At 40.9% G+C, this 286560-nt stretch overlaps 6 protein-coding genes across 14 annotated transcripts; 1 reads left to right on the forward strand and 5 right to left on the reverse strand.

Moving 5' to 3' along the window:
• Positions 1-3850: 3850 nt before the first annotated feature.
• Positions 3851-41664, reverse strand: CUL4A (cullin 4A). Its single transcript, XM_065641828.1, has 20 exons — positions 41438-41664; positions 40613-40728; positions 35415-35519; positions 33194-33262; positions 31326-31399; positions 29660-29822; positions 27094-27183; positions 25652-25734; positions 22488-22555; positions 20026-20144; positions 17272-17464; positions 15810-15914; positions 13378-13488; positions 12971-13056; positions 11843-11950; positions 10266-10379; positions 8970-9075; positions 6737-6909; positions 5743-5895; positions 3851-5458 (listed from the first exon to the last, which is right to left on the reverse strand). Exons 1-20 carry the CDS (start codon positions 41604-41606, stop codon positions 5363-5365), a joined length of 2301 nt encoding a protein of 766 aa, XP_065497900.1. The 5' UTR covers positions 41607-41664; the 3' UTR covers positions 3851-5362.
• A 1127-nt stretch (positions 41665-42791) lies between these two features.
• On the forward strand, positions 42792-56121 carry PCID2 (PCI domain containing 2). 4 transcript variants are annotated; one of them, XM_065632805.1, is made up of 15 exons: positions 42792-42880; positions 43281-43365; positions 44868-44957; positions 45511-45584; positions 46329-46394; positions 46937-46978; positions 47447-47501; positions 49190-49293; positions 50041-50116; positions 50238-50379; positions 51455-51555; positions 53565-53638; positions 53809-53934; positions 54144-54267; positions 55276-56121. In XM_065632805.1, exons 2-15 carry the CDS (start codon positions 43330-43332, stop codon positions 55363-55365), a joined length of 1200 nt encoding a protein of 399 aa, XP_065488877.1. In that variant the 5' UTR covers positions 42792-42880; positions 43281-43329; the 3' UTR covers positions 55366-56121. The 4 variants fall into 4 exon arrangements, with proteins under 4 accessions (XP_065488877.1, XP_065488897.1, XP_065488868.1 ...); XM_065632825.1 differs by having other exon boundaries at positions 42793-42843; XM_065632796.1 differs by having other exon boundaries at positions 42856-42919.
• Positions 56122-56743: 622 nt separating this feature from the next.
• PROZ (protein Z, vitamin K dependent plasma glycoprotein) lies at positions 56744-86887 on the reverse strand. The gene is made up of 8 exons (XM_065649186.1): positions 86812-86887; positions 66166-66329; positions 65121-65145; positions 61864-61977; positions 59793-59924; positions 57994-58079; positions 57791-57914; positions 56744-57255 (listed from the first exon to the last, which is right to left on the reverse strand). The coding sequence occupies exons 1-8, from the start codon at positions 86885-86887 to the stop codon at positions 56744-56746; spliced, it is 1233 nt and encodes a 410-aa protein (XP_065505258.1).
• A 4730-nt stretch (positions 86888-91617) lies between these two features.
• Positions 91618-103210, reverse strand: F10 (coagulation factor X). Its single transcript, XM_065647304.1, has 8 exons — positions 103132-103210; positions 100606-100766; positions 99084-99108; positions 96302-96415; positions 95051-95191; positions 93963-94213; positions 93050-93167; positions 91618-92258 (listed from the first exon to the last, which is right to left on the reverse strand). The coding sequence occupies exons 1-8, from the start codon at positions 103199-103201 to the stop codon at positions 91711-91713; spliced, it is 1428 nt and encodes a 475-aa protein (XP_065503376.1). The 5' UTR covers positions 103202-103210; the 3' UTR covers positions 91618-91710.
• Positions 103211-105530: 2320 nt separating this feature from the next.
• Positions 105531-114761, reverse strand: F7 (coagulation factor VII). The gene is made up of 8 exons (XM_065653763.1): positions 114692-114761; positions 112108-112268; positions 111034-111058; positions 110827-110940; positions 109808-109948; positions 107031-107137; positions 106411-106531; positions 105531-106202 (listed from the first exon to the last, which is right to left on the reverse strand). The coding sequence occupies exons 1-8, from the start codon at positions 114759-114761 to the stop codon at positions 105664-105666; spliced, it is 1278 nt and encodes a 425-aa protein (XP_065509835.1). The 3' UTR covers positions 105531-105663.
• Positions 114762-122303: 7542 nt separating this feature from the next.
• MCF2L (MCF.2 cell line derived transforming sequence like) lies at positions 122304-223024 on the reverse strand. Of its 6 annotated transcripts, XM_065626816.1 has the most exons (32): positions 221870-223024; positions 189298-189381; positions 180073-180187; positions 161164-161254; positions 152541-152660; positions 151945-152061; positions 151280-151429; positions 150461-150585; positions 148626-148740; positions 147509-147628; positions 146459-146650; positions 146050-146241; positions 145195-145354; positions 144976-145046; positions 143848-143924; positions 142726-142792; positions 139030-139145; positions 138007-138076; positions 136676-136768; positions 136435-136527; positions 135061-135186; positions 134178-134399; positions 133465-133557; positions 132868-132946; positions 132651-132717; positions 131257-131372; positions 129630-129689; positions 129209-129283; positions 125678-125808; positions 124933-125045; positions 124705-124808; positions 122304-124594 (listed from the first exon to the last, which is right to left on the reverse strand). In XM_065626816.1, exons 1-32 carry the CDS (start codon positions 221988-221990, stop codon positions 124500-124502), a joined length of 3570 nt encoding a protein of 1189 aa, XP_065482888.1. In that variant the 5' UTR covers positions 221991-223024; the 3' UTR covers positions 122304-124499. The 6 variants fall into 6 exon arrangements, with proteins under 6 accessions (XP_065482888.1, XP_065482855.1, XP_065482864.1 ...); XM_065626783.1 differs by lacking the exons at positions 129209-129283; positions 129630-129689 and having other exon boundaries at positions 122304-124356; positions 124467-124594; positions 131257-131375; XM_065626792.1 differs by lacking the exons at positions 129209-129283; positions 129630-129689.
• Positions 223025-286560: the final 63536 nt, after the last annotated feature.

Here is a 286560-nt window from a genome sequence, read left to right on the forward strand (position 1 = left end):
GAACCACACCCACTGTGGTTTCCAGTGGGGAATGCAGCACGAGGTGATAGAGCAGTGTGAGAAATGGCTTTGGTGAGCAATTAACCCACCTAAATTCTGTATTGCCTCCAGAATATGTTCCTTGCCACTGACTTTAAAGGCAGACTAAGGTGAATGCAATTATCTGGCCCAGAATTAATCCAGTCCCAGCTGTATCAAAGCACTGGAAGTTAATAGTGTGTTAGCTCTGAAATGATACATCTTCGTATACTGATGTGTACATATAATCCATGTATCTGTTCCAAGCCAGCACAGGGACTGCTAATGACTTGTGGGTGCATGGGTAAAATTAATTGTGCTTTCACATAGTTTCTGATGTTGTTTGATGTTTCTATAAGCAAGAGTTTTAAGAAATCCTTTTTTTTTTTTGAGAAAACTGGTGAAAAGGTGAAGTTCATCTATTGACATTCTTAGATGTTAGCATAGTAACAGAGATAGGGCACCTAGGCCATTTGATCACTTTGTAATTCAATGTTCTTCTCTAAGCTGTTAAGGATACGCTTTCTTCATCTAAAACCTCAGAAGTACTTATTTTGCTACCAAAATCCTCTTTCTAGTACGACTGGAAAGTGTGCCAACAGCAGGGTGCTTCTGCTTTCTCAAAATGACTGCCATGTCATCCCTCTCCTCATTAGAGTGCTCCAGATTAATCAGTGCTGAGATGGAATCCTTTAGGCTACCAGGCTACCTTCAAACATTTTTACTTAGAACCAATTTGAAATGCAGTTTAGCTACTACCAGCTGCTAAAGTCAAGTCCGGCTACTCCAAAAGTTGATGACTGTTCCCTGATATTTGTCTCATTTCACTCACAATTCCTCTTTCCCCAAAACATCCTAGCAAAGTTCATTTGCTCTTCAGGTTGGCTTTCATAGTGCTATTACTATAAACAGACATTAATTTCTTAATACTGTGTTTCTATCTGTGCATTTTTAGAGACAGAAATGTTTTATTTTTGTTTGCTTTTCCCTGCAGCACTTCTAGCAATCTTCATTCTTGCCATGTGTTGCCAAAAGCAGAAGTTAGTCAGCTTGAAAAAGGACATAAGAAACAGCTCTGGTCAAGTGTTTGAATGAGTCATCTGCAGAGGAATTGGAGTTAATGGCGGCAGGACATCAGCTGTTCTCAGTTTTTGATCACTGTTTTCGGAACCTGCACTGGGAGGGGAGGAAGGTCTGCGAACTACTTGCAGTCTGACAGAAAATGAAGTAGAGAGAGAGGCCCAATGTCAGGTTTAAGCTTGCCTTGCAGTAGTCTGCCCCTCTTCTGGAAAATTCATGTCTGTAAGTTGAAAACTGACATATGCTTGGATAACTACCAATTAATATTGATACATAACTTGCATCAAGCAACAATATGGTGGCAAGAAAGTAAGTAAAGAACATAAGGCTATCAATCGAGAAGGATGTTGATCTTACATGCTGTGGATCATCACCTTCCTAAGCCTTTTATAGTGGTGTAGAGACTGCACAAACCCCAATCTGTATGTCATTGTCAGCAGAAATATTACCAGGTATGTGTGTGTTAGCCTGTTTTCCTAATGAAACAAATCTTACGCAACCATGTTGGCCATCAGCCTCACTGCTCAATAACTTCTTGGCCAACGTCAATCAAACTTGATAGCAGGTTAAGACATAAACAAAGTAAGTTACAGCTTCTGTAAAAGCTGATATATAGACAGCCCGGAGGCCCAAATTTGTGCAATCACTGAGGGAAATGTAGTCCATACCCAACCCCTACTCATTTTGTTTGACAGAGCTGCTGTCCAACCAACATGCACACGGTTCCAGATGAACCATGGGACACCTCCTGGCCCTGGAGAGCCATGGATGCAGAGTGGCTGCTTACGGGGAAGAACATGGGAAATACCCACAACATCTTGAAGCTGTTACTACAATACAAACTTCTGCAAAGTCGAGGCAGAGTACTACCATGGAAGACAGAGTACAGGCTGGGAATTTTTACCAGAAAAGACTTCCCATGAAACATGACTTCGTTTTTGCTCTAGACTTTTGCTGACTATTCCCTGACTTCGCTGGGTTATTTTCTTTCTGAAGAGACTTGCTAGAATTAGATAACCAAGGTTATAGTACAGAGTCCACTCTCCCTAACACACCTGCCAAAGATGCTAAACGTACAAACAGGTCTATCTGCATAACAAATCAATGCACTAAATCTGCCTGAAAGGTGTGTGACTTTTTTCGTTTGTTTTTTTTTTCCAATGATGTATAGCACAAAGAAAGGAAGAAAGAAGCTGCAGCAGAGCAAGGGAGTTAAATGATAAACCCACATTCAGATAAAGGAATAAAGGGGAAGCTGAAATACAGAACTGAGAAAACAGGACACAGGGAGCGGGCAGGAAGGAGGCTGTTGGTGGCTGGTAAGGGGAGCTGCTGGACTTGGGAAGCACCTGCAGGTCCGCCAGCAGCCTTTATTCTCACACTTGCTTGCCCTCAAAAAATGTTGGGCTAGATGACAGGGTCTCACATTTAGGCAAATTGCTTTATAAATACATATATGTCTGGATGAGGTATCTGAATGTTTTAAGTTAAACTGAATTGAATGGGAAGGTTTTGGTAAGATTGGAGGATCCCTACCTGTATCCCAGATTCCTGCTATTACTTCCGTCATTCCACAGAGCTGCTATACAATTTGTTCAAGGATGCTGAATTGCCAAAATCCAGGTGTTCAAGACACCTTCTGAACATGGATGCTCTACAGAGGAAATCTGTTCCTTTGCTACAGCCCAATGTCTTCAACACTGGGTGATCTTCCAGGAAGAGATGTTTAGCAACCTCTGCCCTGTGGGCAAAAATACACTCAGGAGGTGATGTGTACCAAACAGCTGGCATTAGACCAACGCCTGGCTGAGCCTGGATGCTCATCCAAATTCTGTCACCGGCTATCAAAAAAGCAATAAAATGCAGCTATTTTGCTATGAAGAAGCAATTACCATGCTAATAGACTAACTGCTTACCTCTTTGGTTCAGCACATACAAAAAATCTCAGGAACAGAAATTTGAGAAAATGAAATTAAAAATGAGGACCAGAGAAAAAGAGAGTCACTATCACCTGGCCTATCAATCTCTCCCATAGCTTTGGATCCTCCTGAAGCCACTTTCAGACCCATTTGGAAGAGTACAAATCTTCAGAGATGGATACATTCTCTGTAGGTTTGGGGGGTCAGGGGATGGGGAGATAGCAGCAGCTGGATAAAGGAGAACAAAACCAGTGCTCCCACAAGCAGAAAGGCAGAGCTAAGCAGAAAAAACCTCTGCAGTGCTGCTGCTTGAGGTTATTTGGGGGCACTGATAGAGTAGGGGACAAAGAGTATACATCACAGAAAGACAGGCTTCATTATTTCCACTGGTCGTGGAACAACTCATTTTTAATTGCCATACCAGAGTCATTTGGCCACAGAGTTCTAGTCTATGGCAATTAAGAAAAACTACACATCTCAGCACTTTCAATCAATTAACATTGCTTTGTAAGGCAGAACCATTTTGGTCATCTTCAGGATAACACCACTGCTTTTAATAGATTGTTTAAAACTGTTGAACCAGGCAGTCAGGGTTCAGAAAGGAGAGGCATCAATGTTCACTGCTTGACATCAATTACTGCGTACTGCTGCCAGCTTTCTGTGTGGATAAAGCCTCTGGCCATTACACTTCTGTGAGACACATACTTCTTTTTGTTTTAAAAGTCCAGTAAGATGGAGAGTTAATTACTCAGTGAATGGTATAATAAATGCTTAAGAACAAACTGCACAAATAAACGGAAGTGCCACATTCTCACAAAGGCTAAGAAATTAATATTTAATATGCATCAAAGATTTTATTTGCATTAACTGAAGATTCAAATATTAAAATAAGTCTACATTAAATTACAATATTAAATATATTTTAAATACAATAAACTAAATGTGTTTAGTTTGTAAACACAAAGGGAACAAAAATAATTCAGAAGAATGCAATACAATTAATGATACCAGATGACAGAACAAGGACTTTAATCTGTAAATCCACAAGATGTCAACTCTTAGCAATGTTTAAGAAGAGGTGGTGGCTTTTTAATCGATGCACAAACCCCATGTTACATAAACTTAGCTAGGTATCTCTCAAGAAAATATTGCTCAGTTAAATTCTCATTTATGCCATGATCAAAACTCCTTTGGTAGCTCTTTTTCAGAATGAATCACACTAGTATGCAGATCCAGAAAGTAAACAGAGTCTCGTAAGTATTAGAACAAAAGGTGCCTTCCTTATAGTCACAATTATCATCTAGCAGATCTACAGTGTCTTTCATTCTTTAATTCAAATCAACTTGCATATATACAATATGTAACAAAGTACTCACAAAATCCTCAATCTTTCAAGACAAAAAACTATGCTTTCACAATATCGAGACCATAAAAGTCATCTTTAAGAAAAGATTTTGTTTTTTAAAGTGGAGCACACTGTACAGTAGTTTCCCTGTATGTTATTTTCAAGGCAAAACTAAATGTTACGGCAATTACATGAACAGTGATAAACACCAGTTGCCCTAAAATGAGGTAGGGCCTCTTTGACTCAGATCTAATCTTTGCCACCCATACCAGCAGAAGTAGTAATAAAATAATAATCCATATCTTAGCTAAATAACCCAACAACTCACTACACACATGAACGCAGTTGTCCTCTTGGCACTTCAAGGGTCTCACTTCAAAACCTGATTTATCCAAACCAGAATGAAGCTTAAAATCATTTGAAAGAAAATTAATTGAACACAAGTTTAAGGGTTTTCATGGTGCATAATTTCAAAAATTCAGTGTATTTCAACAACACTGCTTGTAAATAAGTGTTCATCAATCAAGGGTTTTTTAAAAGTTACCCAAGTTGTCACTGTAGCTAAAGAATGCAGCATATAGGGTCTTTATGGATGCAGTTAGGAACACAGAAATGAAGAAACGAGACTTGCATCCAACACAGAAGTATTTCTCACACAGGTGATTTTACTTTTCCATCTGACTTCAATGACATTGTTAAACAAAACTGTAAAACTAAATTTTGAAGAACTTGAAAGAAAAAAAGAGTAAAAGAAATAAAAACATGACATTGAAAATTAGTAAGGAGTCTTGACAAGGATGATCAATTAACGTGTCATTTTGCTTCTCTTCCACAGCAGTGCATGCAGCTGGTTGAATAATATACTACATCAACCTGAAATCTGCGAACAGGAAAGTCTGGAACAGCATAGGTATTTGGTGTCCTGAAGATACATGTGAATGATTTTGGTTTTTATTTTTTGGGTTTTTTATTTGTTTTAAATAAAAGTATTTCTTCTCCATTATGCAACATAGTGGTACTGATTGGGGTTGTCTTTGTCTCTCTCCATATAGTCTCTGTCAATGAGAGATTCAATCCTCTTTTTCAAGTCTCCAGGCTACAAGAAAAGATGAGATTAGTATAACAGTAATATAAATGCAAATATATTTTATTTTTAAAGAATAGGAGTGCTAACAGCTACATAAGAAAATGTGCCATAATAAATATCTAAATATAATTTCCTACTGATACTCTAGCTTATTTCTCTTCACACACTCATTTTAATACCTTAATATTTGGATTTGATTCAGACATATTTCACATTTCTTACTTTTACGGGCAATCTCAATGGAAAAATATATTACATATTTTTAGGATGGTTGGAGAAACAAAATCAGTTACCTTTACGGGAAATTTCAGTTGATTATACAATTCAGAAACAAGGAGATTATGACCAAGAGTCTTTCTCATCTTCATTATTCGTACAATAGCAGCATCAATCTGATATTGCCTGTCTTGAAATACTCTTTCAGTTGTGCTGACCTGTTCCTCAACCTGAAGAACAATACAACACCACAAATCATATCACCCTTTATTGCTATCTTTCATCAATTACATTTCTATAGTTAACCTTTACAATGAAATGAAGCTTATGTATTCTTATTCATCTTCGAGACAGGCACATGCATTACCGCATGCTAAGAACTAAGTGGATAAAGCAAGCCAAAGATAAAATTAAGGATAATATAAAAAGAAAAAAAAAGTACATCTTATTTTAAATCTATTTGATAAATTTATCTTAAAAACTCACTTCAGATTTTTGGGAGAACACTTAATAGTTTGACAGCCCAAATACAGTAGTCTTTTGTAACAAACTGATCAACTCCAATTTGACTTCTAGGGATTTCAATATGCAAAGGCAAAAAAGAAACACCTCAGTGTTAATTAGAACAAGTCACCTTGTGTCAAGAATTGGGATTCAAGTACAATAAAGACATCCACTGCAAAAACAGAGACAAACTTGACTTTAATAAGTCTCTTAACCACTAAATAAAGAAGTGACGTGGTGACATTTGATTCATGAGTTCAGTACAGTACCCACACTTCAGCCATACTACCAAAACTAAGATGGACTGAAAAATCTACAAGGTCTTATCAATTTTAGGCATCTGAATTTGCAAGCATGGGAAGAAACCTAATTTGTGTCATTTTCAGTGAGTTTTAAAATCTTTAGTGCCTCTGCGAGTCATCCTGACTACTAAAACCATTAAATATCTGCTTCCTTTCTCCATATGCAAAAACTGTGAGAAGAAATGCAGAGATTCTGTCTCTCCATGTGAGAAATGTGGATAAATAGTTAACATAAAGAGAATGAATGCAAAAAATAAATACATACTGTTTCCTTCATTTGGATTTGGTTGATCTTTATTCTAAACAACTTGTGCTTGAAATCACCATTAAAGATGAATTTATCTCCATCTTCTACATCCTTGCCCTTTGGATTTTTAATCAATACTCGTGCTTTTCCACAAGCTAAAGACTGCAAAGTTCTTCTTAATTCACTGTCCTCTGTGAAGAAGTTCAAAGTACAGGAGAAAGCAGAACAAAACATCAGCATGAAGAGCGTTATGTGATTAATCTAGAAAGACAATTGGAAAGTTACTGGTTTTATGTTAATACCTTCTTCCAGCTAAGTTCCAATTAGGTAACAACTTACAGCCTTGGAGCTTGGTCTCACATCTTTCACAGGTAAGTGCTGAGAGCACGCAGAGAATTATACATGTCAGGAAGACAGACTCAGGCTCATCTCAGTGAGCTTTCTATCCATAAGTAGTTTCAGAAAAGATTTCACATTCATGTGAGCCTGGTTTTATTGCTTTAGTTTTGTTTGGTAGTAACAGGACTTTAGAAGAAAAAAAATCAGTTGATGGCAAGAAGCTCAAGCCACCCATTTTATGATTTCATCACTATTTTTAACACACAACAGATAATATATTATAAAATAAAAAACCAGAAGTCTAAATTGATAAGATGCTTTGTGACAAGGCAGAGCTGACAGCTATTATGGACACAAACTTCCCCCACAACAGGAAAGTAGTAGAAACAAGTGGGTGAGGAAAATTTTATCTAGTATGATTTAAAGCTAAAAGCATTTGGATGAGTAGATAAAATGAAGTCTAAAACATTCTAATAATGATATTGTGAAGTCTTGTATCAAGATTTTGCATTACAACAGCCTCTGCAGTCTGTGAAGGAAAGTATTCTACAATATAAAATTATCACCGAATGTGTTGGATCTCCTGAACAGAGTTTTAGTCTAAAAATTGAAAGAAAGGTTTTGTGATCTAGTGCTGAAGTACAGTGTAGCTAAGTAAAAGACTAACACTTACTATTTCTAAAATACTTTAACTTTCACACCGAGCGATCTCTTCCTTTTTTAAAACTTCCATCTGTTTTATGATGACAAAAAACCCCTTTAAACCACATTGACTAAACAGGCATTTATGATGTTGAGTTGTGGTTTTGCCCAAACAAAGAATGATGTTAAAAACTCTTGGTATACTTTGGAGCTTTGCTTCTGCCCTGCATGCTAAGCCACAGGTCACAGTATGCCAGAGGGAAGGAATCTGCAATTACCTATCAACCACTGAAATAAATGCAAAAACTACAGCTCCTAGAGGCTTTATTGATAATGAGTAAGGCAGGTAAAACCATGGAGTATATTTGGACAACACATCTCAAAGAAGCACAGTTACTAAAGAGAAGGCAACCATTCTTTCTCTGAGTGACAGTTTATGCATTTTCTAACTGTACCAGGGACAAGCTCATCTCTTTAAAGAAACTGTTGGTGATTTATTGTAACAGTGACTGGAAAACACAAGTTCCAAATATGGCCAGTTAATGCAGATGAAGACAGCAATATCCTAAAGGGGCAGAAATCCACGCGATGTTTTGTTTGATTTGTTGTTGGTTGTGGTGGTTTTTTTGTGTGTGGTTTTTTCTTTCTTTGTTTTGTGGTAGGTTTTTGGTGGTAGTTTTTTCAGCAATGTGGTTATCGCCCGTGCGGTACTGTTCTACTTGGCACAAAGAAAATTAATGAGTGTGACTTTTGACACCCTACAGGGCACTGCTCTTCTTAACAAACCAGTTCTAATGTAAATGGGGTACTCCTGCAGCAGTAATGGAAAAACAGCTGGGCAAGCTCTCTGTACAGCTCCATTGAAAATACTGCCTTGAATCACCCCCAAATGACAGCATTCTACAACACATAGTTTTCAAAATATAATATTTGAAACTGTAATAGAACAAAAATAATCTGTACGCACAGCCTTTAACGCTTCTTGAATTTTAATAACTGCAATGCTATGTTTTGTAAATCTAAAAGACTGTTAGTAGTACCATGTGCTACATAGCTCTTACTATTAATTTTGTGATGCATCTATTTTATCCACACTAGGAAGTACCTGCAGTGTCTTTTCCTCATGTCTTTTGGTGTCTATATACCATTGGCTCATAAAGTTTGTCCTAATAATCATGGCAAATTTCTTAAAGTTAGGCCTTAACATACCGAATCATAATTGGCAATCACTCAAGTAATAAATTTAAGAATCAAAAAGTATTCTTCCTACCTACACCAGTGGCCATTTTAATTTCTTCAAAACTGAATTCATCTCCTTCATTAAACATAAGCAACACTAATGTCTGAAAGAGCGATACTTGAAATTCTTTCTTTCCCTAAAAAAGAAATATCAAATAATTAGAAGTAATATTCAGAGCATTTACTGTTCTATCTCCCAAATCTGACAAGTTACAGAAGCTATACATTCTTTTTTTCTATATCTAGAAGATGTGCATTTGAGAATGCCTAGCACACAAAAGAATCTGCCTGAATGCAGTATTGAGGAAACAGGATATTTTTAAAAACCTCTTTTTTTGCTCCTCTAACAGTAGCAATACAGCACACAGTAGAAGCTCATTAGAATGGCCTTATATTTACTTCACATAATTTACTTAGTTTTAATCACAACATGTGAAATTCTGGCTTTGCCACCATCAACAGCGAATCTCTTCATATTTCACTCAAGTTTCATTTTATAGAGATGAGCAAATTAATGCAAAAGAAATCTTGGAGTTGGATCAAATATGAAAAAAACCAAAATATAATTTGGTTTACTATGATACAGAGTGACAGTATTATCAGTAGCACAATGTCTGTGCAAACAGGCAATGAAAAAGGACATAAATCAAACCCCTCAGACAGATGTAAATGCTTCTGTCAATCCACAACTACAAGCCTATCCAACTGTTACATAGTGTCTAAACCTCTAAGTTTCATTTTCACAATGAGTTAGTAAAGGAATTCAAGTTTTTTTTGTCTTTGCCCTGGCTCAATTAAGCTGCAGTATTAGCAAGGCAAGACATTCCATGAGATGAAACAAAACCACATTAAGAAACAATGTGGTTATTTAAGACTTAAATAATTCAACAAGCATTTAAATTTTAACCACAGTCATTACATCACTACATGCCCTTCAATCCCTTTTTGTATCAATGAAGCATCCTACAAGTGTCACCAGTATTTCTATGATCAAAACAATTCCATATTAAAATAAAAATATGCCGCTTTTTTTTAAAAATCAATTTCCTGCTTTATTATAACCTTCTTTATTTGAATGAGCAACAGCTCCTATCAAACAAACACAAATGTTAACAAGAAATATCACATCATTCTCTTCCATTAGCTAGGTAGTATTTCAGTTTAACTATAAAAAGCCTACGTTCTATACAAAATAACAGTATTGAATTGCAATTGTTCCTCCAGAAAAGTGTTACTACCTTTATAAAACATGCAATACATGACTGGACTCCAAACTATTGGCTTAAATTTTATCCCAACAGGCTAAGCATTAAACAAGCAAACTTACTTCCTTAAATTCTGCCTTCAGGACAGCATGCCCTAGAGTGGTCTGCCACTGAAGCTTTCGACCACTGTGTTTTCCCAGGTAAAAGGTTTTAAATACCTCTTGAAGCTTTATCATCTGTAAAGCAAAGAGACAGAAAAATTTGTTTATGTTAGACTAGTACAGTGATGCCAGACGATTTCACACATGTAATTCACAGAATCACAGAATGTTAGGGATTGGAAGGGACCTCGAAAGATCATCTAGTCCAAACCCCCTGCCGGAGCAGGAATATCTAGATGAGGCTACTAATTTCTTTAGTTCTCCTCAACAATGTTTCATAGTAGGTGTTTTCATGTGAAAAACTAAATACAAAGAGCAAACTTCTGCTCTCAAGTACTCGCATGCTATTATGCACAAATCAAAGTCTCAATTGTTGTTGGTTTTGTCTGTCTGTTTTAAATAAAAGTAACATAACCTCCCAGTAAAGGGTTTTAAACCTCAAAAATACATACCAGTTTTGTCCTGAACTTTTAATCTGACCAGGGAACCACAGGACAAAAAGCATACATCTTACATCTATACACTATTACCATCTACTCCCAAGCTCTTCCTTTAGTTTGTCCTATATAGAGTCAAGTATGATTCCAGTACTTTATATCCTCTTATATGCCAAGTAAGGGCTTTTTACCCCTCCATTTTCATGATGTTTTGCTTAGGTTGGATCCTTCCAAAGTAGCCTACTGAGGAAATGATGCCAGGGAAGCAAAAGCACAAAAGCTTTCACAGCTTCTGAACTGAATGGGAACGTTGGTACCACCTCTGGCCTCTGCAGTGCTTCCCACATTTCAGATGTAGCCAAGTATTGCAGGAAATAGGACTGCAAATACGTATTTCAACATCGATCACTAGGGTAGGAGCTTTGCAAAAATCTCTCAACTTTGAGGCAATCCTTTTTCAGGCAAATGCCATTTAAATGCAGGGGCTAGTTCTGTGAGACACAATGCAAGGAACGGAGGAAGGATCATAGAATCATAGAATAGTTTGGGTTGGAAGGGACCTTCCAAGGTCATCTAGTCCAACCCCCCTGCAGTGAGCAGGGACATCTGCAACTAGATCAGGTTGCTCAGAGCCCCGTCCAGCCTGGCCTGGAATGTCTCCAGGGATGGGGCATCCACCACGTCTCTGGGCAACCTGGGCCAGTGTTTCATCACTTACAGAAAAAAAAGAATGCGCAGTAACATAACTATTGGCTAGATCAAAATGCCTAACTGATGTAGTTAAATTAAATTAACTAAATTAAGGCGAACTGTCCAGTTTTAAGTGATTGACTGCAGTGTTAAGTAGGACACTGCTTTTATTTTAATACTAATTTGATATTATTGTTATTATTATTAAAAAGGTAAAGAACACACTAAGTGAAACAATCATCTAAAAAACATAAGTGGATTTTATCCACTACATTTTTTGCAATTTTGGAATATTTAAACCCTTTAAATATCTAGCAGAAAAACATTACATCAAGGGCATTAGTTCACCCTATATGATAGTGATTATGATTCCACTCCATAAAGTGCTTTTAGAAGAATTCAAACACTAACCTCTGAATTTAAGTGGACTTCCATAGGTGTATAAGTTGGCCAATATCCCATAGTTAATATATTTACTGTCAGGTCTATATTTCCTGGATCGCTTTGGTTCTGCATATACTAAAATACAAGAGACAAACATCATTTAGGTATACCGTCTGCATGCTAAATTAGAAAATACATATATTTAAGTTAAAAAATTTAAATTAGGATAATAAAGAAAAATTTCTACAGGCCACATCCTTGGTTAGACATGCTCTACTAGGATTTTGAATGACTATTTAATACCCCTCTCCCCAGTTTCAAATCACAGCAAGTGTTTGGAAGTAAAAAAAAAAAAGAACAACGTGCCTCCAAGTATCCTAGACCACTGCATTTACAGGATATTAAGGTCAAAGAACTTCAATCACACGCAAATAAAGCAAAAGAAAAGCTTTTGATCAGAAGCCAGGGTGAGAACCGTAAGACCAAAAGGATCCCCTGGGACTTCCAGATGTCTGCTAGAAAACACATTTTCATAAAACTTAAGCAGAGCATCAGTCAAGCCAGGGCTGCAAAGTCTGTGACAGAAAAGTCACTAGAGTACTTCATTACAGGAGCAAGTGTCCTGGATCAGATCTCTACCCCAGTATCCTGTCATAAATAATGCCCCAAAACAGGTACCCAGTGAGAAGTGCAACAACAGGGAGAGCATATACAGTATTTCCTCCAAGCGTTCCCTTCATCACTGGCAGTTTGGAAGCTTTGGGGCTGAGACATACATGGCTTCTGTGCACTTGGCAAGCTCCAGGGAGTGTCTCTGGTGTGGGTCACTCACAGAGAATTCAGAGCAGCAACAGTTTACAGAATGAAGGGATATGGACTTTGAAGTATGTTAGACAACTAAATCACTATGTGGTATTTAGACTCTAATTTACTTAAAAAGGAAAGAAATAAAACTGTAAAATAAGTCTATCTCTGAATAGATAAACAGTAAATAAATTACGTTCTGCAAATAGAACTATAAATAGACTCTTGTTACTATGACCAGGACCTGCTCAAAAGCTGTTTAATTTTATTTTAGCTTAATCCAAGGTATAACACCATTAAGTGCTTCCCCATCCCTACTGAAAGTTTAGCACAAACACAAGCTAGAAGTACCTGCTTAAACTGAACCATGACATCTTTTGACAGTTCCATGTCCTTGAACATGCCCTCCAGTTTGCTGGTAAAAGCAGCGCCACATTCTGTCACACAAATTAAAGCAAAGATCCCACAATTACAGAACAAGCAATAAAGGTTTAACCCGAGACAGCCGAGTCAGGTTTGCCGGGGTCCAGAGCACCTGCAACTAGGTACATGTTTTAAGGATTTTGCTCCTCTGTAGGTACATTAAAGAAACCAGTCATGTATCTCAGAGGTCAGCCCAATAGTTCTCACTGAGCACAATGAAAATTGTGATATGCTCAGCTGTTACTTAAAATCTGGCTTGTCACTTCTTAAAGCATAAGAAAATAAAGATTCCAAATCACAATAAATAAAAATTTAACACTTCTGAAGACGCCTACCATGTTTAAGCTTCGACAACATGGACTTCTCAGCATCTACTGATGCGCTTTTCCCAACCAAGAGTCTTTTGGCCAAGTCTTTCTTATAAAACGCCTCAAAAACATCTTTACCTGTATGGAAATTGAGACAAAAATAAAATACAACTGAAATCATACATTCTATTTTGCATAATTGCACTTCAGGTTTCTGAAAGAAGCCTTTCTTGAAAAAGATGTAGACAGCTTGTTCATTTAATATTTTACTAACATATTTTGAAAATTTTTAACTTTTTTTTTTTCTCCCTCCCCCAGAATCATGGGCTGCCTTGTATTTCCCATTGGAACAGCTGCAAATCACGTGAAATCATTCTGAGATCCAGAAGAACATTTTCCTTCTGGTGGTCTGAGTTATTAAAAAAAAAAAAAAAAAAGAAAGAGAAAAAAAGAAAAAAGAAAAAGGGTTCCTATGTATTAAAGAAATCATCTTCAAAAGCCCAAGGTGAAAAAAAAAGTCACAAGTCGTCTTGTTTTGCCAATAGCCTTTTGAAATAATTAAGTCATACAGGCACCCACAGAATTTCACACCTTAAACCACAACTTCCACAAATCTTTTCTACTGAGAGTGCAAAGATACCAGCAAGTTGTTTCACTTTTAAGAGGAAGAAATTCAGTGTAACTCAAGGCACTATTTGTGCTGCTACAGTAGCCCCTCTTAATTCCTTGCAAACACCTTCCAATGCAGCGATTCCTCTGAGACTCTTCCTTCTTGCTAGGGAACAGATTGCCTTAGCATATTGAATTACTGAGTATACTGCTTCTTACAGAACTTGGTTAGAAACTGCTTATATAGAATTCACCTAGCATAAGTTAAGTTTGCTTAGCATAACTTCTGCAAGCTGTATAAGTGAAAAAGGCCTCAGAGTCTTCGAGCTTGAAGATAAGGGGAGCTGTGTCCCTGGAGATAAGTAAAGGAACAGAACGGTGCCTAACAGAAGAATGTTTTGGCAGTTACCAAGAATTTATATTCTCCAGCTGCAGGTGCAAAATAGCAACTGAAGGTCAGAACTTTAACTGACAGCCTGTCTGATGAAAATGTAGAGATCCAATGAAGAAAGGGGAGATCCCAGACTCTCATTTTGCAATTGGCTTGGAATGACGTCCAGGGGATGGGGACTTGGACTGTGGGGGTATAATTGTCCAAGTGTTTTTCTGCTGAGGATCCCTCTTCAGGTGGCACCCAGCTTGATCTGCTCTGCATTGTACCTTGCAAATAAATTATTTTAGAAGAATTTCTGGAATCCACGTCTGTGTCTCTGCTATGGGAAAGCTATAGTAAATAAACTTCCTTCACACTTCTCCATCCTGCCCTCTGGTAAAGTGTTGTTTTATGAAACAGCATCAAGATGCTATCAAAAAGTCAAATGCCCAAAAACTAACCACTAATTACCATCTGCTCTTGAAAAGGACTTTTATGCACTCGATAGCTCAAAATAAATTTGAACTCTCAGCTCAGTACTACAAAAAAACTAAGAGAAAAGAAGTCGCTTGAAGTTTCAGATTTAACAGAGATTAATCTCTTAGGCTGACAAATTGCCAGTGACAATGTTTTCATTCACAATCTCCATCCACTAGCCTTTGCATTTGACAAAAATCATGATGCAAATGATACTGCCTTGTGACTGATTTCTTGTCTGCTTTCCCATTATATTGTACCTGGTTTGGATTTTATGAGAAAAGAATCCCACAGCTCTCAGGACAAACTAATACAGAATTGGGTAGTTTCTGCCTGTTCCACCCCAGCCCAGCACACATGCCCCACTTCCCTCAAAACATTGACTGTGCATCTCTATTGGACACAACCACATATTTTTTTCTAATATTCAACCTAGCAAAAAAAAAATTCTTCTAACACATTCAAAGTTTTTGCTCAGATAAGGACATACATTAGGGAAGTGCATTTCAAAAGCAGTAAAACACAGCAACAGCATTTTCTCCCATCATTCTGAGCCCTCCTCTGTGTTCATTCTCAGGCATGATGAGACAACTCATTAGTTGCTGGGTTTTCATGTACTTTGCACCTACGACCACCAGGTGGGCAAGGAAGACAAAATCTGTAGAAACCTTTCTGAAACATTAGAGGAGAGGTTTTGGTAACAGATATGGCTAATTTATGTGGAAAAACAAACAAACAACAAACTTCCCCCAACATTTCTAACTCTCAAGTTTCTTCTCACAGATTGTAAAAACTCTGGAACCTGCCAATTTCCATAGGACAAGTTTGTCCTCTGTGGTATATTCATTGTGCTCCTTTAGATGTAAGACAACCTGAACATAAGACCACGTTTAGCAGAAACTTAGCTAAAAAAAGATCTCTTACATTCAGAGGAATACAGTTCTGTGAGTAGCAAGGAAAACATTTTAAATTGCATCAACCATCAACAGATATTTCTTACCATGAATAAACCTAAATATGATCATGATTTTGTCAAGGATTCTTTCCAGCTCCTCATCTGTTGCTTCTTTATTACCAGCTCTTAACTTGGAATCCACATATTTTGCTACAAATAAATAAAACAGTTTAATAGCTTAAAAAAATTTCTAAAATCATCAACTTAAATGCCTCCCACTTGAAATATTACTACATATTAAAATATAGGATAAGTGCTAATATTTCTATTTTCTGTTTCCCATCCCTGTGTTCAGTGGAATGACAGAGCCCTATTGTACTACTGCCATAACGGAAAAATATCACAAGAAGGAACTATCCAAGAAAAAAAGAGAACACAGTAAAATCATTAAAATTAATGCATTCAAAGTTCCCATATTTTATATTATAGCCATAGCAAGCACATTACTTGTTGAAAGACAATGGTTTGGAGGCGTACAATGCACATGGATGTATTTTATGAGAAACAGAAACAAAACAACACAGAGGACTATATTTTGTAGACCTTTAACACATCTCTCAAGCTCTTTGGTAGGAACACACCGAAATTTAAACAGAAGCAAGTTAGCAGCTTCAGAATGCCAGAAATAAGGTTAAGCCATGAGTTTAGCTAAGTATTTATTAAGTCACATTAGTATCCTTATACAACCTTCTGCACAAGAAGGAAACCTTTGCAGAAGCTGAAACACCACAATCCAGAAATAACAGCAGCCCATATCATGGCTTCAACCTGTATCACTAGGTTGTGAAATTTCTCTCTACATACAGCTGGTTTTGGAGGGAAGCTACAAAATAAACAGAATAAAGGCAAAAGAACATACAGAGGAAAAACAAACCACCAAGGAGTGAGATCCTCTCCCAGTGTAAAATGCCACAGCTCCAGTTTTGCTGCAGGCAAAACAGTCAGAACAGGGATAAACCCCGTAGTAGTACTTTTAAGATGGTTTTATTATTCTTCTCCTTAATGAGCACTAGTTCCCCTTTCAAGGTAACAAGATTCTTTTTTTCTCTATTAAAACTCCTTATATCTGAAGGCTTTAAAATTGTTCTCCCAACTTCAGCCTTCAAGTCAGACAGATGGGCTGTATTTTGTCCTTTCTGACAATGAACTCCTCTACTACCACAATTAAAACCAATCCCCTTTCTTTTTGCCACAGCTACTCTCCCCCCCTAACCACTCGCCCCACTGGCGGCATCAGCACGACGCTGTGGGAGCAGCTGTTAGCGCCAGGCAGCGTGCAGGCAGCGGGGCAGGGACAGCAGAGGTTGGCATGCTCCGGCAGGACGCTGCGAACAGCACACCCCAAGCTTTTCGGACCCGACACGCTCCCAGGTTCTTTTTTGCCTCATATCCCAAAACCAAGTCTCCTACAGCGGAAAGCGTACTGCACTAGCACACTGAGCAGCGTTATCTTATCATGCTTTCTATAGATTTGTTTGAAATATTTTACAGAAAAATATTTGTGTACCTATCAATTCTGCAGGCTTATTTGGTCTCTTGTTGATAAATGTTTCAAAGGACTCCTTCATCAAGTTTATAAATTTTTCATTTTTCTGAAAGCACACTTCTATGATATGGTCCACTTTATCCTTAAAATCTAGTAGCTCTTGCACCATATCCTTGTCCTTTTCAGGATTAACCACTATTGTTGTCCCAAAGTTCTGTAAAACAAACACTTTTGATAATAAAATACTTTTGAGTGCTACCTATCTCCCCCAACAGACACATTCACCCTTATAAAATTTATCATTAGAAAGAATAATTGTTTTTACAGGACTACTTAGGTGAATTCAAATTTTCAAAAAATGAGATGCATTGAAATTTAAAATAAAAACCCAGACACACATTAATGGATTTCAAATAGTAGCGTTTGATTGAAAGATTATACACATTTAAGACAAAAGCTAAAAAAACAAAAAAACAACAAAAAAACCAAAAAACGAACTACAGTAGGCATGACTGTATGATGTGCAAGTTTACAGTTAGATGCAGAACTACATGATTCATGCGAAAGAAATTATATGGAAACTGCCTCAGAAATGTTAAGCATAATGCAAAACTTTGCACTGCTTTCTTTAAATCCACTAGAGAGCTCTATTGATAAAACAGGTGGCAAAAATTCAACAGCTGCTCATCACTGCACGATTTCTCTCTCAGCAAGGCCTTAAAAACAAAAAAACCCTAGCTGACTTGCAGTAAAACAAAACTTTTCCATTGACAAGAAGCAGCCACAGACCTGACTTTCTTTTCTTGTGCCTACATTTATTATCTTAAAGTCAAAAATACAATACCAGTTATCTAGTGAAGTAAAATATCCTGCAAGGGAGGATTTTAACTTATTGGACAATTTACAATGGCTTAGGAACACTGATCAGCACCCTAGACAGAATGACCAGTTTTCCAAGGTGAGAAAAAAGGGAACACGTGCACAGTAAAAGCAGAACAATATTCAACTGGTGTGTTTTCATCAACTAAAGTATGTTAGCCACAACAACAGTGAAAGACAGATGGGGAAATCCCTCCCAAACCTCAGAATTTCCACTTCAATATCTAATTATCCACTGTGATCCTTCATGAGATCTTTGCCAAGTAACATTTCAGAGTGAAGCAAAGACAAACTCAAGGCTGCCCAAGGTCCTTAGATTCAATATGTATATCACAGAATCAGAGAATGGTTTGGGTTGGAAGGGACCTCCAAATATCATCTGGTCTATCATATCTTACACTTAACACAATTTCCCCTTCATTAACACAGCATTTGGACATCTCACAGTCTCTATCGGTTACATTCATAAACTGCAGGCATTCCCCCATTCTACAAATGGCAAACGGAGATACAGAAAGCTAAGTGGCACCTCTGAAATCATAAAAAGGTGACTACAGTAGAGCAGAGACCTTCACCCCAGTAATTTGGCATGCTCGCTGTGCTTTTTCTTAGACTGGCTCACAAGATAAAAGTTTAGTTCTAGAAGCCTCACTTTAATGCATCCAGTCATACAAATGTTTGAAAGGAGATTTACCGACACTATAGAAAATGGATTCTCAGCTTTTTGAGTCTGTAATTTCTCAAAAACAAAGCCATAAGGTATGATAAGGCAACTTAAAAACTTGCTGCTATGAAAGGAGAGGTTTTGGTCTTCCCTCCCTAATTTTCCTGCCTGTCCCAAACTCCTGCTTCTTTCCTTGGGCCAGCACCAGGACTTTTCTCTGAGCCTCTTTAGCTCACTAAATTGGCATAAAACTGACCTTGCCCAGATACCGTGTTAAAACGGATCACAAAAGAATCTATGGAGTGGCAGGCAGCACAAGGGTTATGTCAGGAGCATGATCTGAGAGCAACAAAGAAGGAAGATATTCCTTCTCAGCTACAGCAAACTGTTCAATTGGCCCAGCTGCCTATGGATCCGCGGACTGCATTTGGGGACACTGGAGGACACAATGTCCCACATGTGTGGGCTGGGCGCTGGTGCACCATGCAGAACTCCAGACATGGATGTGTAGGAAAGGCACCTCTGAAATGAACTGATATTGTGCACTTAGTCCTGAAGGCTGATGAACGCAGGGGCAATTCACAACAGAATTACCACATTGGGAATTACCATCTCCAGAGAGAAATACCTTCTCTGAAGCTTTGCTGCTTTCATCTTGCAAGTGCAAGTTCTCTGGGGCAGTGTACTACATGCATATTGTGCCTAGCAAAACAAACCTGAAGCACCTAAATATGACTTTGATGATGGATTACTCTTAAGAGGAGTATTCTGTTCAAAATAGCTTAAACATCCATCAGCATGGCTGTAGGTTGGTTACATCTAGCACTGCTAGCCTGCAGTAGAATAGCTACATTCTGATGTTCCACTGATTTTGCAAATATGTAAACAATTGAGTATATTTGTGGCAAAACACAACACCTCATACAATCCAGCATATTCTAAACATATATGCACGTTGCTCTATTTAAAGGCAAAACAAATCAGGATAACTTCTTGTATAACATTCAAATCTATGAGGAAGGCAATTTCCAAGTAGAAATATAAAACCAAAACTTAGGTGTTGCTGTTTCTCAGCATGTGACTGTTATTGGAGGGAAAGCATTAACATCCTTCCTCGTATTTGCTTAAAACAGAATTTCGACGCATACATCTACATATTATTCTAGGTTTTAATAGAAGAAATCTATGATAACAGCATAATATTTGATATTAATAAGAGATCTTTGAAATACCTTGATGTATTCACTCCAATGTTGCAAAAGGATCTGCTGCCCACCTTTTACCCGGCTGAACAGTTGGTACGTCTGGGTCAAATCTGATATTCTATTTTCATCGAGCAGGTTATCAAGTCCTAAAAAAAAGAAATTAGAAGAAAGAGCAAATTTGAATACAGTTGCATAAATACAGTTAGAAATAGATTAGAAAAATCTCTATGAAATACACCAAAAGACAAGACCCTCCAGTGTGTTTAAAAAGCATGAACTTTTAAAGACTAAGCTTCTGAAAGCAAGTGGTATGTTCAGGCTTAACATGTCCCCTTGTTTAAACTGGCTGAAATGATTTATGGTATCATATTTTAAAACTACTTCAACTGAAGTACTTTGCCAACAAGTTGTTGACTGTAAGCCTTTTACAGAAAGTATATGAACAGTACTTGATTTGAAGAGTACAGTTTTATCAAGAGATCTCATAGAACTTCTAAAGAATGTCAGAAAGCAGTAAGCTAAGTAAAGATACTTTGGAAGATTTTTTTCTGTGGAGTGGGGTGAGCCATCTTTTTAGATTAGGAATGTACTATGAATTGTCTATGCTCATACTTATGGAATAACACAAGACTACAAATTCCTTCCAAGCAACTTCTGCCTTTATCGATTCATCCAACATGAAACTAGGCCTTGGGCTAATGAATGGAGAAGCAAAGCTCAAAGCAAAACATGAAACATAACAGCTACATACACATTTTTATATTTGAGAATATGATGAACATAGTCTGAGTGTAATCAGAGATACATTGTCTGGTGTTGGTGACAGGTGCTTTAGTAATATGGGAGAGTAGCATCAAAGATTTATGGCAGTTTTTAAAATCCAGAAAGCTTGACTCTACACAGATTGACAATTCACATCATCAGTATAGCTGACTTTGTACAACTGTCCTAATTCACAAAACATACTTCCTTAATTCCAATTTTTAAACGGTATTAGATTACAAAGAATGTTCAATCACTACTGAATTATCTCATTTTCTACTATATTCTTCATCTTAAAAATACTGTCGCTGTATATTACAACTACTTACACGTTCAGAAAGGCAACCAATGTTCAAGAATTATGTCAGGTAAACTTTTGGGTGATATTTTGAGACATGTCTAAACTTTTAAGATATCAGAGGAATGGACATTCCTTAAAAGTATGCAACACAACAGGTTACAAAGTCTTGAATACATGTGACTGGTGTTCTTTTGACATTGAGCAGGGAATTCAGAAATGCCCATTCCTTCACATCCGACCATCACTGCCTATTCGTTTAAAGACACAAATACACTAACTGCTTTATTATAACTTGAATTATAAAATTTAACCTTCCCTCTTCCTCTGAAAAATGAAAAAGATATATAGGACAGTCCTCTGAGACAAGGCTTCATACAACTTCCAGAAAGCACTGCCACAGCCCTGGAAAAATTTTTGTACTCACAATGAAAAAAACCCATCAATATCTAGTCAATGGCAGTTGTAATAATACAAGAAAAAAAGTTTGTTATACATACTCTGCATTTTTAAGCTTTTTTTACCCCCTGACTACATCACATGCCTTCTCCTAAGGAACAAAACCTACAAAAGGCAGTATCATCTTCTACTTGCATGGAATACTAGGATGTCATAAGCAAATAACAATGTGCCCCGATTAAATGAATGCAGAAAGTTACGCACATCAAGTGATGCTGTGAGTCCATCACTTTTTTTTTTTCCTTTTTCCATTGGTGTTGGTTTTAAGTGCAATCATAGAATGCAAAAGCTGATCCAACAATACTACAAGCCCTACAACGTAGCAACTAGAAAAATGTACAAATCTCTCCATATTTACATGGATTGTACATACACATTATAAACCAAGAAAAAGTTCAGATTGAAACAAGATCACAAACTTTCTGGTTAAGCCTACTGATAAACAAATGTGTCACTGGATAATTTACTTAAAAATAACACTTGAATGAAAGAGCAAGCAAAATTGACACATATCAACAAAAAATTAATTCTTACCTTCTGCTTATTCTAAGCTTAAGAAGAGCTAAGATGGAGTGATCAGGCTTATTTTTATAAATTATTAAAAACAGTGAAATAACCTGATTATCACATAAAAGAAGCTATGACAGTAACTGCAGCTCTCATTTAGAAGTTGATATAATTCTAGGAAATATGCAGTTCCAAAGCTATAATTCCTAAGCCCACTGTTGCAAGTCAAAGAAGATTTTGGGGGTTTAGCAACCTTTACAAATATGGAATTATATCTTAGATATTTGTTGCCACATACAAAATTCACTCGTCACTGTGTAATGGTCATTTGGTTGGCTTTCTGTGTCTGTGGAAGTTTTTCCAACGGCTAACATACCTCCCCAAATAAAAGCTGTGGAGTTCATGGCTATTGTAGAGTAGAAGAATCTGTTGCTTATCAGAGATTACATTAATTAAAAAATACCTTTTTGCAAAATAGCTGATAAGTGTTCTCCTAGTAGCTGCTTCTCCACACAAGCAATCAGTGGTTTCCTAAATAAAGGAAGAAAAGTATATTAGAAGTATTAGAGTATAAGGGGATTTTGCCTCCTGTCACAGTATATTTGTGAATAACGCTGTAATACAAAAAAAAAGTCAAAAATTTTCTACTTAAAACAGTGGCTACAAATTAGGACCAAAATGTTGCATGTGATATAAGAAAGCAAGCAATAAACCATGTATGTAACTAAAAATGAAATTCAAGTTTGAATACTAAAAAGCAAGTTCTTACACTGTAGAAGAGAGAAGCTTAGATACCAAAAATCAATACAAAAATGTTTCTGTAAAAAGTCAAATTGATGTTTTCTTGGAAACAAACAAGCAAACAAAACCACAAAGCAAAACAAAAACCTCCAAGAGTTTGAACTCCAAAACAATACAACACATGCTGGTTATGTTCAAAACTCTCAGCTGTGTTATGCACCTATATAGGCGTCAATTGAGCTAGACCCACAAGACTCAAATTTGCAAAACATTTTAAATTTGTGCTTGAATCTTCCCTGCTTTTTACTATTAATGAAAAAAAAAAATTTAATACATTCACTTTAGACAGGACTGAAAAATAATGGCAAGTTTTCCTTTCTATGCTTTATAGAAAGGAAAAATAAATGTCTGAAGTGCAAAGGGATAATTAGTTACGTTTAAAATTCTACTGCTGCTTACAATATGACAACAAAAGACCAACTATTTATTTATAAATTTTATAAAACTGGTTCTCAGACCCTTAATTTATATATTCTAGAGCAGAAGTGCTTGATTTCTATTGATGGAAGCCTTTTACATAGCAGCATCCACTTTACGTTCCTACCTTTGCTAAAACATGACCTCTCCTGAAACGCCATACCAAGGATTTGCCTTACCTTCCATACAATACACAATTTCAGTCCCTTAATCTCAAAAGGATTAAATTACAATTTGAAAAGGTTCAGAGAAGGGAACAGAGACGATATAAGTAAGCAGCAGCTAAAACAGAAACAACTGCACGAGTTAGGACTCTTCTTTGTGGGCAAGAGATGACTTAGCAGGGGTACAGCGCATTGGCAGGCAGGGAAAAGGTGGAAGGGAATTGACCACTTTCCCTTCCAATACAAGAATTGGGGTCATCATTGATGGTACTGGGAGCCAGACCGACAACAAAAGGAGGCAATTTATCTTGTGGCTAGTGCACCAGTGGAACGCTTTGCCAAAGGCTGGGACAGATGGAAAAACTGAAGTGAATCCCAGTGAGACAGTGCAAATATTTGAAAGAGATCCAAACAAACCAAACCACAACTGCATTGAGAAAATACCCTGAGCTGAAAACAGACAGATCCAAGGAGAGGAACGAGACACCACATATATTTTTTTCTATTTTTTCCCCTCAGTGGTCATAAGTGAACATGAAATACCAGTTAGACACACACTTGGTCATAACGCATACAACCATTTTTATGGTCACTTCCAAATTCCCTGACATTTCCAACTACTGCTATCTAGAGCTGCTGACTGTCTCCAACAGAAGGAGAAGTCAAGGTTGTATAAAATACCATCTTTTATCCCAGCAGACCTATTTTGCCTACAGGGGAAGTCAGGACAATTCGTCTGCTGGAGACAGAGGCAGAGCAGTATTTCCTAACAAGCGGACAGACAGAACGAGCGTTTATCTTGACTGCTAGCTGATGAATGAGCCTGAAGGTACCTTCTGTATGGCCTGAAAAGTCATTGACCTCGGTCATCTACTGACTGCCCAGGGGACACGCTTATTCTGGTCAGCTCTCCAGAAGGAAGCACATACTGATGGGCTGAATAAATCCCTTCAGGGGCTGCAACAACACACTCTCCAAGTGTTGCACAAATCTGGTTTGAAGTATTCTGAATGGTGCTTCCCATGAGGGTTTTCTCCTGGAAGTATCATTTCCACCTTAAGATCAAACCTGGTAACTAAAGTGAACGTCCTTTCTGCTCTTTTCATGCACACTTGGAGAGACAGTATGACCTGAGGACAACTCAACAGCACATATGTTAAGAACTGCTGTTTCTTAATGCAAAGAAAGAAAACTAGTGCAAAGCCTTCTGAAAGTAGGTTTCTAAGCCTTTAACTAAGGACAAGATTCAAAACAAGGACTTGATGTATATCTAGACCAAAAATATAATGATATGAACCTATTTTTTAACTTAAACAGTAAATAAATATATACATGCTTCAATTTTGTGCACAGAAATAGTTCCATATAATTTAACGTGACTGATTTTGCCAGAAAAAGCTAGTCACACTGCAATCAACATTTACAGAAAGAAGATTCAGGTTCAAATATGTACCATGACACACAATGCATGTGTGTGTGAGTATATATTATATATAAAACATGTTTGAAGAAAATAAGTGAAAAAAAAATGTATTCAGTTATCCTTTAAACATTCAATGAAATGCCAATACATCATACAGAAAACCAAACAATAAAATGTTATGTTCTTTATTTTAAAAGCAACAGCTTACTGCAGGACAAATTAGATATGGATTTATAGCATGTCAGTGACTCTGCAGTACTACTTGCATGCACATTCTTACCCCAGCAAAACACACACTATTACTCAACACCTGAGTGAAAAAAGGACAAGCTGCCTCGCACAATACATTGGCAGCAGCTGCACCAAAGCTGATCTACTCTAAGTTCACATCCTGGACTGCTCATGAGTGATGTTCATGTCCTCTATCCTATGACATAATTTAGTCTTTTTTTTTTGCCTAATGATTCTTTCTTTCTCTCAAGACATTTGTGGTTAATTTTATCAGTACATGAATAGCTAAAGTCAGCTGCTACTTTGATAATGTAAATTTGAGTTCTTATATAATATTTTGTTGACTTCAGTATACACTGATAAATCTTCCAGGGCAAACTTCTCCCCTGTTATTCAAGGTATATTTTGATTTTAGGGAAAACAGCTTTGATAAAGTCTTAAAAAAAGCAAGCTGTATCACAAGCACTGTCAACAAGATAATACCTGCAAGATAATGCAGAAATAATCTCCATCTTTCTCCAACCACAGATAATCACACTGTCTTATGATGGATGCTTGACTTACACTAAGAATGATAAAATTTGTACTCACTGTGTGCTGTGGTCTAAATATGTTATTACCCTGTCTCCTTCTTCTTCCAAACGTTTACTAACATGGTGAAGATATTCTGGGACCTAGCAAGATAAGACAATGTCAAGTTTAACTACGAAACTATGAAAGACAGATAATCTTGCTCCATAACAATTATTTTAAACTACAAATTTAAAGAGAATACAAATTGGAAACGACTGTTCCACCAGAATGTTGTTATGTACTACATAATTGCTATTTTTATTAATCAATGCTACTTTATATCAGAAATCTTGTAACTGCACTTGACTAAAAGACAAAGAAAAACAGAAATCCGAGAATTTTTCAGAGGAAGTTAATCTTTTTTCAAAACCCTTCTGAACTAAGCTAGACTGGAGCAGATTTTCAGTTGGCGTGAACCATATAGTTATTGCTTCAGTGGCAGTTTCTCCAGTGGAATATCTGTTCCTATGGAGCATTAACATGTTTAGCACATATTACAACACAGGCATGAAACTCAGGCTTCAAATGATCAAAACAGTTATGCATATGTCCACACATGTACATGTATGCACACACACACGTGCATGTACATATGCATGTAAATGCATATAGGTGGATGTACTGTGTACACAGGTATACATATGTACATGTATACACTGTATAAATTAGGGCATTACTACTTTTGTTTTCCCACAGTTTTCTACCAGGCATACAAAAGCAGTAAGACTCTTGGTCTCAAAATCTGTTTCAAAGTGCTTCACCTTAGGTCCCAGTGGAATGTGAGACAATGAGGTGAACTGAGCAGGATTAGACACAAGGATTCACCTCAGTGCAATGTAAACAGGCATTGTCAAAATGTCTGTAGTGTAGTGACTCAGTGTTAAAATAGAATTAATAAAGCTAGTCTTCTGTATTTTCAACCACCACAAAACTCAGCTTTTGATATACATTTTCAGAGATAACCACATGCTCTGCGGTGGGCAGCATGTGAATAATTTTATTTCAAGAGGACAGAAACCAAAAATGTCTTAAGTCTATTTAACTAATAAGGAAAACGAACAAAACAATGAAATAAATACAACAACAGAGTAAAAAATGTAAACAGTTTACTTAGGTATTAAGCACATAGCAGTATTACGCCAGTGGATATTTCACAGCTCTTGGGCAAAAATAATACTGGTAGCACACCTTTAAGCTTTATGAAGAAACGACTTTCTGGTAGTGTGACTTTAGCTACACAAAATGCCACTGGGTTTCCACCCTTAATTATGCATTTCAAACACCACGGCAATCTGGATACTTGACACAGTATTTTGGTCCTCATCAAAATCTGTGAAGGTGTGCTTGCGTACCTGGGCACCAGTGACTTTCGTTGATCATTAATACATCATGGCACTACCAGAAGTTCTCACTAGCAGATAAAACTAGCAGAAAAGCAGTCACCTTCAGCATGTACCTACCTCTCTTTCTTGCATTAATCTTTGGCCCTCTGCAGCATATAAACAATTTGTCTCTTCCAGAAACCTCTGTTCAAAGGATTCCTTGTAAACCTGCTCAAGAAATTAATTTAGTTACTCACATTAAGCTGCCAGTAAGGGTAGCACATTTTGGCTGTCAAGCATAGAGGACAAGTACAATCTCAAGAATACACACAGTTATGAGAAGCATCAGAGTAATGTTAACATCAACACAGAAGTTCTCTGCCCACTGTTTTTAGAAAGACTGAGACCAGAGCTGACTTCCCAGTGCAGCAATAGCGCGTTTCAGTCATCAGTACTCAAATTGTCTAAACTGACAGGCTTCTGTTTAAGGTACACAGACCAACCCCAGCATCCAACATAAGCACAGCAATGACATCCAGTCCACCCGAGCTCAAGATTCCCACTGATATTTCTGTGGAAAAAACCAATAAGATACTTCCAGCTAGTGAAACATTGGCACAAAACAGGTAATTGTCATCAGTAAAATAATAAAATGCTCAGTGGCGCTTCTTCGTATCTGCCAGGCTTATCTCAGTGCCCCAAAAGCAGGAAAAACAAGGTGAACACTCTTCCTCCAGGGAAGGAACAAGGTGATGTGTTAAAAAGGGCACCAAAACCAATCATAGGCATAAACAAATTTCTGAATAACAATTAGCAGTTTAATATAGAAAGGACAACTATATAAAATAGTTAAAACAATCTGGAGAAGGTACATAGAGAATAACATGTAAACAGCAAGACAGCTAGTGAAAAGAAAAAAGAAAGATACTTTGACTGTCATGGAAGAATAGAAGGAAATACTTCTTCCAAAAAAATATAGCAGCTCTGTAAAACTCATTATTGTATTCTGACCAGTTTTATTTTTTTCTTATGGACTTTTAAGAGTTTTCTTTTTTTCCAATGCAAACTTAAAATGTGAAACCTCTGGCTCAACAAGCATTCAGAGCATGATAATTCACTAATTCAGCATCACATGTAGAAATCAAGTCATTGCTCCAGCCTTCTTGTTACACTAGCTACGAGTTCAACAGGATCAAGTACTAGATTTCACTTCTTACCTTCCTTGCCTTCAGGATAACTGGAAAAACAACATAACAGTATATGGAACTATTTTCTGCACAAAACGTGTGTAAAGCTCTGCAATAAGAAAGGGCTATGGAATAGGATTTATGCAAGGAGGAATCAACTTTCAGCAGCTGGTTCTCATTTGCATAATTGCCTAAAAATCAGGAACAAGTAGGAGCTTAATTGTTTTCAAATTAAATATAAGATTTGCTTTATTAATTAATCTTTCTCCAGAAGCTAACTTCTGTTGAAAGAGGGAGAAGCAGAGATCCCGGAGTAAAATTACAGGATTGTAAGCACATCTCTATCTCAATGAAGTGACAGACACTGTAAAAAAACCAGATTAGATTAGTTTCCCTAGTGAAAAAAGAAAACTACACTTCTGAGCCGAATCAGAATGCACAACTAAATCCAGTTTTGTAAGAAGGATTCAATAAAGGGGAATGTTTCTCTTTAGCAGTGTACACTGCTAAAAAAACAATGTTAAAAGGTAAACACCTACAAGAATCTGATCCACTTAGAGAAGGCAAATAACAATGGGGGGGAAAAAAAAGTGGGAAAAAATGCACAAATCACATCCATACCTTCAGGTCATGTGATCTGAAAAATCACTGAGAGAAATTTGCCTTTTCTGTTGAACAGAGTAATTAATTTTTGCTGGTACACTAGAGACAGTTATGGATGAAAGTCAGGAGGGTTAACATTTAAGGCAAAAAAACAGGTAAGCTGCCTGACCAAAAAGGACTATTTAATAGTCTTCTATGCCGTCTTTCTCTTCGAACCCTTTTTAAAACCTTCAGCCAGTGTTGTAACACTGTACACCACCTGGGAACAAAGCAACCTCAACAGTTTGATAGAATGAGAGACAGCTCCTAAGTTTTACTGCACACCCCACAAAGCTGCAGTGTCGACCAGAGAACAACATATGCCGGATACATTTTATATTCTATTTGGTTACTTAGTATCTATGCTAATATAAAGTTCCAATAAGTTACAAATTAACCTTATCTATTTGAAAATGTTGTCAACTTTACATCTCCTTCTCTCCTTGGCACCTCTGCTAAGAAGTTCTCAATGCAATGATGTTTTTGTGATACAGACCTAGGATCTTGACACCAAAAGGCCTTTTTACAGTGACGGAGGTGGTCTTTTTTCATTGCTACATTTAACCAGCACTAGGATTAGAAAACCGGTGATTAAAACAGATGAAATATTACACATTCTAAAAGACTTGGAAACCTATTATTTAAGAGTCTGTAGGCCACTATGTCAGCTAAGAAAAACAGGCAAAGAGGTCTCTTTCACAAAGAATAAAAGACTGTGCATCAAGTAAAGAAAAGGCAACCTTATCAGTCTAATAGCTAGATTCTGAAGCACATTTACTAGAAGAATAAAATTATTTCAGTACAATACACAAATTAGAATAGTCCAAACTCTGTTTCTAAACGAAGGCATTATTCGTGAAGTTTGCTGTACTCACCTGCAGATCAGAGAGCATGCTCAACAAGCTCCGCAGCAAACTTCTGTCCACAGCTTCACCATTCCGTTCTCGTTCGATCAGCAGGAGGATTCCATCAATAGTCTTGTTTTGAACTTGCTTGTCACTAATGACGTGATTTCTAAACAACTCTAGCCCCATATCCCTGTGTGAATATTGAAAATTAATAAATCACACTGTTGATTCTTTCCAAAAATCTGTATGTCAGTTTGAGAAAAATAAATACATATAAAATATATATAGTGTATATATATTATACAGAAAGATACTGTATTAATGGCCTGTATATTCTTTTGGTGCTGTCCACTAAGAAAAGTATAACAAGAAATATAATACCAGGCCACATGCTACCAGATTCATCCACTTCAGCTAAGAACTGTGGCCAGCCTGACTGTATTTCACATAATAGACTATAACATTCTCTGTTTATTGAAAAAACTACTATTATAAAAATAATAAAAGAATCTGAACACAGACCTTAACATAAGGTTCCCTGGATCAGTCAATCGATGTGTAATATATAAGTTTTTTTTAAGCACGAATTCTCTGTATATTTAGGACCTTATGATCACCTGTATCATTTTCTTGTTTCATTCTAAGAGGATGAGGAATGGTGCCTGTATGCCATGAAGAAGCCAATTATTAAACATTGTCTTGGTCAAGGAAAACAGAGGAATCTTAGGTAAAACTTGTTTTCTCCAATGTCCTCACATGCATCAGCAATTCAATAAGGGAAATTTTCCCATCATGATGGAGAAAGACACAAAGTATGAACAGATCCCTTCAACGACACTCAGTAAAAGGAAGCCTAGCACAAGGAGGTGGAGGACAACTACTGCAGAGGTTGGGAAGAAAGACATCCTCAGGACAAACAAAGGGTGGGAGAAGGATGCCAGGTTTCTCAGTCTGCCTGAGGAACTCCTGAGAGCACAGAGGCCAGCCAGGCAGAGAAAAGGCACGCTCTCACTTCAGCACTTTATCTACATCTTTTCTTGCTTTAGATGGAAAACCGATACCAGAAATTCTTGGCAAAGCCTACATTTGTTTGCTCAGATGATATAAAATGCCCCTCAGGAGGGATGTTGAAAAACAGAACGCCAAAGATGTGACTGTGGTGTGCTGAAAGCACAGCAGCATCTGGGGGAACTGGCTTTCATCTCAATGCTCTGAGCCATGGGTCTCAGCTCTCAAGAGGCCAGTGCTGGAAAGGTGATCTGCACCTTGTCAGTATATCTCATTCAAAAAACAACCAGGCAAGAAGTTCAGCAGTGAATTTTGTCAAAACCGGGAGCACCTAAAGTAATACTTGGCTCAGGGTCAAGGTGCAGAGGCATCAGCTTCAAGGAGGTTTCCCATAGAGCCAGCCTCACCTGGCTGGGACAACTACAGCTATATAGATGCCTTGACTTTTAATCATATGTTCACAGACCTTTTTCTTCCTTTACCCTCACTTTAACATGAATATTCCTGGGAAAGGAGGAAATGACACATGCACACACTGACACATGTATTCCCATAAATTAACACAAAATTTCAGATATCTATTACACAGATCAAATATAAAGTGAAAAAATGATTTTCAACCTATAGAAATATAATAGCATGTTCAAACTCTAAAGATTTGAGGAATACTTACATGGATACCTACCATATAGAAGGAAGCATTGAATTCTGAAGTACGTATGTGCGATCCAAAAACAAGAAGATGCTTCTGATCATGATCTGAAAATATATAAAGAAAATGTTTCTCTTTGCCATCATGTGGCATTGAAAATTATAACGTAACTTCTGAAAAACCACATCACATAGACATGCACCTTAACTGCTGATGCATGTATTTTCAACTTTTGTGGTGACTTCTACAGCCAGTGGTATGTAATTTATTGATGTTAATACTATTACTAAGCGGTATTGCCAAGTACCTTCAAGACAGTTTTCAAATTTGTAACCATTAACTAAATAGTTTTATTAGTCTCTTATGAGTTTTAGTGCTACTGAGATACAAAAGCCATTCAAGCATTATGACCAAGACATTCAGCAAACAGCCTGAAATAGCATGCTGCCATGGTTTTTGCTTTTTAAAGAAAGAAGCTCTAAGCAGAGACAGTAATAAGCTGTGCAACAGATCTTTTTGTAATAAAAGCTATCTGCCAAAATTAATGAAAAAAATAGACATACATTAATTCTAACAGGGGAAAGAAGGTATAAATATATATAATTTTTATTTTAAAAGTGGGAGAAGGAGGTGGGTTTTTTAGCTTATTACTTTTTCACATTCAAAATCCATTTTTAACTTGACTCATAAAAGGCTGCCCAGCTTTTCAGTTTAGCATAATTCAGAATGTCAGTAACTAACTCATCCCCAGGCCAGCTACAGAGATTTCTATTCCCAGCTGTCTACCTACTCGTCCCCTAAAAGGTTTCATTGCTTCTGAAGCAATTCTCAAACTGACACTGTTTCTAGCCAAGCATATTCAAGTAAAATAGCAGCGAGGCTGATTCTTTCGTCTTAAATAACTGAAGTGCTAACTCAGCACATGGGTGAGAAAGCCACTTGGCTACACGTTGTTGCTTTGAGGAGAAAAAAAATAAAGAAATTATACTCTCAGAAGTAATTAAAGTGAACAGAGTTCATAGTAAAAGCCTTTTTATAAAAACAGAGGTCTAATTTAATTACATGTTTAAGGCAATAAACTTCAACTCTGCTTCATCAGACTGTTGAATTTGTTTTGAATAGTTTCCATAATGATTTTCATTTTTATTTCAGATAAACATCACATACCTCTGCCCATCCGCCATGGGGGAGGGGAGAGAGGTGCATTTGAGGAATAAAAATAGAAATTCAACCACTTTGCACATCTGTTGCCAAAACTAAGTGACAATGCAATGAAAAGTCATTGTAAAATGCTGGTTTAGAATTATAATGATGCATTCTTAAAAGGCACAATTCACACAGAGTGTCTTTGAGAGACGATTTTTTTCTGTAACATAGTTCATTGTGGAGGTAGAGGACAAGAAGAAGGGCAGAAAGAGAGAGAGTTTCAGTTATTTAATCTGCCTGTTTCTTAGCCCTATAGTCAGGATAATCATCTCTGCTTTGGGGGGAAAAAAATTTTAAAAAAAAAATTTAAAAAGGGAAAAAAATGTCAGAAATTAACCTAGTTCTTAGAACTATCTAAAAGCAAAGATTATGAATTCTCCAATTACTTAAAATTACAAACAGCAAACTATTTCAGCACAGCCTGGTTAGTTTTCCGTTCCACCCATAGAAACAACAATATATTTCTGAGTCATATTCCAACTTCATATGAAACCTATGGAAGTCAGAGTCAACACAGCAGAACATAAGTTTTCTACAACAAATCTGCCTCCAGCAAGCAAAGGGGAAAGTGAAAAGCAATGTCGAAACTTGGAGGAGGAGGTGCACCACAGTCCCAAGTTAAAACCATGACAAACTCCTTTTTGCCAGATTTCACACCTCAAGGATACGTATTCTGAAAAAAACATTCAACTTACCATTTGTCTGCAATGATCTTGCCAGCATTTATTTATCTTCTTTAAAAATAAAAGACTATCCAGAGAATCTGTACAGCGCTTATTAAGGAAAACTCATTTGCCGGTATCTTTTGAGACCAGATTCTGGAGATGATCTTTGCCAGCAAAGCTGCTCCATGGATATTCCGATGTGGCTGGGACTGCCCAGGCCTAAATGGTTAATCGCAGAGCTGCTGCCCAGCAGAGGGGGGCTGGCAGCTCTCCAAAAGGCCTCCCTGTTTTCAAGGAAAAACTCTCACTGCTCTTCAGTAATACCATCTAGCGGCTGTACTGTGTAATTTGATACAGATTTAAACAAGAAATCCCACCAGTGTCAAAAACAACCTTGTCACTAACTGAGGTGAGAGGGATAGAAGGTTTATTTGGTTTGTTTAATGAGTTCATGCTGTGCACAACAGGAGTGACCCTAATCTCCTAAAAGCAGTTACAGTTCTAAATAATCCTCAACAAATCCAAATACCGCTCTTTTAATATACATCTCCAGGTCTTCCTAAGTAAATTATATAGTTTTCCTCATTACCCAACAGATCCGACTGTTGTTTATGAATAACAGAATTCTAACGTATCATATGAGGAAATCCAGACATGGCTTTACCTTCCTTTCCTGCACAGTATCATCTCCAATTCCCTCTGTCCAAATCTGATTTATTTGATCTCATGCCCTTGGGATATAAAGTGGTATACTTGTAAAATATGAAATTCTCAACTCTCCACACCACTTGTTCTGTCAGAGGTGGGGAGAAAGCTGTTTTAAAACATCTCTTTAGAAAAATCATCTGAAGTCTGAAAAGACAGGGACGCAAACATTGGTTGACTATACTGATTTAAAGCAAACGATAAAATTTGGTTCTTAGAGATCAGTTATGTTTAAGAGATTACTGTACTGACTAATGTACTTTTTAGTTAGATGTGATTTTAAATATATCAAAGTAAATGTAATGAAAATTCAGCTGCGATATATAGAAAGTGAATTCACAACACTCATTTGTGTACCAGTGTTTCTTATATGCTATGTACAAGCCAGACTCCTTAGCTAGTACCCAAAACAACAAACCAAAACCATGTTGGGACTTAGCTAGATAATGGGGAAAAAGGATCTTTTTTAATGAGTGTAGGCACTTACCTGGGGAATGCAGCGAACTGAGAAACTGAGAGTCTAAATCCAAAGCACATTTAAGGCATTCACCTGGAAAGAGGGTTCTTTCTGGGTCCCACTCCCTTGCATCTTTATTTTAAGCTATCATTTGCTGCAAATGAAATACATAGAGACCTAGGAAACACTGCTAGCACCCAAAGTACTGTAGTATCTGTTCAGTATGGCACTCTGCAGCATCTGTTTGCAAAGGCACTCTCCAGGAACACGGGGAGAGCCAGGTGGGCATAGACTCTATTTATCCTACTGCCTGAGCAAGTGCTGCCCCACGGCTATTGCACAGAAGGCAATGATCACATAAAGATCGGTTTCAGCATGAAAAGCACAATGGGTTTCAGAAAACGGCTGGCTACACCCAAGTGTCCAGAGAAGATCTACAGGGGCTTCTGCAACCAGTTCAGCCAGAAGAAAACTCCAGCAATGTAACTTGAGAAAACTACGGGGAAATTTGCCATAAAACTTCAGGTTACTGTGCGCCCCAAGACAGCCAAGTGATGATCTGAACTTAAAGTTCCCAAGGCACACATGAGACACCTGAAGGGCTTGCTAAATGCCTCCGTGACATGTCGCGGCTGGCCAGTAGTTACTACTGGTCAAACAGGTGTACTTTATGTTTGAAAATTCTTTTAAAGACAACACTGTTGTTGAAAACTACTGTGGTGATTTTTTTTTTTTTCCCTTTTTTAAACCATTGCTCCAGTAAGCATCTCCACTAGTCCCTCACCATAACAATCCATACCTGGTATCAAATCTGGAAGTGCTACTGAAATTTTCAAGATCGGGTGTAAAATTTGCATTCCTATTAAAATGATAAATAAATTGTTATTAGCATGCTACTTATTTCCACACAAAAAATATTCACCCAGATGACTAAAGTTGTTTATGCCTGATTTGAAAATATGTAAGCGGTCAACAAAGAACATCTTTAACATATTGACAATTACTGGTGTAATTTTTACACAGTGTTGTTTTAAAAAATAACGACTTAAACTAACCATTCTAACCATTTCTGTGCATGGAAGAAGGATATTCTCTAAACTGAAGGATTTGTGCTTTTACATGATCTTCACAGACTTGTCGCAGCTGTTTGTACAGTGTAGCAGAGACTTTGTAAGAACAGAGATTTTCAACAGCCTAAAAAAAAAAAATTACAAATGATATTTAAAAAATTGAAGTTTTTGTGCCTGTGTAATCAAGGCCAACAACAAAGAGGGAAAAAAATTTAGCATTATCTGTCCAAGCTATGCACGAAACCAAAATATCAAAATGAAATTATCAAAATACACAGAAAACTTCAGACTTCTGATTCCTTTCTGATTTTGGTCCCTTCTTATACTGTCAAATTTCATGTACAAACAAGGTCCACCATCACCATCTGGGTCATATTTCATATGTGCTGTTAAACATTACAAGAATTTTCCCCCCATGAATACTGCTCAGCAGGAAAACTCTACTTATAAGTCCATTTTGTGTATCCTCCAGCACATGCACAGACACACCTTCTGGGGGGGGGAACACAATCATACCAAATATTTTCCTTTCTTAATAACTTTAAGGTAGACATTTCAACCACTCTCTCTAAATGGTAAATTAATACAGCTGTCTTGTGGTTTAACCTCAACCGGCAAATAGGACCACACAGCTGCTCATTCACTGCCCACCCCCACACTCCAAAGTGGGATGTGGGAAAGAATTGTAAAGGAAAAAAAAAATCACAGCTTGAGATAAGAACAGTTTAATAGGACAACAAAGCAAGAAAATATAAGAATAACAATAATAATAAATAATAGAATATATAAAACAAGTGATGCACAATGCAATTGCTTACCACCTGTGACCCAATAGCCCATTCATTCCCAAGCAGAGGTATCTGTCCCCCCAGCCAACTCCAATTTATATACTGAGTGTGATGTGATATGGTAAGGAACACCCCTTTGGCCAGCCTGGGTTGGCTGTCCTGGCTTTGCTCCTTCCCAGCTTCTTGTGCACCTGGCAGAGTGTTGGAAGCTGAAAAAGTCCTTGACTGCCCAGCAACAACCAAACCATCAGTGTATTTATTATCAACATTCTTCTCATATTAAATCCAAAACACAGCACTATACCAACTACTAGAAAGAAAACTAACCCTATCCCAGCCATAACCAGGACAAGCTGTTTTCCTGTCATTTTATTAACTTATTTATTTCTAAATATTTCCACTGATCCACCACACATTTGTGCTAAGGTACATAAACTGGGGGGGGGGGGGTGGAATAAGGAAAAACAAAAGAACCCACACTAAAAGTTACATAAAGACTTGACCTGATGTATTGGGACCTCATGGGTTGACTATTTATCCATAGCTGACTAAGAAGGAAAATAAATAAATATCAAAGAATGCACATTCTTCTGGTCACTACATTAATGTAAATTGAGTTGCTACACAGCTGACCCAGACTACACTGAGACAGCTCTGGACATCTCTAGCATACTGCTGTTCAGCTATTCAGTAATCACGTTGTCTTACAGTCACATTTTTTCCTCACAAGAAGCTCAATGAGAATGCCAAAGAGAAAACGTAGCCTTGCTTGATACCATTGCCTATATTTAGACTTTTTTCCAGGCACACTTTATTTTAACTTGCGTGCTGTATTTCAATAAATTATTTTATTAATAGACCATAGCATCTGAAATGAATCACAATGAAGACAGCCAAATGTTCTGTGAGAACTGTAAAGTTTACAGTAAGTATTTTTGGCAATTCAGTGCTTCATACAAAATTATCCAAAGAAGTTGGACACAATTTTCAGAACTAAAAATCCAGCTGTCTCTTCCTTTAACTTCACCTCAACTGCCTTTACACTGAGGTGATTACTGCAGAGAACACTGCCAAAGATTTAAAGCACTATTTCACCTGGGCAACTGAAACTGAACCAAGAACCTTTTCCTTTGCTCAGGGGGTTTGCAGTCTCACATTCTGTTGATGAATTTTCTGATAGTATCAATGAACTTGGACAAGGTTTCAGTACTTTCCCAGTTCTTGGCCTTTACTCAGTTTTTCCCAAACGTTAGCTTTTTTTGGTCTTATTTCTTTGTAATATGAAATGTTACAGTGCTTAATGCCAGCATGTAACTCTTTGTCAAAGCATTAGTAAATGTTCTTCACTCTGTTTCAGCTGAAGACCACCCAAACACATGGGCAAGTCCATGGACTGAGAGAGAGGCGAGGGGGAAAGCGGGGCTGCTTCCCCGGGCAACCATGCTGGCTTAAGGGGTATTTCAAACTGCAGTCCACATCACCTCAGTGCAGCTTCTATTACCTGTTTCTGCTTTTTTTTTTTTTTTTTTTTTTAATTGGGGGGATGGGGCATGAAATCCAGTCATTTCCTTCTTCACCTTTTTTTTTTTTTTCATTCAGAGTTTTTGCTGCCTCTCTGAAGAAACTTGATTTGACTTTTATTCATCTTACACACAATTAGTCTGGAAAAAAGCTACAGTACTTATCACATCTACAAGGATATGAGAAAGACAACACTTTTAGACTCTTCGCCTACACAAATCTAGTAAAAGTACTGTTTCAAATCAACCTTTTAATAGTTTGTTTTGACCAGAGCCTTCTGTTTTAACATTTAGCATGCAAATTATTGCTACTTCTTGTATTATTTCCTGTATAGGTTCTAACATCTTGAAGAGTTTGTCTTACAAAACATAAAGTGAATCTTGAATCTGCTTCCAGAGATCTCCCCATGGGGTAATTTGAACCTATCTGATGCCATTTTATTTAAATGCATATCAGCTATGGCTTCCTTAATTTTGATACAATATTGAAGAAAGAAAACAAACAAAACTATCACACAGTGCCTGTGTTGTGGTTTTCATCTGGTCTTAAAACAAGTAGGTAAAATGACATGTGCAAAAAATGGTATTCACGCATAATCATTTTGCAGGTAGTGTTATGTTTCCTAAGACATAGCCCTTCCTATCCATCCAAATAAAAGCCTGGTCAGGACTCCCATCATTCTTTTTTTCCCTTCACTACTACACCGTCCTACTCAATGTCCTCCAGAAGGGCAGTGCTGCCCCATTTCAGGTTATTTAGGACCTCGCTGCAAAGGGAATTTTCTTTTTCCATTATTTTTATCATTCACTCTTCACTTGGCAATTTTTTGCACTGCCCCACTTTCTCTATTCCATCAAGTATAAGCTACTTCTATCAAAAATCTATGCAATCTACCACCAATTCCAGCCATCATTTCTATTTTAGTCACAAAAAATTGGCTGCCACCCTCCCATTGCTCACTGACTACATCTCTGCCAAGCACCTTCATGCCTGATCCCACACTGCCTCTAATGCCTGGAAAGGAGTATCCTTTGGGCTTCCCACAAAGCCTTGTTGTTGTTCCTCAGTTTTTCCTCAGCCACCATGCCAAATAAAATAAATAAATCAGAAATCTCCAAGGCAGACTGGTACACCAGCCCACTCACCACACTGAACTCCAGTGGACCTCTCACTTCCTCCCACAATGTCACATATAGACGAAGAAAAAAAAGAAAAAAAAAGCCCTGATAAAAAGAACTGATGCACAGAGTGACATTTTCCCTTGTGGATGACTTGGTGCTCACCAACAGGCAGTTATAATGATCTGTAAGTACAGATCCGGTTTCCAATGGATGCTGAACTTCATCTTTTATTCCTTTGGCAGGAGAGTAGGTACCTATCCATGCATTGGCATTCTGACCGCCACCACCCACTGGGCAGAAATCTTGCTGATTTGCACCACTGCCTTACAGATTATTGGGCTGGCCTTGCAGTTTTTACAAATAAGCAGGCAAACAGAAAAAAACCCCAAGAACTATACAGTTCTCCCTTCAGAGTTTATCTGAACTCTCTCTCCTCTTCTGCCAAAACTCAAGTCTGTACCCTGGCAATTTCATACCCATATTACTATAATCTCATTTCTGAACCTCTGAAAACAAGTTCAGTAACGCTGAAAGCATCTGTGTTGGGTTTTGTTTTGTTTTTAGCCAGGCATGAAAAAGCATGATTTTTCAAATGCTGAGTTTAAAACCATAAAATGTATTACATAATTCAAACTCTGCAAACCTGCAAGTATTAATAAATGAACATATCACAGTCACTTTACCTATTTAAAAGGAATAAATTATATTAAGTCAATATGCATTTACATAATCAGCCATTTTAGACCCATACATTATATACCCTAACTAATTTTAGAGACAAGTATAGTCAGGTCTCAAGTTCATCCTGTTTTTCTTGAGCATGGACCCAATATGGACTGCTGGCTTTCTCCTCTCTCACAGTCTGCACTTCGCGGATGACATCAAACCCACCTCAACTAAACATTTAGAATAATTTAGGTGAACATAATAATGTCTTAAGTCCTGATCTAGCAATGAGATCCACATATGCAGATCAAACACCTGCACCCACAGAAAACTCAGAACTTAAGCTATGTAGCACAATTTAGTGCATCAGTAGTTTTTATAACATGATCACTGTAAAAAATTACTTCAGTTAAATATCTCAAAGCACACACATTTAAAATAACATAAAACTAAACCATATATAAATAGAGAAAGTAGAAAGTAAGAAACAGTTTATGAGTTATTTCTCTCTTTTACCCTCCCTAGCCCCTGCTCCAGTAGTCCAGATGTTCCAGAAATACTTTTTCACCATTTTAATAAAAAGGTAAGATCCTAATTGTTACGAAAATGCAACCACAGGTAAACTGAAAGTTTGTTGCCCGCTCAACCAAGATTCTTTTTTTAATTCCCCAAATGGTACTGATGCTGAAGTCTAATTGCTATTATCTAATAACAACAAATATTCCAACATAATTATTCACAAGAGACCAAAGCACGTACGAAAGATAAATCATCATAAAATATGTATCTGCATAACTCAGTGAGAGTAACATCCTCTCTTTGTCATCTTGGGTAGGCACCGTATTGAAGAGATTGAGACTTAAATCTCAACCCTGCTCAGGCACAGCTTTTCATGCCTCCCAACATGAACTGCTTTTTCCATGGGCCCTGATCCTGGTAACTCTCCAAGGAACTGCTATATAAAACTGCAAACTAACTAGAAACAAGGCATGGAGCAAACAGTTCAGAAAATATAACCAGCTTTTAATAAATCAAAATGCATTATGGTAAATATGTATATGTGGAAGTCCCAAAGTAATTAATTTTCCTCTGTTAAAATGAAAAAGTCCTACACGCCTTACCTGGTAGAGTTCTTCAAGGTTGTACTTAATAGAAATGCTACTCTGTATCGCTCCCACCGCTTCATGAAGTTTTTGCCAGGTGTCCTGAGTATAATTATCTGGTAATTTGGGTCTTTCTGTGAAGGAAGACACAGGTACTCGAAAACGGGAGTCCGTACCAACCCTTCTCACCCTGCTTCATTAAGTTCTGCCAAGCCATGTCGTGCTTCATCTTTAAGTTGTGCACAAGGAGGGGGTTACCGACCCCTCCCAAGGCGACGAAGCCTTTGCGCGGTGCGTCTGACCCCGCACACGCTGGGGCGCCCGGGGCCGGAGCGCGGACCCTGCCCGGCCCGGGCAGCGCCGGCCCCGCCGCCCCGCCGCCGGCCTCGGGGCCGCTCCAGCCGCCGGGCTGTGGCGGTTTTTTTACCGCCGTGTTACTTGTAGCAAGGCAGCCCTCGCCTTCCTTTAATTAGTTTTGACACCGAGGTGGCTTTCTGCCCGCTTCCTACGGAGCGCAAATCGTCGCTGCGCTGCTCCTCCCGCTGCTCCCCACGCACGGAGCCCCACGCGTGTCCCCGTAAGCCCTTAAAGCGGGATGGTGACGGCAGCGGGGAGGGTTATCAGCCCGGCGGCAGCCTCCCCTCGCCCAGATAAGGCGGCGGGGCGGGTGACGGCGGCGGGGCCCCCCTGCCGCCGGCCCGGCCCCGGCGCTGGCTGCCTACCGCGGGGAAGGGGCGGGGAGCGGCCGGGCCGGCGGTAAACAAAGGTCGGGAGAGGGCCGGGCGGCGGGGCAGGGCAGGGCGCACCTGCTGGGGCCGAGGGCCCGGCCCGCCCCGCACCCACCTCTGAAGTTCTTGATCACGAGTTTCTTGGAGGAGGCGGCCGCGCCTCCCCCTCCTCCACCTCCTCCTCCGGCGCGGGTGGCGGCGGCCAACGAGGCGGGCTTGGTGAGCCCGTTGGTGTGTCCCACCAAGGCCGACAAGTGCGGCTTCTTCTGGGGCTCGTCCGCCATCTCCGCCCCGGGCGCCGTGTCCGGCCGGGGCAAGGCGCTGGGCTGGGCTGGGGCCGGCTGGTCCCCGCCTCCGCTCCCCTCCTCCTCCTCCTCCGCCACCCAGCAGCCCTCCCCTACCGCGCCGGCTTCCCGGCCCTGCCAGCGGGCGGCTGCCAAGTGCCGCTGGGCCGGGAGTCACCGGCAGCCGCCCGCCTGCGCCCTCCCCGGGGCGCCCCGGCGGCCGGCTCGCCGTCCGCGCCGCCCAGCCCGGGTGCGGATCTGGGTCTGTGCCCGGCTCCAGGCCGCCCCCGGCGCTCGGGGCCCCGCTCACAAGATGGCTTCCCGCGGCCGGGGCAGACCCGGCGGGGCCGAGCTGGCGGCGACAGCGGCTCCCGCCATCGCCTCGCACCCCGCCGTTGCCCTGCTTCGCCCGGCTCTATTTGCTGGTAACCCGCGCCCGGAGGCGGCCGCGTCTCCCACCCTGAGCTGGGCTTCTCGCACGGGAGAAGCACCAGCGCCGAGCGGCCGTCCGCGTCCCGGCCACCGCAACCTCCAGCCCAGCCGGGGCAGGCCCGGGCCTGGCGCTTGCCAGCCTGCCGGGGCACCGAGCGAGCTCGTTTCACAGGCTCACGTTGGCGCTTTTAAGAACGACGGTTTCAAGAGTTAAACGCTCGGTTTAAACTTTATGCGCACAAGCCGACACAGACTCCGCCGCGCTCCCGGCGTGCGCCGCCGCAGCCGGCAAGGAGGGGAAGCGGGCGAGCAACCCGTGCGCTCCTCCAGGGAACAAGCACAAAGCTCCTGTTAACCGGGGCCCGGGAAGCGACACCGGGTTGCTATCAGCCGGCACACGGTATCGCAGGGCCTGGGGGTCCCGGAATCACCGCCCACCCCATGCCCGAAGTAAAGAAACAAGAAAAACAGAAGCGTAGCACACCGGCCCCGCTGCACCAGCAACAGCAGCTGCACCCACTGCCCGCAAAACGGAGAAGGCTGCCCCGCGCACGAGGTTTATCACTGACGCACGAGCTCGGGCCCCGCCCACTGCGCTTTTCCATTGGCTACCCGGGACAAAGCCACGCCTCCCGGGCGCCGCGGCGGGCGGGGAAGAGGCGCGGCAGCAGCTATTCCGGGCGGGGTAGGGTGGCGGGAGTCTGTCACGTGGCTCGCCGGGTCGCTCCCGCCGCCTCTCCGTTGTGGGGAGCCCACCTGTGCTTTGCCGGATACCGGAAGTGCGGCAGCCGTTGCCGGAAGCGCGGTACCGATTGCCGGAAGTGCCGCGCCGTGGCTTGAGGGTGGGCTTGCGGTGGGGGAGAGCACGGCCGAGGTCGAGGGTGAGGGGCCGCTGGGTGCATGGTGGGGGTGCCGGGGAAGCGGGGCCGTGTCTCGCCACCGCGCTTCTGCCTCTTCTGACGTCTGCCCTTCGCTTTCGGCACCCGCGGGCTTCCAGGGCCCTCTCCCTCTTCGGAGCCTTTGTGCCGGGGTTTCTCCTGCACACGCAGCTTCCCCTGGTAGGCAGCTTGCCTTCGTACCCTGCTATGCTTTCCCGGAGGCCCCGTTCCTGTGCCCGTTCCCAGGAGCTGCCCATCAGCGAGGGGTTTGTTAAAATCATCCCGTGTTTTCTCAGAGCCAGGCGGGGATCTGTGTGAGATGCTGCCGCTTTGCTCTTCTCTTAAACACCCGTTTATTTTGCAGAATGTGACACAACTGCCTTTTATTTGGGATTCCTGCCTCTTATATTTTAATGGCGCATATCACCATAAATCAGTATTTGCAGCAAGTAAGCAATTTTATTTTTTTTGTCAGCACTGTTATGTGTATGTATTTTTTCTTTGCTGTAAATACGTTACCTTGCTTAAGAAATCAACTAGAATGTGCAATATGGCAAAGAAGTATACTTCCTAACTCTGTGTTAAGTATACTGGCTATGTGCTAAGGACGTATATCTGGAATTTCTGAAAAGCGTGATGGTTGCTGATATAAGGGATAGTGAGGTAATTTATCCGTAAGAACTAATGTGGTGGGATTGTGTGTGTATGCAGTAACAAATGGAGCTCAGGGATTCAAGAGATACAGGAATTTAAGTACAGAAAGTCAGAGATACAGTGTGTATGTTATGGATGATGGAGAGACCGCAGCAAGGTCACAAGGATACCAGCTAGACTGAACTTCCAGTGTCAGGCTTTTAGTGCGACCACTCTTACTGCTTCTTTCTGAACCATCATATTTTCATCACCGTTACCATCTTATTTCAGTCAAGTCAATTGAGTGAAGGCCACAAAAAGAGAGTAATTGTTTGGTTTTTAGTCTCAAAAATGGAGTGGCTGAGATCTCCCAGGATAGTGATCTGCTCTGAAAAGTCATCATCTTCTCCAGCTGCCGGTCCGTTTAATGTTTAATAAGAAAATCTACTTCCAAACCACAAAATTAGCTCTCCTTTACTTGAAAAAAAACAGTAGTCTCTGAAAGAGTTTAAGCAGTTGATTTTTCCTCTTTTGCTGTTTCCTTTGCTATTTTAATCTATGATTTTTTCCATTTGGTGTGACCATTCCGTACAGCAAAACCTTTTTTTTTTTCCTTATCAGGACACAAAAATGTGACAAATAAAGCACAAACAGTGGGAAAGAAACTCTTTAGAAGGAATATCTAAAATTACTTCCACAACTGAAGAAATTTCCAGCTTGATGTCACAATAAGCTGCTCAAGCAGACTGGTTTTTACAAGGAGTTATCTTTAGAAGGAAGCAGAATTAAATGGTTCTTCCACAGAATATAACATTTATAGTCTTAACAGCTTTCAAAAGTATTCTGTACAGATGCTAGTGCAGTATCAGACACTGCATTTGGAATGATGGCTATGTGTTTAGTCTGTCTTCATTTTAAAGTGTTATTCAAAGATCGTGCCTTCACATATGTGTTTGATGCCCCTAAGTCCAACTGGAATTTTTAAAAGCTTAACCAAATCTAGTTCACAACTGCTGTTTTATGATGCTAACCGCATGTAAGTTGTTTGGGGATTCTCTGGTTTGCTCGTATCCTACAAATAAGGAAGAAAACACAATAGTGTTCACCCTACCTTCTTCCTGATGTCTTTTTGAAAAACAGGTGTATTGAAAGTAAAATATTGATTCATTCAGTTTTAAACCTTTAAAAACTCACCTTTGGGTTGGTATTGATGTGGGCGAACAGTGGTAACAAGAAGGTGTTTTTTGTTGTCGTGTGTAAATATGTTGTATGTCTGTGTCTGGATTTTGTTCTGTAATGTGTCTGGTTTTTTTGGTAGGTACAAGAAGCCATTGACAGCAGAGATGGACAATTTTGTGCAGAATTGGTATCATTTAAACATCCACATGTTGCAAACCCAAGGCTACAGGTTAGAATCTGGTTTTGACCTTTCTTTTGGTTTGCTCTCAGTTTTTTTTAGCTCTCCATATAGGTTCTTTTCCATTGGAGATAAGCCTCAGAAATCTGTTTCACAGCCCAGAGCAGGATCCCCTTGTAGGCTGGTTTCCCCTTTCTTTTCACAAGGATATTGTATGTTTCCATTTTTTTTTTCCTGGATGACTTTTTGTATTTCACTTTGAATTGTTTTCTGGATAGATACAGTTTTGAAGGTCCCTTCTGGCCAGGTCTACATTAATTGGTAGTGTGGCACAGTGGGAGTGAAAATAAAGAGCAAAACAGTGGGTAGCAAGGGTCCAGTGTTTGTGCTATATTCATTTTGGATTATTTTATTTAAGGTTATGGAGACATAATGCACACTAGCAATTCATTACAGTGGTTGTGATTATTAATATAACTTGAGGTTCTGATAGATAGCAAAGGCATGTATGCATAAAACTGCCATGACAAAATATCTTTGTGATGTTCTCTTTCTGGTGCCTTAGATGTTCCTTTAATGTTTCATTGATTTATTCTATCCTTAGCTTCCATCTCCAGAGGAGAAGTGCCAACAAGTTTTGGAACCACCATATGATGAAATGTTTGCAGCCCACTTAAGGTAAAGGTGGAACAGGAACATGAAGTCGGTTGTGAAGCATCTAGCAGGCGTGGGGAAGCCTATCCTTAAGTTTACTTTGTTACTTTTAAGGGCTTATATCTGAAAACTTGGTATTTATGACTCTTATAAATAATGCTAGAACTGCAGGAAATGAAGACCTTATCTTTCTTCTCCATGTAAAGTTTGCTTTATGTAGCTGGCAGTCATCTGCATAGAACCATTGACACAGCTTTTGTTTTGGTGCTTGCTGTTTCCTTTGCTTTGCAGTTACTAGCTACACAACAATTTAGACTGAAATAAATAAGGGAAATAAATATTTTTAACGGGAAATTTTATTCATAAAAGTATTCTTAAGAGCTTTAGGACCTGAGTAGTTCTGTAAGGCTTTTATTTAAAAAATTTTGCGTGAACACAGTCTTCAGTTCACTTTCATCAGTCTTGGAATTTTTTTTTTTATCTGTGCTAATCTTGGTGACAGTTTCAATAAGTGTTAGCGTATTATGGTTGATACTGTATAGATTATAGAAACAAATCCCCCTTCGGCTCTCGGATCAGTTTTCTACAATTATCAAGCTTAGTGCTGTGTTAAAATACTTGTGCCATTTTGTTAGCAACATTTCTAATCGTATTTCTGTGTCTCTCTTAAATATACTGTAAGGCTCTATGCCTGTTAAGATGCAAAAATAAGTATTTGTATTATGTCTGTGATATTTTCTGATGCACTAATGCACCTTTTTTTGACAGGTGTACTTACGCTGTTGGAAACCATGACTTTATAGAAGCATACAAATGCCAAACAGTTATTGTCCAATATCCTTTTCCATAAATCCTATATGTTGCTTTCAGGTTAACTATATGTCTTCTTGTACAATAAGTTATCTTTACCTCTTTTAAAATCTAATAGACTGTGCTCTGCTTCCAAATATGCCTCAGCTATTTAGGTTCTTAAGAAAGGAAATGCAGATACACTCTTCTTTCAGCTTTCTGTAGGACTAAGAAGGAATCTGTCACTTTGCTCTAAAATAGAAAATTAATTTCTCACAGAGTGCAGGAGACCATCAAATCATTAACATACATCCCAGTTTGTACTTTGCTGAAGGGCAAGGCACTGATAAAGAAAGCTGCTGTCTTAGATGTAAGCGACCAGTGTTTCTCACGGCTGCTGCTGCACCAAGGAGTGTGTGGCTGTGCCCATGTTCTTCCCTGCTGCCTCTTTGCGTTCCGACCCCTTGTCTACTTACTGCGTTGTTGATTTGTGCCCTTTCATGTAGTAGTACGTGGTACCATACAACTGCTGGTTTTTACGTCTGTGCTTCATTTCGTAGTATTTTAAATTCTCCTCAATACGATACATCTTTCCTGCGAGCATTTCAGGCACATAAAGAGGAAAACTGGTGAGTACATCATAGAGAGCTGCTAGAAACTAGGCTCTTATCTTTTACTAGCATAATACCATAGTAGTCAAACTAAAATTGTGCCTGTAGTTTTTATTTATCCCCAGCGATATTTAAATGCAGCCTGATTGGTTTTGCTGCATATTTGAGTTTTTTAGGTCCAAAAGTGTGAGCTTAATTATGTAGAATGGTCTATAAGTTAACTTGAAGAATTTGTTCAAGGCGAGATAGTATATTATTAAAGCCATTGTAAAAAATGTTTCTGAATTAATTCTTCCTCCAGTGTAGGATTTCTGAAATGCTGAGATCTTGAAGGCCTTTTTAAAAGTGCATCCTTCTTTATTTAAAGATTGATGTATGCTTTTCTGGCTTTATGACCAACTAGCCAAAAAAAAAAAGGCTTGTTTCTCATGTCTTACTTGTTGCATGATTTGCACGTACTAAGTATACTATGTTTTACTTTTCCAGGGCATTACCTATTATGTATGCTGTAGCCCTTGATCTTCGAATTTTTGCTAATAATGTAAGTAAATCTGATTAACAGCCTCATTACTTCTCTATGTTAGGATTTTCCATGACAGAAATATTTTAGATTTTATTGCATAGCCTAATTTTGTTCAGTACTATTTAACTCATTGTTTAGGATTTTGTTGCCACACTAAATCCATCCAATCCCATTGCAAAACTAGGTTGATCCATCTGCCCACCTCCCATTTGCATCGAACTAGAGGGGTTCTGAGGACCTGCATGCAACTCACAGCAGTTGCTCAGAGCATATAAAATGATTAAGTACTGTCTTTATTGAGGAGCATGGTGGGACAGCTCACTCTTTCTATGTGTTACCCTTGGGATTTGATGGAGGCTTTGTAAGGATGGAAACATGCCAGACAACTGAGCTAATCTAACCACTTGCCACATCTGAAGAGGGAAGTTTCTGCTTCCTTTCTCCTCTTCCAGTTGTGTGCACTGCTTGTGATGCTCATCAGAGCCTTTACTGAGCCCATACAACTGCTGACAAACAAAAAAAACCCACACAAATTTTCATTATTATTCTCAGGCTAGTGAATTGAAGTAGCTTGTGTAAGGATCTAATGAGAACTGCTAGGCCAGAGTAAGTGGCAGGATTGTGATCTTGCTCCTAGTCACTTTACCTGAAGAGGTGGAACTAGAGCTCAAGTTAGGTTAGAGTTTGACAATATCTAGTGTTTTCAGTGTTTGTCCCCTCAGCACTTTCTTGTGCCCACCCACCTACAAAACAACACATTTGGCATGCTTGCACGGAAAATATTTTTTGTGTGTGTGCCTACTCTGTAACAAGTCTTGATTCCCAGTCTGAATGAGGCAAATTTGTATCTTTGAGATTCATGAGAAAAGGGAAAGCGGGATCAGTCATATTGGAAGTGTTTGTCTCCTAACCTTAGTATATTCAAAGGGTCTGGATACAGAGAAGACTTCTGCAGTGAAGGATGCATTTCCATTTCTTTTCCTTATGTTTCAGCTAGTGAGAATGCAAGCATTATAATAAGTCTTATTAGAAAGCACATAGTAAATATCTACTCACTTGTTTTTTCCCCCACTCTTCTTAGTTGTTTTAAATTCTGTATTAGTCATTGCATGGATCTTCCCCACGTGGTGTTGTCAATTTGTTGTTTTCTCTTGCCACTGTAAGATATGTTTTCCATTTCTTTTGAAAATCCCAGGTCCTAGCAGTGTGTATTACTACTAGGAAATGTTGAATGTGGTTTAGAAATAAAATCTAGCCTTCATGACTGTGGAGAGAAGCTTAATTATAAATTCTAAAACTCAAACTCCATAACTGGAGAATGAATTTAGTTTTCTTTTGTTCAAAAGACTTATTTTTGCCAAACTCTTGGTCTTTGAAAACTTTAGTTGCATTGCTATTGCTTTGGTTCAGCTATCAGGTGATCCTGAATTTAGGTTTCTGAGAGCTGCATTAAGCTTAGTGGATCTAAAGATATGAGTGGTCAGTGCTATTTTCAAAGGACTGTTCTCCTGTGCGTTAGGTTTGGTACACGTTCAGGAGCCTCTCTGAGTGTTTTCTTCTGTGAACTTGATTACCTTCTGGGGGTTAGCAGGCAAGACAATCTATTGCTATAAGACTTTAAAATGCTGTATTAAGGAAGTGAATGGTTCACGACCCAGCAAACCAGGATGTGGAATTACACATTGTTTCTTGCTGTGTAATGATAGGCAGATCAACAGCTGGTGAAGAAAGGGAAAAGCAAAGTTGGTGACATGTTGGAAAAAGCAGCAGAACTGCTGATGAGCTGTTTTCGAGTCTGTGCCAGTGACACGTAAGTGGAAGATCCTCAACAGAACTTGCACTATTAAATTGTTAAGAATTTGATGAACTTTACAGAAGATTTTTTCCATTTACTAAGACCATGTCTGGTTAAGAACAAACAATTCTGAGGCTCGTTTCCTCTCGTTTGTAGTCTGTTCTCTCGTGACTATTAATGCAGCTGGAGAGGCCTCCCTTCAGGTTTAACATTCCTGGCAGATGTTGGGAGGGACTGATTATGTCCCTGTTTCTCAGGAAAGATCTTTAACATTTTAGTGCCCTGTGCAGTTTTGAAGTTTGCTTCATTATGATTAGATGGAAAAGAGGTGACTCTTTGCTTTCCAGTCTTAGTAATCTTAACACTTCTGAAGTGGAGAAAATGCTTTTTCCCCCCTATCTTTCTTTCACCTTGGATATTATAAGCAACTGCTATGCTAGTGTATGTGTTACCTGTAGACTGGAGTGAGGACCCTGATGCACGTGAATAATATTTTGCATGACATTGTTTCATTATGTTGAGGAGAAATGTAGCAGAGCTGTTTAAAATTTAGAGGTGGGAACATGTGTTCTGTTTTGACAGTGCTGGTATGGTTTAAGACAAGGACTTTGGCCTTTACTTTTATTTTCAGACACCTGTTTTTACCTTAAAAATCCATAAAATATCTATGGAGGCAATTTACCATGAAGACAAAATCATTGTTTTCTTACAATGTTCAGTACTAGTAGTTTTTTTTCCTTTTTTTTTTTTTCCTTATGACAGTCGAGCAGGCATTGAAGATTCCAAAAAGTGGGGCATGTTGTTTCTTGTGAATCAGCTGTTTAAAATTTACTTTAAGGTAGGGTTCAAGTCTGGTAAGCTGTGTTTTGTGTTTCATATTCTAAGTCAAACTCACCCTGTTTGTGTGATATATTATCTACACTCTCTGAGTAAAATGCCTTTTTTTTTTTTTTTAACAGATCAACAAACTCCATCTATGTAAGCCCTTAATTAGAGCAATTGACAGCTCAAATCTGAAGGATGAGTATAGTATGGCACAGCGAGTTACATACAGATATTATGTTGGACGTAAAGCCATGTTTGACAGTGACTTTAAGCAAGGTACTGTGTGCCAGTAAGACAGATCTGAAGTCTTGCTGTTTGCTGTCAAATCTGGCTGATGTTGTGTGTCTGTGACTCAAAACGTGTGTAGAAGGTACAGGTGTGTTTGCATTGATCAAAGGAAAAGTTATGCTGAAAGATCCGGGGCCCACAGGCTGTATTACATCAGAGATGAAATTACATGACACTTCTAATTGTAGTATATGCCCAGTTTAAAAATATTTGTGCCAGTGAAGTTCTCTGTAGTCTTATGCATTACGTGCATGCATAATAAAACGTATGATCATCCAAAAGAACAGGTTTGTAAAAGGTTTCACCAAGGAGGCCTTGCAACTCTCTTGTCCTCTTCAAGTTGCTGTATGCCATGAACAAAATCTTCAGAAACTGTTCTGTAGAATTAGCTTCTCAGTGCATTGATTTTTGGAAGATGTAGAAACCACATTTCTGAGATCTCTTAGTCACTAATAGAAATGCTTCTAGAACTGACCTAAGCCCCTGAGAAAAATCTGTTCTGGGGACAGTTTTGTTACTCTAAACAGTGCCTTCTACCTGTCAGGTTTGTCATTTTTCTCTCTCAACGAAAACTGATGAGAGATTTTCACATTGTCCTGCTGTGTGATCTCACTGGCACGTTTCTGCAGTTCAGCAGATGTGTGCATCGCATGCAGCTTTCATCCTCTGAAGAACCTAATCTGTGAATTTAGAAAATAGAATTCTGCTTCATCAGCACTTCTTGAGATTCTCCCCTCGTGTAGTAGTAACACAATCATTTTAGTGAAATGAGCTGAAAATTCCAATATTGATTGTAACTGTTACCTCTGACATTCAGGCCTTTACAAGTTGGGGTTTTTTTGTCTTTCTGAAGGACTGATTTTTCTGGTAATACTTTGTATTTTGTGTGAATCTCCAATAATTCTTACAGCATTATTCTTAATGTATTTTGATTGGTACGCTGCTTTTTATATAGAATTTCAAATATCACGTGTTCAAGCTAGAGAAGGTCATTGAGCACAGAATTTGGGTTACAGTTTTAATCTGTTTTTGTTGTTGACTAGCACTTTATTTGTGTCTGCAGCTGAAGAGTATCTGTCGTTTGCCTTTGAGCACTGCCACCGCTCAAGCCAGAAGAACAAAAGGATGATTTTGATATACCTGCTTCCAGTAAAAATGTTGTTGGTGAGTTGATGTTACTCTTCTAAATAATTTTTTTGGGGGCCAGATAACCCAACTGATGCTCATCATGGCTCTTCTTTTTCCTTTACTGGGATTCAGGGGCTATCTGTGCCAGACCCCCAGAAGAGCCAGCATATGCACACTTTTTTGTGAGAAGATAGAAAATGTTGAATTGTAATTCATAGGAAAGCAGAAAAGGAGAAGGAGAAAAAAACAACCAACCAAAAAACCCCAAACCAGAACAAACAAACAAAACCCCACAAACAAAAAAACCCAAACCAAACCAAACCCCACCATACACGCACCTCCTACTCCCCCTTCCCGCTTACTTTCCTCCCACCCCTGTAAAGGTGCAACCTGAGGTTACTCCTGTAATAAAGATAACTTTGAGCTCTTTGGAGAAGCACTTAACAATGTGACTTGGTCACGTAGCAGAGCACCTGCCTGGTGATGATAAACTCTGCACAGATGGGCCAGGCAATGTGTGGGTTCACTAGTACAAATCTGTCTGTGGCTTTCACCTGGTGAAGGGAAGGAGAATGTGCAGAAGATGGTTAAGGGGGGTTTGCCACAGGAGGGAAAGGATTCCTGTCTTTGGGTTTTCTATTTGCACCTTGTGCATTTGCCCATTCGAGGCATGTCAGAGGGGTCATGAAGTAAAGCATTTTGGTTTTGAGCAAATTAATGAAGACTAGTTATTATTTGATCATTTAATCTTTCTATTGAAAGAATTAAGCACATCTCTGCTTCCCATTCCTTTCATTTTCCATATGCTGTGCTGGCGTTTGTGTATCCCTGAGTTAGTGGGATTATTTAAACAATTAATGCAGTGTGACTGAGGGCACAAGAACTGGATGTTAGTGTTAGTGTTACTCAGTTACTTTGCAGCTGTATTTCCATAGCAGACATCTCTCATGGGCAAAGAGGAAGCATAGTATGACAAGTGGCTTCTCTTTTTCATTTTTTTGTTTATTGACTTTCTTACTGGTTGTTTTCAGATCAGTCAGTTGATAAAGGAAAACTCATAGTCTTCCTAAAAACTTCATCCCAGTCTTGACTGGGTGAGTGCCTTTAAATTGGTGGGTCCCTTAGTGCCTAGAATTACTGTGGCTTTTCCGGAGCAGTTCTAGTGTAAAAGAGGCACTAAAGAAACTAGATAAAGGTCATTGTTCTTACAGTTGCTTTTTTTAATCAGAGCCCAAACATTAACATGGACCTTAAACTGTACTAAAATAGCTTTGATAGGGGTTTTGTTATACTTAGCAGTTCTCAGTAAACATGCAGCTGAGTTCTGCTCTCAGCTAATCCTCCAACCAGGAAAGGAGTTACCAACAGCATAGCATGATGGTAACTAAATTTAAAGTCTGACCCAAGTCAATATGCAATCTGATCTCTGCTGTGCAGGGTGAAAAAAAACCTCAAAGTTTCTTTTTGATAGTGTAGATGGTTCAGTCTTGCCTGATCTAGCAATGAGAATTAATTTTGTTTCTTTAATTTAAAACTTTTTTTTTTTGTTGGTGTGTTTTGAGAGGACGTTTTTATTTCCATGCAGAAGCATGGTGAGGAAAAAATCTGGTACAGACCGAGCTAACACTGCACAGCGATGAAGCACTGCTCGTATTATTAGCAATGCTTGGGATTCTCACGGTTCTTCTGTTTGCAGATTAGATCATGCAGGCATGACATAAAGTTTGGATCTTCCTTGGCCTCGTGTCACAGGACCTTGATTTTACAAGTTTTATAAGGGTTCTCCAATATTAAGAAACATAGAAACATCAAGACTCCCTGAACAATGATAAATAGGTAGTTATCATGAGTTGAGCTACAAGGTATTTGGCAGGGCAAGGAGATTATTTTACAAGTACTTCCATTGACCTCTTGCTCTGTAGAAAAAAAAAAAAGCGGTTAAACATTTGTCTTTTTCTCTAACAAATGTGTTTATAGCTTACTAGATTACATTTAAAATGCATTTGACTTTATCCTGGAAAACCTGGAAACCATTTCTTTTTCAGGGCCATATGCCAACAATTCAGCTCTTAAAAAAGTATGACCTTATGCAGTTTGCTGAAGTAACAAAGGCTGTGAGGTATGATGATTATTTTATTGCGTTGTGTGTTAGTTCCAAGAGTAGTATGGAAAAGGTATTTATGTGGGATGAGTGAGGAAGGCAGGGGAGGGGTATTGCTACCAAGTCAGACAATTTCTTTTCTCATTTGGGTGAGACCTTCTCTTGTTTTCATTTCTTCACCCTCACAGTGAAGGCAATCTTCTCCTCCTGAATGACGCCCTAACAAAGCACGAGACCTTCTTTATTCGATGTGGAATCTTTCTTATCCTTGAGAAGCTGAAAATCATCACGTACAGAAATCTCTTTAAGAAAGTGTAAGTATAACAAAAACTACTTTTTTTGCAAAAGCAGGTTTAATATGGCTTCACCCAGTACTGAAATGGAAACATATCTGCTCCTTAGTTCTGAGAGCACTGAATTCCTGTTAAAGTGAATTTATTGTAGAAAGGCCATTTTTCTAAGAACCAGAATTTTTAAGTCATTGTTTCTTAATAACAGATTTTTTTCCTGTTGTTTCTTTCAGATATTTACTACTCAAAACCCATCAGCTATCTCTAGATGCCTTTCTGATTGCCCTGAAATTCATGCAAGTAGATGATGTTGATATTGATGAAGTCCAGTGCATTTTAGCTAACCTTATATATATGGTATGTGCTGACCACTTGTTGGGTCCTTCCAGACTTCAGACAGTAAAAAATATTAGGTAGAGAATAAAAGATTACAAAAAACATATTGGTAATCCAGATTTTCTTATGTGGAAAAAAAAATTTATTCACTTGTGTCCAAAGTGAAATGTTTTCATTTGCCCTGAGGGCTTCCTCTAGTTCTTGCTTCTTTTGCAGGAACTGGTTAAAACTGAAGTTGAATTTTACATTACAAATCCAGTATTGACATTTCTATATATGCATAGATACTGATTGAAAAATAGAAAAATTGTAACCGTTAGCAAAAGGGATTTGTTCCTCTGCATTTGAACTGAGAGACTTGACATTCTAACATTAGAAAAAAATAAAACCAGATTTCTTTGGTTTTGTTTCACATTTTGTCTTTTACTCTAAATTGATCTCAGCTACTCATGAACAGATAAAGGCTTGAAATCAAGAGATTTCTAATAAGTCGGAGGTTTTGGAGCAGCATTGTACTGTCAGCAAGAAAATGAACCACTTTGTGTCTGAAACAGATTCTTTGGCATGGTCTTGAAGTAACAGAGGGTGGGATTAGATGGCTGGAAGATTTATTTCAGTGTTACAACACCACATGTCTGAAAAGGAAGTACTATGTCATTTAGTTTATTAAGCTTGGAATGGCGATTAATTAAAATCCTAATGTTAAAGTGAGCAAGACTAAATTTAGAAGCACTTCTGTAGAGCTCTGTCTCTTCAAGGAAATACAAGCAGGCCCATAGGGGACCATGGCAAGAGGCTTTCAGTCTGACAGCACCATCAGTATGCAAACAAACATGGGTATGGTTCCAGCTTTCTGCTTACTCTGTGAGTTCACCCACTTACATAAATCAGATCCTTATAGATACTGAGTAGTGCAGTGACTGGGTATCGACACAGAGCTTTGCTTGATGTAGTCTGAAGACAGCTGAGATTGTAGGCGTTGTGTTACCAGCTTCCAGTACTAACACTGTCTTTTTCTCCTTCTGCCAGGGTCATATTAAAGGCTATATATCTCATCAGCATCAAAAGCTTGTGGTCAGTAAGCAGAACCCATTTCCTCCGCTGTCAACTGTGTGTTGAGTATTGTGTCTTAGCCAGGCAAGTACTTTTCAGATACTCTGCTTGCCCAGTGGAGCTGCTCCTCATCACCCCAAGAACATTGTAAATGACCTGGTTCATGTCCAGGACTGGAATACCAGGAGTTGTTTGTGGCTCCTTTCCCAGAACGACCAAGGCTGCCAGCGTTACAAAGCGCGTTGGAATGAAATGCTGACTTCTCAATGACGGCTTCCGCAGGCTTTCTAGATTGTTCAAGATATTTCATGAGGAAATAAAGCAAAGCATTCCAAGATTCCTTCTAAAGTACTTAAAAGCTTTTAAAAAGTACTTTTTGTTACTATTTCTGCATTTATCTTTCAGGCAGGAGAAGTATCACCCTTTGTGGAAATGATGTTTTCTTTCATGGTTTCCATCTTGTTGAGTCTCTTCAATAGTCTTGCAGATATTAAATACTCTTTTCAAGCTTTCTCTAAAAACTAGAGAAGTGCTTGACACCAAAAGCTTTACTGTGTCAGTAATACTTACGGGTTCAAGTAAATGTGGGATTTTTGTCTGTAGGTGCCTACAGATGGGTTTGTTTGTGGGTTTTTTTTTCATTCTTGTAATATTTTGTTTCATTTTTGTTATGATGAACAAAAGCTTATCTAAGTAACTTATCCATAATCTGTTTTATTCTGCTTCTGGGGAAAACACTGCCACTGGATCCATTATTTTGTTACTACCTTGAGGGTTTTGTCTTTTGTTTGGGGGTGGTACAACATAACTTTGTTCATAGTAATGGGGTGGTAGTTGGGGGGGTTGTTAATTATTTTTGAGGAAAATAAAACATGTTTTTCCCCTCTTTGAGAGCTGGGTTTTATTTTACCCACCAACTGGTTTGGACATAGTTCATAAGGGAAAACATAGGTACTGTGTACAAGGGGAAGCATTTTTCAGTGTGATGAGAGTGTCAAGTCCTATATCAACATAGGTATTTAAAGGCTTGGAGTTCCCCTGGTCGTCTTAAGTTTTGCTTGTGTGGATGCTGAAATAAGAATATGAATTTGCTTAATCAAACCTCAAGGTAACAAGAATTAAAAAGGCTAATTTCCTTCTAGCAACATTTGAAGTCTCAGAAAAACATCAACACTTTTTGAGTTTTAGGACAAACAGTTCTAGGAAACTTGAAGTCCAGTCAGTTTTTAGTAAAATAACTAGGTTTACCACATCATGACTTTCACAGTACTGCATGTCAACAGAAGGAAAGACAAAGAGGTTTTTCTGTGTAATATACATATCGTTGTTGTGACTTTCATTGCTGCAAATTGTGATAATCAAATGGATGTACTGGCTGCGTCCAACTGTTTCCTTGCGGTGACTGGCAGGGGTTTGGTGCTGGAGAGTTGGTTGTGTTTGTGTCTTATTTCATTTTTTGTTTAAACCATATCATATACCTTGCAGTGTTAGTGAATAGAAGCGTTTCCCAGTCAGTGTCTTCTAGTGGCCAAGATCCCAGAATACCCGTCAGAAACCAAGTACCCTTATACACGGTAGTTAAAAAGCTTCCTCCAGCCAGTCGTTTGTCTACAGCCTCCTGGAGGTGTCCACAAAACTGCCTGTTTGTGAGGCTTATGTTGAGTATTTGTTTGCAGTCCTCAGCAGGAAGGTATGAAACATGCAACTCATCACCTTGAAGTTCATCACCTTCCATTCTCCAGCCACTGACTGTACCAGCCAGTTTTGGAATTAAAATGTGTTCTGCAAAGTCTCTTTCGGGGATGCAGACAGGAAGCTGGTGGTTGTTGCACTCAACATGCTCTTGGAGTTGTAGTAAGGCAATGTTGTTCTCACCAGTGTCTTCATCGTAACGGATGTGTATGTGTTTCTCACTAACTTGCATTGTCTTCTCAATTCCACTTGTTCCATTAGGCCCTGTGAAGCGACCACATTTCACTGCTCTTAGGAATAATTTATGAGAGACCTGAACACTACATGTGAACTGTTGGCTGCCTAGTCATGCTGGGAAATACATGCAGCAGGGAAACTAAAGGTGCTCTTTCTTGAAACAGCTGCAGTAAAGGTAAACTGGGAATGATGCCTTGACAGCTCTTTAATGCTATGTAGAAGCATGCCTCATTTCTGAGGGAAGGACAAATACCCAACGAGAAGTGAATTTTGGCATGAAACAAAAGCCACCCTTAAATCCACCTGGTTTAGCTTGTCCTGAGGTGCTGAGCTCTGAATTGCATTCCAGAGGCAGTTGTCTCTCTGCTTGGCTTTTAGGGTGGCCTGGGGCAGCTGTAGTTCCAGCTCAAGATACTTAACTGAGATGCTTAAATGAGATGACAGCAGATTTGTTTCCCGTAACTATTTTTATGCCACAACATTTTTAGTAAGCTTTTGTTTTAAAGTTGGCTGACAATATTAAAATATGCTACAACAAGTGAAAATGTGTTTGATCACCTACCAGCACCAACCCTGATTTCAAAATGCCTGTGCAGAAGGGCACACTCTGCTGTAGTCAACACAAAGTTACTTTTTAGCAGTACTCCTCCACAGAAGCCCTTCCCTTCTGAGCTTAGCAGCAGGACCTAAAAAAATGCAAAAAGACCATAGATGGCACTGTCCATGTGAGGCTGAGTGATGGATTTCATGAATTGCTAGAAATACCTGCCAAGGAAATCGCTCATCATGTTTCTTCCTTGTTTCACGTATCAGATTATCACTTTCTTGCAGTCTGCCACATGCACATTGATCTAGCAAAAGAATTGAAAAAATAAAAACCTCATGCTGTGTCACTTCAAGACAACTGCTACCTGCAAATATCTTATTGCTTCCACCTTGACTTCGGGGTTTCATTTTTGCACCAATGAAAAGGAGAAGGACAATTTCTCAACTGGTGAGAACTGGAATGATTTGCTTGGCATGTATAGTCTAATAGCTTAGTGACAGCACTGAATATTTTGGGTCATTGCTTAGGCTTGTGGTGGTCAGATTTCACTGTGTCTGTAACTAAAGAAATGAGGCTGCCTTTCCAGCCAGCCATCAGCACAGCCTGGTTCCTTGTCTTTGTATCCTGTATCTGACTTGTGCCAAATACATGATAGCTGTGGCCCAATCTACACAAGGTTAATCCCGGGTTTTCCTTGTAAAAGCTGTCACTCTGGAGATGTGCATCTTTGTGTTCTGCTTTGGACCACAAGTGTGCTTTTCAGGTGGATCTCCCAGTAATCTGCATTGATCGCACTTTCTCTTCACCTTGTAGCATAATCTTGGATCACACACACTGTTCACGTGAAGCTAAACCAGAAGACAGCCTCCAGGAGCACACAAAACGTACTGTCATAGCTTAATGGGTGCTTAGGCCACAGGACCAAACTCAGACTAGTCTGAAATAAAGCTCACCTGAAATGTGCATTTGATGTGGACATCAAGCCTTCATCACCAAAAGTGTGCCTCTGTAGCTTCAACAACTGTTTGGCTGCCCTACTTGCTAGTATAGAATCACTTTGGTTGGAAGAGACCCTTAAGATCATCGAGTCCAACCATAACCTAACTCTGGCACTAAACTATGTCCCTAAGAGCCTCATCTACGCATCTTTCAAACACCTCTAGGGATGGTGATTCAACCACTTCCCTGGGTGGCCTGTTCCAATGCCTGACAACCCCTTCCATGAAGAAATTCTTCTAAACCTCCCCTGGTGCAACTAGAGGCCCTTTCATCCTATCACTTGCTACTTGGGAGAAGAGACCAACCCCCTCCATGCTACAGCCTCCTTTCAGGTGGTTGCAGAGAGCGATCAGGTCTCCCCTCAGCCTCCTTTTCTCCAGGCTGAACAGCCCCAGTTGCCTCAGCCGCTCCTATCAGACTTGTGCTCCAGACCCCTCATTGGCTTCATTGCCCTTCTCTGAACTCGCTCCAGCACCTCAATGTCTTTCTTGTAGTGAGGGGCCTAAAACTGAGCACAATATTGAAGGTGCAGCCTAAGCATACTACCATCTTTTTAGTAGACCTTGTTTCTAAGGGGATGAGATCGAATGAGAATGAAAAAATGAAGAGGGATACTGCTTTAAATTAATTCACATGGCAGCAAATGTTGCTTTTCATTTATCGGACCATCACGTGCCTGATTGGAGACAATTGAACCTCATTCCCAAACAGACAGGTTTTCAGTGGAGTTCTGCTGAGCGTAGGAGTGGAAAACCTGGCCCAGTGAGCGATGTGTAGGGTGATGCAAGTCCTCTCTGCAGAACCATGTTTAAATGTTCAGATCAAATATTGCTTTTTTACCACTGTTTTGGCATCTTAGATGTCCCTAGATTCCTGTGTTTTCTGCCTAGTTTGGAAGGTCAGTGATATTCTTAGCATTTGAGTCCCCAAGCAGGCTGATCTCATCTGGATATCAGATGGTGGCCTGCCCACCCCAGCACTGAGCACGTACCTCCTCTCCTTCCACACTCACACCTACCTAACGGGATGCACTGTTTTTTGTCCTTGCCAAGCTCGTAGCCATCGGCACAGGAACAACGGTAGGAGTTACTTCCCGGGTAGCAGAAGTGGTGACATCCTTCCTTTGCTTGGTGGCGACATTCATTTTTAGCTAAACAGAACAAGCAGACAAAAAGCATTGGCAATGGTTCAGCTGGAGTTTTCTTGCACAGCTGCCGTCCTCTTTACTAAGCATTTTATGTTTACTCACTTTATGTGGAGGTGGGCAGGGACTCTGGCTTGGTTGTATTTCCCACCACATTGGTTTTCCCCTTGTTAAGCAGAAATTGGAGACAGCTGAATCTCTGCATCTTCCACAGACTTGTTGCAAACTGTGCTCACTCAGCACCTCACTGCACCAGACTGTCTGCACCTCTGAGTTTTGGAGAGCATTGGTAGCCAAGGGTCAAACTAGGCCTTCCACGTGAACCTGTAAGGATGCCATGGGTTTCCTTTCTGCTCTTTTAGATGAAACACAAGTGTCTGCACTGGGGGAACTGTTGCACGTATTAAGAAGGCAGGTATTGCCTGAGGGAGAAAAAGGCTAACGCTTTCTGCTTTTCAGCAAAACCAAATGCATAGCTCTTATTTCTCATGCTTGTGCTAAGAGAATTAAAATTAACAGCTGCCAAAGATAAGAAAAAAAGAATGGGAGTATTAATCACCTTTGAAAAAATGCTCAGTCAACTGTCCATGGCAGAGCAACCCCTTAAGCTTCAGCACAATGCAACAGGAAGAACAGCGATTTGATGGTGGATCTAGCTCATAGATAGAGAAGTAGCAAAAAACCCACATAATGTGGCTCTCTAAGGCCCACGCTGAGCCGATACAGTTCCCAGTGCTGGACCAAGCTTTGTCACCTTCTGTGCTCCCCAAGAAGCTGGTCTGTCTCTGTCCAGTCACACCCCTTATACAGAAAATGACCCAGCATTGTGGCAACCAGGGCGTCTCCCAGCCCAAGGGACCTGATGTAAGGGCTGGAACGTAGAATGTGGCTTTTTATGTGCCAGAAAGTGTCTGTTTTGCTTTACATCTTTTACACTTCCACTGAAAATGGTTTGTTTTCTGGAGTCACTCTGTCCTGAGGGACTGTCTTGTGGGCGTGTGTGGCCTCAGGGGCACCGAAGTGGCTGAAAAGCCGCCGTGGCACCATAGCCCTGGTTCTTCGGGCCATGTGTTGCCTGGGACCATGACAGGACAAACAGCTGGTGAGCGCTGGTGGCAGTGGGCAGGGCTGCCTTTGGAGCCCACCCGTGAGGGGGACTTGCAGCCCTTTTGCTGTGTTGCCAGAGAAGGGAGGCTTAGAGAAAAGAGGCAGCCAGCATAACCTCAGGATGCCATAACGTTTCGGTAGACAGGCAGCACACATCACCCCTGCTCTGTCTGTTTTAACCTAAAAGATGATGACCTTCCCCTCTACTCTGCCCTGGTGAGACCTCATCTGGAATATTGTGTCCAGTTCTGGGCCCCTCAGTTCAAGAAGGACAGGGAACTGCTGGAGAGAGTCCAGCGCAGGGTAACAAAGATGGTGAAGGGAGTGGAGCATCTCCCTTATGAGGAAAGGCTGAGGGAGCTGGGTCTCTTTAGCTTGGAGAAGAGGAGACTGAGGGGTGACCTCATTAATGTTTATAGATATATAAAGGGTGGGTGTCACGAGGATGGAGCCAGGCTCTTCTCGGTGACAACCAACAGTAAGACAAGAGGTAATGGGTTCAAGCTGGAACACAAGAGGTTCCACTTAAATTTGAGAAGAAACTTCTTCTCAGTGAGGGTGACAGAACACTGGAACAGGCTTCCCAGGGGGGTTGTGGATTCTCCTTCTCTGGAGACATTCAAAACCTGCCTGGACGCCTTCCTGTGTAACCTCACCTAGGTGTTCCTGCCCTGGCAGGGGGATTGGACTAGATGATCTTTCGAGGTCCCTTCCAATCCCTAACATTCTGTGATTCTGTGATTCTGTGATTCTGTGACTGGCTGCAATGGGAGAGTTGCGTATGGTTTCCTGGAGATAGGAGGAGATAGGGTCTCTCAGAAAGGGGATGATGCCTTACCGAAAGCACAGTTCTCTCCCTCGTAGCCCTCGGCACAGGTGCAGGTGTAGCCACGAATGCTGTCCTCGCACACGCCGTTGTGCTGGCAGGGGCTCGATGAGCACCTTCTGCCACCTGCAGAGACGCCACAGGAGAGGGACTAGTCACCACCGCTGACCTGAATTACACAACCCCCTTCCTGGCACACGAGCCACTTGGAGAAGTGTTGCAAAAAGGTTTGGAAGGAGATGGGCTACGTGTCACCAAACTGCTCCTTGGGAGTAATTTTAGCCTGAGTTTCTGCTTCCAGAGGTGCTTCTGCAGCCCCTGGCAGGGATGCTGTGAGGTACCCAGAGGCAGAGGTCACTTCTGGAGGATGGATGTTCTGTTTCAGGGAAAAGCACTGACTTTCAGCTCATGCACTTATTACAAACATATTATGAGACTGGTGTTTTTGGTCTCCCGTGTTAGGTTGATATGCATACGGATTAAATAAAAAAAATATTATGTGCATATATAGATAAATAAACCTGGCATCAAAGTTATACAGCAAGCAGCATCAAACAAGGAGGAAATCTGGCTTTCACACACCTGTATAATTATTATACAGCAGCTCAGACACTAGCAGGCTTGGTCTTTCTGATGAACCAAATGTTGAAACCAGAGGATGCCTCACTACAGGTGGAACACCAGGCAGAGCTGCCAGTTTCCCTTTATGCTGCCCACTAGAAAGACTCCAAAACAGTTTGAAAATGTTTTCCAAACAACTGCTTATTGTAGACATGAGCGATCGGGGGCAAGCCAGAAAAGCGTAACCTGGGACACGCTCTCCAAACTTTTCAAAATTTAAAACTTTATCGGAGAGGTTACCTTCAGTCAGCGGGCTGCCACAACTGATACCGGGGACAGAAAGGTGAAAACTCTGCCTGATACACGGAAGAAAACCACAACCACCATCTGCTTAGGCTATGGGCATGTGTATCTTTGAGTGCTAGCTGTACTAAAATACTGTCTTAAAGCAGTTACCACTATCAGCCCACCTGCAGTCAGATCCCACCAGCATATCCCAGCACAATTTAGGTCTCCTGGGAGGGTGTTTGGATGGGTTAGAGGGGACTCATCAGCACAGCTGAGCAGGTAGAGCTGAAGAGTGAGGAAATCCAGCAGCAATGGTAGGTAGCTGAAGATAGGGAAAGGCTGCACCTACAGCCTTAAGCAAGTTAGGTGGTTTCAAGCCTCTGAAATGCGTGCTCAAATGTAGGTAAGGAAGTCTCAAAAATGTCTGGGATCAGGTGAGGTTCTGTAAGACTGGGAAAAAAAAGTAAACCTAGTGCCTAGCTTTATTAAAGGAGGAAACAGGAATTACAGAGAAATTAGCATGTGTTTTGTCACTGAAAAGCTACTGGAATTATTAAACTGTAAGCATGCAACAAGATAAGAAGGTGGTAAGTAACAGCAAAGCATGCGTTTTTCAAAATCAAATAATCCAAACCAGTTAGACCTGTAGGATAAGGGACTTGGTGGGGAATCAGTGAACATCGTAAAACAGAAATATCTCAGATGACGTCATTGATTGAGCTATGAAAACACAGACTACTATAAGGAATGCACAAAACTGTTTGGAAAATTATGTTTAAAGAGAGATTTAGTGTTGTGAAGCAGTGGAACAGGCTGCCCAGGGAAGTGGTGGAGTCACCATCTCTGGAGGTGTTCAAAAGGCATATAGATGAGGCTCTTAGGGACATGGTTTAGTGCTAGATTTAGGTTATGGTTGGACTTGATCTTAAGGGTCTCTTCCAACCAAAATGATTCTATGATTCTAATATTTAAGTTTATACTGCTAATAAAAAAAGTTAGGGACAAGTGTGACCTCAGGCCAAGTGCCCTGACTGCGTACATCCATGCTAGAGCAAGATGCTGCTCCATCAGCTTTGACTTGAAGAGACCAAGGTGGAACAGTACAAATCAGAGCCAAAGGGTGAGCCAGCATTAGGCTAAATGGGTGCTCGGCCTTTCTCCCCAGCCTTCTTTTATTCACCGTGCAGATTTATCCACTGTACCTTGGACTATGGAGGGAAAGCAAGATGCATACCAGAGATCTGAAAAATGAGACTTTGGAAGACAGGATGAAAAAATGGGTTTATCTAGTGAGAAGGAAAAAAGGCATGGAGATACATGGCAACACTCTTAAAAATGTTAGAAGAGGTATCACAAAGAAGGAAACGCACACTGCTCTTCTGTAGGAAGAAGACAGGACATGATGGCTTTGAATTACTGCAAGGAAGCCGCCACTGAGGCCAAAACCAGTAATGCTTCCCGATTGTGGCTAAGCTTGTTTGGATGGACCATTCTCAACTGGTTGCCCTTCTCTCTTCACAGACTATAGAGGAAGCCTGGATGACATGCTTGGTACAAACACCCAATGGATGAAATTAGGATAAACTAATCCCACCCTCACAGAAGTAAGGAAACACATAGGAAAGGCCAGATATTTTGTATCATTCTTCGTAACATTTATATAATCAATGGGACTATTCTATCTAACAGTTCCCTGAACTCAGTGTTTTACTGGATTCTGCAGAAAATTAATACTAATTGCTGGTACCACCTCCTTATCGACTGTCTAAAATTAAGATTAGAAATTAATACACGCTAAGTAAAAAAACCCAAGATGAAATCTTAGGACAAGGCATGCAGAAAAGGAAGGAATAAGGCATAGTAACCATAAGCTGATGCTCAGGCTCCTTGTTGATTGTTTGTCTAGTTACATCAGTCCTTCAGCTTTTACGAACTTGTTTCTTGCCTTGACAGCTGCCAAGGGATGATGCAGTGCCAGCCTCCAGAGTTTGCAGAGAGGCCAGCAGCTTGTAATGCCTATTTAACTCACTCAGGTTTAAGTGCTAGGTTTGTATTTGAGAGGTTTTGCTGGTAAAGCTGTGCTGCTCTATCATATCAGCAAAGCAGACTTTCTCAGGTTCTGGGTAGTTTCAGAATAACTTTAAGTTCAGGAAAAGAAATAGCCTATTTGTTATGATAACATCTACTCCCCTTCAACTTTTATTTTATTTGCCATCTTAATTGCTTTTCCCTATTTATTACTTTTTTAAAGCTTTCACATCAACACTTTTCCTCTTGCTGTACTAGAGACATGAGATAGTGACTGGGTGTTTCTTGTAGCATAAACTGCTAAAAACTCTCATAAAACCAGCATCAGACTGAATCATAATCTTCACAGTGTGACATTGCTATGAAGGAGAGAAATCAAGAGGCCAGCTTACCATAGTAGGCATCCCAAAACATTTTCTGGAAAAAAAAAGAGGGGAGGGAAATTAGATTTTAATTCTCAAATAAAATAATCTTTCATAAAAATTTGGTTAAAACAAAAACCTTGTAAGACAGAATATATACTACAGTTTAATTTTATGAAGTGCACAACTGCAAATCTTGCCCTGACAGCAAAATTTGAATGACGTGAGATGGGAAGGGTTTTGCTTATTTTGTTGTTTCTTAAGAAACTATAAAGGAAAAGAAACACTCTACAGGCAGGAGAGAAACATCTGAATCCTTTAGCAATATGGCTTCCTAGAAAAACTGTCTGGCCATTGTCTCTCTGGCGTGCAGTGGCCTGGGAATTGACCCCATCCCATCCCACTTGTCCCCCAGCAGGTGCTGCTGGAGGCAGAGGGGACAGCAGAGATTGGAGCTGCAGGTCACTAACACCTGTCACCACCTTTAGGAGCCCCACTTTTCCCTGGGTAGAGAGGACACCTCTCCCAACTGCCTGTACCGCCCCTCCATCAACTTTCCCCAAAGCACTGAGACCACCTGTGGGCAGCCCGATGGCTGTTCCCTCTGCTTTCCCTGCAAAAAAAATCTCCAGCCAGTAAGGAGCACAGCATCCAGCCGTACGTGTCAGACGGGCCTCTTGTGCAAAGGGACTAGCAGCTGCCCACCAAGTGAACCTTTTTCTATAGATGCCTCTACGTGTTGGTGCGTTACTTCCCTCCGTTCCAAAAGCCCCTTGCCTCTCCTGGTCCCCGAGGGGTACTGAAGCTGTATTTCCCTGTGTGTGGTATGGGTGGGACAACAGCCATCTATTTTTGCAACATGAGTCACAGGGCACACCATTTTCAGGAGGGGACTTTAAAAGTGTCAGAGCTGACCTCTGCATTTCCATTTTGACCACTGAAGATACCTGCTTTCTACCTGCTGAGATGCAAAGCACAAAGGCTTCTTATGGAGAGAAATTCAAAAAATTAAGCAGGCTGCGGGGCTCAATTTGATAGTAAAGGACCAAAGCACACAGGTAAACAAAATACTTACGAGCATTTCATCATTTTCAAATACTTCTCTTGCTTCTTCATGTGTACATCTCTCTTCAAGACATTCCCTTTCCAAGCTGCCTTGAAGAACCTCCTCAAAAAGCAGGGAACTGGCACGTCTCTGTCTCTTGATAACTTCGTTTGCATCATCAGCTGATATAAACACTGAAATGTTGCATGACAAAATGCTAATGTCAGTACTTAAGATTCATTTCCTTATATATTTTCAACATTTTAAAAAAGATCTTATTAAGCAGCCACTTTTAATCATGAAGAGAGACCTTTTAGCTGATTCAGGGTTTCAGCCACATTAAACTTAAGGGCTGAAAGAGCCCTCTTTCTTAGCCCAAATTCAGCTGTGGAGTCATGGGGAGTTTCGGGAGAGCCTGACTTGCCCCCAAGCAGAGGGAATTCAAAGCCCTTCCTGGCACATTTTTTTCCTGCACCAGACACACAGAGCAGTGTTGCTATGGCACGTCAAGGGAAAGGGGAAAATTATTATCATAAAGGCAGAGGCTATTTTGTAAGACTGCATGGGGCTTTCAGATTCATCAGTAGACATGCAAAATTACTTGTATTAATTTATGATGATGGATCCAAACTGATGCCCTTCGGTCCGACTTCACAGAGATGACATGTCTCAGTTCACATCATGACTCAGTTCCCCGTCAAGTTTCTCTTACGGAGGATAAATAAAAGCTACCCTTCAACAATACTCAAAGTTACGAGGGCTATATCATATACCAGCCTTTATGAGGAAGGCTCTTTACTCTTATTTGAGTAAAGAGGAGGAGAGATCAAAGAAATGAAAGTTATCAGATCTTAAAACTCCTCTTTGCAATGATGCTCATAACAAAAAGTGCTGCCAGCCGGATGGCTGGTACCATTGTGGAGCCTGTTGCCTTTGACATTAAGCAGTCAGTAGCTGCATGTGTCAGTGTGCATTTGTCAGTTCTCCTGTGCTTGCAAAGTAAACCCATTGGGGCAGAGACTGTTCTTTGTTTTTTGTTTTTTGTGGGGTTTTGTGGGTTTTTTTTGTTTTGTTTGTTTGGTTGGTTGGTTGTTGTTGTTGCTGTTATTGGTTTTTTGGGGTTTTTTTTGCATATTAGACAGTGTTCATGGGCCAAGCACTGCTGGGCACAAAGGTTGAAATAATCAATAATACTAGATTTGGAAAAAGTGGCAGCAATAACAAAATTCTTCTGAAACTGCATACAAATGCTTGGTCATGCTTTGGAAGGATATCCGATAAGCAACAGGCTTGTATGTGATATTAAAAAAAAAACCTTAATGATTGTATTTTGCATCTTGAAGTGTTATCTGAAACCCCAGTGCACATTTCTGCTGTGCAGTGGTTCTGATGCATCCAGCACACCTGACAGTGCACTTGGGCTGCTTCCAGGGGCGTTTTGATGTTCTTAAGCAGTGGCTATATTTTTTTCCTTGCCCAGCTCCTCCTTATTTTTGAGAAACCATGGAGGACTGATACAGAAACATAAATTTATTCAAGTTATAGCAAGCATGCATCTCAGCCTCTTTCATAAGACATTTTTATTTCAGCAGCAACTAGAAATATAAACTGAAATTCTCTTTAATATTTGGGGCACTCTTTAAAAATGATAAAAAAAGACAAGATACCACCCCAGTGTAAATAATGGTACTTCAAAATTACATTGCCTCAGTAACCTACTGCAGTTTTTACTTAGGTAGGAGAAATGTAAGGAAAATACAGAACAGACAGTTGTCGGTGGCATCATCCTGTGCTACAAGGTAAACATGACACAAGGTACAAAATTACTGGTGTGTTTAGAGGAGCAGTAGCACAAATCAGAATTAAAGCCGCAGCAAAACAAAGGCCATACCTGTCTGCTCTGTCTGAAGGAAAAGGTCAGAGAGAAGAAACAATATTGTCCAAAAGCACCTTGCCATCATCACCCTCTGAGCCCAATGGCTGCTGCCTGCATTCCTGCTGTTCTTGGGGGAAATGGCTACACGAGAAATGTTAGAGTTTAAAGTCCAGCTGCTCATGAGAAAACAAAACATCTAAGGGCAAAGCCTGGCCTCAATGTCAACACATGAAAAAACCTGAAAAAAACCACCCAACTGCTTGCTGGTGCAACAGTGTGCCTTCTCGTAGTGCTCCGGCTGAAGGTGGAGCAGGTTTGCCAGCTCCGCTTAGAACTGCCCCAACATTTGGGTGTTCCTCCCATCCCCCAGCCTTCACTTACTGTAACACAAAACGGGGAAAGATGAACAGTGTGAACATTTCTTTGTACCATATCAAAGCACAAGCTGGATGATGACTACAGGGATCAGTTTTACAGTGTGGGTCTTTCGTACACTGTCCCCACGAAACATTTGCCAAGGTTTAGCTGTGCTGGTCAAATCCCATGGGCTTTTGGAGCAACCAAGAGTAGAATTTCCCCGGTAGGAATATATCTGAATGGATATGGCTCTTTTCTTTTTGACTGTTAGGTTTGTACTGCCCAGCCATGAAGGAGAGCATGGGAAACTCCTCCTGGCTTCAGGATTCTGGACACAGACACACAGACACACAGATACACAGATACACAGTGTGTGTGAAAGGAAGTGTAAGTACAGAGTAGACAGGAGCACATCCCCAGGCTGCTGTCGTGCACTCAGCAGCTGGAGTGACCCTCCTGCCTGGATCAGGACAAGAGGCAGGATAAAGCCACTGGCATTCAATGGCAATGGTGCTACAGGGGAGGTTTTGGCACCCAGCACCGGAAGGCTCCTGAGAAGAGCAGGACACCATTTCTACAGTCAAAGCAATAACTGGCAAGAGGAAAAGTATTGGGTTTTGTTGGTCTTGTTTTGGTTTTTTTATCCGAGCTAGAAACACAGAGACCATTCTGTGTTTTCATGTCACAAACTCCCAGCTGTTACTTGAGTATGCGATTGTTTTAACAAAATATAATTGATCCAAACAATCATGAGTAAATCCCACTGTACATCAACTGCAGTTTTTAAAACCAGCTTCAGTGAGTACCGAGGTAGGTGAGCAGGGCTGAAGCAGAGGACATGCCTCACCAAGGCCAGTCTCTGCCAACCCAGGGCTGATGTCACGGCTCACATCACAGACCCTAATGCCTTCAGCAAATAATTAACCTCCACATGAAAACTGCGTTGTGGGAGGGTTTTTCAACACAATCTCTGCAGGGATGTTGTTCCAGAAGTTCACTCGGAATAAAAACCCTTCTAATATCAACCCTGATTTTATTACCAACCAGTTCATAGCCTCGCGTATTTATTTTTCCCTCCTTGATACTTCTGCAGAACTGATTAATTTACTCTCCTATCCATGCTGGTTAACTGTGTGTCGACCCTTCTTTAGTAAATGACCTCTCTGCGTTCTCCTCAGGCCCCGGAGGCCACGAGACCCCACTGTACCTGTCCCAGCCCGGGGTTTTTTGACCAGGGAGAGGGAGGATCTGTTGCCAGTGGTCCCATCTGGTGGATGCTGGGGGGCTCAGCCAGTACCTTTCATGCTGAGGAGCTGCTGTGGAGGCTCACCTCACCTTCCTTGCCTTGCACGGTGGCGACTGCGTTGCTTTTCCATAGTCCTCTGGCCCACCACCCCTACAGGAGCACCTGCCAGTGAGGCTGCTGCTGTGGCACCCCCTGGGGCCCCCCCGTCTACCTGCCTTTACCTTCCCATCATAATGAATATCACCTCATGCATTTGCAGTAGAGCAAATCTGCCTCCCTTTGGCATTAAAAATATGTCACCACTTGATGTCAGCACAGGACTTTGCAGAACCCAGAACAAAAATGCAAATCTGCAGGGTTTTGTTTTGTTTTGTTTTGTTTTAAACAAGCTATTTACATATTGCAGACCTATGCCAATTAAGGAACTCTTGTAGGTATAAGGTAATTATTCAAATTAGGTTAATAATAACAACACAGAGCTTCAGAAGCTGTATTCTCACCAGACCTTAATTTACACAGTCATTTTTTCTTCCTGTGTTTGTTTTAAACTAAATATTCCTTGACTGAGCAGCTGTGTCCTTGGGGATGGGCCACAGTGTACCCAGTACGTTATGGCACTGACTTGGCTTTTTCTGTATTGGTATTATTGCAACAGGATTTACATTTTAATTTTCATATTACTATGGAAAATTACGTAAGGAAAGGGTTTTTAAAGGGCAGTTCTTTCCTCACATCTTTCTTTATGAAGGGTTACTAGGCTTTCTTTTTCCATTCCTTTAATTAACACAGTGAACACATGGAGAAGTGTTTCATTAAGGACTCCCATGCCCCTATTTCCTGTAGCCCGAATTAGGGATTGCCTCCTGCTTGAAAGGTTACCCTGTCCAGGGTGAAACCTGCATGTGGTAACACATACGAAATCTGCAGTTCTGCAGGGAGGGGTAACTCTTTCCCATGGAAGCCCTCCCCCCAGCAGCGCAGTGAACCCTGCAAAGTGGGTTTTCAGACCAGCTGCCTGGGCGGTGATCAGGACATGCCAATGCCACTCTCCTTGTGCCCCTGGCTGGCCATCAGCCCTGCTGCGGCATGGGGCAGCTGGGGGAAGCTGTCCTGAGTAACTTTGTCACTGTCGCATGCTTTGGGAAATGCACACCTCAGCCAGTGAAAGGGGACAACAATTATTTCCCAGAAAACATCACCCCTGCACTAAGCAAATAATGAAAGCTGATGGCTGGGCTTGCAACCAGGCTCCTCCCTGGGGTTGTCCTCCCTCCCTCTGGGGCACAGCGGCTAGTTGTGCGTCCTGGACACTGAAGAAGGTTCAAGGTGAAGTGGACTGTGGTGTGCCTGGCCATGGCAGGAGGTACAGGCTCACAGGACCAGCTCCAGCCCCCCCTCTCCTCCACCTCACCTCTCTGCAGCCTCTTCTCTTGGCATCAGCCCTCAGCGGGGAGCTGGGGGGCCCCCGGGACAAGGGAAAGACAACAACTGCTTGCTGCCACGGGACAGGGAGGAGAAGAAGGGACGGTGGCTGGACCCATGAGGAGCAGACCCCTCCAGTGTCATCTTGTACCATCCCCCGCAGCCTGGTCCTGTGTGCCTGTTGCCAGACCACAGTTCTGGGAGCACAGGGGTGGAAGAAAATGGAAGGATGTGTTTTCTCTGATGTGCTTATAGATATGTAAGTCGGTGGTTAGTGATCTGACAAAGCTTACTGGAAGTGAGGCAATAGCAGGGGCCCCTCCAAACCCCTCTGCTCCGAGCCATCTGTGCTGCAGATGGACCTGATGAGCTTCTTGCTCTGTCAGCAAATTTACTGATGACATAAAACTGGGAGGAGTGGCTGACAGGCCAGAAGGCTGTGCTGCCATCCAGCGAGACCTGGACAGGCTGGAGAATTGGGCTGGGAAGAATTTAATGAAATATAATGAGGGCAAGTGTAGAGTCTTGCATCTGGGCAGGAACAACCCCAGGTTCCAGTATAGGTTGGGGAACGATCTATTAGAGAGAAGTGTAGGAGAAAGGGACCTGGGGGTCCTGGTGGACAGCAGGATGACCATGAGCCAGCACTGTGCCCTTGTGGCCAAGAAGGCCAATGGCATCCTGGGGTGTATTAGAAGGGGGGTGGTTAGCAGGTCGAGAGAGGTTCTCCTTCCCCTCTACTCTGCCCTGGTGAGACCTCATCTGGAATATTGTGTCCAGTTCTGGGCCCCTCAGTTCAAGAAGGACAGGGAACTGCTGGAGAGAGTCCCGCGCAGGGCCACAAAGATGATGAAGGGAGTGGAGCATCTCCCTCATGAGGAAAGGCTGAGGGAGCTGGGTCTCTTTAGCTTGGAGAAGAGGAGACTGAGGGGTGACCTCATTAATGTTTATAAATATGTAAAGGGGGAGTGTCACAAGGATGAAGCCAGGCTCTTCTTGGTGACAACCAATGGTAGGACAAGGGGCAATGGTTGCAAACTGGAACACAGGAGGCCCCACTTAAATATGAGAAGAAACTTCTTCATGGTGAGGGTGACAGAGCACTGGAACGGGCTGCCCAGGGAGGTTGTGGAGTCTCCTTTTCTGGAGACATTCAAAACCCGCCTGGACACCTTCCTGTGTAACCTCATCTAGGTGTTCCTGCTCCGGCAGGGGACTGGACTAGATGATCTTTCGAGGTCCCTTCCATTCCCTAATATTCTGTGATTCTGTGATTCCTCTTCTGCCCCATTTTTCCTCTGGAACAGTCCTCAAAATTCCACTGGCTTCTTCTGTGCTCCCTCCTTGCTCCAGGTGACCCAGAGCCCCGGCTGGTAGGATGAGGAGGTAGGAGCAGACATGAATGACAGATGTACCTGCAGCCCTGCTGCAGCCCACCCTGGGCAATGCCTGTCCACTCCCAGGTGACACAGGGCAGTAAAGAGCTGCTGAATGCTACAGCCCTGTCACTGCTTTTGCTAACTCCACATGGCTACAGTAAGCTATCTCCTTGTCCTTCATGTGGTCGTTTTCCATGCCAGTTGCTCATCTCCCACCTCTTGCCAACTAACTGCAGACAAAAAACTGCCCTGTGCCTTAAGTATCGGTGGCTCCCCAAAGCACCATCCCTTCTCCTGAGGCAGAGGAGAGGACCGTGACCAGCTGCCCCTGCCCAGTTGGTCTCTCCTTCCCCATAAGGAAGAGCCCTGGAGAAGCTGCAGTTAAATCACAGTCATCACTGCCAGCTCCAAAGAGGTGGCCAGGGCAGAGGCCAGGTTTTGCTGTGGCTTAGCTCAGTAGTTCCTCTGACAGAAGGCTGATATATCGTGGAGCTTTAGGCTATTCTTTGCATAGAGAATATGGAAATAGAAGCAGCAGACTCAGGAATAAGGGAGGGCTTTTTCAAATTAATGAAGAAATGCTCCCTTCCAGACAACTATTTAGGAATAACAAAATGAGAGTGTGTCCCTCAGCCCTGAGTAAACACCAGCTGGTCTACAACAGGTGACAGTGGTCATGTGTAGGCTTCGTCAAGAGCTAGCAATGAGTGACACAAGCTAATCCCATTTACATGCTGATGTACACCCTGCTCGTATGAAGCACCGTTATTGGCATCCATGCTTATAAGCAGCATAGGTCTTTCTGTGTACAGAAACTACAAAAATGTCAGCTGAACTTTGCCCAGCCAGCAGTGAGGAAGCACATACTCCACAAAGGGTTAATCCTCAGTGTGGCTGAAACGGGTTATAATTCAGTTGAACACTTAGACTGTCATCAGTCAGTTTTGTTCACCACCTGCAGGAAAAAAAAAAAAAAAAAAGCTTTTCTTGCCAAATCCAAAGTGCATCATCATTTCTAAAAGATGGAGGAACTTGCAGCCATTTCCGAGTGTCAGCAATGCCTTTCTGGTGTGGTTACAGATTGCAGGAAATCCTGGGGGAGCGGGCGGGAGGGGAATGTAACCCCAGGGAGCTCTGATTCTCTCTTGTGGATGCTGCACCCACAACAAGGACTTGGACCTAGTCACAAGGTTGCGCAAGTCTCCTGACAGCCCAGCAACAAAACCAAAAAACATCTTGGAACTACTCTTACATCTGCTCTATCCCTGGAAACATTCCAGGCCAGGCAGGACAGGACTCTGAGCAACCTGATCTAGTTGAAGATGTCCCTGCTCATTGCAGGGGGTTGGTCCTTCCAACCCAAACCCCTCCATGGTTCTGTGATCTCTGTGGACGCAAGCTCTGACCTTTTCTACTTCTGTGCACACATTGCTAAAAATAGCAATTGTTGTTAATATTTCAGTTATTAAAATACGTTCTTTCTTCCACTTCCATGCTTCTTTACCTTTTTTTCCCACTTTTATCTTAATATCTTTTTCCCTACCAAAATTGCAACCAATAAAAGTGGTTATAGAACAGCCAGAGGATAACAGAGTACATGCACATACAAAAACTTAGGAATTTATAAATATTTAGTCCTATAGATATTTAGAGCACCTCATGTTGTTCTTCATCACAAGAAACTATTCCAACCTGCTGGAACATGGGGTTTGCAGTCAAAAATGGCCTTTAGAGCTACAGATAGGTAGCAATAGTGGATGAAAATGGTTTGCAGGGAAACAGGTTGCTTTCAGGGAAACAATTCTTCATGAAAATGAGAGAAAACTCACTTAACTGCAGCCTTTTGCAATCAAATTAGGTATGCACGTGTCCTCATCGGGGGTGTCTCTGCTAGTTTTTTCAAGACGTGAACAAAAACTTTGCAAATGCAAAAGGACCAGAATGGTTGAAAAATAAAAATAATTTTCCAGTTCTATAACTTGCCCATTTTGAGCAAGTGGTTTCAGTATTTTCAAAGTTTTAAAAGTTAAACATCTTCTGTTACTGGCATCATTATTTTCGTGTACTTGCTGTTATTAAATCTTTTGTAATTGAGAAACAGAGCAAAGTGTTCTATGTTAAGAGTTATAAACTCATGATGAGAGTTCAGTATTATATACAACAAATATCATCAGACAGACAGAAAAACAGACTAAGTGTCAATATTCACTTTGAATGCAGGCAAAACTGATGGATTTAAATTCAATGTCAGTAGTTATTCATGTCTTTAGGTTACTATACGTTAACTGCAGAAAAACTGCTTTTAGAAGAAAATCGAAAGGCAGGTTGTATTCCTTTAAAATGGAACAGGTGATATTTAAGGAGAAACAAGTGAGATGCAACTGCAATCACATTATGTCATCACCACTGAAATTATGACCCCTTGTGAACTGTATATTTTAAAGGGAGACGTTTCTTGAGTTCTTACTCATTTGGAACTGTAGGTGTCCAGCACAAGTTGGAGGCCTTGAAAACAGACACCAGTTCTCACCAATGATAAATCTATTCCATTCCTTTCTAACAAAACCTCCTGAAGCATGAGAGACCTGCTTCAATCTGTGAGAGAAATCAGAGCCTCGTTGTAATCACCAGTTTCTCATACAACTTCGTACCTGCTGGGACATGGGTTTTGGGGTCCACTCTGAGAACATACCCATTTACACAGAACACTCCTGTGTGCTATTTTTGTCACTGCACATCACTCACAGTTGCACAATTTGATGTTACTTAAATTATGACCCTTAGCTAAGATCTTATTAACTTTGCTGGCAACAACTCAAGCAAGCCATGTGAAAGGTGTGAACACTTAGCATTATTCCTTACACTACAACAGCACTGCAACACACCAGCACTTCCCAAACATGGTGAAGATGTGATGTGTGTCGCATAGAATGAACTTTAAGTGTGGCTTCGTACCTACAGTAGAGCAGGTTTTGTTGTCATTGCCCAGGGTATGGCCAGCAGCACAGGAATATATGACTCCTTCATCTTCAGCTTTGCAGAGACACAGAATCATAGAATAAGTTTGGGATGGAAGGGACCTTCAAAGGCCATCTAGCCCACCCGCCCTGCAACGAGCAGGGACATCTGCAACTAGATCAGGTTGCTCAGAGCCCCGTCCAGCCTGAACTTCTCACAATTCCTGTTGTTGACCTTGCATGCTTTTGGTATGAATGCAAAGGAGACAAATGCATTGGCAGGTTACAAATTCATGGTGATTTTATAAAAGCACAAGAAGCTTGTAAAACCTCATTTGCAAACATTAGTCAAACACCCCACCATTTTGGGAAGTTCTGTGCAGTTCCTGCCAAAGGCCTTGGTAGTAACAACAGTCATGACAACTGTTGTTATTTAAAAAATGGTAGTCTGTCAACATTAGGTAGACTACTATTTTTTTTTACATCTTATGCTGTGTTTCTCAGCTATAACTGGCAGCTCTTTGAGAGCAAGGGAAGGGATAATCCATACTCACTGAAACAGTCATTTTACTGAGGCAAAGATGAGCATGGATGTGGATAAGAGGCTAAAATTAGCAACGGCTAACAAATCAGTAACAGATAAAGAATTGGACTCTTGGTCGACCCTTGCAGCATTCCTTTTTCATCTGTATATGGCTCATACTACTCACTTTAGCTCAGTCCCTGACATTGCAAGATCACAGGAAGAATGGGAGAGCTTCCCCTGGCACTAATAGTGTGAGAGCAAGGAGAGGTAAACCGGTCCTAGCAGATGTTGTCTAACCTGTTCCTACAGATTCACAGCGAGATTCCACAGCTCACCCCCACAGCCTAATCTGCTCCTTAACTAGCCTTATAACATCTAAAAAGTGTTTCCTAATATCTAACCTGAGTGTCCCTCAGTGTGGCGTGATCCCATTATTTCTCATCCTAGAGATGGTCATCCTAGTGAAAATGGAGACTTCATGCTTTCATTACATATTTTACAAATTTCCTTGGTTGCGTACTGTGGGATGAAGGGTGAAGTTTTGGTTTTGTGTTTACTGAATTGCCTCCTATTTACATTGGACCTCTGTTCCAGTTTCACAAGGTTGTCTTGAACTCTCATCTTGACTTATGGTAGTCCTTCCAGTCTGAAATGAGCCACAAATGCAGTGAGTAAAAGTTCACTTCCACTTCGCACATCACTGTGGAAAATACCAAGTATGAGATGTCCTCAGGCTCACCTGTGTGGAGCCCTGCACTCCATGTAAACTTTCAACTGACTAGCACAATTTCCCAAACAGGTGTGCACCCAATTTACAGTAGTTTCATACAAACCAGTGCTGCTCTTCGTGTTACAACACAAGCATTATATAAAATTATGTTAGAAGCCTCTCTTAATAGAGAGACCTGACACGTACTGCATCTTTTGCAGCCACCCAGCCTGTTATCTTGTCCTTGGAGAAGACTGATATGATTTGTTCCTGACTGGTGCAACTCAGCAGTTTCTTTCCTCCTTGTTGGACACAAGTAATCTGGTACCCTAAGGAATACAGATTTTCTTCTCTATTAGGAACATACTAACATTTTCCTTGGTCTCTCTTCCAATGCCTATATACTTAGATCAGCTCTTTATTGTCACATCATGTTTATCTTATTGTATTTGCTTCTCAGCTTCTCTGAGTTTATACCAGGATGTTTGCAATTCTTTTATACAGACCCACATTTTTCTATACTTCCTTCTGGAGGTCAGGTCATGGAGCTCATGGTTTTAGTTAATCCTCCTGTCCTTTCTTGACCTTGGGATAGTTTGGACATGTGCCTTAAACACTTTGGGGGTTTGCATTTTTTTAAGAAGTACCAAAATCTTTCTCTCATTTAAAAATACATTACTTTTATTCTCTTGTTCTTTTTCTTCCTTCATGAGCTCTGTCATTTTACAGTTACTTTTATTAATCTTCAGTCTTTGTACTGTCAGCCAGTTCTAGTCTCCTGCTGAAAATCAAATGTAGATTAGTGCACTCCAAATTGCTTTCTACATGTTTGTAAGAAAAATTTTCCTTGAAGCATCCTGAAGACTCTCAGGGCACCCCTTGTCCCACTGTGTACCTTTCTCGCCTCATCTCTGGTGTGCCAAAATCTCCTTCTTACTCCCAGCTCTTGTAATGAGGGTGACTCAGATGTTTGTTCAGTTGTGTCCAACCACTCCCCTGTAATCACTGACTGACTTTTACAGCAAAATTAAAAAACAAGGCATGCATCATGTCTGCAGTGTGATTCACACACTCTATGGAGAAGCATCTCAGGCTACAACCTCAAAGACTGTTGGGTGACCTCCTCAAGTAGAGGTGTGATGTTTGACCTTGATTGTTTCCAGAGATGGGGCATCTATCACCTCTCTGGGCAACCTGCTCCAGTGTTTTACCACTCTCATTGTAAAAAATATCTTCCTCATGTCTAGCCAGAATCTCCCCTGTTTTAGTTTAAAACCATTACCCCTTGTCCAACCACAACAGGCTCTGCTAAAAAGTCTGTCCCCATCTTCATTATAGGCCCCTTTGAGTACTGAAAGGCCACAATAATGTCTCCCCGAAGCCTTGTCTTTTTCAGGCTGAACAAACACCTGCCTCCCAGCTCTGGTACTGCCTTAGGAAGAAAGTAAAGCATAGAGTTAATCAGAAAAAAAAAAAAAAAAAAAAAAAAGACTTTTTATTTCTGGGTTAGTCCAATAAAGTATCGCACAAGGTTTTGGTCTCTTTTATGCCCAAATCACTGTCATTCGAACTGCTTTAGGTAGAGTGAACTGGTTGTCATGCTCGTAGGTGAATCCTCTGAACCCAGCGGAGCTGGTGAGCGGGTATCCTCTACAGATGCAGCAGGCTGGATGGGGCCGCTGGCATGCACAGAATCTATTCTCTGTCAGAAGCACCAGGCCAGACCATACTTCCACAAATTCATCAATTTCCACCAGATTCTGAATGTATTTTTAATTTTTTTTAGCTCACACTACTCCATGGAGACAGCTCCTGGTAGGACTTTGTGGTCTAAGGCCCTGCGTATAGAAGACAATCTTGTCAGGTGAGGCACCTGTGCAAGGGAGCAGTAAAGAGGAAGGAAATCCTTGCTTGTCATTTCTGTGCTAGTGCAGTCACAAATGCATGACTGTAACAGTCACCCTTTGCTTGTGTTGCAAGAAAACTGCGACTGGCCAGACCTCCAGGATCACACAACCCAGCTTATTGAGCACAAAAAGGATCAAGTTTACATCTCTTACTCTTGGCATATTGGCCATGGCTCCAGCGAAGGAGCCTTGTGGGAAACTTCTTACAGTTGGACACTACACCTGCAGAAGTGTGTTTCCCTGCCCTACTGTAGGATGCCATAAGGAAGGCCAACTTGTCCACCTTCCCTAGGGCAGCCCCCATCACGCTGCATGCCTGACAGCTGGTTACCTTTCGTGCTCTGAACGGCTGCCAACACAGGAGATTCCACTGCCCTCCAGACTAAATGTATAGGAGGGCTTTTCAAGTCAACAGTGTTAGAACGTTTTCCCTGGGATCTCCCTGAAACGTTCTTGCTGCAACTGAGATGTGCTATGTCTTCTTATCTTCACCATGGACACGAAGATCTCATTAGTCCCTACATCTCTGCAGCAGCCTTTTGCACACACAAAGCCGGTTGCTGCATTTCTCCTGAGGCTTCTCTATTTTAGTCTAAAGAACCCTCATTTTTTCAAAGCCCAGTGCCTCATGTACACGAGTCCCTTGCCCAGAGGTATCATCTTGGACTGGGCCTGGGCAATGTCCTGCCTTTTTATTCTTCATATTAGTCCTTTCCAAGGCCTCAAAGTGACTGCACTCTTCTCTTACCATCCTTCCTTTCTTCCCTTTCTTCTCAGGACTGGCTTTTCCTTGAAAGCTGAGGAAGCCTGAGCACTAGAGGGGAGTTTACAGCATCTCCTTCCACCATCCCTGGATTTTGGTCTACATAAAAAAGTGTACTTTATTTCTTTGTTTTCTTGCAGACATAGAGTTGGTTATGGGATTTGTATGAGGCCAAGATGCAGGCAGATCTTTCACTCATGTCCTCTCAGCATGGCTGAGAACAAGGAATGAATATTAAGCCCTTGTGCCTCGGGCACTATATGTACCAAAGCACAGGAACCAGTTTTGTTTGTAACAGATCAACAAACTCTAATTGTGAAGCCCAGGGACAGACTCTACCATATTCTGCAGAATAACGACACTTCTAAGCACAGTCATGTTGCACACACACAAACATGGTCTTTTGTCACTCTCCTGCCTGCCCATCTGTTAAACCAGCTCTGTGCCTGCTCTGAAGGTGCTACTTGGCTTGACAAGGACATACATACACGCCAGCTAGTAAAACCCAGCTACTGCCACCACGGCCCGAGGCAGGTCCTCAGCCACCTCAACACCTTGTGTAGTGCAGTCTGAACTCCACTTCAGTCCTCAAGCATTACTGAAGTAGAATGTCCTTAGCATGAGTACGTAAAGAGGATTTGGGTAGCACCTGGGCCTGAGGTTGTCCCTTTGAAGAGGGATGTCTCACCCTGATGGAGCACAGGGCAGGCCTCCAGGGAACATGGGACAAGAGGTTAGAAGGTACAAACAGGAATCCAGTGGACAGAAGTCAGGGAGCAAACATCACTGAACAAACACTGAAGAAAGCCTGCTGAGTGTTTATAGAGCTGGAGACCATCGAGCTGGGGTAACTGACCTGCAGTCCTTCCTGCCCATGTTTACTGCTGACTGCAGCAATGCCTTGCTGCTGTGCAGAATTATATTCCTGATTTTTCAACCTGGTTCGCTCACAGCACCTGCTACACAAAACTAGGCAGTACCAGCTCAAACGCTAGGAGAGAAGTGGCTGGTGGCTGGTGAAGTTGAGTGTATCTCAGACAACAGGGGACTGTAACAGATGGAAGCAGCCTTGGAAAGGCCGTAAGGACAGTTAGGGGCCTAGACAACACAGTGGAATAAAAAAACGCTGAGGGGTCTGGGTTTGTTCAGCCAGAGAGAGCTGAGGAATCTCACTGCAGCTTTCCTCTGCCTAAACGAAGACAGGGCCAACCATTTCCCAGAGGTGCACACAGGAAAAGATGAGGCAGCAGTCAGAGACTGCAACAAGGAAAATTCCAATCGGACATGAGAAATTTTAACCACGACCATGCTTAAAACACAGGAACAGGTTGCTCAGAGGGTAACCAAATCTCTGCCTGTGAAGTTTTTCAAAACTTGACTGGACCAGACCCTGCACAACCTGCTCTATGTTGTTAGACCTGCATTGTGCATGGGGTTGGACCAGATCACTTTCATCTGTCCCTTCCATTGTACGTTTTTCCATGATTTCTGTAACTAGAACTGAAACTGAAGTTTCAAGAATATATGGTGGAACACTACTCCAAATACAAAAAAAAAAATCAGAGTGCAGAGCTTCTGCCTTCAAACCTTACAGCGCTGATGAGATTGAAGTACCCGAATAGATGATGTATGGGAAATCATTGGTTGAGGTTGCCTCTTTCTAAGGAAATCAGTATCTTGGCATCTAACTTGCCATTTAAGAACCTCTAGTCCAGGGAAAGTCTTTTAATTAACCCCTCCATTCTCCACCTCCTCATCAGCCTTGACATAACACAGGTGAAATGTATCCCATACATTTGCTCAGGGTAATTCACTCCTTTTTCACTCTCAAATGAGATTTTGTCTCCATATATTTGTAAGCTTACTGGGGGGAATAAAAAAACATTAAAAAAGAGCAAAAAAGAAAGAATGTTTTATTTCAGTTGCCTGTGTACATCAATATTGCACCATACAGAAACACTCAGAACAACTCCACATGCAAGGAGCTTTAAGATCCTCAGCCATACACCATCCAGAACATGATACAGAAAACAGTGAACATGCATGTATTTTCCTTCTGATGAGCAGAAGTGTTCAAATTAAACTAAAGTGAAGTACAACCCATATAAAGCAAAACCCCATTTTAATTGGCTGCTGTGACCTAAGTAGGCAATTTTGTGGAATGTGTGATTATTTAGCGTCACATGTTGAATACTTACTTGTGTCTCAGCTTTTACCAAGTGAGCTTCCCTGTTCCCTCAATCTTCTAATACATCTGCAGGTAGAAGCTAAATAGCTCAAGTAATAAAAAACTCCCTCCTGAGACAGCTGCTTGCAATGTGAGGATTAACTGCAATCCTGTCCTTCCCACTTTTCATCATGATTAGTGAAGGCTCATATTATGTCCAGGAACCTCTGGTGGAAGTGTTTGGGGAAACAGACAGGAATCAAAATGGCAGAATAGAAATTACCAAACAAGCAAACAAAAGACCCCACTGAACATCAATTTTGTAAAAGCATCCTTCACTGTCCAAATTCAAAACACCACCAGCAGTCCACATATACATGCTTAATGCCAGGACTAAACCAAAAAGAAGCGGCACCATAACTTTAAGGAGTCAGCTCCCAAGACAAGTTTGGTAGATGTGGCCAAAAAAAGAATAAGGGTGCCATTCCAGAAACTGCATCTTGTAGCTAATTGAAGGATCAAAAGCCACACCACTACAAGCTCTGTCTCATGCCCATTCTTACCCAGCGTAAGAACCTGGACAGTTTGGTATAGACACCATATTTGCCTTTCTTTGCACATCCTTCTCCCCAGCTCACAATTCCAGTAACAAAATAAGTATCCTTATATCTGGTTACATGGGGACCTCCACCAAATCCTTGACAAGCATCTTTTTGCCCTGAGTCATAACCAGCACAGAACATGTTTTCTGTTACTGCAAACTTAGTGGATTGCTTGCAGGTGTTCCTATCAACATAGGGGATTTCAAGCACTTTCAGTTTTTTGGATATTTCTCCACCTTGAAATACACGCCTGAAGCCACTGACCATCCCAGATCTTTGGTTCATCAGAACTTCATTAGCAAAGTCTGCTTCAGGGAGGCACGCTGCGATAACGTACTCGGAAAATGTTATAGGTTCCTTCAGCTTTATTAAGGCTATGTCATTATCGTAGGTCTTGTCATCGTATCTAAAGTGAACAAGTATTTTATCCACAGTATGCATCGTTTCAGACTGTTCTTTCTTTTCTCTGTCCACTTCACCTGTGCAAGAGTAGTAAAATGGTCGTTAATATGGAAGGACCACAAGAAATTAAGAACAACCTTGAGAAAGGAGGAGAGTAGTATACCCATTCCTAACACTTTGCCTAAGCCTTTATACCGTACAAGTAAACTGTAAGAATGTATTGCAATACTTATCAGCAGCACCTGGAGCAGTTTCATTTCTGAGCTTTTGCCTTATGGAGATTTTTGTACCAGTTTACATAAAAGCATAAATCAATTCAGCTAAACTAATGCAGCTTTGGGTGTGGCTTATATCATGGAAGAGAAACTGGTCTGAGTCAAGACTAAAACAGTGCAAATAAAAAATTGTGTTGATCCAATGCCTCAGAAGTGAAGCAGCCATAATTTGAGTTTGTTTCTCCTTCCTCTTGTCCATGTGTGACAGCATTCCTGAATATTCTGCAGAAACAAATCTGCATGCTTCCGATGTGCCAGAAAGCAACACAGCATTATCACCTTCCACATCAGCTGTCCCTCTTATTACAAAGCACATTTTCTACAGTAACAGGAATTTACAAAAAGCAAAACAACAAAATCAGAACCATAACAAATAAAGTAATAGGAGTACATCTCACATGAGATTTAGAGCACAGAGGATTAATCTGCAACACACGCTCAGATATCACAGGAGTACAATAATCACTTACCAACAACCACTTTGATTTCTTTAGATTGGTTCATGCATTGAGCTGCAGTAAGTACAAAATATTCATCCAAAATAGTTCCACCACAAAACTCTTCACCTTCCGCATTTAACAGAACAGCCTACGAAAGAAAAAAGGTAACTGCAAAATTAAGAAGAGGAGTTTGATTTCCAAGAGCCATAAACTGATTTCTCTCCACACTACATACATGCTTATTACTTCAACATGTACTACTCTGCAGGTATCCCCAATATCACATACACACACACATATGCTACAGACTGGCATGTGCTGCTACAGAGTCTCAATTGTCTTTACATGGCGTAGATGTTTTGCTTCCATGTCACCTCACTCACAGTGCTTAGTGACATCTTTTAGGACCACCCCAAAGAATTTATGTCCATGTTCTGTTCCCGTTTGACCCCCTGCTTTAGTGCCCTGAATACAGGAACTCATTTTAGCTCGTCTGAACTCAAGAGGAAAACTTAGATATGAAAACGTATTTGTGAAGCAAATGCATGCTTTACTGACATGCTACCTAAATGGACTGCTAGCAGGCAGAACTGGAAGATGATGTGCAAAAACGGCACTGGTAGGCCAGCAGGACACAAAAGCCCTCTCTGGTGACAGGTTAAGCAGCACCATCTGAGATTGCACAAAGCCCTTAATTTCAAACTTTAAGGTTGCAGTTTGCAGAACAGCACATCTCAGTGCTCAGGTTCACACAATTCAGCTACCTCCTGCTACAAATGTCGTACTACATGGGTAACATTCAGAAGGCAACCAGGTAAAACGAACAATTGCACACTTTCCCTCAGAAACACGTTCCACTTACAGAGCACAAACACCAGATTTACCTGCCATGGACATTCGCCAAGAAGACACTCATCACCACCTACTATCCTGGTATCGACATAGGGAGTCTTGCCGCTCGCTTCATTGCCAGGACGGAGAGTTGGGCTTTCTGTGGTAGTCACAAAGTCCTCCTCCAGACTGGCTCCAGTTGTGGGATAGACGTCTTCATCACTGGTTACACTGCTATTATCAGTGGGCAAAATAATTGACCTTTCTTTCCTTTCCACAAAAACTTTTCCACAAGGATACTTGACTGTAAAGGGAAGAATGTTAAAATTAGAGAAAGACAGAAACACCAGCACAAGTGCAAAATCTTTGACAACACCATCTCACAATAAATCAGTTAATGCAGCTGTTCTCTTTTCAAAACACCAGCAGAACCTTGGCAGATGCATCAACAGAGGAAGACGAGATGGTTTGAAAAATGAAAGCCATTTCATAGTCCTAAAACTTGTCCATAGGTTCAGTCTCCAGACACTGTTTTCCAACTATTTAAAATTTAAAACATTATCTTCAATTGTTTACCATGCTATATTCACGTACCTGCTCTTACTAAAACCATCTTAATTAGGAAACAGAGTGCAGTGGTTTATTTTAGGAATAATATGGTTCATGATAGCAATTTATTATTATTTATAAAGGACGTAAAACCCAATATCATGAGTATATGGTTGACTCATTCCTCCCCCCCGTTTTGTTGAACTACAACAGAAATACATAAACATAGATAGCATTAATCGTAATTACTTAATGTCTTCAGTTACTATTTGATTAAGTAAACCAAAATCTGAAATAGAAAAGTTCTGGTGATCTGCTATTTTCTATGGAGTGTAAGTGCTCAACTAAATTAGATACAATTGCAATCGCTTTTCTCCTGCCAACAGCAGTCTACTCAGGTAATTCTGTGAGAGGCATCTTGCAAAGGCTTCAAAATCAGCCAGATTCAGATAGTCCATCACATGCCCTCACACATGGAAGGCTTTGGAAATCAAATCATTTGGTCTCAGTGTTAAATCTTCGTCATGTACAACACTGATGGTTGAAATACTTTTATTGTGAAACAATTCGCACCACCATTGCTATTTGTTTATTACGTGGCTCCATACCTGTTGAAACACAGCGTTTGCCATCCTCTGCTAGAACATACCCTTTTGCACAGGAACACAAAACATCCTTCTGTACACTTTTTTTGATACTGCAGAACTGCTCACAGTCACCATTGTTTATTTTGCAGTACTCTGGTATCACTATAAAAGAGGAAAGTTTGGAGAAAAACTCTAAATAAACACTGACTTCAGAGAAGATTTCAAAGTACACCAAATTAAACCTCACTCTTTAAACAAGACCTGTAAAACACCTGAAGCACATTGTAGTCACATCATGAGTGGCTAACATTAGCTTATGCCTTTACAGCGCAGTCACATTCAATGCATGAAACACACTTGCCAAGTCCATGTGGGCCCAGTGGCCATGTCATGGTGAGCTTAAAAAAGCAGAGACAAATGACAGTGGAAGAATGAATAAAACACTAACAGAGGAGTCCAGATATTCGTAAATTCTCACACAATTTCTCCCTCCTGGCTTAAAAAACCCAGCTCCTCATCACTCCCCTCAATCCTGTTAGTTGCCACATTCCAGATGGAACAAACACTATAAATGAAATCAGTCCAAACCAGCAATGATTCTTATACATATCATCAGTTTTGCAATCTGGTTTTAGTGGCTACTGTACGACAGCATGTACACAAGCCTTTTTTTGTAGGAAGATAAAGTAATACCTCATGGTCAGAGTACACATCATTTACAATGATGGCTATAAAAGTAGACAGGACATTTCTATGTTGCAACTACTGTCTAAAGGTGTTAACCTTTTGGCCTCTTGCATTTCTCTATAATTTCTGCATAATAATGGCAACTCAACTTTTATTTCTTTAAAGGTCTTCTCATATCTCGTGCATGTCTTTTGCCTGTGGTGCTGTTCACTTAAAGAAACAGACACCAGCATATGAGTTAGAAGATACACAAAACAAACAGAAAGACCTGCTAAATTCTTGTGTGCAAACCAAATTCCCGTTTTGCGTACTTACAGTATCCAAATTGTCCCATTCAATTATGAGCTTGAACTTCAAAAAATTAGCTCATACCTCACGTTCCCCACATCTGTGCTGCAGTCTCCCACCCACATTCAAAAAGTATTTCTGCAGCCTTTCTTCATTTCCGTGACCTGGACACAACTGGCTGACCTGACTCTGGGGCCCCAGCTGCACATACCTCACAAACTCAGTTACAGGACAGTGAGGCTCCAACCTCAAAGACAGGTGAGAAACTTCCTCAAGTGGAGGTGTGATGTTTGTGGTGAGATTTAGACAACCACAGTGAGTGACAGTGGGGTTCTGGTTCCCCTCTGCATTGTTAAACCTTGTGAGGTTCATTTTGTCACCCAATAGCTCATGAATGGACAATAAGGATTATTTAATTATCACATCTCTTGAGGACATGAAGAATACCACATCATTTGTGCTGTCAGTTTGAAAGCCCCCTGTGCTGACACATTAACCCCCCATTTTACACTGACACAATTCAGTTCAGGATGGCCCTGGATATTACTGCAATGCAGCAGACAAATGGGAGCAAGGCAGGTGAGAAAGCAAAGCTACTGAGTTTCCACTCATGTCAGCCTACTCCACAAGGCACAAATAAAGTCAAATAATTATCTGTGTGGTTTAGGCAAAGCAGCACAAAGCCAAGTTAAAGCGAAGGCTGTACCTGTCTGCACCATCTGGAGGAAAAGGAGGACAATGGGAAGAAGCCACATTGTCCTGTGATGACCTGCCATTGCCATCCTCCGAGCTCACTGTGCGTCTCCCACCAGTTTGTCTGCAGGGTTCTGGGGCAGCTGCTAAATGAGAAACACTACAGTGCAAGGGTCACTAACTCATGAGGAAACAAAACAGAGGTCTAAGAGCAAAGCCTGGGCTCAATGTCAGCACAGGACAATGTTAAAACAGAAAACCCGACCATGCAGAAGCAGTGCCATCCTGACAGTGCAGTCTGAACTCCACTTGCAGGTGCCTCACGTCAGCAAAACCCCTCTCTCCTGCACTGGCAGTGTGGAGCTGGGTTTGCAACTGAGGCTGTGACACCTGTGTATTTCAGACTGCTCAGGAAGAGGGAGTCCATAAGCCTAGGCAGGTTCTGCCTCAGCAGAATGATGTGTGGTTGCATGGTTGAACTTGTTTGTGCTACCAAAACTCCACATACCAGACTGTCACTTGCTGTTTTCCTCTGCAGGACCATGGTCTGCTACTGTCTTTTCCCTGTCCAAGTTGGAAAGGACCTTTAAATATCACCTAGTCCACCCCCCCTGCAATGAGCAGGGACATCTGCAATTAGATCAGGTTGCTCAGAGCCTCGTCCAGCCTGGTCTGAAATGTCCTCAGGGATATGGCATCTACCACCTCTCTGGGCGACGCGCTCCAGTGTTTTACCACTCTCATTGTAAAAAATATCTTCCTCATGTCTAGCCAGAATCTCCCCTCTTTTAGTTTAAAACCATTACACCTTGTCCAACCACAACAGGCCCTGCTAAAAAGTCTGTCCCCATCTTCATTATAGGCCCCTTTGAGTACTGAAAGGCCACAATAATGTCTCCCCGAAGCCTTGTCTTTTTCAGGCTGAACAAACACCTGCCTCCCAGCTCTGGTACTGCCTTAGGAAGAAAGTAAAGCATAGAGTTAATCAGAAAAAAAAAAAAAAGGGAAAATTAAGACTTTTTATTTCTGGGTTAGTCCAATAAAGTATCGCACAAGGTTTTGGCCTCTTTTATGCCCAAACCACTGTCATTCGAACTGCTTTAGGTAGAGTGAACTGGTTGTCATGCTCGTAGGTGAATCCTCTGAACCCAGCGGAGCTGGTGAGCGGGTATCCTCTACAGATGCAGCAGGCTGGACGGGGCCGCTGGGATGCACAGAATCCATGCTTTGTCACAAGCACCAGGCCAGACCACACTCCCACAAGTTCATTTATTTCCACTATATTCTGGATGTTTTGGGTTGGTTTTTTTTTTTTGTCTCACACTGCTCCATGGGAACACCACTTGGCAGGACCTTGTGGTTGTGAGGCCCTACCCATAGAAGACAATCTTGTCAGGTGAGGCACCTGTGCAAGGGAGCAGTAAAGAGGAAGAAAATCCTTGCTTGTCATTTCTGTGCTAGTGCAGTCACAAATGCATGACTGTAACAGTCACCCTTTGCTTGTGTTGCTGACCTCGAAGCACAGAAAACTGCGACTGGCCAGACCTCCAGGATCACACAACCCAGCTTATTGAGCACACAAAGGATCAAGTTTACATCTCTCACTCTTGGCATATTGGCCATCACTACAGCAAAGGAGCCTTGTGGGAAACTTCTTACAGTTGGACACTACACCTGCAGAAGTGTGTTTCCCTGCCCTACTGTAGGATGCCATAAGGAAGGCCAACTTGTCCACCTTCCCTAGGGCAGCCCCCATCACGCTGCATGCCTGACAGCTGGTTACCTTTCGTGCTCTGAACGGCTGCCAACACAGGAGGTTCCACTGCCCTCCAGACTAAATGTATAGGAGGGCTTTTCAAGTCAACAGTGTTAGAACGTTTTCCCTGGGATCTCCCTGAAACGTTCTTGCTGCAACTGAGATGTGCTATGTCTTCTTATCTTCACCATGGACACGAAGATCTCATTAGTCCCTACATCTCTGCAGTAGCCTTTTGCACACACGAAGCCGGTTGCTGCATTTCTCCTGAGGCTTCTCTATTTTAGTCTAAAGAACCCTCATTTTTTCAAAGCCCAGTGCCTCATGTACACGAGTCCCTTGCCCAGAGGTATCATCTTGGACTGGGCCTGGGCAATGTCCTGCCTTTTTATTCTTCATATCAGTCCTTTCCAAGGCCTCAAAGTGACTGCACTCTTCTCTTACCATCCTTCCTTTCTTCCCTTTCTTCTCAGGACTGGCTTTTCCTTGAAAGCTGAGGAAGCCTGAGCACTAGAGGCGAGTTTACAGCATCTCCTTCCACCATCCCTGGATTTTGGTCTACATAAAAAAGTGTACTTTATTTCTTTGTTTTCTTGCAGACGTAGAGTTGGTTATGGGATTTGTATGAGGCCAAGATGCAGGTAGATCTTTCACTCATGTCCTCTCAGCATGGCTGAGAACAAGGAATGAATATTAAGCCCTTGTGCCTCGGGCACTATATGTACCAAAGCACAGGAACCAGTTTTGTTTGTTAGAGATCAACAAACTCTGATTGTGAAGCCCAGGGACAGACTCTACCATATTCTGCAGAATAATGACACTTCTAAGCACAGTCATGTTGCACACACACAAACATGGTCTTTTGTCACTCTCCTGCCTGCCCATCTGTTAAACCAGCTCTGTGCCTGCTCTGAAGGTGCTACTTGGCTTGACAAGGACATACATACACGTCAGCTAGTAAAACCCAGCTACTGCCACCACGGCCCGAGGCAGGTCCTCAGCCACCTCAACACCTTGTGTAGTGCAGTCTGAACTCCACTTCAGTCCTCAAGCATTACTGAAGTAGAATGTCCTTAGCATGAGTACGTAAAGAGGATTTGGGTAGCACCTGGGCCTGAGGTTGTCCCTTTGAAGAGGGATGTCTCACCCTGATGGAGCACAGGGCAGGCCTCCAGGGAACATGGGACAAGAGGTTAGAAGGTACAAACAGGAATCCAGTGGACAGAAGTCAGGGAGCAAACATCACTGAACAAACACTGAAGAAAGCCTGCTGAGTGTTTATAGAGCTGGAGACCATCGAGCTGGGGTAACTGACCTGCAGTCCTTCCTGCCCATGTTTACTGCTGACTGCAGCAATGCCTTGCTGCTGTGCAGAATTATATTCCTGATTTTTCAACCTGGTTCGCTCACAGCACCTGCTACACAAAACTAGGCAGTACCAGCTCAAACGCTAGGAGAGAAGTGGCTGGTGTCTGGTGAAGTTGAGTGTATCTCAGACAACAGGGGACTGTAACAGATGGAAGCAGCCTTGGAAAGGCCGTAAGGACAGTTAGGGGCCTAGACAACACAGTGGAATAAAAAAACGCTGAGGGGTCTGGGTTTGTTCAGCCAGAGAGAGCTGAGGAATCTCACTGCAGCTTTCCTCTGCCTAAACGAAGACAGGGCCAACCATTTCCCAGAGGTGCACACAGGAAAAGATGAGGCAGCAGTCAGAGACTGCAACAAGGAAAATTCCAATCGGACATGAGAAATTTTAACCACGACCATGCTTAAAACACAGGAACAGGTTGCTCAGAGGGTAACCAAATCTCTGCCTGTGAAGTTTTTCAAAACTTGACTGGACCAGACCCTGCACAACCTGCTCTATGTTGTTAGACCTGCATTGTGCATGGGGTTGGACCAGATCACTTTCATCTGTCCCTTCCATTGTACGTTTTTCCATGATTTCTGTAACTAGAACTGAAACTGAAGTTTCAAGAATATATGGTGGAACACTACTCCAAATACAAAAAAAAATCAGAGTGCAGAGCTTCTGCCTTCAAACCTTACAGCGCTGATGAGATTGAAGTACCCGAATAGATGATGTGTGGGAAATCATTGGTTGAGGTTGCCTCTTTCTAAGGAAATCAGTATCTTGGCATCTAACTTGCCATTTAAGAACCTCTAGTCCAGGGAAAGTCTTTTAATTAACCCCTCCATTCTCCACCTCCTCATCAGCCTTGACATAACACAGGTGAAATGTGTCACATACATTTGCTCAGGGTAGTTCACTCCTTTTTCACTCTCAAATGAGATTTTGTCTCCATATATTTGTAAGCTTACTGGAGGGAATAAAAAAACATTAAAAATGAGCAAAAAAGAAAGACTGTTTTATTTCAGTTGCCTGTGTACATCAATATTGCACCATTCAGAAACACTCAGAACAACTCCACATGCAAGGAGCTTTAAGATCCTCAGCCATACACCATCCAGAACATGATACAGAAAACAGTGAACATGCATGTATTTTCCTTCTGATGAGCAGAAGTGTTCAAATTAAACTAAAGTGAAGTACAACCCATATAAAGCAAAACCCCATTTTAATTGGCTGCTGTGACCTAAGTAGGCAATTTTGTGGAATGTGTGATTATTTAGTGTCACATGTTGAATACTTACTTGTGTCTCAGCTTTTACCAAGTGAGCTTCCCTGTTCCCTCAATCTTCTAATACATCTGCAGGTAGAAGCTAAATAGCTCAAGTAATAAAAAACTCCCTCCTGAGACAGCTGCTTGCAATGTGAGGATTAACTGCAATCCTGTCCTTCCCACTTTTCATCATGATTAGTGAAGGTTCATATTATGTCCAGGAACCTCTGGTGGAAGTGTTTGGGGAAACAGACAGGAATCAAAATGGCAGAATAGAAATTACCAAACAAGCAAACAAAAGACCCCACTGAACATCAATTTTGTTTGGGGACAGTCCCTCATTGCCCAAATTCAAAACACCACCAGCAGTCCACGTATACATGCTTAATGCCAGGACTAAAACAAAAAGAAGCAGCACCATAACTTTAAGGAATCAGCTCTCAAAACAATTTTAGCAGATGTGGACCAAAAAAAAAATTGCCATTACAGAAACTGCATCTTGTAGCTAATCGAAGGATCAAAAGCCACACCACTACAAGCTTTGTCTCATGCCCATTCTTACCCAGCGTAAGAACCTGGACAGTTTGGTATAGACACCATATTTGCCTTTCTTTGCACATCCTTCTCCCCAGCTCACAATTCCAGTAACAAAATAAGTATCCTTATATCTGGTTACATGGGGACCTCCACTGTCTCCTTGACAAGCATCTTTTTGCTCTGTTTCATAACCAGCACAGAACATGTTTTCTGTTATTGCAAAGTTAGTGGATTGCTTGCAAGTGTTCCTATCAACATAGGGGACTTCAAGCACTTTCAGTTTTTTGGATAGTCGTCCACCTTCAAATTCACGCCCGAAGCCACTGACCATTCCAGATCTTTGGTTCATCAGAACTTCATTAGCAAAGTCTGCTTCAGGGAGGCACGCTGCGATAATGTACTCAGAAAATGTTATAGGTTCCTTCAGCTTTATTAAGGCTATGTCATTATCGTAAGTCTCGGCAATGTATTTAGTGTGAACAAGTATTTTATCCACAGTATGCATCGTTTCAGACTGTTCTTTCTTTTCTCTGTCCACTTCACCTGTGCAAGAGTAGTAAAATGGTCGTTAATATGGAAGGACCACAAGAAATTAAGAACAACCTTGAGAAAGGAGGAGAGTAGTATACCCATTCCTAACGCTTTGCCTAAGCCTTTATACCGTACAAGTAAACTTAAGAATGTATTGCAATGTTAATCAGCAGCACCTGGAGCAGTTTCATTTCTGAGCTTTTGCCTTATGGAGATTTTTGTGCCAATTTACAGAAAAGCATAAACCAATTCAGCTAAACTAACGCAGCTTTGGGTGGATGCTCTTACAGGAGCTTGGGTGTGGTTTATATCATGGAAGAGAAACTGGTCCGAGTCAAGACTAAAACAGTGCAAATAAAAAATTGTGCTAATCTGATGCCTCAGAAATAAAGCAGTCATAATTCCTCTTCCTCTAGTCCATGTGTCACAGCTTTCCTGAATGTCCCTGCAGAAACAAATCCGCATGCTTCTGATGGGCCAGGAATGATAAGCTTTCTGAAGAAGCACTACTTGGATGAACACAATGCTAGCCAACACTTGGAGAACCTTTGTTCTTAATCACTTCCAATTAGCTGGCAAAGAAGAAAGGGATGCGTCATTATCACCTTCCACATCAGCTGCCCCTCTTATTACAAAGCAGGTTTCCCGCAATAACAAGAAATTACAAATAGCAAACCACCACCAACAAAGTAACAAACCATAACAAATAAAGTAATAGGAGTACATCTCACATGAGATTTAGAGCACAGAGGATTAATCTGCAACACATACTCAGATATCACAGGAGTACAATAATCACTTACCAACAACCACTTTGATTTCTTTAGATTGGTTCATGCAATGAGCTGCAGTAAGTATAAAATTTTCATTCAAAATAGTTCCACCACAAAACTCTTCACCTTCCTCATTTAACAGAACAGCCTACGAAAGAAAAAAGGTAACTGCAGAATTAAGAAGAGTTTAACTTCAATGAGATATAAACAGTAATTGATTTCTCTGCAGAATACATACATGCTTGTTACTAGAACATGTACTGCTCCACAGGTGTCTTCTAATTATCACACGCACACACACATATGCTACAGACCGGCATGTGCCGCTACAGAGTCTCAATTGTCTTTACATGGCGTAGCTGTTTGGCTTCCACGTCACCTCACAGTGCTGAGTGACATCTTTTAGGAACAAGACACTGACTGAGCAGGGGGAGTGCAGTCCCCAAATCACCTCATCCCTTCGACATGCCACCCCAAAAAATTCCTGTCTGAGTTCTGTTCCCATTTGACCCCTACTTAGTGTCCTGAATACAGGAACTCATTTTAGCTGGTCCAAACTCAAGAGGATAACTTAGATATGAAAACGTATTTGTGAAGCAAATGCATGCTTTACTGACATGCTACCTAAACGGACTGCTAGCAGGCAGAACTGGAAGATGATGTGCAAAAACGGCACTGGTAGGCCAGCAGGACACAAAAGCCCTCTCTGGTGACAGGTTAAGCAGCACCATCTGAGATTGCACAAAGCCCTTAATTTCAAACTTTAAGGTTGCAGTTTGCAGAACAGCACATCTCAGTGCTCAGGTTCACACAATTCAGCTACCTCCTGCTACAAATGTCGTACTACATGGGTAACATTCAGAAGGCAACCAGGTAAAACGAACAATTGCACACTTTCCCTCAGAAACACGTTCCACTTACAGAGCACAAACACCAGATTTACCTGCCATGGACATTCGCCAAGAAGACACTCATCACCACCTACTATCCTGGTATCGACATAGGGAGTCTTGCCGCTCGCTTCATTGCCAGGACGGAGAGTTGGGCTTTCTGTGGTAGTCACAAAGTCCTCCTCCAGACTGGCTCCAGTTGTGGGATAGACGTCTTCATCACTGGTTACACTGCTATTATCAGTGGGCAAAATAACCGACCTTTTTTTCCTTTTCACAAAAACTTTTCCACAAGGATACTTGACTATAAAGGGAAGAATGTTAAAATTAGAGAAAGACAGAAACACCAGCACAAGTGCAAAATCCTTGACAACACCATCTCACAATAAATCAGTTAATGCAGCTATTCTCTTTTCAAAACACCAGCAGAACCTTGCATATGCATCAACAGAGGAAGATCAGATGGTTTGAAAAATGAAAGCCATTTCGTAGTCCTAAAACTTGTCCATAGGTTCAGTCTCTGTGTTCTGTTTTGTGTGTCACTGTTTTCCAACTATTTAAAGTTTAAAACATTATCTTCAATTGTTTACCATGCTATATTCACGTACCTGTTCTTACTAAAACCATCTTAATTAGGAAACAGAGTGCAGTGTTTTATTTTAGGAATAATATGGTTCATGACAGTAATTTATTATTAGTTATAAAGGATATAAAACCAAACATCATGAGTATATGGCTGATTTACCCCTCCCCCCAGGTTTGTTGAAATACAACAAAAGTGTACAAATGTAAACAGCATTAATCGTAATTACTTAATGTCATCAGTTACTATTTTGTTAGGTTAACTGAAATCTGAAGCAGAAAAGTTTTGGTGAGCTGCTGTTTTCTGTGGAGTGTAAGTGTTCAAGTAAATGAGATACAATCGCTTTTCTCCTGTCAACAGCAGAATTTACTCAGGTAATTCTGTGAGAGACACCTTGAAAGGGTTCCAAACCAGCCAGATTCAGATAGTCCATCACATGCCCTCACACATGGAAGGCTTTGGAAATCAAATCATTTGGTCTCAGTGTTAAATCTTTGTCATGTAGGACACTGATGGTTTAAAAGACCACTGCTATTTGTTTATTACGTGGCTCCATACCTGTTGAAACACAGCGTTTGCCATCCTCTGCTAGAACATACCCTTTTGCACAGGAACACAAAACATCCTTCTGTACACTTTTTTTGATACTGCAGAACTGCTCACAGTCACCATTGTTTATTTTGCAGTACTTTGGTATCACTGTGAAAGAGGAAAGTTTGGAGAAAAACTCTAAATAAACACTGACTTCAGAGAGGAGATTTTTAAGTTCACCAAATTAAACTGCACTTTTTAAACAGGATCTGTATCTCATACAATGCATTCACATCCACCACATGAAACACACTTGCCAAGTCCATGTGGGCCCAGTGGCCATGTCATGGTGAGCTTAAAAAAGCAGAGACAAATGACAGTGGAAGAATGAATAAAACACTAACAGAGGAGTCCAGATATTTGTAAATCATAAAATCATATAATCATTTGGGTTGGAAGAGACCCTCAAGATCATTGAGTCCAAACATTAACCTAACTCTGGCACTAAACCATGTCCCTAAGAACCACATCTACACGTCTTTTAAACGCTTACAGGGATGATAACTCAACCACTTCCCTGGGCACCCTATTCCAGTGCTTGGCAACCCCTTCTCTGAAGAAACTGTTCCTAATATCCAATCTAAATCCTCACATGATTCCTCCTCCTGCCTTAAAAAGCGCAACTCCTCATCACTCCCCCCAGTCCTGTGTCTGAACTTCAGTTCCACACCCTCCCCTCTTACTTCTTGGCTAGCCATACCCGCTGCAGAGACATAATGAGGGTAGCAGCTGTATGCCACAGAAGTCACACTCAGGAAGGATTTATATGCAAAAAAAATATTCCTTGCAAAACTGAAAAAATCTCTGCATTGTCTACTGAAATCTGCTTTCTTTGCTTCTTCACTGCTGTGAGCTGAGGAGGGAGGCTGTACTTCTGAGCTTGCAATAAAGGCTCTTTGATATCAGTTATACAAATCCTGTGCTTCTTAGTTTTACCATCATGTTTTGGGGCTTCAAGTTCATGTAACGAGGCACTATCATAATTAAGAAGGCTTTCTTTGGAGCAAATGCAGCTTTGGAGTATTCACTAACACGATCCAGCTGTAGAGCCACTAGGGCTTCCTGTTTCTGGCACTGTCCTCCAACTCATTGTTGACTGCCATCCTACTCTATGCATTTTTCCAAGAGGCAAATAATGCTCATTAAGAAAGAGCTAACTCTCTGTGTTTCAGCTCCCTGGGAAATTCACTGCCACAGTTCTCTAAAGCAGAAACCTACCAAATTCACAGTTCCTGCCTTGATAACCATCCAAGCATGAGCAAGTGTAGGAACCAATTCCATCTTTACACTGTCCACCATACTGACAAGGATTTGAGCTGCACTGGTTCCCATCTACAAAACAAACAAAAAAATCAAAGTATTGTAAGAGTGTAAGCATTTTCAGTGAACTCTCAAGGGGTGATAGTGTTAATAAACAATCTTTCATCCTTTCTTTTAAAACGTATGTCCCATGAGTTGCCACATTCCAGATGGAACAAACACTATAGACGAAATCATTCCAAACCAGCAATGATTCATACACACATCCTCAGTTTTGCAATCTGGTTTTGGTGGCGACTTTATAACAGCTTGTACACAATCCTTTTTTTGGTAGGAAAATAAAGTAATACCTCATGGTCAGAGTACACACCATTTACAATGAAGGTTGTAAACGCAGACAGGACATTTCTATGTTGCAACTACCGTCTAAAAATATTAACCTTTTGGCCTCTTGCATTTCTCTACAATTTCTGCATAATAACGACAACTCAACTTTTATTTCTTTAAAGGTCATCTCATCCCTTGTGCATGTCTTTTGCCTGCTGTGCTGTTCATTTAAATAAACTGACACCAGCTTATTAATCAGAAGATAAACAAATTAAAACAAAAAATGCTTTACAAAGCCCTGTTAAAGTCACGTGTGCAGGCCAAATTCCTGTTTTGTGGTGCTTACAGTACCAAAATTGTCCCATTTTATCCATCGAGGTATGTGCTTGAGCTTAAAAACATTAGCTCTTACATCACACTCCCTACATTTATGCTGGGAGCTCCCACATTTGAAACTTATTTTTTCAGCCTTTCTTCCTTTCTGCCACCTGGACACACCTGGCTGACCTGACTCCAGCTCCCCAGCCACATGTATCTCACAAACTCACATATGGGACAGTGAGGCTGCACTGCATTTGGAAGCATGTTTCATGTTGTAGCCCCTTCTCCCACCCCCACAAAGGTATCTCACTCCTGCACTGATGCTCACTGTGATGGTCTCTCCCATCCTGTCACCTGCTGTGACAGATTTGTTCACTCACCACATGATCCTGCTGGGTTCTTCTGCACTGTTCAATAAGAAAAGGAGGATATCCAGAGAAGTGACACTTGCTTAATAATTCATTGGTTGAGATAACATGTTCTTCAAATTTCTGTGTTTTACCACCCGTTCTGCTCCTGTTTGGAACAGCTGGAAGAACAGCAATGCCCACAGAGGAGACAAGATGCAAGAAGCTGCTCATCCTGAGGATCCAGCTTCCCACCTGCATGGTGGCTCTGGCCTGTGACCTCATCTGCTGCAGCTTTATCTGCCACAGGGTACATCTGCGGGGCTTGGTGTACTGCACCCACACCTCAACATCCCTTATGTACCTGCTCATGGCCAAAACCAACAGTGCTCCAAATGCTGCATCTGCATGGTCCACCACAGTGGCATTGAAGACTGATGCCCATCCTCAACAGAGGGGAGGCGAGACAACCATTTACCAAAAGCAAGGCAGACCCAAAGCCTGTAGCACTGCTCCTGGTTTCTGCCTCCTCTGCACTCCATTCTGCAGTGGTCTTAGCTTAGCAGCATCCTACTGTTAGAAACCATACTTGCTTAGTTTTTCCCTACACTGTAGTTGCTGCTGTGGTAATGAGTTTAATATTAATATTGCAGAAAAGCATTGCAGAATCCCCTACTTAGGAAGTGAGAACAAATTGTTCTAGTGACTTGGCTGAGGGTAGCTGTAGTTTTCAATACTTCTGAACACCAATAAAGCATTCATGGTTTGTGGTTTAAAATGTATGAAACTGGCATTTCCGCTAAGACCACTGGTGCTGATGTTCTGCTGCTGGTATTCTCATGAGGAAATGATTTGAAATTTTCCGCTCCTGCTCACTGCAACACTGACGCAGCTTGAAATTTCAGCCCGTAGGTTGCAGAGTTCACCCCCTGCTTAGACTGTGAGTTTGCATCTTCATGCAACTGTCTTCAATTTTCTGCAGACTCCAAAAGACAAAGCTGAGCTGTCTGTGGTCAACGTTTTTGAGGTACTCCTCCTAACACACAAGCTGGACACATACTTTCAGGAGAACATGTCAGCAAACACTAATACATTAAAAATCTGTCCTTGCATACTGGTTGCAAACACTAGAACCCTAATAAATACAACTCAGACCTCAGGAAGAATGGAAAAGACTGATGGATAGTATCTGCTAATCTACCTGCATATCTTCCTTGAATGTCAAACAGTTCTGTAGCAAACACACCACACAAAATGCTCTATAATACAAGAATCAACAACACTCTGGCATGGAAGGTGGCAGGAAATTGGCAAGCGACTGTGCGACACAGTTTAATACTTTGGGTTGGCTACAGCATGTAAGTGCCACCCTCATCTATGACTCTTTGCATCTTGAGTTCCAGCTGCCCCTCTGGAGGACAACTGACCGGCAGAGTCATACACCCAATTTCTGCTCCTCACTGTCCTTTGCGTGCAAAGGGATGCTATTCTTTTTTTTTGAGAGGACAAAGATCATCCCAGCAATTGGAGGCAGCTGAACCTTGCCTTTGAACGAAGCAACTGGGTGCAGGCAAGAGCAAGGCAGTAAATCAGATTCCTTCTTCAGCGGCAACACAAAGTGAGGGTGTCCCATGGTGAAAAGAGAAGCAGCAAGGGAGCAGGAAGTGGTTACTTAAGTGGTGTGTCCTTTTAAACCTTGCAATAAGGCAGTTTAATTCTCTAAACAATCGCAGAGTGTTTCTTACCTACATAGACATTCCAGAATTCCTCCTACAGGTACGTGTGGGAAAAGGGGAATAAAAGAAGACAGAGTTAGATGAGAATTACTGGATTCTATAGAAAAATAGTTGAATATTTGAGCTTTCATACAGAGGATACTTGTGGATAACAATTGTTAAAACAAATGTTTAAGTTACAGGCACATACAATGCCTTGCAGCCTGCTATTACTATTTAATAAATTAAAACCATATGAGCCACCTATAGTGCCCAGCTCTACAGAAACAAGTCTCATGCATTTTTCAGAAATATCTAAAACACCTTGAAGATTTCCTAATGTGACTCACTCCACATAAGGCACTTGATTTCTTGCATAACTGTATCTTTCCAGCAATTTTGACTGAATTTACTGACATTCCCACAATGCTAAATTCTCAGTCTCCCTCCCCCTCTCCAGATCCCCATGAATCAGGACCTCAGGAATCCTGAGATTTAAAAATATTTTGCCTGATTTGTGTTCTTTCCCTCTGCATAGAGAACTCCAGGCATGCTGTCTGTCCAAGACAGTCCTTTTCAGTGGCAGCTGGTCACCAGGCAGAACAGGCCTTGCTGTTTCTACTATAGATCAGCAACCCTTATACTCTGAAGTACCCTGGTGATGAACCCATGGCTCCCCACCCAGATTGTCTCATAGCCACCCCAAGAACATTCTGGCCATAAAGTAACGCTACAGTGAAATGAACCTGACCTCAGCTCCAGTTTCAGGGCTGTTCTAAACAGCCACATAGCTACAGCCAATGTTCCCAGCTCCCCTCCACCACCAGGTCACTTCAGGTTTTCAAATACTACCTGTTGTGCTGACCCCAAACCCCATAGTTGCTCCATCTCTTTAAGTCTCCCTTGAGCTTGCAAGCAGATCGCATTTCTGTCTAAAGTTAAGCAGCCATCAGGGTAGGGCAGGTGACACAAGAGTCACACATACAAACTTCATTCTGTGTGGGCAAATTACCATTAAGGCATATAAGAAATGTCCACAGGATACATTCTGTCTATTCAAATGCTGGAAAGAGAGACACAAAATGATAAGCACTGCAAAGCTGCTTCAGATAAGTTTGGCAAAATTCTCCCATGAAGTTCCATGTCAGCATTTGCCTTCTCAACCTTCCTGTGGACTCTCCACCTAAGAGCTCTTCAACGTGGTCATGAGACTCAGCTATGCCACCCAGACAGGGTGAACAGATTTCTAAGATGGGTAGTATCAAACCATTTAAAGGTCAAATAACTCACAATGGCAATTAAACAGATCAGAACAGATAAAAGAATGAAGGCTTTAACACGGAGTGTCCTTGCCAGGGCCAAATTAAGACTGTTATTGTATATTTATGCCTTGGCAATTCCAACTACAGTCAAAACCACTATTTATTCTTCGTGTTATATAATTGGGAGTAACTTGTGAGTTTTGATACCCCAGTGCAGAAGACCTCAATACTATTTTGTAAGCATGAAATATTAACATATAGACCTATGTTTCATATTAGTTCATCCTTACAGTTTTCTCCTGGTCTTCAAAGGCTTCTCTTGCTTCTTCTTTAGAGCAGCGCTCCTCATTGCATTCTCTTTCAATATTCCCTTGCTTCAATTCTTCCAAGAAAGAGTTTGCACGTTTTGTTCTTTCCAAGAACTTGTCAGCATTTTCTTTCTTGATGAATACTAGACAACAGAGAAAATTATACAGGTGTCAGGTAACATTTGGTCATAGTAAAGAGTCATTAGAAATAAGTGAAGTAGAAACAAAACCAAAATAGACTCTCTCACCATTCTACCTGTAAGCAACATTACCTGTGAGGTCAGTCCTCACACACACCAACAGATCTCAGGATCTCTGAGTGCAGTCTCTCTCTGAGAATCAGCAGCTCCTGGACAAACTGTTCCCCCCCCGCCAACTTCTACTGGTTTTAGTCTTGAAAATAAGAAGATGCAGGTTGCTGCTGAGGGCTTATGTTTCTGTTGCTTCTGCTCAAGACTCCAGCCTTGAACAGAATGCCTTTCCCTGAAGGCCAAGGAGACAGCATTCCTTGATTTGGTTTTAAAGCTGACAACCAGGCAACACCACCACCTGCTCCAGGGGCTTGTGGTGCAAAAACTAAATGACACACAAACTCAAGATGCAGTAAATTATCCACTGACAGATGGGAAAAGCTGTCTCACAGTCCAGCTCATGTATGAGTTCTGCCCTTCACCACCCCAAATCCCACTGTGCTACCCTGGGGTCTTCCTTCCCTCTTAACTACACTTCCCAATTGCCTGCAAAAATATTCCTCCCTTACTGGTATGTGTGCAGGTAGAGCAAAGGAAGCTGTGTTCTAAGCTTTAACAAAGAGCAGAAGTAAAATCAGTTTTAGCAGGAAAGTACAGCCTGAGGTCAATTTGCTGGGTTGGTTTATTCTTTTTAAGGCTTGGTGTCATGGAACTGTGAGACCTGCTGCCTTCAAGTTCAAGATGCAGGTAGCTGTTGACTTAAACTGAAGCCTCAGCGACATTAAACTCAGCTCAGCCACTTGGCTGTGTGAACAATACTGTTTACTCTCCAGTGACTTGTGCACACATTACCAGATAGCAAAAATAGAAACAACACTGGAGTAAATAAATTGCCAATTACCCTGTAAAAAGCATATATTCTAGGAAGGTTTGCAGAGTTTGGAAGCTGGCACTTATCTTCTAAACACCTGGAATTTAAAGAGAGTAAATGCTTTCCAATGACAGACTGGAGTGTGCAAGACAGTGATGCAGATGGGACTTCAAGGCCAATGGCTCCTACTCAGTGGTCAGTTTGCACGTACTTTCTGCAGCATTCTTCATGCAGCTCAATTCAGCAATAAATAAAATTGCTGATAGTAATCATATAGCCTAATATCCCCTAAGCGGACACAGAGGGGACTTATTCTGCTTTCACTGAAACTGATGCATCGGCCAGTGCTGTTTTTATCAACTGATCCCATAGAGCCCACGAGTACTTTAGTGTCCCACTTGTTCTGAAAAGGCTCCTTGCGAGGAAGACTTACAGAAAGTGTTTGCAACTTGTAGCTCAGCAACTTTTAGTTCATTCACCCGCTATCTTGTTTGCCCTTAAATCCCCCTCTGCAGTGACAGGAAAGCGACAGGATGCAGCCGGTGGGGTTATTGACTCTGTATTCCTTCGCCTCCACATTGCCCATGTAAGAGGATGTTTTTGTAAACTCGAACCAGCCAATTAGTCTTCTGAGGCTGGCCATTCTCTTTCCCAAGCTTTCTGTCATGCTTCCTTCTTTGGAGACATCAAGGAACAATAGGCATTGGTCAATTGAAGTAGGAGGTTCCAGAAACCTGTGGAAGACCTCATTTTAAAGCCTAAGCGGGCTGCCTCACTGAAGGAAGAGCTCACGACATTTGAAAAGCCGCTTGGCTGGTGCTGCTCCGGACTTTGGTGTTGACCCTAGTGGCACAGACAGAGGGTGGGGGGATGTGCTTCCCCTCTTTCCTCCTGCCCCTCCATGGCCAAGTGCACCCAGCCCAGCCTTGGCCAACCTTCCCCTCATGGACTTGAGCACCTCAGGCTGCCAGGGCAGCTGTCCTCCAGCAATCCCATTTTATAGGGGGGAAATAGGAAGGGGCAGCAGCCTGGGAAAGGTATTGGGGCACCACTGCGGGACATGGCTCCAGCACCCCGAGGTGCCCCCTGGGAGCTGCCTGCCCCCAAGCCGTAGCTCGCCCAGTTTTCGGCGGGGTGCGAGGAGCGGCACAGGTGCAGACGGTTTGGAAACCGAGCCCCCGGGAGAAGACGAGCCTTGGGGTGCACGCTCCCGTCCCCCGCCGCGGCTCCCTGCACAGGCAGGGACCGGCAGGGCCCCCTCCCTCGGAGGGAGGGCTGTCCCCCTTATGCACCCGAGATTCGAGACCCCAGCCCACAGCGACGACCCGCCACAGCCTCCCGCGTTCCCCCGGTAGCCACCAAAAGCTATGAGGAGTGGGACAACCTCCCCCACCTCGAAGAAAAAAAAAAAAAAGGGGAAAAAAAAAAGCAAAGGTGCCGCCTTACCGTCTCCTTCAGCCCGCAGCTCGCCCGCCAGCGCCGCGCAGAGCAGGAGGAGCAGCAGCCGGCCGGCCATGGTGGCGCGGAGCCCCCGCTGCTGCTGCTGCTGCTGCTGCCGGCCCTGCGGGACCGCGCCGCCGGCCGGCGGGACCGGACGGGACGGGACGGGACGGGACGGGACGGGACGGGAGCCGAAGCCTTCACCCCACTCGGGCAGGGAGAGACTGAAGCGGCGTTGCTTCACCCTGCCCAGAAATAGCGGAAGCGCCGGGGAAGGGGGAAACCCGCCGCGGGATCTCTCAGCCTGGGGTGGCGGCCTGATGTTGAGGCTCTTCTTAATTTTTTTGTTTTGTTTTGTTTTGCTTTTGTTTGTTTTGGTTTTTTCTTTGTTTTCTTTTCTTTTCTTTTTGAACATAAAGAAGCCGGCATTTGTAATTTTATGTTATTTGCAGGGGAGAATAAGTGAACCATCACTCCAATGAGCCAGAGCTGAGGTCAGCACTGCCCCGTCCAGTGCCAGCAGGTGCGGGGCTCAGTGCCAGGCTGAACAGGGGCAAAGCCGGGCTCCCACCCCAAAACATCTGCTGGCCTTGGCAGCTTCCACCTGCATTTCCCACATCCCAATGCTATAACCTGCTGGCTCCACACTTTCAACACCCAGGGCCTGGTGACCTCGGCCTGGCACTCACGTGGCCTCCATCTCCCCTTTTTTGGGGAGTTTCCCTTGGCTGTGCCCAGTGAGGTCTCTGTGCGCTGAGGAGGCCACACCTTTGGTGCTTCAAGAGCCTGCCATTGGGTCTCCTTCATCTTCTTGACTTGCTTAAACAGACTGTTCTATCAAAAATATACCTGAACCCCAGCTTTGTTTTGAAAAAAGTCACTCTGTGCAGCCATTAGTACTGGTTGTATTCTTTCTGCATTTTAGCCTTTTTCTGCAAGACAATGATTTGTTCATAAATGTCAGTATTTACACGGGAACATTACAGAGCAGAAATCATCCTATGGAGCATGGAAAACCCAAAACTATTCTAGCTCGAGGGGTCTGCAGGGATGATTTTGCAGTGCTGAGTGCCTCATGTCAATGAAAATGAGGTTTTATTTGCTGGTCACTGTTCCTAGTCACCTTCCTGGGAATATATTCTGCTGGCATATGTGTTTTCCTTTAAGGAGTAATAAGAACCTCTGGTGTATGTTTTCATACTGTAAGACCTCTTGCTTCTCTGGTCGCTGGAATGTGCTGCTTTTCCCAATTCAGTTCACTACTTAAATGAATAGTATTCTATTCTTCTATGTCAGAAAACAAGTTATAGGATGTTCAGTATTACGTGGCATATGTACTATATAATGTCAATGTTTTCCTGTAATAGAGTATGGTCAATTTTAAGTGTCCTATTTGCTGATAAGCTTTTGTGATTGAGTTGATATACAGCATGATTTGAATTAATCCAAAGTGTAAGATACTTAAACTATTTTCTAATGTCCTGGTCAGTTTTATCCATGATCTCCCTCACTTTTTCACTGGTTTGATGCCTAGGCTAGAAGGTGCGTTTTTTAATTGTATAGTTGATGGTGTTTTCATGCATTAAGACTTTAGAGAATGGTCTTTGGCAAGTGTTTTGCAGATGGTCAGGCAATTATTCTGTTCTGGTTTTAGATCTCAGGACAGAGAGTACAATTTAGATTATACTGGATGACAGATTAAACAAACATTCCATTTCATTTTCTCTATTCTTTATCAATGAGCATAATACCAAGGCAAAGATAAGATTAAATCAGTGGTATTCTTCACTGCTCATAAGTATAGGGTTAAATATTACACATAGTAGCCTTACTGCAATAACGCTTGTTGCAAGAAGACTAAAATCAAGTTTTCATAGCAGATTTGTAAATGTGAAATTAACCTTTTCCCAGCTTTCTTGTTCTGGAAGCTCTCTACAGTTCCTCCCTCTCAAATCTACCTATTGCCACTGCAACTGTAGGAGAAAGCTACTTTAATATAAGCTAAAAGAAACTCTATTTCTTATGCTATTGCATCATTATATTACAAGACTCATCAGCATAGGAAGTTGTGAAAGCCAGAAGCATAAATGTATTTCTAAGAGATTGCACACATTTGAGGACAACAGGTTCATTAAGGACCATTCAGTGCAACTTCTGGCTCAGGAAGTCTGTACATCACTGATTACCAGAAGCTGAGAGGGCAGCCAGAGGATCATGGTATGCTTGACATGTTGCTGACAGGCTTTGTCTCAGCATCTAGATCTGTCCCTCAGCAGAAATGGATGCAGAATGAGAGAGACTCGGAGTCCTATTTATTGTGACCATTCTGTGCCTGCTTGACAAAACATGCAAGTTTACAAACAATACTGGTAGGGAAGTTATTTTATATATTCAAGTTGGCATTAAGCTTGTTTGAAATCATTAATAGTGGTGTGGGTATCACACACCCAAGATAATGATGGAATGTTTCAATAGGGAAATGGCACAGTGGGACTGAGGGGCAAGAACACGATCTGGAAATGCTCTGGTTCAACATCATTAATCCATTTGATTCTTCAACCAGTCAATGTATTTGGATACCCTTGTGTAAACCCCGTAGCTGCCTTGAACAGCACAGCCCTTTCCCCAGCTGACAATCCCAGTCAGAAACCAAGTGTTCTTGTACTTTGTAGCATGAGGTCCACCACTGTCTCCCTTGCAGGAGTCCTTAACACCGGTCAGGTCTCCTGCACAGAACATATTCTCTGTAATATTTAAATCAGTCTCCTTTTCACATTGTTGTGTCTTTACCCGTGGCAAATCAACTCTCATCAGAATAGAAGAGGTGGCACCTCCATCTAGTAGGCGTCCCCATCCGCTCACTCTGGAGAACTTGATGGAGGACAGTTCATACACTGCAAACCGTTTTTCGGGCAAACATATTGGCACCACATAATCAGTGAGGTTCACGGGTGTTTCCAGACGCAGAAGGGCAATATCATTATTGACTTGTCCATTCGTGTATCCTTCATGAACTATTATCCTGGCGACTCCACTTTCTTGCTCAGTTTTCTCATCGTAATTTATTGCATGTTCACCTGGAAAAGTTATTAATGGCAGGTCATATCGGGCAGCTCCTTGGTTCCTCAGAAGCTTGCAGAGATAGGGGGTTTCTAGTCTGACACTTCTTAAGGACAAGTCCCTTATTCTGTCAAAGCCTGCACTTTTTGTCTCTTACTCTGGTTTGTCAGGATGAGAAGATGCTGCCGCAACAGCATCCCGATGACATGAGACGAAGATACATACCCAGTCTCACCCGAAGCTCTTTAGGATGAGTATAATCCAAACAATGAGCTGCAGTGACCACCCACTCTGGGGCAAGCAGGGTACCGCCACACTTTTCTTTCTGATTCTGTATTATAAGGGCCTGACAAAATAAAACAAATTTGTCTTACATTAAACGTGTACTTGATCTGAATCTCAGTAGTCAGGTGTTATATTACTTCTTTCTGGTACTTTATGCAACTGTGTTTGAGAATACAGTGCTGACTGAAGGATTTAGGAGGGGAGAGTCTTTCCATTGACATTTTCTCCATCTTATAGTATGGACCTGGCCTGTTATGGCCAAGAGCATTTCCCTGCAGGCTGCAGCTAAAATTCTTGATGACAGTAAGGTGAAGGGCTAAGGGGTTAGGAGATAGAAGAGCTTGTGTTACCACTCCACTCCTACGAAAGCAGTCACTCCAGAACAAGGCTAAGATGTGTGATTGAAACAGATGGATCTGCTGGCTATGGATGAAAAGGGAATTTGATTATCCAGACCTGGCACTTTTGATTAATTTTTTTACATAATAGATTTAAATGACTGTATTTAAGATAGTGATTTCATAAGAAAAAAAGGCAATGAAAGATTTCTGAAGACTTACTTGCCATGGACATTCACCTGGAGGACAGATTAAACCACCTACTATTCTCCCTCGTTCAGTTGCATTTTTTTTTGCCAGCACTGGTATTTTTCCACATGGGTATTTCACTGGAAAAACAAACAAACAAACAAACAAAACAATCCAATGGGCAGCAAGTGTGATTTTACCGCACTGAATTCACAGCAAAATGTGTAAGGTCTTCAGTGAAGTTATGTTAGCTGAAAACCTGGTTTTTAGTCTGGGAGCATGGGTTCTCAAAAGTAACTTCTAGCAACTCAGCAGGTAAGTAGTCTTTTTGTTTGGCAACAGCCAGAAATGTTTTTACAAATAGGCTGCAGGGCCGTACATTGTCATTGACATATAATCACCTACCACAGGAGTTTGCAAAAAGTGTACTTGCTTAAGAGAGATGTCAACACAATGAGGTAGGCTGCAGGCTGGAAAGCAGAAGTGACTCTGTCAAGCTTTGTAGTCTCCATGTTTTCAGTGACTCTGCTGACTTTAACTCAGCTGTACCAATTGCACAGCATCCACAGCATGGCGAGACATGGGCTTAAACATGGGACGTGCTATCACTTGTTTGGGTGGACCTGAAGATCTCCTAGGAGCAGACATTATGTTGTCTGGTATGCCTCCCAGCAGACTGTGCTTAGTTTGCTTGTGTCCAGAGCATCCTTGCTTCTTCCAGACTGCACAACTCAGTCTAAGGTCTGTTTTTAGCCTGCGCAAGCGTATGAAGATTGGCAATGAGAGAATCAGATCTCCAGGACTGGACCTGTGACTGACATGCAGTGCAGAGGAAGCCTTGGTGTTTTCAGTACATCCTTCACCCAACAGTTTTCGTTTCAAGACGGTTGTCTACCTTTGAGGTTTTTTGTGTGCCGTGTGGCTGTGCTGTAACTAAACACACCATCCCTTCCATCCAGCAGTCACTCTGTGATAATCATAAAATCAGAGGATCATAGAATAGTTTGGGTTGGAAGGGACCTTCAAAGGTCATCTCATCCAACCCCCTGCAATGAGCAGGGACATCTGCAACTAGATCAGGTTGCTCAGAGCCCCATCCAGCGTGGCCTGGGATGTCTCCAGGGATGGGGCATCTACCAACTCTCTGGGCAACCTGGGCCAGTGTCTCACCACCCTCATTGTAAAAACTTTCTTCCTCATGTCTAACCTGAATCTCCCCTCTTTTAGTTTAAAACCGTTGCCCCTTGTTCTATCACAAATGCTGTGGGGAGTGCTTGCTTTCTGTCACTTTGGGGGCCAGGGCCCTACAGTCTCTGCTGAGCTGAATTCAACATCTCCACAGATCTGTAATAGGCTGAATGTGCCAATCACTTCAGCTGATACAAAGACAGTATCAAGCTTTTACAGGTACAGGCAGGGTATGGAGGAACAGGACTAGCTCTTCGGTGGCAGCTGGTGAAAGATCAGCATAGATGTAAGACAAACCCAGCCCCTCTAATGCTGTATGTAGGAAAATGCAAATTTGGGAGTTTGAAGGGTATATCATGAGAGATGGACAGAAGGATGGTGAAGGGACTGGCAGTCTGGCAGTGATACAGTTTTGTCTCCTTGCAACACATGGTCAGTGCTACAGCTATTTTGGTCCCCAAGAAGCAAGCAACAACAAATACATCTTCCTTGCAGGGGAAGACATGCTGAAAAGCCCGTGGGGACTACTGAATTCTTTGTTCTCAGCTTTTAACAAAAGCAGCTTCTCCATCATGTGATACTGCAGAATCTGTTAATAAGGGATAAGCACATTAGTAGACATTTTTTTCCTACTGAAATTGCCGTTGTTGAGGGCTAGGTTGTCATTATCAGTTCTCTGCATGAGTGCTCCATTGAGGTGCATGTAGGGGGGCATCACCCCTCAAAATTACTTTGCATGCTTCCTGCAGCTCTGCCCATTATGTTCCTATCCCCAGGGGTCTCCTTTTCCCCTCTAATAAAGTAATTCAAGTAGGCATCTGCAAGAGTCAGGTGCCAGCTTATGTACTGGGAAAATAATTAACTTGAGCTACCTTAGTCCCAATTGAAATTTACCTTGTCAGATGAGTGAGAGAAATATCTGGCCATAGTGTCTAGAGGAATACCAAAAGTGTATTAGTCCTATCGAATAGAAAAAAAAAAAAAGAATAACTGGTTTTCTTTGGTTTTAATCAGCCTCTTCCCCTCTTGACTCCTGTGCTGAAATAAATATGGTAATACAATCCATGGTCACAATTTCAGACTGGAGATCCAACAGTAAAACAATGCTGCCCCCAAAATAAGCTGAAACAAAAAAGGTCTTGTGAAGCCCAGAGCCCCTCCACTCACCAGAAACCCCTCAGCCTGACCCCAAATCCCTGACTACCTCCTGCTCTGCTTTATTTAGACCACTTGGCCGTGAGCTTGTCTCCACTTCTCAGTTCTCTTCCACTAGACCAGAGGCGAGAGTGCTCCCCAAGAAGGAGTCAGGGCTTCAGCTCCCTCCTCGCTCCTAGCAGGTGGGATGTTCAAACTTGAATTTCCTGTGTCCCAGAGGAGCAGACCTCTGGGGGTGGGAAGGAGAGGTCCCAAAGGCTCCCTGCTCAGCGTGCACACTTTGCCAGCTGCTTTTCTGGGGTATCTAACTTCAACCAGAACCCAAATGGACCGCTCTGGACTTTGCCCTTAAAGAAGAGGCGTGGAGCAGGTGGTTCTGGGTTATACCTCGCACCTCATGATGTGTAGGTGTCAAAAACTTATTCTAGGGCTGGCTTAGACTTAGCATCGGGCTAGCAGTATCTTACCTTGGGGAATGCAGGACATGCCATCACTCGCTAAAGTGTAGTCATCAGCACAGAAGCACATGCGTTTTTCAGACTGTTCATCAGTGCAGTACTGTTCACAGCCACCATTGTCATAAATGCACTGCAGTTTGTCTGCCACGGCTAAAGCCAGAGAAAGAGCATTTAGGTTTCCAAATATGGATTTTGGCGCTTAACATGAGTCAACTGCAACTTGAAGTGTTGACAGGGAAGCAAGGCACACAAGCAGATTCCTGGGATTTATGTAGACCGCATCAAAAGCATGTTCCATTTGGCAAAAGCTAGGGAGGTCTGGCTCTCCAGGGATTAGGGAAGAAAAGGCTGTGCTTAAGAAGCATACAGCTAAAATTAAATTAGTGTCCATTTATTCAGTAGCTGAGCTGTCTGAAGAATGAAGGTGGTGTAATTGTGTGCTAACCATTGTAATATAGAACTGAAAAATTATAACTATTTCGTATTTTGCCATTTGGCAGAAGGATGCTCTGGGATGATCATTGAGGCTGTCTGGTGAGACTTGACAAGTGCCTGGTCCTTGTTTTAGCTCAGCGTGTTCTGGGGGTATAAGAGTAGTGGTAAATATGCAGTGACCACTGAAATCAGTGGAAAGAGGTATATTGACTTCATTAACTGCTGGATCTGTCCCCTCAGGCTTTGTATGACTCATGTGTGTTGTGGTTCTCCTTCACATACTGCACCATGCTTCTGTGTCAAAGTAACTTCAGCACTTGGGTAGGAAAAAAATAAATCCTCCTTTTCTCTCAGATGGTGCATGAAAAGCAATTTTTTTCACAAAGTCATCATAGGGTAATAATTATCTTGCTGCCTTGCAGTGCCTGACTGCCAGCCGGTTATTTCCATCGCTCGTCACCGCAGGCAGTGTGACCAGTAGCTGTCACTGCTAGAATGATGCAGAATGATAGTGACTGCTACTGTTTATCTCAATGCCTTGCATTTGAATTAATAATGGCATTTTAATTTTGTTAAGCTATGCCAGAGCTGACCTTTTTCACAGCTTTTGCCCTCGTATTCAACGGGACAGCGGCAAACGTAATCCTGAAACTGGTCATCACAGCTCCCGCCATTCTGACAGGGGTTGGAGTCACACTGGTTAGGGTCTGTAAAAACATTCAGTGTCAGTCTGGCTCACATGGAGAGCTGCAGCAGTGGGAGCATTTTTGCAGCTGCTGGAACATCCCGAATGATCGTACCGGAATAGATGTGCCAGAACTCTTTCTGGAAGAAAAAGATGTGAGATTTAATTAAATAAAAATTAACTTCTGTTAAGTCCTATAGCCCTTGTAGCACGGGAAGGGTTACACACAGCCACAGCGATGCCTCTTTTGTCTTTATAATTTATGCAAGATGACATGCATTAAATATTCCACATTATTTTCTACATTCTACATTATTTTCTACATTCTGCATTATTTTCTTATACAAATAGAAAAGGGCACTGTGTAACACACACAGAGAGGTTATGCATCAAAAAGCTCTGTATAGTTGAGGTAAGATCGAGTGAAACAGATGTCGAACAATACAATAATTTAAGGTATTATGGAGTCAGGAATTACTGGGAGGCCAGGGAGATGACTTAGAGAGCATCCACTTTCCCATCACCCCCCAGACCAGTGCTGCCTGGAGTGGGCCATGCAGTCTGCCCTCCGGCAACTCACTCTGCTGCTGCATGTCCCCCATAAATATAAAAGAAAAATGCAAACAGCAGGACAAGAAGTGCTTTTTTACTTTCACAGTTTAAAGTGTCAAAGAACTTAAAAGGGGCATATATGAAAGATGGGCACAGACTTTTTTGCAGGGTCTGTTGCGACAGGACAAGGGGGAATGGTTTTAGAGTAATAGAGGGGAGATTCAGGCTAGACAGGAGGAAGACATTTTTTACACTGATGGTGGTGAAACACTGGCCCAGGCTGCCCAGAGAGGTGGTCGATGCCCCATCCCAGGAGACATTCCAGGCCAGGCTGGACGGGGCTCTGAGCAACCTGATCTAGTTGCAGATGCCCCTGCTCATGGCAGGGGGTTGGACTAGATGAGCTTGGAAGGTCCCTTCCAACCCAAACTATTCTATGATTCTATGAAAGCACACCCTAGATCAGGGATGTGAAACTCATTTTCACCAGGGGCCACATCAGCCTCGCGGTTGCCTTCAAAGGACCGAATATCATTTTTGGACTGTATACGTGTAACTACTCCTACATTTATTACCCGCCCTAGAGTAAGGGGAGTCCATCTGACTGTGAGCGCCCACCGAGCCTCATGTTACTTACTGTCCTTTCATCATCACGGTAAATCTCTCTTGCTTCCTCAAAGGAACACTTTTCTTCCATGCATTCTCGCTCCAGTGACCCCAGTTTTATCTCTTCAAAGAAGCTGTTGGCTCGTCTTGACCGTCGCAAAACGCTGTTTGCCTCTTCCTGCTTTAGAAAGACTGGAAAATAGTGGCACGTTCTGTTTGTTGTACAGCTGTCCCCTCCAGACAGAAAGGAAGGGGAGAGGATTTCCCCTGAAAGTTTTTTCTGCTTCCCAAGCTTTTTATGAGATGCTTTAGAAAAGAAATGGGCCAATGTGAAAGAGCCTCCTTCCCCTGGCCGGCGCCTCAGGTGAGGTGGCAGCACACAAGTACAGAGCCCGAATCTGAAGAGCAGATGCCGTGTTACACCAGCACTACATGTCAGCAACTCCTAAGGTCCCATCACACATCATTTAGTAGGCCTCAACAGTCGCAGCACAGTTTCTTCCAATTCTAGCAGCCAAAAATCACGTGTTGCTTTATCTAGTGCTGACGTACATGTGATTTTCTTCCAGTCACCCCATCTCCCCAGAACTCCATTCCTCACCGGTGTTATCTCACACCCCTTCACCCTTTGGCCCAGCAGAAGGGACTTCCCCTGCTACTGGTAAACCACAATTTTAGAACCACTGTTTTAGTATGTTTATTTTTAGTTTTCTTCTGTTAAAAAAGGCAACTTTAAGGTACATAGGGAAGGCTGGACAATGCTGTTTGCATTGCAGATGGCTCCTAGCTGCTGCCAGCACCATAGACCACAGCCATGTGGATCTTCTCCCGCTGCACCCTCTGCCATGCTTTGGAAAGACATTGGTACGCGGCTGCAATAGCAGATGTGAGCAGGCCTTACATCATAGAGCTATGTCAACTTCCAACCAACAGAAATGTGCACTGAAAGAGCTGATGGCATTGTCACCACACTGATCTGCTCCTCAGCTTCAGGATACAAGCACATCACACAACTACACCTTCCCAGTATAATTCAGTATAGTGAACAAGAGGTCTCAGTGCTTTCACTCCATGTACTACGCAGAAAAAGTCTTGAAATAATTAATTTTGAAATTTTTTCTCCTCCATGTCACTAGGGGATTCTGGAGCTTCATGACAACAACTTACATTTTAGCGCTTTTAACTATTTCACCTGGATTGTGGGTAGATTTGGTGACTGGGGCTGATGTGTATTGCCTGCCTTTCTCACAGAACATTATCCACTATGTGACCCCTGAGAGAGCAGGCATTACCTCCTACCTACTGGAAGGGATGTTGTTGCTGATGGACAAGACACATGTGTCCTCTCCCTCATACATGCAAAAATGAATCCTGAGAGGGTTTATTCCAGTCTGGTGAGTTGTCTCTAAACATTTGTGGCTAATCAGAGCATTTGCTGAATTACATGCAAAGTAGCAGTGATTTTCCATGTGTGTCAAAGTTACTTAAAGGAATAAAATATTGTGTGGTGTGCATTGAATTTATCTCGGGGTGCTTCCTGCTGCCCAGTAGAAAAGGATCTGGGGGTGTTGGTCGACAGTTGTAGATGTGGCACCTAGGGACATGGTTTAGTGGTGAACTTGGCAGTGTTAGGTTTATGGTCGGACTCGATGAATGGAATAGAATAGAGTAGATTTCAGCTGGAAGTGACCTGCAATGATCATCTAGTCCAACTGCTTGATCAATTCAGAGTTCACCAAGTTAAAGCACATTATTAGAAGCATTGTCCAAATGCCTCTTAAACACTGACAGTCTTTTCCAACCTAAATGATTCTATGATTCTGTAAACACTTGCCCACTGTAGGAATGTCAGCTGGGTCTTTCTGCTGAGATTTTTAAGTCAGGCTGTGTGCATTTAATATGGCTTTGTTTAAAGGCTTGTAATTAACCTTACACTGCAGATACATGACACATGTATCATTGCACAGGCTCCAACAGAGGAGTGTGCCTGGGTGCGGTGGCTGGGGACATCCTCCTGCTTTTTTTGTGGCATTCTCCACTTGTTTACATTGGAACATTTCAGACTTTGCTACGTATTTTTTCCAGCTTTGTTCCTTGCAATGCAGGAGACCTAGTCAATGCCTAACTGGGAATCTGAAAGCACTGGGGCCGCTTTATTAATTTTGAAGCTGATTTTCAGACACTTACTGGATACTGAAGAGCTACCGCCTCACTGCTTTTTACTGCTGCTGAAACAGCATGGATCTTCACCTCTTTAATTTCTCATCAGCTGAATGACAGGTGATTCTCAGCTTTGAAAAATACCCCAATTCAATATGAAAAAACAATAAACCCAAATCCATGTTTCTGCCCAGTGGGCAGACAGTCGATGGTGTACCCACAGTGAGAGAATAGATTGACTTAGCTGCGTTGAAGTGCTTTTCCTTAGGTGGCAAAACAAGTGCATAGATGCCATCACCGAAAGCAAACAAGAGCCTTAGAATAACTCACAGGCACAACCAGAGGCAGGACAAACATGCGACAGTGCTCAAAACTTGCAATGAGAATTAAGTCTGAGTAACAGGAGAGAGGTCCATTGCCAGTAAACATAATTACAGCCATATCCTACGACATACCTGCATCCAGAGAAAGAGGAATCAGCAGCGGGAAGCAGAGAAGCAAAGCCACGCACTGCCTGGAAACCATGATGAACCCCGTGAGCCAGCGTCCCGGTTGTGTATTGACATTTCAGCAAGGACTGTTTGGCCGAAGAGCTCCGCTCCAAATGCTCAGAGCAAGAGGAGGGGCCGGCGAGTCATGGAAACAGGGAAAGATCCGTGACAGTCCAGCAAGCTGAGCAGAAGGTCACACACAAATCCTGCAACCTGCCCTTTTCACACAATCAGGAGCTGGGTTCTGAAGCGTGCTCTCCCGACCTGTACAAAGGCCGTGCTGGTTACACACGCTGCTACCCTGGGCCTTCATTTTATACCTAACACACCTTTTTCTTGATGAAACATAAAAGACCCTGTATACGTGTGACTTGGCATTAATTCGGCCACGTAGCCCAGCATGCAGAGAGCAGAGACATGATATTTACCTTGAATTGACAGTTGAGGCAGGGCCTTTCAGTGCTTTGGAATATGATCGAACTGCTGACATTTGTCTTTTCCCATTTCTCCACCATCAACTGAAACTCTGCACTTCTGGCTGAGTTCACTTGGAGACACTAATTAACCAGCAAGAGACACCCTGTGCTGGTTCTCTCCATCTTTACTGCAGGACCCATGTGGTCTGCTCAAGTTGTACCAGCTGGAAGAGGCACTGAGCTGATCCACATTACATGTCATTAGTAACGAGAGGGGTTTGAGGGGCTGATCTGCAGATAATACTTTTTCTGGAACCTGAGCAGTCCTCTGATTTAATGGAAATCAATTAATGGCATCAGCCTAGAGAGCTGACAACATGCTTGGGGAAATATTTACTTAAGATAGCAGCGAGGTAAAGAGCATGTTTGCTTATGAGAAGTGAAGCATTGCCTGGGGGCTGGAGTATTTTCCAGGCTGTTCTCCCCTTCCTGCCTGGAAAGGAAGGAGGATCAGCTCTGCATCTGGACGCCACCCCAAAGAAAAGCGACAGCTGGATTTTCACTGTGCTGCCAACGCTCAGCGTCACTCCTGGCCATTCTTCACACACTTTCCTGTTAGTGGTGGTGCGCATAGCTGGGTGTCCTGCTTTGAAATGGCTTTCCCAAGAGAGGGCATCCCAGCACTCCTCTGGATGGCAGCCTGGCTCATTCCCAGCTGCCTGGGTCATGGGTCAGTCGGGGATGGATGGCAGGTCCCAGGGCAGAGGAAGGAGGCCAGTTATTGGAATACAAAAGGAGCTACAGCAGTCCTAAGCTGTCCCCATCTCTGCTTTTTGGGAACCCTCTCCGCACCTCATAGCGTGTCAACACGGTCCTCGTTCCTTGTTCACTTGGCTACAGCAGTGAGCTGAAAATAGCAAGGGCATGTTTGGCTTATCGAGACCAAAGTTAAGCTTGTTGGAGCTGCTTGAAAATTTCATAGAATCGTAGAACCACTTTGGTTAGAAGAGACCCTTAAGATCATTGAGTCAAACCATAACCTAACACTGTCACTAAACCATGCCCCTAAGCACCACATCTACAGGTCTTTTAAAGCCCTCCAGGGATGGAGACTCAACCACTTCCCTAGGCAGCCTGTTCCAGTGCTTGACACCCTTTCCATTTCATTTTGTTCCATCTTTTTGAGGAAAGATCTGTCCCCATCTAGTCGAATGAGTCACGCCGGTCAGGGCATGAGGCTGTGCCTCCCACTCCTGAGGCCAGCCTGGGTCTGCTCCTGTTGTTCCCCAAGCAGTTTCCCAAGTGTTTCCTGAGGCTGGGTAGGTACCTCCTTGCCAGGGAGGATGGGGTGGCCACCACTCCACAGCGCCATTACAGGACCTCTGCACCACAGCACCCCTTCACTTTCTCATCTAGTTTGCAGATCCTGCACATCCTTTAAGACTGATGCAGTATTATCCTCCTTCCTCTGTTGGCATCCCTTAAGCATGAAAGACTTCACTTTTATTGCTTGGGAATACAGCCAAACAGTTATTATTTTTAGAGCCCAGGGAGAAGCCCAAGAGCTGGGAACAACAGTGAGTTCATATGAGGACAGTCCTTCTTCCAAGAAAAATTCACGAGATTAAGTTTCATTAGGGATGACAAGGATGATCATGCCCGTGAGGAGGGTCACTGGCAATTCAGCAGTCCCAGGGCTTCATTACAGCTCTTTGCTCGTGAACTTCATATTCACAGATCTCATCTCAAAGCTGTTTCCTACTAACTTCAGCCAGGCCACTTCTTTGGTTAAAATCTGTGTTTTTAAAGAAGAGCTCCCCTTCCTTACCGGTTTAGATCCCAGTCAGAGGAGCAAACATCAGTTCTTTAGTTTTTCTTCCCCAGAAGATCCCCAAGTCTCACTTAGTTTTTGTTCTTGTGTGGTCTTGCTGTAGTTTATGAGAATTGCCCTGGTATTCTGCTCTCTAAATCTCCTCACCAGTGCAGACTTCAGCCTTGGCTTTTGTTTTCTGAACAAACCCAAGAAAAATAAACCACTGTTCAATTAAAAGTGAGTATGTATTAATGCAAACATGCACCCCTGCTGCTCATGGGTGATACTGGAATCAGTTTGGGGACAGCTTGTTCAGAAAACATGATTTAGGGTATTTTATAGTGAATGCTTTGGATGTGCCAAAGTGGCTTTCTTTCAAAAAAAAAACACATTCAAAAAATTAAACATGAAAAAATGTTAACAATGTGAAATAAAAAAATCTAAAGCAGAAACATTAGCCTGGAAGACATGATGAGCTGATGTCTCAGAACATACCATTCTTTATTCTTGTTTTGTTTCCTATGGACATTTTTCAAAGAAAAACTCTTATGACGTTGCTAATTTAGTTTGATACTTCGGGTTGAGGAGAAGACAGGTATGGAAGCTATTGGGAACTGTGCAACTTGATCTGACCCAACAGGTCACTGGTCATTTAAACATGAGTTTTCTAGTCAGTACTCAGGAACAATTTAAAAAAAAAAAAAGTCAATGATTTATATTTCAAAGAGGACATAAGACATCACTTGAGTAAGCTGACAAGGCTGTATTTAGGTAAGAGAGGTTTAGGACCAAGCTCCCTCATGAATTTATGGGAAATTCAATTTAAATCTACAATAACAATACTAATTTCCCACCATTCATTTATCGAACTAATTAAAAGCAAGCCAAGCCTGGATCAAATTAATAATTTCCTGTTTCTCTTGTATTAATCTATAGATATATGAACATCATACTGCTTAGCTTTGAAGGAAATTATTTACTTTTTAGACCTCAAAAGAGAACTATTTCTTTCCAGGAGAAAATTACTTGCCTCTTGACTGAGTTCTGTATCCCCATACAGCAAATATTTTCATAAAGAGAAGGAGCAGATGGGGAGATAATATTTTTGAGAATGTCTTTGTGACCGGCTACAAGTGCTTAACTTTTTATTTTTTAATCTTGACGTGGGTTAATTCTTTCTCTTCTTTTGCTGCCTGAGGAAGGTGTCTGTAGATACCCAGTAATAAAGGAAACAGAAGGCACAAAAAAAATAGATTTAAAATAAAGGCAGCATGCTCCAAAGTTTGTTTATGCCACCTGTCTCAGATGGTAGTAACAGATCTTAGCTCCGCTAGAGCCCTTCTCTTGACTGTGTCCTGAGACCACCACAGCAGCAGCAGCAGCACCACTGCTAAATCCATAGTCTTTTAAATGCAGCCAGGGACCTTGCTGTCTTGTCAATTGATGTGAACTGAGCAAACATAAAAACCTGAAAAGTGATTAATCAAATCACTTCCATTGATTCGTCAGAGATAATATTTCAGCACCCATTCAGCTAATCTGAGTCAAAACCTTTCAGAATAGAAATGCAAAACTTGATTCTTGATTTTCTACCACCATCTTTAGGCTGCTGCTGGTACAGGCGGCGACAGCCGCAGCGGTACTTGGGAGAGGTGCAAAGATGCCCAGCGAGCATATTCTAGTCCATCATCTCTTCTTCTCTTGCTGCTGAAGAGACTTAACATCGTGGGTGATTGTGGCCTGTCTCTGCAGAGTCAGAGCCGCAGAGGAGCTGGCAGAACTCCTCAAGCTTTGCCTTTGTCCTGGCCATGACTCAGCCTCTCCTTGCCAAGAGCTGAGGGACTCATCTTCTCACTGCACCACTAGGCTGGATGAAGAAACGTGGCCACTGTGTCTTGCAGCCTGGTTTTTGTGTACCCCATGCTGCTTTTTTTTTTTTTTCTCTCGAGGATTTGTCTAGACATAACGCTGCCCCCAGATTTTTCAAGAAAAGGCTTGAGCTTTGGGTTGAGGACCAAGCAAAACGCTTGGATCCCACCGACATAAGGTGTTTGTTTATGTATGAGAAGATATTTTGAGCTCACCACATGCAACAGCACACGAGCAGCTGAGGGAGGGAATAGGTGCCCAAACAGCTCTACCAGCCTTACCCAGGCTCCAGCAGAGCCCTCCAGCTGCCCTCTGCCCTGGGCACCCCGTGCCCCTGCCTCGCTGCTTTTGGAAGCCATCCCTGGTGGGAACCACACTGACATTGCAGAGGCTGCGCCCACGGGAGCAAGCCAGGGCGCTACCGCTCAGGGTGGGGAAGGGTGCACCCGTTCTGGGAGCTGACCTGGCCAAAAACTGCCTGGGGAAGGGCAGATGATAACCAAGTTTCTCCCTGGAGCTGGAGGGAGGCTGAGTGCACGGTGCAGCATTTGGGAGGCCGCAGGGGAGCTCGCTGCCAGAGTGGCAGCAGCCCCACGCAGCAGCTACTTTGGCATGTGACACGCAGCATTTTTTCAGGTTAAGACACCTTTTGTCTCCTGTGCTCCTTGCCCCACCAGCCCCAGGTGCACACCTCAAAAAATAATCCATCTGCTCTGTGCTTTCCCTTCTGATCTCTGCCTGACCGATGTGTCACAGCTGAACATGTCAGCTTGAGGTGTGGCGGCTTGGAAATACGTGGAAAGGAATAAAAAAACCCAAGAGAAATCATTACAATCTTGCTGGCAAGGGAGCTGGCATCCCTCTGTCTGAGCTGGATCTCAGGATCATCTCCTGCAGCCTTTCAAGCAGCAGCTCACCGATTTGGGAGAAACAGGTGCTTTGGTCCCCATATTGCCATTTGTGTGTGTTATTGCACAGCCTCCTGCATGGAAAAGTGACAAGCTTCGAATTTCACAAACTTCAAATTTCTTCCCTGGATGTATCAAGGCTAGAAGGGGAAATTTTTTAAATAAATGGGACAGAATTTGAAGAGGGTTTCTGGAAGATGTCTGGAACACAGCAAGTGGAACACATCTAACACCTTGGCCAAAGGCCTTGTGTTGTCCTGCCGCAGCTGGCCTTACCCTGTCAGGGTGTTTGTAAGGGCAAGAGAAGCTATTTATCAAGTGCTTTGCTATTAAAGGTCAGGAAACTACCTTGCCCTCTTAGAGTCTTTACATAGCCATCAATTTTTTTTCCAGATGCTTATGAGTCTCCAAAAAATCTCATCTTTATCTTCCTTAACAGCTGTTAAAATAACCAGTATTCCTAATGCGTCTTTCATAGCTTCCACATTACCTGTTCACCTCCTTTCCAATGAAAACCCAGATAACCTATTTCAACATCTAACCATCTTATTTTGATAATATGGTATCTAGACACAGTTCACACCAAATCTTAAGGGACAACAGAATCTGGCTCCTCTATTCCTATATGCTAAGTTAAGGGAAATGAATTTGGGTAGGTTCCCTGTACCAAGCTGATATGGCACCCACACAAATCTAGGGAGATTGCTAATGCTGGGGATTTGTGTGGACACTCAAAACTTTACAGTGCAGTTCATAATAACCATCTGACATGACACAAAAGGGGAACGGGAGTCCCTGTCATTTTGAGATGTGATGTAAATGAGTTATGGTCCAAAGTCCTCAGTTTTCCTTGCTGACAACATCTGTGCAGAATGGAGAATTCCAACTAGCAAAGAGCCTCTGTATCTAGGAAAGACTGTGCTCCAACTTCGAGCCAGTTATCGAGCATATAAGAAAACTAAAATGAGTCCAGTGTTTGCAATAGGCAATAAGCATCACTATAATTAAAAGAAATTAATCATTGCTAGGCTTTTATATAGAAAACTCTTTAACTTTCCACTAAGGTAAATCTGGGCTGGAATTCTTTCCTTCTTTTGCTTTCAAAAGTGTGGCATAGTTGGGCTCAGAAAGGCCAGACCTTGTTTTGTTCAGAACAGTAGTAATACTTACTACAGAAGTAGCTGCTATGTTAACAAGAGTAAATAAAAGCAAGAAAATCCCAGTAACAGCTTAGCTGGATCATGTAATTGCACGTGACCACCTGTTCAGCCCAAATCACTCCACTTCAATGTGAAATTCCTCTCCTACTATGGCGTGAGGGCCTTTTAAGCCATTAATCAGTGAATGCTCAAACATGTTCCTCTTCAGATGCTGCAAGTGTGAATGTGGATTTTTGTTTCTCACGCAGCTGCAGCCGCTGCCAGACATGGACCTCTGACTTGTTCTGCTGAGATCACAGGATCAAGAGGAATGTGAGTGCAGGAGGAGGGGAACCACAGGATATGCAGCTTGCTTAGGGAAAACCCAAGAGCTGTGGGCTGTCTTTCAAAAAAGGGTATGTGGAAGAAAGGGAATCAATCTGATTACCTGGCATGGGCTTTAATTTTTTTATTCTCAGCCTACAGTCATGCTTTCATTTCCCAGTGCCCGATGAGACAGGACCCATGCAACACTACAAGGTCAGGGAAGAGTGGCTGGAAAGCTGCCTGGAGGAAAAGAACCTGGGAGTGTTGGTCAACAGATGGCTGAACATGAGCCAGCAGTGTGCCCAGGTGGCCAAAAAGGCCAACAGCATCCTGGCTTGGATCAGGAATAGTGTGGCCAGCAGGAATGGGTAAGTGACCGTCTCCCTGTACTCAGCACTGGTGAGGCTGCACCTTGAATTCTGTGTTCAGTTTTGGGCCGCTCACTAGAAGACATTGAGGTGCTGGAGCAAGTTCAGAGAAGGGCAATGAAGCTGGTGAGGGGTCTGGAGCACAAGTCTGATGAGGAGCGGCTGAGGAAACTGGGGCTGTTCAGCCTGGAGAAAAGGAGGCTGAGGGGAGACCTCATCGCTGTCTGCAACCACCTGAAAGGAGGTTGTAGCACAGAGGGGGTTGGTCTCTTCTCCCAGGGAACAAGTGATAGGACGAGAGGAAATGGCCTCAAGTTGCACTGGGGGAGGTTTAGATTGGATATTAGGAAAAATTTCTTCACAGAAAGGGTTGTCAGATATTGGAACAGGCTGCCCAGGGAAGTGGTTGAGTCACCATCCCTGGAGGTGTTTAAAAGGCGTTTAGACGAGGTTCTTAGGGACATGGTTTAGTGCTAGAATTAGGTTATGGTTGGACTCAATGATCCTGAGGGTCTCTTCCAACCAAAATGATTCTATGATCACAAGGGTGATTTTTTTTTTTTTTTTTGAGATGGTCCAGAATGAGTAGGCAAAGGATTTGAACACATGGACTCTTGACAAGTCACAGCGCAACAGACCTGGTCTTCTGTTCCAAATCCTTCAGCCTCTCTCTGTTTTTACATGACATCCATAAGAATCTTTTAAGACTGTGAGACAAAATAAAACACAGAGCATGTCTATATAAAGGCGTTCAGCAAGAAGCGCCAAAATTTATTCAAATTTTCATAATTACAATAGAGACCTCTGAACTTCTAATTCACAACAGCAGTAAAAAAGGAAATGGTAAAATGGGTTGTATTAAAGTGCAATGATGTGGAGAAAACCATTGAAATAACACAAATGAGGCTGCAGTGAGAACTGAAAGGACAGTCTCATCTTAGCAATGACAGCAATATATAAGTAAATTATGTTACAGATAATTTACAAAATAACTTACATAGATGAAGATAAGCTGAATCTCATGTTGCCATTCCATTGTTAAACATCAGACTAAATATTCCCGGTCAGCACAGTATTATATGGGATAATTAAAAAAAGATCAGAGGATTTCTGTGTTGGAAAAGATGCCTGAAGTAAAACCCTGATCAGCCTTTATATTGCAGTCTTGCAAGAAATCTACGTATTTATGAATTGTAAAGTGACACATTCAGCAGCATGGAGATTATAAATACATGTTTTACATTGATACATTATATCTACACACATATACATATCTACACACACATACATATACACACTAGCACATACATGCACATATATATGTACATGAATATATGTGCGCGTGTATATATATGTTCCAATTTGTACTGACCATGGTCAGCTGCATTTTGATTGCACGTGGGGTAGGGTTGCTTTTGCAGCTCAGGAGTAAAATCATCCTTTAGAGTATTTGCCCTTTACATTTCCCCTAAGCTGCAGCCTCTAAAATCTAAAACTCTGGCATAAAGACAGACTTCAGGTCCCAGCCATCGGAGGGTCTGATGATTAACAGCAGCTCCCATTGCTTCTGAAAAATTACACTCTTAATGTCCTCATGATTTTTAAGTAATATGATACATGAATCAGTTAAAACTTCTTTTCATATAAGTGAAAATACTTGAGAGGTGGGCAGGAATGAATACAATATTCTACACATGCACACAGTTCTGGACTGTTTGTGAGGATGAAGTGCAAAGAATGTCTGATAAGGTGAAAATTTACAACATTGGCTCACACCATCCCTTGAAAAATGGCAAGTTTAGCACCACCCCTCCTTTAAAAAAAAATTTAAAATACTTGTCTGTAGCATAAATCTGACTCTAATAAAGATTTTTTTTCTCCCATGCTCCCCTTTTGCAGAAAAATCATGTCATCATGTTTTTCTCTTTTAATAAATCTGCAACAAACACTATTGATTAAAAATACATCTCGTTTCTAGCCCTCATAGGTCTGTCTGAAGGAAAGCTCTTGACCCACTGCGCAGCCACAGTAGTTTCCTCTGCCTGTAACTGCTAATTGTGAGAGCTGAAGGTAACCATGCGTTTACCGTTTATTAAGAAATCATTTAGTGAATAAGAACATTTGTGTTTCATTGTGCACCTATGTAAAGAAAGAGACACTACTAAATTCTAAATGGCCAAAGCTATGTAAACACAGTGATCTTGGTAAAGAATTCAGTTGTGAGGCCAAAATACCTCAGAAAAGAGCTGTTCCATTGCACATATCACTAAAAGGTTGGAAAGGATAAAATAATAGTTTCTTTTGATGCTGTTGTGGTCAGTGAATTGGTCACGTCTGCATCCCAGCCTCTAGGGAGCAGAAGAGTATCCTGAAGACCCAAGAGAAGACAAAGCTCTGGACTAAACCTCCTTCCTGGTTACTCCAAGAGTCCCATTCACTGTATTGACCGAGGTACGTCCTTGGAGGAAGGGTTTTTTTGGGAGGAGAAATTGTAAACTTGGATTTTCTCCATACCTACCCTGTACAGTGATTGTTGGGTTATTAGTTTACAATAAGGACTTAGCACTGAACACATTTTGTTTGCTCACATTCCAATCCTGGCTGTTACAAAATGATACAGTTCTGCAGAAACCTGATTGTGTATCAAGGACAGTGTGTTTTATGCTAACAGCTCTGCCGCTTTGGACTTCAGAGCAGAAGCCTCTGCAAGACCCTATTTCAAAACAGTTAAATTTTTTATTTACAGCTTCACGTTCCATGCACTTTTCACTGGGATCTTCTGGGAGAATCTGTAAAAATCACCAGTGAAAATACTCAAAGCTGGCAACACAGAACTGGTGGTTCTCAGTCTGAGTCCAACAACCAGAACTCTGCATAAAATGACAAACTCTTGATTTACCTTCTTCCATGGAGGTGGAGTGAAAATTTAATATTAGCCCTTAATGTCCGAGAAGCTGGTGCTGCTGGCATTGCAGCTGTCACTGCAACTTGATGATGTGCTCAAAGTGCTGGAGGCCGTTCCCGATTCTGGGAAAACAAATCAAAACACCAGGAAAATAAGATATGGTTGTTTTTCACAACTTTCATAACAGTAATCTTCAGAGAGATAATCATGTCATTTACAATAAATAGCCTACCAGAGCTGCTTAAAGATTGAGCTGATTTTGAATTGCCTATGAGCATCAGTAAATTGTTTGCTGGGATCCAACCTTCTTTACCAGTGCTCAGGTTCTTTACATACCTAAAACAATACAAAAATAAAAAGTCAAATTGCTTAATTTCATGCCTTTGAAACTTTTACCCTAAACATCGGCCTTCCACACACAGTTCTGCATATAAAAGTTTCCAATCACAGATCTGCGTACCAAAGTCCATCCTCCCCTTCATGAATCAGTTGAACTAGATCTCCGCTTTTCACTGTAAAATCTTCAGAAACTCCTTTCTCATAATCAGTCACAACTGTATATTTACCAGGAGTCTAAATGCACACAGAAGAAAAACATAAATTATTTCTATTGAGTAATTTAATATACATTGCAGCTTTTGTTCTGAAAATTTTCATACTTTTCCCTCCTTTCTCATGCACGTACATGCTGAAGGCAGTGTAAATATACATACTAAGGAGGCAGTAAAACTTTGCTGTTCAGTTACTTGCACATTCAGTACACGAATTCTCACACCCCGAAAAACATTCAGTGAAATGTTTCCATTGCGACAATTAATTCAAATATCTACCAAAAAAATCCCGAGGAAAAACCAAAACCAACACCCCCAAAAACCCCAAGCTGGTAAACTAGTGACACAATGTATGTGTGGAAGTCTGTTGATGCGGTAGCTGAGCTTGTCGCTGCTTGACTGCTGTGCTATGGCAAAAGCAGCCACAGGCTCATTTGCAGGTACACAAAGGCACAGACGGACCTTCTCAAGGTACAAACACAAAGCTGATTTAAGAGAAGGGGATAGTTTCCATTCCCCTAGGAATTTTGCCTGGCTGAGGATTTCAAGGCAGACACTTTCCTTCCTGCAGGCTTCAAAAGCAATCCTGTATGGTGCCACACACAACATATCGGTAGCATTTGCTTAGCTCAATAGGAAAACATTTCTAGTTACCAGCTTCATCTCTCCTCCCCCTCCTCCTCCTCCTTCTTCCTCTGCATCCGATGAATTCAGCGGATCTTCAGCACTAGACCAGCCATCATTTTCTTCAGATGCATCAAGAGAATGAGATGTTTTAGCCCAGCCTTGGGGAACAAACAGCCACTGGTTAACATTGCAGCAGTGAGCCACTGACTGGGAGAAATGTTCTTCCCACTGAAACGCTCTGAAGTGATAAACATAAACAGGAGGAAAACTCTGCACAGGGAAGTTACTACAGCCACGAGGTGAAATTCACAGCTGACAAAAGCTGGCCCATTTACATCAGAGTAAGTGGAGCTGTGGCCATACACAGCAGTGAATTCGGCCCTTTGGATTTGTATAGAGGGAAACAGATAGAAAGAATGCAAATGCCCAACAAAAATAAGCTATTTCTCCCTTATGCAAAGACAAACAATGGACAAAAACTCATTTTCTTGGGAGAAGGTAGAAGACAGGAACATGCACTCTATAGGAAGAGGACAAACACATGGGATTGTCACGCAAAGCAACTTAACCAGCCTGCTGGATCAAGGGACAGAGGCGCAGAGCTTTGTTCCAACTGTTGAGCACTTAAAGCTGTCAAATTCAACACAAGCTACAGGCACTCTGTACCTCACCTGATGAGGCAGCTTATTATTTAAGGGTATTCAGGCACAAGGATTACTTAATCATGCTGAATTATCTTGGTGTTAAGTCATTGCACCACAGACCACAAGAACAATCTCCTGCCTGTCACTTATTGCCAAGCATTCCTTTTTCTCTCTCAGGGTGAAGCATTTATTTACAGGGCTGAATCATATCCAGAGTGCACAAAATCCTTTTCCAAATAAAACTACAGTAAGTTTTACTAGTGAGGTGCTTTTCACTGAGGTCAGCAGCTGCTAATAAGTGTGTCAAGCTTATATTGGGAAAAAAAAGTCACAATAAAAGACAAATAAATATTTGTAAGTAAGACTTCAATGCAAGCCGAAGAGTAGCAATAATGAAACTCAATGAAAAGAATGAAAGGAAGAATAAACCTCACAACCTTTATGTAACTACTAGTTGAGAGAGCAGCAGCATTTTTGCTCTTCACTGCTTCTGAGGAATTTGTTGCATGGCATAGGAAGAAAACCTGAGCATTGTCAGAGTAAATCCAGAGCAATCTAAGAATCACAGAAGGAAATCACACTCAGAGCACAGCAAACGGAGTGGGACTTTTACCTCGCCTGTGGTGCTGGATGACCTGCCCAAGGTTAGAAGTACTGACCCATTTGACCCTGTCCAGAGTTGAGAATGAACTTCCATCTGTGAAGAAACTGAGCAATAAATTCCTGCTGTATTCCATGCAAATTTCCTAGGAAGCTCACATCTTATGTTTGGCTTGTGGGTTGCAGCTGAAAGCCTTTCTGTTATTTCCAAGCTAAGAACAATGCAACAAAAGTAAACTTGATTTATCCTAATTGTTCTAAGCTCTGATTAGAAAGAGAACCAAAGAGCTGCACGAAAGAAAAAGAAAGTGAAATCACTGTAATTGCTCTGCGTGTAGCATCAGGCTCACTGGCCTGCTCATCTGGAGCATTTTGGGTAACTGCTCTTGTTCCTCAGCCTCGTTTCTTTTCACATATTGTCCTGATGGGGGTAAAAGCAGACCTGCCTGATCCTGCAATACCTACAGTACTCCTGCTCCTGATACAAGCTGATGCTCTACTATGAAGAAGTTCTTATAAAAGCCCAGGCAATGGAAGTGGTCACTATCATCATGTTCATATTAGCTAACTACAGGCAGCAAAATTATGCATTCACATTCAGTGACCACCCATGTATTCTGCACGATGTGACTAAATCAGAGCTCCTTATAAAAGGCAGGAAAAGTAAGAAAACAGTACACAGTCTTGGGAAAAGACAGATCTGCAGAAATGAGTTTAGATTCGATTGTGCCAGGAAAACCAAGAATTAATTAACCGCTTCTCTTCAGAAACAGGCCCACAGGTTTCTTCAAAGATAGGATCTATCTGCAAGATGTGATTCTGTCACCAATTCATGTTCCTTGAGCTCACTGTGATGTAAGACAGAGAGATATAGCAGCCAAAGGAAATGAATGGGGGCAATGCGCTCTGCAAAGGGGAGCTGTGACCATCACCTGGTGCAGTTTTGTCCTGAAAGGCCCAGGTCAACTGCGTGCTTACCCTTTGAGTTGGGGAAGGAGAAGATATAGTGTCAGAAAAGAGATCGGAAGGTGTGAGACAGAAAGGGGAGTTACTAGATGTTTTGAATTCATTTCCTTGGTTTAGTGGTTTCGTAAGTGAGAGGGTGCTGGACAGGACAGCAAATCAGACAAGTCTGTTCTGAGGAGCCAACGATTTTACTGTAAATTAGCAATGATCAAAGACTCTCTGCCCTGGAAGATTTTCAGCATCTGCGGAAAAAACCACAAAACACCCTTTGCTTTCCAGTAGCATTTTCAGGTCCTCAGGATTTCCATGGTACCTGGAGTTCTCAGAGGTTTGACTGCTAACTGCAGAAAAATTAACCTCGTAGCTCCCATATCCACACTTGTGGAGTTTCTGCATGCATCTGGCCTGGGATGGCATTGCCTGCTGCTCAGGGAAGGTGAACGGTGTTGCACAGTTTCCCCAGCACAGCAGCTGAACCTGCATCATTTCCACAGGGGAGACAAAGACAAAGGCTGTGGAAACCTGGAGATGAGGACGATGGTAGGGCTTGGAACAGCTTTGTCATTAAATAATATTTTCTAAAAGAGATGGTGGCAGAAATAGAGTCAGGAAGAGAGGGACTGCTTTTCTGGTACTCTCCAGTTAATTAGCCCCAGGGATTTGCACGCAAACCTGGAAGAAATGGGTCATTTAACTGAAATGCTTTTCTATTCTTTACTTAGCTGTGCCTTGGGAAGAGGCAAACTGCTACAAGGGGTTCAGTTAAATCATCTGGGGTCCGTGGAGTGGTAAAAATTGCCTACTATCACCCAAAGAAAGATGCAACAAGACTGTGTGATAAATGCAGATCTAAAATGGAAATTCCACATGACAGTGATGATCCTCACTTTGACTAGAGTACATGCATTTCAGATTATATATATTTTTTTTCTCCTTTCTTAAAAGTTAAATCCTCTCCTTGTGGAGAAGGGCACAGTGACAGGAGGATACTACTTGGAGGATACTAACTAGAAAACCATGTATTGCACACCAACTGGATGCTCCTGTAATTCCGTTAAACACCCAGCTTCTGGTTATTTCTTCAGCAGAAGATCCCTTTCCCGCTGCTCTCTCCTAAAAACCTCTAGCCACATGCTACTTTATTCATTGCCAAGGCAGAACTCCAACCAGCTGTGCTATCAAAAAAACAGTATATGCAGAAGCTGACAGACCCACTTGGAAAAACTCAGCTGGTATCAATAGCACTGCACACAACAGCATCATACAGGTGTCCCCAGCACTTTGATGCAACATATTACACGAGGCATGTGTGGATATTTGTGGAGTACAAGATGTGGTATCACTCTACCTCTTAAACCAAAAGGAGTTGGGTCACTCACTACTTCATGCCGTTTAGCTTTTTTGTCAGGACTGGTAGGAGAAGCTGCAGGAGGATGAATAGGCAAAAAACACAGAAGAGAGATATTGAAGAATTGGAAAAAAGAGAATAGGTGGATTGCACGATAAATACCTTTGAGTTTACACTGGAATAAAAGTGGATTTCACTCTAATTTGAGTTGTCATTGGTCAATTACAGCAGAAGGAATTAACTATTTACATGTAGTTATTTGAAGATAAATTGACAAATTTGTTTTACGGTAACAAATGAAAGTCTATGTAAACTTTTCTAAACCAACTAAACATCAACTGAATACAATTAATTTCAACTTTAGACAAACATTACCAAATTAAGCAATCATTTTTACATAAATCTAGTGCTACAGCAATACCTGGTCCTGTAAGAAGGATCATTGGCAATGTCTGGCTTTTAGCAGAGGGAGATGGAGTTTCTGTCAAGGCAAGCATCGGATATTAGTGCTCACCTCATTAGCATTAGATCCACAACCATAGAGTCTCTCCAGAAAGAACTCAAAGGTAATCAGGTGTTAAAAAACATTCTGAAAAGATGCTTGGAAAATAAAATATCATGCTCTTGAACATCTTAATGCAATTCAGACTGTTCAAAGACAGCTATTCAAAGCAAGAAGTGAATGTACCAGTGCAATTACTTGGCAGGAGGAAGCAAGAAAGGTCTCAGACTCCTATTGCCTGTTTTAGAAAAAAAAAGTAAAGAGCATTTCTGGAAGCACAGGGAAATTCTTATTTATTTTTGTATCCAGCAAAACAACATTGACATACACATTGTGCTGTGGTCATGCTTTGGTAGTTCTGTTAGCAATGTTGCTAATATAGAAACATTCTAGAAAACCTTGATTCCTTTTTGCCAAGTACAAGCGCATTTGGGGCAGATCCACAGAAGCTAGAAGCAGGCCGGGTGTCTGATCTGAAGACAACTTCCTTTGTCTAGTTTTACTACAGGAATGGGGCAGCATAAATTCCTTCCTTGGCCTCGATAGTGAGACTGGAGGCATTGGAAACTGCACCCCTTCCCTTCCATCTCCAACAGCTCCACTTTTCCCAGCTGCATCTCCCTCTCCCACTCTGGAGCTGGTTTCTCTTGAAATCTCCCTGTCAGGGTCAGTGACTCAGGACCTAGCTTGAGCTTAGGAGAACAAGCTAGTGTATACACCAAAAACCTGTTACACTATGCACACACACAAAGTGATGCTTCAACTACAGCCTCAAATGGAAAACAATCTAGCTTTTTTAAAAAAATTACCTTTCTGATTTTTGAGGTTAGTAAAGCCCTGCAGCGTAAAGCGCTGTTTTGACAGTACAAAGCATTCTGAGGTAGAGCTAGTGTCATCTACAAAGGAAGAGAGACACAAAGAAAAGGGAGAAGGCCATGAAGAGGTCAAGGCAAAAAAATTGTTTGCAGCCCTGCCAGGAAACCTGCATGTTAGAATGAGAAAAGACAACCGAAAGTCCAGGTACAACAGAAGAACTCAAGTGGCCAGATCTTCTCACTGTGCACGGGCCTGTACTGCCACTGGTTCAGTAAGTAATCTCCATGATGGGAACCAAAATTAAAGAGAAAAAAACCCACAGAACTCTTCAGAACAGGTAATGCTGAGAAATTTATCCAGAGGAAGAGAATCCCGAGAAGCTGGGCAGCTCGAAGAGACGACCTGCTGCAAACTCAGACCTCATAATGCATAGCTCCCAGTTCCTTTTGGCTACTTTTCATTCAAAGTGGCTTTGGGCCTGTCCGCACCACATAGTGGGGCACAGAAACCCCAACTAAGGGCGGATGAGACTGGCACACTGGTGCAGCGTGGGCAGCACTTTGTGGGTGTGCTGTCTGAGGGCTGAAAGTAGCCAAGCCCTGCTCGGTCAGGCGTAATGCTGCGTTTCCCTGCACTACCAGGGCTACTTTGCCGGTGGATCTGCTGGTGCACGTGCAGCGCTGGCATGCTCTTTGCAATTAAAGACAGCAATGCATACGTGTCAACTCACCTTTGACTTTCTCAGGGTACTTTTGTGCTACTGTGGTGCCATAACCTTCTAGACTTGTGAGATCAGCTTTTTTCTCCTCCATTTTTCTGGTGTTTCTGATGTGGTTCCGTGAAGGGCTGCTTATTGGAAGGAAATTAAGACAATCAATCTATATCCAGCAAATTTGGATCTGAACATGGGTGATGACATTTAGTCCCGGGCTGCCTTTTACATACAGATATACGGGCTGGAAACCATTTCTTAGCCACTTCCCAGACCATACCTTCCAGGACTGAAGAAGTCATTGGTGACTGTGCATAGGAAGACCATGAGCACATATAAAGGAGAAAGACTCCCCTAGGTGACTGCAACCACATGTACTATGGCAGTGGGAGCTACTGAAAAGACAGCTCCGGACAACTTCCACTCACTCTCACCTACAAGCACACATTCTGTGCTGACAGTTTCCTCCTGAACATACTAAGGACAAAAAGAAACAAACAAACAAACAGGAATAAACTCTGCCCCTCAGAAGCTCTTAACACAGGAACTGGTAAGGGATGAAAAAAGAACACAGGTTGGATCTTGCAGCTGGATTCACATCACACCTCTGATTGGGAATGGAATGCAGAAAGATATCCCACAAATACTATCCATGTGGAAAGTTCTCCCTGAGTGACAGTAGATGCATAAAACATGCAGGGCAGAGAGCTACTGATACATATTCAAGCACACACCGTCTTGGAATGACTGAAGATATGAACACATGGGCTTATGGTGCACATACATACATAATGAAAAAATAGTAAGAGGCAGAGGATTAAAAAGAGTGTCAGACAAGGGCAGAACAGCAGATGGGAGCAGAAGAATATACACATTGGTAGGGTGAAGAATAAAAACGAGGAAAATAGAAAAAGCTGGATTCGGAAGTTGGGACTCTACAGGAATCAATGCATCTCTTAGTTAAAAAAAGTAGGAAAAGAACAAGAGACAGAGAAGAGACAAAAAGGAAAGTAACTTGACATTGGAAAAGAAAGAAAAAAATAATCCAGGTGAAGGAAAAGAACAGGGAAGGAAGGAAAAAGCTGCCACACAACTCTGTTATCTGGGCTGTAAAGTATATAATTAGCTGTTCAACAGACACATAATCCCAGCAGGATTTTGGCTGGTGCAGAAAATGACTATTCTGTGTTGCTCTCTATCAACTAGCAAAGCCCAGGCCACTGGTGCTCAGTTTAATGGTTCTGGAGATGTATCAATCCCAAACTTTACAGCTTTGTAATACAAAGAGACCTAAAAAAAACCCTAAAATACAAGGGGCAGTATTAAGGGATAGGTGTAATGAAGAACTGCAAACTAGATGTGTTAGCATTTTTACAAGACAGCCAGGCTAATTTGACAACATACTTGCTTACCTCGAACAAGATGACCCTGGTAGAGGTAAACTCTGTGTTTGTTCTAATGTCCTGTGCTGACTGGCCTCTGTAATGGAGGAAAGAAAAAGAATTATTAACACTGATTTGTGTTTTCAGCTTTTCATTTCTACAGTCCTACACAGATATACAGGGCAGGCTCTGAAGTTCAAAGAGAAAAGACATTAAATACCATGTATATATATCCAAAATATTTTACCTCTGCATGCCTGCAGCTGACTTGTCAGCACTTTTCTGATTTCATTTACCCAAGTAGCTTTAACTTCAGGGGTTGGTGCCTACTCGAAAATAAACACGATCAGCCATCAAGCACAGAATAGTTATTACACAAAGAGTTGCATGCCAAAGCACAGCCTCACACCAATCCTTCAAGAGGGACAGGCAGAGCTCCCTCTTTAGTCCTTCAGTGGAAAGGAACTAGTGGTGACAACTGGAACACACTGAGGCAGAGGCTGCGGACATGCTATAGTGAGATCCCAGCTCCCCAGCCATCCACTGCAATAGTAACGGTGTACACAATAACCTCTTTATTGTAAAACGTGATTATTTTTTTCCCCCCAGAAGACTGTGCAATTGAAATATATAAAGAAACTATGTAAACTACCTTATGAATTTATCTCGTAGTATTGCTTTTTTTTTTCCTCCTTTCTTTCTACATTTCGTTATCGCTGCCTATTAGTGATATAACAGAGGAAAAAACCCTCCAGATATTCATAGGGTTAAGACTCTCCTCTCCAGCCCTTTTCTCTCTTTCTTTTTTTTTTTTTTTTTTTACATGTAGTGACATGTTATTTACCTGTATAATGTAAACTTCTTCCCTTGCATTATACCAGATTTCAAATTTTTTTGCATCACCTTTGACATTTTCTGTTATTCCAACTGCTGCCATCTGGAAGCAAAGAGAACAGAAGCTGACCTACCAAATTGCAATTACAATAACAATGGAAGCAGGCGGCCACTGGTATTCTTTGGTACTCTATTTTTGAAAAGGAAAACTACATTTGGCTTCTTACTCAAGGAAAAGAATAATAACACATGATTGGCATGTTGGATGTAAGACTTTTAGTATTTTGTGCCAGCTCGGCTACCTCAGAGGGAAGAAAGGTTTAGGTACATTAAACTGAGACTGACCCACCAGATGTACCTTATAAAATCCGGACCACCAAATCTTGCATCTATTTTATACTACCCTGCTCTACTCATTATTACATTTTGATAATTATATTTTGATTTTTATTAACTCATTATTACATTTTGATTAGTGCAACTGCCATTCTACTTGACTAGTATGGTTTGGATTTTCTCAAACGATCATTTTCCTCTACCCTGGCTCTCTGACAGCGACACAAAGTGACACAGACCTGCAGGACCAGTTAGGTTTCTCTGAAAGGCTGAAGTTCCCAATGCAAAACTATAACACACCTTCACTGAAAAAAAACCCTAGAGTGCTGTATTACAGCACGATAAACCCTCAGGACCTTGACGTTACTGGGCTGCTTGGGGTCTTACATTTAAGGAGTGTTTGTAGCTGTAAGAAGGTGCTTTCTCATATCCCTCTCCATTTTCTTCTCGTTTTTTACAGAACAGCACTGCTTTCTCATGGAGGAAGAGGTGTCGCTGCATTGGCTTGAAGCGTGCCAAATCCTTCACTTTTGAGTGACCCTTTTTATGATCAGTCCAGACATTGAAGGATCCCTGCATTAAAAGCTTGCCCAGCTCATTCAGGTTTCCCTGGAACAACAACAACAAAACATATTTATAACTACAAAGAGATAACATTAGAGTAAAGCACATGCTCTGAACAGGTCTTTACAAGTTCTCTTGTTCCAGGTAATCACTCACATCAGTGCTTATGTTGGGTTTGGAAATGTAATAAAAATAAAGTCAGTGCTAGATTTTTTACATGCGATTTTCTCTCTCTCCAATACTGTTCAGGCAGGATTTTACAGTCAAGAGTACCAGTACCAAAGATACAGAGATCTACACGTAGAGAGATGGGTAGACACAAACTTATTTGTTTTTTTTCAAAACTCTGCTCCAAAGCTCCTTAAATTGTTGCTTTTTTTAACTGGAAGGTTTGGGTGCAGTTTTATACGAGGATAGTAGTGACTCCCATTTGGCAGTAGCCTAAACCAGACTTTTCATTACGATCTTCTGTTTCTAACTTGGTGTCAAGTAGATCAAAAGAAGAAAATGTGGGTAGATGGAGCAGCAGAAAAACTCATGAAGAGCATAGAGATCTATTTTCAGTTACTATCATTACACAACTCAGTCTAAAGGCACCTTTTGTAAAACATTCTCATCATGAATACACAGTAGGGGGTATTCTGTACATTTATCTAAGAAATAAACTAAAATAAATTTAAAAATAAGTGAAAATACTGTTACTCACATCGTAGCCTGTAATGGCTATCTGGTGCATAGAATCATTAACTGCTTTGAGAATACCCAGTATAGAAGTTAATGCCTCCTGAAGATCTTCAGCTCCTTCGCAGTTCTTACTGTACTTCAGCATTTCCTGAATGGGCAGAGAATGACACCACACTTAAGTTTTCAAACTGCAATAACTAGAGAACCTTCACATTTTAACACTGAATTTAAATTTTTCAAGTTATCCAGCAAACTTTTAAACCATATAATCTAGAGGGTTAAATACTGTCTGGAACTCAGAAGACCCTGAACTTTTACTTCTCATCTCTGCTGCTGATTAGCCAAATATATTTCATTCATCTAAATGTTTTATAAGCACTAACCTAAGAATTTTACAAGACTAAATCTACAAATATTTTTCATCATAATTGCTAAAAAAAAAAAAAAGCAAAATCCAAACCAAAACAAATGTGTTACTTTTAAAATTTCTTATATTTTAGAAACGAAAAAATGTAAACACATAGGTAAATTTCATTTCTTATTTGAATTATGCTGAGGCCGGGGATACTAGTTACAGGCTAACAGACTTAAACTTACTGCACTGAGCATTATCTACACGTTTTAAAAGGAATCCCTTCTCCAAAGGGCTTATTGGTGAAGCCGCATCTTCCAGTTTGATTCAGATAAATGTAGCTGCGAATTCATGTAGCATCCCCCAGATTTCATGGGATGAAAAGCAGCATTTACTCATGGACTGCAGGAACTAAAGATAGTTTAAATTGAAAACCTTTCGAATATTCCTCTCTACATGCAAACCAAACACAACTAATTCTTTAAAAGCAGTTTAAATCAATTTTAACTCGAGTAAACTTGGTCCAAGGTAATTTTTTTACACTACTGTTACATGAAATTGTTGAAATATGTGTCTATGTGGGAAATGTTTCTTAAAAACAAGACAGCTTCAAACATGGCCAAAACTTAGACATTAATTTTAAAATTTATAATAGTATATTGCTCTCATTTAGCTCTCAGTATAGTGTGTTTATAATGGCAAGTAACAAGGACTTCAGATGCTTTCTTTTCTTTGTTGCAAAGGTTTCTTGGTCCTTCTGTTTCCCATGATCAACTTTTCATTCTTCTCTTCAGCAGAAACATAAGGACAAAATAAGTTACAAAGTGTGTCTCTGTGGTAACATTTGACTGTATACCAGCAGCTTTTTGGCTGGAAGAGGAAGGAACGAAGATGAAAGTTGACAGACTGGGATTTATCTGTTTTGATTTATACATCTGTCCACTGACTTTTAGGCTGGTTTCCCTCCAGTGGGATGAGAGAACCAGCATTTAAAAAAAACAAATGCACAAACTATACTTAGTGTTATAGTCTATTAACACATACCTTTAGCAATAATTGGTATTTGGTTATTCTTTGCACAGGTTTCAGCAAGTATGAGTCCAAACTGAGCTTGTGATCGAGTTTTCTTTGACATTCCTGTAATCAATGTTGGATTTCATCAGCACGATCATCAGTATTTCTATTATTTGTTCTTGACATAAACAATGAACTTTAAAAAAAAAAAAATCCAAAACAAACAACAAAACCCGTCCCACAAATATTTTAGAGCCTCAAGCAAGCATACCTGAAAGAATGCAGAATCTGAAAACTGCCTCCACAAACTTTCAGATCGAGGTTTATTTTGGCAGTATTTTTCATAAATCTGGAAATCTTCCATCTGAAATTGAGGAGACGAGCAAAAAATTAATAAATTCTTGTGGCTTCAATGGACAAAGTTCACTGGAATTTTTTTCATAATCAATAAGGCTGAGAAAAAACAACAACAAAACCAAAAATGCAATTCCTTGAGGCATCCCAAACAAAAAAACCAATTATTAAAAGTAATTCATTTTGTAATGGCTACTAATTTTGTACTTGGAACATCAGAATAAAACATTCCTGTCAATTTTTGTGTCTAGTTGAATGTTAAGCACCTTATCAAGAAGCATATATTATGTTTACAGATATATTTCTATTACAGTATGAAAAATACTTCTATGAATACCCAAACATGAGTCCTTCTGTGCAACTTATTTAAAAGTCTTCACCCTTTTTTTTTTTTTTTTTTTTTTACACATCGCCTTTTTATGAATGTGTTTTTCACTGTGAGTTGCACTAATGTAGACCAAGCAGTTTGTTGCCCCATATCACTTCAGCAACTAAATAGCATGACTTCAGCACTTGCTGAAAGCAAAAGGAAATAAAACTGTTGAAAATGTCACAGTAACTATAGATATAAAGGAAAGACTAGGCAGGAAATCAAGCCCAGAAGCACCTCGGTCCCTCAGTTTTAGAAAACAGCATCCCCATGGATGTAGTCAGTAAGCAGGAGGGAGAGGGATGGCTCCTCCCAGAAGTTTTAGAGCATCAATACGCAGCAACAACAGGAGCTTGATTTCCATAAACAGCTTCCCATTTAGCCTTTGGTATGCTACAGGTGAGACTCAATGTATAAATAATCCCAGATTAAAAGAAATTTAATTCCATCATAGCTTTCTATTTTCAGAATAAAAATATTTTGAACTTACTCTGTTGAGGTGTACCCTTTAAAGAAAACAGAAAACAACAACAAAATCCAGTAAAAAACCAACCAAAAAAACCACAAACTAACGAAGTAAGCCAATCATTTATAGTGACGTGAAATGATGCAGCACGTGATTCTTCTTCATGTTTTCTTAACTGCCACTTTAATAAGCAGTTTTCTTTCAACAAGGTAATAGCTCTTTCTAACAAAATTAATTACCCCTCACAGCAGAAAACAGCCCTAGCCCTCAATTAACATCTACATTCTCAACCTGCTACCTGTCCAAGACAAACGAAGGGGATGTGGTGGCAATTACCACATGAAAAACACTCTCATATGTTGCAGTCTTACAGGGGCTTATGAATGAAATGCCAGCAAAAGATGATGCGTACCTGTTCCAGAAAGCACCGTCCTACTAGTTCTGGGTATTCTATGTAGTTTTCTAGTTCTCTCAAGAATATTCTACAAGGAAGAAAATTTTCCTTAGAGCGCATATTAAGACAGTTGTAGTAAATGTTCATATTCTTGCAATTTGTTTTCTAAACTTTTAGAAACAGAGTTGTAACACTGTACATCAAAATGAAACAAAACTCTTCTAGATCATGTACTTAAAAAGGGATAGCAAATTAAAGCAAACATTCTGACCAACTTCTTTTAGCTTACTGTTGCTACAACTGAAATCGAATATAAGATTGGGGAAGGAAGGAGGACTTTCTTTCCCTGCCTTATGTATTCAGCAGCAGGATTTGTACAGTTTAAAGTGTTTGGTTTTTCTTTCCAAATACTACCAAACACCACAAAGCAAACCAACCAACCAAACCCCACTTCCCAAAGCAAAAAAAAAACCCACCCCAAAAAAATCAGTGGCAAAACTTAAGTCTAGTTTTGCCTGAATAAGAAACAACTATTTAATATGCTTAACTTGAAAATACTTCTCTTTAAATATTGTCTTGTGAAGAAATACCTCTCTAGCAGCAAGGATTCAAACTGCAGAGACAGGTCACTCAAGTATAAAATTAAGCTGCCTCAACCAGCTTTAAGAGATGAGAATTTGTGGTTTAGAACTATAATTTACTTTCCACATAAAACTTCATAAAAAAATAAAAGAAACCCCAAAACTTAAAAAACCCCTTGCTTTAATTAGCTTATAACCAGATCCCAATACCTTCCTTCAGGAAGAGGACCACGATGCAAAATTCTACCTGTGTACTGCAAAGACTTGAATAACATTTCACACGGCTTTGCTCACCTTTTACAGACACTTTGTTTCTCCTCTTCTATGCAATATGAATTTTGACTTGTCAGATAGCCAAGTGGGACTCAGTAAGGATCTTTTAGCAATTTAAATCAGACTAAAAGGAGGAGTAAAGAATCCCATCAAAATGCTATTTTTATATCTGAATGCAAATCCTCACCTGTTGTGAAAGTGATAAATTTCTTCCATATTCCCAAACAAGATATCCTTCTTATTTTGGAGTTCTGGCGAAATAAGATGAGCCATTAAGGGGTTGTCCATCTCTGCAGCGTACCCCTGCAACACAAGAGAGAGGCACGCTGAATATCTCCCTTGACTTGCAGTACTTATCTCTCTCTGACAAGGCAGTCTGCCTGCAGCCTGATAGACAGCAAAAAAAGAGCTCATTAATCACGAAATAAGTATACAAATTCTGGTTTTTTTCATCAGTCCAGTAAGACACACCTATAGTCTTTAGAAAGATGCTTGAATAATTACTGCAATTTTAGTTAAGCAAGGTTGAAACAAAGCTAGCAATCATTTCCACATAGCAAAGGCTATGTATTCCCATGCTGTTTACAAATTATAGCTCATACTTTTTCTGTCAGACTTCACACACCTGAGTTTGAAGCCACAACTTCAGTACACACGCAAAACCTCATGCTAGTCTTAGCTGTTGGTGTGAGGGAACAAGCTGACTGCAGTTATTTCTGTAGGTAACAGGAACCATTAAGCTGCAAATTCTTTCTTTAAGACATTTTCATTAGCTTTGGTACCAAAAGGCATTACTTCAGATTCTGACATCTCCCATTTGTCATATAAGGCCACATGCTCTTGTGTATGTGTATCTGGCTTTAAGCCCAGCTCTGTTCTCCTCTGGTCCCAAGGTCACTAACCTGCAATGAAGTGATCTCCCGAAACATTAAAAACCAAAACCACGAAACAACTCTCCCTCCAAACCCCAAATACAAACAAAACACCTCCAACCAACCAGAAAAACTGCAAGAATGCTCTAGTACCTGTATTGTTAACAGATTTCTTACTGTAATTTCCTAATGTAAGCAGATTTCTTAGTGTACAGGCACCGTTTAAAATTATCATGGACAAGGTGGTCACTTCATTAGTGACATTGGTTATAATAAACTGCACTGAATTATAACAAACTGACGAATTAAATGAAAGGATAAGCAAAAATGCACCAACAACCAAGATTTTCAATTTCAAAGTGTTGTCCAAACTACAAAAACTAGAAGAACTAGCTGGTAAAGCCAGCTAGTCTGAAAAAATTAAGGATTTTGATAGAACAGTGATGAGACTTTTTTAAAATTAAAACCAATCCTTTAAAAATCTGGGTATTTTTTTCTCAAATACCACAAAAAAAGGAAAAAATAATGGTAAAGGGAAAGATGCTAGAGCTCATAGATAGCCAACCATTGTCTCTCTTCCATATCTCCCCCCCCAAAACCTCTCCCTCTGAAAGAGGGAAAAAAGTCATACAGCCTTAAAAGAAGATAAAAATAATTTACATAAAACTGAGTTTAAATTAACAGGGAAGAAGAACTGCAGCCACCATGCAGTTTAGGTGCAGTTAAGAGAATGAATGATTCATTTCCACTTGAAATAAAGATGATGCTGAACACAGCAGCAAAGCCGGCAGTGGCATAAAGAAGGGGTACCTAACCCAGCCGAGGTGAAAACAAACCTGATAGAGCTCAGTACTTTGGGATTCTGAAAGAACAAAAGCCTGAAACCCACAAATTGACAAAAAGCTTTTGACACTTCACTGCCTCCCCTCCTCCCCCTTCAGGCTGATGCAGTACTGATTTAAAAAATTTATTATAAAAACCCTTCATGTCTTACTACCTATGCAGTACCTGTGGTTTATGAAAGGTGATAGAAAGCTACTCCTTGCAGTCACAGGGATCATTTAATCCTAATTTAAGAATATATACGGCTTTGCTTTGTCTTCCATTTGAAAGCTGTTCCAAAAGCATTGAAGTAAATGGAAAAAGGAGTCAAATACGATACATAAAAATACACTAGACGAATAATTTTCCCCAATAAAAAAGACTGGATTTCCCAGACTAAAGTCAGATGAACATGGTTATTAATAAAAGGAAAACTATTACACTCAGATAAAAGCAGCTATAGCAGTTTCCCAGTAATCAATCTTGGGAACTACCTTGTTTTTTTCTATTTGAATTCTTGGCAGAGAGAAAATGCATGACAAAGTATGACATAATAATAGGAGACACTGCTCACACAAACGAGTATCAGGTTATTTTCCTGGAAGAATGGAAAGACTTATAGAATAGGAGAAACAAAGGCATTGGGAGAATGGCAAGAACTATGGATTAATAACTAGAATTACTCGAAAGCTGGAAGACTGCCATTGAACGATACCTCAGCAAGGATCTGATCCAGAATTACTGCTGGCAGTCCCAGTCACTCAAGTTAGAGAGAAATGAATCCCAAACTAGAAGGAGGCACAGAGAAGTGTGCCTGGCACAGTCAGAGTACCGGAGAGTCTATCGCATTGGCATAAAACCAACAAAGCTTGGCCTAGCAAGACAAGGGCTGCACTAAACTCTATGCAAAGCAAGAGTAACACCAAAGGAGTAGCAGTAATAAGAACCAAAAATCCTCCAGCTATTGAAGTCTTGATTTTATGAACAGAACTGTACAGATAGCATTGCACACAAAAGCAGAGAAGAAAGTGATCCTTAGGTCCACTCCAGACCCACCTTGCTTTATTACCACACCTCAGATGCAACCATCCTACTGTCATCAACACTTCCCAGCACTTGGACTGGACCCAGGCCATAAATGCTATGGGAAGCTGAGCACAAACTAGGCTAAAGAAAGATCAGAGTTCAAAACCCTCATACTTAAAGACATAACTTAAAGACAGCTCCAATTTAGGAGCTGAACATTGGAATGAACACCAGGAGTACCCACTTGGCTCAATTCCAATTCATCGTGACTAAAATAATTCAACTTCATTTATCTGCAACTTCATCTTCTACAGTCAAAATGGACTACAACAAAATGACATACCCATGTCTGAAGATGTTAGGAAATACGGATATTAGGAAAAAATTCTTCACAGAAAGGGATGTCAGGCATTGGAACAGGCTCCCCAGGGAAGTGGTGGAGTCACCATCCCTGGAGGTGTTTAAAAGGCATTTAGACGAGGTTCTTAGGGACATGGTTTAGTGCTAGAGTGAGATTATGGTTGGACTCGATGATCCTGAGGGTCTCTTCCAACCAAGATGTCCCTATGATTCTAAGACTTAACAAACTTGCGGAACCACACAGAATACTGCAGCATGTTTCTACAAGCAACTCAGCAGTATTGTAATTGTGCCTCTGCAAGCATGGAGCAAAGGGAACAGGTCTGTTTCCTTTACAATTTTGAATCAAGATAGAATTATTACAATGCACTCTGTTGCCACAGTTGCACCCAAGACATTTGGAAGATCACTTAAAGGTATGCAAAAAGGGATGCAAGAAACAAGTTTTCTCCTCTGACACACAATTCTCTCAATGCAGATTCAGATTCCTGTGTGACACACGGCCTTCCTGGAGCTGACCCAAGACTCTGGAATGAACTTATGCAGGAATTAATCATCATTACAAATCTCACACGTCTTATTTTCTGCTCAATTTGTGTTTTCTAGTTGCATGAATATTTTCTAGAAAAAAAATTGCACATTCCTGCCTCTGTGAAAACATGATGAGAGACAAGAGATATAAGAATCATAATGCTTGATGGGACAAGAAGAGGTATTACAGCAATAAGGAAAGCAGAAAAGCATCTATGAAATGGAAGAGAGAAATAGCATCACTAATAACCACAGTGAAACTTGATCTTTACCTCAAGAACGCAGAGAAGCTCTTCCACATATGCTCGTTCAGTCTCAATAAGTTCATTAATCACGTGCCTGTAGACAAAAAATGCCAATTAAGGCAGGCCTACTCACTTAAGCAAATTAATGAGACAACGTTAACTTCTGTCTTTATGCTTTACTTCAGACAATAAGAAAACAATTTCGAGGTAATGGAAAATGTGATATTTCACAGATATTTCTGTCAACAGTTTATATATCCTTATTGAGAAGGATGTATTTTTAAAACATTTAAAAATCTTTGAAACTGTGTTTAAACAAGAAAAAAGTAAAATCTAGCATTTTAAACACTGTAGTAACTGAACTGTGGAAGTGAAGCATTTTATCATTGTACACACAAAATCTGGTTATGTTGTGTTCACAAATATTACAGGAGCTGGAGTTAGAGGTACATAGGAGTATCAAACACAGACTTAAAGTTATACTGGTCATTTTAAATTAGAGGCATTTAGGGCACACTTTAAATGTCACAATGCTGCTTTAAGTTTAATTTCCCTAATGGTCAAGCAAGCATGCTTCCCCCTGATCCCTTCTCCCTTGTGATTTTCTACCATTTAACACATGGTTGTAACAGTGAAGAGACAGCAGAAGTATCCAGTTTACAGGCAGAAATGCAAGCTCTGATACACACATTGCAGGTGGTACTAAGTAATTTTTTTAATATAAGTGATGCTGATTAGTTTTTATATACGAGAGTGATTTTTCTTAACATTTATCAAAACAGGAACTAAAGAAAGTCATACAAAAGGACAGTCTTCTGAAGCATGGAGATCAAAACCTCCAGTAGATTCATAGGAGGCTTACTTATTACTTGAAACTGTGTCATCTCTGAAATGCAAATACGTAGTTATCCTGCCACAGCATCACCTTGCTGCAGGAAAGCTGAAGTCTGGTACTATATAAACCATAAATAATGCTGCAGACAGACTGAAATATCTTCCTCTGCATACAGAGCGTATCCACGGCATTTCAAAAAGCACTGAGCACTGCTTAATTCAGAGAAGCATACTTAATAAATCCTTAGCCAAACTCAGACTTTGCTGGAAACAAATCAGAGAAAAAGCATTTTTTGTTTATCAAAATATACTTACTGCCGTAACACAGCTAGATTTTCTTCACCATCCATTGTAGATCCTCCTCTACTTTGATGGAGTTCAGTCATTTCACTCTAAAAGAAGGAAACAAACAACAACAACAGCAAAATCATCACAGCATCACAGATGAGGGAAAAACACTTTAAAATTCGGAGCTTTGCATTCAACTCTACTTGCATGTGTTTTCACAGGGAAGACTACTCCATTAAAAATGAAGGCGATTTGCAAGAACGCCGCAAAAAAATCCAAGTCAACCTGAAGGTCTTGAAGTAGACAAGAACATTTATACACAGGGAGTTCTCCATGAAAGGCCAGTTTAGAAGAGACGGTGGTTGGAGGCCCCTTTCCAGGAAGACAACATCAGAGCATCAGCATAACCTTGGAGGCAACACTGGACTTAGCTTGTTTTCCAAGCTAAAAATGAGGTACTGTGCTAACCTTCCGGTAACTTTCTAACCAGACACAGAAGTTCACTCTTATAACTTCAACTGTAATGGCTGACCTAATCATGGCTTGCTGAAAAACACACAAGAGGTTCTGCTTTCAGTCCCCCCTTGAAACAACCCTTTTCTCCAACTGTTGTTGCTCCTGGGCATGTGGTCCTGGCTTCCTCCTCGCATTGTCTCTTGCTGAACCTTCGCTGAGTTGATTCAACTCTCCAACCCAGTGGGAAACTACTGGTTTCTGTTGCTGCCGTCAGGTTCCTTCCCTTGCGAGAGGCGGGGCAGGAAGACCATCCCCGCTTGGGAATGGCAACCCATTAGGTCAGGTGAAGCTGTCTTGGAGCCAACGACAACTACCTATTCACTTTCACCAGTTTTAAGAGTAGCCAATTACTATTGGCAAATAATAAATATTTCCTGTTCATAGAATTTATATTTTGCTGCCCCTAACATTTTTCCTAATATAGGCAACTATTTACTTTACCTTCCCTCATACCCAGTCCAGCAACAAAGCAGCCTTTATTTAAACCACACCGCTGCTTCACCAGAGTTACTTCGATAGGGGCAATGCCATCACTTTTTCAGTGGAATTGCCACATTCTTCTTGAGGTTCCTGAATATTTCACTGTATTATGACTTTCTTAAGCAGTAGGTGCACAAAAACTGCAAAGATAAAAATTACCTTTCCTCTTCTGTAGTTTACCCTCCGAAGTGCACTGCTTTCTGAGTTGGATACGAATTCTCTTTGAAGACCTAAGCATGTAAAACAGAACCAAACAGCAGTCAGAACGCGAGCGGATCTCACACAGATGTTTGTGCAACCACAAACTACAGCTGAAAGTTTCTTTATGTTTCTCAGCATAGCGCAAAAAAATAGTTAAAGGCTACTATAGGTACTTACCTGGAGATGTACAAGGAGATTTTATAAAGGCTTCAGGTCTTGGTGCAACTGGCTGAACAGGACGTGTCTGCTTAGCTGCCAGTTTCTTAAGACTTACTTGTCTTTTTTGAAACATTTCTTCCATACTTTCTTGCTTCTGGAAAACCTTTTGCACATGCTCCTATTATCGCCACAGAAATGGAAAAAAAAAAAAAAGGCGCCCCGTCAGAGACCTATCAACAAGCTCTGCTGCCATTTATTGCATGTTGATTTGAGATTGTGATTGCTTTTATACCACGTATAAAAATATTAACCTACTCTTCACTCCTAACAACGCATAATTTACAGTCATTTACTACACTGGAAAATTGGAACATCACTTCATAAAACATTTTGTGTGCTTGCTGTAGAGAAACCAGTGGGGTTCAGGTTTCAATTAAAAAAAAAAAATAGGGAAAGTTTTCTTGACAGTGTCTAATGGTTCTGTTATATGAAGAGATCAACCAAGAGGAAAAGGGACATATTCTTAAGTTCTAAAAACCAGCAGTTACAAAGCAGAACTCATACAAATATCAAGGACAGGCACATTTTTGCGACATGAAAAAGATATTTCAAATACTCCCTTGGGAGATTTTTTTTTTTTTAAAGGAATCCTACTATATGAAAAATTGAAGTAGTTATTAAAAGACTCTGAAGCCCTTGATGCTTATCTGGAGATATGGCAGGACTAGCACCTCAGGTAGCCAAATGTGTTGGCTTTCCAGTTCCAGGTATAACTTCTAGTACTGATTACTTAGCTTTATCAATAGCCATGCAAGAGAGCAACTCTAAAATTAACAAACGAACACATAGATACACATAAACATCTTCTGGTACCTTTAGATCCTCGTTGAGGATGTGTGCATACTCTCTGTAAATTTTATTCAACTCCTTGATTTTATTGCCCACACCAGTGTCCAGGAATTTCTCAATCTCCTGTAATGCTGATTCTGCACCATCCTGAGACTGACACTTATCTACCGGCTGTGAAGCCAGCAGATAAATCCCTTCATCGCACCACTTCATGGACTAGAAACAGAGAGAAGAATAGGCTTAGAATGCACCAAGGTCCACAGCAAACACTAAGAAGTCTATAACATTCTGTACCTCTACTTGTGATGTATTCAGCTATTTAAGGAGAAAACTTCCAGCACACATGGATATTTTTACCTGCCATTATGACAACTGGTTGACTGAGGTTTTAGTAAACAAGACAGAAAACAGAACTGTTCTACAAAAAATTTACCTTTTCTAGTAAGCCATGCAGTTCTAGAGATTTGTTAAGAAGATTCCTCCTCCGTTCTGTCTCAGTAGTAAAGGCATCACAGAGATGAAGAAGTTCACTGCATTTTGGAATAATGGAGTCCACGGCATAATGATTGCTTTGAATAAAAGCATCACCCTCTGAGGCTAGCATTCTGGCTTTTGCTACAGTTTCCTAAGAAATCAAACACTGATTTAGGTACATCTTTCCTTGGATCAACATCAGTGAAAAAAAGTTAAAAATTATATCATTTGTTTTTATGCAGTAAAATACACATGTTGATATAGAATACATCTTTAGTTTACAGCTGCCTCACTTAATAAATCAAAGTGATTTCCTGTCTTCCCAGATGCCCAAGAACTGTTATGCCTCCTTCTTTATTGTATCAAAATACTTCAGAAACATTAAGGAGTTTAATCATATGGCCTCTTGGGGGAACCACTATTAGTCCTTCTATGCCTTAGATATTCAGCAGTGTGTTTGAGTGTGTATGTATGCAATTGGGAGTACAGCAGCAATCTGAACCCACCTCAATCTCAAGAGCAATGACCTCGCTTATAGAGCTATATATGTTATTGTGAAGCACAGAATATAATAAAGTTCCATTTCTACATTGTTCAGAGCATATGTTTCTGTTGGTCATCTTTTAACATATTTTACATTCAATACACAGCCTTCTCATTTCTGTGATTTAATGAAATAAGTGGCTTTAATAGAAGTGGAAGTGGCCCGTTAATTGCTAAGGGTAGAACTTGGCTATGTAGACACTTCATGGGCTTCTTCCACGAACCCATCACACCAACTTTGTGACTGGTCACTCTGCTCTTTCTTGAGGGATGCCCAAGAACTGGGCCGTCTTAATGTTTAAAGACTTTATTCCAAATTCCTTCTGCACGTTACTTGAGACACTGATTCTGCCCTGTTGTCAGCCTAAGCTCTGCTCAGAAAATATACTCATCAATAACCAAATACTGTTCCCCTCCACACATGCATTGTCATACTAGAAATTAAGGAGACTTGCAGAGCTCTTACACATGATTTTTCTTCAAAGCTGACAAGATCTTTCAATATGTGCTCCGCATGAGAACAGCTGTTTCCCACATCTGTGAAAGCAGACAACCTCTCAAACACAATATCCAAAGCTGCTTTGACCTGAAACGAGACACAGCTATGCATCAATGAAGACAATTCCACATCTCCAGAGACCCACCCGTTAAATAGCTGACAGCCACTATTTCCAGTCAGGTGATTTTTTTTTTTTTTTGCAAATGGGAAAACCCCATTTCCATTATGGGGTTACTGGGACACAGAGACAAAACACTTTTTTTTGGTCTATCTTTACTCCCAATTCAAAATGAAAACAAATACAAAGAAAAGGCAGTGAAGTAATCCTGTTTCCTGGTACTGAACAAAAATGCAGGAAAACCAGTGCTCAGGAAATATCTTTGATCTTGTGTTTACCAGGTGACAATAATACAAAGCCACATTAACATAAACATCAAAACATGAGAGAGGTCCTCACCCTAACAACTGGTTGAGAGACAGACAGACAGACAGACACACAAACACTTATACGAGGGTTTTCTCTCATGGAGACACAGGGGCTGTGCTCTGAGATCAGCTACACCAGCGTAAAGGGACAGTAGGTGCCATCGAGCATATGAGTTAAACTAACATGAGATCAGAAACTGGCTGTAAAAAATTTGGTTCAGCCTCCACCCAGTTTCTAACAGTGCAGTTGCAACTTCCCACCCACAGTGTTGGAGACTGTTTTATAAAATTTCAGCCAGAAGGTTTAGGTAAGTCTTGGTTCCATAAGAGAGCCTATTGGCAAGATGAAAGGTTTACAGCCAGCATATTATGCTTCTGTGGTGGAGAACAGGTTTCAAAGGAGTTTTTGAAGGCTTATACACTGCTGGGCCTGTGGGGGAAAAAAAAAAATCAGAAGACTGCAGAAGAGAAGCTATTATGTCTCCATATGCAAGTATTCAAGGTAGTAAAGACAGCAGGATGTCAAGTAAGGACACGTACAAGAAAAAGTCTGGAGAAAGCTTTCAAGCACACACAGGAGCTGCAAAAACAAGAAGAGATATTTTCCCCGAATCATTCCTGTATTACCAAATATTGACTCCCACCAAGAAGTTCTCACCTCTCTAAAATTCTGTTCAAAATTCCGAAGGCGCAGACACTGCTCAAGTTTTTGCTGATGCTTAATCCAAAACTCATCGAAGGCAGTCTCCGTTTCATGTAATTGAGCCAGAAGCCTTAGAAAAAAAATACCGTAAGAATTATGGGTGCAACCTTCAAGGGACAATGCAATCTTGCACAGTAAACAAAAAGCCTCCCCAAAGCAATATTTTCCAGAAAAAATAAACTGGATACAGGAAACTGGGAGTATTGCACAGAGTTGTTTCCTAAAATAACATTGATGTAAAGCTGAAACCCAACACAAATATTAAGTTCTGAAAAATTGGCAAGTGCTGATTTGAAGCTAGCTGCTGCACATACTACTGCTCAGCTCTGGCCTGGGGACATGGCAACTTGGGGCTAGCAAACATAAATAAAACATGCAAATATGTGCAGGCGGGGACCCAGAGGAACCCAAGCCTTGGGCTATAAGGAAAAATGAAGGCAAAAATTTGTACTGCTGTGACCAGCCAGTTGCCCTTACATTTCATTCCTTGGAGCAAGGCTCATAATAAAACTGCAGGTCATTGCTCCTCCTCCGAGCAGTGTTACTACTTAAATACCACAGTTAAGTGTACAGCAGTACTGCAATAAAAAGAATCTTCTTCAACTATCATTTTGGCCAGTGCCTTAGGACTTTACTTTTCAACTTGTCTTCTAATATTGCATTTGACAGTATGGTATCCTACGGACTTGCTTTTACAGCATGCTCTGCTGTATTTAGGCTACATCCAGGCCACACATCAAAATTTTAATGAATTTTTGTCTTTAATAGCGCAGAAATGATCCCTGAATTTACAAGTTAAAACTGATAAGAAAAAAGGTGGGGAGACACATACAGAGTTTCTTCCAACTTCTCTCAGATATTGTATCAAGTGGGAACATTTTGGATAAATTAGCAACCTCCACCCTTACTGTCCTTCTGATAGTTGATAGCAGCAACAACCAAAAAAAGTGACTTCTGCCAAACTTTGTGGATTGGAATGGACAGTTATTTGGAAAAAAAAGTCAGCCTGAGTGTAACAGATACATGGAATGACAGACAAAAAAAGAATGCAGAATAATGCCTGGGGGAAATGAGCTACGCTTTCATAGCTTTGTGCAAATTTACATCTGCGCTATGGTGATATAATGTCTTCAGAACTGGCAACAATTTAAGGCGGGGGGAGGATGGGAGGTGGGGGGCAAAGGCAAACTTTTCTTACTTATATGCCCAAAGGAAGCATATAGGAAGTATGCGCATAGATACTTCAAGAATGGTGTACTCCCTAGTAGCCTTTTAAAGGCTACCAACAACATTGACATGTTATCAGCAATGTTAGAAGCTCCTTCAGGCAGGTTTAAAGAAAAAAACTTCCCACTTCAAAAGTACTTAAAGCGCACAAATCTACTGAAAACAATGGATATTTCACTTCTATTTTCCCTCCTACAGCAGTGAAATTTCCTTGGATTGCGAGACACTGATATTATTTAAAATAAGGAAGAGCTGCTAAACTATATAGTCCAAATCTGACAAAAAGGCAAAAAAAGAACAGCATTACTTTGTTGGTAATGGAACTCAAACTGCATCCCCTATTTCCTTACATCCCGGTGACCTGGTAATGAACATCAGGGGATCACTTTGCTCAGGACAGAATTGACAACAGAGAAGTTGTTTCTGAAAGTGCCTTTTTATATGTTCACACTTGTAACATTTTCTTATTTGATAAGCATGCATATGGAATTAAGTAAAAGAGGTAAAAAACAAATCAAAACAAAACCAAAAAAGCAGTATGTTCAGTATTTTGCTCCTCTCACCTTTCTACCGTTGTTTGATTGTCTAGTTGATCTTGATTCAGTTTGTATTCAGGATTCTCAGTAACTGGCTTTGTAATACTTCCAAGGATATCATCTCCCTGTTCTACTGCCAACCTGATATCCTCCTAGAAAACAAAACAAAAAAACCCCCACACTGTAGTTGTATGCTTTTTTTTTAAGCAGACTTCATAAGGCACCAAACTGGAAAAGAGATTTTGTTTTAATAGCAATAGAGCAGGTATAGTTTGTTTAAAGTAGTGTTTGACGACAAATACAGACAGCAAATGCTAAATGTCAGCTTTTTCTATGTTTACCATTGTAAGACTCCAGTGTAACTGAGCAGAATTTTCATGATAGATTGCCTTCTAGTGTCTCCTTAGGCTACAAGTATCTCAGAAGTTTCAGATGTAGTTTTGAAACCCCCAAATAGTTTTCTTTAAATCAATTTGAAAGAACTTTTGTCCATTCTTCAAAAGGTCATATTTCTATATGTATGCAAATACAACCAAATTTCTTGTTGCAAACAAAACTACAAATTAAACACACTACTAATTACAAAAGAAATTTGTTTTCACATACAAATCATTATGCATTTGTACATAAGTAAACAGCCTCAAGAAATGTAATTTTTAATGCAAAAAGGATTTTTAACGCAAAAAGGATTTTTAACATCAAACCAAGCAAAACAAGTTCAATAAGATTTCAATGTTTCGCATTATTACTGTCTATTAACATATTCCAGATTTTCTATTAACATTATTAGCTATAAATTAAAGCACAGTTTAACTAGAAGATACTGTCTTCACAAAAATTACATACCTTCATTTTGTCCTTCTTTTCTGTGTGTGTTGCAAGAAGGGAGCTGGTTGATTGCACATCATTTGGTAGTTCTGTTTCAGCCAGCTCAGTCCCAAAGGACTGAAGAATCTGAGCTGTTTGCTTAACCTTTTGGGCGAAACCTTCTATAGCCTTTTGGAATAAAAAACATTAATGATGTTTCACGCTCATCACATGCATAATGTACAGACATATACACACACACAAAATATAACTCAGAAAACAAACCCGAGCAGATGAATTACGAGACTGAAAAACGGTCAAAGCATAATTTTGCAAACAACAGATACAGTCACCATTAATTCCTTAATTGTATGTTTTTCCTAGGCTTGTATCAGGTATCCTCCTCATATTTTTATAATCTGGAGTTATTCTACAACTTGAGCTTATTCTTTCTCCTAGCAAAACCAATAAACCTCAACACAATAATACACTGTAGTTGCTTCACGGCAACTGTTCAGAAAACCACTCCCAAGTTATGACTCATATTTTTCTCTCTAAGATGACTAAGTACCATTGGGAACATCTTCTCACTCTGAGCAAGTCAACTTGCATCACTTGGAATCTGTTGTATAAACGACAGCGTATATAAAAAAAAAAGACGGGTTCATTAAGCTGAGAAGTTAAAACAAAAACTGAAGACTTACAGTGCGACGGGACAGCCATCTGTGATGGCAGTAATCCAGGGTGCCACCAAGATCTTCTGTTAATTGTGTTTTATCAATGTAACCCTGCAGTTCTGATACGGAGCCCAGCATTATGATCTGCAGCAGCAATGAAAAAAAGTAAATGCAAGAAGTGGCGATAAGTCCCTTATTATGGATTCTAAGCCCCATCCTTCAGCCTGTGATAGAGAAATTTCAGTTTAATACAGAAGTGATGGAACTATTTCCTTCGGCTACAGAATAAAGAAATGTAACAGTTGGTTCAGTTGAAGATGATGTAAATTTAAATAACAGCAAATGAGCATGAGCACCATGCTTAACAGTGCATATTAAAACAAAGCTTATTATACAACATAAAGGACTCCGTCAGGGTTGTTTTTATCTTGATAAACCATACATTGCTGTTTTCCAAGAGGAACCTTTAATTCAAGATTCAGGAAATACCTTTGAGCATGGCTTTTTTGTTGGGTTTGGTGGCTCCTTTTTTTTTTTTTTTTTTCCTCTCCTTAATCCTCTCTGGCTAGATTAAGTACTTTAACAAATCCCTGATAATATAGTGAAAACAAAGGATTACTTACAGGTACTTTCATTTTAAACTCATCTTTGTTGAACTTGAAAGCAATGTCCGAGAGAGCTCGATGAAAAAATCCCGTTGGGCGCAGAACGAGGACTAGTTGCAGGTTTCCTGGGAAAGATGCCTGCAAAACAAGTTTAGTCTATTATTTTCTGTGTCTCAGCTCCAGAATATATTTTTGAACAAGGAGAAGCCCCTATTAAACCACAAACTAACCATATCAAAGGCCTCCTGTAATGGGGTGACCAATTATAAAGCTAGCAAGCCTTGCACAGAGAGCTTCATTCACAAAGACATTTACTCATCTTTGGGAATAGGAATCTATTGTCCTGGAACCAAATTCTTCAGAACTGGCTCGTACTGCTCTTTAGCTAAGATTACATCCTAGCTGAGGAGGCTAAATGAACAAGCAGCGGTGGCTTAGTACTTTTTCAACAACAGTACTTTCATGGTTATCTTATCTTCTTTTTAATAGAGGGTGCCAAGAGAAACCATTATTGTCAGAACATCTAACAACATATTTCTAGTTATTCCGTATATTACCTTGTCAGTTGCCTACACAGACTATTGCCACTGAGACTTGAATTTCTCAGGCAGTAGTTCAGAATAAGCTTTAACTTTGTAGAGAAATATAAAAATAAAACATAATAATTCTCAGCTGTGTTTTTTCTTCATCATCTTCCAACTAGTAGTCTGACGGATCTTTCCCAGTTCTACAAGTGATAGTGTGGAAACAGAAGAGAGGAGAAGGAAAGCAAAGAAATAATATTAATTTACTAAAAATCAACTTCTGCTGCGGCAGATGTTTGCATACTTGGCATTTAGCCATTCTTGAAATCATGCAAGTCTTCTCCTCTATTTAGTATTTCCACTGCAGGGAGGCAGTGAAGCTCACCAAAGAAATTATCATTATAATGATTAAGTATGCAATTTTCTTCATTATACTGTTGGAAATTATGTCACATTTCTAGCAAATTGAATCACTAAAAAAAAAAAGCCAACCAGAAAACAAACACTGACTGAAGGAGTTATGCTATGCTCTGTTTCCATACCTGGTGAAACTGTTAGTGTCTGGAAGGTTGGAGAGTGGTTTAATACTCATTTTAAAGTTTCCAAGGTCTCAAGGTATTTAACATTGGAATTGATATACTTTTAAAAAGAGAAAAGTAGTTAAAAACGTCTCTGGAAGACTTCACAAAATCATTGTGGTTCCCCAGATATTCAGTATACAACTTAGATCTCCAACTGACTGAGGAACCTTAAGAAATTTGAGCTTCATAATCGGTCTCCACTCAAGTGATGTCCAAATGTTTTAGAAAACGTGGTGGTTTGGTCCTGAAGAGTCTGCCTAAGGGCTGGGAACATAATCCAGGTAATTCTGGGTGCCTGCACTAGCTCCTCATCCTTGCACTGTAAACAATGTTTCTATGTGTATTAAAAGTATTACACGCTGTGGTCTTAGAAACACACAGTTATCAGAGGAAAAACTTTTCACAGAAAATTCAGAAGAAAAAGTAAAGAAACTATGATTTAAAACATTTTTTTTTCTGAAATATTCAGCCGCAAGTTTAAGACAATTATTTGACTCATACTAGAAATGTTACAAGAATAGACAAAACAATTTTTTAATTTAATCTCCCAAATAATATTTTTAGAATGACAGCTATGCAATCTATTTCTTTAGACATGGGTCAATTTATTTTGTGCTTGTAGCGGCCGTGTGCAGACTCTGACAGAGCTATTGAAGATAAAAATGAACTTCTAAGACATGAAGTTTATTCAACAGCAATGCCAACATTTTGCAAGAAAAAGCTCCGAGAAGAAATATCTTTTAGATAACACACTTTGAAAAAATAATGGGTCTTCACGCGAGATATCCACTCCAGCACATGACTCCCAGACACAGTCTTTGGCAGGGCATGTTTGTTACCCATTTAGCTTTGCCTGGAATACCAGGAAATGCCTCTCCTGTCAGCTCAAAGTTGAGTAGATACATTAGAAACACACAATGGTATGAAGTGATGAAGCATTAAAGAAACTGAACAGTAAAATTAAAGTTACGTGTATGAATAATATCTTTCTTCATTCCAACTTTAAATTCTAGCTTCTACACTTTGTGACTGTAGTCTAGGTTTTTACTCCAGAGTTTTAGAGAAAATACCCTGAAAGGGACCTGGGATCCAGGTGGACAAGAAGCCAAATGAGTCAGCAGTGTGTTGCTGCAGCAACCAAGATCTCAGGCTGCATCTTCAGGGGCATGAAAAGCAAAGACAAAGATGTGACCATCCCACTCAACACTCGTCCGGCTGCACCTGGAGCACCGTGTCCTGTTCTGCTCCCCACACGTCAAGAAAGATGCGGACAGACTGGAGAGGGTCCAAAAAAGGGTCATGAAGATGAAAACAGGATGGAGAACCTGCCCTATGTGGAAAGACTGAAGGAGTTGGGTCTCTTCAGGGAGAAGACAGGTACTGAGATTCTTCCTATCTTTGGTTTCCACTGCGTAACACGGTCTTGCTATGTCGGTGCCAGCAGGAAGCTATTTAAGTCGCTCAACAATTTTACCTGCGCCAGTGAGGCAGAGCAGCAATCTCAGTGCTCCTGCCTGACAGCAATTGTAAACAGCACATATGTGCTACAGGCTATTGGGTAGATGGCATTTTCAAAGGAGGAATAAGTCTCATTAAATCTCATACTTTACAACAGCCATGATATTCACTGAGATAGGATCCGGTGTTGCCAGGCTGCTGCTCCCCGAAACAGGCAGTGCAGGAACAGAGCAGTGGCCAAGGTTTACAACCAGAAGCCGGTCACTACCCCTTGCAGCAGCGCATGCCAGAAATTGAGCCTTTGGGAAAGAAAACCAACCCCTTTGACTTTCAGATCTCAAGTTTCCTCCTAGGGCTTATTTAGTATACAACGGAATTATGTAGATAGATACATACGCCTTATAGTCAGAGATGCGCTTAAAATAAAGTTGCTGTCTGCTGTTCAATCCCCAGCGCAATTCACTGAGCTGCCACAGTGCTCAGAAGTCTTTTATGCTCCTACACAGCAAAGGAAAGCTGTTTTGATAAACAGTGAACGTACAGCCTCTCTTTTTCTGCTTCCCAAGTAAACAGCCAGCTTTCAGAAGTATCTGAACCATGTGAGCCATCAAGGAGCTAATGCTTCACTCAGTTTTAATCGTTCTGTCTTAAAATACTTGGAACAGCACTATTTTTCATTTTATGAAGAGCTTCAATATGCCCACATTAACAAATTCTTGTGGTGGCGTTTTCCCTTCTGCACTAAATAGTATGCCATAAGCCACCGGGCACTTCTTTCCAAAATACCTCTGTACATAAAGGAGCCAATAAGCATCTCCCCCCTGCTCCCCCAAGGCTGTCTCTTCCTGGCTAGAATGAAGTCTAGGCTTCCTGTCAAGAAAGAATCTTGAATTAAATCAATACATAAAAGCAGTAGTTCGAATCCTGTTTTAAAAACATTGAGATGTTTTGCTTTAGATGTGGGTTTAATACTTGCGAGGTTAAGATCCTGTTAGCAGAGTTTAAGTCGTTCACTTTGCTCTTTTTACATTAAAAAAACCCCATGTAATAAAAAGGAAAAATGGCTGACTATATGAGGATGACTGTGAAAGTGCCTGCATACATAATATTCTCAAAACATCCAAAGCATTAAGGCAAAATCATACAGCATCTCAAACCAATCTTTTTAGTTTATCACCTACTGGAATAATTCATAACAATAGCTGCAAAATTAATGCAAATACTGTTCTACCTTCGCCGTACTGTCGAGTTTCTGGTGGTGCTTGGAACCCAAGCAAAAATGAGAAACATGACCAAGGGCTAAAGGAAGAACAGTTTTTTCAAACTTAACCCATACAAAATGTTAAGTGTCATTACAGTTTTCAGGACACGACACAAAGAGCTAGTTAGAAACTGGGCAAGCAGGTAAGACCTATCCATAACATAAAATAGCGCCTTTCATGGAGCATTACTTACTAAAAGCATCTTTTCTCCATCAACAACCCACTAAGAAACTCAATGTCTCACTACAAACAAGACCAAAGAACTCAAGGTTGGATTACTGTAATTCACTGTTTCTCACCTTGGATGTAAAACCAATGATAAGACTCCAGATGGCACAAAAATGGGACTGCCTGGCTCCAGCAAGGTTTAGGTTGGTATTAGCACTTGAGTTTCTCCATTGGCTTTTGGTGTTCTCCTGCCAGCTAAAGGTCTTGGCCCTAATCTTCAAAGCAATTAATGGCCTAAGCCACTGTTACAGCGAAGACTGCATGTTGACTTACGAAGAGCTAAAAAAAACCAGTGCTCTGGACAATGAAGCCCAAAAGAGAAGGCAAGAAACCCATGTGTAATGCATCCTTAGTCAAAGGTGGCAAATCATGAAGCAAACTTCTCCAGGAGGTTGGATAAAACCCAACTCTTGTCACATGGAGAAAGGGCTGCAAAGTTCCGTAACTAGATAAAACTTTCTCACTACCACCTGCGTGACCTCCATATCAACTGTTTCCTCAAGAGAAGTTGCCCACATGAATGTTATTCCCTAAGCACCAAGTTTAAGGAAGTTTATTTTCTCTCAGCTTTCAATATGAGGCTGTGGTGGAACTTTTAATGATGTTGAGTGCAGTTTTTTGTTCGTCTAAAAGGCTGAGCTCACACTTCAACCTTTCCCTCAATTTGAAGATGATGACAGCACTATAGAGACAAAGACAATGTAATGACATAGGCTTCATTTTTTTTTTTAAGAAAACACACTGGAACTACAAACAGAGCAGCGTGAAACCCCTGAACACGTTGATTAGTAGTGTGCCTTGCTCCGACAACTGTGGATTAAATATTGCTTGTTTGGGTAAGGTAACAGTAGGAAAGAACCAGGGGGGGGGGGGGGGGGGGGGGGGGGCGGGGAAGAGGAGAAAAAAAAGCATAATTTTTTGACTGCATGGAAAGGAAAAGGGGCTCAATTTGTCTGGTGTTTGTCGTTCACCCAACTTCAGTTGGGACAATACAGAGCCATTTTACCAAGCTATGTGACCGCTCCTCTTTGCAGCCTCCTTCAGCAATCACGCCTTATTTCCATGAGCCTACCCACTTGCTCAGTCACAGGAGCTAAAACGTTCAGCAAGGTCTTGTGTGTGTCTGTATACCATGTTTAACTGAAAACAGGACACTATAATACAGACTTCGAAGAATCTCATCAACTGAGAGGGCAAAAAACTTAAAATTTTTGTATCTTCAAAAAACAATGTAATAAGAGCGAACAATTTGGAACAGCTAACTTAGATATCTTTCCTGTAATACATTTCAGCTTTCTACAGACTCTCTAGGAACATGACAATTTACCACCAAGACTTCACACTTAACAACACAAAGCTTGGCTTTTGGGATCTCTACCAGAACTCACCTCTCAGTCTGGCTATCCCAGTAAGCCAGATTCTTCCTAGAGACTCAACAGTAGGGATGAATTCTGTTCAACTTACAGCCATCTAAAAGCTAAGCTTTCTATATAGTGAACCGTATCTCTAGGTTACCTATCTCAGATAGGATGAGTCACCCTCTAAACATGTGCCATTCTTGACTGCATGAGGCTGATAAATTCACTTTAGCTAAATCAGGGGAAAAATTAAAAAATAACCTTGTTTGCAGTGCCTCTTAAGCCACAGAGTCTGCAGTCTTGCACTGGCTAAGGACAACCTCCTGGGCTACCCGCCCATTGTAACTTTGTCAAGTAGAATATAACAACAGCAAAGTCTGTATGCCTGGGCACGTGCTTGCCACAATCTCTGTCACATCCCAAGAAAAGAGGGGCCATTTTTCAGCCCAGTGCCTCTGTCTTTGGTTTCAGTTCTGCTGTCACTGCACGTGCTTCAGCAGCTATCATCCTGGGTGAACGGTGCAGCTGCTGCCCTTACGCTGTCTGCAAAAATAGGTTTACCTTGTCTTCACAGCCTTGACTCTCTATAGCAACCCTAAAGTATCAGCATGAAATAAAGATTCAGCTCATGATTGCTCATTTTCCGTCCTATAGAAGAAAATGATCCCTAACAACAAAGAAGGAAAAATGAAACCCATGATTTTTTTCAAAATACAGAAAGATTTCCCACATTAACTTCAGCCTGAAACAAAAATTCTTTCTTCATTAGTTTTGTTTTAAAACATATTTCCAGTGCCTAATAGTAAAAACCAAACATTTGTGAAGAGTCTTGGAAATAACATAAAATAATAATGATTTTAAAAAATACATGTTCGTATGAGTTTCTGCTTAGCAGCTGCTCAGTGCTTAAAAATATATTTCCTACAGTTCTCGGGATATTAGTGATGAGCAGGATATTCAGCCAGGATATTCCTGTTGGGCAGTGCTCCAGCCAGAGCACCCTGCGCTGGCATCTCTGATTTCGCAAATCGCAAGGGTCAACCCCCTTAGGGTGATTACAGAAAAATCAGGAAAGATGACTGGGAAGACACTGCAGGACCTAGTACAAATGAGCCATCAGTAAAAACTCTCTTTTCAAACAACATGAGACTCATAACCTCACACACAGCAATCAGCTTAAGCAAAACTCCTAGAGGTACCAGGCTTTCAGACATAAGGTTCAATCTGGACAGGCCAAATGACACTCAGATGTTTGATCACCATCAAAAGACAACTCTGATGGTTAGGAAGATCAAAGAAGTGGAAGTTAAGCCTCTAGCTACCCTTGAGCCATTTAAAAATCTTCATCCATCAGCAGGACCCAGAGAAATCCTCACAACTTTGGCACAAGATATGTGTCACATATACTTGGCTTTGTCAGGTTTTTTTTAAGTAAGGGAGAGCAGAAACCTATATAAAGCTCATTTATGTCAAATATTATAGTAAATAAATGGTGGAGACAGTAAACAAGGTTTTGTCGCTGTATCTTTTTTTGGAATGGGAAGGTAACATTTTCAAGTATTCAAGGACGATGTAACTATTGCAGAAGCCCAAGAGAAGTATCACCACATGCATTCATGGACACAACGTAAAGCCAACACTGAGCCAGTTCTGTGAAAAGAAAGAGATTGGAAAAAAAAAAAAAAAAATCGTGCCTCTAACAGACTTCAGATAGGAAGCATATTTTCTCTTTTAAATAAAGCTCACAGAAGAATGAGAAAAGAAGAAAAAAGAAAAATAACCCACCATCAACAGCACTGCAACCCACAGAGCTGACTGTGCTTAACACCCTTCTCCGGGCAAAGCCCTTAAGCACCAACCCCATCATTACAACGATGGATCCCATATCATGGGAATAGATACTCGGGTTCTCTATATTGTGCTTCTAGACAAAATAACGCACACCGGAGGAACGCTACCATAAACGCTATTATTATGGCTATAAGCAACATGTCTGCATTTGTTCCCCACCCCCTACCATCTCAGTTAAGTCCATGAAAGAACTGTTATATGTGGAATACTTAACTACCTTTGAACAGAAATTGCAGCATTGAATTTTGAAAAAGATTCAAAAGCCCCAAAGATACAGTCCATTTTCTTTAATCACCTCAAAATGTGCTGTTCTCAGTTTCCGCTACTGGAATGCTGCATCTCGAAATTTCAAAATGAACTGCAAAAGCCAGTTTTGCTAATATTTCTGTATATTTTAAATATTTTAACATTTCTGAACACACTTATTGTGGAAAAATTTGTATTGTGGGAATATTATATCATTATATATTCATTCACAAAAGGTCATATAGTGGGAGTGATACATTACCTTTAAAGAAATGCCTTTTAATTTAAAATAAACAAGTAGTTCTTTGGTCAAAATGAGGCTACACAAAAATGACATTTACTGTTTTGATTTGACTTTTATTTTACATAGCTTAAAATTTTCAGCCATGAAAAATTAAAGAAAAGATGCTTACAGCTCTGTTTTTCAGCACTTACTGGAAAGATTAACACTAGCAATTCGAGCAAGGATTACAAGAAAAAAAAAGTATACAAACAGTATGGTATGCACATGATAAACATGAATCTGTGTTTTCCTACTTGTGCAAAAAAAAAAAAGCACCTTTAACAAGCTTAGTTTTTGTATTTTATAAAAAGAGACTGAAAGTAACTGCATATGCTGTTGCTTGATCATAGTAGGTATGCAAGATTTTCATGATACAAGTACCCCTTGTGCTAAATTGAACATCACAAGATCAGATTTTACAGCCGAATTCCTTTCAGAAGTGGTAAACTAAATCAGGACCCTCATGCTCAACTCTTCCTGAGACGGAAGCTCGTTTGAATAGTGAAAGGTGGATCCAGAGCTCCCTGGGACGCACGGGCTGCCCACGCAAATCTGAGTTCCCACCTGGGAGAGCTGCACACCACTCATTTGCACACACACATACACACACACACTCTCCAAGTGCCTTCTCAGGAAGATGTCCTGAGCTGCAAACTGCATTAAAAGCACGTCACAGACACATGATGCTCCGTTCCAGTCAGCAGGGATACAAAACAACCACTGGATACCTTTTGTGTCGCATCAGCTAACATTTTGTTGAAGGAATAAGGTGTTTTCTGTTTTTCTACTCATAAGAGGAAGGTTCAACATGGAAAATCTTTCTAAGGAGTTAATTTAAAAAGGTACTCACTGCTATCCGCAGTATGGAAGCTTTCACAGACGTCCATTTGTCCTGCCTGCGATCTATGACAAGAATAAATCCAATTCCAGCATCTCGTAAACTAAGTTTGGAGGAAGAAAGAAGAAAAAGAAAGTTTTGTTAAAAATACAAATGAAACTCCTCTGGTTCTTTCACTAAAAAAGGCAGTTGAAAAGTAGTTTAAAAAAAAAAGTAGCTTGACCTTTTTGTACAGAATCTTTAAGGTCTTTAGATGAAGATATACGATACCACACAGATGCAGCACTTCCAAATATGTTCCACAGAGCTTCAAACCATATTCAAATAATGAATTCTTCTTTTTCATGAAAGATTGTTTTTACATTTTTTGTACTGAGATTATTTCAGAGGAAAATAAACCCCTTCGATTTTCCATTGTTTTGGTGCTGATGGAATCCCTCCTTCATGCTGTTTTCAGTGTAATTTCAGGATCAAAACAAAACTGTTTTCCTTTTGCATCTGCTTTTAACCTTCTGTTTGAATAGTCTTCCTTCTCGCTGATATTTAAAACTCCTTAAAAACACAGATCCTTCTGATCATTCCACGATACTGCTGCGCGCATTTGAAATCCTCATATGCCTCCAGGTTGCAAACTTGTTCCCTGGTGCATTTTTACATTCACCAAAACAAAAAATCCCTATGGCATTTAAACGCTCCAAATCATAGATGAGAAAAATGAGATCAGATGCACTTTTCCGGAATGGAAACATCTGTGAGAGAGATCCCGCTCAGATCCAGGCGTACGGGTGACCTTTCTTTTTCGCCTGTGCTCAGCTGCATGTGCTACTGAGTCCCAACCGAGGGATCTGCTCCTGTTTTGTAATTCCCTATCTAAGCCAATTGTGCAATGCCAGCAGCAGCCCTTGCCAGCCAATCGTAAGCAAAATGGAAACGACAGGCAAATACAGGGCTCAGGTTTACTATTTTCTCACATATTTGGTCATTTTTAATGTATATGCTGCATTTTCAGTCCGGATAACAATTGCCTGCAAGGCCTACCGTCTGCGCCGTATGACCTTTAGAAATATTGTGCATCGATTTGTTATCGTCATACCTTAAAAGATAATATAAAAATCAGCACAACAGAATGTTAGGTTCCCTTATTCAAGATTGCTGAATCATGAAAACACCAGCTTTGCTTTAGAAGATTATGTTGGTGGCATAATAAGAAGACGACGAGAAGGATGAAGAACACAGGTACCCAGAGGTGTCATCTGAAGCTGTTTTTCAAAACCACACATTCAAACATGACTCACAGTCTGTCCCCTCTCTTTTACAAACTGTAATATCTCTCAAATTTGCAGGCTAAATATTTAGGAGGAAACATGAATAATCATAAAAAATGCAAAGGAATACTTGCTTTGTTTCAAAAGCAGCTAAGCAATCATTTTAACATAGGAAAATATTAGACACAACTCCTCACTGCCCACATTCAGTGCACGTTACTTAACTCTTGCCCCTGGGTTAGGACAACACTGATAAACAACATCTGAGTCCTTGCCCTGGAAGCCTGAATAACCCTTGCTGACAAACAGAGCTTTATATTAGCAATATGCTTCCCACTACAGTAAATTTCCATGATTTACTAAAGCTTCCCCTCTTCCTTCTCTTTGTTTGAAGGACAAGAAAAGGAGACAGATCCAGATTGATTTCAGCATCTTTCTGTTCTCCATTTCAAGTTCCCACCACTTTAATCTTTAGTGAGTGAGCAAAATAAAATACAAATAGCAATCATGTTCCACAATAATCAGGTAGCAAAACAAACTCCTTGGGAGCCTAAATGTGGATGAATGGAGTCAAAAAGGTGCTACAGCTGTTCCCACAGCAGTTCATGTAGATTTTGAAGGGTATTAAGACTCCTAAAGCGCTATTTCCCTTGCTCAGTAGAAGGCCCTGCAATTCCTGAAATTTCTGCATATTTCCTCAGTGGAAGCATTATCTCAGATCCCAGACTATCTAAATACAACATCTGTGTCATATTTCAAGAAACTATTGACATGTCTACATAACAGGAATAAAATTAAAGCCTCTGACAGAGCATCAATCAGATTTCTTTCCAGGAGCACAGGGAAAGACCAGCTCAGCTGGGATCCCAGAGAAGATCTAGATGGCAGCTCCACACAGTTAATCATCTGCCTCAACACCTGGCAACAAGCAGAGCTTCATATCATTCTCCTAGAAATAAAAAAGACATGCCTTACTTAAGCAGAAGAGTTGACAAGGGAAAGGACATCTCTAAGACAGCCCAAAAGATGTCTTTCACCAGCCTTCTTTTTCCACTGGATCAAATCGAAGGATCAAACACGTTGGGTGGTTGCATGATTCAGAATGTGTCCCCTTTCCAGGCTCAGACAAAACCCAGGATTCCCCATTGCTGGCTAGAAGAGACCCAGTTGCAAACTCTTCAGTGTCTGACTTCAAACTGTTAACACAGATTGCTTGAAAGAAATTAAATGCTCCGTTCTGAACTGATCATGGTGAGAAAAACATTTGTTATCTTGACAACAGTCCCTTGTTGCAAAGGGCTGGCTATCGAGGCTGGATCCAGCTCCAGCAAGTCATAGGCAGGAAGCAACAAACCAAACTGAGACATTGTGTACAACAAAGTTGAGAACATTATGAAGACAACAAAGTCACGTATTCAAGAAAAGTAAATACTGGCAACAGTCTGCTTGCCAGTGCACCCTTGCTCTACCGGCCTCTCTTTGCTGCCACACACACCTGCACACATAGTTACAAGGCAGTTTGCAAGACCCCCCTCTCTTTTAGGGCATAGGATGGTGGTAACAAGCAGGTATTGAATTTTTTCTTTAGCTCCAAATTTAACTGAGTGCCAGCTGTCCCTCTTTCCCTCAGCCGTATTTATTACATTCTATCCAAATATCTATTTCCTTATTTTACCCCCTCTCTGTTTCCTTGGGACTAAAGTATTTTTGGCTTCTGCTCTGTGTCTCAGACATGTCTGTCTGTCTCTCTGACAGACATGGCCCATCCTGCTCATTGAGCTTTACCTTGCTCCAGCTGTGTTGTACTCACCAGCTCAGGCCAGGTCTTCTCTTGCTTCTGTATCATTCTCCAATAAACTTGCCACCACTAGCCACATTCGTCTCTCCTACCCATCATGTTAATCATTCTCCTCCCTTGCTACCTTGTCCCAAGAACAGCTCAGTCTTAGCACTGTATTTTTTTTTTTTAATTTTATACTGTCAGGACAAATGGCTAAGTCAATTCTCATCTCACCACTTCCTGAATGTCACAGACCCCTCACCCTCCAACCCCAGTCTCCCTTGCCCTACGTCCCACTCAATCTTTCAGTATCTTCCTTCCCGTGGACACTTCCCCAGGCTGTGGCCCTGCCTGGTGAGTCAGGCAGCTTTGCCTGCCCTGCCTGTCACCAGGTGGCACTGACAACCCACAGGACAGTCTTTCTGCTCAGCCCTGGTAGAGGAACTGGCTCTAGGGCAGCTCATTCTGCAAGCATGGATAGATAAGCCCCTGCTCAGGCCAAGGGTGAAGTGGGACATTTTTGACAAACTCAAGTAACTACTGAGCATCTGTGACTTGGGATTTTGGCAGATTTTTCTCAAGGAGTGTTGTCAACACAAAGGCCATCGTTCTTCTAAGTGTCAAGTCCCCAAGTCCTTGACCAAAGGATGAAGCCACTTGAGCTTCTGAAACAAAGGGCTGTTTCAGTGTTTGGAAAGCACAGTGGGTTTGTTCCCTAACCTCGTAGGAACAACTCAGCTATTTTGGCTGAACGTTAAAACATAAACTCAGGTGAGATATCACTGATCAAAAGAAAATCTGGCAGAATTGCAAATGACTGGAAACCAACAGTGAGAAACAGCAGACAACCTTAGCAGAAGCACCTGCCTATTAAGGCTTCCTGACATTTCCCTTACAACCTCTGTTTTTCTTAATGCATTAACTTGTTTCCGGTGTACTTTCTGAAACATAATTTATATAAGCTTGTAATTCAAAGTTAGTATTTCCTTCCTTTGTTTCCCTCCTAACATTAAAAAAAAAAAAAAAAAAAAAATCACGAGATAAGCTCTGTTCTTCTGTTTATGCACCAGCACAAAGAACAAAACATTTCTAAAAAGGCATAGAAATCATCCTTGCTCTGCAGGAAATATGTCTGGTAGGGGAAGGGGAGCAGGGGCCACAGAGGACAGACCATGGGAAGAAATGCAGCAGAGAGGAGACTTTCTGCTCTGTCCCCTCCCTTCGTCTTAGGGAGCCAGTGTAGCACCATTCAGAGATACTGGGAGACTGAGGTTAAAGTACCTGCCCAATAAGCACTGAGATCTCCATGTAGACTGTAGAGCAGGAACTGAATTTTCCACCCAGTGACTCCTCAGCTACAGATGATGGGGACATCTCCCTCTTTGTGTTGTTTGCAAGACTTATGAGCTCATGCACCTGGGGGAAAGGGTGGGAAAGCTTACAGTACATGGGACTGCAGAAAGAAACTTCCCTCTGGGGTGTGTGGAAGCAATTACACAGTCATCATCCAAAAGATCCTCGCATTTCTCTAAGGTATGGGTGGTGACAACTGCTACATAAATAAGTTCCTGTTGCTTCTACATTGCTGTATGAAAACTGCTTGTATACTATAAGCACGATAAAACAAATCTTCAGGTTAAACACAGGGACTCGATAATATCTAGCTTTTGGATGTTTGAAATTCTGGGCAGCATTTTAGGTTAAATAATTACAGTTTAATAAAAGTGAATTTCAGTCTTAAATCTTATATTACAGTCAGGATTGTTCCCTACATTGACTGCCTCTGCCTATACATACAAATGGGCTAGAAATTCTTGCTTTCAGTGTCTGAATAGCTATTCTTATAGCAGGATGTCAGTGAGGAATTACTGCGTTGACCACCAAGGCAATGCTGAAGCTCTCTTTAGATCCCTGGTACTACCTCCCTTACCCTCTGTAGCTCATCACTGACCATCAATGTGGATCAGTGACACACACACACTGCTTGAATCATAGAATCATTTCAGTTGGAAGAGACCCTCAGGATCATCGAGTCCAACCATAACCTAATCTAACTCTAGCACTAAACCATGTCCCTATGAACCTCGTCTAAACGCCTTTTAAACACCTCCAGGGATGGTGACTCAACCACTTCCCTGGGCAGCCTGTTCCAATGCCTGACAACCCTTTCCAGGAAGAACTTTTTTCCTAATATCCAATCTAAACCTCCCCCAGTGCAACCTGAGGCCATTTCCTCTTGTCCTGTCACTTGCTACTTGGGAGAAGAGACCAAGCCCCGCCATGATACAACCCCCTTTCAGGTGGCTGCAGAGAGCGATCAGGTCTCCCCTCAGCCTCCTTTTCTCCAGGCTGAACAGCCCCAGTTCCCTCAGCTGCTCCTCATCAGACTTGTGCTCCAGACCCCTCACCAGCTTCATCGCCCTTCTCTGAACTCGCTCCAGCACCTCAATGTCTTTCTTATGATGAGGGGCCCAAAACTGAACACAGGCTTCAAGGTGTGGCCTCACCAGCAAGAGACATGGGGTCTCAGGCTGCTCACAAATCCTTATCTTTTTTGGCATGCAACAAGCAGGCCCATGCAAGAAGGACTGAAACTGGCCCATCTGCCCATCATTGGCCGTACTACTGTACCACAAAAGGGCAAACACACAAGACACTGTGACAGATCATAGGAAAGGTACTGCCCATCCTGTCCATACAGCAGCTATGTTTATGTTTGGACTTGTCACAAGGGTTGTGTAGATCAGCTCTTAAATAAATAAAATTATTGAAGGTACAATTGCATGCAGTGTAGAAAAAAAAGACAAATTTAAGCTCAAACAGGTTCAGCATATAAAAGGAGACAGTCCAGTAGCCTGAGCACAGCATTCACGAACACTTTGAACACAAGAGTTCCCATTATGCCCCCAGTGATAAAAATGCTTCCAGCAGCTATTGCTCTTTGAAGTCAGAAGTCATCCTATATTCAGTCATTAGCAAACACGCTAAGGTAATCAAGAACAGCATTCTCTGTTACTTTGCCTAGGAATGGGATATTGGAAACCAGACACTAACGAGTGAGGTTATTGTTTCCCAAGAGAGACTTCACATCCTACATTTTCAGAGGCATTTCGAATGATTGAAGCTGAGCCGCTTCAAAGACCATTTCTCCATCTCTCCTGACACTGCCAAGAATGACTTCTTGGGGATGAAGCGGAGACAAGAACTCTTTCTTAATTGTAAGTGTTTCATACATTAAAAAATTGAAACCCATAATGCCTCAGCAATGAATGAAAGCAAAGAAGAGCCATCTCCCTAGTGGAGATGGAGTGGCTCTAGAAGAGAGTCAGGTAACACGGTGAAGAACATGATTAATGGTATTAACAAACCAAGATAGAAATCTCCAGTACAGCAACTATGAAAGGAAATAATTCAGCTAAGCCCTATGGTGACATTTCACATCATCAGTTTTATGCTAGCTTCCCAGCAAGAAAAAGGGCAGGAACAATTCACCTGGCATAGCCTTGCCCCACATCTCCCCTCCCTGTGTCCTTTATGCAAGATAACCAAGATTTCTTCTATTTGATCACTAGGTAAGTCCTAGAGAATGCACTTTTTCCTAGAGCAGAAGAATTTAATGGTTTATGAAACTGACAATGAAAAAAAAGTTAAACTGTAACATTAGTATCCAGGTACCCAACAGTAATTAGACCTATAGCAGTTTCATTTTCTTACAGTTCTTGATTGCTCATTATCATAAAGTCTACTAGGTTTCAAAACTGGCCAATTTATCCACTTAATTCCAAAACAAATCTGCCAGCTAGTGTTGTAAAAAAGAAACAAAAATTATATTTGACATGTTTCCCTCATTTTAAGAGAAATTCTACAGACTGTTTCAAAACTATGGACCCAATTTTGAAGTAATTTCAATTTGAAATTGGGTCCATCTTTTTGAAACACCCTGAATTTATTAAAAATATTTTTGTACTTGATTGGTCTTTAAATATTTTGATCTTATGACAGCTTCTTTCTCACTATCCACAGTGAGACTACCATTAAGGACTTCTTAACATTGGAAACCACAGTCTCTAAGGAGAAGGAAGTGATCTTGTGCTTTCATAAGTAAATGATGGAAATAAGAGTATATATCGCACTCCACGAAGCTCCAATTTGAAAGCTTCAGGTATCACAGGCTTTTATAGCCCATAATACTCAGCCTCACTGTATAAGATGCCTGATTAAATCAGTTTAGAGAGAGCAGAAACTTAAAAAGAACTATAAAACAAACATTATTTGAGCTTTATATTGGACAATGAACTTTCTAGTTTCAATTGCTAAGTGAGGCTGAAGTATCTAAGCCTGAACACAGTATCTAAGCTGAATACTGCTTTGTAATGCTGCTGCTATTTCAGATCTCACTTATGTGTTTTCTAGAAACCTGCACTTAAATTAGTACTTAAAAGCATTCAATTGAAGAAGAGTCTGGAAAATAAAAAATGTTATAATCCTTTATAATATCAATGTTACACATCACACTCAAAATTTGCAATGTAAATGCACAAATCATAAAGTGATTACACACCTAAAACAAGTTGGAAGTGTTCTGAAAGCTGGACAGTATTACCTTCCCTCTACCTATACTTCCTCTAAATTAGAAAACCTTAAAATTATATTTTCTATTTTTGTGACAGAAAATTTGAGGATTGCATTAGTATTGAGATAGCAGAGTCAAATAAACAATATGCCAAGAATATAAATAGAATGAAAACATATTCCCAAAAGACGGCTGTATATACAATGGCATGATTCTGTCATGACATTTAACTGGTTAGACAGAAAATAGCAGTTTGGTGCCAAATTCTGCCACAAAATGTATATGTATGACTAATTGAGGTCAAAGAACATTGCACACATGTGAACATAGAACTGTTCCTAACAAGGGTAGCATTTATGAACACAACATTTACAAACACCCAGATGAAGCTCCTTGGCTATGTAGCAGACCTCCTGACTCTCTAAAGCAAACTCGTGTGACATTTCAGCTCCAATTCAAACTGTGGGCCTGACATCTCAGTTCGGATTCCCTTAAGAATCACTTTCAGTTGAGGTGTGTAACCCACCTATCAGATATCAGTTCTTATTCCAGCAACATTTATAAGAAAAAAACAGAAATTATGAGTGCACCCAAGTTCTGGCACGTGGCACTGCCTACAGGACAAAAATAAGAATGCAATGATTAACGATTTCTGCGTAACTTCAGATGGAATTAGTAATACAGTTTTGTCTTTAATTTTTGTAACTGATATCTCTTCAGCTGAAAATACTGAAGAAGTCAGCTCGTGCAGGAAGCGCAGCTGGGAGGACATGCCCATTGCTTCTGATCTTGGAAAACCATCCCCAGAGCACAGACCCAAGGAACAGGCACACCTCAGGCTTCCTGAGGTGCTGAATTTAAAGCCAATGCTTGGTGGTGTGGAAGTCACCACACTGCACCTTTCTCCCTGTAGACTCTGGAATCGAGGACAAAACTTGTAATCTACTCCTTACTGTGCCTAACTAGTGAGCGCCTGTACTGTGCTTCAACAAAAGGCCACTGATCTAGAAGAATTTGTTATATTTGATTGTTGGGCCCTCTCATAATCAGCTAAATGAACCTTAACTGTAGAAGGAAAAACCTCCTCAACTCAAACTAAGGCTGACCATTGCTCATGAGGAAATATAGGAAAGAGACGGAACTCCAGCAGAAGAATTTAAAATAAGACAGTCAGAAGTGCTGCTATACAAGTGCAGCCTCTAGTGGTCTGTCCAAAATCACTTAATGCCAAGTAAAATTATATAGAGAGGTCCTGGCAGTCACAGCTACATTTCCGCTAACGCAGCTAATGTTGTGACACTCCACAGCAGGAGCATAATCTGTAAGCAAGGAGGTACCATTTCTCATTGATTCTCATGTTTAAAATCTGATTTTTGAAAATAAAAACTGCTCCCCCCCAAAAAAGCAAAACAAACCCCCAGATCCCCAATTAAATCACTATGAATACAACAATGTGCATATTATTCTACCATCTTTTTCATTCTACACTGGAAGATGGATTTTTAAATGCACATTCAGAACACAGCATTTGGACCTTCCCTTGACTTTCGTTTTGGTAGTTACTGACTTCCCTTCAAAGAAACAGATGAAGCTGCATGGGAAATGAAGAAAATATGAGCCTTTGCATTGGAACTGAACCTGTTAAAGTTTCATCATTAGACATGGTTCTGGTAAGAAATTCGATTCATTTCTCTCCCTCCCTCCACTATGCGCTTCTTTTTTTCTCTTCTTTCTCCAGATTCCAGTTAGCTCTCCCTAAATCTTATCCAGTGTGCCACTGATTAAAACCTTATCTCTTCCCTTTCCTATTATGCTTACTTTTGGTCTCAGCTGATATTCGTTCATGCCCCAGGTATCTCTGGGGGCACAATGTATTTCCGTTTTCTCAGGATTGGGGAAATCATCAGATACACAAAATTGTATTTTAGGATTTCACAGCGAGTGGACAAAGAAGAATTTAGATGAGTGCTGGGTTGTGAGGTGGCATAAATAAAGACCATGTCAGGCAACTGGTTATATTTGCTCATGAGGCAGAAGAGGAGAGTCATTCAGCCTGGAAGACCAACATCATGAAAATACTTTTTGAAATTTTATAAGCGTAGGCCAGATAATTACACATGAGGTTGTATCAATGACAGGAGATCTTAAAAGCCAGATAAACAGGAGACAAAATAACAACAGCAACTTCAAAGAGCTTTGTCTAAGGGGTTGATAATAATTCAAAACTTTGAAAGTCTCATGCAAACTTCACAATGAGTGTAGCCCAGAAAGCCAGGCATGGTTACATACGGCCCTATCCCTGAACTGCATCCGCCTGCAGAGCAAGAACCCACAAGGAAGATGGGCTATTATCAGACGAACTGTTGATGAGGTGAGTGACAGCTCAGTGATGACCAGGAGAGTTGCTCTCAAGCCTTGGTCTCAAGGGAAGCCAAAGGCCTTTATCCTGCACAGCAGTAGGTGCCTTGAAACTGTGAGACAGGAATCCAAATGTTTACCTGAAGCAGTTCTGTCTCAAGCACAGCTTATGTTCCTCAGCCAAATAAGCAGCATTGGTACAAGCTTGATTTATTCTTAAGTATTTACACTGATTTATAAAGTACAAACAGTCACATTTCTTTTTCCCCTCCCCACTCAGCTTCAGAGCTATGGGCATCAGTATCTTCTTTGACTGGTCCCTATAGCTCCTCTTTATCTCTTTTGCTACTCTAGGTCCTCAAATCAGCCTCTCTCTCTTTCAAGTCAATTCCTCCCTAAAATAAACAGGCAAACATAAGGGATGGAAGCACAGTAATGCTGGCTATGTTCCATCATATATGCTGACAGTCTTTCTGCTTCAGAAAGCTTATGCTGTTGGGGAGAAGCTGAGGGAATGTGGCCAGTGTTAAAAATAAGAACTGAAGTGTCCAGGCATCATAATTTGCCTGGACCTGGACATCTGCTTTGTACCACATGTACTGATTTTCTGTGGTATCAATCAGCCTTCTTATGGTAACTTAGCAAGCTTTACCCCACCAAGGAACCCCACGGACTAAAATCAGAATGGCTTTGATGCATTTCTGCAGGTAACAGAAATAATCATTAAAAGACAAATTTATTGCTTAACAGATCCTCTTTTAGTGTGTGAAATTAACTAAAATAAGTGTTTTTTATAAGGAAGAGTTCTAATTTTCGAAACAAAAAAACCAGTGTAATTTCTTCAGGTCACACAGAGCTGCTTTTGGGCAAACTGTTCGAAGAAAGACAACAACTTTCAGGCTTCATTTAGACTTAACTACAGATGGCCGAAGTAGGCCATGTTATCCTTGAGGGACAATTAAAGATAAATAGGTCAAATAAAGGCAAAAGGGCTGCATGTTTGTTAGCCTTAAATAAATCTGAGCAACAGAAAGCCTACACATTTCTCATTTTAAACTATTAAGTCAGACTCCATAAAAACATTTTTACACCTACTGAGAACAAGGATATTGCAATTATACATATTTCCAGTACATTTCAACAACCATTAATGTAACTGCACAAAGCCTTGGCACGACCTTATCTGGAATGCTGCATGTCATGCTTTAGAAAACTGAGTTTATAGATAGAGAGAGGGTTAAATACTCTGAACTTAAGACTGCACTAATGAAAGGTCCTGCATCAGGTCCAGCATTTTAGTAATTAACTTTTACAATTTTACAGTGCTCAATTTATCTTGCCTCCTTAGCAGATTAAATTTACCACTGGATGGCATGTGTCATACAGAGCCTATATTATACTGTTCAAATCCTCCAAGCTTTAAAGGTGTAAGCAGGATTTAAACACTAGGAAGGCTTTGCCTGTACAGGGCTGAACTTTAAAACAAGTTTAAGATGTTCCCAAGGTGTGCATCAAATCAAGTGTAAATTGTTCCAAACCCAGTAAAAATTCAGACTCTAAGCAACTTTGTTGAGCTTTGACCTAATCTTGTCAGATTACGTATCCAATACAAAAGCTTCAAACTACCACTTAGGATGCAAGACTCTTACTTCAAACCTAAGCCTTTACATCTCCTTTCTGCTTACAGAAACACATAGCATTTACAACTGTTTGGCAGCTGTGCTCTGAGAAAGGAAGGGCACACACGGCATAACAGATTTCGCTGGAAGTCCTGGGATGTTCCCACTGACAAATTTGAGGGGCTGCCAAGGTAACAGCAGGGTACAGGTCCCACATCTTCAGCCTGGATTGGAATCTGACAAAGAGGAGAGTGTGGAAATGAAGCACAGCTGACAGAAATAAACTCTGAAGCTGCAAAGCTGTTGCTCAGCATGTCAGTGGGAACTGTCAGGACATCTGTTTTTGGCACTTCTTACCCATATGTGGTGACGTTCATTCCTGGCACTATATAAAACAAAAGTGGTTAACTCTTAGCTAGTGGTAGGCTGCTTGTTTAGTTTGTGGACAAAAGAGGAAACACATGGTTACCCTCCCACACCGGCTCTTCATAAGGTCAGCCAGGACCCTGAGGGACTCACCAGCTCAAAACACAGTGTTACCCCAGCATGGCTGTCCCTACTTTCAGGGTGCAGTGGTGGATCTATGCCGAGCAGACTGGCCAGACCTGAGCTGTGTGCTTTCCAGTGCCCCTTGCGCTTAGTTTTGGTAGCTCTAGCAAACATACATGCTGTGCTGTGGCGTGGTCCCGACCTAAATCCGCCCTGTCACACTTTGCTGCACCTACGGTAGTGACCTCTTCTCAGATCTGAACCTGCTGTAAGACTTTGCACAGATGTTTCTTTTTCAGTTTTCCAGGTAACGCTGGTGTTATCCCAAATGATGGGGAGTTGGTGTAGTTAATGAGGAAGGGTCTACCTGAAGCTTTGCAAACCCTAACAACTGAGCTTCTGAACTGTCAGACATTGACACTTTGGGAGATCATCTCGTTCTATTTCGTCACTCAGACAGGATGGCTCCCCAGTTTCCAACACCAGACGGTACCACAAACAACAGGATTTCTTAGAAGGCCACATGGTGTTTAAGCATTTGTAAACCACCAAGATCTCAGAGAAGGGGACGTTCTCCCGGGCAGGAAATCGACAGGGACAGCTTTCAAAACAGGAAATTGCTGAACACGACAAATTAACTTGAGATATGCTCAAGATCCTGCAGTAGCACAGGAGGGCAGCACAAAGAGGGGCTGTACAAGGCTCTTCCTGAACAGAAGTCCAAGAGGCCTGTGTATTGTATTTAATCAGCAGTGTTGGGACTCAAACTGGCCATCATACCTGTTCTGAATTTTCTAATCTACACTATCTTTTATTTCTCTTGAAAGGAACTTTGTATTTAAGACTTGGTATTACACATTTGAAATACTAATTTTCTAATCTTTTGTGACCACAAGAATTTTAGCTTGCTTTCTTTGTTCAAAGAAGAATCTATATGAGCAATGACAAAAAGCACTAAAACGATATCCTTTTGTTCTCTGGTACAAGCATGTTGTATTCTGATTGCAGTAGAAACTGCTAATTAACCAGAAGGAAAACCATATGTTGAAAAAAATCCTGTCTCTTTTTTTTTTCCCCTCTTTTTTTTTTTAACCACTGCAATTATCTATTAATTTAGTTTGGACGAAGTTCTCATGCTACACCCCACATTTGGTAAATTCATATTCCAAGGATGTGTACACACTTAAGTTAATAAAATATGTTTAGAGTGACAGCTGTGATGGATAGCAGTAAGTATAAATAACACTTGCCTTCAGGGTACCTTTGAAATCTTAGAAGTCTATTTACTAGGATAAACAGAAGGAGGAAAAAAAACTTTCTAAAGAGAGGAAAAAAGAATAGAATACTGAATGCCCTGAGATGACTTCTTAAGGGTACAGTTGGCAGCTATTTCAGGAACCTATTGCAAACCTGAATGGAATATTCTTCCTCCACCCTTTGCATATGTGGGATGTAAAAGGCACATCCCACAGGTGCCTCTCCCACTCTGCAAGAAGAATGATGGACACTGTGTATGGAGATTGTCAGTTTTTTACTCAGCTAAGAAGTGAGACAACCTTGTTCTGCACAATCTCCTTTTCCTACTCAGCTCAACAATCCCCTAAGGACTGACCTAGTAAAGTAATAGGAGGCATTCTTCTTTGCAGAGGAGAATCAGACTATCTACATGAACATTACAAAATGTCCTTGAAGCATCTCAAACAGATACAAGACTTAGCTAACTGTCCTCTGCTGAAACCCAGTTAAATTTAAAGAGCTCATCTCTTATAGACACTTGTCTACAGATATGCCTTTATTCAGCAACTCCACTGATAAGAACTATTAATTCCTGTGAATGAATACTTATATGTAAAGTATTTGTACCAATTCAACATTTTTGTTAAAACAGTCTTCCTAAAAAGTATCGCCTTAAGTACATTACATATTGCTACAGATTCTCCTTCCATCCTGGGTATTATACATATAAAACAATGACAACAACAACAACAAATCACTTGACCTTAGAAAAATCTTTCAAAGAGAATCATCACCTTTTAAAAAAAAAAAATCTTGTATTTCAATAATAATAATAAAAATACTAGCTGCTAAAAGGACAAACCTGTTTCAGAAATATTACATGTATACCTTTACAACATATATCTTATTACCCAAACAGCAGTTATAAATGGATTATCTGTAATCTTCCATTGTCTATAGCACTCATCCTTAATCTATCTTTTTTTTCCTGATAAAGCAGCAATCTTTAAGTACACATGGTACACAACTGTTGTCACACACTATGTCAACAACCTGTACTGAATATTTTGAGATTACTACAAACCATACAGTAGACATTGTATTTTAACCAGCTGTCTATAGAACATGAACTTATCTTGCAACATAAACAACACCCACCTGAAGAAGATGGTTCAGCTCTCTGCTTAATAATATACAGTTGCACCAGGGTTAATTGAGTATCTTAAATGGAGATGAGATATTCCCTTTCCACTGTCTCCTTTCTTAACATCGTCATGTATCAGGCGTTTACCTATCTGAGCACAAGCTGATAGCTCTGCTATTTGCACTATTCTGCTCCATGGTCATGTAAGTTGGCAACATGCAAAGTGTAATAGTTCCATTCCTAAATGGGAGGTGCCCCATGAGACATTTAACTCTTCATGATTAAAGTTCACTATGAAAAGGCAAGAGAAAGTTTACATTGAAAAACCTTGTGAAACCCAGTGTTTAGAGAGCACAGAACTAGAATGCAATCAGAGGGGACAAGGTCATATTTACCTATAAAATTAGAGGGAATAATAAAGGTAGGTTAAGAGGTTCCAGTTTTTCCTCTTTCAAAAAATTCCTAAGATAGTCTTATTATAAAGACGACTTCTTTCACTTGGGAACAAATCTTGAAAATCTGATGCCACTGCTAAGATTTACTACACCAGTAAATATTTTATTGAGTGAACTCTACTGCAGAGCAAAGAAAGGTCCTTTCTTAGGAGGCTCTTAGCAGGTCCTCACTGTCATTTCCATGAAATATCATTTCCCTTAACATGCGACTGCAGGCAGTCAAAGAGTTTTGGGTTATTGCTGCCAACCCCTTGCTGTGATCAGGAATCTTGGATGGGGCCAAGTAGCACAAGTAGCTTTCTGAGGAGCTGTTGTGGCTCCGGACATGTCCATGCTCTACAGGGCTTTTCATAGAGAAGTCCCTTTCCCCTCGGTCAGTCAAAACAGACGAAAGACAGAGTTACGTATTTCATAAGCTAAATGACACGACTCTGGAGAGCAGTCCATGCATAAAAGCTCTGGGCTGCATTTTTATCCTTCCTGTAAATCTGTACTCCTTAGACCTCTTTAATAAACTTATGAAATAAATAAATAATGAACTGCCTCCACTTCCCTCAAAAACAGTTTCCAAAGCATCCAAAACAGTCTTTGAATTTTTAACCCTTGAAAACTAAGTTAGCAGCAAAAATCCTACCCTACTATGCCTTTAACAGCACTAGAAATATCACAATGCAAGGCAAATTATAATACTGCCTATCTTTGGGGCACAGGCAGTCAATAATGCACCATTAGCAAAACATATTTTATGAGGGCATGCATATTGACATCCAAACTAGTGGCATTTCTGTAGTTTGTTATTCCTATAAACCTGCACAATGGCTCATAAACAAAATTTTACACAGTAAGCACCACTAATAAATGTGTCAGGGATGTCTTCAGCCCTTCTGAGATTATAGCAATCCTCAGATACAAAAAGTTCCCAGTTTTGTCATTATCTTAACAGTGGCATCATTTTTACAAGTTTGAAATTGAAAAGTTATCACTTTAATACCTAACATATTGTTATATTCACAATAGTTAATACCTTACTCCTCACATCTAGCCAGCTGGGCTATCTCCTTCATTTACACAAAACAGTGATCTTTTTCTAAAGAATTAGAAATTAAAGAAACAAGAAAATCTTAGAAGAACAGCCAGACTTAAGAAATGGCCACTTCTGGCTCAATTTGCATAGATTAATTGTTGGATGGTAGGGGAAATGAACAGAAAAACCTCCAGAAAGTCTGCTCCCAGACTTTTAATTAATAAAAACATGCTCTGCCAAATCGATGCTGTGGGATGCGCTCAGTCCTCTCCCCTGCAGCAGATGCTGTTTGTTCCAATCAGAATTTCTCACATAAACCCCACTGTGCAGAAGCTCAACGGGCCACCATGAAGCACACCACCAGGGACTTTCAAAAGGAGGAGCAGATGTGAATTTAGGGCATAATTATTTGTAATAACAGTATTCAAGAAAGATATTATCAAGGGAGGCTTCGCACCACATAGTTTCACTGACACAGTGATAAACGAAGAAAATGAAGCTGGCTGTCAGCTTCACAGCTCCTCTTCCTGATAAACCAGGGGCCAGAAAGGCACCTCACAGTACTGTGCTGCATGTAACCAGCATTCCCTCACAGGGAGTAGGTCCTACAAAATAATTAAGAGGAAAGCTCTTTACAAGAACAACACTATTTCTCTTCATGCATGTACAGTAAACAAAGGCACGCACATGCACGAAGGACATCTGGCACAATTAGTTCCAAACGTGAATTGAATGTGGTCCGTGCTGAGTTGCACTGCACATTGTCAGGGAAAACAGCATGAAATACAGCTTGAGACCAGCATTTAATCAGTGTTACAGAACCTGTGTTTCTAAGAGGTTTTTAATCTGGGGGAGCCATATAGCCCAATTTGGAAAAGACATAGAGGAGATCATTCAGGTTTTAAAGGATGTCAGAAGGCTTCTAGTCAAACCTGTTACTCAAAGCACAGTCAACTCCAAATGCAGACTAGATTGTTCAAGACTTTGTAGAGCAAGGTCTTGAAAACCTTCGAGGACAGAAACTCCATTGCCTGTCTTGGTAGCCTGTCTCAACACTTATTTTCTCAGTGCCATATTTTTTTTTCCCCTTACATTCAGGTCAGAACCTCTCTGTTCCCATTCCCACCCTGAGCCTCTCTCTCCCCACCACCCATCTCTCTGAGAAGCCTATTGCCACCTCTCCACTGTCTCTCTGTCGGTGGGGATGGCGCCTGTTGAGTCCCCACAACTTTCCCTCCCCGAGCTGAGCAAGCCCCACTCATGTAGCCTCTCCTTACACATCAGCTCCAGCCCTGACCCTTGTAGGGGCCCTGCTGGACTCACTCCAGTTTGTGAGCCCTCACCCTGTGGTAGCTCAGAGCTAGGCCCAACACTACAGGAAGGGTCCGGAGAGAGCCAGACAGGGACACCCCTGCTCTCACTTGCTCCAGGCCATGCTCCTGCTGGTGCAGCCCCAGGGCCACCATCCTTCACTGCCGTCAGGACATCTTGCTGGCTCACTTTTAGCGTGCTGCCCACCAGTGCCCCCAGGTCCTTTTCAGAAAAGCAGCCCCACAGTCAGTTAGTTCCCAACCTGTATTCTTGCAAGGGGTGTCCCATCTTGCAGGACTTGTCATTTGTCATTGCCAAATTCATTATGTTCCTGTCAGCCTGTTCCTCTTGCTTGTCAAGGTTCCTCTGAAAGCAAGGCCTTCCCTCAAGGGTATTGACTGGTCCACCAGTTTCTCATCCACAAACTTGATGAGAGTGCACTCCTCCCCCTCCTTGTCCTTGCCAACGACATCAGACAGATACACCTGGTACCCTGAGGAACTGTCTCCAGGTAGACCATGAGCCATTAACCAAAAAACTTTGAGCTTGATGATCCAAGCAGTTTCTCACCCACCCAACAACCCACCTGTCAAGACATAACTCAAGTGGATACAAAGGTGCTAGGGGAGACTGTGTTGAAAGTCTTGCCCAAGTTGTGGCAAAAGACATGCACAGCTGTCCCTCATTCATGCATCCAGTCATTTCCTCATAGAAACAAGTTGGTCAAGCACAATTTATTGCTGTTTAATCCATGCTGGCTACTACCCATCACCTTCTTTCTTGTGCCTATAAATGTGTTTTAAGAGGACTCAGTCATTTTCCTACAGAACAAAGTGAGGTTGCCCAGCTCTGAATCACTATTTGTGCCCTTTCTGAAAATGAATGCAGTATTTGCCTTTCTCCAGTCATCACGGTCCATCTCTGATCTCAAAAACCCTTCAAAGAAGATAGAAATCAGCCTTGCTGTGACATTGTCCAACTCTCTCACCACCCCTGATGTAGTTCTTGTCCCAAAGACTAGATTTGGGTCAAGATTTCTCAAGAGATCGTTGTCTTGATCCTCACCTGATGCTATTCATTCTTCTTCTTGAACCCTGTCTCTAAGCACATACTCCTGGTAGAAACTCTGAGAGAAGACTGAAGCAAAGGATTCATCAAGAGTTTCAGCCTCATCTGTATTGACCGCTACTAATTTAGTCGAAGTTTTGGAAGTGCTGCACAAACAAAGCCAAGGAAATTGAACACAAGTGGTTAGGACAAACCTCTGTATCTAAGTGTGGAATATTCCCTCACAGTGAGTAACGTTTTGAGTAGTATACAGGAATTACTGTGTTCTGCCAAAATTATACATGTTTTAAATTGACACACAGAACATTGCACTCTAAGATACAGAAAAGATAAGCAGCAAGAGGACAATGTTCACCACAGAATCTGCATCCATACATACCAGGTAATAATTTTCTGATGAAATATAAATAGCACTATATAATTCATCTAACAACTACATTAGGCAGCTGTCCCTAATCAACACTTATTGACACTGCACTATAAGCTGCGTTTTCCTTTTAATTAAACAGCAAGCCTGACTTTTACACCATCAGCTAAGTGACTGAAGGTGAAAAATCACTTAGCAGATAAGAAGTATTTTCTCCTAGACAGGTGCTCACCTTGGGATACTCGTCAGGTAGGTCAGGACGTTCTGGAACTCCTTCTCGGGGATCTCGCTGAAAGCTGGGTAGTCTGGAAAGGTGATAACAGGACATCCATCTCCCCCTCTTCCACCTACAAAAGAAACAAGCAGCAGGTGTATTTACATACAAGTCCTTTTACCTAGCCTGCAGTTTCCCAGTGATGAAGCTACTGTGTTTTTTCTCTTTTTTTTTTTTTTTGGTGCAGCGTTCATCAGTGTGGACATAGTTTACTCTGAACAGTCTAGTCTCTTTTTCGGAGCTTAGGAAGTTTTATAGGAACAAGTTTGTTATGCCACATTTGATTTTTTTTTTTCTATAACAAATGTCTTTGCTCGTGTGAATGCAGCTTTGACACTAGATGGCAGTGCATCTTTCTTTTGATAAATGGCAACCGCATGTAAATATAACCAGTTTGGAGAAAGAAATGAACCGATTTAATAAAAAAAGTTAATCCAGAATTAAGTAGGTGAGTCTCCATCTTGAACTGAACTCAACCTTCTCACCAGTTTGAACTCATTCCTGCAACCCCTGCCTTCCTTCAGCTAGCTGCTCTGCTTCGAGGACAGTCTAAAAGAAGCGGCAGAATATTAAAAGAACTGGGAGAAGGTGATTCAGAACAAAATTTCCTGTTCAACTTCTCCAATCACCTACAAAAGCTAAAGCAGAGCCTAACACCTATGCTGAAGTATGGCTGCTGATGAGCTACATACCATCTATATCTTTTTTGGCACTTACACTACTGGGTAGAATTCGCAAATGCAACACTTTTAAATGTGCTTCACACACATTTTAAAATACAAAATGTAACGATTTTTTAAAGGCAATGTTAATGTTTCATGACTTAAGCAAGGATATTTTCATAAAGACGGGCTGGACAAAGGACTTGTTGAGCTCTAGCAACCACATGAAGTTAACAGTTGCGGGGTGGCAGGGACACTTTGCTTGAAAGTTATGCTTGCTTGACAGTTCAAAAAAAGAGAACAAAACCAGCCAAAAATGGCTGTGGCAAAATAATAAGGATATTTTTTCCAGCCCTGAAATCTGATGATTATGCAGAAATCAGCTGTAAACTATATTAACAACACTGTCTGATCATGACATCAGTGACTTGTGGAAATTACAGTGCGTTGTTACCCACTTCAAATGCCTTTACATATAACCTCACCAGGAAAAAAAGGAAACATATTTGAGCTCAGATTCATCTGATAAAAGAAACCACCATTTCCCTCCAAACCACACGTAATCAGAAGAGCTCAAATAGCATCCTTATGTTAATTTGTGGTGAATCTGACTTCAGTCTAGCAGCTTACAGGCAACATGGTGCTTACCACAGTGTAGCTCTTGAAATCAAACTACGTCAGAAAATAACATGTTCTGGATGCATTTAAATGACAACAAATGCAACTCTTATGCAAATATCACAAGTTTGCAAACATAACCTTTACAACACATCCAAACACGGCAACGTTAAGTCAGTTAATCTTAGCTATATATATGTTCATAACACAAATGTGAGTAGAGACCAATTTTGATTCTACTATTTTGTTTTATACCCAGGCTCTCAGGACCAAAGCATTTTCCTCTCTCTTTAAAAATATTTTTCAAGCATGATAATGATTATTTCTGTTGTTCACGAGGTGGTGTTCTCTCTCTAGAATATCTATTTTTAGGTACAATTATACATTATTTGCTGTATCCCCGTTGGTTACTTGCTTTGTTCTACTTCATTTCTATAAATAGGACATATGAAACAAAAGAAGAACAATAGGCTTGCAGGACATGTCCTAAAAGCAGAAGCCTGGACTATGATCTTCAGGAAGTTCCCAGACCACCACTGATTGTCAAGGGCAAAAGGAGCCATCCTGCCTTGACATTGCTGATTAATTTTCAGTCTCTAGTACGGTCACCCATGGTTACTTTGGGTGGAGCCAACTCTGTCCTGACACGTACTGTTAGAAGATCATTGTTCACCCATTATCGTTTTCTCCAGTATTTTCCTGCATGTATACCTTCAAATGCTGCTCAACTGCCTTATCAGGACCTCACTGCTGAAAAGAGTTTAGAGCAGAGTGACCTGAAGTCCTATACCTAACAAATTCTGTAAAATTTCAGCTTTAACATCACTCCCCTATAGAAATCGCTTTCTATATTGCAGCTTTAAATACATGGCCATCAATGGGAGACAGGCCACTCTAGCAAAGCAGTCACTACTTCGAAATGAAAGTTTGCCATGGCAAGCTACAAAAAGGGCACAGGAAATCTAACCAAGTAAGAATCCTACCTATAAATTATGTTTGCCTTAAAAAATAGTAAAAGCAGTAAGCAGGTTCCTTTGTTTCATAATGAACCTGATGCAGCAAGGAATGACTTTTTCCTTTATTTGGACTCACTTTTTCTTGCTTCACCTCTGCGTTGCACAGTTTATTCCTAAATTAGCTATGTAAAATGTGATTTTCTTCCCTCCTCTGAGAAGTAAATCAAGCCACAGAATTTAGGCAGAGGAGACAAAAAGGAAAGATTAGGAAGCTCGATTGCATTTTGTTGTTTTTGTTTTTAGTGAGAGGGAAAGCATTCCAAGTGCAAAATGAACTATTATAGTTCCCTCATCCTTCTTGAAAAACAGGTTTAAGGCAAAAATTTAAAACATCTTATTAGAATCAATTCACATAATAACCTTCCAGCCTCTCTGAATTATATACACCCAATTACAAAAGGCCACGAATACTTAGATAAACTCTGTGGGTGCTACAACTCATGAAAATAATTCAAATTGTACGAAGTATTTTTTTAAAATGAGCAACTGGAATTTTAATCACCATCCAAAAAATTACTGATTTAACTGTAATATTTTAATAAATTCAAGTTTTTTCTAGAGTGACTGTATCTCACTACCCCAGTCATAACCACTGGAAATCATTTCTTTCTCCTTCCCTTCTAGTTCACAGTCCTGAAATTTAAACCACAGCTGCGAGATACACTGACCTATGCAATGGGAATGTAATAGTTTTATGTGTTCCTAAGACAACCAAGTATCTCTTTGAAAGCATTTTCTTAGTCTAATCTCAGTCTTTTTTTAAATCTAAATTTCCAAAACGATATTAAAACTCCTTAGTTTTGTTAAAAAAAAAGAAACACTGTTGTGACTATGCAAAGGCCATGCTGGATGGGCTCTGAGCAATGCGATCTAGTGAAAGATGCTCCTGCCCATAGCAGGGGGGTCGGACTAGATGATCTTTAAAGGCTCCTTCCAACCTAAACCATTCTGTGATTCTATGAAAATGCTGAAAAACATTCAGTATTTTTTTTTAAATTAAGTAAATGCCACTTGAGTGCCAGCTTATTTTTTTGTTTATTGCAAAGAGCAGAAGAGAATGCATCAGTCCTTAAGCAGGCGCAACCAGTCCGCACATTTTTTACCTGAAATCATTCCCAAGAACTACTTGAGACTTGTCTCATACTATGCAGCTGTAAGGGACATTCTCCAAGTTAGAGAGTTATTACTTTTCAGTCTAAAAATGGAAACACCATAGAAGTAAAGACCACTGAAGTGTATGTCAGCAATTAAAAAACAAACAAACAAAACAACCCACAACACTACTTTCAAGTAAGTAGATCTCCTTTCACTCTACTTCTATGAGCCTTCGTTAAAGAAAAACTTTGTTATTGACTCAGTTAAAACTGACTTGGGCAACCTATTCAACTGACACTTCTTTTACAGATTTAGTATCAAAGAAAACACAAAATGCCTCGCTAAAATGGGAATTTTTCAGTGGATAAACCTCTACGATTCTAGAAAACCTCCAGTTAGGTGGAGCTCTTCTACATAGATCTACGTGCCTTGGTCTAAAGCCAGTTTTTACAACAGCGGCAGCCCTGCATTTCGGAGAAATATGCATTTTAAAAAGAAGCTGAATTGCATTAGCTCCACAAGTTAGACAGCAAAATGACTGATCTGTGCTTAGGGAATAGTACTTTGTGTTCCTAACTGTTGTATACAATTATTTAAACAATAGGACTGACCATTAAAGTTACGTGGACCCAGAGCACTGTGATCTTGTGTATGAAAGCAGTGGAAAAATGATCCTTGGTAAACTACCTGTGCTACTGTGAGATGGGCCTGGTGAAGTTTACCTAAAGTCTAAGTAAATTAGCATTTATTCTTTATGTTCTGCTAAGTCTAACTTTTCCCATCAGAGTTGCAATCTCTTTTGGGTTTGTTTTCTTTTTTTTATTAAGCAGGTAGGGTGACAGAGAAGTGCTGAGCGAAGGAAACTGCAACACTGTTTTACACAAATTCTAATCAAGAGGCATATTAGTGACTTGCTATCTAAAAACAATCTCAAGTGAGAAATAATTAGTATTCTTTTCAACATGAAATGGCACTGACAGGGAAAATTACAAAAACTACGAATTGTACAGCTGCTAAAAACACACATATGTGCAGACACACATAGACAAAGGGTAATTGCCCACCGTGTGAAAGACGTGGCAGGTTTTTTTGGTATGGCCAGCAAAATTTGGGAGCAGCAAAGGACGGTGCTCAGATTTCCAGGAAAAAATAGCAGGAAATTATTTTGTAATGTTTCCCTAATTATTCAGCTCCTGTCTGCATAAGAAAAGGTATTTGCAAAAGCACTCTGCCCATCCCTGCAAAAAGGAAGGTAGATGGATATAATTAGATGATGATGAAGCAGAGAGACAGGTCTGCTAGCCTGAATCTATAATGCAAATGAAATGGTATTGGGACCATAGGAAAAAAAAATCTCTATGTTCATCAATATTCACACACAAGATTCAAGAGCATCACCATTGTTAAACGACTTGCATCTACGACTTTGGTTCAAAAGACCTAGCTTAAGTAAAAGTAATCTTGTTTGCAGTCATGTCAAAAGGGAGGTCCTCAGGTGAAAGAGAGAAAAAGCTTATTACACATTTTACTTTACTGTTGTGGCAGTTCCTCTGTTATGTTTATATGTTTCTGATAAAAATTTCTCCTTTCTACTTGTATAATATACTTAACTGGAGTACTTGGAGTATTTGAAATTACATGTAGACTTCAATGAGGTAGGAGATAAAAGCTTCACTGCATATCCTTTGCAAGGAAAAACAAAATCAAAGGGAATTTATTAAAATATTCTTTCCTTGAAACCAAAGAGAAGTTTTATTTGTATGACTTCACAAGCTCCATTTTGCCTAGGCTGATTAGCAGCAAGTATACTGGCCTAGAAATCAGAGTTCAATAACTAAATTTGTACCTGAATGTATTTGAACTAGAGATCTCTTAGCCAAAGATTCATTTTTTTTTTCTCCTTTCTCTTTACTACTTTTAAAAATTTTTTTAAACAAATTTCTAAAGACAGTGGGTTTAGCGCAGTGAATATAAACCAGCAGTTAAGCCTTTACCTGTGCAAGACAGAAACTGCTAAGTAAAACCTCTTCCACTGTCAATACACAAAACATATATTGAACATCTTGCATTTGCAAAAAAAATCAAGGTGATATTTTTAAAGAACTGATGCAATGTATGTGGCGGTACAGGATCCACTCATGTGTTCTCAAACACAGTTTTACAAAAAGACTCAGTACCTATGGATACTTCAAAGGGAACAGTTGAACCAGTGCGGTATTTTCAGGTCATTTCCACAGAGGAGAACCAGAGCACGGCAAAGGAAATAAAGTTACAGAAGCTTAGGAGAAGCTCATTATTTAGAATGGTAATTTAAAGGGTCAGTGACATAAGCATTTTGAAAGCTTGTACCAATGCTAACTTTTTCAAGTGCAGGAAAAAAAATCCTATGAATTTATAGGCAAAACCTGTATTCGTATTCCCTGTGATGGAAATATTTTGTTTGAAGTTGTTCAATGTATAAGACATCCAAAGGAAAGTGAGTTGAAATAATTGGTTCAGTACTTATGATGGCCAAGAGTCTCATTTGCACATCACATAGCTTGTATGATTTAAGATGCGTACAAACATATACACCTGTCTGTGCGCTCGTCTTCATCTACATTTATTTCAACATACCTACATAGAGAAATGGCAGAGTTGCAAAGTTGGGTATGACAGTCACAAAGCAACTTTCTAATCAAGGAAAGGGAGAAGAAAATAATTATGACAGAAAATATAAAATGTGAATGAAAGACTGCAAGGAGTATATTTTCCAGAGACTTTTAAATGGACCTTCCAATGTCCTTTGTGAGGATATTAAAAAAAAAAAAAGGGGGGGGCAAAAGACCCTTTGCAATATAGAAGAAAAAGTGACTTCACAAATACTAACTAAAGGAAGAAAAAAGACAGGTGAAACAATGAACCATGTAGAGAGGCTGTTTATTACAGCCTAGCAACAACAAAAAAAGTAATGACAATTCTTGCAAAGATAAGGACCTTGTTCCACATAAAGAAAAACCTCCAAGGGAAAAAGTAAACAGCTGGGTCTGAGGTAAAATATTAACTTTGGGGTTTATAAACTTGCTATATGAATGATTGATTAAAAACCTCATCCACAGCTTGCCCCTCCATTAGATTGATTCTGAACACACAACCACGTACTCACTGCTGAGCAAGAGCTGGAGTCAGAGCCTTCAACATCTCTTGGAGTAGCACCTTGGTCTAATTGCACTTTGCTCTATTTACCAACAAACTAAAGTATTAATGGAAATTTTTGTTTTATTTTGTTTTGTTTCAAGCCTAACTTATCTGTCCCTAGATTCCTATATATATTCCCATGTCCCTATTTCCACTACAATCTAACAGAATGAGGGACATGAATTACTTTGTACCTGCAAAGGAAAAGAGACTAAAAGAAAGGATTGACCCTGATTTACTACCAAAACACAGAAAGTAGTTTAGGGAAGGGCTACAGCCTTTAGCCACAGAAGCAGACGAGGCTTCATTCACTATTCAAGCGAGCATCCCACGAGACCTAGATACATCCTATTAGAGAAACTAAAGCAATTCTCAAGTATCTGTCACATTGCTATTAAAAAGCCAAAGACTAAAAAATGAAACACATCCAAGATGTGAAGGGATTCACCGTACCTGCAAAGATATTAGCTACCAGAAGTATTCATAATTGATAGATTTCATTTTAATGAGTTGTATGCTGTGTCCTAATACTCTATTTCCAAGGCAACTTAATAGTAAGCAAGAGTCCCCTTCACAGACACACACCGTGAATGTCTAAGTGGCATCTCCAGCAAAGTCACTTGTAAGCACAGCTGCAAGAGCAAACAAATTGTACATAAATCAAGTTTCAAAACATTAGCTCTGTTCCTTTGTTCACAGAACCCATAACACCACTATTTGTCACAGTGCAGAAAATGAACCCTCAGTGTCCTGCAAGAGAATATTAGGATAAAAGAACTGAAGTCCAAAGTGAAATGAAAACTTCTAATAGTCAAATTGCCCAAGTGTAATAAAATACAGCAGAGAACATAGGCACAGCCCACAGTACACAGCTGTCCTACTACCTCAAGCAAACAAAGCAAATTTCTAATAGACAGGAGGGTGAATAAGTAGAAGAAAACAGAATGAGAAACGGCTGCTCTTACTAAGCTCCACTGCACAGTAGATGTAACAAGTGCTGAAGACGCTTGTGGCTGCGCAAACTCAATCTTAAGAAGCGAACAATCTCCAGTTGGACCCAGTGAGATTTTATTTATCACCAGTTTTCCCCTCATTTCAAAGGGACAAAAAAAAATGTAAACCCTACTTGCAGTTTCCAGGATAGGTCAATTCTTGAATAACACTATTATAAGCTTTTTTTGCTCCTGGATAAGAAGGAAGAGCTTGGGAAGTCAGAAAAATAAAGTGCCAGAAAAGAACTGTAGCTTAAACACCATCATCTCAAATGGAACATGAACATCCAACTACATAAACAAAATGATCTTATTTCCAAGTGCTACCATCACCTCACAGAGAACACAGTACCGTGGACCAACATTTAGTTTAGCTTCTGCAGCAGGAATAAATCATAATTAATGACTATATGTACAACAAGATTCAATGAGCTCTTGCCAAGCACAGCAGTACATTGCTTCATTCTCCTCTGTCTCTCGATCTGATGGAGAGAGGGATTCAAAGGAAGAGGGAACAGTCATAAAGCCCAGCTTAAGCCTAAAGAGGTAAATCTCCTTTACACTGAAGGCGGCAGGGCAGCTCTGCAGAGCCGCTGATGCTCTCCCTCTGTACATAGTGGAGGGAGGGCAGGGCAGTAACCCCAGCAAGTTCACTGTCACACACCTGCAAGACCTTTAAGGGGAGGAAAACAACCCCAGAAGCCTATCAGACACCTGACACGCAGCCTGCTCAGCGAGCAAAGTGCTATCTCCCTTTACCCATTAGCAACCAGCCGCAGTATCAGCATCGAGACAGACCAAGCCCAGCAAACAGCACCTGCACGGCACGTAAACACAGGCCCCCCTCGCCCACCTGGCACAGGTTGTCCAGCGGGAAGGACACTCTGTGCTGTGTGAACATGGCCGTGCTGTTTTAGCACTTTAAGCCTAAAAGAAGGTTCCTCTGCAAAAGGCAGGCGGTGGTACCAAGCCAAAAAACCCGTCTAGAAGTTGTTGCTGTACATGCCTGATCCTTGCAACAGGGCTGTGGGGGAACATGGTGTCGTGGTGCTCACACAGGCACTACTTTGGTCAAGTTCCAGGTTTCAGCTTGGGCTTCAGTATCAAACCTGACAGTGGAGCCAGAGGCAGCGTAGCCTGTGGGTTGAGGACTGCGAGACCACAGCAACCACCAGCATGTCTACACTGCGCTCCCCAGCTCCCAGCAAGGGCTCAGTTAGGTCAGAGACGAGCTCCAGGTTGGTGTTTGAGCCCTGTTCTAGCTGCAAGCACTGGGGAGCTCAGGGGAAGCACCCACAGCTCCCGTAGCACTGACTATAGGAGACCACATGTTCCTGTGCTGGTTTTATCAGTACTACCTTATTTATTTTACCCTGTATGTTTTTTATCCTACCCTCAATTCCACCCCATTATCCTAGAAAATGAACTATAAAATTTCTATTACACATTAAAAAAAAAAATCTTCTCTCCATAAATCCTTAATAACACATCTTGGTAGTCTGTATTTTAGGTTGCTCATAAAATATGAGTTTCTCCTATATGAGAAGTCAAAAACTATAAATGCATAACAGGCCCAACCATACAGCTGAGCAATGACTATAGAAGGGAACACCATAGTCTTACCTGACAGGTAAGCAAACTGTTTCTTTAACTGGTCCTGAATATCGGCAGCATAGAGGGGGATGATATCCTGATGCATGATTTCATCTGTGGACGAAAAACAGAAATTTGCATTGCAAAGTCATTTTGTGTAAAATTTCACAGCAGAGAGAAAAAAAATCATCCCTAGAACACAAACATCCAGAAAACTGTACAAGTTTTGAAAAAAATATGTGAAAATGTTTGGAGTCTTTCAAGTGTTTGCCAATGGCAAACTTTTCGTTGAACAGCATATTGATAAAAGAGTAATGTGGATTTGCTGACACTCGGAAGCAGCATAGGGTGTCACTGAACCCAAAACTGTAGAGCAAATATTCCTCAGGAATGACGTTAAACAGTGGGGGTTTTAGATATTCAGCTTTTATTAAAACCTTCTCAACTCATAAGAGAAACTTATGTTCCCTCTAACTTGCTGTCTAGTGTTCAGATACTTTAAGGCAAAAGCATTCAATAAGGTAGGTAGAACAGACTTGAAAGCTCACATTGAACACACACACACACACACACACACTCGTACCTCAACTGTGAAAAGCCCTGAGTCATCTTTTATCTCAGCCCATCCACTTTAGATTAATGACAAACATACTGCTTTCCCAAGTCGTAGTTTTCTTGCCACAGTGTTTGAACAGAGGTATTTCCCAGTGTATTTCCAGAGGTCAAGCAGAAACTTGACATTCAATGACTGTGACAAAGACTGCATGATGAGTTGCCTCATTCATTAAACTATGACCTCTTTTTTTTCTTTTTTCTTTTTTTTTTTTTTACAAGAAAACAAGTAGTTTTACTCTTTTGCAATTTCTAAAAATTAATTATTCTACATTTTTAGCCTCATTGTAAAGCAGTGAAGGGACAACCTAGCACTTTCATTATTTGGTTTTCAACATTTCTTTTAATCTGGCATTGTATAAATAAGTTTTGTTTTTAACGTACTTTGAAATGCCAATAAGACAGACTCAAATCTGACGCTTAGAACTCTGAGCATGCACAGGAAAAGTAAGTAAAAACCTAAAAGTGATGTAAGGAAAAGCGTCATTTGCCTTGAAGTGCAAACTGATCAAGCAGAAGTAGAGCTCTGGCCCTCAAGGAAGGGACTTGCTGTTACTGAGATCTTTCAAATGCTGTAAGAGATCTTGAGGGGAGAGCTGCTCACTTTTATAAGAAATTCTCATGTGTGTAAAATTCCAAGAACTGTATTTATTTGAGAACAGCAAAAAAGCCCTCCACTTTCAGTTACTTTTTCCATATAAGCAACAACTTATACTGGGAAACAGAACTTCTCTGTTCTCTTTTGGCCAGTCTGGCAGGGGAAGACCGACGACCACTAGCAAGGTCACACACTGATTAGAGCTATTTTTCTGCATCCGGTGAACTGCTGCTTGATCAGAAGACCTCTGCATACCATGCTGTCAAATCTGTAAGTGGATATCTTTAACTGTTAAGTCATATTTCACCCAGACCTTTAGTTATGTCATCATCGTAATTGTGTTAAGACAAAACCGAACATAGATCTTTCAAAGGCCCAATCTCAGATGACCAAGTCATTTCCAGAAGAGTGGACCACCTTCAAGGGAAAAGGATTCTAGATTTTATTTTTGCTGTGAGTGCTTTTTAACAGAAGGAGCCCTCCTGCAGCAGTGTTTAAGAAACTAAACAAAATACCCCCTGATTCTGCAAACCAATGCCTGCAGGTGGACCCATTTACCTGAATATAACCTATTACAGGACCAATGCCTAATTTTTTGGTGGGAGATAGGAAAAGGGAAAAGAAGGTCATCACTTTGCAATATGCCATCCTGCCTACAGTCACAGACAGAAATGATCTTCATTATTGCAGCATAAGCATGTAATAAAATAGGTGTGCTTTGCATATGCAAGTAAATACGTGACACACACCATTCAAGTGGGCAAGATACTTGTAAGTCAGGGAAACTCTTTATGTTTTCTAGATACGTAACAATCAGCATTTCCTCATGTATCCGTGTGATCAATTCCACTGTAGTCCTGACTTCTGCCAGGTAAAGAGGCAAGTCTAGATCTGACTGCCTCAGTATCCTCTCTGATAGGAACGGCAGCTTTTGCAATCAGCACAGGGCAGCCCACAACCATGTGGATAGATAAGTGTTTCACTGAAAAGACAGTATTTTCCTCCCCCTGGTTTTAAACTCAGTTTTAACTCAGATTTAAGAGCCAATGTGTTTGCAACTGCAGAAGCAGCACACTGTGCCTGTTCACAGATGGAAAACCTCCAGAAGCCCGTCCTGCTGCTCTCTCTTCCACCAAGGCTCAGCCCCCTCCTCAGCTTGCTCTTGCTGATCTGGTTTCATGACACTTGTCAAGAAGCAGAATGTGCATTAAGATTAGAGCTGACTTTTCAATAATTTGAAACAACTGAGATAAAATATAGCAGTACAAGACAAAGTGAGAAAATGCAACTCTGGGAACTGCTGCACAGTTCACATGCAGCCGCTTGACAGAATACACCTGAACCCAGTATCAGCGCTCACAGATCTAGCCAGAAATCCCTCTCCAAACTCTGTCTCCTCTCAGAGGAGATGCAATTGTAAAAACTCATCGCTCTGCATCATTTCCTTTGTATTTTGTATCCCTTTAGAAAAGGGATGTTATCACTCATGGACTTTGGGGAAAATAATTTCTTGGAAATATTCTTTAAATAGAAAACCTGCTACCTGCTGAAGTCTTTAGGGACAATTTCCATTTCAGTAAAGCTAATTAAGTGCACATTAAAACAAAGAATTACTGAAAATCTGTTCACTGTTTTCCAAGAAATTTTTATAGGCTTGAACTCTACTTATACTTACATGGATTAATACTTTCACAGCCCATGATTTTTCCTGTTCTACCTTCACTGCTTTACATAGTATTTTCAAAACAGATACCTAAGAGTTTGTCTGTTTTACTGTATCTAAAATTCATGGCTGAAAGGAGATGCTCACACCAAAACACGCTAGAATATCCAGTCTTTCCTGAAGAGCTCATTCGAAGTGTCTTCCAGGGTAGTCTGCTTAAAATAAAGCCCCTGGCATTTATAATGCATCTAATATTGTGGGTACTAACAAACAGTAAAATAAGGTCCTATAAAGTTACTATTGCTTTTTTTAATCATTACTTTAAAAAACTGAACACATATAATAGCTGGGAATGCACAAAGATTTTTTTCTAAGCCAGCAACTGAAGGTCCTTTAAAAAATACATTATCTAGCATTTAAATTATGAGTGTAGGAGAGGACAGAAGTGTCATTTTAATAACATAAAGGACTCAGTTAAGTATGTGGTTCTTATTAAAAACGTCTTTATCTTTAAAAATGTGATCCACAGTTTTGCAGATATGTAATACTCTTATTCAATTTTAAATCTTGCTTTAACAGTCCTGTCTATTCTGATGGAGGAAGATGGCTGAGAAGGGCCTGACCCCGTCCTATCAAAGGCCTCTGACTATATTTCAAACGATCAGGATGACAGATGTAAGCATGAGGGCACAAAGGTAACTTGTGCTTGAATTACCTGGTGCCAGTAAGCCCTGATGAAACTCAGATCTGAGAAAAAGATCAATGTCACTCAAGTCAAGATTTTCACTTATTGGTAAAAGGCTCCTCTTTCTTTTACGATCAAACAAAATTCATCGTCTTTGGGAGTTTGCCTGACATGCTGAAGCAAAACCATTTTCAGAGAAGACGAGGCTGGAGGGGGTCTGAACAGATTGTACCTATGTTATGTGAAAAGAAGCCACCTGACACAGCTCATGAGCCTCTCGTAATGGGTTTAATCCAATTCCCACTGAGCCAGCTGGAATTACACCTCCCTTTGAGTAGTTCTGTATGAAATCCTACGGCCATTACTTTATACCAATGTGAAAGCCAACCTGTTTGTACACACAAGGACGCAATTATGCCTTTCAGCACAGACCCCACTAGCACACCATAAAGCAAGCTACAAATAACTTTTCCTCCTCCTATTTCTTGCTGAGTCAGCAAGATCTTCCTGAAAACATGTCTATAGCTTTTCTATGAAATTCATGCCTTAACCTGTAGAAATAACGACTTTTTCCTCAACCGGATTTGTTGTTTCTCCTCTGGAACAGCCTACCCACCCAAAGAGTTGAATGCCTTTTATGAAGGGGGTCTTAGTTTGAAAAAATCTCTTAATTAAAGCACCCTCCCATCTGGTAATTATAAATGCAAGATAATGACTTTCAGAACAGTCCCTTCATCTCTCTCAGCCTCAAGGCAAACCTTTCATTTCCTCATTCTTCCCTCTTCATCTTCACCCCCCGACCACCATCACTAACAGTCAGTTCCTTTGTGTAGCCCCCAAAGGAGGCAGGGCCAGAGCAGCAGAGCTGCTGAAGATAGCTCTCTTCTGTGCTAAGCCACATGAAACTAATCAGCCAGTCAAGATGCCAGGAGAGCTCTCCAGTTTTAAAACTGTTTTTTTTTGGTTTTTTTAAATGCTGCTGAATAGTGACAATACCTGCAAGCTCCGTGCCAGGTGTGCTCAGAAATAACAGCTGCAGACTGAGCTCCTCAGGTCCATGTGTACAGGTCCACCTGTAGACACACTGAGCTGATCATAGAATCACAGAATCATTTTGGTTGGAAGAGACCCTTAAGATCATTGAGTCCAACCATAACCTAACTCCAGCACTAAACCATGTCCCTAAGAACCTCATCTATGCATCTTTTAAACCCCTCCAGGGATGGTGACTCAACCACTTCCCTGGGCAGCCTGTTCTAATGCCTGACAAACCTTTCCAGGAAGACTTTTTTCCTAACATCCAATCTAAACCTCCCCCAGTGCAACCTGAGGCCATTTCCTCTCATCCTATCGCTTGCTACTTGGGAGAAAAGACCAACCCCCCTCATGCTACAACTTCCTTTCAGGTGGTTGCAGAGAGCGATCAGGTCTCCCCTCAGCCTCCTTTTCTCCAGGCTGAACAGCCCCAGTTCCCTCAGCCGCTCCTCATCAGACTTGTGCTCCAGACCCCTCACCAGCTTCGTTGCCCTTCTCTGAACTCTCTCTAGTACCTAAGGAGTGACATGACAGGAGTTCATGAAAATGTTCATAAACTAAGTATTAAAACCTCACCAGATTGAAATATCTTCCGGAAGAGTTCATTTCTATTTTATCTGACTACACTGCCATCAAAACGAGGGGCCAGGAAAAGTCAGTGATTAGATCTCTGGAATTTTCATGCAAAACACAGTTCTCTGCTAAAGTGTAGTTAGGAAGGAATTTTTCACCCAAGTAAAACAGTTCTCTCATAACTTGTGCATTTCTGGTCAGCTAAAATATCCCAAGCAGGCAAGGATTATGAATACTTTGTCTCCACCCGCATCCCAATTGCTAGCACAAATAGAAATAAAGCAACGTAGAGCTCCAAACAGCTTCATATGGCACTGGGTGTCCAAAAAGTGTTTTAAATGTACAGGTATGTAAGAATCTTGCCTGTAAAAGCTTTACAGCTACACCTCCCATTTCCTCTCCCAGTCAGAAAAGACAGTTTCCTTTCAAGAGCCCTGGGGCATAAGAGATGCTCAAGTTGAGTTTTCAGCTAATCATGCTTTATAAAAGTTATGTTTCTGTGTCATTACTAACCACAGTTCATTTTCTAGGACCATATCGCCTATCACCACAAAATGCATAGAACAGCATGTCTGCATAGCCCATTGCTACAATAGGCTAGGTCAGAATCCCATACATTTTCAGTGTTAAGTAAGGATCTAGCTGAGTCAAGACTTGGAAGCAGCACTGCTAAAGAAAATCCAAATCCAAGTGATGTTCCCTCTATTACAAGCCCATGCACAGTGGACAGAGACACTTAGTGTTTGAGTGGTGTTTTGAACGACTCATGAATCAGAAGTCTTGACTGTTCAGATCTTTCAGGCTCCACGATATTTCTGCAGCACTGCTCATAATCCTGAAGTTTTGGTAATATTTAAATGACCCAGTTGAAATGAAGCTTGATAATTCTGCTCATTTAATGATACCTGAAGAACACCACAACTACTTAGAAGACACATAAATTAGAGTCACAGAAATAATTCTGAAAGGCTGCAATTCCAGAATTAAAATACAAGGGGCAGGAAATTGTCATGGGTGAAATAACAGAAAAGCAAAAAAACCTCTCTGTATTATATAGATGCCTACTGAACCATCTGCTTTACCCAGGTAATTCCTGCCTTCTGTAACCACAATTAAAGAAAAAAAAAAAAAAAAAAAAGCCTAGCTGTTTATTCTTTAAGATCACAGAGTTGGAGATTTGGCACAGGACTACATACTAAAAAAAAAAAAAAAAAAAAAAAAAAAGATCCTTTGGTTTCAGGTAGAGAGATTAATCACTGGTCCGTATTTAAAAGACTTTTTTGAGGTGTACAGCAAATGCAGAGCTGGCACAATATGTCAAGAGGTGTAACAGTTCCCATCTTCTTATCTCAAATTACAAAATACCTGCTCAAAAGCATACTTTGAGATCCAACCAAGATTTTGGTTTCTTTCAAACTCTTCTCAAAAATTTTTCAATTTGACCATTTATTATGCATGTCAAAGGATGTACTTGTTTTTGTTCTCTTCCTTCTTCCACCTCCCCTTTTGCAAAAGGCAGAGAAGTTCTTTGACTCAGTTTGCCTAAATAATATCACCTCAAAGCACAAACATCAGAGGAAATATAATCCCCTCTCTTCCATGTATAGTATCCTGTAAGTATGTCTACTCCAAATGCTAAACACTACAGCTTCTTCCCTGCTCCGTAGTCTCATAGCTTCTCAGTGATCAGCTTTAATTTTAGGTAGGACTTACAAGATTGATCAAATACTAGCTAATCTGTAACTAGAAGAAAATGACATAGTAATGAAGAAGTCATTCTAAGGATCAACAACAAGATTTAGTATTTCTTTGTACTTGAAGAAAATCTAAAACAAGATAAAAAGGGAGAGTGGGAAGGGAAGATGTTGCAATTTTTGCAATAAATCTGAAAGTGTTACCACTTATAGCATCTAATCTGGTTTTCTACGTTTTTGCTCCATATAGTGCTTAAATTCACCTAGCCTGTTTTGGTGAGAAAAATTTTCTTTGTGCTATTTCAAGTCCTAATTACTCACTTCCCAAATTGAGAGGCAAGAGGAACTTTGAATCATGCCACACAGCCATATTACAGCATAGATTTTATTAGCCACAAAAAGGACAGAGATAAAAGGCAGCCACACTGTTACATGGACTTCCTACTTAGAAGTAAAAATTTACCTGGTGCATATGGCATGCTCTTACTATTGAAACAATAATATCCCTCTCATCCTCTTTCCAGGATGCCCTGAAGAAAGCCAAGCCTCCTGGCAAATGCTTTTCTGCTCTTGCAGGATAGTTTCAGACTGCTGGGAACCAGGGCCCCAAAACAAGATTAACAAATGTTGCCAAAACTACAGCATCATTAATTCCTTAATACTGCAAGTCATGCTGAGTGTATAGTATAAAATTATTTCTAAAGTATTAGATGTTCTTAGTTGCCTACAAGCAGCAGATTCTGCAAAAAGCAAAGATTTTTTTTTTTAATGGAAAAATATTAGATGTAGCCTGAGCAGCAGGGAATATTCCTTTCGCCAGCACTCAAGCGATAAGAAGGCAACTGACCCAGATGTGCCCCACTTCATAATCTGGCAAGAAAGCCTCTACAGAATAACAAAAATGTTAGATTTTGCCAACTGCGCTTAATAAAATTTAATGCTATGAGAAAATTATTATGGGAATTTTGCTTTCTAAGTACTAAAGCCTTGCAAAGAAGGGGAAGTCTTACAAATACGGAAAATTGAAAGATCAACTCTAAATAGAAGAACTACATGCAAATTATAGTACTCATCTCCAGCGTGACTTAAAAACTAATGATGCAATCACACAGCTTAAACACATACGCTAAAGTGGACATCTTTTCAGGCAACAAAACCGAAGATTCTTCTCCACTGAAACGACCTGCTCTCAACCCTCCCTCTGCAGAAAAATACATATCTCAAAGCATGCCCCAAAGCTTTAACTGAAAAGCCAACATGCACAGGACCAGCTCCATGAGTACTTGGTAATTCTGCTGAACAGAATGCTATTTTGGCATGATATTTTGGAAGCAAGATAAGACTTCAAACAACACGTGATTTGGCACATGGCTGCGAAGACTAATCAAGTTCTGCAAAATAAAGCTCTGGCCCTGCAAGCAAGGAGTTATTTTTGATAGAAACTGACTGTGCAAAACAAATCAATGAAAGTATAATTTTTTTGATTTACTTCAGTGTCTCATCTGCAAAAAAATTTAGATTCTGTTTCTGTAAGTGCAACAGTCTAACTGGATGTTATCCCTGTTTTTAGAGGTTGTTTTGTTAGACTTTAAGTACAAAGATTGACAGCTTTCTCTTAAAAATCTGCCCTTTTGGGCATACAAGGGAATTACTTAAACTTCCTACAACAACAACAAATCCCTATTTTGTGTGTGCCAAGTACAAAGTAGATGCATATTAAAAATGTTACAACTTGCTGTTTGTCAAGAGAAGCCATGGTCTATAAATCGTCTCAAGTGAAAAACAAAATCCTTACTTAGAACAAACAAACCCCTGTCATGTTCAAACTGAGAAGTGAACAGATACATCGCTTACTCTGAATTAGATGACATAGACAATTTCTCTCACCTAACTAAGCATAAAACCAGCAAATGAGCCTAAGTACAGCAAAGCTGAGCTTTGTTTGCTACAGTTCCTCAAACTTCGGAAAACAAAGGATTATAAAAGCACCTTGAGTGACTGCTCTTCCATTTTCTAAGACTTTGTCTCTTCCTCACAAAACATAAATGCAATATGGCTGCATTTTGATGAGAAAAGACATGTAAATGAAAAAAAAAAAATCTGAATATTTGATACTTAGAGAAAAGCCTAAGAAACAGCGTCTATAAAAACATTTGAGGAAACAAACATTTAAGGTTTCCTTCATTTCAGGGTATCACGGTAATGATGAGAGGCAGAATCTCTCACACATCATGTGCACTGAAGAGGTGAAGAGCAAACTTCAACCTTGAACTTCCCTGGTGGTGGATGTTCTCATCTGAAGTCTCATTTGACCTTGCTGCCTAGTCTGCTTCATTGAGACTGAAGCCAGGTTAAAATAAACAAACAAAAAGCCAAACAAACAGAAAAGAAGTCACACCAGTGGTCTTAAGACGAGGATTACCTTTAAAAACCTGGCTGTAGGTCCCAGTAAGTACCAGGTTTCAATGACACCACCAAGGTGCTCTGTAGAAGTTTGGAGCATTTATTTTAGTTTTTAAAGGATGCCAACACTTATTAGAAAGGAGTTAATGCCTTTACTGAAACTTTGCATGGCAAAAAGATGAGTGGCAACAGTCAGATACTGCAGCACGGGAAATTCCAGCTGAATGCAAGGGAAAAAATTCACCATGAGAAGAGCCAAGCAATGGAACAGGCTGCCCAGTGAGGCTGAGCGATTTCCACTCTCCAAGATATACAAAACTCAGATGCACAAGTTTCTGAGAAACCTGCTTTAAATTTAATGTTAATCTTGCTTGAAGCAAGAGGCAGGACTAGGGGTTTATGCAAGGGTCCCTTCCAACCTAAATTTCCAAGTAATTCTGAAGGAATTCTCCAGTGAGAAGTCCCCAAGCCCACCTCACAATCCTGAAAAAAAGAGAGACATTTCCAATGTAGATATCACGGCATTACAACAAATGAACACATACAAACTAAATTGTGTACTAAATTCAGTGTATTGACTTGAAAATGAATATAGAATAGGGTAAAATTTAGTTACATTGACAGACCTGCTGAACCTCAGGCTAATAAAATCTGTCTACAACCATATATTTATTACAAGGTATATCAATTTTCTGGAAAATAAATTAAAACAAACAAAAAATGAAATCGAAGGCAACAACTTTTCCAAAGGAAAGAGGAAATATCCCAGAGTCATGATGAAGCAGCTCCACCTTCTAAAAAGAACCACCCAATAATTTGTTTCCTAAGAATTCTTCACAACCCTCCAGAAGGGTCACACTTCAGCAATAACAACTTCGCAGGATGCCAAACCATCACCCAGTAGCAGAGCCGTTCCCTCTGTAGTACTACAGCTCTGAGAAGATGAAATCGTACCTGGCTCATAGGCAAACAAGACTTGCTTTCCTCCTTTCAGATAAAGCTTTGGCATGTTCTTAACACTGAGATGCAGCAGATGACAGTAATTCATCCACTGCACCATTCATTCCCCAACATGTGACTCCCCTGTGCTGGGCCTTACTCCAGCAGCTGAAGGGTGTCCATCACAAATATGTCTGTGACAGCCAGATTTTAAAGACACTCCCTTCAATTACAAGCACACACAGCAGACCTCAGCTGGGACTCCAGTCATCCTCCTTTCACGTTTCTCTTACCTACAAAGAAAACTAGGAGAATCTCCATGAAGGATCCTCCATGGGATCTCGTCCCTTGGAGAAAGCCTGCAAACTCCTGGGGACCCACGGCCACAGTGCTGGCTCCACACGCACTACTGCAACACCCAAAATCGTGTCAGAAACTTCTTAGTCTTGCAATGTATCTGGAAGACAGGAGATGCTTTCATCCCCATTTGGATGCTGAAAACCAGAACCAGCATTGCTCACAACTACCTGCACAGTCTTTAAGCAGAACAGAGACTTGAGTCCTGCACCCATATCGCAAACCTATCCTCTCTTTTCTGTTTATCCATCCTTCCAACCCCAACTGTTCTGTGATTCTGTGATCCTTTTTGCCATCTCCCTACCCTCACTCCCTGATGTGAACTGACAACAGAATTCCCCAAGAAGACATAGTTTTCCTTGGAAATTTTCACAGGGTTTAGAACAGAAAGATGGGTACCTGAGTGCTCTCCTTTGCTTTCATTCCCTCCCCTCTGTAGACTGTAGGCACAACCCCCCCTGCTCCGTATAGGGCTGAGGAGTAAGAGGAAAGAACAGTGCTGAAGAAAAGGACAGACCCTCTGTCCACTTTGAACATAAAAATCTTTCAACAGATCACCAGGAAGGAGCAACCTCTGACACACTGAGCATGCCAACAAGAAGTGAAGGCAGTCAACAGATGAAAAATCAGGCCTTGATAGTTGCTAAGAAAAGCAGCCCTGCTCATTTATTCCTCAGTAATCAAATACAGATTAAAATCTCCTATTTTAAACTCAGCAAATAGTCCTGGCATGGTTCTGCAGTGTAAACCAGACGTCCCCTCTCTCACGCCATAACAATCTGTTTTCTAAATCCACTCCTCCCCTCTCAGCACAGATGAGGATGCACATAAAGACCAAAAGTTACTCAGGCTATTTAATCCCTCCACCCTTTCCATCTGGCTAACCTCACTTGTCTTAAATCCTTCATTCATTCCTCCTAAGCAGCATGCCTTTTGGTATCACCCCTAGTAGCATGGAGCACTACTGAGAAGCAGAGCACTCAGACTCACATGTTGATAATTTAATTAGTAATACTAATGAAATATTAGTAAGAAGATCTACCCTTTACATACCTGTTTCATTTAAATTTGACATTTCAAAAGCAACAACGTTGGAAGGTTAGACACCAGCCCATGGACTCAGTGCTCTTTCTCTGGTCCTCCTCTGCAACAGTCACGCATACCAAAAGCAGAAAACAGAACTGGAAATGTGAATTCGAGCACCAGAATAAGGAAGCAATTTTTGCTTGTCCCTATTCCACAAAACACGCTTTCAGTTTTGCAATGGACTGTAGCCGCACTATTAACAGTAAATAATATCTCCACTGTTTCATTATATCTTAACAGAAACAAGATTCCTATAGAAAGCTCTGACTGAAGGAATTTAAGAAATAATGCATTTTACATTAACCCTCCTATACTAACAACTAGGGGATGCCAAATTGTATCCTGCAAAAGAAACTATGCTTTTTCCCTACCTCAACTAGGGATCAGGAGAAATTATGTATTTGATATTTACATAAAACGCAATGAATTGAAAATTAAAATCCACTGTAATTCAGGAACAGCAGGATGGCTCTCTGCAGCAGCAAATTCTCCTTGTAAGCTTTAGCTGTGGTTCTGATCACCATAATCACTGTGTGAGTGAATCTTGAACAAAGTGCCTTCCATGTAAAACACATGAATAGATTGTCTCACGTACCAAGAAATATATCTGCAAATAAAAGGATACACTGCAAATTTACACAAGGATAGAACACACACACACCTGGAACAATTATATATGAATGTACACAAAAAGAGTATAACTTCTGCCTTTGTATTAAAACATATCCTATTTTCCTCAGCAGGATGTTATTTAACAGAGTTCCTGCCTAACCTGCAGTCAAGTAACTAAGAAAACTTGAAAAACTAGACACACCTGTGCTTTTCTTCAGAAGCAGCCACAATTCAGCAACATCTTTGTAGAGCAAAGAGATGAAGCTTAAGGTCATGTTGCTTCTAATCGATTCAGTGCAAAATAGTTCCGCAGCCAGTGACCTATTTATCTGTGAGCCTGTCTTCAGTGCAAAATGAGAGCGCAAAACGCCATCTTTCAGCCAAAGCCAGGCCACCGGGGACACAATACCTTTCTTCAAATTACATGCAGAGCAACTGCGCCTATCAGCAGGCTCAGAGGTCTTCCCAAGGGCTCACCAGTTGCTGGTTACCACTTCTTGTCTCCCTGCATAAAGTGCTGGCATGCATTAGATGCAAGCTGTTTGCTTTAAATGTGAACACACGCACTGTTCAAGCATTACCAGGGTAAGAATGCATTAAAAAATTAATCCTAAGCATGCCTTCTCAAGAACTTCCCTTTAAGAGCCCTAGTTTTAACGAACAATGATCCGGTAAATCCATTATCATCATCATCATCTTTTTCTATCACCCACCCCTACTCCACACAGGGAAATTAACTGCCCAAGGGGCAGATGTCCTTTTCCAATGAACCTTTGGTTAGAAAGTTCCACAGAAATGCATCCAGCTTTTCCTATTTGTGAGAGAATTCTCACCCACATCTTTGGCAGAACTGAACTGGGATGTCTTCCTTGGTGGTAAAACCATCAAGCACCTGTTCCCTATGAAGGAGCCAACCCAAAGCAGCAGGAGCTGCCAAAAGGACACATATTCTACTAACATGATTTTGTAAGTTGAAATATGTACAAATCTTATTCATAAGACAATAGGAAATAAGGCAACAGATGATGAAATCAACTAAAACCAAAGTATTCCATATGATCTTCAGACATGAATGCTGAGCTATCTTGCTTTACTTGATCCTTTAAAGTAATTGGCCAGTGGCAGACTACTTGTTAATTAATACACTTGAGATTAGTTACCAGACTCACTAATGCAAAGAGTGAACCAACGCGTGAGAGTGACAGCAACAACCATATGAAAACAAACGGACTGTTTTTCTTCACTTCACGGTGCTATAAGTACCCTTTCCCAACAAGAGGGGTCAAGGAAAGAGGACGGTGAGGATAAAAAGCTTGGATTGATGGTTACATCTGTTCACAAAATTCCATTTGCAGATGGGGAAAATCTCCATTTCTGCTTCGGGACTCCTGGCCATCAACAGGTCCCATAAAAACAAACCCAAACAAACGCAGGTCACCCACAGACCACACCAGAGGTTACTTTCCGAAGTGCCCCACATCTGTGTTCTCACCACTCATCTGCCACGGGGCAGGAACTGCTGATAATCACAAACCAGTTAGATGTATTATCATTAATCTACCATCCATATAAGCAGGTCTATTCAGTGCATGGCATTAAAATACAAGCTGAAGAATATAAGATAACTAATTTATTTTAAATTCTGCTATTTCATTTTGACGCCCATTACGTTTTGTACTATGTCAAAACACAAGTGTTTCCTAAGCAATATTAGATGTTTTTAATTAAAGGTAGATTTAAAAGAAATAACACTCCTTAGAAATTTTTTACTTAACTGTTCTGTATTTTATAGGTCATTACTAGCATACTGGATTTTGAAGAGAGCTCAAAATTAGTGAATGAGTCTTCACACTGCTCCAGCAAGTCATGTAAATACTCACACATGTGAAAGTTGAGACTGTGTAAGTGACCTTTCTCAGATCAGGTAACAGCACCTGTTACAATGTCAGAAACAGGATCTATGTCTTGGCTCTAAGCCAGTACTCCCTCCTTTCCAGGACTGTCACCAAACCGCCTTGGTGGAGGTACATGCTCCTAGATCAGTATCTTGACTTGTCCTTAGACAAAGATCACAATTCACAGCATTTTATTTCTAGCTCTTGCACTACAACGTGGCTCCAGGAAGAACAGCCTCAGAGCAGCTACAAACCCTACTAGACATGATATACCATATGCAAGTATATACACTGATAATTCTTTTCTTACTTACCAGCACCAAGCCGGTCTCAAATATTTGCTAGTGAGAGTCCTTGGCAACATGCTTGGCTGAAAACCTAACTCTTGTCCAAAATTTTACACAATGGCAAGGCAGGCATAGGAGTGCTTTCCAAACATGCAAAGAGAGGGAGAAGTAGTTTTAAGGCCTTCCTTCGGAGATAAAAACCAAGTGAAAGAGGAGCAATGCCCTTCTCAGAAAGGTATCACCCTCATCTACATGCACTCAAGTAAGATATAGAAACCTGATATTTTGGCAAGCTGGCTACTTCCTTAAGAAAACAAAACAAAAACATGAATGTAAAAGAAGAAAAAGAACTACCTACAGTGTGTTGGCTGTGCTTGTTCCCATTGTCAATACAGAGCGGAAGTATAAACCCTTGACACCATCAACAATGCCTGTTCCAGAGCCCCATCATGTAGTAAGTAATGTGGACAACCACCTCTCAACAGGCTTCTGCCTTCAGATTTCAGGGCAGAGGAAACAGTGAAACAAGTCATTTGGGTGAAAAATCAAGTACTAGTTTAAAAATAATTTAATTTCTCAGACTAGTGAAACAAATACATGTAATTTCCATCCTCCAGGCTTCCACATAGCTTCTTCCTTCCTAGGCTTCCGATCTCCAAGACCCGCAATTACATATGTTTTTCCTGGGCCACTTGAGATCTAATAATGACCATGGCTAAGAGCACCAAAATACAGCATTGTTTTTTCAACCCTACTATCCTTCAATATTAACCAACAAGACACACCTTCACCTCCCACTTTCAGGAACCAGAATGTCCTTAGACAGAACACCTCACGTGAAGAAATAGCACAGAGAGCTCAGGCGACGCTGCACAGGAGACTCAGGGCCTGCTCCCACTGTGCTGGAGGGAGAGGAGCCCACACAGAGTGTCTCTGTGGTTACTGGCCTCAGCCACCTGGCTAAATGATATTTTAGGCAAAGGTGATTTTTTCCTAGCAGTTCCATTCTGCACAGAAAACTTAAAGTTTCACTGGGCTAGAGATGCTACAGGCTCCTGTGAAGCAGAGTATGAAACATCCTCCTGGGAAAAGAGGGCTCCAGCCAGTAACCAAATGCCTTTTTATTTTAGCACTTTATTTTGGAGCGTGCGTGGGGGATAAATGTTTGCTCTACAGGTATAACACCTGGTCTCCTTGCTGTATGCTTCAGCGAACAGCAGCAAGAATGAACAAATAAGTAAAAGAAAACACCCTTCCCTGGCCTTCACGATCCAGCTTGAAATACAATCGGAGAGGAAAATTATGGTACGTGGGCACACATGTCAGCAACAAGACTTAGGGGAGAATTTAAGCTCTATTAAAACACTCGGGAGCAACAGCCTTCCTGAGAAAAATCTGTGTGGGCACACGTGTATATTTAGAAATGCAAGGAAATTAATTTCAACTCCACTTGTGCTCCATGCTCAGGTTAAGCTCTCCCTGCCACCTCAGCCCATGGAGTGGAGGAAAATGCTGTGGGAGCTCTGAGAGGATGTGGAGGCAACTGAAGGTAAAGGACTGTGTCACCTTGGTTTCATGAAACCCCAAGAAGGAAGCTATGACCGTGTCTTAAATATACAAGATACTCTACCTGCTTAATAAAGCATGGGCAAGCATGCAGCATAAGGGTGGCAACGTTCATGGTAATGGATATTAAAGTTCAGTAAGTTCGATGTTAAGTATAACTATTTAATGTACTTTTCCTTCAGGGGTGCAGTACTTAGCAAAAAGCACATCAATAAAAGGATGTGGCACTTTTTGGGATTCAGCATGACAAAACCTATCCTTATAGGATCATCTTTAGCACAACATAAATGTATATTCTCTCTAAAAAAAAACCCAAACAAAAAAACCCCAAAAAACCCCCCCACCAAACAAACAAAAAAACCCACCCACAAACAAAAACCTAGCAAATACACCTAACTCAAACCTGTTACCGCAGAATTTATAATCAGAGTTTTGAAGATGTTGACCAATTTGGTACATCATCTGTTGGCATCTAGTTTAGCATTCTACACTATTTAAAAGCCCTCTTCATTTTCTCCTTCTAATCCTTCTTGATTTTTTTTTTTTTCAAAGAATGAAGGCGAAAAAGGTTTCATTGCTTTTAAGGTCATCAAATTACCAATTCTGTCTCATTTAAATAAAAAGATGCCAAAGCATTGAAAATGAGTTTATATACACATTCTGCATCCATACACACACACACACGTGTGTTTATATAAATCCGTTACACAAAGCAGCTTCTTAAATCTCCACACAGCAACAAAACTAACCCATTTTGAAACAGCTTTGGCAGTTTTCAACTTGGATGCTAAGTCACTGAAAAAGGTCCCTGCATCACATCCAAACCTAGATTTAAGCAAGCACAAGCAGTTACAACTCATGATCAGCAAAAAACAATAAAAGCTGCCATCCATAAAGTCACACACTGCTTCCATGAAAAAGAGCATGCTAGTAACACCAATAGTTGCTGGAGCACTTCAAAGTGAATGATGCTGTGCAATTAATAGGATGAACCCTGCAATCTTTCAAAAATATATTGCCAAAAAGAAATGTAAGGAAAGCTACTGAGGAACTACATCTTAAAAGTACACTTCACACTGCAAGACAATAATAAACTTCAAAGCTTTGAAGATTACACATCCTTTATACCATGTATCTGGAAAGTAAAACAAAAAGCAAAATAAGACTTTGGTAATTTTAAAGGAAGTGTAACATCCCATCAGTGACAGCACTTCTCCAACCTCGTGACTATGTGTAGAGTTTCTCTCCAAAACCATGACAGAAGCGTGGCCACCACATGCAGTTATCACACATCTATTTCCATTTCTAATTTCAAAATCATATATTTTTGGTGTTCTGTGAACTGAATGTCAATCAATTTATATTTTTCGATTTACACGTCCTTTCTAAACAAGCTCCCACAAGTATTTAGTCATAGGCCTCTCCTTCACTGTGCTACAGGTTTACAGAGTTTTCTCATTTCACAGAGAGGCAAAACTGGACTTTTCTTCAGGTCAAATTTAATCATGCAGGAGTTGGTAAAACACTTTATCCTGCAGTATTTGGTGACAGTTCTGTCCGTCCACTGCTGCAAAAGCCAACAAAGAAATGGATGTGACCTTTTCAAATTCACAAGCAGCTGTTCTCCACACAGCAGCACCTGCAATCAGGTGTGACTACTCAGAGTGTGCTCGGCTGAGGAAAAGAGAACTCCTGGCTCACCCGTCTGGTAAGAATCGAAAACTGTAATTAAAGGTGGAAATCAAAACACCACTGACGTTAGATAGAAGGTAGGACTAAAATTCAGGAAAAATCAAGATGAGATCCATTTTTATAGCAGCAGTGGGATTAAAGGAGCAAGTGGAGGAGGTAAGGAAAAGAAATGGATGTGGAATTTAGTGGCAACAGAAAGATAACCCAAGAGTGAATAAAGAGAACAGAAACATGTGATAAAAGCAGCACAGGATTTGCACTTGGGAAAGGAAAAACAGGTTTACTCTGTATTCTGAAATAATATATATTAGTAAGAACATCACTCCATAAAGCAAGGAAAACCAGCAGAGACCATTATAACAAATGAAGTGTTGTGCCACAATCACAACTATATTTACAGTGAAAATATAAAACTTTGGCAGCAATAGGAAACTCTTTTTATGACTCTTAAAATACATAGAATTTTTTCTTCAGATGAACAAGATCCTCAGGAAGCAGCAGACTTTCAGGTCAAAATTTGTGGAGAACGGGTTCCAACAAAAATATCAGATGTTCCTGTAACTCTGGTGAACACAGATAAAAGCTGCAAAACTATTTATAACAAAGGAAGGAAAGAAAAAGAACATTTGCAGAAATCATCATTCCCCAAAATCCTGAAAGAGCAAACAGGACAGAGAGAAGAGAAACCTGCTTTTGATCTGAAGATAAAATTAAGAGACAGAAAACATTAATTCCATCACATCTCTAAAATACTCCGTTTAGGAGTTTTTGGACAAGTTAGTTATGATATTTCAGTACTGGAGGATCATTTATAGCTCCCAATGAAACAAAACAAAACAAAAAATATGGCTATTAGATCACTTCAGTTACCTGTCATTTTAGATTGGTGAGTATAGGCAAAATCCTTCAGAGTTGGCCATCAGCCTTAAGTCTTACCCTCCATAAATCTGACCTACATTATTGTGAGGTTACACTTGAAAATGCTTAAACCTGCAGAACAAATAGAATAAAAATGCCACTGTCTCCTTAGCAGCTTTTTACTTTTCAAGCCATATTTTGACTCATGATTTGGCATTTCTGTGGCCAAGGCATGAATGCTGCAGCATGCTGCCTGGGGCTGTGCAACCCACCAAGTCCCCACTCATGGGAAAATTGTGAAAAAATGCAAGTAAATGCTTCAAGCAATCCTCAAAGCTCAACGTTCCCTCCACTTACAGGTTCCCAAAATAGTATCTCAATTTCTCCCGTTTCCAATCCTTTCACCCTCCTGGGATTCAACAAGCTCCACAGTTCCCTTGAGAAAAGAGGAGACTTAACATCAGCAGAGAGTAACCAAAGCTCATTTTCCACCAATCAAAAAGAACGGAAAACACACTTTGACTAGCTGCTTCTGAAGAGCTAACCTGGAGAACTGCTTCAGGTTCTGGATGGAAATTCACTTCCTTCCGAAAAATAAAATCTCACCGCAACAAGAGAACAAAATACCTTAGCCCTTGTGCTTAGGAGTGCAATATTCTTGGTTAAATTCAGTCAATGGAGAAAAGAGAAAGCTGACATTGTTTGCTCTCTGTGGAAAGACATGACATATAATCACACCTGACCTTTTTACTTTGTAGATGCAGGATTTTTCAGAAAACATTTTTGTATAATTTAAAAAAGGCAGTGATACCTTTAATAAAACACTTCTTAAAAAAAAAATCTAACCCTGCAAAGAGCAGTTGTAACATCTACAAACAACTGCAGCGAAGATACACAGCAGCTGTAACTGTGTCCTGCTTCCAGTCTCTGGGAAGCAAACAGGAAATCTATGCCCTTACCTGATCAAAAAAGCAGCCAGTCTGGATGCTTCCCGGCCCTTTCAGGACAGCAGCATGGAGACCAAGCTTTTAAATGGCAGCATTACCTTCATTTTCCACATTAAATATTGCTACTTACCCTATTACTGTATTTACTTTTGGCCTAGGTGTGACAGCTCAGGTAGGGCTGTGGATTCAAATAACAAAACCACTCCTCTGCCAAGGGTGGTTTATTAGCATTAGCTCTGACTTCAGAAGGCAGGATTTTTCAGCACACTTCAAAAAACTTCACACTATTTCGAGATGAGCAGTACCAAAAATAGACGTACCAGCCATGCAAGAGATGTAGTTATGCAAACCTTTAGCTAACAAGGAGAAAAGACCTATAAAAACTTGGCAACCCATCATATCCACCTCCAAATCTCCACCGATTACGATTTTGCAGTTAACGGAAAGCAAAATTTGCTGAGTTCCCCCATTTTGCAGCTCTGGGGTAGCACCTCAACCTCAAAAAGCTTTTGAAGCAGTTCTGTGTTCTTCTCTTCACTGTAAGAAGAATGAAAATATAAAGAAGGATGAAATGAAGGCCAAAGAGCAAATTCCACTTGTTCTGACACATGCAGCAGCTGAACTAATGCCCATGAATCTCACAGGAGTAAGAGACAACCCCCACACGACCCCCAGCCGTTCTTTCTGCTCTTCCTCTTGCTGCCTCTGCAAAAAATGCATTTAGTTTCCACCAGCTTCTGCCTTACCAAGGGTGTACCTGATTAGTCCAATGTAATTTTAAGTTAGCTCTTACCTTGTATTGGCACTAAGAGAAAAAGCACGGGGCAAGTAGATCAAAGGCGAGGGCGCTCTTTGTAGTTCCCTGCACTATGGTGGCAGCAAATAAGGCCTCTTCAATTAAAGTCTCATCCTGAACTCAGTCTTTCAAGTATTTAACAGCATCTTTTTAACAGGACTGATTTTATGTCTTTGGCCAAAAGCCTCCATCTTTCCCCCATACTCAAACACAGAACACCCTGTGATTGCAGTTGTTTCAATCCCCACACTCCAGCAGTTTAGCCAGTGCTGAACGCAAATACGCACCTTTTCAGGACGCCAAGCGCACAATACCAAGGATAACAAGAAGAGATACCCAGTCAATTCAAATGATCGGCAAAGAACCAAAGATACTGCTCAGACAAAGAGAATGACAGCAAAGTAAGATTAAAAGTATTCCCACTCTCCAAAGAGGACTTATTTGCTGCACTGCATTTTGGAGGGAAACTTCAGGGTAAGAAATAGCATTTCTCTTTGAGAAATATCTTGCACAGATTTCTTCAGAGCACTTGGAGAAGTGAGGTGTAAGGGGTCCCCAAATATTCAATTTTTTTCCATCCTAAGATTCTGGAAATGTTTTCCAGCAGCTCTCAGGGGTTTTTTTAGTTCATTGGAATTTCCTTTCCTGCACTACGAACAAATTGATGCACCTTACATATAAGATGTATTCAAGTCCCTACTGCTACTTGCATATAACTCCTCAGAGCAGAAGAAACCAAACCACATCTTTTTAATCTCCCTAGTTTATTAGCTAGTGAAGGAAACAGCAGCTCAGCTACAAATAAGTAAGAGCACATAAGTATATTAGTTTCCACAAACCAACAACAAAAAGTCATGACTTCATGTTTCCTTTTTCAGACAAGAGAGAAGACACTCTCACTATACCTGAGTGGAAGGAAAAGACTTGCAGCTCTATCATCAGCGTGCCCAAAAAAAGCAGCACTCATCCATCTGGCACCACCTGGCAGCTGAGGGGTATTGGGTGTCAGCCAGCCCAGCTGGGGCGGATTTGCCGGCATTTAAAGATTCACAGGTGCAGCCACCAGCAGTTTGCTGACAAGGAGCTTGTGCAAATATTCCTTCTGCAAGCAGGTCTTCAGATCAAATGCAATGCTGTAAACCAGCAACTGAGGTTTCTCCTAAGCCTGAACACTGAGAAATGGACTCAGACCTAATGGGAGCCTGCAGCAGCAGTTCCACTCAAGTTACTGCCTCTCATGCAACAGCAGAGATTAGGAACTGATCAGTATATTTTTGGCATGCTCCACAAGTTGGCAAACTGTAACCCAAAGTGTACTTTGTCACATTTTCTCTGTTCTTATATTATTGTTTTATACCATATTACCTCCCCTCACTTCCTTAACTGTTGCTATGGGGCTCTAAAGCGTGCCTTCTGTCTCTGAAGCACTGATGCTGTTTGTAGGTACCAACAGCAACCTCTGTTTTTTCCTTTCTAAAATAAACATAGGCATAGAGAGGAAATTGTTTTAAAAAATTTAAGCTATTCAAGAATGAACAAGCCCATTGTTTGGAGAGGAGACTTCAAGGCAGAAGTGCGCTGCTGTGACTGTGTTGCAGAGCATCCGTGAAAACCCTGTAGAGCGCAAGGGTTTGAGGATAGTGTGTGCTGGGACAGGGAGAGAGGGGACAGAGCATTCTCATTGTTTAAATGTAAACGATAATAATAATAGGCTTTCCTAACTGAGAGAAGGAAGCAATCTAATGTGGAAAACAGTTGTTATTACTCTGTTTATGACTGTTTGTTCCCGAAAAATAGGCTGGGTTACTTTGTAACACTGAAGGGGGATAAACTGAGGTGACCTGAAATGGTCAGCTAATGGCTGAAAACCCATCTGATAAAATGGGCTTGGGAATACCTTTTCTCTTTTTTTTTATACTGGAAGCATGCCAGAGTGGAAAATACTGGGTGGAGGATCCATAACTCTTGTGACTGTAGGAGCTTTATCCTCAAACCTCCAGACAAATCCCAGTTGTTTAGGCAGTAAACTGGATTCACTGCCAAACGGTGGCTCAGGCATCTTCAGGGAGAAAGCTGATACCTGAGTCCAAGGGCACGATCCTCACAACAATCCCCTAACACCTCAAAAGCTGAAGGTTCATTAGAAATTTTTCCAACACAGCCAAAGTTCTCTGCATACAGTCTCATCTGTATTTAAGAGACAATTTAATATAGAAAGAAATTCCAAGAGCAGGGCCAAAACCCCGAGTCCGTCCTTTAGCAAGGAAACAGGCTTTGTTCAGGGCCACAGGGACAGCTCTTCTTCTCTTAAGCTCTAATAGTAAATGTGGGCACCGTCAAACCTCCTCTAACACCTTCAGTGAAAACAGCAGCAGAGGTTGGTTTAGTGCTGAACAGTGGATGCACATCACCCGCACCTGGAGCACACTGACCACACCAGGGCCCTCACAGGACACAAGCAGAGGACGTCTTTGCTTAAGGACACCACTGTGGTTTAGGGAGGCAAATCTGGCATTCCCAGAGGGATATTTTTGGTCAGTGCCAAAACGGTACTCGCAAAGCAGTGATACTTAGGGACCCAAAGGACCAAGCGAGGGCTCCGAGAGTCCTGCTTTTTGGCTGATGCACCCAAGCTCCATTTACATCGTTCCCTGTCTTTGATGTCTTGGTGGCTCATATGATGTTAAGTAGCACAGTACAGCCAGTCACCTGAGCCAAAGCGGCTCCTCTCTCAAACCGCAAAAAATATTAGTCCCTTTCATAAACAACATAACTTTCATAAACAACATAAATCTTAAAAGTTCCAGTTGCACTCACAAAAAAATAGCAATCTCTCCTCAGGCTGTCTTAAGTAAACATTTTGTCTTGCTGCTTGAGTTAAAAGACGACTAAAGCTATGTTTTATTTCTCTGATGCCTTTTCTACCATAGGACATTCTGTTTGTCTACAAGCTGTTTCATCTGCGAAGCACTGCAAGAGTTTGCCACAAGCAATGTATATATTCATTCAGTCAAAGGAGGTATTTTTAAATGAAATATTAAGTTAGCACTCTTTATCATTATTCAGCACATGCATCTGGAGATTGCCACATCTTATATGATTTAAGTAAAAAAATCACATATTCCTATAAGCAAAGCACAGATAGCATAAAATATGTTTTCATTTTACTGACAGAGAATTTTGCTTCTCAACTTGGAAATAACTTGTAACTACATAGGAAAACACTCAAAAAACTCAGTAGCATGATTTTTTTTTTCTTCAAGGAATCTGCCCCTAAAATAACTCTATAAAGTCACATCACAACATCTGCAAAAATTATCATTACAACTTACCTTGCAGACAAAGAACATAATTTTCAATAGCTGGAAGTCAGAAAAAGAAATCAGAGAAGGAACCAAGGTCAAATGTTATCAACTAGAGGGGAAAAGTTTACACTGAAGAAGGTGGCAGGCACCACCTGTACTTGCACCTGAAGTCCTTAAACAATCTTTCATAGTCGTCATGGTAGATGATACAGAGATAGCAAAACATTATCTGTGCCCCAGCTGCACAGTCCAGTTAAAATGTCTGAACACGCTACTGGAGTCTTACAGGTTCAGATGGCAGAAGCCGGAGTTTGAAAGTGAATTGAAGGAGAGCTGTGTGGTTTTGGTCTCCCAAGGAGGACATGTTCTGAGTTTCTGTTTCAGAAACCCAGTTATGACATGCACTATTGAAAAGGTAAAACTTCTCTAATGTAAAATGATAGAGGCAGTATCCTAAATTCTTCATTTCACACACTAGCTCTCTTTAAAAACAACTGACTTACTGATCTCTATGCATTTTCTCACACACCTTTTGAGTCCACCAAAGATGGTAAGAGTTAGTGTTTGGCTAAAACAGAGAAAATGTTTATTTTTTAATCATTAAGGCTTAGGAATTAAAAAGCAATTCTGCTCTGCAGATTCACTGCATGAAACAAGTTGTTTGTCTTTCATGAAAGCTTATGACTTTCACCTAGAAGAAGAAAAGGAGGAAAATAAAAGCTTGCGAGACAGGTAGCACCTTCCTCAAAAGCCAAAGGACACATAGAAACAAGTTCTTCCACCATCACTCTGACATATATTCATATAAAATACATGTCACTTACTGTGGAGACTATTCTAAAGTGATTTCTCAGAGAAGTAAATCAAAAGAGGGAATCATTTGGAGAATTGCTCAGGACTAATGCAACTAAGCAACTATGTTAATATTGTCCACCTGAAACTCCCCATGATTTTTAGAATAAAGCCCTGTCCAGTTTAAGATTACTATAGATAATTCACAAATCATAAGAGTTATTGTAATCCAGGACAACCCTAAGATAAATTGTCACCAGCATTGCACTGGTCATAATTTTTAAAAGAATACTCGACTAACCACTCACATCTGACATTATAGGGTCATTCTCTCCCAACTGCCCCACCAACTGCTACGTGTCTGTGGAAAAAACTCCTTACTAAAAGACAACTGCGAGCTACTCCCACTGAGCCCTTAAAGGTCCTCTTCTAATTTGCTCCCAGGACTCATTTTTTTGTGGTCTCTATTTTACAGAAGTTCCAAAATTCACTAGAAACTTTGAAATGAGAAAGAATTATAAGTCTGATTGAAACAATTAGATGAGGCTGAGACTCACTGCGTGCTGACAGCAGCGCAGGTGGAAAAATCACATTTTTTCTACCCGGGGATAAGAAAGGGTAAGAAGCAGCAGCCTCTACAGAAGATTCCCATAGGGTCCTCCAGTTAGTTTGTTGGCCTCACTCCTAAAGGAAACAATGAACTTACTCAACTTTTGTCCCTCCTCCCAAATCATGTGCAAGTTGACAAACCTACCATCAATGACACCAAAGACTACTGACAGATACTGAAGAAAAGGAAATGTGAAAACTAAGATTGTCAGCAGCCCCCATCCATTATTTTCAGAAAAAACACCAACCAACAACATCAAGGAAGGTTTCATATCATACTCAAGTCAAAGTGCAAGAAACAGAAGTTGTGTGTGAGGTTGGATTAACCACTGACTGAAACAGGATTTTTAAAAAATCACTGAGCAAGAAATGAAACACATAAAAGTTGCACTGATCTTCACTTCCTGCTTTGGAAGAAGATGTAGTGGCTCTAAAATAAGATTAAAAAACCAAATAAATACAAGAGCTAGCTTCGACCAGCATGTGCTGGAAATCTTACAATAAACTTTGATCATTTTAACTTGTCGTGCTTTACCACGAGGCCATGTATGTTCAACCTTCTCAGGTTAGCCTAAACTTTGAGGTTAATTTGAAGATCATGTGGGATTTTGTTAAACACTGCTGGCATACACAGTAAAAGGAAGTAGTGCAGGCCATCTTATTAAGCCTGACTTCAGTACAGCTACACAGATTGCAACAGCACATGAGACTGTGAACTTCTTGAGAAAACAATGAAGAAGATAAAGGGAGTAAATAAAGTTACATCCTGGCTCCCAGACTGGTTCTGCCCAGAGAGTAAATACCTTCTTGTTGACAGTTCTCCATACAGAAAAGCAAAAGCATGCTATAAGAACAGTAAGTCATTTTTGCTCTAAATTATTGAAGGAAAGTATCTCTGCTGACTCATCAGGGAAACGGTAAATTCTTTTTTTTCATTATTGCATTATTTTTTTCCAATCTCATTTCCTCATAAAGGTATATATTCTTCAGCAGCCATGAAGGCAGGAAAACTTTCATTCCTACTAACTCACTGCATACTATGGCATTAATGCTATATATACTAGTGCCTCTAATTAAATTGGCTTTTAAGATAGCACTAATGGTCAGGAAGACATTTTTTTCCCCATTTCAAGAGCTGCAGGCACAGAGAGATTTTGTTTTCTGAGGGTTCATTTTACATGTATTGAAGTAACACAACAATTTTGGACATTTTTTTCTCCACTCGCATGTGTAACCCTTAATGTCACACAACAACCCCTAGAAAAGGTCTCTTCCTTGTAAGAAGACTCATAGGCAGCTTAAATCTTAACAAACAGGGACAAAGAGAAAATCATAGGCAGAGGTTGGAGATGCCCAAGGGGCAAGGAAGCAGGTTCAAGGAGCTCAGAGTCAGTGGGTCTATTGGAACATGAGCCCAGGGACAAGGTCTTGTATCGCCCCTAAATCTGTGGGTGCACGTCTCTCTCTTTAATTGGAAAGATTCTTAGAAGCCCTTATTTTCTTACAGGAATCATCATCTAGGGGAATAAAAGCAGTCGCCTGTACATCAGTATCTCAGAGCCTACATATTCCTTTATTATTGTGAACACAGCTGGAGAAGTAAAATTTTTCCCCCAAACTGAGTAAGGCACCAAAAATTTTAAAATGGTAACTTTTATAACATTGAAATTTAGAATATCATAATTTTATGTTGTTTAAAAAGGAATTCGAGTAACTTTTTAACACAAGAAATGGGAAATAATAAGCAATTTCAGGGATCTTGAGTGGGACTGCTCTCAGAAATCTGCTGATAATGTCATGAATTTTAGATATTTCTGCCTTCTATCACAGCATGCATCTTAGCATGGTTGTAAGATATGCCCCTCAAATCATGCATTTCCTTCACTTTTACTTCTCAACACAAACAATAAAGATTTTAAATTAAAAAATATATTTAAGATTTCAGGGAAAAGCAGTTAAAAAGGAGGCTGGGGTCCCTCAGTCCTATAAAACAAATCAATGCAGACACCTAAGTGAAGAAAGAAAAACATTCAGCAGTGTTGCTGAATTGGTATCTCTGAACAGTAACAACCTCTCTATCAGAAAATATATACTGAACACACTACAGCAGCAGAAACTATCTTATAAAATTGTGTTGCGATGCTCTGAAAGTGAATTCTGAGGGAAGAAGCAGCTCATTCTTGATGGACATACTACCTGGGAACTTTTCTGTCTTTGGAAAGATGTCAGCTGTGACTGGTTTTGCTGATGTGCTCACTTTTCACTAACTTAGCTGAGCCAAATAAATCATTTCATTTAAGCACATCACAGATATTAAATGGTAACAAGCTGGGGATGGGGATGCTATTTGAGAGGAAAGTCAGTTCTGTAAAAACCTCATATGAAAATATAGATCCTAAAATATCTAATATTTTACTTCCTTCAGAAAACAATTTAAAATAAAACCAAATACTACCACCCACTAGACTCTTCCAACAACATGCATTCTGTCATCAGAGTGTATTTTCAAGAATCAATGAAGCAGCAAAATTTATAGTAGTAAGACTCTTTAAATCCATGTTTTTTCTGGCACATATAAAACAAGGAGTTCAAAATGCTTCCAAGAGCACAGTCCCAAGCCACACACCTTACCCACCTCTGACTTAGCAGACTCCAGCCTGTTTAAATTTACAAAATCTGAGAGTTATTATAAAATTAAGCCAACTTACCCTGTGCTACAAAATCCAGCCAGGAACACCATTCTGAGAAAAAATAATAGCTTTTCATTTCAGCTACAGAAATTCCTCTCTGATTCATCGTCAGACAAGAAAACTGTCCACTTTTCCCTTCCTTTGCTCAGAATAAACTACCCTGAGAAGGTAAGAGCTTTCAAATTAATTGAACTTTGTTCCAAGAATGCAACAGGTGGCACAAGGTGACTTTACAAATATATTTTCCTCCAGTAACACCATTGTTCTTGTAATTATCTCTCTAATTATAGTGTTCTCCCCTCATGTCCCCACCCTGAATATTTACCAACTGCTGATATACCCGGTGTCTAATATATTCTATCTAGGCTATAGGCTGAAGTCCTAAGCATGTTTTCACTCATGTTTTCAACAAGGCAAAGCAAAACTGTTTTCCACTCATACATTCATAATGTTATCTGGAATTAGTTGTATTGAATTGCTCACTCGTAGTTTTAGTATCTTGGCACAGTTTATCACCTCTGCTATGGATTCATACCCAACTTTTCCAGCTTTCTGTTGTGCACTTCCAGCCAGGCAGGTAATGGAAGTCCCAACTATAACTCCAAATCTCAAATAAATCTCTTTTCAACACGTTTATCCAGCCAGCAAATGAAGGTGTGAATGCAGCAACAGTAAGCACAGCCTTACATGCCTGGAGCTATCTAGCATGGGGACTAACAGTAAAAAAGTTGTAGCAGCAGGCTTTAACACTGCCCAGAAATCTCCATGTTTACACAGGCCGCAGGCAGCTTTGGCTATGTTGAAGCCCTCAGGTACTTAGGTACGTCTGCTGTATTCATGTATTCAGCCTGACATACGTTCAGTCTGACATTTCCTGCATTCGTGCATTTCGCTGTCCTACCCGTAAGCTACCACCCTCTTCCTGCACAAGAGTGCCCAATATCCAGCAGAAATACTCACACAGCTCCAAGAAAAGATGCACCGCATCTCCATCCCCTCAGCTGACACAGAAGATCCAAGAGCGCTCTTCCTCTAGACTCCTCTTCGCTATTTGTGGTGGATTACCTAGGCTGTGGATTAATCAAGCTTCCTGACTCTTTCACTACAGAAGTCTGTTGATATTATACACCCACAATACAGCGCTGCCTCACTGTACCTCGACACAGAACTTCTTTGGATTGGACTGGAAGGACCCTGGGAGACGGACAGTCTTCTCATCCATCCATTCATTACACTGTTGTGGTTTAACACCAGCCATGCAGCCGCCTGCTCACTCCCGCACCACCGGTGGGATGGGGAGGAGAATCAGAAGATTAAAAGTAAGAAAACTCATGGGCTGAAAGACAGTTTAATAGGTAAAGCAAAAGCTGCACATAAAAGCAGAGCAAAACAAGGGATTCATTCATTACTGACCATCAGCAGGCACGTGTTCAGCCACCTCCAGGACAGCCAGCCTCCATTGAGCATCGCGGTTACTTGGGAAGACAAATGCCATCACTTCAAACATACCCCTCCTTCTTTCTTTTTCCCCCAAAATATATACTGAGCATGACATCATATGGTGTGGAACATCCCTTTGGCCAGCCTGGGTCAGCTGTCGTGGTTGTGCCCCCTCCCATCTTCTGTGCACCTGGCACAGCATGAGAAGCTGAAAAGTCCTTGACTACTTAACAACAACTAAAGCATCAGTGTACAATCAACATTATTCTCCTTCTAAATACAAACCACAGCACTACACTGGGAAGAAAATTAACTCTATCCCAACCAAAACCAGGACACATGCCTAGAGCAAACACATGACAGCAAAATGTCTCAGAGCTTCAGTCGCCTTCACCAGAAAACCAACCTGAATCCAGTGTGAAAAGATCCAGACTCCAGGATGCCTCCAAAGATACTCCCTGTCCATACCAAGTGCAGCACAGACTGAAGACGGATGTCTCTGGAGTCTTCACTTGACAAACTTGTTTTACAGCTCTCGGTTCAAGCTGACCTACTGTTCCTATTTGCTTAGAGAAAAAGTGAGAAGAGGGAGAATCTCAAATGATAGTCTACAAGCACCATGCCAGGAAGCCCACCACAAAGGGCCACAGCAGCTCAGCACTCTGGAAAATCTCCTCTGCTGATGGGAGACAGGTGTCCCCACAGAAGATGACTTGAAGCCACATGTTTCCAGGGCTGAAATCCTCCACAAACTCTACAACTGCCATCCCACCTGCCTGCAGTCGGAGGTGCAGAAGCATATACAAGGTGTATGGTCAGGGACGGATTCAGAAACCACGATGCTGTCTCACATGAGCCTGGTGGTCCCAGTCTGGGCCCTGCCTGCCCACAGGACACCCGGTCCCAAACCTCTGCATTCCAAAGAAGTGTCAGCAGAGCCAGGGCTCAACCATGGCGAGGGGCGAAGGGCACACAGCCCATCCTGTGTAAAAGACACCTGCAGAGAACAGCACAATGAGCATCAGGCCAAGCAGGACAGATCCAATGAGCTTATGAGCTGTAAGTAAATAAAGTCTGCTTTGTTAAAGTGAAAATAAAACAGAGGCGGATTTGATAAAGCATGAAGACTCTGGAAGCCAGCCCAGCTTCCCTTATTAAGGTAAACAAGGTAATGCAAAATCAGTATATGAACTAGGACATTTATTGTTCATGTTAAGATTTTTATATTCTATGTTAGAGATTTTAATATGTGGGGAAAGGCTGAAATGACAATGAGCAAACCTGCTCTTGGCAATTTCCAGAGATGCTAATGAAAAGAGAACAAAGCTCTGTGAGACCTGGGACGACAGGACAGAGTGGCTTAATTTTGTCACAAGGAGAAAAGAGATGCATATATCATGGGATTCACAGAATCACAAGCGCATTTACTTTGGAAGTACATGTTTCCCAGAAGTGTAGTTTTACGCAGTGTAGCTAAAGGACAGAAATGTTCCCAGGCTGCAGTACCTCTCTTCAACAATCTAAACCTTTGATCCACTTTCTGTGTAGCATTTGGTCTGGAAGTGACACTGAACGCTAATCGAGATCTGCCACCAGGAAGGCGGAAAAACTCTTATCAGTCCAAAAGGCCATAAAACGGCTTTGAGCAAAACAATGGAATAATTCTTACTGGATATATAAGGTTAACATTAAAAGCATATAATTGCTTTCCTACTGTCAACATAAAAGGGGTAACAGGAAGGAAAGGAAACAGAATTTTTGCATATTTGAACACTTCAAACAGAAAGGGCTGCAACACAATCAAAAGGGTTTTTGGAATAATAATAAAAATAGGTGAGAGAGGAGACAGACAGCTTCCTACACAAACATATAGCTTTCTCTCTATACATACCTACGTATAGAAGGAGCCTGTAAGTAAGAGATGATTGTATAGCATTACAAGACTTATATTGAGGATCTGAGTCTGAAGGAAATTAGGCTAAAATGAGAAAAACTATCTGTGTTAGGATTTGTTCAATATATTAAATTTGTGTTTTTCTCCTCTGCAGTCATGGCTTTGCATTCATGAATGGCCAGCAGGCACCCGCGACTCAGAAGTACATAAATGTGATAAAATAACTGGTGCAAGTGGTAACATTTATGGCTACACTTTGAACTTGACTGCAGCGTGAATCCTAAAGGAAGGTAAGACTGAAATAAGGAGGCCTTGTTTTGCTTTGCTTTGTAAGACTGCAGTCCATGTGTTTAAAATACAACTAAATTTTCCTGACTTTACTATGATTACCAGCAATTAACATCAAACCTTTTTCTAGTCTGAGCTGAATGGAATTGTTAAATCTTGACAATTTATTAGTTAGTACTCCTAAAGGTACCAAACCTTGGCCTCATGAACACCCAAAACTGGTTAGTCAGGAAAGGTGAAATCTTTGCATTTGGGAAGTTACGAAAAAAAATGGTTACAATAAAAACTTACAATTTTCATTCCAAACAAAATAGATGACAAAAGACTCAGCGAGCACAGTACAAAAGAAGGCGTGAGCGAAACAAAGCATCAGAGACCCATTTTTTTCTTCCTATTCTTTTTCCCAAGAGTGTCAACATTAAAGAAAGGAATACTGAAAGACCTTGAAAATTTTATATTTTCCTATAAAGGTGGCTTAGTTTATGTTGATTTCAATTTCCTATGTTCCAAATTAATTTTAAAAGGAAAAAAAAAGGCCTCTGTTAAACCATAATAGGTCATTTGCATATAAACCCAAACCCCGATTAATTAGTTATTGAAAAATCTGCTTCATCTTATCTCAACCAGTCAGGGTTAACATTTCAGGGAAAAACTCCAACAAAAAGTAGCTTTGCTAAATACAAAGATTATGTAACTATCAGTCATAGTAACACATTATTTTACCACATACTGCATGAAACAGACTTTGAGACTAAATAAATGGCGGCAAGTCCTAAAATTAGTACATTACACTTAAAGATCAGAGGCTTCCTGATTTTTTTTCAGTACAGTTAGAAATATATTTTTGGCGTAATTAGTTGTATTTTTTTAAGAGTGGAGCACTCAGTGAAGTTCTGCAAGAGTATTAGAGGGGGGGGTTGGTGTAAAGCATTCAAATCTGTGTCTGTTAGATACTATCATACAGCTGGAACTGCAAGGAAAAACAAGACACAATGTTTTTCTCCAGTAAGTACTGGTGACAGAGAGCAATCACTATCCATGAGTAATATTTAACATGGGTAAAGATATATATATTCTTAACTATAACAGTTGCTGGATCTCTACATGAGTATGCTTTGAGAAAAAATACTAGTTCCTGCAAGAATCAACAGAGTGGACAGAATCAGTAATGCCAATAGTAGGCTACTTACTGATCATATTGACCTGTCCAACCTGCTCCAATTTAAGTGCATACATTCTATGTAGATATAAATCACACTATAGGATCACCTATACATTCACCTCACCAGAGCATATTTGGCGTGGGTTATTCCGTGAGTGCCGTCTGCCATGCAGAATTTGAATGAATCTTGGTAGGATCCTAGAATGACTTTCATGTCCTTCCCTTAAATGGCGGCGTTGAGCCATGGATGTGAATCCCCGTATCTTCACCAAGTTATTCACCGAAGGAAATAAAAATTCAGCTCTTCAGAATTACACTCTTCTAATGCACTGAAAGATACTCTGATTTTAAGTATCAGTGGAACACAAAATTTCTTTGTCAAATTCAATGCTACCAAAAAAGATTTAAAAAGGACGCAGATTTAAAGAGCTGGAAATGGGTGCAGGTCAGTTATTTGTACTGTATGTGCTCTTCCTCAGAAACCAATACCTGGTTTTACTACAAAAAAAGAAAAATCTGTTGTATTTAATGGACCAAAAACGTCAAGGTAGTTTCTGCATGAAGCTGTGAGACCCTCTCAGTTCCTAACATGCTGCTCCCAGCAGACAGGATATCTTGCCACAGCTTTCAGTCCAACTAGTATGAATACAGGAGGCACAGCTGCTCACGTAAGCAGGTCAGACTAGCAGATGAAAGTTAAAAAAAAAAAAAAAAAGTGTGAAACTGTCCGTTTTTCACTGTTTCACCCAAAAGAACTGTAGCCAAACTAACAGCCCTGCGTTGTTTCCGCTGCAGAAAAGCTCCCACAAACCACCCAGTTTGTTAGTGCTCTCCAGTCGCGCACAGCGATCCAAAGCCGCTGCTCAACCCAGCTCGCTGGTCCTGCTGCCTCTGTCTTCACATCCTTCTCCTTAACGTGAGGGATGTTCAGTCCTGGCAAAGAGACATCCGAGGTTTCTCCTGAAGAAGGGCAAGTTGAAGGTCTTTCTTACAACTTCACGGTCTTGCTCATAAGTTCACAACTCAGCACCTCGAGGACAGAAATCTCAAACTGAGACTTGCTGCATTTCCTACTTCTGTGTCTGAAGCACCCGGTACTTCTCAGGGGCCAGTGCTATGCTCATGCCAGCGAATTTAAAGAAAATACCGTTGTCAATACAGTGCTGTCATTTAGAAACTCCTCTGCAGTTGGTTTGCCCGAAGTCAGACTCTCACCATCAATCCATCTCCTCTTCCTCCTCCTGAATTTGCACAGAAGTGAGGACTGAGCCCCTCAAAGCCAAAGCCTGTTTCCAGCATACGTGAGCAGGGAGGTCTCACAAGAAAAACCTGAATCTTCCTGGGAGTTAACAAACAGCTAATAGGAAGGAAGGGAGGGGAAATGAATCCCAGGCTTTCTTAAAACATATCAGGAAGCCCTAAACTGTCTGTTCCCCCGTCTCTTTCAATGCAGGAGAGAGGAAATTGATAATGCTGCTTTACTTGGCAGTCAACATTTTCCTCTCAATTCTGTTTAACTATGTCCTGTATGGCCACAGATCCACCACAACCCCAATATACCATTACGCACATCGGACTGAAGAAGTGTTTTGAAATATGGTGTATGAACTATTAATACTATGAAAGCAAATTAAAACAGGTAACCTTTAGTTAAGTCACAAGTGAAGTAAATATTAACTAAATACCAAATACTAGCTTGAATAGACCTTACTAACAAAGGCAAGTCATTACAGTTTGGGCTGGGAAATGTTTGACTTTCAACATGAAATCACAAGAAAATGTGGCAATCTTGAAACGTGATGATCAAGAACGGTATCAAAATAAATACAAACTGATGCATTCCATTCAAATGTCACTTGTTTTCCAAATTCATTATAGTAAGCAGATGGACCACCGCATACTGCAGCCATGCTACTCATCCTGGATCAAAGGCCTACCGAGCTTAAGGAAGGAAGAAAACAGTTTAAGGGTAGAAAACCACGCTGCCACATACTGTCATTCAGGGTTCAAACAAAAGAAGAACTGAAATAAGGCACAGCATCCATATTAGACAAAATTCCACATTTTCTTGTGCTGCTCATCACTGGGAGGCACAAAGCAGTGGCTGCGCTCAGATATGGAGGATCAATAGCACCCGCAGAGATAACACTGCAACCTGCTCCTCGCTGCTGAGTTTCCAAGGGGAAGCATCGAATGTGACCAGAAGACACCTGCAGCAGATTGCCAACCTTCGGGGGTTTCCTCCTGCCTGGCAGGCTGCTGCTTCTTCGGGGATTTGGAGTACACCAAGCCCCATGACCAAAGGACCTGATCTGACAATCGAGTAGGATGCCAATAAAACTATACATCTTCTTCCAGCAGCTGAGCCACCAGCTAGAAAACTGACTCTTTGTCCCTGTGGCGTTGCGAGTGTGCAGTGACACTAGTGGCACACAGCAGAAAGCTCACCACCAATTTGTCCAGAGGATTATTACAAGGAAGCAAAGAGATGTTGTCCTTTCTTCATGTATCAAGTGCACGCAGAAGATTGATGACTTGAGTTGTAAAGTTGTTAAGTATACACAATCCTATTGAAAGCTAGCCATGAGCTACATCCCTGTTCACAAAACAAGCTTTTAATCTTCTTTCGAGCACTCAAATTTGTGCCTAGAAGCAAAGAAATTAATCACAACAATGGCTATGGCAGTGTGCAATCAGAAGGAAACAGATGGTGTAATGCAGTGTTTTCCAAACAGAAGCAGCCTCTATCTCCAGGAAAATAATCTGAATATTTTCCCTTGCCGTTGGCATTACTATAATAAAAGCTCCTATTAGAAGGATTTCTGCATCAGCAGACTACATAGCATTCTAAAGACAGTAACATTCTTTGAGTGTTAGTTGGCATCCTGGTTTTGGCTGGGACAGAGTTAATTTTCTTCTAGTAGCTGGTATAGTGCTGTGTTTTGGATTTAGCATGAGAACAGTGCCGGTAACAGTTGCTCAGCAGGGCTTACACAGCGTCAAGGCCTTTTATGCTTCTCACACCACCCCACCCGCAAGGAGGCTGGGGGTGCACAAGAATTTGGGGGAGGACAAAGCTGGGACAGCTAAGCCCCCAAAGGGATATTCCACACCATATGATGTCATGCTTAGTACGTATTTTGGGGGAAGAAGAACGAAGGGGGGGATGTTTGGAGTGATGGTGTTTGTCTTCTCAAGGAACCATGATGTGTGATGGAGATGGCCGAACACCTGTCTGCCGATGAGCAGTAGTGAATTAATCCCTTGTTCTGCTTTGCTTGCATGTGTGGCTTTTGCTTTACCTATTAAACTGTCTTTATCCCAACCCATGAGTTTTCTCACTTTTACCCTTCTAGTTCTCCCACCCATCCCACCGGAGAGGAGTCAGTGAGCAGCTGTGCGGTGCTCAGTTGCTGGTGGGGGTTAAACCACGACAGTCTGGCAAAACCAACTACACTGCACCTTTCTCTTCTTTCATGTCACGTAAACATTAACATTCAATCGGTAACACCTCCATGATTATCTTTAAATGACTATGAACAGCCTGATGGAACCAATAAAATCGTGGCAACAAAACGGGGCTTATTTTTCTCATGCTTCATTTCCACGCCTATTTCTGACCCCACGCATAGTGTTGCACACTGACAACAGAAGCGGCCCCCCTGACTTAACGTCTGTATACTTTCTCCGCTTCCTCTTTTGAGCTCAGGGAATCTCACAATATTTTATTACAATAACGTCGAGTTTTCCTGGGAATCATTAAATCAAGCTGCATTGACTTTTATCAGTACTGGGTGTTCTCATTGTCCCTTTCATCTTTTTGTCTCTGTAGGAGCCTTATCTTTATGGGACATCTCAAAGACCCTACTCTGATTTTTCCTCTAAACCCTAACAATTATTTACAGGCCCTTCTTTACATCCTCACATTCTACATGTCACTGAAAAGTTCACATTAGAGGACAATGTATCACTCCTAACTGTACAGTGCAGGAGGCTCTGGTAGCAGAATCAACGCTGCTCTAGTGTTTCTCCTGTGTTTCTTCCACTCCTCAAAACAAGTTTATCTTCACATGTGCTGATATGCTGCTGCCATTGGTGTTGCCATTTCTCTTTGATTGTGGAGAAAGGAAAAAGGGAAAAGAGTGCATCTCATCAAGAAAACATGGCATCTCTCATGCCTGGCACTTCGAGATGCCACCACACACACACTGCACAGGAGTCATCTATATCTACAGCACCACTTCTCCTGTCTTTCCCCTGGAGTCCCTGCAGGGAGGAGCTTCTGCAGAGGAACTTCAGTATCAGAAGTGTCATCGCGTTCCTGATAAAAAAACACGGACTGACTGCAAGAAAGATCTCACATTAAGAACATAAAAGAGTATGAAAATTACATGGGGAATTGCATCTAACACACACATATGCAGAGCTCAGAAATTACTGTTTCTTTGAATAGTTTCTAAAAACAAAATATAAGGGTACATACAAGGTAAATCTCATTGTTTTTCCAAAAAGGTGCAAGTGCAATGTGCGTCTTTCAGCATCAGCACATTTGCAATAATAGTGGGAATGAAATGAAGGGGAAGAAAAGCAAAATGTTTAGATTTTTCTGTTTAAAGCATGCTTCATCACTGATCTCTGCACACATTTATTTCGTTGAGAATAGTGGTGCAAATAGAAAGCTAAATTGGACTCATACTACATTATTGAACAAAATAATAATTTTGCACATTAAAAATATAACATACAAGCTACTTCTAATCTGAAATGTAACCTGTTTTATAGAGTTGAACACCCATATACTGCAACAAGGGAGCACCGATTGCTGTTATGCTTGGTCTTGAGCTTCCTTATAAGCATACATGTAAGTTGAATTATTGCAAGTATTTTACTTGTGCTGATATGTTTAAATTAAAACCAAGCTGACAAAAATTAATCCACACTGGAGGATACTCACTAGGCTAAAACAGGAAAGAGTCAGCTAGAGGCTGATATTTTTACACCTACAAATTCCACAGGGCTCTTGTAGAGGGAAAATGCTGAGAAAAAACCTGTTAAAAACCCGATAAATCAATCATTATTCCACAATGCCAAGTAGATGGAAATACAAGAAAAGAATGACTCTTACTTTTTCAGTGTGGATGAGATGGATATAAAGTTTAAGTACATTTGCCTATATTATTTTTATACGTGTTCGAATTGGATAGGTGTGCTTGTATTTCACTTTTAGGCTACACTATAAGAAAATTCCCTCTAACAAGAAGTTAAGAAAGGGCTCCCATACTGTAATCTAGAGCATCTGTGAACTGAAATGACATTTAGTAAAATAGCGTGACATATAAGGAGAAGCTGAAGTGGGGAGAAATCTGAGAACTAGAGATGGAGATATATCTTGGCAAAGCTAAAAGCTATTACAAACAAACTCAGTATCTCCCAAAAACATAGACAATGATAAACTTTCTCAATATTTTGATATTAATTTATTGAAGGTTAGGAGTTAAAAGAATTATTTGGTTTCACAAGAAATCTACACAGAAACTCTGAATTCAGTTACGAGATCGAATTAGGTTAGTTGTCCAAGCTTAATCTTAACTGGATGTATCTGCTCAGAGACAAACCACGATTGTAATAAGCATCTGATGAATATAAGTAGATCAGGACTGAGATAACTGGACAGCTTGCGTTCTATTTATACTTGCACATTATGCTGCTGAACCACAGCTGCCAGTCTTTCTTTAAAGCAATCTCTCTCAAAAAAGAAATAAACCATTACCATATAAAATAAATCTGAAACACAGAGAATTTCATAATTTAAATTTACAATAAGAAAAAACCTTGCGAGATATAAAATTAGAGTTTGAATATTCTGCAAGTGTTAACATTTAATTGTCAAGATAACAAAAAGCTTTTAAAGCCTAACATCTGTCTCTCTAATTTAAGTAATCTTATATTGCATGTCTGAATTTCCTGGGGGTTAGCAACAAATTTGAGCTGTCTCCAGAAAAAACAAGTTCATCCACCATTAGTAATAGAAAACACTCAGAAAATCACAGTGGATCAAATAACTAGAAGAGAACAGCTCTTTATTACCAGCCAAGCAAAGTGAGGTTTAACATCTAACAAGACAGCAGTTCTAGTTTGTTCTTTAATGTGAATCCTTTTGAAGGCAACTAGCAACCACTTTCAGAACTTCAGAGATGGTCTGGGAAGGAGCATGGAAGCTGCACTTACACTGGTGAAGAACAGGAGGGTAGAACGTGGGAAAAGCCTGATTAGACTCTGGTGTCAATCCAAAGCTGCAGGTAAAGGCTACCACGATATTGGAGCTAATTAAGCAACTGCCACCACAAGCTCACTCATTTATTTAAATTCTATTAGGTAAAATGACCTGGCGAATGACAATTACAGGTTGGGGTTGAGCAGATTTGTCAGAGGTATGAGACCCACCTTTTTGGTTAGAAATGAAGGCATGTGGGAAACAGATTAGGAAGTTCCCAGGAATTATTTCGGTCCTGTGTTTGACATGGGCCCACGCTCTCACCCCATCCCAGCTCTGTGGTCAGTACCTGAGTGTTGCTGCTGCTGTGACAACAACACAAGGGAGGGAGGTGGCCATGGCAGGCAGCGGGCCTGCGGAGAGGGGGGTTTTGCAGCAAGAGAAGGAGAAAGTGATGGGAGGCCTTTGATGTCATCGCACAGCTGTGCCTGCACACTGGAGTCATGGCAAGGAGAAGCTGCTGACATAAACCAGATAAAACAATTGGCAGCCAAAGAAGTGACTTAAAATGGCTTGTCAAAGGAAACTTTATTGACAATGTCCTGTAAAGATACAAGAGTTTCAGGCATATTGGCCATTCCCAGCATGTAGAACCTGGGACACAGTGGTCATTCCCATCACATGCCAGCTACACCTATATCAAAAAAAAAAACCCAAAAAACAAACAAAAAACACAAAAGAAAAAACAAAAAAAACCCAAAAACTAAGGGGCTGAGGTAAGTAGTTGCCTTTATGTATTAAGTTATGCTAGTGTTCAAAAATCACCTGCATCTGTGTGTATGTATGTGTATATACATTTCTATATCAACACATATGAACATATAAAAATGAACACATGCAGTCAACAGCATTGACTGACTTTCCAGCAAAAAGCTCTTTGCAGAATCAGCTGAGGAAGAGAAAGCCAAAATGGGATGTTGAAAGATCCTTTGATGGAATTTTGGAATACTTTAATTATGCTCAAAAGAGAGTTCTAGTCCAAACGTTGTTTCTTTTAATTACAGCAGGTACACAGTACTTCCCCCTCAGGCTGATTTCTGGCAGAAGTAGCCGGAGAGGGAAAAGGGGTTTGTACATGTTTACACTCTGGCCAGATACTGCTGCTCTCCCCAGCCGGGTCTGCCACATTTGAGATTAGTCATCAGCTCACTAACGAAACCTGCACTTCTTTCATTTCTCTACAGAAGAGAGAGCGACCTCTTGCACCACTTAGGAGCACACTTCTCAATTGTTCAGAAAGGCTGATTTTGCTGGGGTTCAGGATACTGCAAAATCTATGATTAGATGGTTGATTTTCAGAATGTCTTTTCCTGAAGACGATACCTTTGACAATTACAAAGTGTGGAATACGGTGTAGGCCGCTGCTGGATCTACACGTCTAGGCAGCTCCCAGCAAAGGTGGTCCTGGCTATAGCTTAGGCTGTCCTCAATAATCTAACGTGTACAGTGAGAAATGACTGCTGTACACCTACATAAACAGCGGATATTGTCTTGCCGTGCTACCATGGGCCAGAAGCACCCTTTGAGCCTTCAGTCTCTGCTACCGTAATTTCCTTCCTCTGAAAAACATTCTCTGTTGCCATGTGCTTTGGGACCCAAGGGATCCTGTGCTCAGCTCTCACCTCTTCCATGTCAAGACTTTAATTCTTTCCCACATTTCACAATCCTCTCTTTTTAGCCTTTCCATGAATGGGGTATTAATAAAGCGAAAGCGTTTTCAGTTGAGTAGCTGCTTTGAAATTCTTCTACATGCACTGTTACACCGACTACAAATTTATATGGCAGTAATCCATTCAGCACAAAAGAAACAAGGCTATTAATACTTCACAAAGGTGGTATGTAGCTATAAGTAATACCTTTTAGAGACCTTTCAGAAATGCTGTAAAAATCCCCAGGCTGTAAGAACCTAATACTGTTAGGATGCAGCTCAATAGGTTTTCTACTGCAGCTTTCTGAAATGGCCACAGGGGTGCAAGAGTGTTTGGAGAAGGAATGAGATTTTCATAATATTAATGAATACCAAGAATTCATGAGCTGCTGATTTTGATGAGCGCTTATGTAGGCCTCCAGCAAAATGGGATTTTCCCCATGTTGTAGATATGCATATTTAATCGAACTGGGATGAAGGGAGTTACCGGTGGAACATTTTCCAGTTTACCAGACAGTCAAAGTTTTAGTCTGTTCAGAGTTAGTTTGCCTCATTCTGCTTTTCAGCTAGACAGTTCTAATAGACATATTTCAATTACACAGTCAGAATTTAAGACATTCAAGCAAATAGATGTAAACACAGAGTGACAGAGAGACCAAAGGTCTTAACGCCATCTGGAACAGTAAAGGACTAGGACAAGTCCACATTTAAGCTTAAAAATGAAAAGCTCTTTGACAACTAAGAATCAACAGACAATTTCCTTCTGAAAACGTAAAACAAATGCTGTATGATATGCAGTTGCTATGGCTGTAATTCTTAGAAAGGCTGAAAAACCCACTCCATTTATAGCGTCTTAAGAGCAAGCACCAATGCTGAACACAGCCACAGTCACACAGGCGCTTTGTTTGACCTGACTCCATACTGGTGCCAGAGGGAGGATTCCTGCTCCCAGTAACCTTTCCCTCTCGCTTCCCTGGTGTGGGCATTTCCATTTGTGAATTATACAGGCATATGTTCCAGGTAGTGCAAGAAATGGGTACTGCAAGCTGTGCTTGTCTCTCTTTTGGATTCTTAGAAGAGATCTTGACATGATTCCATAAGATAGTACTACTGATTACTATTTATGGCTATACACGTAGAGACCAAATAGAGGCACAGTGTGCAAATGCGTTAGTGGAGTTACAGTCTCCAAATGAATTATTACATCAGAACACGTTGAAAGACACTAAAGATTCTGTGAATTAAAGATATGAAGTAGAAATAGGCAGTGATGAAATCATGCTTCCTCTTGACATAGTCTCTCTGCATTAAAACACTGAAGGAAATAACATGGTTAGTATGGAAGCTACTGAGAGAGAAAAAGTCAAGACATTACCTTAAAAATTATATCTGAGCAAAAATATTTTCCTGCATGTTCTCTCATGTAAATAGAGCCTACAAAGGGTACAAAATGTGGATCCGCACAGCTGTAGAGCTGTACAACCAAAGGTCAATTGTAGCCAGTAGCCCTTTCCTCCCTCTCAGATTTTGGTCTCATTTGTTACATTTGGATTCACAGATTATTATTTTCCAGCCAATCTAAATGATGCTTCTCACTTGTCAGTTAAAGATAGCGCTGTGCCAGCAGTTCTCATTTGTCCCCATACAGAAGAAATGTTACACTGCATGCTCTGCTGTCCATCAAGGATGTGCTTCCAAAAAGCGTGACACTTAAAATCATTACCCCATTGCTTCACTCTTCATACTCAACTGACTTGGTCTATCCAATTTTGTCTGAGGAAAATGATGATGACACTGAAAGCACAACTATTCACAAAGAGGCAGCAACCACGCTCACAGTACAGGACTGATACTGGGGACTTGGTCTCAGGGGATGAAGAAGTTGAGATCTTTGAGGAAGGTGATCGCTCCAGAAACCAGCATCTCTTCCAGGTGATAATCCTGATCCTGCTCTCGATTTTCCATCCATCGTGCCATATATACTGTCCCTGTGCATTTAAACTGTGCCTGTTTTAGTCCCTGCACACATCCCACCCACCTCACAGAAAAACTGCTTTGCCCTCCAAACAACCCTCAGTGTTTCACCTGTGTGATTGACAACAGTTAGCAGAGCAGGGTGGTCAACAATCAGCAGTGGAACTCCAAGCGCAAGGACAGGTTCGTCTCAGGAGCCAGTCCTTTCATTATGCAATCAAACATAAATCAGAGACTTGGTCACAGGAGCGATCTTTGCTCAGATTAGTGATGTGTAGAGGCCACAGCACCAGGTGCCTCTACTAATAATGCACAGGTCTGCATGGGATATTTTTTATTTCATACCCTTAAATACAGGCAGCGCATCTGGAAAGCATCACACATACTGACCTTCCCCATCAGAAGAACACATGGGATTTCCAGATGTATCCTTGGACTCAGAAGCAGGTATGAAAATGAAACAGAAAAGGCACAGATGCTGCAGTTCATGTTAAAGATACACGATAAACAAACATTTTAGAACTTCCCAGCTGATCCTGAATCCAAATAAATCCAAATCAAACCAAAGTTACATCAGAGAAAAGGTTGTTTCTGAGTGCAGACACTTTGCAGAACACTGGCTTAACTATAGTTTACATAGCTCTTTATTAACCATTAATTATACCATGCAAGCTTTCCTGCATCAAACTTTAGTGGCAGGGCACTCTGCTTTGCAGCTACATGCCTGGACTTTGCTGCCATCCTGGATACTTATAGTATCTTGTAACATTTCCCTATATACAACCATTTAATTATCTTCAAACATTGCAAACCAGTCTGGGAAAACTACTGCAATGTGTAGCATATGGATATGGCAAAACAAAACAAAAAACAGTAAATAACTAAAAAAACCTGCAACTGGCTACTATGAAAATTAACAAAAAACAGATTATCTAAAATAGTAAGATCTAAAAACCTTCATAAACTCCCTGTGTTTTGATGTATTAAAGTTCCATTTCGAGTGAGCAGAAAATCTTTTGCTCAAGAAATAAGCTCTGCCACAAGGGCACTGGAGAGCTTGTGTGCTTTGCTGGTAAGATTTTAACCAGTGGGGCAATTTTTAACGCTGTGGGCTGCCACTAAATTCCACAGGCCAGTCAACAGGTCCCATGTGCTCTGCCCATGTACCCAAGGACACAGGAGACTCCTGGAACATCTCCACCCCGGAACTCAACTGAGCATGTTCATAATAAGTAGATTGGTTTTGAGCATGGGGTTGGACTGGATGACCCTGGAGAAGTCCTTTCCAATCTAAATTATTCCATGATCATCATACCCAGTTAGCTCCCTTGCTGTTATCCAGCTGGGTTCACTGCTTTGATTCCCACAGAGAAAACGGGAACCATTTTCAGTGCTTAATTTATATAAGTTGTTTCAATTTCCCAGTGAATTAATAATTTAGCAGAATTTTATCTTCCTCATTTTAGAGTTATGTGAAGAGGCCAAGAGGTAAAGTAAAACATTAAATTATTTACAAGTTGTACACACATGCAGGCAGATAAATGGTGTAGCATTATATATTCAACAGTTGTTAGGAAGTACAGAAACTATAAGCATGATAGCCAAACTCCTTCATCAAAGGAGAGAAAAGTAGTCTTCAAGTCTGTGTTAACTTTTTTAGACATTAAAAAGAGCTAAAGAAAATGTATTTAAGGTAGATATAAAGCCTGTACAAACTTCAGAGCTATCAGAGCAAGCAGTTTCTGGCTGCAAATGAAGGAATTAGGCTCCATTTCCCTACTGGCAGAATTCTTCAAGAAAGGCAATTAAAGTCTTGCTCTGTGTTTTAGCAGAATGGAATTGAATAAATCGCAAGTGTGCAGAACTTTCAAGTGCTGGCAGCTGATTAGGTTATCACAGACTAGGAGAATAAATTATAAATTCATTTGTAATGGGTGGATAGTGCTATAAAACAATGAACAGGGCCTTAGTCCTCAAGTCTCCAATTACCAACTCTATCCAGTTCACTTAAACGAAGAATTATGGCTTCTTGCTTTGGTGCTTGAGAAATAAAGAACTAAGAAATAATATGAAATTGCTAAATTTTTATACTTTACAACTCCAAATAACCTCTATAACCACATGATGATGATGAGTACAGCAAACAGAATTCCTCATAATTCAGCCTTCCTAAGTGTATTTACTGACTTACACAGGCAGCTGAACAATCTCTTTCAAATAAAATTTAACCAGAAATCAGTTTGAAAAATGGAAATAGGTTTGAAGTATCATTCTCTGAATATTTACCACAAAGTGACCGCGATAAAGAACAAAATACTGCTATACTTTTTTTTTTCCCTGTAACTTCACATTTTTCTTGAAAACTGATTTAAGAGAGATTTCTTTCTTAATGTCCATATGTTTTACACAAAGACCTTCTGTTAAAATTCATCTGGCTATCTGAGCCCCCTTCCTCCAAATGCACACAGACAGGCATAGTCATTAAAGGATTGGCTGAACAAGTTCTTTTTTCTTTTCCGAAGGGGGCCCCTCTGACAAAGGACCTCGGAAAGTCATCTTTATGGTCAGGCACTGGGTGATGCAATCTTTTATGGCAGTGAAAATTTAGGATCCACTTCCTCTATGTCCTGACAAATAGTCACGTCTCTTATCCACACTGTATTAGCATCCTTCTACCCCCGGCCTTTGACAAATAGTTCTGGGTTTTTCGTTGATTTTAAGTTCAGCAGGAACCCCTTTGAGCACTTCATACAAGGTCCACCACACCCAGAAGGTAGTTCTCTATCTATAACGTGTTAAGCCCGTAACCACATCAAGAGGAAAGGGCAACGGCAGCCTTGGGGCTAGCCATGACTCCCCAGAAACATGCAATCTGGCTGGGAGCTCACTCCTTTCCCTGGTGCAAGCCCCTGCCTCCTCTCACCAGCAAAAGACCACGAGGCACAGGAGGCAGAAGTTTCCCCAGCAGAATAAACGTGGCTGCCGGTGCGAGTTTGAGGCGAGCCTGCCAGCTCAGGGGAGGCCCATCGGTGAGACGGCAGCACGAGGGGTAGGGAGGCTGTGTGAAGGAAGATGTTGGGCAGAAAGAGTCATCTTTGAGTGAGAGGAGACACCATGAGGAGGCCTGTGGAAGGGAAGGGACTTGGTCCAGGGAGGCTGGAGAGAGGCAGCAGGGACTGAAGGAGAGTGAGGAGATAAAAGGAGATAGAGGCACTGGAAGAGGAGGAGTAGTGTGAGGCTGGGTGCAGCAGATGGACCTCAGGCAGGAGACCAGAGCAGGGACGTGCTTAGGACAGCAGTAACAGGGAACCGAAAGGCCAAGGTGAGAGTTAACTTCACAGGACTCATATGGGGAGAGAGCAACTTTACCATGCAAGGGAAACTGGTTGTGCTTTGCCTGAACTCCTGTGCACTTGCTGTTTGGTGTGGACTGATGGACACTTCACTTGGAGTAGCTGTTGTGCTGTAGCATATTAAAGAAAACAGACGAGCACGACTTGGGATCACCCTGTTCATATTGTATCAATATCAAAACAGCAGGGACAGAGGGGGTGAGAGAGCAGTGTGCACGTGTGAACAAGATATCATGGTGAGAAACAACCCAATTACAGCTTATTTGGACATTACAAGTATTGACTGTTCAGGGGCATGGATTTTGATCGTGTGGTAAAACACAGCTCCTTGGTGAGTTACCTGCACTTACATGATCCTACAGAAGACAATTAGTGGCCTACAGAGCAAAAAAATGCAAGACCCTGGAGGAGCAAACATTTGACAGTCGGACAAACCTAGATTTTACCTTGTTTGCTTTTCAGAGTGTATCTTACAGCTCAAATCCATTACTTAAGGCACTTTTCCAACTGACAGAAGAAACTTGAGAGCTTGAATGTATTCATATCAAACTGCAACACAACAGGAACTGATATCGTTATACTTCCTGCTTTGCATATGCTATGTATTTCTCACTTTAACTTTGCAAGTATTATAAAGAAATAATAAAAGTTAATAACCAGTAAATGACCAAAATGTTCTCAGATAACATTTAAGATAAATAATTGAGCACTGCAAGATACATTTATTATGACTATCAACTTCTAAATGGAAAAAAGAAACATATAACAAGTATGTTTTATATCAAGGCTATAAAACCAGTAGCCAGCTGCCACGTAGGTGGGATTTTCTTGGTCAGAAGAGGATAAATAGCAAACCTTAACAATATTTGTAGCTTTCAACAGATGGCTTGGAAAAAACTCAAAAAAGGTGTCTCAGAAGAAAACAAAAACAAACAAAAAACCCCCAAACAAATAAATTGCTTCTAGTTCTTCTTATCATTGCAGTTGATCACTTAGATACTTTAAAGTTGTTGCTAATAAAATGTATGCTTTGTCTCTACTTTAGTTTTAAGCCACAATGCTTTTCAGATTGTTTTATCCCATTTCATTTTGGATTCAGCTATGGCAAAACTGAAAATTGCAATTGATAATATTCACTGAACCAGAAAGGAAGAGAAACTTACTGGCTCACTAGTAAATAACAATAAAACGTCAAAATAAAAGTAACACTTTCAGACACAGTCTGTACCTTCAGCTTTCAGCTTGGTGCCTTCCCAGGTCACCATCCTATTGCAGTTTTCTTCAGACATACTGCAAGGTCAAGATGCAAAGGGAAACACAGAGTCTAAGCTGGTTGCACCTACATCCTATTTATTCACCTTCTGAGTTAAAAATCTGGTATTTGAAGAAATTCCTGTATTCATTTATACATACTAGAAATCTGAATTTCCCTGTAATTTCTAAATATACAGTTTTCATCTTCAAAGCCTGCTGAAAAATATTGCTCGAGGCATCATGTATAATATTTGTTTAAGAGGCGAGAAGAATTCTGCAAAAGAGTTTGGATAAGTGGTGCCATACAAAATGTAATTATTCCTACCTTTTACAGCAGTGAAATTAAAATTTTGTGTAAAAACGAACTGTGTATCCCATCTTAAAGTGCAGCACTCTTCAGGTACAGGCAGGGAAGAGAATGAGCAGAAATGTCACGTCATGCAACATGTAAGACTAAGAACCTGATACTACACCCCCTGAAATGAACCCCAAGATAACCAGTGAGCTCAAAATTAATTAACTTGAGCCCTGTCAGAAGCAAGCATCAAGAAATCCAAAGTCTCAGTCCAGAAACTGGGTTTAATGGGCAGTGGATCCATGCAGATGTCTGCAGAAATCAAGTACCCACAGTACTGTAACAAACAGAGCAAGAAGCATCTCTCTGCCTTGCCAGACAATGAATCAACAGCCATAATGTTCTATCACAAAATACCCATTTCAGATTTGAGGTTAACGAAGACAAGTAAAAGTAAAGTTCTACCCCCTCCCTGTTCCTCCAGCACCACAGCCACGTGTCCCCACCGCTGTCCTGCTACCAGCTCAGGTGAGCACAGGGTGAGACAGGGCAGCCTACAGATTTGACAGTAAGAACACTTCTTCTCTCCTGTCCACAAAAAAGCCAGTTTTCTTTTGAACCAACAAACTGAACTAGTTCAATGGTTCAGAAAACTGCCAGGTACCCATCTCTTGCCTGATGCAAGAGAAACCATGGAAAGCCAAAGGCAAAAAAAAAAAGGTAGGACCAACTCTTTCTTCAACAATTTAGTTTCAGCAGATGGCATGTGGTTTAAAAATGCATTTTAACTTAAGCCAAGGGTGATTAATATCCACAGATGGCTCCCAGGATGGACGCAGACCAGCCCCTTCCAGATGGAGCTCAGTGGAGTTGACTCCTGCACTGATGGGTGTTCAGAAGACACTGTCCCTTTCCACTCACTGTAGAAGGCAAGTCAGACCATCCTTACTGGAATAAAACTGGCTTGTGTGAACACCTGCCTGTAGTAAAATGTCATATAAAATAATTTTCTCTATCTAGGTATCTGAATTCCTCAGTTAAATGGAGACAGAGCTAATAGAAATGATGTGCTTACGGAAGCATCTTGTGTCTACATTGCAATGAGAGTATTTACTAGTGCTTTGGCACAGAGCTCCTTCCACACCTCTGTCATGTTATCTAGAGGTAGGCTGGGAAGGTATTTCACAACAAATGCAATTAAGTCGTAAGGCCAAGACTTTCAAAAGAGAAAACTTCACCTGCATAAAGCCAAATGAGGCCATCATTTTCCAGCTTTCCAAGTACAGTGTGATTCTACGCCTGTACTCATGAAAAAGTATATCCAATTCTAACATTATTTTTTTTTAAAGTATAAAGTTGAATTTAAGGGATTAATTTTTCTTGCTGAGGCAACTGATAGCCAGATAAAGTCAGTGCACCTTGCATGACAACAAGCTGAAAAGAATGAATAGTCTCTAACTACAAAATGTAGCTGATTCTTCACATGGGATAATCTTCCCAACTGAATGACTTTTGAGTTGGACAGTGTCGAGCAATTATTTTGGGAAGCAAGCAGCTTCATTCCTTCCTCTGGTATGTTATATTTTGCTTTTCAGTCACACATCCCCTGACAGAGTTTTATAAAACAGAAAATCAGGTTATTTCCATAACTTATTATGCTGTCTCTGTCAGTTGCTTTCAGAAAGAATCATGATTTATTTATCTTTCCAGCAAAGACTAATGTCTCTAACCTGTTTTTAGAAATGAAAGAAAGAACAATTTCAGATAATAATTTGGTTATTCAGACATACTTTACACTATATTTGTAGTAAAAGACAATATTTTTGATAGGCTTCCATGATTCTGAATAAGGCATCTAGAAATAAAACAAACATTATATTTGCAGTCACAAGAATATTAAAGTCTCCTCTGCTTCAACGATACTGTTTTGCTAAATTCTGCTAATCATAAATTTCTAGCAATTTTTTTTAACAGAAATTTTTTTGCTACACAAAATTATTTTTGGACCAAAAAATAAGCTTTTTGCCATGAAGATTTTTGCACAGCTGGTTGAAATTTTGCTTTTAGTAACACAACATATTACTATCAATTCCAGTTTGAGAAAAAAAAAACCACCGAAATTTATCTTCTTCCTTTTTTGCTGACAGTTTTAGCAGAAAAATGCCTTTTCATTACAAACATGGCTAAAGCTCTAACAAGGAAAACATTCTAATCCACATACTGAGGGCAAACCTAGGGCAAAAGATGTGTTTGCAGGACAGTTTGGGACCAACTATTTTCAAAATGCTTAATAAATTAAAAGCTTTATTGAAAACGGCTGTTGTTTGGTTTGGGTTTTGTTTGTTTGCTTTTTTGTTTGTTGTTTTGGTTTGTTTTAAACTGGCCTAATTTCTTAGGTGGCAATAATGTGGTTTATTACTAGCAGTCAAACTACTGCTTGACATTAGAAACTTTTGTTTCAGGAAACCACAGTTTTGTTAACTGACCATTTAACATCTGTCAGGGCCTAACAAGCGAAACAAGTGTTGACTTCACACAGTATAAAACCACAATTCTGCATTAAGCATTATGAAATGTGATATTTTATGCAATTTCCGATCAACTTCTCAAAAAAAAAAAAGTTACAAAGATGAAAACTAAAACATTGGTGCAAAAACGCTATTTCATAGCTTACTGTTCATAACGTAACTTCAGTTGCTTACTGACAGAAGCAATTGAGGTGAAGAACAAAAACAGGTAAATGCCCTGGATATCCAAGTTTCCCTACAGTCATCACCAAATGCCACACCGGCTGCCTCCGGGCGAGACAAGATGAGGTGACTGATGTCTCCCTGGGCTCCCACCCTGGCCATGTCCTGACTTTATCAGGGGAGGAGATGCCAAGCCCTCCCTCGCCCTGCTCCTTCCCATCCTACCCCATCCCTAGGAAAAGGAAACCAAGCAACTGAGCTGGGCAGGAGCCACAACAGGACTCCCACCTCTGAGTAGAGGACCAGAGCTGCCAAGAGATGCTGTGGGGCATGCAGCCCTTATTTGCCCAAATAAGAACAAGCGCAGCTAGAAAAACTGCTTGAAGAGTCCTGAAGGTACTATTGCAGTGATGCGCCTGACCTTATTTCTTGCTGGGAATGTTCCTCCCTCATCAATTCCACTATGCTTGTCTGATGTTCCCTTTTTTTGCCCTGTCTAATATAGATAACGAGTTACTTGAGGCAGGGAGCTGTCGAGTGAGGTACAGCTCATCTGCAAAGGGCTTGGCAGGCTGTGCAGCACTGTACCCAGGAACAAAAATAGAGCAGAGCAGATGACCAACCTTTAAAACAAACACATTTTCACTTATTCATAGCTTAGTAACTTACTTATTCACTGGCTAATGTGTTATTAGTAACAATTAAAAAATCAGGCTTTGACCCTCAAAAATTTCCTTTCTAAAGCAAAGTTCAAACGAAGCTTTCCCCTCCCCCCCAAGTATTTCATGAATGCAATGGTAATTTTCAAAGCCTGAGATTTCTGGTATTAATGATGCCATAAAATTAAATAATAGAACCATAGAGTAGTTTGGGTTGGAAGGGACCTTCAAAGATCATCTAGTCCAAACCCCCTGCAATGAGCAGGGACATCTGCAACTAGATCAGGTTGCTCAGAGCCCCGTCCAGCCTGGCCTGGAATGTCTCCAGGGATGGGGCATCTGCCACCTCTCTGGGCAACCTGGGACAGTGTCTCCCCACTCTCATTGTAAAAAATGTCTTCCTCATGTCTAGCCTGAATCTCTCCTCCCCTCTTTTAGTTTAAAACCATTACTGCTTGACCTACTGCAACAGGCCCTGCTAAAAAGACTGTCCCCATCTTTCTTATAGGTCCCTAAATCTGATGCTTTTACTAACTTCTTCCTGAGTACTTCACAGCTTCAGCAAACTGCAGCCAGTAGAACTGCCTGTGGAGCACTCAAGGCTCAACAAGACAAAGGGCCCATGATGGCCAGGGTGTCCCACGCAGACCTGGCCAGGCAGTGGGGCAGGATTTATTGGGGGGAGGCTCTGCAAACCCCTAGCACAGCACTCAGCGTGGCCCATGCTCCCTGCACAGGACAGCAGCACACCCATGGCAGGGACCGAGCAGACCTGTGAGCCTTCCTCTTCACAGTTACACGAGGCTTGTGAGGCTGTACAGAGGCTCATGAACAAAAGCAGCCACCTTTCAATTACCACACAAGCTGATCTGCTGCTAGGAGCAGAGAAAAAGGTTAGAAAAGAATGGAAAGTAAGCATACAAGTTGTCTTGCTCCCTTTTCTTCCATGTGTATCTCTAAATCTGAATACTATACATTGCATTTGCTCCTATTTAATATCATAGGGCTAACTCACTATACCAGCCACGCATCATACATCTCACATGCCACATTTTCCCAAACTGGTTGTCAAACCAGCAAGGCTGCTGGTCCAGGGCAGTGTCAATAATGAGCGAGTGGGAAGGGTCTCGTACCACCGCCTGCTCCTGCTTTCCTTCTCAGGCAGGAGACAAACCAGAGAGCCACCAGCGACACCTGCAAAAGGTCAGGAGCTACTTGACAGGAAAGGATGGGAGAGGAACTCCTGAGGGAACATGGGGGAACAGGAGGGGCTTCTCTGCAATGTGAGTGCCAAACGGTAACACCCAGATCCCTTCCTGCCTTGGCAGCCACGCATCGGGACTGTCTCGAATACCTGTATTTCCCTTCCAACCACTCCAGGATCTCTCTAAATTCTTGCCCTCCTTAGGGGATAAAAATTTAAATACTGCCTGTTCTCACCAGCTCTGATAAGAGTTCCCTGCAGCATCATACAAATGACATGCAGAGTCTTTACTGAATTCAGTCCTAGACCATTACACTGAAAGAACCACTGGGCAGTGGGAGGGTGGGTAAAAATAATGTCAAATCAAGTCCAGAGTTAATTGCTTTGTTTCCACATTTTAAAAGGCAGGTGGTAGGATGCAGAAAAGTTTGTTCCCGATTTTTTGAAGGCTGGATGGGAACAGTTAGTAATACTTTAACTTAGACAACTGCTAAGCACACTGTGCAAAATTAACAATATAGCATACCTTCATTCTCCTGAATACAAAATGTATGGCAGCCCTCTCTGCCATCCAGCTTTCATCAGACCTTTTTAATTCCCTGTTAGATCTTCAAACATGTAAACAATTGCTTTGAAAAACACCTCCACCTGCCACACTGCAATAATTCATCTTCTGTCTTCATGCGACAACAGAAAGAAACTGTTTCTATTAATAATCCTCTCCTGCTTCAGGCTCCGTGCTGTCAAATAAATTCAGGTATACTGTTTTCAAAGGAACTGACTGTGAAACAATGATGCCTCTAAAGTCAGAAGCAGATTGCAATGTCCTTGAAAAGCAAGTATGGCATGAGCTGGGGGTAAGAAACACTGAAGAGATTTAGAAGGTGGAAATTAAGAAAGGATACAATTAGAAAGTGCAGAATGCTATGTGTTGGTTTGTATTTTTTCCTTACCTTTACTTCATAAGTTACTTCAAAAGTGGAAAAGACCTTTTTTTTCTGTAAGCTGCTGACACCATTTCAACTACCATAAACAACTTCAGTGGCTTCCTCCTGCTCTTTCCAATGCGCTCAGACACTCTTTGCCTCTCTTTACTTTCAAATCGCTAGTATCAGAACTCCGAAGTACATCCCACAGGTCACTTGCAGCCTCAGCAGCCTTTGCACAGAACCCAGAAAGGGGATTTTTGACTGTGGCTGCCCTCGAAAACAACAGCTGTGCCAGGATCACAGCAAATGTCTAGGTCCTAAGCAGACTGGAGCTGTATAATTAGAGCCTCCCATCTACTGAAGCATGAATTAAGTAATGATGATGAATTTCCATCACTCTCGTGATTCTGTGTATGTAGGTCATATTCCATCATAACTATTAAACATAAAGCTATTGTGTTTCGGATACTGTGTTATGGGGGCCCCAGGTTCATGTCCGACTAAATGACTATCTGTGAGCAAAATATGCAGAAAATCTATTTATACCACCTTATTTCTACTTTCTTTTCTCATCCAAGCTGCACAAACACAGCTGGTTTGCTTCCTTACCCTGTCTTTCTCCTTCTCTTCTCCCACTGTTCACAGTCCTCAAAGAAAATCCCTCCCTCAAACATAAATGTGGTTTTTTTCTCTACTTTGTTTGTTACATTGAACATTCGTGTGGGAGCTTTTATTTTGTTCTGAAGTATTTTTACAAGAACAGACCATTTTATATAAATGTACTTTGTCATTACAAACATGCTGAATGTCTGAGTAAAATTTGTGTCAAAAAAGTGAAATGCTAAGTAAAGAAAGTATCAAGCCACCTTTGTTATAATAAATCCACTGGGTAATAACAACCAAGTTACAGATTCAGCTGGAAGCTGAAAACAAAATGCAGCGGAACTACGCAGTGTTTGGAGAGAGGAGTGCACGGTATATGGGAGCAAGAGGGGACAAGATGGGGAAGTTTTGCCTGGCCACACAGCAGGAGCCAGTCTGAGAGTTCGGGCACTTCTCAGAGGCAGGCTGGGAACTGGACAAACCCGCTCTTAGTTTTCGTCTCTCCACATGAATTCACCAAATGATTCTCTCCTTCCTCTCTGCAATAAATCCAAAAACTGAAAATGCTGAGATAATGCAAACAGGGAATAATCAATTCAATTACAGATATTCTGTGGCAGCAGGATACAGAGCAGCAGGAAACATTAAAGTTTGGCAGGGCCTTTCCACGGCAGTTGCTTCCAGAGGTGTCACGTCTGTAGTAACGCACGTCAGGTAAACACGGAAAGAGGAAACATGAGCCACGCAACACACCGGTTCGTTTAGTGCACTCCACGGGCCAAAAGCTGATGCAAGGCTGGGGATGCAAAGCCGCTGTTAAAACGCAGGCATGTGACATGAGGTAACCTCGACCAACCGGGTAAGTAACACAGGGTAACATGGAGCGACAACCAGAAGCCCAGGACAAAATATTAAACAAAGTAAAGCACTTTGCCCAGCCTAGAAGCCAGACACAAAACCCTTTACAGAAAGACTGTAATTTATTGTTTGATATTTTTCATAACGAAGCTTGTAGCCTGAAGAGTCATTTTTAAAATCAGCTATGTGTGTTCTCATTATTTTCTGTTTGTATCGGTTATCCTGTTGTCTCATATGCAAAGCTACCTTCTCTTTAAATTTATCAGGCTACAGGCAGGAGTCAAAATAAAAGGAAGATACATTTCTAGCCCAACAAGAATTAGGACTATAAAAGAACTAGGATGGTCACTTCTTGGTGCAAATTTTCTGCCTGCTATATGAAGTGCTGAAGACAGAAAGCCTTTTAGTAAGACTGGCACTCAGTAAATATCTCAAGCACATGAAGTGGAGCAGCGCTTACACCCCAAAGTAAAAGTGCAGGTGGAAAGTGAGAACCTACCTGCCATACAGCAGTGTGGTTCTCAATTCACCAAACACCTCTTTGTTCAGATTGTCAATGTTAAGAAGTCAGACTGCTGCCGAGCAGCATTACGTGCCGACATCCTCAAAACCAGCCAGCACCACGCTGCACGGTGCTTTATCAGCTTGCCACAGTTCGAGCACCACATTCTGCTAGGAAGCCGTCGTCCCCTGTGTCCTCAAAGGGATTCAGCTGCCTAAGGCCCTGTCACACCAGCTCCTCCCAAGCTCAAACATCAGTCTTCACACGAGGATAGAAACATTTTGGGATGTGTATCACAAGGCTTCTCCATTTCAGCTTATCCTCTTGCTGAAACTCGCAGCCAATTCCGCCTTTTGCGTGACCAAGTTTAACATGTCTCCACCACAGCACAGGATTCATCGTATGACTCCCCGCCGCTCCAGGAAACCACATGGGAAGCCTGACAGCCAGCTCCATGCCCCTGGTGCACCACAACTCAAATACCACTTCCCATCAGTCATCAAGAAATTCAAAGCATTAGTGGAAAAACTCAAAAGCCACAAAAAGACCAGCAGAGACAGATTGAAGATATAACTAGTATCCAAGATTGCTTTAAGCAAGGACGTCTATTGTCTGAAACTGCCCAGGCTGTGCAGTAAGTCAAACTCCAAGATGATGATCCTGTCTGTACCTATGCCCAGGACTGTGTACTTACCCAAACTGTTCCACAAGGCTTGAGCTGGCTGCACCCACGCTGGTGTTAAGGGCAATGTTAAAGGCTGGACAACCAGACAGTTTGCCTCAATCACAATGCCTGCATTCCGGGTGGCTCATGCTCAAGCTATGCAGCTATTGGGATAATTGGAGAATTTAAAGTGAGGTCAAAATGGCTGACATAGTATTGCAGGCTTATCTCAAGAGACATACAAGCGATTAATCCATAGAAAAGCATCCAAGATTATGTTCTTTCTGTCTGAAATAAAAGCACATCTGGCTGATTTTTAATAGGACAAAAGAAATGATGACACAAAATTAAAGTGGTCACTCACTTGATCTCCTTTGTTAAAGGAAAAGGTGAGTGACCCAAACACCTCCTGCTCCCTGGCTTTGCTCAACACGTCAGCTTAGAGCAAACACCTTGACGACAACGCAGCCTGTGTTACGTATCACACCCTTGTCCCCGTGCTGGGCTGTCCCTGTTCTGAAGTTCCCTGTTACTCGATATGCACAGGGTAATCTTGCAGCTTGGCGCTCTGCGGTCGCAAGTGTGGCAGGCAGTGTGCCAGGCACTCTTGCCAAGAAAGTATTCTGAGTCACTATGATAATAAAAATGCATCAAAGTAACAGGTTTTTTTCTTCTTTCATATCACTGAGTATAGAAGTCCAGGCAGGGCTTTCCTGGCTCTGGAAGCTTTAAGTATATCTACTCAAAGCCAATAGACTGAATGAAAACTGACAATTATGCATCATGCAATCCTCTGAAAAGCCACTCGAAATGTGCCATCACTTACTGCTTAACGCCTGTTTTGCCCCATCTCCTTCCTGTTTGTCTGTTGAAAGATATCCACACAGACTGCGAATTTCCTACTGCAGTTCAGCAACTTCAATTAAAACCAGTGAAAGACTGGGGCAGATGATCTGATAGGAGAGGTCATTATTGTTGACAAACAGTCTCAAAAAGAAGTGCACATGGATATAAAGTGGGCATTTTCTTTTTTTTTTTTTCATTGTATGCTAAAAAAACCCCAAACAAACACAAACAAACCCACCACTTACTGAGCTGAAATGTGTTGACACACAATTTTTAAGCAACAATAGTTTGATTAAAAATAAAATTTAATCAACCTTAACGTTAAGCAAAATATTTTTCCTCAGAGTACCCAAAGGTGCTCTCTTTAATAAGGACAAGATGGCTGCCACCTCAAAACCTTACTCCCATCAGTTTCACTAGATCCAGCCATTTTTGTGGTAAAATAAAGATTTTGATTTAGGCCAGAACATACTAAGAAACAGATGCCAAGTAGGTGCACGCAGAAGCTGTAACCGCACATGCTTGTAGAGAACATGAGAAATCCACTTCTAATTGCTTAATTGGGTTTGTTTGCGGCTCCCATCCTTTAAAGTCTTGGCATTTTAAACCTCATGACAGGAAGAGCATGCCTGCTCTGTACCCTCTGGCCTGGGAAATCCGAGACCTCTTTCATAGTTAAGCTCAACATGGAGGCAGGAAAGCTGCAATGAAGGGGCAGGAAAGCTGCAATGAAGGGGCAGGAAAGCTGCAATGAAGGGCCAGCAAGCTAATACCAGGCAGAGTCATCCCCCAGGACCATTAAATGCCACCTGGGCGCAGAGGATGTGTTAACAACCTGCAGATTTCAGAGCTCTTAACTACACCTCTTCAACTCTGCCAGCTACGTAGAAAGCTGACAAAGCTGCCAAGTAGTCATTTAAGGCCCTTGGCGCTCAGACCTGCCTGCCAAATTCACACACCCACACAGAGCACTCCGCCACACACAGAAAAATTTTTTGGGGTTCCCAAACTTGAAAATCAAGTGAAACAAGAACAGATGCTACCGGGGTAAGGAAGAGCAGGCAAGCTTGCAAGGGAGTAGGAATGGGGAGGACACACAGAGCACGTCCTTCCAGCTGCCCACAACTTTATAACATTCCTTCAGCGTGCCCGAGGGTGTCCCCATTGCTCTGTGCAGTGAGCCTGCTCCTTCCAGCGATGCTGGGCACTTGTAGGGGGTATGTGAGTCCATTCCTCCTGCATCTGCTCCTAATTTGTCAAGACAGGTGAGCAAGCCTTCAGAACTTCCAAAGTTCTGCCTGTCAAGAAGACAAAGCCAGGGAAGTGAAGTGTAAAGTTTTGGTCCAAACTGTGAATATGACAAAATCTGGAGCTACTGAAAGCTGACTGAAGCTGAAATAACCAAGGGTTTCTGCCTGTACATAAAATACTAGCACCGCATACATATTTACTAAAGAACTATGTACATGTTTATCTTCTTCGATTTGCAGATGTTTCTCCTTTTTGCAGAGTGCTAAAATTTTGTTTGAGGAGAGGAAACAGATGGTAGCTGTAACGGTGGCACCTTTCCAAGGTGGAAAGAAACCATTAGTGGGGCTGCCACAGGCTTAAGGCTGGGAATGTCAGATTTCTATTGCCTGTTTGCATGAATTAGACAACACTGGCACTGTGAGGCTTCCAAGCTCAGTGCCAATACAAATGCTTGTAGTGACTGACAGAAAGAGCTAGTGCCTTAATGTCATTTCTGTATCAGACGGAGAAAATTCAATCCTAAGCAGAAAACTCACGGCAGACAGCGATATGGAAAACATATGAGGTCCTGGACCAGAAATGTTTCTTACTTCAGGCTTCAACCTGTTCCACAGGGAGGGGAAGTTCTGCTCAGAACCAGCAATTTGTGGAAGAGGCTCTAATTTAACACAGCAACAGAACTGAAAAAGAGGAGGAAAAGTAAAAACTATGGCCAAATGAACACAAATGATGCAATTATCTGTCAAAAAAATAAACATGGGCAAAGCCAGGATTTTTTTTTTTTAGTATCAATAATAATTTCACAGTGGGGGTTGGGGGTGTGGAGTGGAATTCTAATTAAAACAACAACAACAACAACAACTTAGGTAGAAATAGAGATTTTTTTAATCACTTCTGCCTTGTTTTGAGGATTTATATGAAAACAGGGAAAGCAACAGTCTGGTCATCCAAGTCCAGGAGACCATTTGATAGAAGGGAATTGACTGGGAGGACTGAGGAGCAAATGTGGGGAAAAAACAAAGGAAGATGCCATGGGAGCAACCTTTCTAGTTATTGGAAGAAGGCAGGGTACAAGGTTATTTTGAACTGTGGAGCAGGAGTCAGAGAAGGAATATGAAGAGGATGATAGTGTTAAACTAAAGGGCATGACCTTCACGATCTTAAGGAGCTAAATATGTCCAGAAGCAGAAGATAATGTATCTGCAAGGCATTGGAGGATAAAGCAAAGATGAGCAAGATGAGAAATAATCAAAGCTTTGCCAGAGAAAGCTGTCCAGATTCATAAAATGTAGCAGAGGAATGCACTCAGGGGATCCTGTGAGAGGATCATGTTCATGAGAGAGTAAGGACTGGGAGGTCAGAATTTTTTAATATCACGGGGGCTGGGAGTCAAATCCGAGTTTAGCCAGAGCAGTGGGAGCAGAAGGACAGCTGAGGAAAGTGCTGGTGTGGCTGTGAGGGGCAAGTAGCCCAAAAAGGCTGTGGTGCCAGCACCACCAGACTGACCCAGGGGACTTGGTAGCAGGACAGCAGCCAGAGGCAGAAAGGCTGTTGTGGTAGAACAGCAAAAGATTACAGAGAAACCCAGATTTACCATATCTGGGTTTAGGCCATGGGGAGATGTTAGGTTAGGAGCTGAGCTATGCCAGGCTTCCCCCTGCCCTGGTCAAGGGAAAGATGTATGCAGCTCAGCAGGGGGAAGGACTTCCCCCCTGAATGTGCCCACTTCTATACTTTCAGTGCACATGGATTTTAGGGGAATTCCTCTTCTGATTTAGATGCCTAAAGCTACCTGGGATGAATCTCTGCCTGCCTGCTCAGAAAAACAAGCAAAGGAAGAGGAATAGTCATTTTCCTGCAGTCCTACAAAGGAGAAAATCCCTTGATGCCTGAAGGTGGATAGCTGCACTATGGGGCAGCCAGGGGAACCTTTGTATTTCAATTACTCCTGAGCAGGGAGCTACTGAAATATGGGCTTGGAAAAATCCTGCACGTGATCTCAGGCTGTTCAGGAAATCCCTGCTTACAAAAAGGTTTTGGAGTCAACAGAAAGACAGCTGTGAAGCCAAACAGTACATAATTTGACCCAAGGACAGAGTATAGCCCAAGAATGGGACAGCAACAGTCTAGGGAACCTGAAAGCAAAAAAGAAAGGGAAAGAAAAAAAAGAAAATGTAAAACTGAAACAGTTACCTACAAATACAACCACTAGCTGTAGAAAAGAGGTGCCTTTGGCTTGTGAATACCCACACAGGGATTACAGAGAGGCAGAAAGAGAAGGAAGAGGAGAGGAACCAGCAAAACCCCATGAACCTGAAATTGGCAATGAAGTAACAGCTGCTTTTTTTGAAAAACATGCAAGTTTAACAAGCTAAATATCAGCACACAGTCAGAGCCTGCTGGCAAGCATGAAAACAGCACTGGGAGCCACTGGTGGCTACATGAATGTCACAGTGTACCTGCATCTGCACAGCTGGGAGATGGGCTATGACACAGGCAAACCAGTGAGCCTGCTGCCAGGCTGGAGGCTTCTTCTACTGCAAATCAAGAAGAAAAGGCTCCCATATTCCCAGCCAATTCTACCATGCCTTATCTTGCCTCATAAAAACTACAGCAACGATTTTAAGAGAGTGGAAAAAATAATGTATGAGTTCTTAAACTGCAAAACACAGTATGCCCTAGCAAATATTAGGCTGGCTTTCTTCTTATTTAAATATTCAGGAAAATCAAAACAGGCAATACAATAAATACTCAAACATTTAATAAAGACATGTTTTAAAAACGGGAGGATGATTATCAGGGAAAAGTACATAGGAAAAACAAAGAGAAAATAGTATGTATGGTGACCTTTACTTGTAATTTAATGCTTGTTCTCATCATACTAAGTCTTGCTTCCCGCCCCAATATATTAATGAAAAGGTAAAATACCTATTTCCCCATGCATGAAAACTGATGCAGCTAATCTGTCCATTCCACATTTGTCTTTTAATCTTTCTGTTCATCGGACTACAGCATCAGCCATCTTGCTAATTATCTCCTTTTAACACATAGAAATTGAAAAAGCTGAAAAAGTCACCCTTAGGAAGCAGAGGACCAGGGAAATGGGAAGAAAAATTCCAAGTTTTGATACTGCAATGAATAATACCTTAAATATTCTGTATCAGCAAACCACTGGTTTGCCTCAGATGACAAGAAGATGCAAGACTTCTGACATCTGTCAACAGACTAAGAATAAAGGGCAAAAGAAACAGCTTCAAAGGATGCAAATACCACATCGCTTTCCAGGTAACTTTCAATTCTGAAATATCTTTACATCTCCCCATAAGCAATAGACAGGAAAACACTCCTAGATCTAATCACAGATCACTTTATTGTACACTGCTCTTAGTTCCAGTTTTGAACACATTAACATTCACATTTTCAAGAAAACAAGAAAATCGCTCAGAAATCTTAAGAATCTTTCTACAATGCTAAAACCATTTTAGTAGAACTGTTGCAATTTTTAATCCATACAGATGCAAACCTACATTTCCCACGATTAATGCATTCAACTCTTCATTCTCATGAAAGTGCAATGTAGACCCACCCAAAATCCCGGCTGCAGTGCCTTAGAGTTATCCAGGCTTTTCACTGCTTCCTATTAGACCCGTTCCCCTACACAAATCTGTAATTCCCCCCACTTCTTAGCTACAGCTGAGTCTGAGATAAAAAAAAGAATCCAAGACCCATTTAGAGTATTTGACTGGGCTAGCAGGTTCCCCAAACTATTCAAGAGGACCTTCTAAAGCTTGCCTCGTTAATGTCTAAGCACTAAAAATGTTAATTAGTGTTAATATAAACAAAAGTTTAACCTGGTGACAAAAGCTCTTAACGTTTTCTTTCCTATTAATGTGAGCATGCATAAAGAATGCTAGTCAGATTACCAGGATTTTCTGCAAACCCTACAAAATCACTAATAGCATCCACACAACACATTATTTAAGACCAGCAGCTCCTCCTACCAGCACACTGGGAAACCGCATTTAATCTTTGCATCAGTTCTTCTAGGGCCATTTCTTCAGTTTTCAGCCAGCACCTCATTCTCTGATAAAACAAAAAGAATCCGCAGCAAACATGCTCCCCCTGCTCCAAGAATGCAGAATGGGGGTCGGAAAAAAAAAGAAACCAACCCGGAGCAGGGCACTACAGCAGTGCTTGGCAGCCCTGCATTTCAATTCCCCCCCTGCCTCGGCACAAAGGGAGGCAGGAGCGCACGTTCCCTCCTGGCAGCGCCTGGCTGAGGCGGGCGCTGCTGGAAGCCGGAGCCGTGAATGTTAATGACAGCAGGACGGCTTCAAACTTCTCTCCCCTCCTCTGCGTCTGGGTTTGCCCGCAGTGGAGTCCTCGAATGGCAGAATTTAATGCGAAGCGTTGATTAGCCGACGTATCGCCGGTCTCTTCCCAGCCCGCAGCGAGCGCCGGGGAGGGCTGCGCTGAACCGACAGCCATCGGGGAGCGATCGGGGAGCGCTGGGCGAGGATTTGGGGCCCGCAGGAAGCCCCATCGCCCTCAGGTTGCCAAGAAGCCTGGCTCCTGGGTTCCCTTCTACTTTCTCGCCAGATCGCTGCAGGGCGGGCAGCTGTGGAGGAAAACACCTTCCCTCCGAGAACACCAAGGCTGCTCCGCTCTCACCAGCCCGCACGATGCCTTCACATGCGGTTTGAAATGGTCATTTTTGAAGGCTGAGGACTTCAGATTTCCTTTAAACACTAAAATAACCACAGCCACCTTCCGGACTGCTTGGAAGAGCTTGACTGCTTAAATGCTGTGCCACAGCAGTCTCTGTAACTCTATTTCCCTTTCCCTTGGGCACAGAGGTTTTAAAGTCGGGACCTGCAGACCCCCCAAGGTGGACGGGGTATAGACAAGAGAAGTGCTGTAGAAGGTAACTAAGAAAAGCAAGGCTGATAGCCAGGGAACTTCCATTCGCTAAAGAGGCTGCAGCACCACTGCAAAACTTGTAAGGATAGAGAAAATCCTACGAGACTGAAAGCTGTACAATACCTCTCTGAACAGCTGCTCCTTATAACTGATTTTCAGGGCTTGTACACAGCCTGTTTTACAAGTATCAAACTATGTGGCTTTTAACGCTTTTTCAAGACTATCTTGATACCTACTAAATCTCGTTATTGGCATGTTTTTGCTGATGGTCAGCTGAATTCTCTCAGTCTTTTAATCACCCTATTCTTTTCAGTTATGTCCTCTTGTATCTTAGCCATTAAAGATATGGTTATCTATGGCTAAAAGAAAAAGGCATGTTTGCCTGTATGCTTAAAAGGACTGTGCTGTATTATTTAGGATGAAGATTCTTTTCTACACATTACACACAACAGGCAAAAAGCAGCAGTTCTTTCTAGGAAAATATGTGGATACCTATGATGACCTGTTCATAATTCTAAACAATAACACTAGGGAGGCCATGAACTAATAAACGTTATTTAAGAGGACCCATCAATCTATCTGAGCTTCCTCTTTCAATAAAATTGCGATCATATTTAAGTATTCATTTATAGAAGTCCCACATCATTTCCACTCCAAGTATGATGGACCTACAGCAGCTCCATATATTATATATGACTAGAGTCATATACATTTCAATTTCTATACTAATAGAAATTAAAATTAAGTCTCCAGTCAAGCTTTTGCATAACAAAGTATTGCCATAAAAATACAGCATCTATAGGAACTTCATATGCAAAAAACTATTTTGTATATTTAAGATTGCAGGTCAGGCTCTGGATATTCAGGTGGTGAACCAGGAGTGAACCAACTAAAAAAGGTGTGCAAGTCCACAGGTTTATATGGATAGAATCATAGAAGTATGGAATAGTTTGGGTTGGAAGGGACCTTCAAAGGTCACCTGGTCCAACCCCCCTGCAACGAGCAGGGACATCTGCAACTAGACCAGGTTGCTCAGAGCCCCGTCCAGCCTGGCCTGGAATGTCCCCAGGGATGGCTGAGTCTTGTTTTGAAACAAAGGCTGGGGACAGAACCACATGTCCACAGACAGCCCAGGGAGAAAATCCAGATGTCAAGAAGTCAATGGCCTTGTTGACTGCAGCAAGTTAAAGGCCCAAGAGATTTTAGCGTATGCACAACAGCAAAGTTCATTTGTAAGATTACACTATTTCCTGGCAGAGCAAGAAGTGCAGGACACATTCATTCATAAGCATCTACTGAAATAGAAGATGCTAGTTCAATTCCAGCTTTCCTTGAATGTCCTGCCTCAATTCAGTAGTGATTTCATATTTTCCTTGGATAATCAGCAAACTGCTTAAGCCTCCCGTATATCACAAGGTCCATCTTTACATGGAATTTTCTCGGTGAAATAACAAATGAAAAGCAAGATGTAAAAGTACTGATGAATTTTATCAGATCAGCCAGTCAACCTTCAGGATCACATACACATAACACCTATTTACACTTGTGCAAAATGAATGGGGAACTCTAATATGCTAGTTAAAGCTCAGTTATACAACCATCACCACTTTATACATTCTTTTTACATTTTCAAACACTTTCTGCACCTTCAAAGAAATTCAAAACACGCCAGGCATGCACAGTATCAAAGTGAAAGATGTCAGTTAGTTGGACTGAAAGTTAGTTTACCTAAAAATGTTTGGTTGGTTGGTTTGGCATTTCATTTTTTTCTTTGTTTGTTGTTGGGTTTTTTGGGGTTTTTAATAATGTAAATTTTTAATCATATTCATTCATAGAAATCAGGCAGCCTTGTCTGGAGCGATACAGTAACAAGTTTAGGTGTAGTTTTTCTACTGAAGGTAACAGAGATACAGTGTTTTCAATATACTTAACCACAGAATGTGGGATTAGGGTCTCTTACGGTTTGAATCTAGAATCTAACCAGATCATGCATGATTTCATTAATAACCTTGAGTAAGCATAAAGAAACAGGACTTAAACTAATTAAAATTCACTCTTAACAAGAGCAGCCAACTGAGCCTTCTTGCAACAAAACTCAAACCAGTACCTTACCATGAGCTACCTGGGGAATCAAAACAGTTCTGGAAATAAGTGTGTCAGTATAGTTCAGGGATGAGCTACTGCAATTTTTGCTCTTTTGAAGATTGTACCTGATGCCCCACATGTTTGCAGGTCATCACAAAAATCATATTAGGCAGTTAAATATGTCTTTTCATCCCCACACATCTCAAGCTAAATTAAAATTGGAGAGTAAAAGGATTGATGTACAGACAGAGTCTGTAAACATAATAGGAAATCTTTTCATTTTTCATGTAAAATGTGATTATTTTTACTGAAAAATTCGAGCTGCTTCTAGAATTCTGATTTTTAACTTCTGCTAATGTATCACCTCTAGCACAAAATCTTCAATAGTCCCAGGCAAGCCCATGCTGCAGCAGAGATTCATACTTAAGTACAGCACTGTGTAAAAATGCTTTTACAAAGAAATTTGAGGAACACACATCCTTTCAGTTTTGCCTCAGGTGCTTAAAATGCAGAGAAAACATTTTTGTCAAATGGCCTGTACTCCCATTTCTTTCAGTGAAACTGCAAGAAGTAAATGTATTGCAGAAATTAATCAACCTCCAAGGCTACATGGATGTAATATTTGACCTGATTTCTGCAGGTTTGCATTGATTTTCTTCTAAACTTCCATTGGGTTTGAAAGCCACACCACCATTGTTTTTTTCCTTCAGTACTCTACTTTGCTCTGGTTTTGGCTGTGGTCTCCAGCCAAGTCTGTTCAAATACAACAGTATTACATCCCTCTTAATTTCAAACAGCTCCAGCCAAAAAAGCATCACCTAGTTTTTCAAGAAATTTTAGCTATTTTGAAAATGTTCCAGAGTAATATACAACTATCGTCGTGTGAGGAGTCCAAGCAGTAATCTTAAATCATTAACATATAATCATATAAAGAGTTTTGCCTGAGCAAAAGATACTTGCAACAATACGTCTAAAGATTTCTCTGCTCACTTTACTTTGATCTCCACAACATAATTCATCGATGAGTTCAAAAAATTTAATGATGTGCTGTGTGCAAAAGTGCTTTTGTTTAAACTACTTTCCTGAAATTTTTCTGAGTGCCCCAGTTTGCCTTTTGTGAAGCAACGGAGGAAAAAAAAAAAAACAAAACACCAAAACGGAAATAAACACGCTCTATTCACTTCCCCAAGCCATTCATGATTATACAGACCTCCACTGTAGGTGATATTATGTCCCCTCCAACTGCCTTTTTTCCAGACAGAAGATTTCCTACACTAGTTAGTTCCTACTTGTACAAAAGCAACCCTATACCTCTGACCGCCTTTGCTGTGCCTCCACATACCCTAATTCTACTCTAATAAAGCGAACAAAACTGGACATGGTACTGAAGAAGTAGGCACAGCAGAGATTACACACTGACATAAGGATTTTGTTGTTCTCAGTTTCCCTCTCAGTGGTTTGTAACGCTCTCTTTGCCTTTTGAACCAACACTGAGTGCCGACTGAGCTGCTGCTGCTGTTTTCAGGGAAATACCCACGATCGGTCAAGGTTTCTTACTGAGGGTACAGCTAATTTAGGGAATAATGTTGTCTTTTCTCCTATGTATCACTCTGTACAAACAATTAATTTCACCTACTCTACTGCTCAGTTACTTTGCGCCACCAATTTATCCTCCAACTGTTTGCATTCTGCATTTAATTTGATTATTTGGAATAATTTAACACATTTGCAAATTTAGTCTTTCCACACTTCCTTTCCATTTCCAGCTCCTTTGGGATTACGTTGAATAGCTGAAGGCCCTGTAAAAATCCCTGCTTTACTCCACCTGTAACTCCTCTCCACCCACAGAAAACTGACCACCGAAAGCAACTCTCCATTTCTTGGTTTTGAATCAATTATTAAACCACAAGAGGGCTTCCATTTTAACCCACAGGAGCTTAGTTTCTCTAAGAGCCTGAGAGCAGCTACAATGAAAAAAATACTATTTATAGGATATAGGATATAAAGTAGAACTACAAGAAATTAAACCACAAGTTTCCCTGCTGCTTTGCATGGGCCCTACTACATCATTTGCTGTAAGGGAATGGGCAGAGCGTACGGATGGTTATACCTATACAGCTGAATCCTCTGCCAAACATCCCATACTGCTTTCCAGCAACATCACATAGGCAACACCAGGCAGGCAAGTCAGCCACGGTCTTTTCTGGACAGCCCCAACATCACATACCACAAAACTCTATAGACTCTGTAAGCAATGGAGCTACAGTCATCCATGTCACCACTGCTGGCCTAAGATACTTCAGATGTAGCCAGAAAGACTTACCTAAGTTGGGCTCCTGCAGAGTGGGAAGAGACCCACTTAACGTGGTTTTCATAATCTAGGTTCTCACAGGTCTCACAAAAAACTTCCACATCTACCCACTGCACAAGAGCAATACTGATCCCCAGCCTTTAAAAAGGAAAGAAAAGGGAGACAGGACTGTTGATATGAAAGATCCAAACAGAAAATGCATTTTTAACATTTCAACCTCCTCTTGGCACCAGTTCTTCCTTCATGAAGCAAAGGGATTTTTCCCTTTTATTTTTCTGAATGACCGAGTCCTCTTGGTAATCAGCCCAGTTAGGCTTTATTATGTAAAGCATCTGGGATTTGAAACTGGGATTCATAAGCAGAGATGGCAGTATTCAGTTTTTGGCAAGACCTCAGTCTTCCACAAGGAGAAAATTGTTTCTAGATTCACCATCTCCAGGAATACAGAGAACTTTGCATTGTACAAGTCATTACTTTGCAAATACATGCAGGAAGAAAAAAAAAAAAGTAGTTTTTTTGTCTTAAAAACTTGACACTCAACCACTCATACAAAGCCTGCGTATAGGCAAGGTTCATATAGGAACACAGACCAAAGAAGCCTTCAGATGTGCAGAAGCATTTAACAGAGGAATTCCACCAAAATTATGCCTTGTTTTACTCATCTATTAATTTACCAAATCTCTATCAAGTCCTCAGTGTCAGATCAACCTCCATAATATTTTCCCTTGAGAAAGTAAGTGCCATACAGAAAGAAAGGCCTGGCAGCTGCTCTCCACACCCCCTGCTCTGGGATGTGTGTTAGCCACACGCAGGGACCAGGCCGAGGTGGTACCCAGCAGGTACTCAGCAGTAGTGGAAAAGCTTGATCCTCACCCCACAGGTGTTCCGCTTCCTTTCCGTTATTGCTCAGGCCCATGACTGAGAAGCTTTACAAGATGGATGAAATGCAATATACTCATTTCTGTTTGGTGGCCTCTTCCTCAATTCAGCCCTATCTTGCTACAGTCCAGTTCCCAGTACTTTCAGTCTTCTTCCTTACACATCTTTCTTTCCTCCTTGTCAATTGCAATCTAGCCTCTCCTTAAAAAAAAAAAAAAAAAAAAAAAAAAAATCAAGATTAATTCTTAAAGTTTAGCTTAGCCACTAATTCTTCCATAATTCATTTCTTCCGTACCTGGTACCTCAGTTTCACACTACAGCAGCCTCCCTCATACTTCCATAAAGTTTTTAGTGAGGCTCTTCAGTCTGAATGAACTTAAGCCAATTAACTAGATCAAGGGTTTCAATACTTCCTAGCATAACAGGCAGGGTCTTCTTTTTCTCCAGCCTCCGCTGCTTGTATGAAGCAAATGAATGAAATGTCATTTGAATCTCCTCCGCTGATCTTCTGTGTTTTTAAAGAGAGCTAATTTTCCCAGTAACTGCTTCATTCAATTTTCTCCTTGATTCTCCTCTTTTGCCACATAGGATTAAGTAATCACTGCAGAGCCAACAGCCTTGAAAGAGTTTATTTGGTGTAATACCTCCAATTGCCCCTGCTCAGCTGAGGGCTGCTCTGGCCCTTTCTCCCTCTCTAGTCTGAGGAACTAAACTGCCCAGATGTGCCAGCAGCTGGACTCCTCTAAAAGCAGGCATGGCAATGAATGGATGTTGCCTTTCTGTCAGTGCAATGTCAAGAAGGACTCTACCTTTCTAAGTTTACTGAGGTGTCTTTATAGATGAAGGAAGCGCTTTCTGTAGGAAGTCAGCAAGACTGAAGAAACGAAGCACATAGATGAGTGGTGGAAGAACTTGCTGCAAACATAAATAATACAGAAAGAAATGAAGTATCACTGTTATTTGCCTTGAAATGCTCCCACAGGTATGTATAATTAAAAGAAAGGCCACACAAGGGAAACTGTAGTCCAACTCCTAAAAAAACCCAGGAAACCACAATACTTCGAACATATTAAAGAGCAGAAATCAGGGAGCTTTTATTTTAGACAAATAGATATTTAAAGGTACCATGATAATGAAATAGGTGGTCAAGTCTGCAGAGGTTTCATAGTCGTATTCCCCAACAGAGTTAGTATTTAGTATTTAAATGCAAAAATGAAATTGATCTAGAAAACAAATATTTCGTTTTGTCCTGTCAGGGTGGTTTTCTTTTCAAAGGAAATGCAGGGTGAAGAGTCTTTAATTTCTCAGCCCCCAAAAAAGGCAGTCCAGTATTTTTTAAAGCTCAAACAATTGAGGTCTTCTACAAAGTATTAGACTTCAAATCAGTTTGTGTGTGCGTGTGTGTGTGTGTGTGTGTTCAGATTTGGAGTATTAAGAAAAGTCAAAGTTTTATTACATGTCCCACTTTGTAAAAATCACTATTCAAAAAGAACTGGCCATACACATAAAAGTTTAGCAGGTCTACTGTTCAAATGTCAGGGCTGATTTAAAACATTCTCAGGAAATCACTATGTAACAGAATGTGATATTTATTATAACTGTCACTTAAAATTGTTAATTTCGCATACAATCAGCAATCTAAAAAGTATTCAGAATAAAAAAGTAGGGTTTTCCCAGGACCATTCAATTTGATTGCACAGAATAAAACTGAAGTGCTTACCCCTGAGGAGCAGGCTGACAACTTTTATCACAGATAAAGGACAGAGTAGAAAGATGTCCACTTTAATTTGGAACTTTTTTTTTTTTTAAATGGGACTTATCTTAAAGTTTGACTGCCCTTTTCCAGTTTTACATCTTTCAAAATGTAGCATTTACTGGAGCTTTAGGATGACAGAAAGCTTTTCCCTTTTTAGAAAAGGAAATAGAGCAATACTCAGGGAATGTGCTGAGGACATGGGAAAACGACATTTGTGTTCCCCCAGGGCTATTCACTGTGCTGCCCTGGGTGCTGGGTCCCTCCTGGACCGCACCCCAAGCACTGGTCAAGGACTTGGCTCTGTCTTGATACAGAACAGGAAAATTTAAGACGTCTCAAAGAGTATACAGGAATAGGAAAAATAATTTCCAACAACCACAAGGGTATTTAGCCTGCAACCAGAGAGGCTAAATCCCAAACAAGATCTGTCTTGCTGCAAAATGCTCGCCCTCACCGTAGGTCTTGCAGTGGTGCCTTTGTCTTTCACAACAGAGCTTGAAAACTTCTCTGTGTAGGTTTCATTAACAGGCGAATTCCCCCATCTATTTTATCACATACAAGCCTCAGTAAATAAAATAGCGTTATTTTCTTAGTCTGGTTATTTGTGTTGATGGATGCTTAATACAGGACAGAAAGACCAGGTCAGGCCTTGTTAAGAGTTACAGGAGATTCCAGGTAGTGAAAAAAAATGCCTCCGGAGGGGGAAAAAAAAAAAAAGCTTTTGCAGATAATTATAACTTTTTCTTTTCTCGACAAGCAAGAAGCACTATGTCCAGTTCACAATGACTTGAGGTTTTTTTAATTAGAATATGAAATTATGATATCTGAAAATGTTCACTATTTTTTCCATTTAATATTCTTCACAGAAGACGCTACTTCCCAAACCAGCCAAATTAAATTGATCTTTCCTAGGAGCTGGTCTGCACAACACCTCACTAGATGAGGGAAGACAAATGTTCTTCAGTTTATAGTTCATCTGCCTTCATTATGGTAAAGCTGTCAGAAAAGAAGATGTCATTTAGGCTTCTTTACAGTGTAAGCCATATCCAAACCACCATTTCACACTTTCTTGAAACAGAAATATTGCTTTTTTTGCTTTAATAGGCTTCTGAAAGTATTGCTGTTAGTTTTCTTGAAGGACCACAGTCCTGACTAATTAGTGCTTTTGAAAGAAAAATGTAAGCATGCATGTATACATTTCTTTGTTATTTTGATTATGTACTGCTGTTGCTTTTTCTAACGCCATCCAATGCTGTCAGGTCAGCTGCACAGTTACTGGTAACTAATAACCTCCAGGATGCACCAAATGGTACACCAGATATCTTCAATACTGATATTCTCAATGGTCCTGTTCTGCACTTCTGCCACCCATCTGCGTTTACTGATCAGATGTAACTACTACATCAAGATCAAACTGTAGCACAGAGTTCCCTCAAAAGCTCAGTGGCTGAATGACTACTGAAACACAGTTGCACGACTGGGATGTGCTGATTCAGAGGGCGTATCTACAATGCTGGTTTTGGTTCAGCTCTAGTCAGATGTTAACATTCAGATGATAACATTAAAAAAAAATACTTAAAAAAATTCAGAAGTACACAAAAAATTCCAAGAACGTAAAGGAAAAATATATTAATGTGTCAGACAAAAAACACACAGCATCTCACACTATTTCATTGTATGTGGTGATATATTTGTCGTATCATACAATGCTTCTGCATGATTATTGTCAGGGTGTCAGGCCTGGAAAGGACATCAAGGAAATAAATAATTATGCTATGATATGCCCCTTTCTAAGACAGCAGATATATAATGGACCACTCTCCAATCATGTTCCTGTATGTTCCAAGGCAATGCCTGCATCTCTGAAGGAGAACATTTTGATCCTCTTCACCATTCCCACCTGTGTACCCAAGAGGAAGAGCATTTTCAGAGACAAATACTGTCCATGTATCAGCAGAGCATAGATGAGCAGCAGGGAGAGCAGGGAGCCTAGAATTATGGAATATAATTTAAAAGCTGTGATTCCAAAGGGCAGCATATAGAGGAGGTTTGAGGATACCAGATATCATGCGCTGGAATGCTTGACTTGAAACTTTAGCTAGACTACAGCAACATATGTGAAAGAAAAACTCTGTTTGGTCACGAGACTGATCTGCATTAGCATCCTCCTAAAAGCCATTTACTTTCTTCAGATCTTGACCAGCCCTTTAAAGAAACAAACAGACATTAAGGCATTAAGGAAATAGTCACCTTTGCATCTGTGGTTATTCATATGGTTTGATCTGCCATTGCTAGGATCACCTGCCACAAAAGCAAAAAAAAATAACCTCACTAAGTAACTTTGTCTGGAAAGCTCCACTGGGTAAAACCAAAGAAATGCATAAAAACAAACAACCTAGCAAATAATGTTTGAGATATTATCAAATACACAAGTCAGATATTCTCTACCTATCCAAAAAGCTTTCCATAACATGCTACCTGTAAAAACTGTTATCCTACACTTCATCTTTCTAAAGACCAGATTTCTCTTCACTGTCACATGCATCTGCAAATGGGATGTCTTGTAGAATAATTGGCAGTGGTGTAGTAATGGGTTGCAGTCAAAGACCTCTCAAAAAGTAGAAGTAGTTATGTTATTAGATGGTTTAACTTTAATTATATTGCTTTCATGGGATTAGGCAACGTGCTGTTCAGGGCCCTGCACTAATTTGCTTTACAATAGTATGAATACTTTTGTATTAATTTTCTGGGGTTTTAAATGTGTAGAGGCAACAAGGAAGGGTAGGACAGGATTCAGAAGACAGACCATGAATAACAGCTGACATACAAATAATTCTTTCACTCTACTTCTGATCCTTTCCTTCCTCTCCCCCTGACATTTGAAAACTAAAGACTGATTTCTCACGGAAAACGACAGTATCTGCCTGCTCTCCCCACCTCCCAAACTAGACTGTATACACAGAGCACATGGACCATTCTAATGTAGTATTAGTAATCTGGGGCACCCAAAGCAAATAGTAACAAAAGAAAGTCCATGAAAACTTCACTTCAAGTCCTTTCTAGGGAAAGAACTCTTTAAAAACATATACCTCAGCAATGACCGGCAACATTATCTGTAGGGAAAACACAGTAAGGTCTCAGATTCAAAGGTTGTTTAATATTCATGAATAAAATCTCAAATGCAAAGGGCCTAGTGACTAAATATATATAATTTCATGTGAACAGCTGTCCCCTTTTAGAGAGGAAAAGGAGTTATGAAATACTTAAAAGCCTATTTCAGTAAGCAATCCCACCATGCAATCACTGCCAGATGTCTCTATAATATTTGACAAGCTACAGCTAATGTTTTGTCAACATGTGTTAAAAGTGTTTTTCTATACAGCATAGTCTTCTCAGTACCATGTCCAGTATATATGGGAAACCATTCTACTAACAAAAAGATAGTCACAAATGTAACCTCTACCTCATGTACTTGTGACCCAGGTACACACATGAAGATACATTAAACATACCTGCTGAAAAACAATCTAATTCTTACACAATACTTGCTTAACAGAGCTTCTCTTTCTTAAAGTACAATAACACAAGTATGTTTTAAATTAATTCTTCCTGATATCCTTACACAACCACACTGTTGCACAGATTTGTTTTTGGCTTGAACAGTTGAAGCTAATCATAAGCATCACTTAAATCTTCTAACACAATATAATAAATCATCCTCCTCTCACAGCCGGAACAAAAATACTAATCTGTGAGAACACATACATGTATCCCATACTGATTTAATTAAATAAATTACAAATAAACCCAATCTCATGCCAAAATGCTATTATGAGGCAAATGTACCAGCAATTCGTTTCAGCAGCTCTCTGATCTCCAACTCCAAAAAACAGCTAAGACTGCAACAATATGCAAACAATAGCATTGAGCTTTAAAAGGCAAGACTTTAAAAATAGGTATTCAGAAAACTAGATGCTGTCTGTAATTAAATACATATAAACACACAATCCATGTTTAGACTTGTAAAGAAAGACCAACCTTTCTTGTTGTTCTGTCCAAAATCCAAAGCATGTCACACATCTCCTTTGATTAGGTGTTTTATGCGAGAACAGCATAAACACAGCATTGGAGAAACACACATAGTAAAAAGGTCCAAGTGTGCATGTTCAACTCTTCTCAAATGCAGATAAATGGACAGGCTCAGTGCAGTACATTTAGCTTTTGCAGTGAATTTGTTTCCAAGGAAACCAATAGCTGCAGATGTTTTCCCATATAACAGGGAAATCAGCAGATTACTCATTTACTCAGTATTTTATTCATTCATTTTTTCTGACCAATAGCAAACTATTCCTCAGACTCTGTTAGAAGACCAGACTGCATTTAATTAAAAAAAAAAAAGTGCCTTCCCTATACATAATCTTACTGAGCAGGTGTTGCTAAAGGATGCATGACACCTTTAAATGTTTTCCTCTTTATTCTTTTTCAGTCTCCTCTCCCAAAGTGACCTGCCTCCCTTGCTTTGTCTCCTTCAACAAGAGTATGCCAAACCCACCCTGTATCCAGAGCTTTCATCCTAAAAGATGCTCAAACAACTTGGCAAGGTCCCAGCTTCCAAGGGACAATGCTGACTTGGAGAGCTATAGGAATGCCTATTCTTACCATATGGTACAGCTTTACAAAATTGTGTTGTGCTACAGAAGTATCACCACAACCAACATGATTTATGCTTCTTAGGATAAGAGTACAAAATCTAATATTTACTAAAGCCACAATGGAGATGCAGGGTAGAAAATCCACATCCCTTGCAGTTCTTCCACAGGACCTTAAACCTATAACTCAAAGTTACAAACACAATGCTTCCTTCTCATTCAGGCTGCAGATTCCCAAACTGATGTATATAAAACAAAACACTATGGACACTACTTTTTAATTTTTTTTTTTTTAAGTTAGACCTCTTTTCTTTCTGGATAAGATACCAGAATATTTACCATACCTTCTGGGCTCTGAAAGCTTTTTTCCCCCTTGTCCTCTTTCAGTGTTACTGATTCAACAGCAACATCTACTGGGCATGGAAGAGCAAGATTCAATTTCTTACAAGAGATTAAAGCGCCAGGCACAGTAGCAGAAAATACCTATGGCACTCATCTCTGGATACTTTTGCATCCCAGTCACTGCAAAACCAGAACTAAAAAGAACAATATTTTAAAATATGCATTTGCTCTCTACTAACCCCTCCAAAAGGAAAATAAACACAACAAAAAGATGGAAAAAAGAATAGCAGTGACTTCTGGCCGCCATTTGGAAACAATGTATTTATATTACATCTTCTAGGAACATTAGATACACTAGGCCAACAGAACCGGTTGACAGAAATTCTGCCAGTAAAAGTATTTGAACAATCTTCAAGTTCATGCAATGAAGAGGTTTATTATGCACCTTTTTTGCTTTTTAAATCTATTTTCCCTCAAAAACACACAACCAAACAGCAGTGACTAATAACCAGCCAGATCAGACTAAGCAAAATTCTGCAAAACTCCATGGAGAACAAGATGATCCCATGCGAACCTATTAAATGCTAAGAACAAGAATCCCAAAGGACTTTGGCCTAATGACACCCAGCATTTGCCTTCCATAATGGAATCTGCTGGGGTCTAAATTCCTGAAGTAGAGCACAAGAAGAATTGAGGCCTTGTGAGAGGGACACAGGATAATCCAAGTTTCTGGCAAGTTCCACCTAAGCAAACCAAAGACAATGACAGAGGGGCAGCTGAGCTCCATCCCTCTTTCTGCAAAGACTGGCATTTCATCTGCCTGCTAAAAGGCACATATCGTGATCGGGGTTCACAGTCACAGCCCTTGTCTGGCTTTTGACATCTACGCAATTACTTCTTTTAAAATGCAGTCAGATGAGAACAGGATCCCTACTACAAGAACTGATTCTGCATCACATTTAAAGCGATTTTTTTATTAGATGCATGAATGCAAACAGCACAAAACTCAAGACTCCCATTTTACAAGTTAGGGTCTCACTTGGTCAGCAGGTAAACAAGTTTCTCTTTACTACCAACACCCTGGTCTCATGAATCTTGGCTCCTTCAAGATAGCGTCTTCACCCAAGAAGAGTCCAGCAGCCAGTCAGCTGGGCCTCCACTCATCCCTCTAGGCTGAGGAGGAAATCGAAGTGCACCCTCTTTTTTTCTCAGCAAGTGCTCCAACCACTTTGCTACAACTCATGTTGGGAACCCCAAAGTCTCTGTATCCAGCCTGCCCGAAGCTGACCCTCCTACCTTTCGAGAAGCTCAGCAAGGTGTACACTGGGCACATGTAGCAGCTTAAGAATACAGCACACATCAAACTACAGACAGCCTTCTCAAGAAGGCAGCAGGTCTGAGTGAAGTCAAGAGGACCCATCAACCCCAGGTAGCCCAATCCTCACCAGCAAAACTGCTGAAGGAATTACGAAGAGAATGAGGGACACCCTCTTGGACTTAAAATACCTAAATGCTACCAAAGTGCCCCGAACACTGGCACTGCTCGCTCCCTCATGCTGCTGGTGAGCCTCTTCACCATAGTGCAGTGAACAAAAGCAAGCCCAGCAACCCTGCTGGAACCCCACCAGTTGGCAAAATGGGAAAACAACCCAGCTGCTCCCTTTGGGAGCAGTCCTGGCTGCACACACATATGCCAATGTGATACCTTCTAGAATCTCATTTATAGCCTTCCTACATAAATGTGTTTTTCAACAGTGAAAAGAGTAGATTTCTGTGGAACAAAATATGCCAGGGTGTGCAATAAAACACATTGTACTATTGCTCAGAGCTGGAATGATACAAAAGTATACTACAGCACGCAGATGGAATGGCAAGTTTCTATATATAATATAGTTCTTGAATATATAGTATATGTTCTAAAATAAGAAGTGTTTCTCAAAGTGAGCAATTAAGAGGGGGTGGGGGGGAAAGTAAGACAGCTTTCTTAACGTGTAACGGGGCATTTTTGCAATATTTTTTTCCTCACTGCAATCCCTGCCTATGTGCAAAAAGAAACTTCCAGGATCTCTCCTGGGAAAAACCCTCTTTTCAGCACACAGAGTGCTAGCAAAGAGGACTTCAGGCAGCATTAAGAGAACTGATTCTGCTTTAGACCCACCAGCCTTGTTCCAGTTGGATTTTTTGGCAAGTCCTGGGAGCGTTATGAAGGTCCCCAGCACCTTCTCTGCAAATACAAAACATCTTGTGTGTATCCACACACCTTACTGGAAAGAGAAGCTGCTGGCAAGACTGCCTGGTTTTTCAGGGACCTGCTCACCACTTCTCAGAAACCTCAGCAGAAGTGGCATTGATATCGTTACTCTGGAAACTTCGCATTTTGGACAGGTCTCTTTGGCAGCAGTTAATCCCAGGCATCTTATTTTCTGCTGCTGCTGCTTTCCCTAAAACAACAAAAAAAAATCAAGTCAATCCACCATTTTCAGTGTAGCTGTTTTGCCCCAAGTTGATTCTTGGATGGAAGTCACACATGGTACAGGGCTGCCACAAAACCTTCCTTCCCTCCCTCCCTCCACACACTTAATAGTTAGCAAAAGTATTTTCCCAGGTAAGCCTTTGCAAAACAGGTCACACAAATTTGACAGCAGTAAGCCTAATTGACAGACTCCAGATTTATTTCCCTTCTCTCTACATAAAAAGTTCAGTAATAGTCAATGGAAAAAGTATTAATCCGTTCAATAATTAGTTTAGATGATATTTTAAGACTACAAGCAATAATCTAATTATGTGCAAGAAACAATTTTAAAGAATTGCAATTTTTCTAACATACCTTATGATCAACAAATAGGCTTAAGCAGATCTGATAAGCTAAGAAAATAGAACTGCTCACTAAGTAATTTAAATTGCATGTCCAAATTAAATGAACTCTCTTTAGCCTCTAGCTATTAAAACAAACACAATACCTTTAGCTAGACAAAAAGGTTTTCCTTTGACAGCTGGCCATTTAACCAATTCTAGTCAACTCTAAAACAGCACAACTTTCAACAGTAAAGAAACCCAGCCATATCGGTACGCATCTAGTCTACAGTTTGTACCTGTGAACAAAAGTAGTTCCGAGACAGCTGTCTATTTTCAGTGGTAGATTTCTATGCACCTTACATGTTGTAGCTATAGCAAAATGCAAAAATAGACCTGAAAAAAACACCTTACTTATTTCATTATTTCCCAATATTTCTGTTATCAAAGCTCTCTCCTCCTGTGTAGTGATGGTTTGACGTCCTAAACACTCAAAGAGGGTGCATTGATTAACCTCAGCAAATCTGTGCATTTGCATGAAACAGCCGTGAGTGATTCCTCAGTGCCAGAGGCAACAACTGAATGCAACAGCTAAACTGGGTATTAGCTAGAAGAGAGGCAAAGCAATTCATTTCCATGACAAATGGTCCAGCTGGAAGCCAGTGAGTTAATGTAACCAACTACTTTTTACCCTGCAGATGTGTAGGTGACACTGAAATGATTATTAAGGCAGCATGTGCAACCTTGTAGCTCAGACAGTTTGTACTGCACCTATGCAAGACCTAATGTTTACATCCACAACTTCTCCATCTTCGTGGCCTTAGGAGCAAGTGCCAAAGCCAGCAAGCAGTCCCATTACAGAAGCAGAAGACACGAGCAAGGAAGAACTCTAAACTCGCCATGCATCTGCTGTTCATTACACGGGAGGCACATCAGAAACATCAGATGTCTAAGGTCATGCATTACCCTGTCAGAAGAATAAGGCAGTTTCTGTAACAGAGTTTGTTTTGTTTTCCTGTTGAGATATTATAATCAAGCAGAGTTAAAGACATTCACTGCCTACAGATGCAGAAAAATGGGATTTACAGAATGCTTAAATAGGTTAGACATGTAACCCTCGCTGAATTTCAATTACACTTACTGCTTAGGCACTTTTCCAATTTCTTTGGAGCCACCTGAGGCACCAAAAGCACAAAGGTACTCATGTCAGGGACTAAACAGAATTGACAAAGCTTTCCTACTTTAGTGTCAGCATGTATCTAATGTTTCATCTTGCACAGGGAATATCTGAAAGGTGAAGCATGATTTAAATTAAAAGAGAAAGGTTCATTGCATTCAGATGTATCACAAAAGTTATTAATTTTCATAATGAACTAAATGTTATTGCTTTCTCTTCTGATTCAACAGCCATGTATTTCAAGTAGATTATAAACAATAGGACATCTACGACTACGTAATATTAAATATATAAACCTAAGAAACTAGTATTACCTTTTACTAGCTTAATATTGCTAGAGAATAATTTCATACCCCTCTACACAATGTAAAAATGCCACTATTTGAGGAAACTCCAAATTTCAGTTTGCATGCATCACATCTTACCATGAGTATGTTTTGAACACCACACAGAACAAAGCAGGTACAGCTTCCCCAAGCTCGATCTTATAAAGTCCTTGCTGCTTTGTACAGATTATTGGGTTTTGCCTCTCCCTTGGCAAGGAGCTCCCCAAGTACACAACCAAAGGGCAGCAAAATGAAGGCAGCCAGGCTGGCAGAGCCCCAGCTACACCTCCCGGGTTAACGTGATCTCACAGCTAACAAGGAACCCCATCCAAACTCTTTCTGAAAAGCAAAAGACTCTCTAGGAAATGGGAGAATGGAAAGGGAAAAATAACAAATGCTGTGGCTGGGCTGCTTACTACAAACAGAAAACAGGGAAAAAGTAGAAGTGCAACAATGCAGAAAAGGTGTTTCCAATACACCTAACACAGCATTAAAAGTTGCGATGAATCAGTATAAGCCACTGCAGTACACAGTAGTTGCACCATCTCCCTAAAATCTGTCTCAATTGGGTTCAGGGAATTTTGAAGGAGAATAAAAAAAAAAAAAAGAAACACAACAAAACAAAACACAAACAAACCCCAAACCACACAGAAAACCCCAAAATGAAACAAACAAAAAACCACAAACAAACAAACAAAAGATGACTAGTAGTTAATAAACACTAAGAGTAATTTCAGGCAGCACTATTTACTGAAAATATCTTTTTTTTTTTTTTTTTTAAGCTGCATTCTTCCTCTGTTACTGTATGAAATACCCACACATGCAGGAAAAGCAAACAGCAGTTGAACTGAAAATTCATCAAGTGTGGCATCAAATTAAAGATAGATAGATAGATATAGATAAACACACAAATATGCACACATGCACTGAATTTTATTGCTGACATTACTGGAATATCTCTCCATAGCTCATTTTTAGCTAGAAATGCCTTTTTACACTAATGGAGCTTTTATGTTCTAACTTCTTGAACTGAATGCTGCTAGCTGAACAAGTAGTTATTTTTATATATTCCGTATTTGCTGTAATTCCCAGGAAAGAAGGAATTAGAGTAAGATGTTTAATATTAATTTCATTTAAGAGGCTGGTTAACCTGCATAGCTTAGAAGTTTTAAGATTTAAATCCTGACAAGACTTTACTGATTTTAATCAAGCTGGGATTTCATCGCTCTATTACTTGAAGCAGCAACACAACACAGATGAAGTTTAACACGCAAAGGTTCTCCTGTGTTGTTAGACAGATTATTCCAATTAGCTTTAAACATGTTTCATTTTGAGAAGTTAAACTCATAAAAATTTGCCAGATTCCTCCAATAGAAATTCAGTTTTAATACAAAGCAGCTCTTTTAGCTAACAAACACATAAAAACATTGGCTTATAAAAACATACTGAGACTGATACCAGTCCTACAGCAGCCAGTAGAGGAACAGACTTGTAAAGACATTTAGTTATAAAATTGAGTTCTGCTGTAAGCAAATAGCCTCAACACTGAGAAATGCTAACTGTGCACACATAATATCTGCTCTATCTTACTTGGATGTGCACTTCACATCAATTAAACTACTAGTACCAAAAAAGAAAGCTCAGCATGGATATACTTAAAAGCTCCCACAGTAAAATCCAGCCAGTCCTTTAGGGACAACCCACTGCCACCAGGCAGACAAAAAGAAGCATACAGCAAACACTTTTCTCTGCCAACAGTTACGGTGATCCCAGTTCTATGTTCATAAAAAAGAAAACAAATCCCTAGTCCCCTCTCCTTGAGCACTATAACAGATGCCACCAGGGACAGCAATAGCTCCCAGCTCTGTGCTGGACCGTGCATTACTAAGCCACTTGTGTATTATAGCTTAGGGACTCCTGCCCTAGTTGGCTTCTTTTTAAAAGCAGAAAAGGTCATGGGCTTTTTAGCATCTGTATGGACAGGCTGAGAAGTCTAGAACGCCATCTTTGTTCCACAGAATACATACCAATGTTAATCAGATGATGGCACGCTGTCGTCACTCCCATGAAAAAAACGGTCTTGTTACAGCTGCACACGGAATTCTAACACAGAAAAAAATCGCCAAATGCCTTTTGGTCTTGACTTTTTTTTTTTTTTGAGTATGCAAACAACCTCATCAACAATACTTAGTATGATATTCATAGCCTCATTTTCTACATATAGCTGGTAGGGGTATTAATCTAGTTTATCAGTAATCCCTTGAAAAAAGCTTTTCATCAAGTTTTTACTTGAGGTATGGTGTAATGTTCACAGATTTGCAGATTAAAATTAAAGCTCCAGTGAGATATTGAACATGATAAAGCACTTGGAGAACATAAAATAGCTCCAAGAATCAAGAAACTTTCCAAATACATTGCATAAATGGAGGGCTTCTCCCCCCAAAATGCTCTGGTTTAATCCTGGCACTCTTTTAGTTACCAATTAAAGCAGCTTCTAAGAGATAATTTCTAGTTGCTTAATTTTTAGTTAAGATCTTTAAAAGTTTATTTTTGTAGACATCAAGGAATTGAATGGACTTGATCCAAAAAGCATTAGCTATCGTTTTTCTGAAAAGTCACTTAATTTACAACAGTATAATTATTATAGAAATGAACACCTACAATGTCTCCCCTCATACGTTACTACTGAAATTTTGTATTCATAGAGTTGTGTCTAGTGGAAACAAGTGGCTAATGAGTATAACTGAGGTTATACTCTGGGTTCAGAGTATAAATAGAGTTACCCAGATGCACAAGTGTTTAAGAGACAGCATATTGTTGGCTTTTTTTCCCCCCTCTGATGAAGATGATGAGCTATCAGTGGTCTTCATAACCTGACCAGACTGTTCCACACAGTGATGTTGTAGCAGGTATATAATTCAGTCAAAGCTGTCAGCTTCGTAGTGCCATTGAGTAGTGCCTAAAATGTGTTTACGTATAGAAAATAATGCAATTTTACATTTTGAGATGATACCAAGCACTTTACTTTCCAAGAGCATGTGAATGTAACAGGACCACTTCAAGTGCCTGTGAGTGCAACAGCTGATGCAGCACTGTTACAAGCGTTAGAATTGGCACATCATGGTCACTCAGCTGTTGTTTCAGATGCCTTGTAATTGTTGGGATTTTTGCATGAAAAAATCATGTAAAAGGTTAAAGGGAAACCCATCTTATAATTAACAATGTTTAAAAAAATATTTTCTACCCATGAAGTCTTCTTAGGTAAGTTTGGACCAGGTAGACTTCAGATTCCACAGTCAGCAGTCACCTGTATCCTTGATTCCTCAGAACCTGGGCAGTGTCACCCTAGTCTCCTTACTTTTATAAAAGCTTTGACTGTAGTACCCTCACGGCTATTTGCTACAACACCAGCAATCACTGTTCCCAAGATGTCACACTAGCAAATCTTCATACCACAAAAGGTCTCCTGTGCTTCCCTATTGTTTTAGCAGGAGGCTAAAAAAACTCTGTGAAAAGATCAGATCTGTTTGGAATATGAAGAGCAGAGAAACCAACCAACCAAAGATCTCCAGAGCAGAAAGGTCCCATTCAAAAAAAACGTTGCTGTGTTGTAACCAGGCCTCAAGGCACAGCAATCCTGAAGTTCAACCCCAACCAGGTAGAAAAACATAACAGGCGCTGAGAAAACACAGAAATACGGGATTTTTGTTTTTATTTTTTATTTTTTTAAAGACCTCATGCCTGCCTTCCATGCCTCTATCCTTTCTCCATGATCTTTTCCATTTTCTGGCCTCTTCTAAAGACAAGGGGAAAGGATATATTACATACACAATTTGAAAGGAGGCAATAGCACTCACAAGTTGGTCAGACATTGTCACGCTTCCATCTCTGTTGTGCTCTGCCTCAAGCAGAATTTTGCATGCTGCTTCATCTGTAGCTTTCAAACTAGGCTTTCAGGCCTTCCACCATGGCACATATTCTCAAGCAAAAATGTGTAAACTCACAGACACAATGAAGACCTGATCTTAATTATAACTTCTAGGAAATTACTGAAGTAAAAATATTGCTATTAATATAGTACCAATGGCATAGCAGATGAGTTCCTGGGGAGGGGGAGGGAACAGAAAACTTCAGCAAAAGCAACATATGGTTTAACTAAGAAGAGCAGCAAGATGCTCTCCATCCTACAGTATTATTAGTCTGCATGAGAGACTAAGAACCCTCACATTTGCTTACAACAGCCAAAAATCAAGAAGGGAAAAGACTCCAAAAACATTGCTGATGTTTATTTTCCACAGTAGCATTTCTCTTTCTGCCTTTTCCCACCAGAAGACTGTAAGCTGACAGTACAAGGCATTATGGCTTTCTTTACCAACTGCAAAAATACTTGCTGCTTTTCCTGAAATAAGTACTCGAATAACTACTAGAACCAGAGCAAAACAACTGCTCATCCGACAATATAACAACATACAAATTGTCCACTTTAAATATTCACCATGTTATGCTGCTGTAGTTCTTTTCCAAGAAGATTCTTTTTATCAGTCCCTTGAAAGAGCCAGAAAATATTAACATCCAAATTGTATCAAGTAAGAGCAATAATTTGTGAAAAATCAAAACTCAATGAAATGGCCACAAGCACAATAATTCATTCAATCCTCGATACTAGCTTTCTATGTCATAACAGTTATAGAAAAAGTTTTCATACTGCTTTCCATTTTAAAGTTAAATTACTTTACCAGAAAATTATCTGCAACTAAGTTTCTCATGCCTAGCTCTAGGAAAGCTCTTTTCCCAGTCTATACACTGTTGTCTTCTTCAAGTCAAAAGAAAACAAACATATATCTTTTTTTAAACTATATCCCGCGTTTTCCAGGCACAAAGAGTATTTAACAGCTTGCAATTCAGCTCTCAAGCCAGGCACAGATGTAATCCTCAATGAAAAATCTGCTACATCTCAGGCCAGGAAACATAGTCCAGAACTTTTTTCACTAAACCTCATATTCCTTTCACATGGACTTCAGTGACCAGACAGCAGCCACAGCTAAAAGGTGATATTAGCATAGCCACGAATGTGCAGGTTATTATAGGTAGTCCCATGCCTATGAAGAATGTATATACACTCAGTTCCTGGTTTGCCTTCACTGTATTCGTTCTGATCTGTGTAGCTTATTAAGCTTCCTCTATAGATCTACCAGTCAATCATTGATTCACTGTTGATGCACACACATCTTAGTCTGAACCTAACACAGCTCTTCCCTGAATTTCTGGAAAGGAAGAGTAGCAATTTACCATTTTAAATCCTCCAGATGACAAAAGACAGAATTACCGTTCCTCTGACTTTATACTCCAAACCTTTCCAGGACTTGTTTGTTTCTTCTTCCATCACAGAAGCACCATGCTCAAAAAACACCAAAAACTTCTGGATCTCTCTTAGTGGAGCTCAAAGCACTGAGAAGGAATCAAGCCCACCTAGATGACTTCCAGCGGTGCTTCGTTTCACTGGGGATTTCATTAACAACAGACCAGAGAGCACACAAGCTGTTTAAGTGGTCTGTTTAACAATCCCCACGATTAGGTCTAAATCTCTGCAGAAATTGAGTTCACGTTTTCTTGTTCTTATTCAATTAGATATAAACAACAAGAAAATTAAAACAAGCAGATGTCCACATTCTTCCATAACTTACAAAGATCTCCACTAAAAAGTAAGGATATGTGTGCTCTCCCTTCTGTTTTCTCTTGTAGTCTAGATACACTCTCCTTATTTCCACAAAAGTTGTATTTTGTAAACCTCTGACCAATCCTGACATCCTCATTTGGAATTTCTGCAGGTTGGTGGGGTTGTTTTTGCATCTTTCCTTGTTGCCCTCAAAAGAAATCTCATCCTGGCTGAGACCTCACTAGTACACAGATCAAATGATTACTCTAATAACTACTTTCTGGTAAGCCACAGCAGAATATGAATCATTCTGTAGTAGCGCCAACATCACTAGCTCATCCAGGCTGAAAGAATCTTTTTTCCTTTTATTACAAAGGAGTCATATCCTACCTTGTAATTGTACACTAAATGCAAACCAGCACTTTAGTGAATGTCACCTTTCTGGTTTTGGATCATCTTTCCAGCTTAGTTAAAAAATATCTACACATATTCATACAAACCTCTCTATCTAGAAGGCTTTTTAAAAACTTATTTAACAAAGTGAAATGAAGTTGTGTTAATAAAGACCGATTGCTCTCAGATGCAACTGCTAATCAAATTATAGAATTAGAGTCCATCTGCACTAGTACCAAAGTAAAGGTCACATAATTCATATATGAATGTAACAGCCTCCTGCGTGGGTAAATATAAGATCAGATGGTGCCAGAAAAAAAAAGTATTCTTAATCCCTGGAACTATAAACTAGCACTCATTATAGTTTTCTGCAACGAAGGCAGAGGTATTTCATACTTGATTCTCAGCAGTTTCTCTAGAGTATGATTTTAACACTGTAGGAAGGTAGGTCAGGTTTCTCCGGGATGACTATTTTTTGCAAATCAATTAATTTATGGAATTATTTTAATTTCTTAGAACGCGCATCAGTCCTCCTGAGTAGAGGTCTTTACCGGCTGCTGCTAAATGTTTGGTTTTGTGGTGACATCACCCTCCCCCAAGTGAATACTCGGCTATTCTTTATTTAGGCTCCCTGCCCTACTCTTATTGCTAATGATGAGACACCATTGCTAAAATTCTTAAAGCCATCAGTCATCTTCTTAACACAGTTTGGCAGCCAGCTGGACAACTTCCAAAATATACTAGATTTTTCTCACCTGCTGTGGTTTCTGGCACCTCCTGCTTATCTCGCACAAGCTGCATGATATCTGACACCACAACCTGATGGTTTGTATCTTCTTCTTTTTCTTCATTAGACTGGTTGGCTGTTGCAAAACAGTTGCAGCTTCCAGTTTCTTTGCAGGGGATCAACCTCCAATACCAGTAGTCGGACATGAAAATGCCGTAGATTGACTTCTGAAATTTAAAAACAAACAGAAAATAATTTTCTGCAAGAAGAAAAACCTAGCTACTTGAAAGAAAAGGCTCGAATAATGTTAAGATTGACAGTTACATACAGATTATCATATCTTTGATTTTATTTAAAGAAAAAATACACAGTTTATAATAGCCATTTATGGTATCATGTGCAGTTCACAAAAACCATCCATGGTATTGTACCCAAAATAAAAACTTCAAGAGTCCCCTGTAGTTTCTCAAAATCCTTATATTGTAGGTCAGGGAGCTAATCAAAAAAACAAAACAAAAACAAACCCACACCAAACAAGAACAAAAAACACCCCAACACAACCAAAAAAAACCCAAAACACAACAACCAAACACACAAACAAAAAATACCCATATACAAATATCAAGATACATGTGATCCTAGTAACAACTGTATAAAGGCAAAAAATACCAATATCACTATTTTCAGCAGAACGAGTCAATGTTTAGCTTAAAAATACCCTCTGAAACCTAGTTTAACTAGGTGAAAGAACACCCCTGAACATGGATTTTCAAAAAGTGAAATAATGTAAGAAAATAATAATAATAATAATAATAATAATAATAATAATAATAATAATAATAATAATAATAATAATAATAATAATAATAATATTGTGATTCCCATGAGGGGCAAAAATTACAATTTGAAATTTTCATAAACAGATTCACTGAAGGAAACCTTGACACTGGAAATGTCGCAGGAAGAAGAGATACTTTGTTTTCTTCAGGGCTGCCCTCTTCCTGAGCAGAAGAAATGGGCAACATTTCCCTTAGCCTAGACACGACTAATTACCAGGCTTATTTATGCATACAGGTAAGAGAGCAAGCATGTTCTTAAACACCTGCAGGTTTCTCAATTTACATATACAAATGCCAGAGAACTACAGTGGTGGGGGTTTTTTTGTTTTGTGGGGGGTTTTTTTGTTTGTTTGGTTTTGGGGGTTTTTTTTGTTGTTTGGTTGGTTGGTTTGTTTTACACAAACAAAAATCACCCCCTTCTGGAAATTACAGCTAAATCACCATTAACTGTAAAAGATTTCTTCTCCATAGGGAAGCAGCTTGAGCTTTCCAAATACTTACAGCTGCTAAACAGTATTTGGGAATTCTGCTAAGTGCTAGCAAGGTGTCATCTCTTCAGGAAATTACATCACATCCGGCATCCTGTTTGTTCCCAGTTGCCTCCAGAGGGCATGTGGCTGACAAAAATATGGCCCAAACCTCCAAGCCCAAGCAACCTGAACAAGCTTTTCCAAGTCTGTCTGGAAAATGCCAAGGCCAAGCAGGGGAGATGTACATCTCTCCAGGTAATTTAATGCTTTTTTGATAAGGAAGAGATGCACGACCTCTATTTATCCCGCCAGTATCACATTCAAGTGTTTCTAGTATATCTCTTATTTCTAGCTGCTGATTAGCTTGAGTAAAAGCATCACTCCAGACCATGGATATTAACAATGATACATGCAGAGATTTTCAGTTTTATAGACCCAAAGAAAGTAAATGCCATTAAAAAAAAAAGAAAAAGCTTGATATCAAAGAGTTATCGGTTTAAAAGCAAACAGGAAAACAAAACAAACATAGCTCACACCATTTAGTACTAGATCTCCCAGGAATCACCTACAAAACATTAAATACTTGGTCTGTCACTTATTACATTACTTTAACAGAAGAGAGGATTTCCAGATAAAACGTTCTTCTTCAAATATTACTGCAAGGTGCATCTTCTTACCGGTTTAAAGATAGTAATTTTGTTCTATTTAGGCAACACACTGCCAGGTTCCTCAATTCTCCCTTTGCCTGTTCCCAAGTTTTTCAGGCTTTATAACATTTGTCATGAGGATGGGTAATGGAGTTGAAAGCAAATCGCTCAACTCTTTCCATAGCTGCCAAATCCGAGGGGTTCAGTGCACATGTCCTCCTTATCACACAGGTAGCGGCACGCAGAGCTGTACTAAAGCACATCCTGCTTGTAAATAATGTATGTAGTACATAGTACGTACTTTGAAGCTGCATCTGCCTCTGTAACCGTCTGACGCACTGTGTGCAGTGACGGGCACAAGGGTGCACACACAGGTACGCAGGTGGCGTGTGCGCAGAGGTCTTAATAAAAGAAGCATTTCACAGCACTTCAATAGATTTTCAGTTCTGTGGGAGCTGGGGGATTTCCTTCTACTACCATTACACTTGAGACATTAAATAAATAGGTTTTTCTTCTTAAAACCACTTGCTAAAGTTTGAAGTTTTCCTGTCTAGAACTTCTCCTTTTTATCCCGAGAACTGGCGCAAAAGGAGACAAAAATCCCAGAAAATTTCAGTTGTGTTTCCCTGGCTTCTGTGCAAGGTGAACTAAAAAGCAGCTGGATCTATGCTTCAGTAGTCAGCAAACTATTCTAGCAATAAAATTTTAATTTATTGCCTTTCTTTAAGGAATGGAAACTCCTGAAGATCACCAGAAATAATTATACCCAAACATGCAGTTAGAGACACACATTTTATAACCTTAATCCTACTTTAATTAATTAGTTTTCTGACCCACTCGTCTTCTTCATTTTGATTTTAGGAGCAGTAATGTGAACTTAGTTTTTAAGCCAACAGCTTCGGGATTCAGAAGGCAAAGAAGTTGGGGAAACAAAAAAAAAATATCGGAGGGCTAAGAAAATCACTACATATGTTTTTCACACCTTCATGAAGTGAGGCAGCTCAGAGACATGCACATAATTGACTTTACCAAGGCTGACTATAAAAAGAAAAACATATAAAAAAGGAGGGGAAAGAAAATCCCTACTCTTTTGTCTTAAAAGCTAATGTAAAATGTTCCAAATAGTCACAGCATCCCTGATGGATATATGTCCACTTGGATCACTGCATTAATATTGCAGACACAAGTAATTTCCCTTATTATTTCAAGGCATCTGCACATAAACTAATACCCTTGAGTAGCATAAAACTAGGCTGATGTACCAAGACAACAAAAAAAAGAATGAAACCTCCATTTGACATTTGCAATTCTGAGCAACTGCTCCTGAACCTCAATTTAGCATGCTAAAAATCAATTCTACTTTTTGTTGTTGTTGTTTGTAGTTTTTTGTTTGTTTGTTTGGGGGGAGGGGGGAAGGGGGGGAAGGCAGGGGGGCATTGTTCTTTGGTGGGTCTTTTGTTTGTTTGTTTTAACATATTGCAGACATCAAAGTTAGTAAAATACACAAGAAAAAGCGCAGGCAGAATTTGGATCCATTTTTAAGGGCCTGAAGGCATGGGTAGAACTTCACTAGCCCTGACCAGCCTCAGCCAGGACCTCTAGCCATGGGCCCAAGAGCTGCACCCAAGTTCAGTCCAAGGCATTTAGTCCCTGCCAAAGCCATGCGGTCGTCATGTCTGTCTGCAGCCCTGTCCCTTGGACACGCCTGGAGCACTGTGTGCAGTTCTGGGCACCACAGTATAAAAAGGATATTAAGGTACTGGAGAGTGTCCAGAAGAGAGCTACAAAGTTGGTGAAGGGTTTGGAGAGGAAGCCGTATGAGGAACGGCTAAAGTCACTTGGTTTGTTCAGCCTGGAGGAGACTAAGACTGATCACGGTCTACAGCCTTCTCACAAGGGGAGGAGGAGGGACAGGTGTCAAACTCTTCTCTCTGGTGACCAATGACAGAACCTGAGGGAATGGCAGGAAGATGTGCCAGGGGAGGTTTAGGTTGTACATTAGGAAAAGGTTCTTCCCCCAGAGGGTGCTGGAGCACTGGAACAGGCTCCCCAGGGAGGTGTCACGGCCCCCAAGCCTGACAGTGTTCAAGCAGAGACTGGATAAGCCCTCAGACACATGGTGTGACCTGTGGGGTTGTCCTGTGCAGGGACAGGAGTTGGACTCTGATCCTTGTGGGTCCCTTCCAACTCAGGACATTCTGTGATTCTATGATAGGCCTATGTCACAGACCTGCTTGGAGTCCTGGCTCCGGACGCTTTCCCTCCTGATTAGACTCCCTGGAGGAACCAGGTTCATTGCTGCCGGGTCAGGGCTGGCTGGTAGAACAGGTTACCAGCATCCAGTTCTGGTGTTCAGTCCCACTGCACAGTGCCCTGGTTGGAGAGTCCATGCTGGGGCCACCCCCGGCTCCTGCCTTGGCCCCTCTTGTGCAGCAGCCTTGCTTTTGTTGCTCCCCGACACCCTTTATTAAATTTATCAACATATAACTAATGGGGATACAGCAAAGCACACAGGAGCATGTGTGATTTGTCAGAGAACATCTGATAAACGTGGTAGTTCCTCACTGCTGTATGAAAACAGGCAGATACGTTACAGCTTTGGCATGTGCTCTAGGTTGGGAAGGAGGGAAAGTCTCTGAGAACATGGTACGCACAGCAGGTCACTGTGAATTCACAGTCCCCATGTAAAAGCCCTGTTCTCCGTCCCCGCGATGCCAGTCACTTCCAGAGGGAACGCTGGGTAAGGGTCACCATCCCCCCATTTACTATAAATAGTTACCAACTATTCTGATATCAATTAGGTACGCTGTGTGCTTCACCTGCAAGGTCTGACAGCACACTAAACGGATGAGATCTTAGCATTGAAACTGTCATTACATATGGGTCAAATAACGCATTAATATGCAGTATTAAGAAGTAATATGTAATATTACATAGCACTCCACACCACTTCTTAATTAAGCGAATGCTTTCTGAACCATTGCTTATGAAATTTAGACAGAAGAGCTTTTGAAAGCAAGAGTCCTTCTACTTCAATCACTTTGCACACACACTTCACCGAATTTACTTCCGTTTCTCAGTTAAAACCCCTCTTTAATTCAATAAGAGCATTGCAAAGGGAGTAGTTAATAATTATCTTCAAATGTAACCAGATTACGTAAGGCATCCAGTTATCTCAGAAACTTAAATCCATACTCTGAAACCATTTCACCACAGCAGTTAAACCTGACTCTTGGGGTCCACGTTGCTCTGTGTCAACACACTATTACTGGATCTCTGTTGCTGCCACACACTGCAATTTCTTCAGCTATTTCCCTGGTTATTTAGGCAGGGCATTATTTCTAGTCAGGTGTAACACAAACACTAAAAGGTAGCTCACTTCTAAGACCATTTGTCCAATACTTACAGATTATCCTATGAATTACCTCAGCATTTAATCACTGCAGCATTTTAGCATGCTTTCATCATTGTTCCATTTAAGTCAGCAGGGAAAAAAAAAAAAAAGTATTTGCATGGGCAAAACTGGTCCTAATTTAGTGCCTACTAAGATTTCACACCCTTATTTTCCATACATACAATGAACGCTTTATTCCAATGCTCTTAAAGAAAAACTATTTAATATGTTATCCAGCCTGAACAGGCAGACTTAAACTTTGTAAGTCACTGAGCTTAGTACAACCATCTCAGTAGCAATGGTGGAGTCCAGCTGATGAAGTAAGAGCTCATCCATGTACCTCACAGGTCTCTGCAGGAGAACTGGACTGAAGTGGACACCAGTGTCTTCATAGTACTAATTAATATTTATTTTAGAATGGATTAAAATACACTGAATGGCATTTAAGCCCGTCAACGTTGTTCTAATAAGAATCTTATTTTAAGCGCATAAATCTGGGCTGCAGCATTCTTTCCTATTTTTCTGCTTTGCAATACTGGCCAGTTTTTCTTTACATTGCACAAGATACCAGGAAAGTGCAAAACACCTAAGGTAAACCTACATTACGGCTCAGGTCCCTCCCACCTAAATTCAAACATTAAACCAAGGCGTCTAAGTTAAGAACCTCCTTGACCCATGTGCCTTCAGCATTCACTGCAGTAAGAGACGTACATTTCCTGAGGCTCATCAGCCCCTCACATCAACTCGAGAGAGCCCAGAGCAATTGTGGATGAACACAAGTTTGTATGATGAAAAGTCCCACTTTTGTATACGTTACCGTCAAAGTACCACAAACAATGAGCCATGTAATAAAAATAAAGCATTTTAGGATTTTAGTAAAGCCTATTAAGCTACTCCAATTCTGCCTATGGAGAAAACTGTATTTCTACTTTTGTCCCTCCCCCAGTCCTTTCACATTTTGTTCAGAAAGACAGAGGAAAAAAACAGGAGCAACAAAGCCCCAGACATTCTTATCCCTCCCTAGGGCATGTAAAATACCCTTACAGGTTTTAAAGTAAAATCAATTTACAAACTAAATTTTGTCTCATTTGGAGCTTTATGGTGATCAACATTTAACTTGAGCACTAAGTAGTCCTTCAAGATAAATGTTCTCATTTTTTATTTAAAAGCCTTTCATAAACCATTAGAAATCATCAACAGACTCATGTCAGAAATACTAATTTCAAAGAAACTGCAAAACTATTTAGCAAGAGCCACACTGAGGCCTCTTCAAAGGCAGGAGGAAAAAAATCAAATGCGTTTCAAAAGAGAAATGCTTTCTTATTTATTCAAATTTTCATCTTATAGACAGTTGCTTCTCTTTTGAGGAACACATACAAGTTTAAATGAAGTCCCTCAGCTGTCTTCCTTCCTCCTTTTGGGGCAGCCACACAAGAAAAGTTTCTCTTTTGTTAGTTAACTCAGAACCATGCATCGTATTTTAAGACTTTTAACAAAAAATAATGAAAAGGTAAACATACACACGACACACCACTCTGCATGTAGGTGCAGGAATAGCTTCAAATTCTCAGCCAAACTCTCTCTTCAGAGCTACAGGTCCAATGCACACCAAGCTGCCCACAGACCGTCAGAGCAGAGCACAAGGGCAAGGGAACAGCTTCTGACAGGTGAAAAGTAAGGGATGGACAAAGCCAGAAGCTCTTTCTCCCCTTACCATCTGCAAACGTCCGAACCTGAGCTGCATCTCAGGTCCTTCAAAAATCCGGACCTTAAACAGACATAATTTCTACTTTGGATCCACCACAGAAAAAAACAGAGGCCCTCAACTTTAGTATGGTCTTAGATTTATAAAGTGGCTTGCTGTCCTTTTTCTACAAACTTCTTGCCTAATGGTGGGTGATCTTCCCTGTTTTCAGTGAATATAACCAAAGAAAATCAGAATCTGAGGAGTGTTAATATAAACGTGAGAAAAGCACCATATTATAGAATTCTGGTTGCCTAGAGATCATTATTAGCAAAAGCATAATATCCTTAGTCTTTAAAACTCCCACCAAACCACCTACATTCCTGAAAACCAAGCTTTTGGAATTAGGTATCTAAATTTCTTCTCCTCCTGCCCCCTCATACTGCCCCCACAAGCCAAAGTTTTCTTTCCCACTGATTCCTCCTTCCATCCATGAGAAATCAAATAATCAAATAGGCCTGAACATGATGCTCTCTAAAGTGGCATGGAAAGCAATTTATACCTCTCTAAAACTGTTCATAGTCTGTATCCGTTTCCACTCAGATCATATTTCAGAGATTTTTCTCAATACCCCAGAGAATGACAAGCTAGATTTCATTTTTAAATTAAGCCTGAAAGACAAAAGAAGCTGATAGTGCTCTGCGGCATTCTGTGGAGAATTAAGGTGGTTACGTGCTTGACCCCTTACTTCAAGGGGCTGATAAATCTCTCCTTATTCAAGTTGTTCTCATGATAAACCCAAAATCCCACCTCACCAGCACATTATTCTTGCACATGCAAAGCCATGACAAACACAAGACACTGCCACAAGCATGAAGACTCCGCAAGTACCTCTTGTTTAACTCAGAGGTACCTGCGGCCAAGCATGCAAATCCTAACTCCAAGACTAACTCTGTCAAAAGAAGCAAAATATATGCTACTTTCTGAAGATCAGTGAATATACAGTATGTTCTGTTTGGTTTGAATTTATTTATCATGGAAACAAGCATCAGAATATTAGCAGTTTCTCCAGAAATCAGATCTTGGAATATCAAAGACATTTCTCTGGAGAAAGCTTCTAGGATGGCGTCTTTGTTCAGTGACCGTATAACAGGAGTACGTGCTTTCCTTAGCTTAGAGGACCAAGGTCTCTGAGAAATCACTTGGGTCACTTCATCCCACCAACTTGCCGGCAAACATAATAGGTGTCCAGTTTCAAAGGGCTCACAGAATATCTACTCCACAAGCAACTTCTCTTCCTCCTCCCTCCCAAACCCAGCTTCTCACAGATCAAAAGCCTTCTGCAATAATCCATAAAAAAACCCCTCAAGACTCATAGCATCAGTGTTCAACCTTTTACCATAACACACATGAGGTGAAAAAAAGGCATGGCTGAGGTTTCCTAAGGCTCAAGAAACCTTCCCTACTGCCTGTCTACAGAGATGAAGAGCACTGCCAATGCCCTGTGCTTGCAGAATCTGTTGAACAGAACTGCAAGGTAGAAGAGATTGTTTAGGAGAGAAGAGGTAAATTCTCTTCTGATCTATTTGGGATTTAATTTTTTGTCAAGTAACCATAGTAAGTACTTCCTAATGAAGTTGTTATAGATTTTCCCAGCAGGATAATTCTGTTAGAAACAGCAACTGACAAGAACTTTCATCTTGAAAGGACCAGTGTACTAAAAATTTGAAGTAGATGTACTTTTTAAGATTATTAAACCTGATACCAATTTTGAAGCTCCTGCAAAACCTTAACAGTGCACACAGGTGGCTGCCTTTAAGGCTGATTTTACAGACATCTTTGTCATTAAAAAAAGTCTTTCCATGCAACTTAAGTAATTACTTTTGTATCACCCAGTCCTGAATCAGTGAAGCATATGGCTTCTGGAAGCCAACTGAAACACAAGAATTTCAAAGTTCAACAGAAAAAAATGGTGTGGATGTGGCCCGGACCTCCGTACAGAAGGGATAAGAACAGAAACAAGGGTTGTGTGGTAGCAGCCAAGCCCAAAACACAAGAAATGACAACCAACATCAACAAGTGCTAAAAGGGTGCTCAAACCTCTCCCTTTGGCTGTGCCTTTATTAGGCGTGTGTTCCAGCACCTTCTTGAATTGGGGTCCAAATCAAATTTTTGCCTTTCCCCTCCTACTTACATTATAAGATGTGCACTTTTGTTTAGAATGGTGTTCTTTCTTTTTCAATATGCTAACAAACTTGCACAGGGTAAGTACATTCAATAAACAGAGACCCTGCTACTGAACATTATTTTGACGGTTCCACTATCCAAAACAGAAAGGCTGTATGTGTACTAATAAACTTCAAAAAGCTTTTAAAGACTGTCATAAAAAGGCAAGCTGTAGGATATCATCTAGAAAATAAATTTAGGTTCTTTTTATTTGCTTTCTGAGCCTTTATTATTCACATTCTCAGTCATTCTGAAATCATTAAATCAGACTGGCTTTAAAAATGAAATAAAGGGTTTGCAAGAGCAAATCTATTGCCAAGTCTATAAAGATAAAGTTTTACATACTTTTTCAAGGTTTTCTGCTAAAAATATCTTTAAACAAATCTTACTGGCTTTTGGATTGTCCTAAACGCTTAAGTCTCCTTCCTTTTGTAGACGGAAAAAGAAACAGAAAAAAAAAAAATCAAAAGACAAACCACAAATCTGCAGACAATACAGCTGGCTAATTTATTTTGATAGCCCAGCCCCAGTGAAATACAAGAAGTAAATAAACACCACAAAGCGGCAGAAACATCCTATTTTGCAGCCCGTGTGATTAACCATTGCAGGTAACGCCAGTCAACAAACCCCCGCATCTCAGACACCTCCTTCATCCCAGGGGACCGCTTTGTTTCTCTCATTCCGGGTCGCTTCATTAACCTACTAGAAATCCCAGGGCACAAGCCCTGCTCGGAGCACCGCAGGGCAGGGCGGGCTGCGGCGGGGCAGCCCCAGCCACCCCACCCAAGGGAAGAGGGGGGCAGCCCGTGGCACCCACCGCTTTGCTTTTTTTAATTTATCCCTTCGTTTTCAGGCAGGTTACCGTGCGTGCCTTTGTTTCGCTTCCTCCCCTAGCCCAGACCTGAAAAGGAGCAGACTGAAAAGCAAAAAAGAGAGAAAGAGAAACCCACCCCTGCAACAAAGCCCCCCCCCATCAAGCAGTCCCGATGGCCGGCGGTGAAGTCCTCCGGTGCGGAGCGCCCAGCCGCTGGCCGCACGGGGCGCGCCCCCGCACACACGCCCCTCACCCGGCTGGCGTGGCCCGGCCCAGCCCAGCCCGCCCGGCTTCCCCCTTGCCCGGGGGTCCCCCCAACCGCTGCCCCCACCAAGATGGTGTCGCTCCCCGGGGGCGAGCGGAGGCCGGGCGGGCTGCGCGGCGCTGCTGCCCGCGGGCCACGAGGCGCCCGCCTCCACTCACCTCGGCGCCCTGCCCGGAGGACCAGGTGGCCGCTGCCGGCGCTCAACAGCTCGCCCGGGCGAGCGGGGCAGCGCCTCCCCCCGGGGCCGGCGGGATGGCTGAGCAGCAGCGCGGGGGAGGTGCCGCGGCGCCCCGCCCGCAGCTGGGTGCGGGGGGAGCGGAGAGGGGCTGCCTTTTGTCAGGGCCCCGCTCCGCTCCCCCCGCCCCGGCACCCCCACCCCGTGCGTGCTCCCGGGGGAGGCGGCCGGAGGTCCTTTGTGTGGCGCGGTGAGGAAGGGGAGCGAAGCGGAGCGCTCCTCCCCGCCCCGGGGCCCGCCGGCCGCGCTTCCCTCGAGCACCTGTAACGCCGCTCCCACCCCGCCGCCAGCGCTGGCCCTCACCCGGCCGAAAACTCGGGTCGCGCCGCCGCGGGGGCGAGCCCGGTCCTGAGAGGGGCCGAGGGCGGGAGCGGGGCGACCTGCGAGGGCTCCCGCCTCACCGGGCGGCTCGCTGCGGCCGTTAGGCGCGGGGCCGGCGGCAGCGCCTCACCTCGCGCCGCACCCGGCGGGCCGTTAACGGTTTTTTTGTTTGTTTTTGATGGGGAGAGGGGAGTTAACCCGAGGGCTGAGCTGCACTTGCCCTTCGCGGGCACCGACAGGTACGTGCTGGAGCCGGGGGCTGGGGCAGTACCGCTTCGACCGCCCGGCGGCAAAGGGCCGGGGGAGGCACCGCCGCCTGCCAGCGGTGAGCCCGAGCTACAAAGGACAGGTGTTCGCCAGGTGGGAAGAAATGTCGGAGTTGGGGTCTTCACGTGCGTTTTTCCAGGAAAAGGAGTCATTTCCAGGCAAGCGGTTACAACCTGTAGGAGCATCGCCTCATCTTCTGGGAAACTGCAGCAACTAAAAGTAGCGGCACGGAGGTGGGACCTGGCAGAGCCATGCAAAGTTTCGCAGCCTCCGTTCTGATGTTTCCTGGTATTTCAGTGCTTGCCTTCCAGCGTTTTATTTTGCTTTTATCAGGATGTGTATGTGAAGATAACAGCGCTTTTGGTGTTTATGGCTTGATGGGACAATTGAACAGCTGGACGTGTATGAGACAGTTTACCCATTACAAAAAACCAAAAAACCCCTAAGCAACCAACAATGGGTATTTGCTTTCTTATTTGGGTATCCCCGAACTCTAAAAACTTTGCTGGTAAGCAGAATAGCGCATTGCATGTGCTTTTGTGTGCAGGACATATAAACATGTGGAAGACAGGTGCTGCAGAGGTTTGCGCTTCAGGGGCAGCACCCAAGATGTGTGCGTAACTCTGACCACACAG

This window comes from Caloenas nicobarica, chromosome 1, assembly GCF_036013445.1.
Source record: "Caloenas nicobarica isolate bCalNic1 chromosome 1, bCalNic1.hap1, whole genome shotgun sequence".
NCBI lineage: Eukaryota > Metazoa > Chordata > Aves > Columbiformes > Columbidae > Caloenas > Caloenas nicobarica.

Coding starts and splice junctions, on each gene's coding strand:
- MCF2L (XM_065626816.1), bottom strand. CDS start 221,990: ATGGCTCAACGCCGCCATTTAAGGGAAGGACATGAAAGTCATTCTAGG. Junction 148,741..150,460: donor AATCAAACAACGGTAGAAAG/GTGAGAGGAGCA, acceptor TTTTTTTCTAAG/GCTTCTGGCTCAATTACATG. Junction 138,077..139,029: donor ATTTATCACTTTCACAACAG/GTGAGGATTTGC, acceptor TCTTCCTTGTAG/AATATTCTTGAGAGAACTAG.
- F7 (XM_065653763.1), bottom strand. CDS start 114,761: ATGGTTTCCAGGCAGTGCGTGGCTTTGCTTCTCTGCTTCCCGCTGCTG. Junction 112,269..114,691: donor TCCTCTTTCTCTGGATGCAG/GTATGTCGTAGG, acceptor ACTATTTTCCAG/TCTTTCTAAAGCAGGAAGAG. Junction 106,532..107,030: donor CAGGTGAATGTCCATGGCAA/GTAAGTCTTCAG, acceptor TTATTTTGTCAG/GCCCTTATAATACAGAATCA.
- CUL4A (XM_065641828.1), bottom strand. CDS start 41,606: ATGGCGGACGAGCCCCAGAAGAAGCCGCACTTGTCGGCCTTGGTGGGA. Junction 27,184..29,659: donor GCATGCTCTCTGATCTGCAG/GTGAGTACAGCA, acceptor TTTCTTGAGCAG/GTTTACAAGGAATCCTTTGA. Junction 17,465..20,025: donor ATTGGAGTGAATACATCAAG/GTATTTCAAAGA, acceptor TTTGTTTTACAG/AACTTTGGGACAACAATAGT.
- PCID2 (XM_065632805.1), top strand. CDS start 43,330: ATGGCGCATATCACCATAAATCAGTATTTGCAGCAA. Junction 47,502..49,189: donor TTCGAATTTTTGCTAATAAT/GTAAGTAAATCT, acceptor GTGTAATGATAG/GCAGATCAACAGCTGGTGAA. Junction 50,117..50,237: donor TGTTTAAAATTTACTTTAAG/GTAGGGTTCAAG, acceptor TTTTTTTAACAG/ATCAACAAACTCCATCTATG.
- PROZ (XM_065649186.1), bottom strand. CDS start 86,887: ATGGCAATGGCAGGTCATCACAGGACAATGTGGCTTCTTCCCATTGTC. Junction 65,146..66,165: donor TTGAAAATGATGAAATGCTC/GTAAGTATTTTG, acceptor TTTTTTTTCCAG/AAAATGTTTTGGGATGCCTA. Junction 58,080..59,792: donor AAAACAGTGCATCCCGTTAG/GTAGGTGTGAGT, acceptor TTCTTTTGCTAG/ATCAATGTGCATGTGGCAGA.
- F10 (XM_065647304.1), bottom strand. CDS start 103,201: ATGGCCGGCCGGCTGCTGCTCCTCCTGCTCTGCGCGGCGCTGGCGGGC. Junction 100,767..103,131: donor GCTGCGGGCTGAAGGAGACG/GTAAGGCGGCAC, acceptor TCTGTTGTCTAG/TATTCATCAAGAAAGAAAAT. Junction 94,214..95,050: donor CAAACGCTGTGTTTCAACAG/GTATGGAGCCAC, acceptor TTCCCTTTATAG/TCAAGTATCCTTGTGGAAAA.